The 288,358-nt window shown below is 39.9% G+C and overlaps 1 protein-coding gene and 1 long non-coding RNA gene across 2 annotated transcripts; one reads left to right on the top strand and one right to left on the bottom strand.

Moving 5' to 3' along the window:
• The first annotated feature begins 51,007 nt into the window (after positions 1-51,007).
• LOC133253408 (uncharacterized) lies at positions 51,008-268,686 on the top strand. Its single transcript, XR_009738295.1, has 3 exons — positions 51,008-51,151; positions 137,183-137,285; positions 268,579-268,686. It is a non-coding gene; the product is annotated as an uncharacterized LOC133253408 (long non-coding RNA).
• DMAC1 (distal membrane arm assembly component 1) lies at positions 250,293-251,791 on the bottom strand. Its single transcript, XM_061425311.1, has 2 exons — positions 251,456-251,791; positions 250,293-250,581 (listed from the first exon to the last, which is right to left on the bottom strand). The coding sequence occupies exons 1-2, from the start codon at positions 251,727-251,729 to the stop codon at positions 250,517-250,519; spliced, it is 339 nt and encodes a 112-aa protein (XP_061281295.1). The 5' UTR covers positions 251,730-251,791; the 3' UTR covers positions 250,293-250,516.
• Positions 268,687-288,358: the final 19,672 nt, after the last annotated feature.

The following is a 288,358-nucleotide window of genomic DNA, read 5'->3' as shown; positions in this document are numbered from 1 at the left end:
GCCTGGAGAATCCCAGGGACGGGGAGCCTGGTGGGCTGCCGTATATGGGGTCACACAGAGTCAGACACGACTGAAGTGACTTAGCAGCAGCAGCAGCATAGGATGAGGTATACATAGTTCATTACCACAATAAAGAACTATATGTCCATTCTTTTAATCTCAAGTACTTTTATTAGGAATGGGTGTTCAATTTTGTTAAATGCTTTTTTTAAATATCTTTATAAGATTTTTCCTCTTAAAAGTATTAATCTGGTGAGGTATTTTAATGGATTTAATCCACAATATTTGCATTCCTGGTATAAACTCTACTTAGTCATGGTTTTCATAATGTGCTGTTGGGGTTTAGTTGCAAATATTTTTTAAAGAATTTTTGCATCAATAGTTGTTAGATATATTAGTCTGTTTTCTCTTTCTTGGTTTGTTTTCTAAATCAGATTTAATTATAAATATCATAATACTTTATAAAAGGGATTTGGAAGTTCTCTTTCATTTTATATTCTCTTGAACAATTTATGTAGCATGGGAACTATCTGGTAGAGGTCTCCTTGTGAAGCCACCTGGACTTATGCTTTTTGGTTAGATAACTCCTTAAAACTTTTGCCATTTATTCTACAGAAAATGGTCATTTAAATGTTCTATTTCTACCAGAGTAAACTTTGGTAAGTTAAATACAACTAAAAAAATGCCCATTTCATCATTTCCTAAATTTTTTTGATGTATAGGGTGAAAATTGACCTCATGATTTAAAACATTTCCTCTGTACTAATATTTATCCCTTGTTGTTTCTCATTTTGCATCTTTGCATATTCTCCTCTTTTTAATAAATTATAATAAATTAGCCAGTGGTTTGTCTATTTTATTGATTCATTTTAGGGAACCAGGAACCAGGATTGTATATTTAGTTATGATTTGTTTTCTACCTCATTAACTTTTTTTTATCTTTATCATTTCTTTCCTTATACTTTTAGCTTTCTTCGTTGTCCTTTTCTTGCTTTTTGAGTTGGAAATTAATTTCTTTTTATTATAAATATGTTCTCAAAGCTATGAACTTCAAACATATCCCATCAATTCTGCTGATATGCAGTGTTTTTTTATTTCCCCTTTCAGTGTTCAGTGTCTTTTTATTTCCTATTCCACTCAAAAATTGTTTGAGGACTTTGTTTTTTTTTTTTCAGATGGAAGGGTGCTTTGGGTTTTGGTATTATTGTAATTTTTTAGTTTTATTGCATTGTGATCCAAGAGTAATTTTGCAGTATTCTTGCTTTATTAAATTTATCAACATTGTCTTAGTGAAGTAATACATTATTAACTATTATGAATGTTCCCTGTATACTTGAGAACGTATATTCCCTATTATTGGGGTGAATTGTTAGGTATATATTCATAAGTTCTACACTATCCATAGCACTGGTTGCTTTCTTTAGGTCTTCTGAAACATTACATAAATATTGTCACCTTATTCTTGTACTGAAAATGATGTTAAAGTCTCCTATCATTACTGTGCTTTTGTCTGCTTCTTTTGCATCTCCTATAGTCTTGGCTTGAATTCTATTTGTCTAATATTAAGATTGCAACCTTGCCCTCTTTTTGTTTCCATTAGCCTTGTCTATTTTTCCTACCCATTTATTTAAGCCTTTTTGAGTCATTATTTTAGGTGTGTCAACTGTATGATGCAGAGTTGACCTTTGTTTTTGAGTCATTTGAAAAAAAGTTTTATTTTAATTGCCAAGTTAAGCCTAATTACATTTGTTGATATGACTGATAAGTTTTGATCTCAACACTGTTGCATTATTTTCTATAACATAGCCTGTGTGTATCCTTCATTCTTTTTTGAAAATTTCTTTTAGTATTTAGAAAGGTTTGTATTTTTTGTTGTAGTGCTTAACTTTGTATTTATATAAAATCTTTTATAATGCTATTATTTTTTCTCAATTTTTTATGATCTTGTTGCTAAAGTTTTAAATGATACCCTTTTACTTCTATTTCCTATATAATGATCAATGATCTGATTTTAATTTTCTTTTTCTATTATGTTAATTTGCATTTTTCTACTTTGTCAGAACACATAATATTTACCTGTTTTCCCATCTATGCTATTACCTTTCAGTCTTAAGTCTTTAATTAAATGTATTAAACTCTTACTCTCAGCACTTTGTTAAATTTCTCTAGTTATGTCTTGATTGAAAGGAGCTTCTCTAGTAAATCCTTCAAGAAATGGTTCTAAAAAGAGCATTCCTTGAATTCTTTGATATTTAAAATTATCTTTCTGTTGCTTTGATACTGGAAAGATTACTTAGCTGAATATAAAATCTTTGGCTCCTACTTTTTTCCCTTGAGTTTCTTACTGTTAATTCTTATCTTTCTTTGTGTGTTTCTCTTGAGAAATTTGATGCCCATGTGAATTTGTTACTCATATAATAACTAGTTCTTTTTGCCTGAAAGTCTTCAGAAATTTTTGTCTTTAAAGTCTTCTTCTCTATTAGACTCTATCTCAGAACTGATCATTTCACACCAGTTTTTCCCAGTGTACGCAGTGGATACTTTCAATATGTAGATTTTCTTTTTGTCTCATCTCTGGAAACATTTCTCAGATACATATGTAGTATTTCTTTTAGTTACTGCAATCGTACCTGTATTGGATTTTGTTTTCCTTCTTTCTCAACAATTTTCTTTCTGACCCTTTTTACTTTTTTCTTTTTTCCTTTCTGTTCTTTTTAGTTGTTTCCTTGTCTTTGTTCATTGTCCCTTATAATCATTTAGATACCTTTTACATTTTTTTTGAGACTTTTTCTTTTATTTTTTCTGGAGTTCATTGCATGTCTTTATTATTTTTCAATTTTATTCTTAAATTTTTGAATTCCTGATTTTGAATAGTTTTATATCTCCAAATGATTATTTGAGGAAGTTTAAATTTGAAACATTGATTTACACTTTTTATCTCCTCATTAACTTTCTTGAGGGAGCTAATCATCAGCTGAAATGTTTTAAGTCTCATTTTTTGTTTTCTATTTCTCATTGCTTTGAATAGAGTTAGCCTGAAAAGTTTGTTATTATTGTTCATTTGTTTTGTTTTTGTCTTTTCTATTCCAAGATATTTCAGAGTTCATCACTGAAGTGTACACACTCATGCTAGAATATTGAAGTATAATTTCCTTACTGAATAATCTTTTTATTGATGAAGGTGTTGGAGGAGGGATTGGTATGAATTGTGTTTCTCTTTCTCTTACTCCTCTCTCTCTCTTTTTCCTGTAGATTCCTTAACTTTTTTCCTTCTTATTTCTTTGTTACTTTAATGCCACATCAACAAAGTTTCACTCCTTCATTTATTATCTTCCCCCCAAATACTTTGCAGACATCAGTGGAATCTCTGGTTTCACTCATTTTCAAACCTCTTTTCTATTGGTGTTACTATAAACTACTAAGCCCCAGACCTATGTTCAGAATTTAAGCATTCAGTATGCAGTCTCTCCCTGGGAGTTATTTTTATCTGGCTTTTGTGTAAGTCTTATATACGCCTCTTGTCTTTTCCCTGGAGACTCCTAAGGCAACAAATGCCTCACTTTCTGAACCTACAAGCTTGTGATAGTGAAAACTCCAGTTGGAATTGATGATTGTTCTTCTGCTATTAATGGGGGTTTCCCTTGTAGCTCAGCTAGTAAAGAATCTACCTTCAATGCAGGAGACCTGGGTTCAATAGGTAATTTGAAATTTGTGCTATTATTTTTCTCCAAATAATTCTTTAATATGTGGTATATTTGATTTTATTTGAGATCTTTTTTGAGCTTAAGACTTTGGGGACGGGTGTGTAGGAAGCTGCCTTTATGTTAGTGTCAACCAGGCCTCTCCATAACTTAAGTTTTTTTTCTTTTCTTTTGATGATCTGTATTTTAGCTTTTCCTTTTTGTCTCAGTGCCCCAGTATCTGTTTCTGCATCTCAAGCTTAGGACTCCCATGGCTTCTGCCTTTATCACCATTTTGTATTTTCCTCATATTATTGGTCCATGGAAATATATTGCTCATTTCTTGTAGACTGGTTATACATTTTTCAAAAGATTTCTGATTGTGAAGAGTAGAAGATATATCACACCATGAATTTACTGCATCAATTTCACCTGATAGCTCTTTACTTGGTACATTAGACAGAATCAGGAGAAAATAAAAACATTATATTTGGTGAAATGTCTCTTTAGGTCTTCTGCCCATTTTTTTATTGGGTTGTTTGTTTTCCTGATATTGAGCTTCATGAACTGCTTGTATATTTTGGCAGTTAGTCCTTTGTCAATTGCTTCAATGGCAATTATTTTCTCCCATTCTGAGAGTTGTCTTTTTATCTTGTTTATGGTTTCCTTTGCTGTGCAAAAGCTTTTAGGTTTAATAGGTCCCATTTGTTTATTTTTGTTTTTATTTCCACTCCTCTAGGAGGTGGATCATAAAGGATCTTGCTGCAATTTATGTCCGAGAGTGTTCTGCCCATTTTTTTTTTCCCTTTAAGGGTTTTATAGTTTCTGGTCTTATATTTAGGTCTTTAATTGATTTTGAGTTTGTTTTTGTATATGGTGTTAGGAAGTGTTCTAATTTTATTCTTTTACATGTGTTGACCAGTTTTCCCAGCACCATTATTGAAGAGACTGTCTTTTCTCTATTGTATATTTTGCCTCCTTTGTCAAAGATAAGGTGCCCATAGATGTGTGGGTTTATCTCTGGGCTTTCTGTCTTGTTTCATTGGTCTTCATTTTTGTTTTTGTGCCAGTACCATACTCTCTTCATGACTATAGCATTGTAGTATAGTCTGAAGTCAACAAGACTTATTCCTCCAGATCCATTTTTCTTCTTTAAGATTACTTTGGCTATTCAGACTCTTTTGTGCTTCCATAAAAATTGTGAAGGTTTTTGTTCTAACTCTGTGAAAAATGCAATTGGTAATTTGATAGGGATTGCACTGAATCTGTAGATTGCTTTGGGTAGTGTAGTCATGTTCACAATATTGAGTCTTCCAATCCAAGAACATGGTATATCTTTCCATCTGTTTGTGTTGTCTTTGATTTCTTTCATCAGTGTCTTATAGTTTTCTGTATACAGGTCTTTTGTCTTTATTTAGATAGGTTTATTCTTAGGTGTTTTTATTCTTTTTGTTTCAGTGGTAAATGGGATTGATTCCTTACTTTCTCTTTCTGACTTTTTGTTGTTAGTGCATAGGAATGCAAGGGATCTCTGTGTGTTGATTTTGTATCCTGTGATTTTAGTAAGTTTGCTGATTAGCTCTAGTAATTTTTTGATATCTCTAGGTTTTTCTATGTATAATATCATGTCATGTGCAAACAGTGAGAATTTTGCTTCTTGTTTTCTAATCTGGATTCCTTATATATCTTTTTCTTCTTTTATTGCTGTGGCTAGGACTTCCAAAACTATGTTGAATAATAGTGGTAAGAGTTAGTACCCTTGTCTTGTTCCCAATCTTAGAGGAAATACTTTCAGTTTTTCATCACTGAGTATATTATTTGTTGTGGGTTTGTTGTATATGGCCAGTAGAGGACCTAAACAGACATTTTGCCAAAGGATACATACAGATGGTCAATAAACACTTGAAAAAATGCTCAACAATGCTCATTTTTAAAGAAATGCAAATCAAAACTACAATGAAGTGTCATCTCACACTGGTCAGAATGGTCATCATCAAAAAAACTACAAACGATAAATGATGGAGAGGGTGTTGTGAAAAGGGAACCATCTTGTGCTGTTGGTGAAAATGTAAATTGATAGAACCATTATGGAGAACAGTATGGAGATTTTTCAAAAAAGAAAAAAAACAAACTAGGAATAAAACTACCATAATGACACACAATCCCACTATTGAGCATATACCCTGAGAAAACCACAATTCAAAAAGACACATGTACCCCAGTATTGACTGCAGCACTATTTGTAGTAACTAAGACATGGAAACTACATAGATGTCCATCGACAGATGAATAAATGAAGTTGTGGTACATATATACAGTGGAATATTACTCAGCCATGAAAAGGAATGGTTTTTAAGTCAGTTGTAGTGAGGTGGATGAACCTCAAGCCTGCTATATAGGGTGAAGTAAGTCAGAAAACAAATATTGTATATTAATGCATATACACGGAATCTAGAAAAATGGTACTGATGAACCTACTTGCAGGGCAGCAATAGAGCTGCAGCCTCAGAGGACAGACTGTGGACACAGTGTGGGATGGAGAGGGTGGAGTGAATGGAGAGAGTAGCTTTGAAACATATGCATTACCATATGTAAAATAGATATCTGGTGGGAATTTGCTGTTTGACACTGGGAGCTCAAACTGGTGCCCTGTGGAAACCTAGAGGGGAAAGATATGGTGGGAAATGAGAGGGAGGTTCAAGAGGGAGAGGGCATATGTATACGTATGGCTAATGTATGGCATAAACCAATGCAACATTGTAAAACAATTATCCTCCAGTTAAAAATGAAATTAAAAAGATTATATTCTCAAATTAGGTAACTTGAAAATTTATTTATTAAAGAATTACTTCTACTTGCGTAATTGGAGTATAGAGAATGTCAAGGAATAATGCAGAGTGTAGGAAAGCACAAGGACTGGTGTAGTGCCTTGACTAGTAACAGACAGGGATACTTACCACCTTTAAGTCCAAAAAGGCAAGGAGAAGGAAAAGGCTATCAAATCCTAAATAAAGAAAGCAGAGTGGAAAGGGTTGCCTCATAGGATCTGGGGCTTTTAGTTGAAGGGCATAGCTAGTCAAGGTGAACTTGTTTTCAAAAGACTAGAGGAATGACTAGATTAAATTCGCTCTCTCCCTTCAGTCTCTTGTTGGTGCTCCCTTTTATCCAACCCAAAAGGAAACCAAAGGAAAGAGAGCCTGTTGCTGGTATAGTCCATATATTTAGCTTCTCCACATAAGAGCAGACTGAATTATGGACAGTATATTTAGAGAAGTGTGGTTAATAAAGATTTTCAGGTATGACTGCAATACTACCTACTGTCTTGGTGTTCTTCCAGATTACTACCATACCCATACTGCCATACTCAAGACCTAGAGTTGGGTCATATCTCCTTAGGTGAGCCTTTATGACTGTCTGAACTAATAAGGTGAGGTGGAAGTGAGGTTATGTGACTTTCAAGGTCAAGTCATAAAAGCAAATACAGCTTCTCACTGGCTCGCTCTATTTGGATGCTCCCTCTTGGAACTTGGTTGCTCTGCTTTGAGGAGGCTCCAGGCATGTGAAAGGATCCATGGGAGAGGAACTGAGGTTTCTGGCCCTGAACCCTGGTTGAGAAACCAGCTAACTGTTGGCACCAATTGTCAGTCTTCATGAATGAGCCATCTTGCTGAAAATCCTTTACACCTTGGTTGAACCACCCCAGTTTACACCACATGGAGTAAGAGGCAAGTGTGTCCCATTAAACTCTGTCCAAATTGCAGGTTTGTGATCATAATAAATAACTGTTTTTGTTTTAAGTCCCTAAGTTTTAGGATCATTTGCTACCGGAAACAAAGGGCGAGTGGACACTATCCAGCATACCTGGCTGATGTGAAAGTATCCTTCATATTTTAGCTCAAATCTCATATCCTAAGAGACTGTGTCCCTGATGGAAGAAACTTCTAAGGACTGAGATGTTTCCTTACCTCCCCTCTGGCACTCTGTACTAGTCTATCATGGAATTCAACCTCTTGTATTTTAATTACCAATTTATTCCCCCTTGTACTAGGTTACATGCTTCATGAGGGCTGATATGATGGCTTGATTATCATTTTACCTCCAGTGCCTACTACTGATTCTGAAGCAAGTACATGTTTAATATATTTTGGTTAAATAAATGGATATGGATTTGGACCTTTTTTCCCAAGCTTTAACTTTCTAAGAACTTTTATGGGTTGTCATTCATAGCCCCAGGGTTGCAGATTAAGAAGCAGTTTTGAGCAGCATTGCAGCATGAGGCTGCCATTTGAGCAGTTTCTCTCTATAATATACCAGCCTTTCAGAGTGCCTGGTGTGACACCACTATCATTTTTGCAGAACACCAATAAAAAATGATTTGATGTCGTTAAAAATGATTTCTCAAACGTGTTCTTAGGAGGAAAGGGAAATGGAGAGATGGTACAAGGAGATTTGGAAAAAAAATAATTGTCTTCCTTTCCTGAGGAAAGAAGGGAGGGTAAGTGACAGGGGAAGTAAGATGTAGTAGCCCAACACCTAAGACAGGTGGTGTTGCAAAGGGGAAAGATGGGGGATTTTAGAGTCAGAACTGAATTTAGATTCTGTCTCAGCAATTTTTGGGCTGCTGGATAAGTGAATCTCAGTGTCCTCCTTTGAAATGAGCATAGTACTAGCCATTATACAGAGTTGTAGAGGATTAAGAGACCCTATATAATGGCTAACACAATACATGGCCTATGGCATGTGATTAACAAATGTTTTCTACATCATTCACATCCCTACAACCACTGCTACCAGAGCTGTGGAACTAATTGAGAGAGAAGATGGGGGTTGTGAGTATCTGCTGACCTCCAGAGTCTAGTTCCCATCCGATGGGTGACAACTGGTGCCTAATATTCAGTAATATATTTCTTTGCTTCAGGTGTAAGTATAAGACAGCTGAACACAATCATGATGTTATTTCATAGTCATTGAACTTGCTTCATGGGAAATAGATGGGGAAACAGTGGAAACGGTGTCAGACTTTATTTTTGGGGCTCCAAAATCACTGCAGATGGTGACTGCAGCCATGAAATTAAAAGACGCTTACTCCTTGGAAGGAAAGTTATGACCAACCTAGATAGCATATTGAAAAGCAGAGACATTGCTTTGCCAACAAAGGTCCGTCTAGTCAAGGCTATGGTTTTTCCAGTGGTCATGTATAGATGTGAGAGTTGGACTGTGAAGAAAGCTGAGCGCTTTCTTCAAAAAGCACAAAAAGAATTGATGCTTTTGAACTGTGGTGTTGTAGAAGACTCTTGAGAGTCCCTTGGACTGCAAGGAGATCCAACCAGTCCATCCTAAAGGAGATCAGTCCTGGGTGTTCTTTGGAAGGTCTGATGCTAAAGCTGAAACTCCAATACTTTGGCCACCTCATGCGAAGAGTTGACTCATTGGAAAAGACTCTGATGCTGGGAGGGATTGGGGGCAGGAGGAAAAGGGGACAGAGGATGGGATGGTTGGATGGCATCACCGACTCAATGGACATGAGTTTGAGTGAACTCTGGGAGTTGGTGATGGACAGGGAGGCCTGGCGTGCTGTGATTCATGGGGTCACAAAGAGTCGGATACAACTCAGCGACTGAACTGAACTGAACTGAACTTGCTAGTTTATAAGCAAATTCTCCCTTGGGTTAAGGTAGCCAGAATGCAGATACACCTAAAGAAACAGGGAGATGAATCATGACTGGTTCACCATCATATCAGTGATTCATTTAGATGTTCTGAACAAAAAGTATATTATTGAGTACCCAGAAGTTACCAAGACAATTTATGACAAAGAGCAAATTTGCCATCCTGAGTATACCTTCAGAAATTTTTCAGACACTTTTATATAAATGTGTTTATTAGTTACATAAGAAAAAGGATGTAATTTTTGATTTCTATATTTAAATCTTGACTCACTACTCATTACCAAAGGGACCTTAGGCTAGTTTTAATTTTCCAGAGCCCAAGTTTTCTCATTGGCAAGAAGGAGATAAGAATAATGCTTACATTGTAGGATTGCTATGATAATTAATGAGAAAATGTATAAAATGCCTGTTGCAAAGATAGTTCATCCTAGATACTCAATGTCCACTTGCTAGAATAATTATTTTTTAGATCAAGGAAAAGCAAAAAGTTGTGGGTGGGGGGCAGAGACAGGGTGTTTGAAGGGGAAGAGTAGGAGATAAGGTTAGGGGATAGGTCTGGGGATAAATTTTCAAATACCTTGGAGGGTCTGAAAGTTTGAATTTTAGTTAGTGGATATTAGATCAACTTAGTTCAGATTAGATATTAGAAAAGAGCTTTCTTATAATCTGATGGAGGGGTATTGTCTAGAAAGAGATGGCTGTTAATTGAGAGACAGTGATTTGATGTGGGCAATGTAGATACAGCAGAGTACATGGTTCAGGACCCAGTTTTTAACTTAAACCCAGTTTAAGCTGGGTTAAACCCAGCTGCCTGAGTTTAAATCTTGGCTCTGCCATTTATGAGCTGTAGGGCCTGGACCACGATGTTTAACCTTTTGACATGTCATTCCTTATCTCTAAAATGGGTAAGTTTTAGTGCCTTCCTCACAGGGCTATAAAGCTTAAGGCAGTACCTGGCCATGACTAGCATTTTTTAGATAAGAACATCACTCATAAAAAGGTCCATTTCACTGGACCACAGACAGGGAAGGCAAGAAGAATGGAGGGCGGATGTGAGGCCCCATTCGGGAAACTGAGTGCATGCTGGTGTCAGCAACTGACCTAGCAACACAAGAGGAGCAATGAGTTTGAGGCTTTTCATGATAAGCCTGGGGTCTGGGAGAAGGTCTGGAATGAAGATGTAATTTGGGACTTGCATTATGGAAAGTAATGGGAATGGATGAGTTTACCCAGTGAAATTAGGTAGAGAAGAAGAGCACTGTGGAAACTTGGGGAACATTTATATCCTTAGGTGGGTTGAGGACTATGATTTGAGCAAGAAGGGGGCTGAATGACTGACAAGAGGAGAACCAAGAGATCCTGGGGTGGTAGAAGCAAAAAGTAGACAGAATTGTCAATCTGACTGGGTGGTCAGCAGGGTCAAGGCCAAATGATTCTATGACTTTGTCATTGTACGATTTACCTCCCCATGGGCCACGCCTCTAATGTTTCTGGTAATGGGATTTGCCTTTTTGCCTCATGAATTTCCAGCTGTTTGAATTTTCAGTCATCTAATGAGTCCCAGACATGTGCACACATCTACTGTGCAGCAGAATGGAGAAAGACTCCCACATCCACCAGCCACATGTACAGACACACACCACAAAGCCTCACCTGGGAAATGAATTAATACGGCCAGAGAGAACTTCCTGTCCTTAAGTAGAACGCTAATGCTTTTCTGTAAGGTCATGAAAGTGGTGTTAATCAGTATGCTTGTCCTGCTTTGCTGACCTCCCCACTCCCCACCAAACTACGGTGCCTCTCAGATGGCCTTGTTTTTTTATTTTGCCCTCACTGGGCATAGAAGTCATACTGAGATGTGGGCTCCATTAACTCAGTTCACAGAATTATCACGTACATTCTTAAAGCCTGAATGGCTGAATTCAGAGTTGGCTGTCCCTGACCCTGGTCTTAGTAACAATGGTGTAAGTGGAGTCTTGGACACATCTGATGGAAAGGGTCAGCCTATTGTCATTGAGGCTATCTCTCTGCTTCTGGAAGGGACTGCATCTCTAATATTCCAAATAAATGTCTTAGGTTTCCAGAGAACAAGCACTGTTTGATTCTGTCCATCATAAAGAACAGTCTGCTTTGAGCACCAACTGTGCACTCATTCCTAAGTGAGTAGCAGAGGGTGCCACCACCCAGTGTTCCTATCTCCCAAGTCACAGTCAGCATCAGGAAAGCAGACCAATAACAAGCAGCACTGGAGAGAAAGAAAGAGTGCTTTGGGGCTTTAAGGAGGTAGGAAGAAATGTCAGGTACTTGTTTTTATTTCCAGAATGCTAATAAGATAAAATGATTGAATTTGGAGAAGTGATATACTATTGTCCCATGGCATGTTTCAGGGTTGGTTTTTGGGGTAAAGCACTGGAAATTGGAATATGGAATGAAAAACAATGTTGGCAAAGAGACTTTCTGTTAAGGTAAGTTAGGTCATTAGTTAATTAACCCAGCATATATTTATTACATGTGCACAATGAGGAAGGCACTGGGCTAGCTGCTGAGGATATAGCTGCTTCTGTTGAGAATGCAGGTGATGATCAGCATCTCCAGGGAGCACTCTTGTCCTTCAAAGTGAACTTGAAGGGGAAGGAGGCTGTCAGCAAAGGGTTACATCCACTTCTGCATTGTTCACATTTTTGCAGGATTCTTCTGAACCTTGACTGAGTGGGTTTTTTGCTGATGCATCAAGCATTTTCCTCCTTTCACTTCCACCATTAGCAATGAAAACCAAAAGAGTGGGAATAAATTGTCCATTCCACAAATCATTGGTAGAGACGTTTAATTAATGGATAGAAAAATGCACAGTAGTTAAATGTTAATTAATTTCTTTTTTTTTAAAGTGATATATTCTTTTTGAGGTTGTCTAGTATTTTGCCTGGAAAATCCCATGGACGGAGGAGCCTGGTAGGCTGCAGTCCATAGGATCGCTAGAGTCGGACACGACTGAGTGACTTCACTTTCACTTTTCACTTGGAGAAGGAAGTGGTGACCCACTCCAGTGTTCTTGCCTAGAGAATCCCAGGGACGGGGAAGCCTGGTGGGCTGCCGTCTATGGGGTCGCACAGAGTCGGACACGACTGAAGCAACTTAGCAGCAGCAGCAGCAGTAAACAGATTCGTATTACTTTGGTTCAACCATTGAATTTCCCAAACTCACTTATCCTTAACATTCATTAATTTCCACCAGCTCTAGAGACTAAATTCTTGCTGAACATTATCACAAAGTGCAGCTCAAAAGCAAGGAGCATGTCTGCTTCATGTTCTAAAAAAATGCCCATAAGGAAGGAGAAGTGCTTGAGGGAGCCCCAAAGACAGGCTTTGATGATGTTGATGATAATGATAGGGTAATGGAGATGGTGATAGTGATGGCAGTTTTGGGTTTATTCCCTGTTTTGATGCCAACTGAAGATGAGAACTGTGGTGTGAGTAACTTTTCAGGTGTGTTAAAAAGATTGTGTGTGTGTGTGTGTGTTTACCAGGGGCACAAAGGAAGATGCTTGCAGGGGAGAGTTTGTTAGATAATCTAGCTTAGAAGGGCAGCTGAGGAGTGAATGGACCAAAATGGACTTATACCTACCTGCCAGAAAAATGGAATAAACCCTCAGCCAATGTAAGGGAAAAACCTGAAGCCAACCTGGTCTAAGTACAAATCCAAGGTCAGTTCTGTCAGCCTGAGTGGTCACATAAACGCCAAGTCTCCCTTTTCTCATGTGTAAGTGGAATACGGCTCCATGCAGTTCTCTAGGTCTTGGGGCTGTTGTGAAGATTCAGTTGGGTAAGGTAGCAAAACTTCCATGTGGTTTCTAATGCATGAGTTGCAAAAAAAAAATTTTTTTTTATCTTTCTCATATTCCCCATAATCATCAGTTTACTCACTTGCATCAAATACAGTAATGTATGTGAGAATACTTTGTAAAGCAGAGTGTGTGATAGACTTGCAAAGATGAATTATATTCTGGTGAAATATAGGCTGTTAGAGATGAGCAGGTCCTTTGGAAATCCTTGTAAATCTCAGGGCTTTTTCAAGATTCTGTGACTTTGACCTCAAATTCAGTGTCAGTGTCAGTGTCATTCAGTGAAGAGTTACAGCCATCCCTTTGAACCATGGATTGTAGTCGGGGAGAGAAAGCAAGAGATGGGGCATTCTATAATGTAGAATGCTGTAATATAGAATTCTATAGTGTAGAATGTAGTAGCTGCCAAGAATCCATGAAACTTTACAAAGTTCATCTGTTTGATGGTTGTCACAAATGGCAAAGAGAGCTGGGCCTCAGCTCTGAAGAGAGCCAGTGGGGGATGGGTACTGCCAAGCCCATGTGATGCTCTGAGAATGGTTATGAATTGATCACTTCTCTTAATGGCTCAAGAGTATCAATGGCTCAGTGCCCAAAGCTCCCACAAGCTCCCAGCCACCCTGCCCACATCTCCCCTCCAGGGAACTGGATCTCTGCAGCTGCCTCTGCAACGAAAGGATTGTCTATATGACATCAGGAAGATCAGTCTATACCTTGGCTTCACAGTAGTCCCATCATCATGCAGATAACTCCTTTTGCTCCTGCCAAACCTCTTTATTGAAAAATCGGATTATCTTGTCTTTATTTTAAATTTTAAAACAGGGAAATTAATTTTATTAGTTAAACCACTCTGGGGGAAGAAAGAGCTTTTTACCTAAGATGCCATGACATCATCTCCTCTGTCACCTTTTAAAAGCCCTGTGTCTGTAAAAGTCCAAGCCTCTTGGCAGTCTGTACTTGGGCAGACACAGCTTTAAAAAGAGGGAGAGAGGGAAAAAAAGTCATAAAGTGAACTGAACTGACTTTTGGAAATTTAGTGACATGACTACAAAGAATCAAATAGAGCCTGAGCTGGAACAGCTGCTCCAGCCTTGAGTCCGAGCTCCAGGGACAGCCAGCTCCCAGCACGTCACACACTGCAACAGATGCCAAATGTAGCAGGAGCATTAGCAGTTATTAGAATGGGGACAAGGTTTGAAATGGCACTGGGGCCAGTGTTCTAAGGAATAACTGTTCCTCTCTTTCATGCAAGCATGAGGGAAGTTGGAAGCATCTCAGCTTAGAAGGGATTAGTGTGTTTCTTTCATTGACTCCACAAATGGTCTGTTCTCTCATTGTTATTCTGGGACCCTTAGGACTTGAGAATTTCAATCAGTACACTTCTCTCCCTGGTATCCACTGCTAAGGCTGCTGTCACGTGTTGCCAGCTTCCTGTAGTCTTCTGATTGCTTGGCTGACTTGGGTTGCATTCTGTGAGACATAAACTTTGAGATGAGAGATTGGCATGCAAGACGACTACTGAGGAGTGCTCTGGCATCACCGATGTGAGAAGTGAGTGTTGCAGGATTGGGCAGAAGAAGTTCAGTCATGATGTCATTGCAACAAGGTCTCTGCTGATACCATCTGGAGCATCAGAGCACAGATAGCACACCAGAGCCACCCCGAATGGAAGCTTTTGTAGCAACATGGATCAGTTATCTGATGTCAGCTCTCCCCAAGGAGGAATGGCCTCCAAATAGCAACTTCCTTTAGTCGAGGGCTACTACCAGAAACGGTTTTAACTATTGAGTTGTCAGCAGCCAACACTTGCTCCTATAACCGGTAGAATGCACTGCAGTCCTGAAGGGGTACCTGGGATACACATAACAGCATCCACTGCACTGATCTCTATCCACTCCAATACCCCCATCCCCTGTTCTTTATACCCTACTCCAAATTATCTTTCCAAAACACAATTGGTTATACCTCTCCCCTGCTTATAAATTAACCAATGACTTACTGCATCAAAGTAAAGGGCCAAGTCCTTCTATGACCTACTAAAACCTGAATTAGTTCCACTCTACCTAAATTCCCAGCCTCATCCATTTCTCACAGTCTCTCCACCCTTCTGGCACGAGGCCACTGTGCATCTTTTTCTTTTTCTCAGAAATACTCTTCTCCCTTCTGCCTTGATATCAGACTGATTTTCTTTTTTTATGTCCAGTGTTGCACCCACCATTCATAATTTTGGGAACTCTCAGCATGTGGGTCAATAAAAGAAGAGCCAGTTTCTTCTTGGACATCTGACCTAAACTTGTACATCTGGGTGTTCCCATCCTACACTTTGAATCTGGAGTTAGTGACAACAAGACAAAGGAGAATGAAGTTCAGTTGCTGGCCTCAGTGGCAGCATCAGTGAGCTGGAGTAGCTACAGATCCAAAAGTTTCTGCCATCAGCTTCCCTTGATGTTCTGAGCTTATTCCTTCAGTCTTCCTGTCAATTCAGTGAGTTGCTACCCAACACCTTCTTATACATTCTTCATTTGATATACCTTTGCTTCATTACTCCCATTCGTGATTGAGTAAGTAACCCACTCATGAGGTACTTCCTTAGGGAAGCCTTTCATGGCACTCCTCCCCGATGTGGGTCAATTTCCCATCATATCACTGGTCCTCTTCATCCAGAATACTTACATACCTCTAATTAAGCATTCATGAAAGTGATTATTTGGTTAATGTCTGTCTTCCCAATTAGAGTTTGAACTTTCTGAGAGCAAGTAGGTATCTATTTTTGCTCATAATTTTTTTTTTCTGCAGTTCTAGTAGAGGGTCTAAAGCTAAATATGTAAGCACATGTTTTTGAATAAACAAAAATATAATGAAAGCCAGTGTCAGGAATTTATCATCTATAACTTTTTAAAAAGTAAGATAGATATGGACTTTGAGGGAGGGTGGTACAGGAAATTTTCCCAAAAGACTGAGAAAATGCCATTATTGTTATATACTGTCTTATTGCTTTTATCAATAATGTCCTGTGTTTCTTTTTTTTCTTGTTACCCGTTAGTAAACTGTCTTTTTTTTCCCCACAACTAAATTTTTTATTGAAGTATGCTGCTACTAAGTCACTTTAGTCATGTCTGACTCTGTGTGACCCCATAGACGGCAGCCCACCAGGCTCCCCTGTCCCTGGGATTCTCCAGGCAAGAACACTGGAGTGGGTTGCCATTTCCTTCTCCAATGCATGAAAGTGAAAAGTGAAGTATAGTGAATTTATAATCTTGTGTTAGTTTAGAGTGTAGAGCAAAGTGATTCAGTTTTACATACGTACGTATATATGATTTTCAGATCCTTTTCCATTGTAGATTTTTTAAAAAATTATTTGTTTTTAATTTAAGGATAATTGCTTTACAATTTGTGTTGGTTTCTGTCATACATCAACACGAATCAGCCATAAGTATACTTATGTCCCCTCCTTCTTGAGCGTCCCTTCGCCTCCCACCCCCTGCCACCCCTCTAGGTTGTCACAGAGTACTGGGTTGAGCTCCCTGAGTCATACAGCAGTTTCCCACTGGCTGTCTGTTTTACATATGATAGTGTTCATGTTTATATTCTACTCGGTTGTTCCCATCCTCTCCTTCCCTGACCCATGTACAAGTCTGTTCTCTATGTCTGCATCTCCATTGCTACCCTGCAAATAGGTCCATTAGTACTATCTTTCTAGATTCTATATATGAGTGTTAATATATATTTGTTTTTCTCTTTCCAGCTCACTTCACTCTGTATAATAGGCTCTAGGTTCTTCTGTCTCATTAGAACTGACTCAAACACATTCCTCTTTATGGCTGAGTAATATTCCATTGCATATATGTACCACAACTTCTTTATCCATCCATCTGTCAATCATTTAGAAAGTTTACTACATGAAAGTAAACTGTCTTAATGATGTAATTGATCAGCCCTCTTGCATTCAGATCCTTACCACACTTGAGGAAGGCTGAAAATTCCAGCTTTACCTCTTTTGAATCTGTTTCTTTATCCCCCCACTGCTTAACACAGTTTTGTTTCCTTCTCATCATTAACTGAACCTTTAAAGAATTACTGATGAAATCAATAGACGTTTGATACATGGAGTCAGATTCCCTTAGAGCCTCTGTCAGGTGGCTCCTGAGAGCCATGTGGCAAAGATATCCCTTCAGTAGAAAGAGCATCAAATGCGAGAGGCTCCCAATCCTTCCCTTTTTGGATATCTGCCAAGTCTCACATATCAATGTATGGGTCCAACCTTAATGTCCCTTCATTTGACCCTTGCCAGGAAGTTTGGTTTTTGGTTGACCTCAGGAGAACTCTCAGGGCAGAGTGGGTAGATGCTATCATGATAGTTGCCTAGGACCATACAGCCACCAGCATGTTTGTGGGGAGGATAAAGAGGGTTGAGTTTCACAATCTGGAGGGCTTTTCAGATAGCATGGCCTGGATTTAGCCCACATCAGAGCATATGGGATTCCAGTGTGTTCTCTTTGCACAAAGCTCCATGTCATCTCTACATGTTCAAAGCCAAATTGAAATAAGAATTTACTACCTTCCTCCATCAACTTCTCACCTTTTCCCAGGGTGAGGATACTATAATACCAACCAGAACCAGTCCCTGTGATAGCATCAAATTAGTAGGATGTTCACCCAAAAGGAAAGGTAGGTATTCCTTAAGAAGTCAGCTCTCTTATCAGAAACCAAATGTCAAAGGGAAGGGGAAATAAAGGCATATTCAATGGGCTTCAGAGCTGTGTTGGCAGCTTAACACATACGAAGTTGCTGGATCCTCATACTATCCTTGACAGATAGGTAGAAGTGTCTCTGCTTTCCTTGTGGCTCGGATGGTAAAGAGTCTGCCTGCCATGTAGGATACCTGGGTTCAGTCCCTGGGTTGGGAAGATCCCCTGGAGAAGGGAATGGCTACCCACTCCAGTATTCTTGCCTGAAGAATCCTAGGGACAGAGGAGCCTGGCAGGCTGCAGTCCATGGGGTTTCAGACTTGGACATGACTGAGTGACTAACACGTTCACTTTTACTTTCATAGATAAAATATTGAGGTTCAAAAGGGGTAGGTGACGAGCCCACGTCACACGACATTAAAGTGACAGAGCAATGATTAAAATGGAGGACTGACTGATTCAAAGTTTTGGCTTTTCTCACACTTCCCAAGTGTCATGCCAAAAGGGCGCTGTGGGAGACAATTCCTGTACCTGGTGAGACTTCCTACTGTTGTTTAGACACAGCACTGGTCCCTCTTTATAGATGTTGCTTGGCACTGATCTGGCTGGTACTCCTGTACCCTGTGTATCTTGAGATGTCTGTATTCACAATTATTTTCTTGGTATCTTATTTTTGATTCAGATAATGTCTTAGTTGGACAGGATGGTGCTATGAAAACTGCGAAGGGAGAACTAAAAGTTATAACATCTAGAATTTGGATCCCAGCTTTGCCTTTTACTACTTGTGTGATGATGAGTGAGTTACTTTAATGCTCTAAGTTGCATCATTAAAATGGAAATTTTCTTACCTTTGTGGCAGGATTAACTGTGTAGTAGCAAATATGATGCTACCTTATTTTCTTTAAATCAATTTAAATCTGACTCTGAGTTCTTCCTGTTAGCTTATGAAAAATTTGTTCTCCAATAGCATAGGGGCTTCCTCTGCTAGAATTGTCCTTGACGTATATATGAGAGACATATGTGGTAGGTGCACAACAGAGGATTAGGTTGGAGCATTGAGTGAGTATCTCTAAATCAACCACTTACTGATAAATCAACCAGTATGTTCTATTCTGTGATACATGTCGGGTTGAGAATGGAAAAGAGACTCAGTCACTCCAGTAAGAATGAGAAGACAGACAACGTTACAAGATAGAGTGATTAATATTGTTACAGGGGAAGAATGTGTGGGAAACTAATCCAGTCTGGTTGTCAGGCAGAGTGGTTCATTAATTCTGCCGTGTGTGTGTGTGTGTGTGTGTGTGTATGCATGTCCAGTTGTGTTCAACCCTTTGTGATCCCACTAACTGTGGCCCACCATGCTCCTCTGTGCATGAATTTTTCCAGGCAAGAATATTGGAGTGGGTTGCCGTTTCCTACTCCAGGGGATCTTCCTAACCCAGGGATTGAACCTGCTTCTCTTGTGTCCCCTGCATTGGCAGGTGAATTCTTTACTGCTGGTGCCACCTTGGAAGCCCAATTCTGGTATCAGATCAGATCAGATCAGTCGCTCAGTCATGTCCGACTCTTTGTGACCCCATGAATTGCAGCACGCCAGGCCTCTCTGTCCATCACCAACCCCCGGAGTTCACTCAAACTCACGTCCATCAAGTCAGTGATGCTATCCAGCCATCTCATCTTCTGTCATCCCCTTCTCCTCTTGCCCCCAATCCCTCTCAGCATCAGAGTCTTATCCAATGAGTCAACTCTTCGCATGAGGTGGCCAAAGTACTGGAGTTTCAGCTTTAGCATCATTCCTTCCAAAGAAATCCCAGGGCTGATCTCCTTCAGAATGGACTGGTTGGATCTCCTTGCAGTCCAAAGGACTCTCAAGAGTCTTCTACAACACCACAGTTCAAAAGCATCAATTCTTCGGCGCTCAGCCTTCTTCACAGTCCAACTGTCTCATCCATACATGACCACAGGAAAAACCATAGCCTTGACTAGACGAACCTTTGTTGGCAAAGCAATGTCTCTGCTTTTGAATATGCTATCTAGGTTGGTCATAACTTTCCTTCCAAGGAGTAAGCGTCTTTTTATTTCATGGCTGCAGTCACCATCTGCAGTGATTTTGGAGCCCCCAAAAATAAAGTCTGACACTGTTTCCACTGTTTCCCCATCTATTTCCCATAAAGTGGTAGGACCGGATGCCATGATCTTCGTTTTCTGAATGTTGAGCTTTAAGCCAACTTTTTCACTCTCCACTTTCACCTTCATCAAGAGAGTTTTTAGTTCCTCTTCACTTTCTGCCATAAGGGTGATGTCATCTGCATATCTGAGGTTATTGATATTTCTCCCGGCAATCTTGATTCCAGCTTGTGTTTCTTCCAGTCCATCGTTTCTCATGATGTACTCTGCATATAAGTTAAATAAACAGGGTGACAATATACAGCCTTGACGTACTCCTTTTCCTATTTGGAACCAGTCTGTTGTTCCATGTCCAGTTCTAACTGTTGCTTCCTGACCTGCATACAAATTTCTCAAGAGGCAGGTCAGGTGCTCTGGTATTCCCATCTCTTTCAGAATTTTCCACAGTTTATTGTGATCCACACAGTCAAAGGCTTTGGCATATTCAATAAAGCAGAAATAGATGTTTTTCCGGAACTTCCTTGCTTTTTCCATGATCCAGCGGATGTTGGCAATTTGATCTCTGGTTCCTCTGCCTTTTCTAAAACCAGCTTGAACATCAGGAAGTTCACAGTTCACGTATTGCTGAAGCCTGGCTTGGAGACTTTTGAACATTACTTTACTAGTGTGTGAGATGAGTACAATTGTGCGGTAGTTTGAGCATTTTTTGGCATTGCCTTTCTTTGGGATTGGAATGAAAACTGAGCTTTTCCAGTCCTGTGGCCACTGCTGAGTTGTCCAAATTTGCTGGCATATTGAGTGTAGCACTTTTACAGCATCATCTTCCAGGATTTGGAATAGCTCAACTGGAATTCTATCACCTCCACTAGCTTTGTTCATAGTGATGCTTTCTAAGGCCCACTTGACTTCATATTCCAGGATATCTGGCTCTAGGTGAGTGATCACACCATCGTGATTATCTGGGTTGTGAAGATCTTTTTGTACAGTTCTTCTGTGTATTCTTGCCACCTCTTCTTCATATCTTATGCTTCTGTTAGGTCCATACCATTTCTGTCCTTTATCAAGACCATCTTTGCATGAAATGTTCCCTTGGTATCTCTAATTTTCTTGAAGAGATCTCTAGTCTTTCCCATTCTGTTGTTTTCCTCTATTTCTTTGCATTGATCGCTGATGAAGGCTTTCTTATCTCTTCTTGCTATTCTTTGGAACTCTGCATTCAGATGTTTATATCTTTCCTTTTCTCCTTTGCTTTTGGCTTCTCTTCTTTTCACAGCTATTTGTAAGGCCTCTCCAGACAGCCATTTTGCTTTTTTGCATTTATTTTCCATGGGAATGGTCTGGATCCCTGTCTCCTGTACAGTGTCACAAACCTCGGTTAGACAAGCATTTATCTAGTGCTTAGTATGTCAGTCACTGTTTTCGGCTTGAGAATGCACCATTAAATAAAGGAAGGCATAGACAGCAAGAAAGTAGAGTGATGTGAGATGTGCCTGGGGCATTGGGAGGGGCCACATAGTTGAAAAATCAGGTTCAGATCCCGAAAGGGTAGATGACTTGCTGACAATCACAATATTAAAATAGCAGAAATAACTGAAACTAAAGCTTGACCGATTCATTTGTTTGTCTCAGTCTTGTAGTCAAGGCTCACAAAGTCTTCCCCCAGAGGGTTTATACAACAACTTTATCTAAAGGGAAAAATTGTAAAGCAGGAGAAAAGAAGCAACTGAGATTTACGGTATGATTCACATATTTATTTGTTTCTTGAACACTTACGTGTGTCAGACACATTGTTGCTGCAGCCATAACCCCACTTCAGCACCAGAGTAGCCCAATTCAGTATGCCCATTATCATGCCTGATTTATATAATAGAAAATTAAGGAGTAGTGAGGTAAAATAATTGCTCAAGATGACACAGGCCATAAATGATAAAACCAGGGTTTAAATCTAGATATTCTTTATTCCAGAGCCCTTACTTTTACCTTAGAATTTCTGACTAGTTAATTGGGTAAGTTGCCTCTTAGCAGAAAGCAGTTATCTTGAAGTTGTACATAGAGCTAACATGTTTTGATAGTGAGAGGAAACTAGTTTTGGAAGGTTAAACTGAAAGCAAAGAATGAATGCTTCCAAAGGAGCAACTGTGATATTGGTGTGTATGGGGGTACATGTGCTCATCACACATGCACCAGGATGGAGTCCATGCCAAAGGGACTTTGATATTTGCAGGACCATTTGATCCTGTTCAAAGTATCCACAAGACATTTGGTTCTTGTAAAATGTCCTTAATACTTGGTTAGGTTTGGTCCTGTCCAAAACATCCATGAAGGCATTCGGTCCACACCAAAAGGCCCTTAATATTTGGTCTTGTCCAAAACCATTTGGTATGGACTCCTGGTAGCTCAGGTAGTAACGAATCTACGTGCAGTGCTGAAGACCCTGGGTTTGATCCCTGGGTTGGGAAGATCCCCTAGAGAAGATCATGGCAACCCAGGCCAGTATTCTTGCCAGGAGAATTCCATGGACTAAGGATCCTGGCAGGTTACAGTCCATAGAGTTGCGAAGAGTCAGACACAACTGAGAGGCTAACACACACACAAATATGCCTGTGGACATTTTGAACAGAAACAAATTTTGAGAAGCTTTAGGCTTGGACCAGATGTCTCATGCACTAAATGTCTTACAGACATTTTGGATAGGACTGAATATCAAGGACTTTTTGCCATGGGCCAAATGTCCTGCAAGGGAGGTGAGTGATTTAAGAGATTCTGTCCCAGAGTTTTCCAAACTGTGTTCTGCAAAGAGTTCTAGTCTGACACATGTTAAGAGATGTTTTTGGAAAGAGAATTTCTGCAGTCAAATTAATCAAGGAAACATTGGAAAACAGAGTTAAATTCTTAACTCCAGGACTTCTCAGTTTCTTCAGTATGATATGTAAAGTATGACCCTTCAGGAGGGAATTACTGTTTTTTAAAGATGATTGGTACCATTATCTATTATTTTTTTCCTTAAATACTTATTGACTAATACCATATATAACATAGGTTAGAGAATGCTGTTGTAAACAATCTTTATGACTTTTATGATTTTGCATTGGTAAAACTGATTATGGTATTCAGTATAATTCTGTGAATTCAGTTCAGTTCAGTTGCTCAGTCATGTCCGACTCTTTGCAACCCCATAGACCACAGCATGCCAGGCCTCCCTGTCCATCACCAACTCCTGGAGTTTACTCAAACTCATCTCCACTGAGTCGGTGATGCCATCCACCCATCTCATCCTCTGACATCCCTTTCTCCTCCTGCCCTCAATCTTTTGCAGCATCAAGGTCTTTTCAAATGAGTCAGCTCTCTGCGTCAGGTGGCCAAAGTATTGGAGTTTCAGCTTCAACATCAGTCCTTCCAATGAACACCCAGGACTGATCTCCTTTAGGATGGACTGGTTGGATCTCCTTGCAGTCCAAGGGGCTCTCAAGAGTCTTCTCCAACACCACAGTTCAAAAGCATCAGTTCTTAGGCACTCAGCTGTCTTTATAGTCCAACTCTCACATCCATACATGACCACTGGAAAAACCATAGCCTTGACTAGATGGACCTTTGTTGGCAAAGTAATGTCTCTGCTTTTCAATATGCTGTTTCTAGGTTGGTCATAACTTTCCTTCAGCTTTTGATAAATACTCCCTGGAAGTTTGCTTTCTTTGAACACAGGATTATTTTTTATTGACTTGTTTGCTTTAAAAAGAAAGGATGTTATTATTGTCTTGGGCCAATTCGAACCTAAGAGAAAACCCTTGCCCCTCCAGATGCACCTGAACAGCTGTGAATTACCCTGTGATTTAATAATACTTTCAAGATTTCATTACAATATATCTGTAGGGGTGGATGAGTTTGGCACAGAAGGGTTACAAATTAGGCTTTAAATCCAGAAGCCTAAACTTATTTCCTGGTATAAAGTATTTTGTATGAAAAAGACTTATTCATGTTTCAGAGATGAACAGAATGAGAAGTTGAGTGAAAATCTGGCTTTAGGAGTTAGTAACATCCGCTGGATCATAGAACAAGCAAGGAAGTTCCAGAAAAACATCTATTTCTGCTTTATTGACTATGCCAAAGCCTTTGACAGTGTGGATCACAATAAACTGTGGAAAATTCTGAAAGAGATGGGAATACCAGAGCACCTGATCTGCCTCTTGAGAAATTTGTATGCAGGTCAGGAAGCAACAGTTAGAACTGGACATGGAACAACAGACTGGTTCCAAATAGGAAAAGGAGTTCGTCAAGGCTGTATATTGTCGCCCTGCTTATTTAACTTATATGCAGAGTACATCATGAGAAACGCTGGGCTGGAAGAAACACAAGCTGGAATCAAGATTGCCAGGAGAAATATCAATTACCTTAGATATTCAGATGACACCACCCTTATGGCAGAAAGTGAAGAGGAACTCAAAAGCCTCTTGATGAAAGTGAAAGAGGAGAGTGAAAAAGTTGGCTTAAAGCTCAACATTCAGAAAACGAAGATCATGGCATCCGGTCCTACCACTTCATGGGAAATAGATGGGGAAACAGTGGAAACAATATCAGACTTTATTTTTCTGGGCTCCAAAATCACTGCAGATGGTGACTGCAGCCATGAAATTAAAAGATGCTTACTCCTTGGAAGGAAAGTTATGACCAACCTAGATAGCATATTCAAAAGCAGAGACATTACTTTGCCAACAAAGGTTCGTCTAGTCAAGGCTATGGTTTTTCCAGTGGTCATGTATAGATGTGAGAGTTGGACTGTGAAGAAGGCTGAGCACCGAAGAATTGATGCTTTTGAACTGTGGTGTTGTAGAAGACTCTTGAGAGTCCCTTGGACTGCAAGGAAATCCAGCCAGTCCATTCTGAAGGAGATCAGCCCTGGGATTTCTTTGGAAGGAATGATGGTAAAGCTGAAACTCCAGTACTTTGGCCACCTCATGTGAAGAGTTGACTCATTGGAAAAGATTCTGATGCTGGGAGGGATTGGGGGCAGGAGGAGAAGGGGACGACAGAGGATGAGATGGCTGGATGGCATCACTGACTCGATGGACGTGAGTCTGAGTGAACTCCGGGAGTTGGTGATGGACAGGGAGGCCTGGCGTGCTGTGACTCATGGGGTCGCAAAGAGTCGGACACGACTGAGCCACTGATCTGATATGATCTGATCTGAACAATAGAGAATGGAAATGCAAACAGAAGAGAAGAGGAAAGAGTTTACTGAAAATAATTTTCTTTTAAAATCTATTTGGAGAGGACTTTGCCTTTACCATAGTGTTCATCCATTAAACTTTTTCTTTTTAGCAGTAAGCATTGATTTGTGAAAATAATGGCTCCTGCTGGAAGATGAGAATTTCATTTAAAAAAACCCACATTTTTTAGTTTATGATATCTTTAAAAATAATCTAAAAGAAGAAATTGCTAACTTGATTTTGTCAGTTTTCACTGTGATTTGTTTTTTTTAAATTCTTGGACTGTTTCCACTGATAGAAACAATTTCAGTGCTTATGGTTTGGCAGAGAAATGACTTTTTTTTTGGTCCCCAATAATTATTTTCTTTAATAGTTTTCATCAAAAACAAAACTTATTCTGCAAGATGAAAACTTGCTAGGGTTTGAGTGTTTAACTAAACTAAAATTATTCTTAAGAATGATGCCAAATGATAATAATCCTCATAGAATTATGAACTGGAAGACCTAAGCTTCAGTAAAGTGGAGCAGAGTAAACTTGGTTTCACAATTTAAGGTAGGGGGACAAGCATGGCCATAGATGCTTGTTCTCAGTGATGCAAGTGGCTACAATAGGGAGGATGAGGTGGGGGGAATCTTTAAAAAATGCATAGTTCTTATAAGTTACATGCAGAAAGTATCATTTAGTTTATATTGCCTCACTTTAACAGCAATTTTGTGACAAAGGTGTTGCCATAATCCTCATTTTACAGGTGGGAAAACTAAAGCTCAGAGATGTTAATTGACTTGTTGACTTGTTCATGGATTGAACAGAAAGCTAAACACTTAAACTAGACTGTATTAGTCAGAGTTCTCCAGAGAAACAGAGCCAATGTATTTCTATATTCAAAACTCACAGTGACCTAAGACATGTATATGTACACACACACACAGATTATATGGATTGATTGGCAGATGTCAATATGGAGGCTGACAAGTCCCAAGGTCTGCTCTCAGTAAACTGTTCATCCAGGGGAACTAATGCATGGTTCCTGTCTGAGTCTAAAGATCTGAGAACCAGGAGAGCTGACGCTGTAAGTTCCAGTCTGAAAGCCAGTAGCTTTGGCAGACTCAAGAAGAGCTGATGTGTATTTCCATGTGAATTGGAGGGCTGGAAAAGACAAGAACCTCAGTTCTGCAATCAGGTAGCAGAAGTTCCCTTTTATTCAGCCTTTTCGTTCTTTCTGTTCAGGTCTTCAATGGATTGGATGAAGCCGAAAACACTAGGGAGGGCAATCTGCTTTACTCAGTCTGCCTCTTCAAATGTTAATCTGATCCAGGAATGCCCCCACAGACACACCCAGGATAATGTTTGATTAAATATCTGGATACTCCATGGCCCAGTCAAGCTGACACAAAATTAACCATTACGTGGGTCTTCTGGGTCTAAATCCTATGCCATGCTTGCATCATAATAATATTAAGCCCCCTTCCCATATCTGTTTCTGAAGCTGTCATCCATGCTCTTGTTTGTTTATATTACTGTAAGGTTTTTACCCATTGTCATTCAATATTGATCTCATAATATTAGAGCTAAATAGGATGCAACTGGGGGAAATTTTTGCCCTCAGAGGGACACATGGCCATGTCAAACAATTTCAGTCATCACAACTGCTTTAGAGGAGAGTGGTGGAGAGGTTAGACTTCTGGCATCTAATGGGTAGAGGCCAGAGATGCTATTAACAAGGATAGTCTACAGGCTAGGCACCCCCCCCCCCCAATAAAAAAATTACCTAAATATCCCAAATATTAATTGTGTCAAGGTTCAGAAACTGTAACAGTGTAAAGAGTTCTTAGATTCCATGGTGAGTTTGGGGAGATAGGCACACACCATGAAAATATATGCAAAAAATTTATACATGCATTATGTACCTTTTTTTCCTTTTTCTGGAGAAGGTTCATGGCTGTTATTGGATTGACAGAGATCCATACTCTCAGTGGTGGATGTGGCAGGTTGGCACAAGCTTCTTTTATCCTGTTTTCCTGTAGTGCAGAGCTTGAATGGGTTAGAGCTATATTTCCCAAACTCACCGTAGCTATAGTGTTGGGTATAACTTCATTTCTTCCCAGTTTGTGAAAGGCAGATATGAGGCAGGAGTCATATTCCTGCTGCTTTGGTTTTCTACTGGCAGGTTGTGCTGGTAGTCGTGTTAGGTTTTTCTGCATTTTCTTTCTGGGGATCAACCCAGAGCTTCACGGGTGGTAAGAGGCAATGTAGTGACAGGGGCAGTGAGGACAGTGGTTTTCTGCTCTTGTATCACCATTAGGAAAGTATGTTCTTGAAGTCCATGGTTTCAGAAGCCACCTTCTCATTTCCCATCTTTTCAAAGGCAGCAAAAATATCCATTCCTCCGATGGACCATTTTTTGAATATTTTTCTAGAAGTCATTTCTGGAGGCCCAGTCTAGAACTTGTTCCTCCATACTATTGAACATTTTGAAAGCACCTACTTCCTTGAGCTAAATCCCATTCTACTCGAAATAGTTAGGCAGTTATCAGTTCCTTGCAGTTGAACCCTACTGACATACCTCCACAAAATTTAGGACCATTAATTTGCTGGACTTCTGCTCTGATGGACTGTTGATTATCTTTCTACTGTAAAGTACTCATGTACCTCAGTGGCAAGGTCTCCTTAATATCTGTGTCAGGGCACTGTTAGAAAAATGTTTTCCCTGGTGCCCAAGTAAGCTTGTCATTGTTGAGGATAAGCAAAGACAGTTGTTCAATATAAAACAGTTCTTCACTGGTATAGAACTGTTGCTGTGCATGTAAGAAATATTGAAAGGTTAACACTGGAAAAGACCTTAGAGATCATCTAGTCCAGTTATTCTCAAACAAAATGGAAATTTGTGGGGAACGTTGGGTTGATACAATGACTGGGGAGTGCTACTGGCATTTAGTGCCCAGGTGTGCTCAACTTCCTGCCATGTGTGGGACAAACCTACACCATAAACAAGTGTTTCTTGCCTGCCATGGCCAAAGCATTCTTTCTGGATAATACCAGTGCAGTCTCCTTGCTTTACCAAAGAAGCAAGTAGAGCACAGGACAATGAAGTGATTTTCCTAAGGTCACAGAACTCATAGCACTAAGACTGAAACCTAGGTCTTCTGACTCCCAGGGGAGGGGTCTTCCCTCATCACAATAGGAGAGGCTGTCTGATGTTGCCAGTTGACAAAAGAAGCCAAGAAGTAGGCCTGGAAATGGGATTAAGAAGGAGTTGAAAGGTCTACCGGACCTATGCTATTCAGTCAACATACTCCTCAATAGCCAGATTTTTGTTCTGGCTATTTTTATATGAGCAGAGCCAGTCCTGACTGCTCATTACTCATGCTGTACTAATTGCTAAATGTTTTGTATATTGACTGAGTTAGAGAGTCTTGCTGAAGAAAAAATGTGAATGGAGAGATGCTGGCTTAGCATTTGTTTTCAGCATGGTGTCTCCATCTTGAGATGCTTATTCCTTAATGCAAACAGGGAATTTAAAATCCTTCCTCATTATATTGAATTGCTAAGCAGTACTATTTTTCTTGCTATCATGTCTTAAAAGGACACCTCACTTGCTGTAGCTTTTGTCACTGCCATGATATTTTCCTTTCTGGGGTGTTCTAAATTAAACTAGAAAGTTTTACAAATGTTTTTGAGGTTCTCAAATTGTCCCCAGGATTCCCAGTGCATGACTAATTGTGCAGGGATCAGTGATTAGTTCTTACTTTGGAAACGATATTTCTCAGCTGAACAGAAAACAGATTTAATGAGTAGGTTGCCTTGTTCTAATGCACAGTTCAGTCATAATCACCTTTCTCTAAGAATCAGGCTCCTGAACCTTTTTGAATTTCATTATAAGCTTGCTATTTACTCGTATGATAATTTTTAAAATGTAGGTATTAGAAATAAGATAACTAATTAAGCTAGAAATTCAGGCATATTAAGTTAAATCTTAATTTTGCCCTTATACCTGTGGTCAATAGTTATCCATATCTCCTATAACAATGAAGTGCTTTTTGGCAGAGATGATGTCTTACTGTTTTTTCCATGTGCACAAAGTAGGCATTCATTTGCTTGTTCCTGCTAGAAACAAATATTTATGAAGCACCTACAATCTGTCAGGCAGTAATAGGTAGAGGGGATTTATCTAAGGCTGTGTTCCCCAGCCCAAATGTCAGTATGTCTGGAGGTACTGTAATTTTATGACTGGTGGTTTACAATGGCCTAGGTTTTTTTATTCTACTTCCCATTTTGTCTATGAGTCTGGAGGTGAAACTGACAGTGATCTATAAGAGTTTGTATGCACTTAGTCGTGTCTAACTCTTTGCAACTCCATGGTCTGTAGCCCACCAGGCTCCTCTGTCCATGGAATTTTCTAGGCAAGAATACTGAAGCAGGTTGTCATTTCCTACTCCAGGGGTTCTTCCTGACCCAGGGATCAAACACATGTCTATTGCATCTTCTGCATTGGCAAGTAAATTCTTTACCACTGAGTCATCTGGGAAGCCCCAATCTAGAGGAGACGGGTCTGTCAAATGGTGAAGGAAACCAAACAGTCCTTACCTTCAGGGAGCTTATACTCTGATATCGTTGTCTGTTGAACTAGAGTAAGCTGTCTTATCAGAATATCACAAGGGTTTTGAGGAAAAAAAATAAAGAATTCAGTACAATGATCAACTCTAGTGAGTGCACTAAAATAATTAATATTGTGTCAGTTATAGTTGTTAGGTGAGTTTTTCATAACTGTTTTCCAGCTGTCTGTCTTTCCCAATAATGTGAGTACCAGCCAGACTCTGTTCCAAATCACTCAGTGTTACCTCCTCACTCCTGTGCAAAATGAGACACAAAACATGTGATTGGTATCTATTGCAAGATACCAATCATAAAATTACAGTATCCCCCAACAGATTGACGCCTTGGCTGGGGAACATAGTTTTTAGATAAAGTAGCTCAAATTCGTGTTAGTTTTTACATTCAGTGAAATGCATGTCACCTCCTCCTCCTCTAGAGCTGGGAGGATTGATGGGGGCCTAGGTTACAAGCTTATTCAGCATGTAGGATGTAGTCTTTCTTAGTGGGTAGCCCACTATGATGACAAGCTGCTGTCCCAACAATTATGCCACAGAAGCAGAACAGCAGATAAAAAGATGCTGACTTTATGTTCCGTTTAAAATTTGATATGAGTGAGGGTGGGAAGAGTGCATGTACATCTAATGGAAAAAAATATTAATAAAAGACTGAAGAACAACCAGGAATTAGAATTGATGAAAAAAAAAATGAGGGTGCTTAGAAAACATTTGAAGTGAAAAGTAGAGTATAATGTTGGCAGTTGTATAGAGGTGGTGTAATCGTGACAACAGAAGTTTACAGTGAAGAAAGGCGACAATGTTTGAGAAAAGTTAAGCCTGGGCTCTGACTAGCCTGGTGACTTCTGGCATCGTTCAGTCTCTCTGGGTTCCAGTTTTTTCATCAGTCCAATACTAATGCTTGCTCTGAGCCCCAGAAGTTGTTCTGAAGACTAGTGAGAACAACGAAAAAAATAAGAAAGGGCTTTATTATAGAATTATAATATAGCTGAATTATATGTCTCCCAAATGCACATGTTGAAGTTTTAACTCCCAGTACCACAAATTATAACTTTTTGGAGATAGGGTCTTTAAACAGATAAGTTAAACTGAGGTCATTAGGGTGTCCCTCATCCAATATGACAAGTATCCTTATAAAAAGAGGACGTTAGGACACAGATACACACTAAGGAAAGACCATGTAAAGTAAAAGAGGGAGATGATGGCCATCTACAAGGCAGGGAGGGAGGCCTCAAAAGAAACCAACCCTGCCAACACCTTGCATGCAGACTAGTAGCCTCCTGAACTGCGAGAAAAGAAACATCTGTTTAAACCTCACAGTTTGTGGTACCTTGTATGGCAGCGTAAGCAAATGAATGCAGTCCTTGACACAGAAAAGGCACTGGCTATTTTGTTTTTGTAGTTTGCCATTGCTGTGGACTAAATATTTGTGTCCCTCCAAAATTAATTTGTCTAAGCCCTAATGTGATGGTATTTGGAAGTAGGATCTTTTGGAAGTAATTAGGCCTTGAAGGTGGAGCCTCTATAATATGATTAGCATCCTTATTAGAAGAGAAAGAGGCCAGGCACTGTCTCTGTCTATACCTGTTGTGAGGTGAGAAACCTAGAAGGAGGAGGGGCAGGATTTGGGGTGACTGATTAGTGAAGTTTGATTTATGCTGAGAATAACATGTGCTCATATTCCTACATTGATTTTAGTACCTCTTTAAAGCTATAGTCATTTTATGTATCTTTATTCAGTTTCAAAAAATCCACTAAATCTTTTGGATCTTCTTCCCTTGAGTGCTCTTAGATCCCTATAAACAAACAGCCCTCGACCTGAGGATACTTCACAGTCTGTGCTCCACATTGTTCAAGAAAGAATGAGTTGGAGAGGCAAACAGGCAGAAAAGAGAAAACAAGCATCTGGAAAGAGATTCAGTTCAGTTCAGAACAGCACAAATACGTGGCCCCAAACATGCCTCATTTTAATTTACAAGAGAAAGCATGAGGCCACATGTTTCAAAGTTAATGTGTTTGAACATGATTTTTGCTAAAAATACATTTTTAGAGGGGAAGAGTGGAGGATCCCTGATTCTATAGCTCTCTTCTTATTCATAGCCTTTGTATTTCTTTTGGTGGAGTCTTTTCCATATGAATTGACAGACACCTGTCCAGAGGATTTCCCCTGGGGGAATCAGTGCTTTCCAGGTCCTTGCTCTTGTAGGGATGACAGAACTAGAGGCACGTTCACCACATTCTCCCATCAGTTCGGTGAGTCCTGTTCCACATACATGGGGGCGGGGGATTGGGGGTGGGGGTGGTGGAGGACGGTTAAAGGCCTCTGCTGGGTCCTCCTAGGAGACCTCCGACTTAGGGAGGGTAAGTGGATGAGGGTGGCTGCCTTGTTAACAAAAAACAATCTACTGCTTTCTTGTTTGTTTAAGTCTTTTGGTGCCAGTTAGTGATTACTACTTAGTCAGCTGAAATATTTGATAGCAGCTCCTGAGAAGAACCAGAACCAGCTTGGATTTGGAAAGATATTTTCATACTCCTTCCAAGCCCAGACACTGGATCAGGAGCTCCTGAGCATGCAGAAGCCATGGCGGTTGGGGGTGCCCTTTATTGCAGATAGGACTTTATCACTTGGATTGATTGGTATATGAACAAAGGGGCTCTTCAGGGCCCTCCCAGAACAGAAGGCCTGGCCTACCCCCTCCTCCTGGCCTCTCCTTCGCCCCCAGCTGTTGTCTTTGGATTGTTAATTTCCATGCCTAGTTGTGGTCCCAGTTTGAAAAATCACCAAGATTACCCTTTTTGATTTTGGCTTGTTTTGTTTGAAGCTGACTGGAACTTTTGAAGCCAGTCAGCCTTTGGGGAACTCAGTGGCTCCACTGTGAAATACAAGGAATGCACCAGAGAGAAAACGAGCGGGATTTTATAATGTGTCTTTTCTTTTGCCCATCGTTTCTCCTAAACAAATGGCATCATGTCTTGTCTGATTTTTCTGGGGCAGAGAGAGGGTAGGGGGATGTTATAAAGAGTGCAAAAAGCAGAGAAACCTGCACCCTTCCACCCCCACACTCTTCTTTACCCCTAGGAGAACAAGTCTCTCCAGCACACCCACCCCTCTCCTGCCCTCTTCGCACTCAACCTTTGGCCTGAAAGAGCCACTTGTAGGCTGAAGGCTAGAGGATGCTTTCAAGAGAGGAAGGGGAGGTGTTTCCCAGGCTCCTGTTTTCTGTTTTGGGCCATTAACGGTGTTAACTGAATAAACCAACCACCAGGCACAGCTGTTTTATTCCAAATACTTGCTGATCCGCACAATTTCTATAGAACTCCACAGTTGTTCTGGGCTCATAAAGGACATTTGAATAGATTGTTCTAATTCTGACTGGCACTGGAGTGTGGGATTCTGACCTCCCCGGAAACGACATTTTTCCAAGGGGAGAGATGGTAAATAGGATGTTTCCCTCCTCTTCCCTCCCCTTTATGGCCGATGCTCGCTGGGTTGAATTGTTTAGAGACCCGTTTCATACTCCATCTTCCTTTCGGAGAGGCTGCAACATTACAACTCAATTACCATATGGCAATATTTAGAAATGATCTGAATAAATGAAAGCAAACAAGCACATAAAGCACACACACACTCATATAATTTCTAGCTAAAAAGCTAATCTATTGAAAATGTAACTCTAAATTGGTAACTTCTCATTGCCACCCAGGGCCGACATGAGGTCAGTAGATCATTACACATTTCTTGGTACCGTTAAAATTTCTCCTAATGCAATTTGGAATAAATATGTGATATTAAAGGTGTCATCTTTACAGCATCTCAATCCAGAGCACACTGAGGGCTTAAAGTGCTCTAGTGGGATGAAAGTTCTTTGCTCAAGTTGTGAAAACCTAACTCCCTTCTGCAGTGATTCTCAATTTTCCTTTTTCCTATTAGGACCACAAAACCACTAGAATTTGCTTCCTTTCAGAGTGCTGCTTTAGCACATATGGAGGACCTGTGGGTCTTGGATGCAAGTCCTTGTGAGAGGTTAGCCTGGCCCAAGTAGCCTGCACTTTCCCACTCTTTTCAGACAGTTCAGATCATCTAACACTGTGTCTGAGTTGCCCTGAATGAAATGTGTGAGCCAAGATGGTAGTTAGGGTGACCACAAAGTGACTCTTTCTCAGGGCTTTCGGTAGGGAGTACCATGGTTATAGCCCGGTAGGATTCCTTTTTTTCACTCTTAAAGGTTACTTTTGGAAATGACCCACATTTGTGATTTCAGGGTTAAAAAGTATTGAGGCTTAAAAGCTGTCATTCTAAGTACCCTGTGTACGTCAACATTTCTATTGTTTATGGTGATGCTACCATAATGGGCTTTCCAGGTGGCACAGATGGTAAAGAATCTGCCTTCAATGTGGGAGACCCGGGTTTGATCCCTGTGCTGGGAAGATCCCCTGGAGAAAGAAATGGCAACCCACTCCAGTATTCTTGTCTGGAGAATTCCATGGACAGTACAGTCCATGGGGTGTTGAAGAGTCAGACAGGACTGAGCAATTAACACTTTCACTTTCACCTCATCACAAGTAGAGTTCTAGGCCTTCTGAGCTCTTATGAAAAGGAGTAATAACTGTAGTTAGAAAACACTTCAATGTTTGGAAAATTAATGACTGTAATGTAATCATTAAAGAGAAAGTGAGATTCTTGCTCTACAGTCTGCCCCATCTGCTCTCTGAATAGATTTTTTTGGGGGGGAAGAGGGAGGAGGAGCACTATTTGTCCCCTCCTAATGACTGTCACATAATGTGTTGGAACTAACATATGTTATTGGTTCTTGTTCTTGAACTATTTGCTTTTCCTAAACAGAAACAGAATCAAGGTAAAGCAAAAAGAGGCATCTAGGGCACAAAATTTAAGGAGAGACTCTTAGGGTCATGCAAGTTTCAGGCCTGCTCCTAAACATGAGAATCCACTTTCCAGAAGCAACCCAGAACATCTTCACTCTGGACCTTGGACAGAGTAAATTCTTTAATTGTCTGCCCTCTGCTCTGTCACAAAGCCCTGCTAAGAGAAGAAATATTTATGAAGCATCATTCAAAGGATCACCTCTTTCTCTAGATAGGAAGATTCTATTCTTGGATCAGGTTATTCTCAGAACAATACCCAATTGAACTCTTTTTACGTTAGCTGCTTTCAGAATTATAGCTTATTTAATTTTCTTTTAATGGCATTCCCTTAGCTTTTATCTGAAAATAGTATTTTTAAAAAGCCAAATCACACCCATAACTTTGTCTGTTGAAGAAAACTTGCTCAGAATGTTTCCTCTAGAATATTCAATGCTTCCTAAATTAATTCTTTTACAATTTCATACTAGGAAAATGTTACCTCCCTTGAGGAATAGTTATGACTCACCTTGTGATGGTTAATTTTGTGTGTCAACTTGACTGGGCCATGGGGTGCCCTGATACTTGGTTAAACATTGTTCTAGGTGTGTATGTGAGGGTCTTTCTGGATGAAGTTAACGTTTGAGTTGGTTGACAAAAAAGCAGATTGTCCTCCCCTGGGTGGGTGGGTCTCATTCAGTCTCTTGAAGTCTTAATAGAACAAAAGGCTGAGCAAGAGAGAATTCACTCTCTGCCTGATGGTATTTGAGCTGGGATATCAGTCTCTCCTGCCTTTGTACTCAGACTGCAACTTACACCTTTGGCTTTGCTGGTTCTCACGCTGTTGGACTGTAGGTTGTGGGACCTCTCAGTCTTCATAATCACATGACCCAGTTCCTTTTAATAAATCTCTTTTTCTCTATGTTTCTTTTTCTCTATATGTCTTAGTGCTTCTGTTTCTTTGGAGAAACCTGAATAATGCACATCTTTTCTGAAAAGTAAGCTTATGTACTTGTCTACATCCTCTTTTTGCTTTGGTTTTCAAGCTTCTCAGCTTCCAGTTTGAAGCATATCTCTAACGTGTATGTTAACTATTACAATTTGTCTTACCTTTTTTGGGCCTGCAATGCAGGAGGCCCTGGTTTGATTCCTGGGTCAGGAAGATCCCCTGGAGAAGGGATAGGCTATCTACTTCAGTATTCATGGGCTTCCCTGGTGGCTTAGTAAAGAATCTGCCTGAAATGTGGGAGACCTGAGTTCGATTCCTGGGTTGGGAAGATTCCCCTGGAGGAGGGCATGGCAACCTACTCCTGTATTCTTGCTTGGTGAATTCCCGTGGACAGAGGAGCCTGGCGGGCTACAGTCCATGGTGTCACAAAGAGGTGGACATGACTGAGCAACTAAGCACAGCACACATACATAATGAACATAACATAAACTGCATGGCTTATAGACAACAAACATTTACTTCCATTTATTTCTCATAGTTCTGGAGGTCTGGGAAGTTCAATACCAAGGCACCATCAGTTTCAGTATCTAAGATTCAGGTTCAGTGTCCAAAATTCAGAAGCTGTCTTTTCATTGTAACCTCCCATGGCAGAAGGACAAGAGAGCTCTCTGGAGCCTCTTTGATAAGGGTACTTATCCCTTTCATGAGGGCTCTACCCTCATGACCTAATCCCCGCCAAAGGCCCCATCTCCTAATATCACCACTTTGAGTATTAGGGTTTCAATGTAATTTTGAGGGGGACACAAGCATTCAGTCATTGTAGTCTGCCTTTTTGTCTTCATCTTGGAATTGACTTTCTACTTTTATCCATAGTGAAGTTGCTCAGTCGTGTCTGACTCTTTGTGACCCCATGGACGGTAGCCTACCAGGCTCCGCCGTCCATGGGATTTTCCAGGCAAGAATACTGGAGTGGGCTGCCATTTCCTTCTCCAGGGGATCTTCCCAACCCAGGGATCAAACCTGGGTCTCCTGTATTGTAGACAGATGCTTTATCATCTGAGCGACCAGGGAAGCCCATATCCATACTTTCATCCATACTTTTGTCTAGTTTGTATCTTTAAATAAAAATATTTAACTTTTCTTGAATGCTTGTCAGGTGACCAGTATATTCTAAGCACTTGCTGAAGATTACTCCATTTAACCCTTAAAACAACCCTACCAGTTTATTATCCCTGTTGTATATGAGAAGAAATTGAGGCCTAGAGTAATTCAGTAATTTGTCCAAGGTCAAGTAAGGATACAGCCAGTTTGAATTTGGACAACCTTATTCTGAAATCAGTATTTTTATTCAGTATCTATGTGACATTTGTTTGAATGCATTAGTATAACCATTATTTTCCCTGTGTCTTTATATAAACCATTTCAGATATTTTGAGCGAGAGATGCATATATATATTTAATTTAATTTTCTTCTGTTTCAAATTTATATTAAGACTTGAATTACAAGGCTATTTAATTCCTTAATATCTCTCTGCTATATGATTTTCTAGTTGAACTTTTTAATCTTGAACAAATTCAAGCTTACAGAGGAGTTTGCAAGAACAATACAATGAATCCTTGGATACTTTTCACATAGATTCTTCAATTGTTTAGACTTTTGGAATATGTTTTTGCTGTAGTGCTTTTATTTATATCTGTCTTTATTACTACTTTTCTTTTAATTTTCTGAACTGTTTGAAATTAAGTTATAGCCATCTTGACCTTTTACCACTGACTATATCAACACAGATATTTGAAGAACAAAGATATGTTCTTATATGATTATCAAGTTCAGGGACTTTAAAATTTATAATTATTCAGATTTCACCAGTTATCCCTAATATATTTTATAGTATTTGTTTCTCTCTTTCTTCCTTTTTTTCCCCATCTGTTCTGTCTAGAGTTTTTCCTATTTCCTTCTTTTTTCCCTTTCCAACTTCCTTCATTCTCCTCCCTCCTCCTTTCTCTCACTCTCTATCTCTGTCTGTCTCTTTACTATCCAGGATCTAGTCTAGGACTGTACATTTAATTGGCATGCCTGGCTATGTGCTTTGAACGTTCTGAGTTTTAAGTTTCGTCACTCAGTCATGTCTGACTCTTTGTGAACCCATGGACCATAGCCTGCCAGGCTCCTCTGTCCATGGGGATCCTCCAGGCAAGAATATTAGAATAGGTTGCCATTTCCTCCTCTAGGGAATCTTCCCAACCCAGGAATCAAACCCAGGTCTCCTGTATTGCAGGCAAATTCTTTACCCTCTGAGTCACCAAGGAAGCCCTCAAATACTTACTTACTTTCTCTCCCCACCAAGCCAGTTATCCTCCAGTCTTTCCTTCCTAGAGAAGATCTACTTTTCCTACCTGTTTCTTAAAGGAGCTGTGTTCTGTTACTTGCAGACATTTAGAAACCATCATAAACAACATGCATCAAAAATTCAAACTAAGTTTTTTTCTTTACTTTTGCATTGGAAAACTTTCTAACCTCTATTATAGATCAAATTTGATTACTTTTCCCCCCAAAGCTATGTAAGATCAACAAAGCCAAAAGCAGAGGAGTACAATTTGAAGACCAAATTGAGTAGGAGTGTTTCAGGGTACATGTTTCTGTGAGTGAATACATGTAACACTTCTTAATAAAAGGAATCATCAAATCAGCACATCTTGGTATCAAATATAATTGTATTTGAGACAACATTATCTTCTAATTTTGAAGCAGTTAGGACAGAAGCAAAAAAGATTATAAAAGTGAAAAACAAGGCCATTTCAGTAAACTAGAACACATACTCAAAGCTCATTCAAAGCATTGTTTATGTTTAAACTCTTGAATTATGATGGGCACAATGCAAGGAACAGACAAGCAATTTTCCATCGACCTCCCTCATAAGGAACAGCATTTTCAATTCATATAAAATTATTTTATGCCAAAATTATATTTTCTATTACTTTACAATGCAATTTAGGTAGTTTTCATTTTTAAAAATTCATTTCCATTAGTTGGTTGAATATTTTAACACTCTAATTTTAAGGCTCTGTTCTCTCCACCCCCAATCTTCATGTCAAATATTTAATGATCTATAAATATTTAGAAAGTTCCAAAGTAGCATACTATTAAAAGCAAACCTATAAGGAAGTCTGATAGTATTTGAATAATCTCTCTTAACTTATCTCTTTGTAAATTTGGATATATAAATATTGAATTTTCTCACCCATCATTTTATTACATTTTTCCACCCCTTTTACAATCTGGTAGGGAGTACAAATTCTGTTACTCACTGGATAGGTTACTGGACAGGAAGTGTTGACTAAGTACTGGCAGATTAATAGGAAGAGGAGGTCTTTTGTAAAAATAGTATCAGGGAATTTTATATAGTAATGAATAATACTTAGACCCATTCCACCCAGTTGAGTGCTCGTGAGTTGTCATATTTGTCTTCCAGTTAGGGTTAGCAGAGTACATCTTGAGAAACACTGGGCTGGATGAAGCACAAGCTGGGATCAAGATTGCTGGGAGAAATATCAATAAACTCAGATATGCAGATGACAGAAAGTGAAGAAAGTGAAGAAGAAACTTATGGCATAAAGTGAAGAAGAACTAAAGAGTCTCTTGATGAAAGTGAAAGAGGAGAGTGAAAAAGTTGGCTTAAAGTTCAACATTCAGAAAACTAAGATCATGGCATCTGGTCCCATCATGGCAAATAGATGGGGAAGCATTGGAAACAGTGGCAGACTTTATTTGGGGGGCTCCAAAAGCACTGCAGATGGTGACTGCAGCCATGAAATTAAAAGATGCTTGCTCCTTAGAAGAAAAGTTATGACCAACGTAGACAGCATATTCAAAAGTAGAGAGCATTACTTTGACAACAAAGGTCCGTCTAGAGAAAGCTATGGTTTTGCCAGTAGTCATGTATGGATGTGAGAGTAGGACTATAAAGAAAGCTGAACACTGAAGAACTGATGCTTTTGAACTGTGGTGTTGGAGAAGACTCTTGAGAGTCCCTTGGACTGCAAGGAGATCCAACCAGTTCATCCTAAAGGAAATCAGTCCTGAATATTCATTGGAAGGACTGATACTGAAGCTGAAACTCCAGTCCTTTGGCCACCTCATACAAAGAGCTGACTCCTTGGAAAAGACCGTGATGCTGGGAAAGATTGAAGGCGTGAGGAGGAGGGGACAACAGAGGATGAGATGGTTGGATGGCATCACTGACTCAATGGACATGAGTTTGAGTAAACTTCAGGAATTGATGATAGACAAGGAGGCCTGGCATGCTGCAGTCTGTGGGGTCACAGAGTCAGACACGACTGAGCTACTGAATTGAACTTGTGTTAGAGCATTTGTGTTCCTGTGGAGGCAGTGGGGTCCACAAGAAAGAGCAACCATCTGGGAATCAGGAGACACTGGTTTCTGCTTGGCCTTCATCACTGAAACACTGTATGCCATGAATCTGGAGTTTCACCTTTCTGGAGTTCAATCCTCACCTTCACTGTGGTGAACTAGATGATCTCTCATTTTCTTTCTAGCAGTGTACACAATACTAAGAGATCTAGACATTTGATGGAAGCTTAGAACTGTTTATTGACATGTTTTGATTGGTATTTATGGTTGCTCAGACATTAAAGAATCTGCCTGCAATGCAGGAGACCCAGGTTTGATCCCTGTGTTGGGAAGATTCCCCTGGATAAGGGAATGACCACCCACTCCAATATTCTTGCCTGGAGATTCCCCATAGGCAGAAGAGCCTGGTGGGCTATAGACTGTGGTATCACAAAGAGTCAGACATGACTGAGCAACTCACATTTATGCTCAAGCAATAACTTTCTATTTAATGTTGATTTATCTTTATTTTTCCAATGGTTTGCCAATGCTTTCCTGGATATGAATCCAGGTAAGTATCTTAATTTACAGATAGAAGAAAATAGTTGAGCATAATGTGGATATATTGAATTTAGGTTAAACAGACTCTTGAGAGTCCCTTGGACTGCAAGGAGATCCAACCAGTCCATCCTAAAGGAGATCAGTCCTGGGTGTTCATTGGAAGGACTGATGTTGAAGCTGAAACTCCAATACATTGGCCACCTAATGCGAAGAGCTGACTCATTGGAAAAGATCCTGATGCTGGCAAAGATTGAGGGCAGGAAGAGAAGGGGATGACAGAAGATGAGATGGTTGGATGCATCACCAACTCAATGGACATGGGTTTGGGTGGACTCTAGGATTTGGTGATGGACAGGGAGGCCTGGCATGCTGTGGTTCATGGGGTAACAGAGTCGACATGACTGAGTGAACTGAACTGAACTTTTAATTGAAATTTTAAATTTAAAAAAGAATTTAAAGGGATACCTTTATTCAGAATGCCTTTCTGTAGGACTATATTTTTTAGATTGGGTCTCAGCTTTTTAGCCTTCTAAATGAGGACCTGATGCCTATTCTGGAATAGCACACGGGATTATCTGAAGTACTGACTCTAAGCCTCAGCAGGGAAAAGCACTTGCCATGGTTAAGAACCAATGTCTAGCAAAGTTACGAGAAGCACTCAATGCCTTCCATTTCATGGACTTGGACAGAACACCATTAAGAGTCTTTCCTAAGTATAGTCTTCTTCCACAGTTAGCTGTCCATTGAATAATCCAGTTGCCTAACCCATAATCTGGAGGTGATTCTTGCTGCCTTCCCTTCCCTCATCTCCCCACTAGCAAAATTAATCACCGGAATCTTTCTATTTACTTCCGAAGTCATTCATTACCACTGTCCTCATCTGAAGAACCAGCATCTCTCATCTGAACCACTGTCTCCCTCTGATAATGGGCTACACAACAGGTGGTCTAAGCATGTGCTTAGGGTACCAGCAAGATGGGAACACATTTCCTCCCCCTGCCGCATAAACACACAAAATGACTAAAAAAGGGGGAAAAGCTATTTTAATATCAGCACTCATGCTCATCTGGGTCATTTAAAGATGAAAAATTGCTATATAATGGTATATGATTGCTTGTGTTTTGCATTATAGAACAGTATTCTTATATATGTGTATGTATGTTGAGGGGGTCGGTTGGGCAACATAACTTTGTTTTACGAAATAGTATCTTTAAAATTCTGATTCTTGCCCTGCCTCTAATCTATATTGCAGCAGAATAATCTTCTATCTCTCTTTTTTTTTTTTTCCTTTGAGAACACAGTAAAATCTCACTAATTCAGACTGCATTAACTATCATGATTCATGAACTGAGTAAATTTACATTGGTATTATCTATTTTTATAAAAAAGGTATACTTAGAAATTAAGCTTATAAACCAAAATAATCTTTTCAAAGCAAATTTTGATCTTGTTACTTCCTGCTTCTCCCTCCCCTTAGGCTAAATCTTAAACTCCTTATTATGGCCATGTATACTCTGGATCCCTGCCTGCTTCCTCCTACCTCACATTTCCCCACATTTTCCCTTTCTCTTTTGGGTCCAGTCATGTTGTATGTGTTGGTCACTCATTATGTCCGACTCTGTGACCCCAAGGACTGTAGCCTTCCAGGCTCCTCTGTCCATGGAATTCTCCAGGCAAGAATACTAGGTTGCCATGCCCTTCTGCAGCGGATCTTCTTGACCCAGGAATCAAACCTAGGTCTCCCTGATTGCAGGTTGGTCTATGTCAGTTCCCCTAAAGGTACTGTGTAGTAATTTATCCCTCTCCCTGCAAAGATATTCTGCTTCTTTCCCTTTAGCATTTAATACTGTGACTCATACTTTGATCTCAGCTCAAACATCTCTTACTTGAGGACTCTTTCTCAGCCTTCCGGATGAGATCAGAAGCTGCCATATTCTTGCTTTATATCACAGAATTTTGTTCTTACTGTTTTTATGAAATTTATTTATTTTTTAAATGAAGGTTAATTGCTTTACAGAATTGTGTTGGTTTCTGCCAAACATCAACATGAATCAGCCATAGGTATACATGTTATTTGAGTTGTATCTCTCTCTTTGTTCACTATTGTTCCAGGGGCACCAGGTTAACATCAGGCTCAATAAATACTGGTGGAGGAGATGGATGCTTCTCTAATTTCATGCAATCTAGGATTCCTCAGGAAAGTAGTAGAGGAGATGCAATCTAAAGAAGTTAGAGCCTTATTCTCAATAGTCTTTGATCATAGTATAAATTCAACACCAACAGTTAGTTGTTGTGAAATATCCCAAGTTTTTAGAAGTTCTTAATTATAATAATTGCTTCATTCATTTCTCACATTCATTTCTCACCTTTTTCAAACTTTTTGTGGCCAAACAGAACTCTTGAAGTCTTCCTCCCGTCCCTCGCTGAATAATATAAACATATTCCTCTCCCAGCAATCTGTCTTAATGACTTAAATCCTTAAGGTCTGCCTTAGCTCCATCCCTTCTCAGTTCAGTTCAGTTCAGTTCAGTCACTCAGTCATGTCCGACTCTTTGCTACCCCATGAATCACAGCACGCTAGGCATCCCTGTCCATCACCAACTCCCAGAGTTCACTCAAACTCATGTCCATCGAGTCAGTGATGCCATCCAGCCATCTCATCCTCTGTCGTCCTCTTTTCCTCCTGCCCCCAATCCCTCCCAGCATCAGTCTTTTCCAATGAGTCAACACTTCACATGAGGTGGCCAAAGTACTGGAGTTTCAGCTTTAGCATCAGTCCTTCCAAAGAACACCCAGGATTGATCTCCTTTAGAATGGACTGGTTGGACTCCTTGCAGTCCAAGGGACTCTCAAGAGTCTTCTCCAACACCACAGTTCAAAAGCATCAATTCTTCGGTGCTCAGCCTTCTTCACAGTCCAACTCTCACATCCATACATGACCACAGGAGAAACCATAGCCTTGACTAGATGGACCTTTGTTGGCAAAGTAATGTCTCTGCTTTTGAATATGCTATCTAGGTTAGTCATAACTTTCCTTCCAAGGAGTAAGTGTCTTTAATTTCATGGCTGCAATACCATCTACAGTGATTTTGGAGCCCTCAAAAATAAAGTCAGCCACTGTTTCCACTGTTTCCCCATCTATTCCCCATGAAGTGATGGGACCAGATGCCATGATCTTCGTTTTCTGAATCTTGAGCTTTAAGCCAACATTTTCACTCTCCTCTTTCACTTTTATCAAGAGGCTTTTTAGTTCTTCTTCAATTTCTGACATAAGGGTGATGTCATTTGCATATCTGAGGTTATTGATATTTTCCCAGCAATCTTGATTCCAGCTTGTGCTTCTTCCAACCCAGTGTTTCTCATGATGTACTCTGCATATAAGTTAAATAAACAGGGTGACAATATACAGCCTTGACATATTCCTGTTCCTATTTGGAACGTCTGTTCTTCCATGTCCAGTTCTAACTGTTGCTTGCTGACCTGCATATAGGTTTCTCAAGAGGCAGGTCAGGTGGTCTGGTATTCCCATCTCTTTCAGAATTTTCCACAGTTGATTGTGATCACACAGTCAAAGACTTTGGCATAGTCAGTAAAGCAGAAATAGATGTTTTTCTGGAACTCTCTTGCTTTTTCCATGATCCAGTGGATGTTGGCAATTTGATCTCTGGTTCCTCTGCCTTTTCTAACTTGAACATTTGGAAGTTCATGGTTCACGTATTGCTGAAGCCTGGCTTGAGAATTTTGAACATTACTTTACTAGAGTGTGAGATGAGTGCAGTTGTGTGGTGGTTTGAGCATTCTTTGGCATTGCCTTTCTTTGGGATTGGAATGAAAACTGACCTTTTCCAGTCCTGTGACCACTGCTGAGTTTTCCAGATTTGCTGGCATATTGAGTGCAGCACTTTCACAGCATCATCTTTCAATATTTGGAATAGCTCAACTAGAATTCCATCACCTCCACTAGCTTTGTTCGTAGTGATGCTTTCTAAGGCCCACTTGACTTCACATTCCAGGATGTCTGGCTCTAGGTCAGTGATCACACCATCGTGATTATTTGGGTCGTGAAGCTCTTTTTTGTACAGTTCTTCTGTGTATTCTTGACACCTCTTCTTAATATCTTCTGCTTCTGTTACATCCATACCATTTCTGTCCTTTATCGTGCCCATCTTTGCATGTAGTGTTCCCTTGGTATCTCTAATTTTCTTGAAGAGATCTCTAGTCTTTCCCATTCTGTTGTTTTCCTCTATTTCTTTGCATTGATTGCTGAGGAAGGCTTTCTTATCTCTCCTTGATATTCTTTGGAACTCTGCATTTAGATGCTTATATCTTTCCTTTTCTCCTTTGCTTTTGGCTTCTCTTCTTTACACAGCTATTTGTAAGGCCTCCTCAGACAGCCATTTTGCTTTTTTGTATTTCTTTTTCTTGGGGATGGTCTTGTTCCCTGTCTCCTGTAGAATGTCACGAACCTCCATCCATAGTTCATCAGGCCCTCTGTCTCTCAGATCTAGTCCCTTAAATCTATTTCTGACTTCCACTGTATAATCATAAGGGATTTGATTTAGGTCATACCTGAATGGTCTAGTGGTTTTCCCTACTTTCTTCAATTTAAGTCTGAATTTGGCAATAAGGAGTTCATGATCTGGGCCACAGTCAGCTGCCGGTCTTGTTTTTGCTGACTGTATAGAGCTTCTCCATCTTTGATGCAAAGAGTATAATCGATCTGATTTCAGTGTTGACCATCTGGTGATGTCCATGTGTAGAGTCTTCTCTTGTGTTGTTGGAAGAGGATGTTTGCTATGACCAGTGCGTTCTCTTGGTAAAACTCTATTAGCCTTTGCCCTGCTTCATTCTGTATTCCAAGGCCAAATTTGCCTGTTACTCCAGGTGTTTCTTGACTTCCTACTTTTGCATTCCAGTCCCCTGTAATGAAAAGGACATATTTTTGGGGTGTTAGTTCTAAAAGGTCTTGTAGGTCTTCATAGAACTGTTCAACTTCAGCTTCTTCAGCGTTACTGGTCGGGGCATAGACTTGGATTACTGTGATGTAATGGTTTGCCTTGGAAATTAACAGAGATCATTGTGTCATTTTTGAGATTGCATCCAACTTCTGCATTCCAGATTCTTTTGTTGACCATCATGGCCACTCCATTTCTTCTGAGGGATTCCTGCCCGCAGTAGTAGATATAATGGTCATCTGAGTTAAATTCACCCATTCTAGTCCATTTTAGCTTGCTGATTCCTAGAATGTAGATGTTTACTCTTGCCATCTCCTGTTTGACCACTTCCAATTTGCCTTGATTCATGGACCTAAGATTCCAGGTTCCTATGCACTATTGCTCTTTACAGCATCGGACCTTGCTTCTATCACCAGTCACATCCACAACTGGGTATTGTTTTTGCTTTGGCTCCATCCCTTCATTCTTTCTGGAGTCATTTCTCCACTGATCTCCAGTAGCATATTGGGCACCTACTGACCTGGGGAGTTTCTCTTTCAGTATCCTATCATTTTGCCTTTTCATACTGTTCATGGGGTTCTCAAGGCAAGAATACTGAAGTGGTTTGCCATTCCCTTTTAGTGGACCACATTCTGTCAGATCTCTCCACCATGACCCCTTGGGTGGCCCCATAGGGCATGGCTTAATTTCATTGAGTTAGACAAGGCCGTGGTCCCTGTGATTAGAGTGACTAGTTTTCTGTGATTATGGTTTCAGTGTGTCTGCCCTCTGATGCCCTTTTGCAACACCTACTGTCTTACTTGGGTTTCTCTTACCTTGGACGTGGGATATCTCTTCACGGCTGCTCCAGCAAAGCACAGCCATTGCTCCTTACCTTGGACGAGGGCTATCTCCTCACTGCCGCCCCTCTATTCCTTCTACCCTCAACCAAATCCATCTAACAGAAAAGATTATTGGCTCTAAAAAATACATCTGGTGTCTGACTCTTCTCACCTTCTCTGCTATCATCCCATTTCTAGTCATAAATATCTTTCACCTGTACAACTTTAATATGTTTCCTATTGTTGTCCCTGATTCCAGTCCTGCCTCCCTTGATCTGATCATCTTGGAATGGCCAAAGTAATTTTTTAATGAAACATATTAGACCATATCATGCCCTTATTCACACTTTCCTTTGCTTTTTTGACTTGATTTACCCTTTATATGAAATGCTATTATTTACCATTGCTTCTTGCCTACAACTCTGCTCTCATCTTTTAACACTCCACTCCCCTCTCTTGATAATTTCTAGTCACATAATGGCCTCCTTGTAATTCTTCAACTACAAAATACCGAGTCTCACTTGAGGACATTCATGCGTTCTGTCCACTTTGCCTGGTATTCTATTCCCTATCTCATGGCATATGTTTCTCCTTCTCAATATTCAGGTCATAGCTCAAAGACCATGCCCTAAAAGACCTTGCCTGGCCACATGATCTGAAAGTGTCCCCTCCACCCCACCATCATTCTCTATCTTCTTATAGCCAGCTTTGTTTTCTTGATAGCATTTACAACCACTTAAAATTATTTTAGATGTGGTCCACTGGAAAAGGGAATGTGGTCCACTGGATAAGGGAATGGCAAACCACTTCAGTATTCTTGCCTTGAGAACCCCATGAACAGTATGAAAAGGCAAAAAGATAGGACACAGAAAGATGAATTGCCCAAGTCGGTAGGTGCCCAATATGCTACTGGAGATCAGTGGAGAAATGACTCCAGAAAGAATGAAGGGATAGAGCCAAAGCAAAAACAATACCCAGTTGTGGATGTGACTGGTGATAGAAGCAAGGTCTGATTGTGTAAAGAACAGTATTGCATAGGAACCTGGAATCTTAGGTCCATGAATCAAGGCAAATTGGAAGTGGTCAAACAGGAGATGGCAAGAGTTAACGTCAACATTCTAGGAGGCAGTGAACTAAAATGGACTGGAATGGGTGAATTTAACTCAGATGACCATTATATCTACTACTGTGGGCAGGAATCCCTTAGAAGAAATGGAGTAGCCATCATAGTCAACAAGAGAGTCCAGAATGCAGTACTTGGATGCAATCTCAAAAACGACAGAATGATCTCTGTTCGTTTCCAAGGCAAACCATTCAATATCATGGTAATCCAAGTCTATGCCCTGACCAGTAATGCTGAAGAAGCTGAACGGTTCTATGAAGACCTTCAAGACCTTCTAGAACTAACACCCCAAAAATATGTCCTTTTCATTACAGGGGACTGGAATGCAAAAGTAGGAAGTCAAGAAACACCTGGAGTAACAGGCAAATTTGGCCTTGGAATACAGAATGAAGCAGGGCAAAGGCTAATAGAGTTTTACCAAGAGAACGCACTGGTCATAGCAAACATCCTCTTCCAACAACACAAGAGAAGACTCTACACATGGACATCACCAGATGGTCAACACTGAAATCAGATCGATTATATTCTTTGCATCAAAGATGGAGAAGCTCTATACAGTCAGCAAAAACAAGACCGGCAGCTGACTGTGGCCCAGATCATGAACTCCTTATTGTTAAATTCAGACTTAAATTGAAGAAAGTAGGGAAAACCACTAGACCATTCAGGTATGACCTAAATCAAATCCCTTATGATTATACAGTGGAAGTCAGAAATAGATTTAAGGGACTAGATCTGAGAGACAGAGGGCCTGATGAACTATGGATGGAGGTCGTGACATTCTACAGGAGACAGGGAACAAGACCATCCCCAAGAAAAAGAAATACAAAAAAGCAAAATGGCTGTCTGAGGAGGCCTTACAAATAGCTGTGTAAAGAAGAGAAGCCAAAAGCAAAGAGAAAAGGAAAGATATAAGCATCTAAATGCAGAGTTCCAAAGAATATCAAGGAGAGATAAAAAAAAGCCTTCCTCAGTGATCAATGCAAAGAAATAGCGGAAAACAATACAATGGGAAAGACTCGAGATCTCTTCAAGAAAATTAGAGATACCAAGGGAACATTTCGTGCAAGGATGGGCTTGATAAAGGACAGAAATGGTATGGACCTAACAGAAGCAGAAGATATTAAGAAGAGGTGTCAAGAATACACAGAGGAACTGTACCAAAGGGGTCTTCACAACCCGGATGATCATGATGGTGTGACCACTCCCCTAGAACCAAACATCCTGGAATATGAAGTAAATGGGGCCTTAGGAAGCATCACTATGAACAAAGCTAGTGGAGGTGATGGAATTCTGGTTGACCTATCTCAAATCCTAAAAGATACCTCTGTGAAAATGCTGCAATATATGCCAGCAAATTTGCAAAACTCCGCAGTGGTCACAGGACTGGAAAAGGTCAGTTTTCATTCCAATCCCAAAGAAAGGCAATGCCAAAGAATGCTCAAACTACCACAAAATTGCACTTATCTCATATGCTAGCAAAGTAATGCTCAAAATTCTCCAAGCCAGGCTTCAGCAATACATGAACTGTGAACTTCCAGATGTTTAAGCTGGTTTTAGAAAAGACAGAGGAACCAGAGATCATTGCCAACATCCGCTGCTGTTGCTGCCGCTAAGTCGCTTCAGTCGTGTCTGACTCTGTGCGACCCCATAGATGGCAGCCTACCAGGCTCCCCTGTCCCTGGGATTCTCCAGGCAAGAACACTGGAGTGGGTTGCCATTTCCTTCTCCAATGCATGAAAGTGAAAAGTGAAAGTGAAGTCGCTCAGTCATGTCCAACTCTTAGCTACCCCATGGACTGCAGCCCACCAGGCTCCTCCATCCATGGGATTTTCCAGGCAAGAGTAGCCCATGGAAAAAGCAAGAGAGTTCCAGAAAAACATCTCTTTCTGCTTTATTGACTATGCCAAAGTCTTTGACTGTGTGGATCACAATCAACTGTGGAAAATTCTGAAAGAGATGGAACTACCAGACCACCTGATGTGCCTCTTGAGAAATCTGTATGCAGATCAGGAAGCAACAGTTAGAACTGGACATGGAACAACAGACGGGTTCCAAATAGGAAAAGGAGTTCGTCAAGGCTGTATATTGTCACCCTGCTTATTTAACTTGTATACAGTGTATGTCATGAGAAACGCTGGGGTGGAAGAAGCACAAGCTGGAATCAAGATTGCCTGGGAAAATATCAATACCTCAGATATGCAGATGACACCACCCTTATGGCAGAAAATGAAGAACTAAAGCACCTCTTGATGAAAGCGAAAGAGGAAAGTGAAAATGTTGGCTTAAATCTCAACATTCAGAAAACTAAGATCATGGCATCCTGTCCCAGCACTTCATGGTAAATAGACGGGGAAACAATGGAAACAGTGGCAGACTGTATTTTGAGGGGCTCCTAAATCACTGCAGATGGTGACTTTAGCCATGAAATTAAAAAGACACTTACTCCTTGGAAGGAAAGTTATGACCAATGTAGACAGCATATTGAAAAGCAGAGACATTACTTTGTCAACAAAGGTACATCTAGTCAAGGCTATGATTTTTCCAGTAGTCATGTATGGATGTGAGAATTGGACTGTAAAGAAAGCTGAGCACCAAAAAGTTGATGCTTTTGAACTGTGGTGTTGGAGAAGACTCTTGAGAGTCCCTTGGACTGCAAGGAAATCCAATCAGTTCATCCTAAAGGAGATCAGTCCTTTCTGTTCATTGGAAGGACTGATGTTGAAGCTGAAACCCCAATTCTTTGGTTACCTGATGCGAAGAGCTGACTCCTTGAAAAAGACCCTGATACTGGGAAAGATTGAGGGCAGCTGGAGAAGGGGACGACAGAGGATGAGATGGTTGGATGGCATCACCGACTCAATGGACATGACTTTGAGTGAACTCCGGGAGTTGGTGATGGACAGGGAGGCCCTGCATGCTCTAGTCTATGAGCTTGCAAAGAGTTGGGCAGGACTGAGTGACTGAACTGAACTGAAAATTATTTTGTCAGTTTATAATATATTTTTTTTATTATTTTCTGCACTGACATATGGTGTTCAGAGAGAAAAACTCCTAATTGCCTTGTTTACTGTTTTTTTGTTTTTTTTTGCTTTTAGAATAATGCCTGTAGTGTGGTAGTTATGCAAAATATATTTGTTGAATGAATGAATGGAGATTCACTTCAGATTAGATTCATGCTGGGCAAAGACTGAAAAATAACAAAAGTGTTTCTTGAAAACCATTTTAAATCATCTTAGTCCTGTGATTACTTTTAAGCTTTCCCTGTTCCAGGCCTCTATAGTATATAGAGGTTTACTCACAGCTTTACCTTGGAGCATAATCAGTCAAGTGATTGTTTTTGAGGAGTGAAATTTCACAATGGGTTGCATAATTTACATGATTATAACCTTTAGTGTTTGACTTTTTCTCAGAAGAGAGTTTTGTTAAAATAGGTATCTACATGTTGGCTTTCCTGGGACTGGTCAATCAGCTGATTACTTAGAACTCGTTTTTTTTTTTTTTCCCATCTTCTTAGTTTCATTCTCAATAATTCCAATCTAAAATTCACATTTTTTGCTGTTTTATTGAAGGGCACAAGAAACCCTCATATTCATCGAGCATTGGATTCCTAGTCACTGACAGGTTACTGGAATGACTGCGTCATCATTTCCACCAGGACCATCTTTTGACCTTTATGCCTGCTGGTACTGATTACCACTGGGTGGCACCTATTAGATGGTAAGGCAAAATGCTGGCTGATGGACTTTTTGCTTTTAATTTGTGAAGGAGTCATGGAAAAATTGTAAAATGAGTGTATAAAAGTCAAGGGCTGGTGAAATTTAAGTAATTTTTTTTAAAGATACATGAGAAAAGAAAATCATCAATATGTAATACGTAATGGTAACTTGCATTTCCTCAAAACAATGCATAACTCAAAAAACCATTGCATGTATGATAATTAAGCAATAGAAGTAGATTTTATCACTTGCCTACTGTGCTCTGGACTTTAGTTAGGTTAACGTTTTTAGTGAATATCTTGGTTATTTTATCATATGCGTCTTTGTTATTGAAATGGAAAAATCTAGATAAATGAGAGTTTCATTTAGTTGTATTAAGTTAAAATGAGAATTACTTTACTTTATCAGAGTAGCAAATACCTATGGTAATATATCAAATCGTACATAACTGCTTATAATAAACATCAACCATCCTTCTTTCTATTTCCAGCCAGATTCCATAAGGAAAACTTAAAAAAAAAAAAACTTTATAAAGCCATTATTTAAATACAGAAATATGAAATTATTTTGAGTTAAATAGATATGGTCTTTCTAGGAAGATTAATATGCAAAAATAATGTGATGTTGGCATGATTCTGTACACTTGTTTCAAACTACAATGGATACCTAGGAATGAAATCTTAGACATCTGTTAAAAATTCTCTTTAAATTGTGTACAAGATGCTTAAGCTTCTGGAAGTCCTTTCGTATAAGTAATTCAACTGGTAAAGAAGGGGTAGGGAAGAGGGAGAAAGAAGGAGAATGAGTGACAGGAAAGTCAAAGAACAGCAAGTGATGGAGAAATGGACAGAGAAGATCTTGGTGTTGATCTTCAGACTTCACTGTCTAGGATCTCTGGTCAGTCTATTCCTTACTAAGACTCTAAAGGCCACCAAAACCTGAGTTGGGGTGGGGAGGACAACTTGAAACTGAAAAACTATCAAATTCTACAACTGAATCCCTTGCTTTGAGAAGAAATTCATCAGAAGAGCCTCTGATGATTATCTGGTTTACTGATGAGATCATGGGATAGTAGGCATTGCATGGCCTGGGTAACTTGAATGTCTGCCTTTCTTACTAGTTATAGTTGCCCTGTGATTTCAGTTTTTTCCATTCACCACCTGTGGGCCAGCTTATCCTAGATAGATGGCATAGTCATGATTTGTGGATAAAATCACATTTGTGAATATGCAAAACTGCCTGTGAAGGCTTCTAATAAACTTTCTGGGAAAGAGTGTTGGTGGAATGCCCAGAGGACAGCCTCCATTTCTTTCAAGTCCCTAAACACACATGTTCTACAATTCATAGCTTGAGCAATGTCTATAGCATAGGGAAGGACTAGGCCCACATCTTCCCAGTTCTTACTTACATAAGAGTTGGTTTCTACTAGCCTAATATATGTACAGCTTATATTCAAGCTATAGAATGAAGGTAATTAATTAGAAATGGCATTCCCATCAATTCTGCAGTGATCATTTGCACACCATGAAATCCTCTTGCTCCAGACTCTTGAGAACCTGTTAGAACTCTCCTTCTGCATGATCTCATATGTGCACTCCAGGATTCCCCCATGAATTTCTCATATCCACTCACTCTGACTAACCTAAGATGGTTAATTTCTTAGTGCTTACCTGCCCAGGTTCTGTGTCTTTGCCTTGAGAACCTCTCTCCATATCTTGATATTGGGATATTTTGGCATCTTCTCTTAGCTGGTGCTTTTTTATTATCTTCTTTTTGTTTTTTAAGTTGAAGTATAGTTGATTTGCAGTGTTGTCTTAATTACTGCTGTACAGCAAAGTGATTCAGTGATAGCATACACACACACACACACACTCTTTTTTGAAAATGTTCTTTTCCATTATGATTTCTCACAGGATATCAGTATAGTTCTCTGTACTATGCTAACCCCAACCTCCCACTCTTCCCCCCGACCCCCCATCCCCTTAGGAACCACCAGTCTGTTCTCTGTGTGTCTGTATCTGTTTTCTAGATAGGTTCGTTTGTGTCATAGTTTAGATTCCATATGTAAGTTTTATGGTGTTTGTGTTTCTCTTTCTGATTTACTTTACTTAGTATGATAATGTCTGGTTGCATCCATGTTGCTGCAAATGGCACCATTTTGTTCCTTTTTATGGTTGAGTAGTATTCTTTTGAGTATTCTACTAAAAAAAACTAAGATCATGGCATCCTATTAAAAAAAACTAAGATCATGGCATCCGGTCCCATCATTTCATGGCAAACAGATGGAGAAAAAGTGGGAACAGTGACAGACTTTATTTTCTTGGGCTCCAAAATCACTGTGGACAGTGACTGCAGCCATGAAATTAAAAGAAACTTGATTCTTGGAAGAAAAGCTTTGACAAACCTAGACAGTGTATTAAAAAGCAGAGACATTAGTTTGCCTACAAAGGTCCATATAGTCAAAGCTATGGTTTTTCTAGTAGTTGCATATGAATGTGAGAGTTGGACAATAAAAAATGCTGAGCATCAAAGAATTGATGCTTTTGAACTGTGGTGTTGGAGAAGACTCTTGAGAGTCCCTTGGACTGCAAGAAGATCAAACCAGTCAATCCTAAAGGAAATCAACCTTGAATAGTTACTGGAAAGGTTGATGCTGAAGCTGAAGCTCTAATACTTTAGTCACCTGAAGCAAAGAGCTGACTCATTGAAAAAGACCCTGATGCTGGGAAAGATTGAAGGCAGGAGAAAGGGATGACAGAGGATGAGATGGTTGGTTGGCATCACTGACTCAATGGATGTGAGTTTGAGCAAGCTCTGGGAAACAATGAAGGACAGGGAAGCCTGGGGTGCTGCAGTCTGTGGGGTCTCAAAGAGTCAGATATGACTGAGTAACTGAACAACAATAATAATTATTTGGAGGGTCACAAAGTTTGTGAAGCATTGCAAATACATGGTTATGTTACAGACTCCTCTATCTGGATCAGTTTTTCTACTTGCATTGATACACATATGATCTCTTGTACCACGTTCCTGGTCAACTGGGATGAAAGCTGAGGTTACTGATATTTCTCCCAGCAATCTTGACTCCAGCTTGTGCTTCATCCAGCCCAGCAGTTCACATGATGTACTCTGCATTGAAGTTAAATAAGCAGGGTGACAATATACAACATTGACATACTCCTTTCCCAGTTTGGAATCAGTTCATTGTTCCTTGTCTGGTTCTAAGTATTGCTTCTTGACCTGCATATAGGTTTTGCAGGAAGCAGGTAGAATAGTCTGGTATTCCCATCTTTTTAGGAATTTTCCACAGTTTTTTGTGATCTACACAGTCAAAGGCTTTAAGGTAGTCAATGAAGCAGAAGTACTTGCTTTTCTGAAATTCTCTAGCTTTTTCTATGATCCAACAGATGTTGGCAGTTGAATATCTGGCTCCAAATAATTATATTTCAAATTACAACTCAGTATATGCTCAATATATATAACTGAGAACCTTATAAAATAATAAATAATACTGGAGAACAAGATGGTGGAGGAGTAGGTGGACATGGAGTACATCTCTCCAAGGATGCATCAGGAATGCACCTTCAGACACGGAAGTGCATGCAGAACACCAGCTGAGAGCGGACAGAAGTACCTGACCAGTGGAAAATAATATATAGAACCATGCAAAACTTAGTAGGATGAGGAACTAGGGGGAAAAACAGGAGTGTTAATAGGACTGGACCTACCCTCAGTAGGTGGGGGAACTGAAGCAGGGCTCCGATCCCCACACCGAGACAGTTGTCTGAGTCAAAGGAGAAACATTTAAGGCTGAGAGTGAAACAGCTGATTTGTGGCAGCCTAAATGGAATGAGAATCACACAGTCCTTTCCACAGCTGTACATACCCTGGACAGGAACGCTGGTCTCCTGGAAAGCACAGTGGCTGGGAGCTGGAGTTCAGGGATTATGGAGCAATCCCAGGGTAAGGGCTGCTATTGACTGTGGAGAGATGGATTGAGGGGATGTGAGGGAGGAGATTGTGGTGGGAAATGCCAGTGGAGGAAAGCCAGGCAGCCATGGAAGCAAGGTGATACTGCTGAGTCACGTGTTGGGGGTGGAGCCATCACTGAAGCCTCTCTCCCCACACCCGCCAGCATTGGCAGCTGAACAATAGAGAGGCTGGCCCATCAAGCGCCTGATGCACTCAACTACAGAGTAGGACCCTACCCAGAGTGCACCTTTCAGTGACTGATGCACCGATCTATAGAATAAGACCCCAGTCAGGGGGGCCCTTTATGTGCCTGATGTACCGAACAACAGAGAAGGACCCCAGGCAAGGGAGCCCTCTAAGTGCCTGAACAGACGGAGCTATGGAGAAAGACTGGCCAAAGAGGCCTTCTGATTGCCAGCTATAAGAGGCTCGAAAAGACTCTGATAGGGTCATAACTCCTGTGGCGGAGGCAGTCCATGTCCCTGCGCACTTGGTGCTGCCAGGGCCCCTGCAAGCCAAGCAGCTGTGCCACGTTCACACTCACCTCTCACTGGGGCACAGCTGCCACAGGCAAAAAAAGTCTTGCCATCTATGCACACAGGGTCACTTCAGTCATGTCTGACTCTTTGCGACCCAGTAGACTGTGGCCTGCCAGGCTTCTCTGTCAGAGAAGGGGCAAGAATACTGGCCAATACTGGTTGCCATACCTTTCTAGAGCACTATATTTCTTGCTTCCCTAGCTGCAACTCCCCTGAGTACCTGGTGCTGTCAGAATCCCTGCAACACAAGCAGCTGCACCACCTCCACACCCGGCCCTCACGGGGGCAAGCCCAAACCCTCTAGAGCAGCCTCAGAAGCTAAACCCCAGTGGACGACCCACATGTAGAAGTGGAAATAAAACCATAATTGAAACCCAGGGGCAGTGTGGCTAAGGAAGAAGACCCAAAACTTTCCCACCAGCTGTACAAGCTGTAGATTAAATTCACGCAATCAACTAAGCAGACTCTGTGTCTATGGAATATATAAAAGGTCATTGAGAGCTCCCACAAAAGAAAACAGAGGCAAGAACACATAAGAATAGGACCAGCTTAGAATCTAAGCTGCCCCCACGTTAGGTCCAGAGATCAGCAGTGTTGATGGGCATTCTAGGGAGGTGAGGTGGACTGTGATTCCCAGCAAGGGAAAGGACCCTGATAGCAGTGACTCAAGAAAAATATTTATTATTCTTATTTTTTGACTTGTTCTGTAGAATCTTTTGGATTTTTTATTTCTTTTTTCCCCCTTTCCCCCCTCCCTGTTGTAGTTGTCGATTTTATTGGCACTAAGAAATCCAACTAAGCTTTTGAGCGTTTTTTTTCTCAGTCATGTTTTTTATTGTTATCATAAAACTTTGCCTCTACATTGGGCTTTTGAAGTTCTGTGGAGTTTTCCTCTTTTTTTTTCTTTTCTCTTTTCTAATTTTAATCTTTTAAACCTATAATTTTTTCTACATTTATTCCTTTGTTTGCTTTAACTACTGTTCTTTTCCCCTTGCAGTTAATCTTTAATGTATATAAATCTTCTTTATCTACCTCTATTTAACTTTGCATAACTATTCTTTCATTTCTTTCTCTGCTTTCCTCTCAACATATTTGTTAGTTTTATTTTCATTACTTTATTCCCCAATTGGCACCTTGCTTTAGTTTTGTTTTCCATTTTATGCTTTAATTAGTTTTGTTCTGGTAGATATAATTTTTGGTTTCTTTTGTTCACCAGGTCAATCTATTGTACTTTATTTTTGTTGGACTGTTTTGCTTTTGCTTATGGGTGTATATGTATATGTGTACATTCAGTCACAGTTTCTATTGTTGTTATAAACCTCTGCCTCTACATTAGGCTTTTGCCATTCTGTGGAGTTTTCCTTTATTCTTTTTTCTTCTGTTTTTTTTTTTTTTCTTTTCTCTTTATTATAGTTTTTAATTTTTTAAACCTATTATATTTTTTCTACATTTATTCCTTTGTTTGCCTTTCCTACTCTTCTTTTTCCCTTGCAGTTAATCTTTAATGTGTATAAATCTTCTTCATCTACCTCTGTTTAACTTTGCATATCTATTCTTTCTTTCCTTTCCTCTCAACATATTTGTTAGTTTTGTGTTCATTGCTTTATTCCCCACTTGGCACCTTGCTTTAGCTTTGTTTTCCAGTTTGTGCTTAAGTTAGTTTTGTTCTTAACTGGTAAATATAATTTTTTATTTCCTTTGTTCACCAGGTCAATCTACTGTACTTTATTTTTGTTCAACTGCTTTCACTTTGCTCATGGGTGTATATGTATATGTGTATATTCCATTATTTTAATTATTATTTGCCTGATTTTGTAACTGCCATTTATCTGGGGTTCATTTTTGGTTTCTCATTTTTGGATATTTATTTTAATCTCACTTAGTCAAGGCTGTGGTTTTTCCAGTAGTCATGTGTGGATGTGAGAGTTGGACTATAAAGACAGCTGAGCATGGAAGAATTGATGCTTTTGAACTGTGGTGTTAGAGAAGACTCTTTTCAGTCCCTTGGACTGCAAGGAGATCCAACCAGTCCATTCTAAAGGAGATCAGCGTTCATTGGTAGAACTAATTTTGAAGCTGAAACTCCAATACTTTGGCCACCTGATGCAAAGAGCTGACTCATTTGAAAAGACCCTGATGCTTGGAAAGATTGAGGGCAGGAGGAGAAGGGGATGACAGAGGATGAGATGGTTGGATGGCATCACTGACACAATGGACATGGGTTTGGGTAAACTCTGGGAGTCGGTGATGGACAGGGAGGCCTGCCGTGCTGCCATCTTGAAATCATATCAAGCATCTTTTTGGACCAAAATGCTATGAAGCTAGATATCAACTATAAGAAAAAAAAACTGTAAGAAACACAAACATATGGAGATTAAACAACACATTTGTAAATAACCAACAGGTTGCTAAAGAAATCAAAAGGGAAATCAAAAATTTCTAGAAACAAATGACAATGAAAACACAACTCAAAACCTATGGGATGCAGCAAAAACAGTCCTAAGAGGGAAGTTTATAGCGATACAATCCAACCTCAAGAAACAAGAAAAACATCGAATAGACATCCTAACTGTACACATAAAACAATTGGAAAAATAAGAACAAAAAATCCCAAAAATTAGTAAAATGAAAGAAATCATAAAAATCCTAGCAGAAATAAATGGAAAAGAAATGAAAGAAATGTAAAGACTAATAAAACTAAAAGCTGGTTCTTTGAAAAGATAAACAAAATTGACAAACCTTTAGCCAGACTCATCAAGAAAAAAAAGAGAAGAATCAAATCAACAAATTAGAAATGAAAAAGGAAAGGTTACAACAGACAATGAAGAGATACAAAGGATTATGAGACTATTATAAACAACTATATGGCAATAAAATAGATAACCTGGAAGAAATGGACAGATTCTTAGAAAAGTTCAGTCTTCCAAGACTGAACCAGGAAGAAATATAAATCATGAACAACCCAATCACAAGCACCAAAATTGAAGCTGTGATCAAAAGTCTGCCAAAAAACAAAAGTCCAGGACCAGATGGCTTCACAGAAGAATTCTATCGAACATTTAGAGAAGAGCTAATGTGTATCCTTCTAAAACTCTTTAAAAAAATTGCAGAGAACACTTCCAAATTCATTCTTCAAGGTCACCATCACCCTGATACCAAAACCAGACAAAGACAACACAAAAAAAGAAAACTACAGGCCAATATCACTGATGACCATAGATGCAAAAATCCTCAACAAAATTTTAGCAAGCAGAATTCAACAACACATCAAAAAGCTCATACACCATGATCAAGTTGGGTTTATTCCAGGGATGCAAGGAATCTTCAATATACACAATTTATGCAAATCAATCAATGTGATACAGCACATTAACAAAATTGAAAGAGGAAAACCATATGATAATCTCAGTAGATGCAGAAAAAGTCTTTGACAAAATTCAGCACCCATTTATGATTAAAACTCTTCAAAAAATGGGCATAGAATGGAACCTACCTCAACATAGTAAAGGCCATATATGATAAGCCTACAGCAAACATTCTCAATGGTGAAAAAACTGAAAGCATTCCCCCTAAGATCAGGAACTAGACAAGGGTGTCCACTTTTGCCACTATTATTCAATATAGTTCTGGAAGTCCTAGCTATAGCAATCAGAGAAGAAAAAGAAATAAAAGGAATCCAGATCAGAAGTGAAGAAGTAAAGCTCTCACTGTTTGCAGATGACATGATACTATACATAGAAAACCCTAAAGATAGTATCAGAAAATTACTAGAGCTAATCAGTGAATTTAGCAAAGTTGCAGGACACAAAATCAATACACAGAAGTCACTTGCATTTCTATATACTAACAATGAAAAACCAGAAATTGAAGGAATCAATCCCATTCACCATTGCTCACAAAAAGAATTAAATATCTAGGAATAAACTTACCTTGGAGAAGGCAATGGCACCCCACTCCAGTACTCTTGCCTGGAAAATCCCATGGAGGGTGGAGCCTGGAAGGCTGTAGTCCATAGGGTCCCTGAGGGTCGGACAAGACTGAGCGACTTCACTTTCACTTTTCACTTTCATGAATTGGAGAAGGAAATGGCAACCCACTCCAGTGTTCTTGCCTGGAGAATCCCAGGGATGGGAAGCCTGGTGGGCTGCCGTCTGTAGGGTCACACAGAGTCGGACACAACTGAAGTGACTTAGCAGCAGCAAGGAGACAAAAGCTCTATACACAGAAAATTATAAGACAGTGATGAAAGATATCAGATGGGGAAATAGTGGAAACAGTGACAGACTTTATTTTCTTGGGCTCCAAAATCACTGCAGATGGTGACTGCAGCTATGAAATTAAAAGACACTTACTCCTTGGAAGAAAAGGTATGACTAACCCAGACAGCATATTAAAAAGCAGAGACGTTGCTTTGCCAACAAAGGTCCGTCTAGTCAAGGCTATGGTTTTTCCAGTGGTCATGTATGGATGTGAGAGTTGGACTGTGAAGAAAGCTGAATGCCAAAGGATTGATGCTTTTGAACTGTGGTGTTGGAGAAGACTCTTGAGAGTCCCTTGGACTGCAAGAAGACCCAACCAGTCTATCCTAAAGGAAATCAGTCCTGAACATTCATCGGAAGGACTGATACTGAAGCTCAAACTCTAGTCTTTTGGCCACCTGATGTGAAGAACTGTCTCATTGGAAAAGACCCTGATGCTAGGAAAGATTGAAGGCATGAGGAGAAGGGGATGACAAAGGATGAGATGGTTGGATGGCATCACCAACTCAGTAGACAGAAGTTTGAGTAAACTCTTGGAGTTGTCAATGAACAGGGAGGCCTTGTGTGCTGAAGTCCATGGGGGTGAAAAAAGTCAGACACGACTGAGTGACTGAACTGAACTGATGAAAGAAATCAAAGATTACATAAACAGATGGAGCTATATTCCATGTTCCTGGGTAGGAAGAATCAATATTGTGAAAATGACTACACTACCAAATGCAATCTACAGATTTAATGCTATCTGTATCAAATTACCAATGGCGTTTTTCACAGAACTAGAACAAAAAATTTCACAATTCATATGGAAACCCCAAAACCCCCGAATAGCCAAAGCAGTCTTGAGAAAGAAGAATGGAGCTGGAGGAATCAACCTTCCTGACTTCAGATTATACTACAAAGCTACAGTCATGAAGACGGTATGGTACTGGTACAAAAATAGAAATATAGAACAATGGAACAAGATAGAAAGCCCAGAGATAAACTCATGCACCTATGGGTACCTTATTTTTGACAAAGGAGGCAAGAATATACAATGGGGCAAAGACAGCCTCTTCAATAAATGATGCTGGGATAACTGGACAGCTACATGTAAAAGAATGAAATTAGAACACTTCTTAACACTATACACAAAGATAAACTCAAACTGGATTGAAGACCTAAATGTAAGACCAGAAACTATACAACTCTTAGAGGAAAATATAGGTAGAACACTCGATGACATAAATCAAAGCATGATTCCCTATGACCCACCTCCTAGAGTAATGTAAATAAAAACAAAAGTAAACAAGTGGGACCTGATTAAACTTAAAATCTTTTGCACAGCAAAGGAAACTATAAGCAAGGTGAAGACAGCTCTCAGAATGGGAGAAAATAATAGCAAATGAATAACTGACAGAGGATTAATTTCCAAAATATACAAGCAGCTCATACAACTCAATACCAGAAAAACAAACAACCCAATCAAAAAATGGGAGAAATACCTAAACAGATGTTTCTCCAAAGAAGACATACAGATGGTTAATAAACACATGAAAAGATTCTCAATGTCGCTCATTATTAGAGAAATGCAAATCAAAACTACAATGAGATATCACCTCACACCAGTCAGAATGGCCCTCATCAAAAATCTACAAACAATAAATGCTGAAGAGGGTGTAGAGAAAAGGGAATGCTCTTGCACTATTGGTGGGAATGTAAATTGATACAGCCACTATGGAAGATGGTATGGAGATTCCTTAAAAAACTAGGAATAAAACCACCATACAACCCAGCAATCCCACTCCTAGGTGTATACCCTGAGGAAACCAAAATTGAAAGAGACACATGTATCCCATTGTTCATTGTAGCACTATTTACAATAGCTAGAACATGGAAGCAACTTAGATGTCCATTGACAGATGAATGGATAAAGAAGTTGTGCATATACACAATGGACTCAGCCATAAAAAGGAACACATTTGAGTCAGTTTTGATGAGGTGGATGAATCTGGAACCTATTATACAGAGTGAAGTGAGTCAGAAAGAGAAAGATAAATACTGTATTCTAACACATATATTCAGTCCTGAATATTCATTGGAAGGACGGATACTGAAGCTGAAACTCCAGTACTTTGGCTACCTGATGTGAAGAAGTGACTCATTTGAAAAGACCCTAATGCTGGGAAAGATTGAAGGTGGGAGGAGAAGGGAATGACAGAGGATGAGATGGTTGGATGGCATCACCGACTCAATGGACATGAGTTTGAGTGAACTCAGGAAGTTGGTGATGGACAGGGAGGCCTGTCATGCTGCAGTCCATGGGGTTGCAAAGAGTTGGACCTGACTGAATGAGTGAACTGAACTGAATGCATACATAATGGAATTAAAAAAAAAATGGTACTGAAGAATATATTTACAGGACAGCAATGGAGAAACAGACATAGAAAATAGACTTCTGGACATGGAGAGGAGGAAAGGGTGAGATGTATGGAAAGAGTAACATGGAAATTAAATTACCATATGTAAAATAGATAGCTAACTGGAATTTGCTATATGGCTCAGGAAACTCAAACAGGGGCTCTGTATCAACCTAGAGGGGTGGGATGGTGAGGGAGATGAGAGGGAGTTTGAAAAGGGAGGGGATAAATGTATACCTATGGCTGATTCATGTTGAGATTTGACAGAAAACAGCAAAACTCTGTAAAGCAATTATCCTTCAATAAAAAATAAATTAATACAAAAATAGATAAATAATACTTTAGTACCTATGAAAAAGTAAAAACACAGCAGTTAATTTAAATCTAAACATTTATTAACATAGAAAACTCTTTAAAAATGCAAAACATGATCAACAGCAATAAGAAAAATGTGACCGTTGACTCTCCAGATGGGTTTCATTGCCCACTAATAATTTATAACTCTCAGTTTGAAACAAACGGATCTTAAATATATGGAGAAGCATCTCCTTTTCACTCAGGCATTGCCATTTCCCTTTGGTTATCTTTTTACTTTATGTTCAAGCACAAAGAGCCTTCATACTCCTGGAGTAAGTTCACCTAGGCGTATAGTTTTGCTTTTGACTTAGCTGAGCAAGAGACCACCTAAAAGAAAATGTGCATTGTAAAGGGCTCTCTAAGCTTGTAGAATGAGATCTAGTCTTAAATCTGTGAAAGATAACAACAATCTTAGTGTCATCTATCACTGGTAATATTGCTCATTGCCCTGACCAATGCAGTACAAGGACATTTTCATTTTTATCTCTTATCTCTTCCTCACATTCAGGGTAACGTGCTTACAATTCCCTTTTTTGCCAGTGCATACACATCTTCACAACAATCTCAGCTTTGTATAATTTACTCTGCCAGAAAGCAATGGGAGGGAAGTCAGGACTCTTGAGTTTCCTTTGGAACAGTTTCTCTGTGTTCCCTGCCCTCTTTCAAGCTTCTCTTTCAAGTTACTTTCCTGAAGTAAGATGGATTCACTCATTCATTTATCAAACGTGTACCCAGAACATTTCTGTTTCCAACTACTCTGACAAATGAGACAGGTAAGATTCTTGCTCTCAGGAGTGGCTGAGCAGACAATTGGGCTTCCCTGGTGGCTTGCTGCTGCTGCTGCTAAGTTGCTTCAGTTGTGTCTGACTCTGTGTGACCCCATAGACGGCAGCCTATGGTGTTCTCCAGGCAAGAACACTGGAGTGGGTTGCCATTTCCTTCTCCAATGCATGAAAGTGAAAAGTGAAAGTGAAGTCACTCAGTCGTGTCTGACTCTTAGTGACCTCTTGGACTGCAGCCTACCAGGCTCCTCCATCCATGGGATTTTCCAGGCAAGAGTACTGGAGTGGGGTGCCACTTCCTTCTCTGCCCTGGTGGCTTAGACAGTAAAGAATCTGCCTGCAATGTGGGAGACCTAGGTTGGGTCCCTGGGTTGAGCAGACAATTAGCAGGTATTAACAGTGAAATGTGATGCTTATCATAGCAGGGGACACAGAGAGTCACAAGCAGGGCATGGACATAGTCCAGGTGTGAGAGAAGGGACCCTTGAAGAAGGGACTTTTTAGCTGGAGACCCTGAAGAATAGTATATAAAGTGTCTGCAAGGATTAGATTATTCTAAGTAAGGAGATGAATCTTAGAAATGTCAGAGGTGAGAGACTCTGGCCCTGTGTGAGCTTTGCAGGGAACCAACAGCAACCAGGAGGTCTGGTGCGAAGGAGACTTGGAGACTGAGGCAAAGCACATTTTGCTCGGCTTTCAATAAGCCAGGTTGAGAACACTTAGATGTCTTTATGGCCAATAAGAATGGAAATCCATTACAGTGCTTTAAGTGAGGGAGTGACAGAGCCATATTTATGTTTTGGAAAGATCATTTTAGCCTCGGTGTGGGGAATGACTTGGTCAGGATTTAGTGTTTGATTGCATTGAGGGTGAAGGAAAGGGAAGAAGCAACAATAGCTTGCCTTGTCAAGTCAATAAAGTTATGAGCAATTAAATTGCCTTCTTCGGCCTGGGAAGGGACTAAGTGTACGTACCTGGGGAAGAGCTGATCAGTTAGAAAGGTTTTTTTTTTTTTTTTCCTTTCATGTCTTTCTTTCTACCCTCAAACAAATCACTATATTCTTGACTCTTAAATTATCCTTCTTGTCTGCAAATGCTCTGCCTTGGACCAAAATGTCTAAACAAACTCTATTCCAGAGGAGCACTTGCCTGCGGTAATTAGGACAGCGTGTTTCACTCAGTGGGACTGTCAAAGCCTGGCTGTTAATTAGGCCTCAGGTAGCACCCCACCCCCACCGCAGGCCCACCTCCTCCTCCTTTTCTTAGAAACTCAAGACACTTAGCAGGTGGGGCCTAATTTATCCTCCCAGGATTACTGGGAGGCAAGTCAGTGTGGGCCTGTCTGCATCTGCATCTGTGTTTTCCTGTTGAGGACACGGAAAAACAGGGTGGGCAAGCAGTGCTTGCTCTGTTATCCAGTCAGGCGGCCAGTTCTTTTCCAGAACTTGGAAGAGAACCAAGAAGCATATGTCCTGCTCTTTGTTTAATGAGAGTGGTGATTTTCACCCTGGGACCTGTCCCCAGATTCAGCACAGGAGTGCAAGGGTTACATAGGGCCCAAGGGGAAAGCTGAGTGGGGGGACTCAGGGCTTCTCATTCCTCCAAATTCCCTTTTAATATTCTGCCTAAGAAATTGTACATGTGAAATTAAAACAGAGTGTTTACTTCAGAGATTTCCCAAGGTGAATCCATTTTGAATTATAGAAGAGCAGGCATTAAAACCAACCCAGTTCTCTTAACTGCTTGTCTAGTTCTTTTTGTGTGTATGTACATCGTGTTTCAGACTGTATTAGACATGTCTTGACCTAGTTGTCTTACCCAGTTCAGTTCAGTTCAGTCGCTCAGTCGTGTCCAACTCTGCACAACGCCATGAATCGCAGCACGCCAGGCCTCCCTGTCCATCACCAACTCCCGGAGTTCACTCAGACTGCCGTCCATCGAGTCAGTGATGCCATCCAGCCATCTCATCCTCTGTCGTCCCCTTCTCCTCCTGCCCCCAATCCCTCCCAGCATCAGAGTCTTTTCCAATGAGTCAGCTCTTCTCATGAGGTGGCCAAAGTACTGGAGTTTCAGCTTTAGCATCATTCCTTCCAAAGAAATCCTAGGGTTGATCTCCTTTAGAATGGACAGCTTGGATCTCCTTGCAGTCCAAGGGACTCTCAAGAGTCTTCTACAACACCACAGTTCAAAAGCATCAATTCTTTGGCGCTCAGCTTTCTTCACAGTCCAATTCTCACATCCATACATGACCACTGGAAAAACAATAGCCTTGACTAGATGAACCTTTGTTGGCAAAGTAATGTCTCTGCTTTTGAATATGCTATCTAGGTTGGTCATAACTTTTCTTCCAAGGAGTAAGCGTCTTTTAATTTCATGGTTGCAGTCACCATCTGCAGTGATTTTGGAGCCCCTCAAAATAGAGTCTGACACTGTTTCCACTGTTTCCTCATCTATTCCCCATGAAGTGATGCGACCAGATGCCATGATCTTCGTTTTCTGAATGTTGAGTTTTAAGCCAACTTTTTCACTCTCATCTTTCACCTTCATGAAGAGGCTTTTTAGTTCCTCTTCACTTTCTGCCATAAGGGTGGTATGATCTGCATATCTGAGGTTATTGATATTTCACCCGGCAATCTTGATGCCAGCTTGTGCTTCTTCAAGCCCAGCGTTTCTCATGATGTACTCTGAATATAAGTTAAATAAGCAGGGTGACAATATACAGCCTTGACGTACTCCTTTTCCTATTTGGAACCAGTATGTTGTTCCATGTAGAGTTCTAACTATTACTTCTGACCTGCATACAAATTTCTCAAGAGGCAGATCAGGTGCTCTGGTATTCCCATCTCTTTCAGAATTTTCCACAGTTTATTGTGATCCACACAGTCAAAGGCTTTGGCATAGTCAATAAAGCAGAAATAGATGTTTTTCTGGAACTCTCTTGCTTTTTCCATGATCCAGCGGATGTTGGCAATTTGATCTCTGGTTCCTCTGCCTTTTCTAAAACCAGCTTGAACATCTGGAAGTTCATAGTTCATGTATTGCTGAAGCCTGGCTTAGAGAATTTTGAGCATTACTTTACTAGCGTGTGAGATGAGTGCAATTGTGTGGTAGTTTGAGTATTCTTTGGCATTGCCTTTCTTAGGGATTGGAATACAAACTGACCTTTTCCAGTCCTGTGGCCACTGCTGAGTTTTCCAAATTTGCTGGCATATTGAGTGCAGCACTTCCACAGCATCATCTTTCAGGATTTGAAATAGCTCAACTGGAATTCTATCACCTCCACTAGCTTTGTTCATAGTGATGCTTTCTAAGGCCCACTTGACTTCACATTCCAGGTTATCTGGCTCTAGGTGAGTGATCACACCATCGTGATTATCTGGGTTGTGAAGATCTTTTTTATACAATTCTTCTGTGTATTCTTGCCACCTCTTCTTCATATATTCTGCTTCTGTTAGGTCCATACCATTTCTATCCTTTATTGAGCCCATCTTTGCATGAAATGTTCCTTTCGTATCTCTGATTTTCTTGCAGAGATCTCTAGTCTTTCCTATTCTGTTGTTTTCCTCTATTTCTTTGCATTGATTGCTAAGGAAGGCTTTCTTATCTCTCCTTGCTATTCTTTGGAATTATGCATTCGGATACTTATATCGTTCCTTTTCTCCTTGCTTTTCACTTCTTTTCTTTTCACAGCTATTTGTAAGGCCTCGCCAGACAGCCATTTTGCTTTTTTTGCATTTCTTTTCCATGGAGATGGTCTTGATCCCTGTCTCCTGTACACTGTCACCAACCTCCATCCATAGTTTTTCAGGCACTCTATCTATCAGATCTAGGCCCTTAAGTCTATTTCTCACTTCCACTGTATAATCATAAGGGATTTGATTTAGGTCATACCTGAATGGTCTAGTGGTTTTCCCTACTTTCTTCAGTTTCGGTCTGAATTTGGCAATAAGGAGTTCATGATCTGAGCCATAGTCAGCTCCCGGTCTTGTTTTTGCTGACTGTATACAGCTTCTCCATCTTTGGCTCCAAAGAATATAATCAATCTGATTTTGGTGTTGACCATCTGGTGATATCCATGTGTAGAGTCTTCTCTTGTGTTGTTGGAAGAGGATGTTTGCTATGACCAGTGCATTTTCTTGGCAAAACTCTATTAGTCTTTGCCCTGCTTCATTCCATATTCTAAGGCCAAATTTGCCTGTTACTCCAGGTGTTTCTGGACTTCCTACTTTTGCATTCCAGTCCCCTATAATGAAAAGGACATCTTTTTGGGGTGTTAGTTCTAAAAGGTCTTGTAGGTCTTCATAGAACCATTCAACTTCAGCTTCTTCAGTGTTACTGGTTGGGGCACAGACTTGGATTACTGTGATATTGAATGGTTTGCCTTGGAAACGAACAGAGATCATTGTGTCATTTTTGAGATTGCATCCAAGTACTGCATTTTGGACTCTTTTGTTGACCGTGATGGATACTCCATTTCTTCTGAGGGATTCCTGCCCGCAGTAGTAGATATAATGGTCATCTGAGTTAAATTCACCCATTCCAGTCCATTTTAGTTCACTGATTCTTAGAATGTCAATGTTCACTCTTGCCATCTCTTATTTGACCACTTCCAATTTGTCTTGATTCATGGACCTGACATTCCAGGTTCCTATGCACTATTGCTCTTTACAGCATCGGACCTTGCTTCTATCATGTCACATCCAGAGCTGGGTATTGTTTTTGCTTTGGCTCCATCCCTTCATTCTTTCTGGAGTTATTTCTCCACTGATCTCCAGTAGCATATTGGGCACTTACTGACCTGCGGAGTTCGTCTTTCAATATCCTATTATTTTGCCTTTTCATACTGTTCATGGGGTTCTCAAGGCAAGAATACCAAAGTGGTTTGCCATTCCCTTCTCCAGTGGACCACATTCTGTCCAACCACCCAAGGATTGACCAACTCTGGAATTTCATGCTAGGTTGGGCAGAAGTGTATATCCTAACTTGTAAGGAAGCATGTGACGGTGAGAGTGGGAGTGTAAGAAAAAAAAAAAAAAGTGATGTGAAAGGCGTCCTTCAACACACGCTCATCATACAGTTAATACCTTAGCATCTGTGTTAGTCAGGACTCTCCAGAGAAATAGAATCAATAGGAGATAGGTAGATAATAAGCAATTGGTTCATGAAAGCTTTTCAGGTCCAGTTTGCAGGTGGACAAGCAAACTGGAGACCCAAGAAGAGAGCCAGTGTGCAAGTTCAAGGGCCATCAGGCAGGAAAAGCCAGTGTTGTAGATGAAGTCCAATGGCAGTCTGGTGGTGAATTCTCTCTTACTTAAGGGTTGGTAGATGGTAGTCTTTTTTCTTTTCAGGCCTTCAGCTAATTGGATGAGTTGGATGAGGCCCGCCCACATTACAGAGGACACTATGCTTTACTTTACCAATTGAAGTATTAATCTCATCTCAAAGTATCCTCATAGGAACACCCAGAACAATGCTTGACCAAAATCTGAGAACTCTATGGCCCAGTCAAGTTGACATAAAATGAACCATTGCAACATCCTTCAACACAGTGGTATTTTGAATATCCTTCAACTTGCCCCTAACACATAGGTAGTATCTTGAGTATCCTTCAACTCATGCTTAATGCTCAGTATCTTGAACATTCTTCAATTTGGAAACAACATACAGATAGTATCTTGAACTTGCTTCCCACATAGGATCGAACCAGAATGTCAGTTACTCATTTGCATCTGAATTTTAAAAAGCATATATATTTAAAAAGTGAAAATGATCACAAGATAAAAACTTCGAGTTATAAGATAAATGAGTAATGGGGATGTGATGTACAGCTTGGTCACAATAATTAGCAATACCACATTGTATGATTGAAAGTTGCTAAAAGAGGTAGATATTAAAAGTTCTCATCATAAAAATAAAATTCATAATTTTATTCATAAAAAAAAGTGAGATAGAATTTAATTTGCTTTCACTGATTGACATTGTTGTTTATTGAACTGCTTGTTAGGCTCCAAACCACTTGAGAGCAGGGATCATGTCTTCATATCATATACACATTGTGCATGCTGAATAAGCAGTGACCTGAGCTGGCTTGACCATCAGGTTCTTTGCCAAGAAGGATGCTACTCCTGAGATTTCAGTCATTGGCCTCCCTAACATGTTTCAGTCGCTTGGAACTTGCTGAAAAATTATCCTTTGGGCTTTAAATTTCATGCTTGATTTCATCCAAAAGGTGAGTTTTTTTGGTTGAATGTTGAGAGAAAGATTTGTTCAGCTGTTTCTGACACTTGGGCAGCTGAAGAAGAAGAAAAAGAAGCCGACCATCAGTTTTATGCCATAAAAATCATTTAAGATTATTTTTGCACATGAATAACTCCAGTGTAGACTGAATTTAAAATTTGAAACTTTCCATGCATCTGCATCTCACAGGGGAAGAAGTGGGGTTATTTTGGAAATTTTTTTTTTTTTAATTACATATCCATAGCAGCTTCAAGTGACCAAAAATGTGCTTTGTACATGCAGATCTCAGATTTAAGGAACTGTTTCCATGATTCTGTTTGGTAAATGCATAATAGCTCTATCCAACACTTACTGTATGGCTTTTTGTAGATTTGATTATAAATTTGTTTAAGGTTAGGGATACTACATCGTGTGTCAACAAGAAGGAGTTGAAGCCTTTTTACCCTTGTTTTTACTGCTTTCTAAACCCATGTTCTTTATTTCTCGTGCTCAGGGAAGGTTAAGCTTTTCTTTTACTTAGTAAATCTCAGCCCCGAGCCCTCTTTGTTTTTGGTTCCTTGTTCTTCTGGAGTCCAATCTTGCTATACTCCATCCCCTTGTTTACATATGTCATACTACCTGCCTTCAACACTAGACTGTAAGCTTTCTTTCTAGGTCAGAGACAGTGTTTCATTTGCTTTTGCTTGAGTATCTAACTGCAGCTCTGCTGTTATTAGGCACTCACTGGATAAATGGATGATCGAAAGCAGGTATCTGTACAGGCTGGTAGTAGGACCTCTGATATGGAAAAGCTCTGGACCTCTAGTCTGGTCTGCTGCCAAGCTGATTCTGCTTTCTGCTTGTCATTGGAACAGAATGTATTATAAGTGCTCATGAGGGCTTTGTTTTTTTTCACTTCTGTGCTTATTTTCAAAATACAAACTATTCTCATGATTCTTACCCCTCCTCCATTAAGAATCTTCCTTACTCATGGTACACACATTTTTGTCACATTTGACCTTTTTAGTTTATATTAGAAAAATAATAAAGCCATTTGAGTTTTCCAAATATGTAATATTGTGATGCTGAGCATACTTTAAAAGCTATTCGTCCCTCATCTTTGTTACTTCAAGAAGCAGATATGTCCCCCAGAGTGGGGACAGGATATGTCATTCAATCACCTGTGTCCCCGTGCTCCTGCCCATGAGAATGAAGGCTTTTAACATCATCAGAAATAGTAGCTACACAGGAAGCTCACTTTTGAGTTCTGTTTTCATGTTTAATTATCCTTGCAGTAAGGAAGCTCTGATCTTAATCCCTGTGGTTGCATATCCTCTAATATTGCATTCTGAGAACAGCTGTTCACTGTCCCTTGTCCTAAGTGTCGATGTAGATAAAGAAAGTTAATGAGTTTGCTGCTTGGTCTTCTTTCTTTCTAGATTAAAAGACCCCCTAGCCTCTTAAATTTTGTGCCCATGGGACTGATTCATAGACTCTTTAATTAATTTTAGTTGATACTCTCTCTGTTTTTCAATATTTCTCCATTTTTGGTCTTTTCTTCAAACACTGCCCTAAAACATCTCACCAAAGCTCAGTGACATGGAGAAACAGCTTAGCTTTCTCTCTAGAGTGGAAAAGTTAGAACCCAGGGATGGAATGACTGCCTGAAGCCTCATAAAAACTCATGGAAGTGGATGGAGTCAAGGAACTCACTGATAGGTGAAGGAATCAAGTGAAGAAATCAAGAAAAAGGGATTTGACTCTGTCACCTCCCTGCTGTGTCACTTATCTGTCATTTGAGAAGTGGAAATAATGATACTGCATATTCTGCCCCTTTCTTAGAGATATTAACAAGTTCATAAGTGACCATAAGAAATAATGGGAAGTTGTAAAGCTCTATACAGAGGGTTGTTGGAACCTGAGGGAAAGAGTGCAATGTCTTCAGAAGGTAAACAGAAAGTTCAAAGTGCAATGAAGGAGAATTTAAGCAGCGGAAATGAGATTGGTGATTTGTTGCAGTAAATCCTTGGTAGAGATTCTCTGAGTAATCAAACCCAGTCAAGATGATCAGGTGGAAAATTAGGAAAAACATTTTACAAAGTTCCTCTGTGTCCACTGTATGGTTAAATTAATGTATTATTTAAAATTTTTATGTGCAAAAGAAATAGTCTTTTTCTCCCTCACAAAGGGAGTCTTCCTGTTCAGAAGTATTAAATGGTCTGCCCAAGACAGTACAACCATTGGAGGCAAAAGCTTGGACAAGGACCTTCTGTCTCCTTATCTTCTCAATTTTATTTTTGTTTCCTTCAAGAGTTCGAAGTGTAATGAACATGAATCTGTGAATACCACTGAGACTGCAATTTCAGTTCAGTTCAGTTCAGTTGCTCAGTTCAGTTCAGTTCAGTCGCTCAGTTGTGTCCGACTCTGCACAACCCCATGAATCGTGCAGAACGCCAGGCCTCTCTGTCTATCACCAACTCCCGGAGTTCACTCAAACTCATGTCCATCAAGTCAGTGGTGCCATCCAGTCATCTCATCCTCTGTCGTCCCCTTCTCCTCCTGCCCCCAATCCCTCCCAGCATCAGAGTCTTCCAATGAGTCAACTCTTCGCATGAGGTGGCCAAAGTACTGGAGTTTCAGCTTTAGCTTTAGTTCCAAAGAACACCCAGGACTGATCTCCTTTAGGATGGACTGATCTCCTTTAGGATCTCCTTGCAGTCCAAGGGACTCTCAAGAGTCTTCTCCAACACCACAGTTCAAAAGCATCAACTCTTCAGTGTTCAGCTTTCTTCACAGTCCAACTCTCACATCCATACATGACTACTGGAAAAACCATAGCCTTGACTAGATGGACCTTTGTTGGCAAAGTAATGTCTCTGATTTTTAATATGCCGTCTAGGTTCGTCATAACTTTCCTTCCAAGGAGTTAAGTGTCTTTTAATTTCATGGCTGCAGTCACCATCTGCAGTGATAAAGTTAATAGAAACATCTCTCTCTTTACATAGCAATACTTGGGCAGACTTCCTTATACATTAAACTCTTGAAGATTGAATTATTATGTGTCAATACCTCAGAGCCAGTATCCTCACAAACAGACTTTTCTGGCAAAGTCAAAAACTAACTAAACCATGGTGACCTCAGCAAGATTCTAATGCCTCTTGAAGGCTAGATTGGTGGTCAGCCCTCCACCTGTGACATCTACCTACTCTCTTTACTTGCAACTACCACAGTGATATTACTTTTGTCTCTAAGTATACTTTTGCTAAAATTATAGAATTTTAGATTGTAACCCTATTACTCCCATTCTAGTTAGCCTAATAAATTAAGGGATTATCATCCAAGTAGTGACAGAAATTAGATTTGAACCCAGGTCTCTTGTGTTCCATTTGAGCTTCCTCTTCTTTTTTCCACAGTATCTGTTTCTTATAATCTACCTGCTTTTGGGGGTTTGTTTTGGCAAGGGGGAGTTTCTTATAGCAAATACTTTGTCTCCATCATCTATGACTTATTCTAGTCTTTAAAATGTGGGTAATAATGCTTACCTCCTATGGATGCCATGAGAATGAAATGACAGAAGAAAAACACAGGGAACCTTGCTTAGGATATAGTAGATGTTAAATAAACACTATTTTCCATTCAGTTCTTTACTCAAGGTATATTCTCAGACATTTCTATAATGAACTTGGTTTCATTACTTTTCTCCACTAGACTAGAAGCCAGTGGTCTCTATCTTTGTCTGTAATTGGAATCTCCTGGGGAACTTTAAAAGATACTGATGCTGATGCTGGGGTGGGCCTCATTCCCAGAGGTTCTGATTTAACTTCTCCGGTGGCAGAGATAGTCCTTGAATATTAGTACTTAAAATCTCTCCAGATAATTTGAATGTGCAGCCAAGGGCTGAGGAGCAGGCCTCACCACCAAAGTATTGTAAAGGCTGTGTTTTTGTTTTACTCATCTTTGCAACCCTAGGATCAGTAGAGCCTCTCAGTGTGAGCACTGAGATTTGGGTTACTTGGAGGGACATAAATGGCCATATATTTCTCATTCCTCCTTTTGTTAATTCATTCAAATAATTCCATCTTATTCCAGCTTGTTTGTCCCTCTGATTTAGTCTAAGCTATTTTATAGTTTACCAAATCATTCTTTCTGGAATGATACATTCCTGGAGTACACCATTCTTTTCCTTTTAGTGTTTGTTTGTTTCTAATCTCAGGCTTTCAGGAAATTTGGAAATTCAATATTTGTCAATCAAAATTAATGAACTCATGGAAGACAGAAAGAGAAATACCGTATGACATCCCTTATGTATGGAATCTAAAAAGGAATAATACAAATGAACTTTTTTACAAAACAGAAAGAGTCTCGCAGACTTGAAGAACAAACGTATGCTTGTCAGGGGGAAGGATGGGGGAGGAATAGTTAGGGAGTTTCAGATGGACAGGTGTACATCTATTTAAAATAGATAACCAACAAGGGCCTACTGTATAGCATAGGGAACTCTGCTCAATGTTATGTGGCAGTCTGGATGGAGGGGAGTTTGGGGGTGAATGTATATGAATGGCTGCGTCTCTTTGCTTTTCACCTGAAACTGTCACAACATTGTTAGTTGGGTATACCCCAATACAAAATAAAAAGTGAAAGAATGAGCACATAAAGTCTTTTGCCCAGGCATAAAAAAGAAATTAATGAATTCATGCATTTATCCATAGTGGTGATAAGCATTTATTGAGCCTCTGAAATATGTTGTGCTGGGCAAATGAGATACAAAGATGAACAAGATGAAAACTGTTTTCAGAGTGTAGCAAGTCTATTGGTAAAATGAACATGTTAACAAATCATTGTACTATCACCTGGTAAGGGCTTTGAGAGAGGTATTACCCTTTCCATTGCCCATCAACAGCTGCTGTTTTTTCCATATCTCTTTGGTTTAGTTTTTCTCCAGTTTGTGTGTGTGTGTATACACACATATGGTGTATATATATTATATGTATGGGTATACACACACACATATAGTATCACTTTGAATCTGGATGGAATCATTTATGGAAGTAGTTGGAGACAGACATACAAACCAATAAATAAGCGAAATGGCTAAGAAGTCATTCTGGTGCACAGCCTGATGCTCTCCAGATAAAACCCTAGAAGACTATTTGTCTTTGTCCCTATCACAGGAGCATTTTACCATGACATTTTAATAGCATTGATTATTTATAGAAAAGATTTATTTCTATTCTCAGTCCTTTTCCATTAAAACATGAAGTGTTTTTAAATTATGCAAACTTTCAGAAGTCTCTTTCCTAATCAGGGGGAAAATTCTTGGCAATTGGGAAAATTAAACTTCTTTCCTTATCTTCTGACTGAATTATACCATCCACCTGCTTTCCTGGAGGGCCCCTTGGGATACTTTAATTTTGGATGACAAGGCTGGAGGATGGGCTCCATTTAGCCAGTGAAAATCAAATATTATACTCTGGGGCAGAAATAATAGAAAAATATTATTCTAAGCTTTTTTTAGACCTCATCCATTCAATAGGTAATTGGCCAGTATGACTCATTTTAAGCTTAAAGCTAAGTTAAAAGCACTTAGTATATGAGATTGATTAGTCAATCATCTTGCAAGCCTCTTTCAGAATGGGATAAAAAAAAAAAGTGGTTTTTTGTTTTTTTTTTTTTTTGAAGGGGTCAGAAGGATATGAAGTATGAGTTGTGGTTAGATAAAGTCATCCCAGAGGAGCCTGTGGAACATAAGAGCCATGGAAATATATGTCAGTCTGTCTACATAGAAGTTATGGTGAGGTGAGGAGGGTGGTACTGAGAGATCAAGGAAATGAGCCTCCTCTATATCATTTCTGGCTTGTCTGGGGCAGGATTTCTCAGCCTCTGTAACCTGGACACTTTGGACTGGGTAGTTATGTGTTCTGTGGAGCTGACTGTGTGTCATAGGATGTTTGTCAGCATCCTTGGCCTGTACTCATTAGATGCTAATAGCACCTCTTTCTTTGTTGTGAGAACCTGGAATATCTTCAGACTTTGCCTGGTAGAAAATCACTGGTCTTAGGCAAGCCCAGGGTGATTGAAGGCCACTAATTTTTAAAATCCTTTTATTAAAAAAAAATCTGTAATGGAACCTCAATCTACAGTGTGCTAAATAGTAAAGTCAATAATGGGAGGAACCCTGTGTATATTATCCACTGTTTACTAAGTGTGCAGTTAAGACTAAATTGTGAATGAACACCATCAGCAAATGAGTTAGGTATGGGAAGATTTGTTGTTGTTCCATCACTCAGTCGTGTCTGACTCTTTGCGACCCCATGGACTGCAGCATGCCAGGCTTCCCTATCCTTCACCATCTCCTGGAGCTTGCTCAAACTAATGTTCATTGAGTTGGTGATGCCATCCAACCATCTTGTCCTCTGTCATCCACTTTTCCTCCTGCCTTCAATCTTTCCCAGCATCAGGGTCTTTTCCAATAAGTCAGCTCTTTGCATCAGGTGGCCAAAGTATTTTAGCTTCAGCTTCAGCATCATTTCTTCCAATGAATATTCAGGGTTGATTTCCTTTAGGATTGACTGGTTTGATCTCCTTGCTGTCTGAGAGACTCTCAAGAATCTTTTCCAGCACCTCAGTTCAAAGGCATCAGTTATTCGATGCTCAACCTTCTTTATGGTCCAACTCTCACATCCATACATGACTACTGGAAAAACCATGGCTTTGACTATATGAACTGTTGTTGGCAAAGTAATGCCTCTGCTTTTTAATATGCTGTCTAGGTTTGTCATAGCTTTTTTCCAAGGAACAAGCATCTTTTAATTTCATGGCTGAGGTCACTATCTGCAGTGATTTTGGAACCCAAGAAAATAGAGGCTGTCACTGTTTCCATTGTTTCCCCATCTATTTGCCATGAAGTGATGAGAATGGATGCCATGATCTTTGTTTTTTGAATGTTGAGTTTTAAGCCAACTTTTTCATCTTGGTTTTGCATAAACTACCAGTTTTCTAAGGACTGAGGAGGTGAGAGCACAGATTGTCAGCTCACATATTCTGTGTTTGGTTCTTTTGTTTATTTATGCACATATATACTAATGAGGCTTCCCATGTGGCACTAGTGGTAAAGAATCTGCCTGCCAATGCAGGAGACATAAGAGATGCGGGTTTGATCCCTGGGTCTGGAAGATCCCTTGGAGGAGGGCATGACAACCCACTCCAGTATTCTTGTCTGGAGAAACCCATGGACAGAGAACCCTGGTGGGCTACTGTCCATGGGTTCATAAAGAGTTGGACATGACTAAGTGTCTGAGCTGCTGCTGCTGCTGCTCTAAGTTGCTTCAGTCATGTCCGACTCTGTGCGACCCCATAGATGGCAGCCCACCAGTCTCTCCCATCCCTGGGATTCTCCAGGCAAGAACACTGGACTGGGTTGCCATTTCCTTCTCCAATGCATGAAAGTGAAAAGTGAAAGTAAAGTCACCCAGTCATGTCTGACTCTTAGTGATCCCATGGACTGCAGCCTACCAGGGCCCTCCATCCGTGGAATTTTCCAGGCAAGAGTACTGGAGTGGGCTGCCATTGTGTCTGAGTAGATATACTAAAACATATATTTATTTAATACCTGAGTTCCTGGTACTGTATGTTCTTGGGATACATTAATAAGCAGAACAACTACTTCTTAGCTGTGTAAACTTGAACAAATTATTAGGAACCTCAATTTTCTTATATATAAGAAGAGAATAATAATAAGATGTGCTTACTACATCTATTTCTGCTTTATTGACTATGCCAAGGCCTTTGACTGTGTGCTGCTGCTTAGTCGCTTCAGTCGTGTCTGACTCTGTGCAACCCCATAGATGGCAGCCCACCAGGCTCCCCCGTCCCTGGGATTCTCCAGGCAAGAACACTGGAGTGGGTTGCCATTTCCTTTTCCAATGCAGGAAAGTGAAAAGTGAAACTGAAGACTCTCAGTCGTATCCGACTCTTAGCGACCCCATGGACTATAGCCTGCCAGGCTCCTCCATCCATGGGATTTTCCAGGCAAGAGTACTGGAGTGGGGTGCCATTGCCTTTTCCGTGCATCACAATAAACTGTGGAAAATTCTGAAAGAGATGGGAATACCAGACCACCTGACCTGCCTCTTGAGAAATCTGTATGCAGGTCAGGAAGCAACAGTTAGAACTGGACATGGAACAACCGACTGGTTCCAAATAGGAAAAGGAGTATGTCAAGGCTATATATTGTCACCCTGCTTTATTAATTTATATGCAGAGTACATCATGAGAAACGCTGGACTGGAAGAAGCACAAGCTGGAATAAAGATTGCCGGGAGAAATATCAATAACCTCAGATATGCAGATGACACCACCCTTATGGCAGAAAGTGAAGAGGAACTAAAAAGCCTCTTGATGAAAGTGAAAGTGGAGAGTGAAAAAGTTGGCTTAAAGCTCAACAATCAGAAAATGAAGATCATGGCATCCGGTCCCATCACTTCATGGGAAATAGATCGGGAAACAGTTGAAACAGTGTCAGACTTTATTTTGAGGGGCTCCAAAATCACTGCAGATGGTGACTGCAGCCATGAAATTAAAAGACGCTTACTCCTTGGAAGGAAAGTTATGACCAACCTAGATAGCATATTCAAAAGCAGAGACATTACTTTGCCAACAAAGGTTCGTCTAGTCAAGGCTATGGTTTTTCCAGTGGTCATGTATGGATGTGAGAGTTGGACTGTGAAAAAGGTTGAGCACCGAAGAATTGATGCTTTTGAACTGTGGTGTTGGAGAAGACTCTTGAGAGTCCCTTGGACTGCAAGGAGATCCAGTCCATTCAAAGGAGATCAGCCTTGCTAAAGCTGAAACTCCAGTACTTTGGCCACCTCATGAGAAGAGTTGACTCATTGGAAAAGACTGATGTTGGGAGGGTTTGGGGGCAGGAGGAGAAGGGGATGACAGAGGATGAGATGGCTGGATGGCATCACTGACTCAATGGACGTGAGTCTGAGTGAACTCTGGGAGTTGGTGATGGACAGGGAGGCCTGGTGTGCTGCGATTCATGGGGTCGCAAAGAGTCAGACATGACTGAGTGACTGAACTGAACTCCACTATTAAATAACAAAATATAATGCATGTGAGGTGCTTAGTATAATGCCTGCATAGAATAACAGAAACAACAATAATTACTATACAACTGATAATGATTTAATGGTAATTTTAAGAGTCACCAGCTTAACCTTTCAGAAGGGGAAACTGAGTTCAAGAATGTGTACAAACATCAGTGCCCAGAGCTCAGAGACAAAAGTGGGGCCACCTGCCTCTCTACTCTTTTTCTCATTGAGAGGAGGTTTTAAGTATTATAGATATTAATAAAATGATGGAAACTTCTGAAAATCCATTCTTTTAAAGAAAAAATCATAGTTGTCAGAAGCTGAACAAAGATTACCCATTTACCATAGATGGTTGAACAAAAGATACATCTTAGTGTTTCATTTATAAGCACCATAGTCCAGATGATTATCTGGGTAGGGTTAAGAGGATAAAAGCACGAAAGAAAAATGAAAAAAAAAAAAAAAAAAACCCACACAGCAGGAGCTTTCTTCAAAGGGGCCATTAATTCACAGGTTTTTGAACTCTTCTCTGCAAAAAATTATAAGGCAGAAATTTCACATGAGGGTGAAGAGAGACCATGCCGAAGCAGTAATGGCTTTAAGAAAGACATCTTAATGGACTCTACACATGCTATTTGAAATTTCTATAAGAGTCAAAACAGGAGAATAAAATATAAAAATACCTGAAAAGTATGTTGGAGACAACCACTTAAATTTATGCATTGGCTTCAATTAAAATGTCCTCTGGTTTGACTCCATGCTTCTGTTGGCAAGTCAAGAGGACAGTCAGAAACCCCAACTTTCTCTGGACATGACAACTGTATTTGGAGAAGTTGAAAAGGGAGTCTCTGAAGGTCTTTATGATTCTGACCAGACCTCCACCCTTTCCTCCTACTCAAAAGACATGCAACCCCACCACTACCGTCTACTTGAGACCATCAACACTAATCATATTAAATCTTTATCCTCATTTATTTCTGTCACCACTGGCAGCTCAGGACTCTCTGGTCAGTGTTCTTCCCTGTTTGATTCCATATATCCATCACTTGTACCCTCCCCTGCCACAGACATGTCTAATAATCTCTCCACTTGCTTTATTCTCTTTAGAACTCATCAGCATCCACCTTATTATATAGGTTGTCTACTTTTTTGTTTGGTTTCTTTCAACACTAAAGAAAATCTAAGAAATCCTTTTTACTAAGGAAAATCTTTGTTTCATGAGGTTATAGATGTATGTGTATTTTGTTCAGGGCCGTATCTCCCTCACATAGAACAATGCCAGGCATATGGTAAGCATTCAGTAGCTTTTTGGTAAATTAAAAAAAAAAATGAACTTGATAAATATGTTTGGATAGTGTGCCAGGGATTGTGCTGGAGAGGCACTGGGAGGTGGAATTAAGGATGGATCAAATAGAATATCTGCCTTCTAAGGATATGCAGTATAGAAGGAGAGAAAATTATCACTCAAAGTGGATTCAAACAGGTGTCTTAAGGAGTGTGGTAAAGACTTCCAGTGCTCACCTCTGTCTTATTCTCTCCTTTCAAATTTATAGAATCATAATCTCTCATACCCTTTGCCATTAGGGGGCCCATGTGACTTTTGTTCTGACCATTGAATGGTTGTAAGCAGAAGTGATGTGCATCACCTCAGGATTTAACAAATCAGTGCAAGATTCTATATCATTCTCTTTTGGCATGTTCCATAAGTGCAGCTTGAGAATGGAGAATCCTGTATCAGCTTAGACTGAAAAAGCACTGAAGGAAGGTTGGATGCCCTAGAGAGTCTCTGAGGAGCAGATCCAAAAAAGTACTGCTAAGACCAATGTCATAGAGCATACTGCCTATGTTCCCCTCACCCAAGGAGCTTTATGGTTTCAAGTCTTATACTTAAACCTTTAATTTTGAGTTTACTTTCATATATGGTGTGGGAAAATGCTCCAGTTCATTTCTTTTGCATGTAGGTATCCAGGTGTCACCACTTATTAAAGAGGCTGTCTTTTGCCTGTTACACATTCTTGCCTTTTTTGTCATAGATTAATTGACCATATAAGCATGGGTTTGTTTCTGGGCTCTCTATTCCTTTCCATTGATTTATGTGTCTGTTTTGATTACTATAACTTTGTGATATAGTTTGAAATCAGGGAGTGTGACATCTCTAGCTTTGTTCTTCTTTCTCAAGAATGCTTAGGCTATTTGGAATCTTTTTTTAATTCCATATGCGTTTTAGGATTATTTGTTCTAGTTCTGTGAGTAATTGTGTTTGTATTTTGATAGGAATTGCATTGAATCTAATAGTTTGCTTTGGGTAGCATGGACAGTTTGACAATATTAATTTTTCCGGTTTGTAAGCACAGATGCATTTCCATTTGTTTCCATTGTCTTCAGTTTCTGTCATCACTGTCATGTAGTTTTCAGAGTATAGCTCTTTCACCTCCTTTGTTAAATTTATTCCTAGGTATTTTTTGATGCATTTGTAAATGAGATTGTTTTCTTTATTTTCCTTTTGATAGATCATTATTAGTGTTTAGGACAGATCATTTAGAAATAGAACACCACCCATGGTTTGAAAAACTGTGAGACACCTTTGTGAGTTTCTATAAGGAGGAGAGGTTTTGTTTCCTTTTATTAGCACATTCTGTACTACCTTCTCTCTAACTTCAGAATGTCCAAACTCCAGGGGCAGCTGGAGAAAAGAGAGAAGAGATGTACCTTTCATGATAACAATCCATCCAGAAGAGCATAAATTGTCAAATGTTTCCTGAGTGTCCGTTCTATACCCACCACTAGGTTTGGCATAAAGACAGATGCCAAAGGAATAGAAAACAGTATCTGCTCTGGAAGTGACTATGTCCTTTCCTGTAAATAAGTGCTCAATATGTACTTGTATTAGCTGCAAGATTTGTAAAAATTTAAAGGAAAGGGAGATCTTTGAAGTCTGGAGGAATTTAGGAAGGGTTCCTGGACGTGAAGATTTGACCCTGACCTTGAAAAAGGGCAGAATTTAATACAGCTAGTAAGATTGAACTTACTGTTGAGCTTACTATGCACTGAACACAATGTGAAGATTTATATAGCCCATTGCATTCATCCTGCATATAGTATCTCCACTTTATAAGTAAGGAAATTGAGTCATGGGGATGTTAAATAATTTGGATTCAAGCTCTATGGCAAAGTTTGTTCCTTGTCAGAGCAGATGTTCTTAATCATGAGGCTATCATGTTGAGATGAAAGGACGAGGAACAGGTCTTTTGAAAGGAAGAACATGTTGGAATGAACCTCACTTGTACTGTTCTCACACCCAGAAAAGCCTCTACTTTATTGATTTTCCAATATAAATTTCAGGTCCTTTATCCTTTTGGTTGTGGAAGAGGAATTAGGTGAACTGATCTTTAAATAGTGCCTTAAGCAATGGAGCTGCTGAGCTATCAGCTTTGCTGAGTAAGCCAAGCTACTTCTTCCTATTTCTCAAGTATGAAAATCCATCTCAACTCTTTACTCACATAGATGTATAAGGAAAGTGAGGGTTGGGTGGAACTGGTCCTAATTCATTGAGACAGCTGATGAGTCAGAATCCTTGGACTATGAGGATTAGTATAGGTTAATGGGTTCATCGATGGCCTTTTAATCACACTAGAACTCCAGCCACACAACTTTACCTGTGATGAGTGAATGAGCATTGTGGTGTCTGGGTCCTTGCTAGAATCATATGGCATGCTTGAAGGGTTAATTGGAGATAATTTATTAAAGAAACTCTTTGTAGAGATGAGGGTGGGGTAAGGGAACCAACTGCAGATGGTGAGGCCTCAGAGATTAGCAACATCAAAAAGCCATTGCCACTTCTAGACATGAAGGGTCAAATAGAGGGAACAGTGTTACTGGAACTGATAAGAGCTAACCCTGTGTGAAGTATAAAGAATAATGGCCCCTCATTGATGTTGTGGCCTAATCCCTGGAGGCTGTGAATATGTTACCTGTGTGGCAAAAGGGACTTGGCAGATATATTTAAGGTTGAGGACCATGAGATGGGAACATTATTCAGAATTATCCTGATGGGCCCAATTTAATCCCATGAGTTCTTGAAGGCAGAAAACCTCTCCCCTGCCCATGGTCAGAGAGAGATGCGATGAAGGATGAAGCATCTGAGAGATGCAACATTGATGGCTTTGAAGATAGAAGAAAAGGGGATCACTAACAAAAGAAAATAGGCAGCCCCTAGAAGCTGAAAACTTCTATTTGGAAAGATTGGAAATGTATTATCCATTTCCATAGGGCCTCCAGTGTGGAAGCAGCCTTGCCAACGTCTTGATTTTAGTCCATTGAGACCTTGCTGGATGTCTGACCTACAGAACAGTAAGATGATACATTTGTGTGTTGTAAGCCACCAAGTTCCTGGTAATTAGTGGTAGCAGCCTTAAGAAACTGATATACCATGCAAAAGAGACTTCTTGACAGGAGCTATGGGCTTAGATAGAGGGCAGCTACTGCCCAAGTGTATTCCAATAAGTTAGGGAGGGAGATAAATACCCTGGTCTCTCTCTCTTCCTTCCCTCTGGGGTCCCTCCAGTGCCTCCCCTTGGTGAATCCATTAGCTGAAAGCTGCAGGGCAGAACAGCCTGGGTGATGCCTTTCCTAGTGTTTAGTCTTCTAAACACAGAACAGGGCAGCACAAGGTGGAGATTGGATCTACAGGGGCAAATGGAAAAGAACCAGCGTGGAGGTTAAACTTTAGGGTGGAGGTTTCAAATGGTTGGATACTTGACTTGATTTCACTCATTACCATAAAGAGGGGGACCTGGCAGGAAGCATTGCTGAGGAACTGCTTTCAGACAAGCGGTTGGATTAGCTCCATATATTTCATCTTTACAGCTGGAGAACAGATATGTAAATGTGTTTAATTCAGGCCAATCAATCAATCAGTACAGTCAGTCATCATTCAACAAATCTGCTTGAAAGACTTGCTCTTTACTGGCACAAGGAGCAAGTTGGGGTGGGGTGGGGAAGTATACAAGAAAATAGGAGACACCACCTTTGCTCTGGAGGAGTTTAAAATATGCGAAGTAGAGGTGGAGTTGAGACTAGATGGAGAGGCAGACAGACAGCCATCCATAATTCATGCATCAGGGCTGTATGCATGTGTCTGAAGGGAGAGGACATGGGGTGGAGGTCAAGGGTAGTGGAGGTGGGGAGGGAATGTTCACAGACAAGGTGGTACTTAAACTGGACTTTGAAATATCAGTACAATACTTCAGTATGAAAAAGGATAAAGAGCCCCCAAAGCAGAGAGAATGGCATGAGAAGAGGAGAGGCCAAAGGCTTGACATTCAGGCAACAGCAAGAGATTCCATTTTGCCAGAATAGAAGATGCTTGGGGCATCTGGTGCTGTAGGGTGGGGGCTTGAGGCCTGATAGGGTGGCTTGGATTATGAAGAATCTTAAATGGAACTCATAGACATGTGTGTGCACACCAACAGACACATGCACATATACACAGAAGAAGCTTAATGGGGTGTGTGTGCATGTGTGTGTGTGTGGTTTTGGTATAGACATTATAAACTCATGAAAGTGGTTGATAAGGTCTGTAGAAATAATATGTTTATTATGAATACACTTGTAAAACAAAATAAAAATAAGCAGAATGTGTGAAACAAGTCATTGCTTCCATAATATAGACATTTTTATCTCTTAAAGTGAATTCTTGTCTTATACTGCCAGATACCCCGCTCTGACCATTTTAATGGAATTTTGTATATCAAAATAAAATGTGAAACAAAAATACTGAGAGAATCACAAACTCTGAATTCCCTGAAGGTAAACACGTCAGATGACTTTCTTTACCTCAGTTGATTCTTGACCTCTTTCTTTCTGTAATCTCTTTGTCTCGTGCAACTTACACACACGTGTGTGTGCACACAGACACACACACACACACACACACACACACAGAAGAAGCTTAACTCTGAAAGTTCCCTTATGCTCGCAGGAAGATGACCAGTGTCTCGCCCCTGACCTCTGAGGAATCACTGTTCCATTCAGCCATTTGGCTGACTCACCATATACATAATTTCATTACTCAGACCCCAGCCACTGCCTCAAACAAACATGCTTTGTCTTACTTAAGAAAAGTAACACTCCTATTTAAAAAAAAAAAAAAAAACTGAATAATTTTCTTCCTCAAAATCTGCCATCAGAGTGCCTGGTCAGGGCTTCCTTGACATAGGTCCAATTACATCCTTTATCTCCTGTGACAGAATCTTCACCTTAGTGCAAGTGAGGCAGGCACTGCATAAAGACATATGGCTCCTGTTATGTAATTACTTTTGACTGCCTTTAGTAATGTACATTGTAACTTTGTGGTAATAGCACACTTATTTTCCAAGAACCTCAATAGCTAAACAAGCATGGGGAAGTAATATTGAATCCAGAGAAAGCTACTGCCAAGGATTCAAGAAACTCAGCTCTGGATAAAGTGGGTTTCAGCTCTGTGGACCCAGTTTATCATCTATAAAATAAGAGCTTGGGTAAAGCACTTCAGAAAGGCAATTAGGAGAGTAGCTACTACTACTACTACTAAGTCACTTCAGTCGTGTCCAACTCTGTGCGACCCCACAGATGGCAGCCCACCAGGCTCCCCCATCCCTGGGATTCTCCAGGCAAGAACACTGGAGTGGGTTGCCATTTCCTTCTCCAATGCATGAAAGTGGAAAGTGAAAGTGAAGTTGCTCAGTCGTGTCCGACTCTTTGCGACCCTGTGGACTGCAGCCTACCAGCCTCCTCCATCCATGGGGTTTTTTGGGCAACAGTACTGGAGTTGGGTGCCATTGCCTTCTCCCAGGAGAGTAGCTATTCAGTCCCTAAGTTGTTCGTGTTCATCTCTTTGAAACCCCTCAACTGCAGCATACCAGGCTTCCCTGTCCTTCACTATCACCCGGAGTTTGCTCAGGCTCATGTCCATTAAGTCAGTGATGCTATCTAACCATCTCATCCTCTGCCACCCTCTTCTCCTTTTGCCTTCAGTCTTTCCCAGCATCAGGGTCTTTTCAAGTGAGTCAACTCTTCACATCAGGTGGCCAAAGTATTGGCACTTCAGCTTCATCATCAAGTGTGGAGGTTAAAAACACCAATATTACTCAAAGCCAGTCTGCCACCTGTTAGCTCTGTGGGTATGACACATCAGTTCACTGAGTTTCATCTGTAGAAGGATAAAAATAGTAGCTAACTCACAGGGTTATGAGGAGGGATACATTGAAGGATACAGTGAAGTGCTTGGCATGGTTGGTGTGTGTGCCTGCCTGTCTGTTTTACAAGTAGACAAAATGAGGAGGCAAAGAAAGGATGAGACTATGTGAGGCAATGACATAGCCCTTTGCAGTCACATAGGGCTATTTTTGAGTTGGGAAATTTAATGCTATCTCTTGAAAAAGGCACTGGGTCTAAGGTGCCACAGATCTGTGAGACTGGCTTTATCTAGTTATTTCTAGTAAAGATGTTTTAATATGTAGGAAAGGAAGCAAACCTAAACCCAAAAATGGTGATTAAAAATTATTTTCCAGAGAGAATCAATGGAGTATCAAATAATAGTGTTTACACACCCCAGTAGCAAATGCTTGTTGCATGCAGAAATGAAGTAATTTCTGGTTGGACCTGAACACTTGTTACCACTGGCTTGGCTTCACCTTTTATTAATTTTGGAATCAGTGGTGGATAAGGCAGCCTGTCATCCTTTCCTAACCTCCTCTTATTGGAATTGGAGAATTAGATCAGCCTAACCAACCTCTCATCAAGAAGCTGTGAAAAAACCACAAACAGAACACAGTGAAGAGAGACTTATCCTGGATTAAGTACTACAGATTCATACCTCCTTGGAATTATAGAAAATGATTCATAGTTCTGGCTGTGGAATTCTCAGAAGATTAGAGGGTGGGGATTATTGTTGTTCAGTTGTTAAGTCGTATTCAACTGTTTGTGACCCCATGGACGGCAGCACTCTAGGCTTCCCTTCACTATCTCCTGGAGTTTGCTTAGATTCATGTCCATTGAGTTGGTAATGTTGTCTAACCATCTCATGCTCTGCCGCCCTCTTCTCCTTTTGCCTTCAATCTTGCCCAGAATCAGGGTCTTTTCCAATGTGTTGGCTCTTTGCATTGCTGCTGCTAAGTCGCTTCAGTCGTGTCCGACTCTGTGTGACCCCATGGACTGCAGCCCACCAGGCTTCTCCGTCCATGGAATTCTCCAGGCAAGAACACTGGAGTCGGTTGCCATTTCCTTGCATTAGGCGGCCAAAATATTGGAGCTTTAGCTTCAGCATCAGTCCTTCAGTCCTTCCAATGAGTTTCCTTTAGGATTGGTCCAAATAGTCAAAGCTATAGTGTATAGTAGTCATGTATAGATGTGAGAGTTGGATCATAAAGAAGGCTAAGTACTGAAGAACTGATGCTTTCAAATTGTGGTGCTTGAGAGTCCCTTGGACAGCAAGGAAATCAAACCAGTCAGTCCAAGAGGGTGGGAATAAGATGGCACAACTCAGCCAACTGCTTGTTCTTTTTCTCAGGGTATAGTCATAGATCATGTGGGTCCACAACTTGCTCTTTAAAGAGTAGGGTAAGTCAGAGTGACCACGAAGTCAGAAAGAGAATGAGTCTACAATGAAATGTTTGTTCTGTGTAGACAGAACCTTGCCAAAACAAAAACAAACAAGCAAAACCCCTTAAAACTCTAAATTGGGAAAGAGACATCTCCATTCCTTATTTCCTATTCAGCTCTCTTATGTCTAGAAATGCTTTAAATACTTCCCTCTGTTCCTGAACAATCACAAAGTTAGGTGTTCATCTCTTTCATATGTGTGGAAGGTGGTTCTTTGCTTAAGGAATGCATGGGATAGGCCCATTAGTATGTATTTAGAGCACTGAGTTTTATCATTATAATCGTTATTATCATGGTCTTCCTGTCTGTTCAGAGTTTAATGTTTATTGAAACCGCTGTCAGTATCTTAAAAGTCCTTGCCTTAAGCCCAAGATTACATAAGGACTTCCTCTACTTGGCAGTGAGCGGTAATTATCTTCACATGTATGGAGGTGGCCCAGTACATGGTTGGGCTATCACACAAGAAAAACAATATCTCAGTTTGTGTTTATTGGTTCAGTTTTTGCAATGCTGAATTCCTCTGTGGCTTTATTTCTATATGCAGTGGAATTTGTCACGAGGCCTGCCTATATTCATATATCATCTTTCAGCACACTCCAGTCATTCTGACAAATGTTTGTATTATTGCTTCACTTTCTCCTGATCCTCGAGCTGATCAGGACATACATCCAATGTTTCAGCACATTCCTGTGTTACCACTGTGATGGAGTGTTCTTGGAAGACTCTCCAGTTCCTGACTTCTCAGGATCTTGGCTTCTTTCCAAGGAATGTACCTTTGGAGAGAGTCCTTATCAGTCCTGAGTTAGGGCTTTCTTGTCTCCACCACCTTGCATGTCTAATTCCTTCTGACTCTGGCCCAGATGAGGTTTACCACCCTCATATGTCTAAATGAATCCAAGATTCCTTTTGAATAGCACTTTACACGTTTCAGAACACTTTCTACGAGAACTCTGATACCTAATTGTTTTACCGGTTTTTACTTAAGACAAGGAATGGGCTGGATAATTAGTGTTTTCTAACTTGAAGTTGTGTCCTTGAGGCCAGCTGTGGAGCTATTTACCCTGGTTGTCTTCAGTAATAGCAAAGATGCCGGGCAGATGTGGTTTTGGATACGATTGTAGCCAACAGGGTAAACCAGTCTTTTCAAAGCACATATGGTCTGATTTTCATGTATATCTTGAGGAACTACTTTTTTTTTTAATTTAAAAAGAAAACCAGTCTGGTGTACTTATACATCTGCATTTCTGAGTGATATTATGAGCAGATACTTCATTTAGTGTATTGGGATCCAATAACCATCCCCACCCCACAAATATCTTTCTTGTTTATTCTTGTATGCCATAGAGAGTTAGTGTGGTTACTCGCTAAATCAGTACCATAACCGCTAAAAACCCTCCTCTAACTCTCATACTGGGAGAAAGCTCTTGTGTTACTATTACTTATAATATTTCAGTAAAAAAACAAGACTGTGAACAAACATGAAGGTTTTGCATCTTTAAGGAGCTTTGACATCATAAACCTACAGTGTTGTTCCATTGATGTTAATCAAAATCAACTGCAGGAGTTCTCCAAGTTTAAATTTACTGTTCATTCAGAAATCACACGGTAAGCACTCACTGCATCACCCAGGCTTCTGGGTTGTTCTGCTTGTTGGACATGGCTGGATACAACAGACTTGTGAATTAGATGTGAAATCAACCGAAAGTCCTTAGGGCATCTCTTGCTGTGACTGCTCATGCTCTCAGGACCATTCTCTCTGGGAGTTCTTCAACTCATAGGTTTTGACACAAGAGGAAAACCTAAGAAGATCACTGGCACTAGAGGTATTCTAGAAGGCTCATACAGGTTAAGGAAGATTATACAGCTGACTAGTGGCCAAGTCAGGACTGGAGAGATCAAATATTTTAATATCATCCTGGTGTTTCCACAGCCACATGTAACCTTTACATGTTCTTCCAGGTAAGAACATAGCAGCAATTCTGTGTCATTTGTAACTGAAAAAGATAAACTCACGACAAGTAATTTTCTGTTGGTGTTTATGGCAAAAGGCAATTGTTAGTGTGTAGCTAAAGAGCATAGCATTCATTCTTAAACCTTTTCTGATGCTCAAGTTTGATTTAGAACCTTTGCCAAAATAAAGCACACATTTTTGAAAGAAACCTTTATCTCTGCTACATTCATCTCTTTGCTGTTCATGGCTATTCCACATCTTTTGGAACATATTTATATAAGATCAAAAGTTCACTGGGACTTAATGAAAAAGCAGAAATCACTATTCCAATACCTTTTCTACCTATAAAATTCAATTCTCTAATTATAAGAAATTGTTGTCATTGTTTAGTCACCCAGTCATGTTTTGTGTCTGGCTTTTTGTGGCCCGATGGACTGCAGCACGCCAGGCCTCCCTGTCCCTCACCATTTCCCAGAGTTTGCCCAAGATCATGTCCATTGCATTGGTGATGCCATCCAGCCATCTCATCCTCTGACAACCTCTTCTCCTTCTGCCCTCAGTATTTCCCAGAATCAGGGACCTTTCTAATGAGTTGGCTGTTTGCATCAGATGACCGAAATACTGGAGCTTCAACTTCAGCATCAGTCCTTCCAATGAGTATTTAGGGTAGATTTCCCTTACGACTGACTGGTTTGATCTCCTTGCATAGGACTTTCAGTTTTCTCCAGCACCACAGTTTGAAGGTATCAATTCTTCAGTGTTCTGCCTTTATGGTCCAGCTCTCACAACAATATGTGACCTCTGGGGAGTCCATAGCCTTGACTATATGGGCCTTTGTTGGTAGAGTAATGTCTCTGCTTTTCAACACACTGTGTAGGTTTGTCATAGCTTTCTTGCCAAGAAGCAATTGTCTTCTGATGTCATGGCTGCAGTCACCATCTGCAGTGATTTTAGCACCCAGGAAGAGGAAATTTGGCACCATTTCCACCTTTTCCCCTTCTATTTGCTATGAAGTAATGGGACCAGATGCCATGATCTTAGTTTTTTTTTTTTAATATTTAGTGTCAAGCTGGTTCTTTCTCCTCCTTCACCTTCATCAAGAGGCTCTTTAGCTCCTCTTTTCTTTCTGCCATTAGAGTGGTATCATCTGTGTATCTGAGGTTGTTTAAATTTCTCCTGTCTATCTTGATTCCAGCTTATATCTCATCCAGCCTGGCTTTTCTCATGATGTGCTCAACATATAGGTTAAATAAACAGGTTGACAACAGACAGCCCCGTCATATTCCTTTCTTAATCTTGAACCACTCAGTTATTCCATACAGGGTTTTAATTACTGCTTCTTGGCCTACATACAGGTTTCTCAGGAGACAGGTAAGATGGTCTGGTATTCCCATCTTTTTAAGAGCTTTCCACAGTTTATTATGATCCACACAGTCAAAGGCTTTAGTAGTCGATTACACTGAGATAGATGTGTTTCTGGAATCCCCTTGCTTTCTCTATTTCTTATTTTCCTTAAGAAATTAAGGAAATGTAAATTTGCTTCAGCATTCCATTTCTGCAACACTGAAGATTTTGGATTGCTCATAAATTTCCAGAACCAGACCGACTACCCCTCTTGAGGATTTTAGGAATTAGATCAGTTGATTTATGCACACTGGATACCACTTTTACTCCACAGAGGTTTCTCTCCCAAGGGCAGACCAAAGATAAGCTAATCTGATTTTTCCCCTTCGCAGTCTGGAATTGGTACATAGGGGCTCTAGTTACTCTCTTCTGGGATTTGGAGCTGGGAGTTTAGCCTGGGCTGGGATGACCATTTTCTATCAAGTGTACACAAAAAAGAAAAATCTTGTTGGCAGAGAGAAAAAATAAATGTAATGCAAAAAGCAGAGATGAGGATCGTGTGGTCCCAAAGAGATGGCAGCAGTAACTTGGGGTCCTGACTCCCACATTCCTGGTTCAGTAACCACATACGGTACATCCTTCCTTACTCATAAATCCCCACTGAGACTTAATTTAGTGTGAGCCGCATTCTGTTCTTGGAAAAACTAAAGCCAACTGAGTTTAAGACAAGGGCAATTCCTCTCTTGTTCCCAAATAGCAGACGTGGTGACAAAAGGACATGAAAACAGTGTGACTGGTTTCGCTTTAAATTTACACCCACAAACCGTAAGTGAGGCTTCAGTACTGCCAAGCATGCAACAGTGTTTCCCTGAATCAATTTATATTTCACTCTCCAAGACAACTCTTTCATAATTTCTCCTCTTTGTTCAAACTTTCAACACTCCCTCCCCTTGTCACTCCGCCCTAATGACCCTGATTTTTATTTTGCTGGGAAAATAGGATCAGAAAGGAATGGTTTCATCTTCTCACAGGCAATAAATCTACTAGTCTACTTGTATTTGTGCTCATGAGCTTCCCCTCCTGTAAAGTGGATCAACTGCCCATATACCTAATAAAGCAACCCCTCTTCATCTGTACTGGGTTCCGTTTCTCTTTGCTAATTAAAGCATTTTGCCCGTTTAATTATTCCCCACACTTTACCTTTTCTTACATCATTAATTTTTGCTTCTGTACTTAATTAGCATCCAAAGATATCATGAGTTCTTGTCTTAATAAATACTTATACCCATAAATGAACATCATCTTTGATTTAGAGCACCTGCTTCACTACCACTCCATTTATTTATGACTTTTTAACAGAAAAAAATCCTTGCAAAAATTGTTGACCTCCTATGTTTTTTTTTTTTTCTCTTTACACCATGCCATTCAGACTTTTATCACCACCATCAACATCTCACTCCCTTTAAGATCCACAGTGATCTCCGTGTTCTCAAGTCCTATGGACAATTTTCAAACTTCATTTTATTTAACTTTTCATCCATATTTGGCAGAATTGATGGTTCCTTCTTTCTTCAGGCACTTTCAGCATGTGGGATCCAATAAACCACTTTCTCCTGGTTTTCCTATCTTCTTCCTGACTGCTCCTTCTCAGCCTCATCTGCTGGCTCCCCTTCCTTCCTCTTCTATGCCATGTTTCATTCATCTTGTATCCGTGTTGGCATGCCAGGTTGTTTTACTGTCAGCTTGGTTAAACTGAGAACTGCATTTCCCAGAATCCCCTTTCCTCTGCCTTCAGATTGGAACTGCTCAAAAGAGGAGCTTGAGTGGGATTTGAGAAAGGGAACTAAAGCAGAGTCATTACTTTCTGAAGAATTTCAGGGTCAAATATGGTGATGAAAAGACAAAGAAATGCCTGGCAGGTTCCTACTTGTTTTTCTTTTCTTTGACTCCAAGTCAGGTTTCTGCCTCCTGATTTCTGGTCCTGTTGACCAGCAATGGTCCCAGTCACACGACCATATGCTTGGTTATAGATGCACAGAAGTGGTAGATATGTAGACGCATCAGCTGCTGTGTTCCTCATGAAGGGGTCCTCATTTGGGGTTCCACTTTAGTGACTGGATGAGCCTAGCTTATCAAATTTCCCTGAAAGCCCCATCTTGTCCACCTGTGTCAGTGCTTTGAGAACACCGGTTCGTAACTTCTTCAGGTCCTCCGTCCCCTCTCCTAGATCTTTACTGCTCCAGCTCCTCCAACAATTGTGTAAGGCCTAATTCCTATTAACAAATCTCTTGTCCTCTATCATTCCTATTTGAATCCTGAGGTAAATATTGCTGTTGCCAGAAGTGGTTCTAGGCAAATAGAACATTAAGGATAGCAATATGGTATGGCATTAGGATTCTGATATGAATAGGTTTAAAGGGATTGATGACCTTGTTGTCAGTAGCAAATGGGACATTTTTAGACTATGTCAAGCAATAGTTATTGCCCTAATTATGAAATGTATAATTGAAATAGACAAATAAGCAACTGGCACAACCTCCATAGTGGTTCTCTGATCTGTGGAGTGAGGCCTTTTATCACAGGAATTGCAAGATGGAAACCTCCAGAACTTCCTCTTCCTACTAAATCAGTAACCCAATAAAAAATCAATGCTGAATTTTTTTTTGGTAGGGTTGGAGAGGTTTGTTTCACCATCAAGGACTTGAAAAATGCAAGAGTGGTGATTCCTACCACGTCTTCATTTAATATGCCTGTGTGGACTGTGCAGATGACAGATCTTGGGGAATGACAGTGGTTTATCATAAACTTAATCAGGTGGAAGGGAACTCCATTTGTAACCTGAGACAGGTGTGGTTTCTTTACTGGACTAATCAATACATCCCCTGGAATCCATATGCGGCTAGTAAGCTGGTAAATACCTTTGAGTAGAGAAGAAGCTTGCTTTTAGATGGTAGTTAGCAATACACTGCTCCATCTCAGGACCATTCATCCCCTTTTCATAACTTTTTTTTTCAGGGACCTCTCTGCCTTCCCATTCCAAATGACATCATGCTGGTTTACCATGTTGATGACGTTGTGTGTTCTAGACCTGTTGAGTAGGAAGTAGTTACTTCCCTAGAAATATGTGCCAGAGTATTCAAAATATTTCTCATAAAAATGTGGGAGATGCCAATTTAGTCAAGCATTTAGGTCTCCAGTGGCCTAGGGCATATCAAGATACCTGCTATGAGAGAAATCATAGATATTTATACAGTACCATGGGTTTCAGATATAGCATAGGATTTATTGGGTGAAAAACTTAAAATCAGAGAAGTAGTAGAATGCATACATTTCCTCATGTTTTTATTGCTCTGTTGCACAGGCTGAACATACATGCCCTGTCTGCACCATGATCCAAAGTCCAGCAGAGACTTGCTTTAGCCAAAAAGCTGCTAAGTGTTAAGTGAGAGTCACTCCGTCATGTTCGACTCTTTATGACCCCAGGGACTATAGCCCACCAGGCTCCTCTGTCCATGGAATTCTCCATGCAAGAATATTGGAGTGGGTTGCCATTCCCTTCTCCAGGGGATCTTCCTGACCTAGGGATCAAAACCAAGAATCTGGATCATTCCAGGCAGATTCTTTACTGTCTGAGCCAGATGTACAAAAAAATAACTCCCTGCTTACTCACTCCATTATGTAAGTTAGCCTAAGTTAGGGAGCATCTGGTTTCTTGCAATAAAAAGAAGTAAAGTGGGAGATCTCTGGGTCCAGAACATGCTAGGGAAGAGGCATACTGGAGACCAAGGTCTGAATACTGAGGGCTCAGGAAACAGCCTTGCCTGCGGAATGGAATGTTGAAATTAGCCAAAGGCTTTATCTCTGCATGCTGGCTGAGCAGTGCTAAGCCAGCTCTCTGCTAAGTGTCCAAAATGAGCAGGAGATGAGCCCCCAAGGCCATCTGGATTTATCTCTACTCAATATCCCTTCCAAGGAAAGGGTATCATTGCTGCACCTGGCTGCTCTTGCAGTTGTAAAGCAGTGCATCCAACTGTCCATTTTCCCTAGGAAAAATGGCCAGTTCCTTGGCTCTATACTGATTCGTGGGTAGTGGCTGATGGTTTGATTGGATAGTCAGAGACTTGGAAACAACACAATTCAATAATTGTGTCAAGCAGTCCAGAGATAGTACATGCATAGAACACTTCATAATGGGCACAAAGTATAAATGTCTTTGTGTTCTGTGTGCTTATTTACAAAAGACCTCTTCCAGCAGAGGTCAGTATTAAAAACCAGATGGACAAGAATGGTACAGATGTTAGTCAGCCCCTTTACCCAGCCATTCCAACCATTGCCTAGTAGGTGAGGGTGGCCTTGTGACAGTAATAGAGGTTTTACATGGAATCAGCAGCATAGACTTTGCTCACAAAGATTGGTTTGGTTTTATTCATTACTGAGTGCCAAACCCACTAACATAGAAACCAACACTGAGTCCATAATATGTCACCACTCTCACAGAACATCAGCCAACCACTTGGTATAAGGTTGATTACATTGGGCTACTTCCATCATGGAAGGAATAGCATTTTGTTCTCAGTGGCATAGACTCATATCCTGGATATGACTTTGTCTTCCCTGCCTCTGATGATTCTGCCAAAATCATCACCCATAGATTTCCAAAATGCTTTATTGAGTGTTAAATTTTTCCACTCAATATTACTTTTACCATGGAAATTATTCAATATCAAATTCATTAGCATTGTTATAGTCCTCATAATCCTGAAGCAATTCATCTGAGAGGTCCTTTTGAGGCTCAGTTGTGGCTCCAAATGTGTAGCACTATTTTGAAAGGTTAGTGTAAAATTCTTTAGAATGAATATACGCTCTGAATGAGTGACCCATAGGAATGGTTCTTCTCTGTTACCTCTAGTGATCCACTGGCAGAAATTGTCCCTACAATTTTCTGCTGTGATGATTTAGAGTTCTTTTTTCTCCCTTTCATTTCATTTTATTGGGTTTGCAAACAAGCAATATAATATTGACCCTAGGTTTTGTATTCTTTTATGAGGTGGGCACTTAGATGTGACCACAGAAAGTAAAAGAGAACAGTCTCAGGAAAGAAAAAAGAATTTATCTTCACAAGCCCCAGGAGGTAAGGGTGGTCAGGAAACAGGTGATAGGAGCTGAGGGAAAGCATTAGGTCAGAGCCTTTTGGGGGGGTTTCCATTGGAAAGGCAGGCAGGGCAGGGTAGACAGCTTAGAAATGGCTAGTTTGAATAATATCGTGGGGCTTTGGGCTGTTTGAAGTCCCTGGTAGCCTGGTCCCCGTTCCTCAGATGATTAAAATAGAAGAGGATTGCCTGAGATGGGAGAAGGCAATGGCACCCCACTCCAGTACTCTTGCCTGGAAAATCCCATGGACAGAGGAGCCTGGTGGGCTGCCATCTATGGGGTCGCACAGAGTTGGACTGAAGCGACTTAGCAGCAGCAGCAGCCTGAGATGAGGATGGGATATAGGACACGCTGGGCCAGATGATCATCTGTGTCAATACTGAAATCACTTGGGATTGTGACACAGCTGTCCTAATGAGTGGTGGTAAACTAGGACCTGGGGTACTGAAGAATGGCTGTTTTGAGGATTAGTATATGAGAGAAACAAGCAGAAGGGCTATAATTTGATTTAGCGTTCTTAGTGAACAGTGGAAGACTATTTTTATCAGAGGGCACAAGATGCTTCACTAAACTGGAAGTTGAGAGACTGTTACCTGGTCATTTTGGACTCCTCATCCCACTGAACCAATAGGCAAAGGAAAGAATCATTGTATTGGAAGGGTGATTGGTACTGTCAGTGGGAAAATTGGGCTTCTCTAATACAGTGAGGGCAGTGAGAGTATATCTGGAGAGCAGGAGGTCCTCTGGGTGCCTCCTCCATGTCTGATGTTAAAATTAATGAAATACTACAACAGTCCAATAAAAGCAAAACTGCCAACAGGACAGACCTTTAAGGAACAGTTGTCTGAGTCACCCTGCCATCAGACAGGTAACTGTGACCAGCCAAGGTACTTGCTCAGGACAAAGAGAATACAGATGGATAATGGAAGAAAGGAGTTCTAAATCTCAGTTATGATGGCCTGACGAGTTACAGAAATACTCTGGTACTTCTAAGTATTTGTTCCTTACTTTGAGGTGAATATGTGTTGTGTGTACGTATGTGTGTGTGTGAAATGCCATTTGATTTCTCTGTTTTTTCTGTTCCTCTTTACTTTCCAATGTGAAATATATTAATAGTGTTTAATGTTTAGATATCAAAAGAAGTGTGTGACTCAGATAAGAGATGAACACCCAAAAATGGATAAAGAAACAGAAAACTTATGCATCCTCTTTTGGAGAGGATTATGTTGTGCATTACTAGTTATATCAAGGATAATTGTATCATGTTAGGTAGAAATATCATTTTGCTGTTGCCTCTATTTGAAAATTAAATATGGTTAAAAGAAGTATATGTAGACAACAAGCTGACAGGTATGAATATGGACTAGTTTGGATTGCTTAATCTTAGCACTACATTTCCAAGAATCTCCTTTCCTGACTGGTTCCAAGTTATAGTTGGCCGAAACAGGAGCTTATGTGAGATTTAGAGGGTGGAAAAACATGCAGAGACACCCAGTTTGTCCTCATTCTCTCCTGCTCTGCATCCATCTCTTCTTTCCAACAGTGAGGCCTCTTACCCAAGCATCTCCACCAGATGCTTGGCTGTGGACACACAGAAATAGTAGCTGCACAAAGATGACAGCTCTTACAAACTCTGTTGCTGGTTGTGCTTGGTCTTTCAGATTTCCCCAGGTACCCCAACAAGTCTACCTGCACCAGCACTTCAGGGGGACTGGTCTAGTGACTTCTTCTAAGTCTGCAAGGCCCCCTTCCAGGCCTTTTCTTTCCCCACTACTCCCATAATTTTATTGGATCTCCTAAATTCCTCAGTCCACAGTGAGCACAGTGCTTTGCCTCTCTCTTTGAACCCCAACTGCTACAGAGCCTACAGAACATCTGGCATGTAGTAGATGTTTGATGAAGATTAAGTAAGTTTGTGTGTGTCTGTGTATATGGTATGGGTAGGTAAGTTGCTGAAGACTCCACATTAGAGATAAATGCTATTCTAATTTGTTCTAATATGCATTTAGCATGGGTAACATTGAGAATTTATAGCCCTATGTTATTGAGAAAGGGAGTTTGGAATAGTTCTTGGACCTATGACCGCAGACCTATGGTGCTAGGGGAGAGTAGTTAAATATTGTGTCCTCAAACTTGTTCTGTCTCAAACATCCAAATTACTCTTGATTTCTAGGATTTTGTTGAATTCAAGAATGTAGAAGTCAATGATTTGTGACATAAAATCAGAAGGGCATTGGATATTTGAATGATGCATTAGACAAAGTAATAGTAACAGTAACGAAAACAACCAAAACCCAAAAGACAGTAGAAACAAGCACAAACTTCCTAGTCTTTGAACGTGTATACTTTCTGCAACAAAGCAAAATGAATTTTAAAACATTTTTATTGAAACTTCAGAGAATACTCAAAAATTCCTGGTGAGCAGGATATAAGAAATTAACAGTATTAATTAGAATATATAGGCTGTTATAGATATTATATCTAGTTAGTGGATATCTTTTAGTCATTTTATTTCAAAAAATAAAAATATTTATAAAGTCTCTAACAACTATATACACCGTGTCAGTCCTCTTGTTCAAGTCTTTCCCCATAAGATTTTTTAGTTTTTACAACAATGATAGTAATTGGTTACTATTGGTTCCACCATTCATTTTTATTCATTAAGGTAAACAATTCCCTTTCCTTTTACTTGTCCTACTAAAGTGACAGATTCTAGAGTGGTACATTTTCCTTGTGAGCATTTTTTTAACCTTTAAAACAAGTGAAAAAGGTGGGAATTACAGTTCCTGTTTTAGTGTCCAGGGAATTGAAGATCAGAGAGATTATCTAAATGATGTATTCAGGGTCACCCAATGAAGTCATGAGTTTAACCCTGACCCACATTCCTTCCACTGTCTTGCTTCTATTTAATTTCTGAATCATGGCTTCCCTGATCCCACAAATGGCTGTGCAGTTTTTATACCTATTGCCAAATTTCCCTCCAGAAATTGCACCAAGGTACATATATTCCTACCAGAGTAGGAAAGTCTCACTTTCTCGTCTTCATCATTCAGTTCATTTCAGTTCAGTTCAGTCGCTCAGTCGTGTCCGACTCTTTGTGACCCCATGAGTCACAGCACTATCACCAATTCCTGGAGTTCACTCAGACTCACGTCCATCGAGTCGGTGATACCATCCAGCCATCTCATCCTCTGCCATCCTGTTCATCATTACTAGCTAGATTTTTCCATTTTTTTTAGAATTAGGAGGTGATTATAAAGATTCTTACTGGGGTAGAAGGTGAGAATAATCTGATATCTCAGGTATTTAAAAATCGTGCATGTCAAGCATTTGTGTTTGAGTGTGTCAGTCAGTTCAGTTCAGTCACTCAGTCATGTCTGACTTTTTGTGACCCAATGGACTGCAGCATGCCAGGCTTCCCTGTCCATCACCAACTCCCAGAGCTTGCTCAAACTCATGTCCATTGAGTCGGTGATGCCATCCCCTACTCCTCCTGCCTTTAATCTTTCTCAGCATCAGGGTCTTTTCCAAGGAGTCAGTTCTTCGCATCAGGTGGCCAAAGGATTGGAGTTTCAGCTTCAGCATCAATCCTTCCAATGAATATTCAGGACTGATTTCCTTTAGAATTGACTGGTTGGGTCTCCTTGCAACCCAAGGTATTCTCAAGAGTCTTCTCCAACACCACAATTCAAAAGCATCAATTCTTTAGTGCTCAGCTTTCTTTATAGTCCAACTCTAACATCCATACATGACTACTGGAAAAACCATAGCTTTGACTAGATGGACCTTTGTTGACAAAGTAATGTCTCTGCTTTTTAATATGCTGTCTAAATTGGTCATAACTTTCTTTCCAGGGAGTAAGCGTCTTTTAATTTCATGGCTGCAGTCACCATCTGCAGTAATTTTGGAGCCCACGAAAAGAAAGTCTGTCACTGTTTCCACTGTTTCCCATCTATTTGCCATAAAGTGATGGGAACAGATGCCATGATCTTAGTTTTCTGCATGTTGAGTTTTAAGCCAACTTTTTCACTCTCCTCTTTCACTTTCATCAAGAGGCTCTTTAGCTCTTCTTCTCTTTCTGCCATAAGGGTGGTGTGATCTCATATCTGAGCTTATTGATATTTCTCCTGGGAATCTTGATTCCAGCTTGTGTTTCATCCAGTCTGGCATTACACATGATGTACTCTGCATGTAAGTTAAATCAGCGGGGTGACAATATACAACCTTGACGTACTCCTTTCCAGTTTTGGAACCAGTCTGTTGTTCCATGTCCAGTTCTAACTGTTGCTTCTTGACCTGCATACAGATTTCACAGGAGGCAGGTAACGTGGTCTGGTATTCCCACTTCTTTAAGGATTTTCCACAGTTTATTGTGATCCACACAGTCAAAGGCTTGGCATAGTCAATAAAGCAGAAATAGATGCTTTTCTGGAACTGTCTTGCTTTTTCTATGATCCAGTAGATGTTGGCAATTTGATCTCTAATTCCTCTGCCTTTTCTAAAACCAGCTTGAACATCTGAAATTTCATAGTTCACATACTGTTAAAGCCTGGCTTGGAGTATTTTGAGTATTACTTTGATAGTGTGTGAGATGAGTACAATTGTGTGGTAGTTTAAACATTCTTTGGCATTGCCTTACTTTGGAATTGGAATGAAAACTGACCTTTTTCAGTCCTGTGGCTACTGTGGAGTTTTCCAAATTTGCTGGCATATTGAGTGCAGCACTTTCACAGCATCATCTTTTAGGATTTTAAATAACTCAACTGAAATTCCATCACCTCCACTAGCTTTGTTCATAGTGATGCTTTCTAAGGCTGACTTGACTTCACATTCCAGGATGTCTGTCTCTAGGTGAATTATCACACCATCGTGGTTATCTGCGTCATGAAGATTTTTTTATATAGTTCTGTGTATTCTTGCCACCCCTTCTTAATATCTTCTGCTTCTCTTAGGTCCAAACCATTTCTGTACTTTACTGTGCCCATCTTTGCATGAAATGTTCCCTTGGTATCTCTAATTTTCTTGAAGAGATGTCTAGTCTTTCCCATTCTATTATTTTCCTCTATTTCTTTGCATTAATCACTGAGGAAGGCTTTCTTATCTCTCCTTGCTATTCTTTGGAACTCTGCATTCAGATGCTTATATCTTTCCTTTTCTCCTTTGTGTTTCAGTTGTCTTCTTTTCACAGCTATTTGTAAGGCCTCCTCAGACAGCCATTTTGCCTTTTTCCATTTCTTTTTCTTGTGGATGGTCTTGATCACTGCCTCTTGTACAATGTCATGAACCTCTCTCCATAGTTCTTCAGGCACTCTATCAGATCTAATTCCTTGAATCTATTTGTCACGTCTACTGTATAATCGTAGGGGATTGGATTTAGGTCATACCTGAATGTTCTAGTGGTTTTCCCTACTTTCTTCAGTTTAAATCTGAATTTGGCAATAAGGAGTTCATGCTCTGAGGCACAGTCAGCTTCCAGTCTTGTTTTTGCTGACTGTATAGAGCTTTTCCGTATTCGGCTGCAAAGAATTTAATCAGTCTGATTTTTGTATTGACCATCTGGTAATGTCCAGAGTCTTCTTTGATACAGAGAGTCTTCTCTGGTGATGTGTAGAGTCTTCTCTTGTGTTGTTGGAAGAGGGTATTAGCTATGACCAATGTGTTCTCTTGGCAAAATTCTGTTAATCTTTGACCTGCTTCATTTTGTACTCCAAAGCCAAATTTGCCTGTTACTCCAGGTATCTCTTGTCTTCCTACTTTTGCATTCCAGTCCCCTGTAACAAAGAGGACATCTTTTTTGGGTGTTAGTTCTAGAAGGTCTTGTAGGTCTTCATAGAACAATTCAACTTCAGCTTCTTCAGCATTACTGGTTGGCTCATAGACATGGATTTCTGTTATATTGAATGGTTTGCCTTGGAAACAAACAGAGATCATTCTATCATTTTTGAAATTGTATCCATTTTGGACTTTTTTTTTTTTTTTTTTTTACTATGATGGATACTCCATTTCTTCTAAGGGATTCTTGCCCATAGTAGTGGATATAATGGTCACCTGAGTTAAATTCACCCATTCCCATCCATTTTAGTTCACTGATTCCTAAAATGTCGAATTTCACTCTTGCTGTCTCCTGTTTGACCACTTCCAATTTGCTTTGATTCATGGACCTAATGTTCCAGGTCCCTATGCAATATTATTCTTTACAGCATTGGACTTCTTCCATCTCCAGTCACATCTACAACTAGGCATTGTTTTTGCTTTGGCTTCATCTTTTCATTCTTTCTGGAGTTATTTCTCCACTGATCTCCAGTAGCATATTGGGCACCTACCAACCTGGGGAATTCATCTTTCAGTGTCCTATCTTTTTGCCTTTTCATGCTGTTCATGGGGTTCTCAAGGCAAGAATACTGAAGTGGTTTTCCATTCCCTTCTCCAGTGGACCATGTTTTGTCAGAAGTTTCCACCATGACTCATACATCTTGGGTGCCCTAAAGGCCATGGCTCATAGTTGCATTGAGTTAGACAAGGCTGTGGCCCATGTGATCAGTTTGGTTAATTTTCTGTGATTGTGGTTTTCATTCTGTCTGCCCTCTAATGGATAAGTATAAGAGGCTTATGGAAGCTTTCTGATGGGAGAGACTGACTGAGGGGGAAACTGGGTCTTATTCTGATGGGCAGGGCCATGCTCAGTAAATCTTTAGTCTGATTTTCTGTTGATGGGTGGGACTGTGTTCCCTGCCTGTTGTTTGACCTGAGGCCAAGCTATGGTGGAAGTAATGAAGAAAATGGCAGCCTCCTCCAAAAGGTCCCATGTACCCACTGCCACTCTCAGTGCCCCCGACCCTACAGCAGGCCACCATCGACCCATGCATCCTCTGGAGACTCCTGGACACTCCTGGGCAAGTCTGAGTTAGTCTCTTGTGGTGTCACTGCTCCTTTCTCCTGGGTCCTGGTGCATACAAGGTTCTTTAAGCCTCAGTGAACTTCTACACAATTGCCTTTAATTGTGTCAGGGCTTAGAATCAGCTGGAGTGTTAGGTCTCTGCTGGAATTGGCTTCTAGGTATCAGAGTTGCAAGCTACTGGTTAACTGAGGCTCTCAGCAAACAATGGGACCTGAGGCTCCTCACTGAGAGGGCTCAGCAATTTACTACTCCTGTCTTCATAGCTTAAGCTTGGTTTTGCCACCAAGCTCAGCAGACAGTTGGCCCTGCACTGTCATTCCTGTTGACTCAGAGAAAGATACACTTCTGATGGACTATGTTCACTGGAAATGAGTATGGAATCCACACTCTTCTCCAAGCATAAGGAGGTTCTAGCTGCTTCCTGGAGCTGCTCATCCATGGCATCTGGTCCTAAGATGTTCTAAAGACTTTTTAGTTTCCCGTGGTTTTCTCCACCTTCTCCATTTCAGCACTGCCAGTCAGTACAAAGAGCATGTGAATCTCATTTTCCTTTCTTCTTACAGTGCATGGTGGCGGTGGTTTAGTCACTAAGTCAGGTCCGACTTTTACAACCCCATGGACTGTGGCCCGCCAGGCTCCTCTGTCCATAGAATTCTCCAGGCAAGAATACTGGAGTGGGTTGTGCATACTTTTCTTTTTTCTTATCTGCTATAATTTCTGGCCTTCCAGGAAATAAATTTTGATACTCTCTCTACCTTCCTGGTAGAGAGAAAGAGGGAATTCTAGAATCTGGAGCTTGTTTTAATTAGGATTCTTCCAAATGCAGACCCTAAAATAAGAACCTGGATTCAAGTAGTTTATTTGGTTAATCATTCCAGTTGGCACAAGACAGAGAATGAGGAAAGTGACCCAGGGAAGAGATAGAAGATGTAAAGGATGCATTGATCTGTGGGGTTACCGCTGTGAGTAACTGAAACTCAGTCCTCCTTGAGAGCTCCTGAGAAACCATGTTGAATGTGGTTCATAATTGAAGGGTGGAAAAACTGGGGTTTATCCACCCCTTATTGTTAGAAATTGTCTCTTGGTACATTGGATCCTTGGCTGCTGATTGGTGCACACTTCAAAAGTGATGACCCATTGATCATAAAACCAAATAACTTGGTCTGTATTCACTACTATATATTCTCCATCCATGGATTCCAAGAATTCATTTTATCCTTCTAGCCTACTTTTCTGTATAAGTTTGAAGGCATGTGTGTGTGTATCTTCCTGATACTAACAGCTGCTGAGGGAGTGGAGGCAGTGTGCTGAGAGGGAATCAGATGAGGCTGGCTTAGTTGGCACTGTGCCACTGGGGCAATTCTACTGCAGCTGGAGACCTACTATATGTCAGATTGGAATCAAACTTCCTATTGCTGAAAATCACAGTGCCTCTGATCTCAGCACCATCAGATAAGCTGCCAGAAAATAACATCTTAGATATTCATTTAATAGGAGGCAGGGGTGTTGATAGAACTGTCTGGCTTTGAAAATTCCTACAAGAAGGCAGAGCCGGCAAAACTTTAGTAGAAGCACCAGAGAGACAGAAGCTAAAAGTATGGCAGAGACAAAGGATGTGGGAATCTTTGAATGTGTTCCCTTTTAAGAACATTAGACAAGCACATGGCAGAGACTGCATACCCCTTAATTATTTCCTGGCCTCTGGGCTCACAAACAAGCACCATTTCCAGCATGAGAAAAGGGAAAAGAATAATTATAAGAAAGCACAGAAATGTTCAAGAAATTATCCTGGCTGCCACTTGCCTTAAGCACTGGGATGATGCTGGATCTGGGGACACAACCTGAATGACGTGCAGGCTTGCTCTTTAGAAGCTGTGAGGATACTAATCATGGTGATATTCCATCTGGAAGTCTTGACCCTTGTGGTTTCTCTCTGCATTCCCCGTGCCTACCCCCAAGGCCTCATCCTATCATTTCCTACATGAGTCACTGAAAAACCTTTCAGGGTCCTCTTTCTTTTTTCACACTGCATACTGCTCTAATATTATCTCTTCCCAGCAGAATATTTATCACATCACACCACTGCTCAAGAAGTGGCAGAAATTTCCCTGTTGCTTATAGAACAGAACCTGAGGAGGTTCTCTAGTTCCTCACAAGGATGGTCTTCCAGTGGCCTGCTTGACTGGTTCACCTCATTTAATCAGACAGGTCACAGTGCTATTTTTGACACATCATGCACTAAGTCTGGGACCAAACCATATATTTATTTAGTGTTTTTCATCACTAGGCATTTAGCTGTGTGGCTGTGGTCACATCTCTTATTCATCCCGGATGTAAGTTTACTCATCTAGATGAACTCTTGATTCCTTTTAAGTGCAAAAAAGTCTTTGCTTTTAGACATTAGCTGATTTCCTCTTCTGGGTATGATAAACTAAAACCTCATGAGATAACTTCTCTGGGCAGAAAATAAGTATACAGTTTAGTCACAATACAAAAAAGCACCTACCTGATGGTATTGGAGAGTGAACAGAGGCAGACAGACTCAACTGAAGAGTGTACACTTGGGAGGGTGGGCAGTGGTTCACTATAGTAGTCAGTTCTTATATTGTGCTTTTTGACTAGAGCTCAGTGCAACCCTCGCAGAGCATAGAGCCAGTGGAATACAAGTAGGAAAACCGCCATCTTTCTGGGTTGGAAAATAAAGAAAAATGAAGCTAGGAAACTTAATGCTAAAGAGAGTGGGGAGATCACATTAGGAAAAAAGCCAATGAAAACACCTCAAAGGTCTGTCTATGCATGTTTCTGACCCTTGAACCACATGTCCATGGAACAGAATAAGAGTTTCAGCCAAAGATTAAAAAAACAAAAAACAAAAAAACTGATACCAGAGCTGCTACCCTGAAGGTACTGAAGAGAAAACATAAGCAGACAAGTCCTGGTTGGGGAATTGATCCTAACTTGGGGGTGGGGGAGATGGAATTGTATAAGTAGGTCCCCATATCTGCAGCTCTTAAACTGAGTTTAAATGCATATGATGCATATAGAAAACTATAGAGAATCCACAAAATATTACTAGCATCAAAATCAAATTAGTGTGTTTGCAGCCTAATCTACTTTAGTTAATGTATATACACATACCTATTTTATGGATTGAAAGGCTCAATATTTGAAGATAATGATTTCCCCAAATTATCCTAGATATTCAATACAATTTCAAGAGGCTTTAGAAATAAGAAATTAGCAAGCTGTTTTTAAAATTTTATGGAACTCTAAATGACTAAAATATAGCTTCACATTTTTTTGAAAGTAATAAAATTGGAGAATTTATACAGATTGGTTTCAAAATGTACTAAAAAGCTACAGTTATCAAAACATTGTGATATTAGTAAGAATTGACATATAGATTGATGAATAGTGTAGAGTCTAAAAATAGGTGTATACTGAGATGATAAACTGATTTTTTAAAAAACATGTTTATTTATTTGGCTACAACAGGTCTTGTTTGTGGCATGTCGGATCTAGTTCCCTGACCAGGGATCAAACTCAGGCCTCTGCACTGGGAGGATGGAGTCTTAGCCCCTGGACCACCAGGGAAGTCCTGATCAATTGATTTTCAAAGTAATGTAGTCAGTTGAGTAACTAGGCATGTTAACTAGGGTAGGTGAGGCTGTAGTAGCAAATGAATTGCCAACTTAAGTGGCTTAAACAATAAGAATTCTATTTTTTGTTCAGAAAATATGTTTATATTGGTAGGTCAGCTCTCCTCCATGAAGAAATTTAGTGACCCAGGCTATGGTGGTACTGACATTTTCAGTATGTGGCTTCTAAGACCATTCTGAGTCTCACTATAGACATCATAAGTCATATCTCTGAGACATGGATGTAATGAGGTGGTATATGTGAAAGGTTTTTAAGGGACCAGATATAGATGTTTTTACTGGCCAGACCTAGACCTGAGTTACATGGTCATACTCAGCCCCAGTGGAGGCTGGGATATGTATTAATAGTTTAGCTGTATGTGTAGGAAGAATAGAAAGTACACTTTGGTGAGGAGCTAATAATCTCTGTCACGGTATAGGAGGATATGTAATTTAAGTGGACAGATAAAAATATAATAAGTAAATGATAAATAACAACTGCATCAACGCAAAAGTTGTCATTGTATATGTGCCAATGTAATTGTAGAGGCATTGCTACCAGGTAAGATGGTATTAACTTAGTGAAGATAAGAAAGATGGCATACAGTATTACACAGTGAATCTGTATCTAATGCCACATTGTTTTGGTTTTCCTTTTAGGTCCTAAATCTGGAGAATGTATGTCATATAGAGCAGTCATGAGTAGTGTAACGGTAACTGATTATCAAAATGTAATCATAGTGCCTTCATTAGATTTGTCAGGCACAGTGTTATGTGGACATCTATATCCTGAATAGAAGCTGTCTTAGATTCCTGTTTGTGAAGAGCCTTGATATCACCATTTCCCCATGTATATGAATGCATCTTTCACTGTTTCTAACCCATGGTAGTCCCTCGGGTAGTGCTTGTGAATGAATGAATTAAAAGAGCATTTGCTATTGGTATTCTTGGTTTTTCCCAGATGAGTAAACTGGGAAATTACTTTGTGTATATGAGAATATAGGTTTTGTTTTTCTGCTTCTACTTGTTAGAGGATGCAGAAAAAAATTATGGAAAACTCTAAAATACCATGAAAAGAAATACAAGACAAAATAAATCCTGGAGTCCTGGTAATAATTAATGATGTCATGTATCTTCTGAGTGTGTGCATGATGGCCAAGTGAAAAAGGCCAGATAAATTCCAGGTTATGTCAGGGGAAGTATGAGATCATAAATTCTTGTTGTAAAATTATATCACCAATTTTAAGTGAAAAATAATTTTTAAAAAACAACTACAGAATATCTTCTAATGCCTTAAAGAAAGTGAAGTCGCTCAGTCATGTCCAACTCTTGGCAACCCCGTGGACTGTAGCCCACCAGGCTCCTCTGTCCATGGGATTCTCCAGGCAAGAGTACTGGAGTGGGTTGCCATTTCCTTCTCCAGGGGATCTTTCTGACCCAGGGATCAAACCCAGGTCTCCTGCATTGCAGGCAGATGCTTTAACCTCTGAGCCACCAGGGAAGCCCTCTAATGCCTTACTGCTATTCAAATATTAAGTAGAATACTTGAAAGAAATCTTAGAGAAACTGCAAAAATCTAAGGAAACATTGTCTGAGTTTGAGTTTTAGAAACATAAATGGTTGAGATAAACTACCACTTTCCTAAAATATTCATAGAGCTATAGATGTAAAGAGGATATTATGAGAGTGTCCTTTGACCCAAATATGGGGAGTTCAAGAAAATATAGTCATTCACCAAATATTTCCTTTGTGTCAGGCTATTTGCTTGCTGCCTTCATATGCATTTACACAAGAATCCTCAAAACACCCATACAAATTAGATATTACCTCCCAGTTGAAAAAATGGAAACACTGAGGCTCAGACAGGGTTCAATAATTTGATTGCTGAGATTTTATTTCAGATTTTCCTGATTCCAAATTCCAGTTTCTCTCATCAAAATCTCAGTGAAATTAAACAGTAGGTCATGTGTCTCTACCTTCCTGTGGAGAAAACATTAGGACAAGTCTTTCCTTCCTGTTAGGCTCAGTTCACTTATGTCACTCAGCTGTTTCCAACTCTGCGACCCATGGACTGCAGCATGCCAGGCTTCCCTGTCCATCACCAACTCCTGGAGCTTGCTCAAACTCATGTCCATCTAGTTGGTGATGCCATCCAACCATCTTATCCTGTTATCCTCTTCTCCTCCTGTCTTCAGTCTTACCCAGCATCAGGGTCTTTTCCAGTGACTCAGTTCTTTGCATCAGGTGGCTAAAGTTTTAGAGCTTCAGCTTCAGCATCAGTCCTAATGAATATTCAGGACTGATTTTCTTTAGGATTGACTGGTTTGATCTCCTGGCAGTCCAAGATCCAACTTAAACTGTTTCCCTCTTCCTGCCTAGCTTTTCTTCAACCTTTCCTTTGTTAATCCTCACTTCTTTTGCATGGGCTTTGCCTCCACGAAAATGGGCAAGAATTGGGTATAACGTAAGCTGTCCACATTAGATGTGGTAGGAACTATTCAGATGCCAAAATCCCCACTGTTACTCTGGACACTACAACTGAGTGCTTCTGATCCTTTATTATCATTCTTGCACCATTTCTTTTTTCATAAAAGAGTTCAGAGGCATCTGCCATATTTATTGTTCTCATGTTTCTACCAAAAGTGGGAAATTAAATACAGATTGAGGAAGTCATGCAAGCTTCACTCAGCTGACCTTGCTCATCTATGTTGTCTGCCTGTCTTAGAGACATTTGAGTTTGTGATTCCTGGGATAGAAACATTCCATGAGCCTTTCAAGGTGACAGCAAGCCCATTTGATGAACTCATCTCTATTGTATGAAGAGAGGTTTAGAACCTACATATTTTAGCAGCATTTCTCCTTTTCCTCTATATTCCCTGATTGTTTTCTAAATTAATAGTGTCCAAGTACTGGATTATCTAGGCCAACTATCACATCTGGAAAACTGGTTAAAATATACATCCCCTATGCCCTGGCTGTCAAGATTCTGATTCAGGGTTTGGAAATCTGATTTTTTAGCAAGTTCCCCAGGTGAATCCAGTGCACTGCTGTGTTCAGTAACCACTGACAAAGAAACAACTCTATAGGGAGCGATACTTTAGGACATGTATCAGGCTGGTGGAGAGCATTTGAGGGGAGGCAGAACGTCGCAGTACTTATATGCGTTGCAGTTATAGACTGTTGAATAAGTCTGAATGATCAGTTTTATGTCACAGACCCCATTGTCAGATTATCCTGTCTCTACCGCCTGCCCCTACCCTTTCCCCCGACCCCAGCAGTTTACATGCCAGGCCAGTTAAGACTCTGTTTCTACAAACTCTAAGAAAAAGCAGATTCTGGAGATTTTGAAAAGAAGCATAGCTCTTCAAAACACTCACCTTCCAGACAGGGACTTAGGTCTTATGAAGATAAAATTTTCTCTCTTTTGCTCTCTTTGCTCTAATAAGCAGACTACAAATATAGAAGCCATTAGATAGTGGACAATTTCATATCCTTACATAATTTCCAAAGTTGTTACTTTTTATGTAACATCCTTGGTTGGAATTCATTTGGTGTTGAATTTTAGATATGGAGGTTCATTGTATATGCACTCTAAATTAGAGATATTAACTGCTTAGTTTAACTAAAACTATAATTAAGGTATTTAAAATGCTTAGGGTTAATTATATACACTTAAGATTTTCACATCCCCCTGGTTAATATATTAACATATAGCTAAAAATATGGAATACACATTTGGACTCTTACTACACAGCTGGACCCAGAGGAAGTAATAAAAAATAAATTGTACTTGTTACCAGGGGAAGGGTTGGTTTCAAAAGGTGAAGCATTAGGTGTTAGTATTTACCCTGAGCACATGTTTGAGTGATGGTTGATATGCAGGACATCTGTGTGAGTAAAGATTTTGAACACAATTTGATTGGTTTGCAGTGGTGGTGGTTTAGTTGCTCAGTCGTGTCTGACTCTTTGTGATACCATAGACTGTAGTCCGTCAGGCTCCTCTGTCCTTGGGATTTCCTAGGCAAGAATACTGGAGTGGGTTGCTGTTTCCTTCTCCAGGGGATCTTCCCGACACAAGGATCGAACCCTGGTCTTTTGCCTTGCAGGTAGATTCTTTATCATCATCCAAGCCACCAGGGAAGCCCAGTTTGGGATAGTCATGGTTTTGGTATTGTCTTGTTCTCTAGAACCAGTGGTACCAGGAATTATCTTGGAGGATAAAAGTCACAGCAATCTGAAGGAATAGGAGTTTTAAGGTTTTACTTTCAAATGTGCTCCATTCCATTTTGGTCTAAAGTATAGCCTCCTTTCATCTTTTGGCGGGAAATTCACTGAATTGAAGAGAAAGAAAGCCACATCAGATCTTGGTCAGATTCCCTCAAGAAGCATTCATTCAGAGCTCACTTCCAGGTTCAGAGTTGAGGCTTTCCTGGCTTTTGTTCTGTAGTGTTGTTGCACTTGTGTGTCATTTTATAAACAAAATGGTGTACAACAGAGTGCATTTATCACACAAGAAAGGCAAATCGCAGAGTCATGGAAGTGAATTTTATTAAACTGAAAAGCTTTCTCTGTATTATGATTTTTACTACTGGTTTATAGTAACTCATCAACCTAAAATAATTGGAGAGTCAAAATTCACCTATTAAATGGCCTTACTTAATTCGGTATATGGACGTGAGTCTGAATGAACTCCAGGAGTTGGTGATGGACAGGGAGGCCTGGCATGCTGCGATTCATGGGATCACAAAGAGTCGGACATGACTGAGCGACTGAACTGAACTCACTGAATTAATTTTATACTCCCCCATCATCAGTTCTTTGCCCTAGTTTCTGATACAATTTTTGATGATCGTGGTTGTTTATATAACCAAATTTCTTAAAAGTTTTCACTAGTAAACATTTAAGGAATTCTGTTTTAGTAGCTCCCAGAATGCACCTGAAGTGGATGTTAATGTGAAGTCTGATGGCTACATGGTGCAGCAAGGGTCTGAGAAATAGAAGGAAAGTTATCCCAGGGTCATATTCTGGCCAAAGATAACAATGTGCTTAGCTCATACAGAGAGTTATATTAAGCTGTCATCCTTTGATGGGTTTCACGGGATTAAACATGGATGGGTTTGCAGTGTGCAGATGTGCATGGCTTCAGACTGGAATGTTGTCTGTTTGTGCTAGGGGTATTTCCTGACTCAGTCCAAGACCTAGAAGTGATGACAGGGAGCTCGGGTGAAGTATAGTATAAAAGACCACTGGGAAGTTTTCTGTCACCATAGCCAAATGATTTCATCTACAATAGATCATAACCATCCTTCAGATAAGTACAAGCAAGGAGGTTGTTTTCTCTGGCCTGTTTCTTTCTACGCTGCTGTTTTTGGTGCATGTTTGGGTATGTGTACACACACATGTATGTATATTGAGCAGACAGACATATGTTTTGATACCAGCAGTCATCTAGAAAGTGATGTCTTGTTAACTCTAAAACTTTATCCTTTGGCATTTACACTTGGATGTGCAGATAGGAAGGCTTAGTCTTGTCAAAACAGTGTTATATGTCTAAATGAGGGAATGTATTAAATTAGAATCCTCAGGCATTGTGACATTCTTCATCACCCTGGTACTGTACATTCATGCACGTTCACACACACACACACATGTGCGTGTACACAGACACACACACATACAGGCACACACTAGTGGTGGTTGAGAAAGTACTAGGTTTCCTCAGCAAAGGGGAGTTTCCTGACTCATTTCCAAACAGAAGCTTATTTTCTACCTCAAATTAAATGGCCAGTGTTGCACTTAAAGCCATTAAGGCCTCCAAAGTCAATAATTCCTCTAACTCATCACTTTACCCTTCATTTAACATAAGTCACTGTTTCCTCTTCTAGCCATTACTTAGAAATACATCTTCTATCCTCGTTTTTTTCATCTATTAGTTCACCCTACCGGGATTTTGGCATAGAGTCAGACATAGATGTATAAATAATACCATACAATTCCACTGAGCACAACCAATATTTCCCAAGTGTGTATTTTGTGCCAACTTCTGTGCTAAGCAGTCTAGGCAGTGTAAGAGTGAAGATTCATGGGCCAGAGTTTATTTTCCTAAGGAGTCTCCAGAGATACTTTAAACTCATAGTCAAATGATCAGTAGTATTTACTGGGCATCTGTGGGGTATAGGAACTGGCTCTTTGCAGTTGTGAAGCGTGTATTTCAAATGCCTTTTCTAACTTAACTGGATACTCACAAGACCTTTCTATTTCAAGTATTCAGAAGCATGTGGTGACATGACTAAGGGGGTTGAGAGAGGCTGAATAAAAGCACCTGTTTCACCATTGCCTGTGAATGGAGAGATATAAAGAACATAGCTTTGCTCATCATAGAGGCAATTCATCCACTTAGTCATCATCAGCCACCAGCCAAGTCCTTGTGTTATATTTGGATTATTCTCCTTGGTAGTGACAATATGGGCTTCCCTGGTAACTCAAGTGGTAAGGAATCATCCTCCAGTTCAGGAGACCCAGGTTTAATCCCTGGGTCAGGAAGGTCCCCTGGAAAAGGCAAAGGCAGCACACTCCATTATTCTTGCCTGGAGAATTCCATGGACAGAGGAGCCTGGCGGGCTGCAGCCAATGGGGTCACAAAGAGTTAGGCGTGACTGAGAGATTAACACTTTTACTTTTCACAGTGACAGTATGTTTGTATTTATTTATTCAGGCTAGCTGCCATGGGCCCCTTTGTGGCAAAGAAGAGAGCTACTTTTGAGATATCTTGGTAACAGAAAGGGTGTTAGAATGAGGGAGTTCAAGTCAAGGACCAGATTTCATACATGTCATTTGCTGAATAATTAAGCCATGCAGTCACTTGGGACACAGCAGAGACACCTAAAAGATAGGATGATATGAGGGTAATAGGATAATGTGAGATACTGATTGAGATCTTTTCCTTCCTTAGAGAATAGTGAGGAGTGCAAAAGTTCCAGTAGGAGTGGTACCCTGTAGAGAACTGAGCCATGAAATTCTCCATTCCTGAGTTTTTGAAAAATGCCTGGCTCTTCTGTGAGACTCCCACTCAGTTCCTGACATGAACAGAATTAAGCTTGTTTGATGATCTGTGACAACTGGAGTGATAACTGGGGACTGAAAGAGTCAGGGAAATTGAAATGGTGTTCATGAGGAGAAGAAAAGGGAAGAAACACACAACTTGTCCCGTTCCCTCCATCAAATGGAATTGGAGGTTGGTGAACAAGCGGAACTATTCACAGAGTTTGTGGGCATCTGTGTAAAGGGAGACTGTCACTTATTTCACAGTTGACTGAGAAATAAGACACCAGAGATGCTGATGTGTCCTGATGCTACTGGAGTAGGGCAAAGAGCACCACGCAGAGGTGGATTACGGATTAGGCCAGGCAGGGTTGTCACGGCCCACTTGTTAAGTGTTTGATCTCTGAGAGGTATGGAAAATAGATCTCACCACATAAGCCCCCAGACTTGGGTAAAATAGGGAAGATGGGGGAAAAGACCTTCTTGGTGGGGATTGCTGTGACAGGGGACAGAGAGAAAGGCATGGTCATGCTGCTGTCTGGAGGTGAGCTGAAGAAAGCAAAATTTCTTAAGAGAGTATTAATATGGAGACTAGCTGCATGGGATTGAGTCCCCTGTCAAAGAGTTTGGAGGCCTGTAGGTGCCACTTTATAAACTACATATAACAAACTAGATCAGCAGTGATGACCAACAGAAAGAGAAAGACATTTGCTTGTCTAATCTATGGCTACTCAAGTGTATTAGAATCTAATTATTGCTATAATAAATTAAAACAAACTTTTAAGAGAACATGGGTTTATTCTCCTACAGTTCCAAAGGTCAGAAGTCCAAAATGAGTCTTAAGGACCTAAAGTCATGGTGTCAGTAGAGTTGGATTCTTCTGGAAGCTTTAGGAAAAATTTCTATTTCTTACCACTTTCAGTGTCTAGAGTCTGGCATTCCTAGGCTCATGGATCCATCACTCCAATCTATGATGCATCACATGACCTTCTACTGAACCTGAAGTCTCCTGCATCCTTCTTATAAGGGTTTTTGTGATTATATTGAGACCACTCAGATAATCCAGGAAAATCTCCCTACTTAAGATCCTTAACTTAAAATTATTATGTTGAAATTCTAACTTCCAGTACCTCACATTATGTCTATATTTGGCAATATGATTTTTAAACAGATCATTGCCACTGCTGCTGCTGCTAAGTCACTTCAGTTGTGTCCGACTCTGTGCGACCCCATAGATGGCACCCCCACCAGGCTCCGCCGTCCCTGGGATTCTCCAGGCAAGAACACTGGAGTGGGTTGCCATTTCCTTCTCCAATGCATGAAAGTGAAAAGTGAAAGTGAAGTCGCTCAGTCGTGTGCGACTCTTCACGACCCCATGGACTACAGCCTAGCAGGCTCCTCCATCCATGGGATTTTCCAGGCAAGAGTACTGGAGTGGGGTGCCATTGCCTTCTCTGAAACAGGTCATTAAGTTAAATTGAATACTAGCAGATATGAAAGGAGAAATAGACAACAGCACGGCAATAGTAAGGGTTATATTCATCAATGGATAGATCATTCAGACAGAAGATTTATGAGGAAATGCTGGACTTGACCAATAGACTTAATGTACACGTGCAGAACATTCCACACAACATCAGCACAGTGCACATGCTTCTCAAGCGTACATGAAACGTGCTCCAGGATAGATCATATCACAAAACAAGCCTTAACAAATGTAAGAAGACTGAAATCATATCATGTATCTTTTCCAACCCCAATGGTATAAAAATAGGAATCAATAATAGGAGGAAAACTGTGAAGTTCACAAATGTGTAAAAAAGAAGATGACATAGGTATCACATGAACAATTATATGCTAATTCATTGGATAACCTAGACTAGGTGGATAAATTACTAATACTAGAAACATACAACCTACTAAGACTAAATCATGAATAAATTAAAAAATGTGAAGAGATTATAGTGGTTGTTTGGGTACTGGTGGAGAAGGAAATAGCAACCCACTCCAGTACTCTAGCTTGGAAAATCCATGGATGGAGGAGCCTGGTAGGCTACAGTCCATGGGGTCTCAAAGAGTTGGACACAACTGAATGACTTCACTTTGTTGGGTACTGGGGTGGTGATTGTGAGGAGGAGCAGAATGAAGGAATTAGAAAGAACACAAAAAACTTTGGGAAAGATGGATATATTCAGTATTATTATAGACTAAATGTTTGTGTCTCCCAAAATTTTACTTGTAGAAGTGCTAACCCCATTTTGGTGGTATTTGGGCCTTTGGGAAGTGATTAGGTTTAGATTAGGTAATGAGTGTGAGTCCTCATGATGGAATTAATACCTTTATGTGAAGGAGACTTCTCTCTTTCTGTGCACAAAGAGATTTCATGAGCACACAGTGAGATGGTGGCCATCCACAAGCCAAGAAGAGAGCTACCAAGATTTGAATCTTCCAGAATCTTCATCTTGGACTTCCCAGCCTCAAGAACTATGAGAAGTAATGTCTATTATTTAAGTCACCCAGTCTATAATTTTTGCTTATAGTAGCTCAGGCAGGCAAAGATCCTCACCTTGACTGTACTGATTATTTTACAGGCTTTTAAACCTTTATAAAGCTGTTTAAAAATAACATTTTCCATATTCTTACTGTGTAGGCATTTAAAGATTTCAAAATTCTATCATGAGGTTACTACCAAAGACATTTAGCACCTGCAGGTTGCAAGTTGAGAGAGGGATGCAGAAAAGGCACAGGAAATAGATCAGAAGCATGTTATCCAGTGTGAAATGTAGTTGTTATACAATCAGATTCTCTGATTTATATTGTGATCTGACTGAGCAGCCTGAGCTATTGGCTTCTGGTCCTTTACACTGAAATCCGGTATTTATTTAGAAATTTCTCTTAATGAAGAAAAGAGATAACACAGCTTTGAATCACTGACATGAAGTGTACCCTTCAGCCTCTTGAAACAGAACCCAAGAAAGAAACATACTAAACATATGAAAAATTACATGACAGAAATGGAGGAAAATAACCTTGGAGTAGAAAAGGGGGTTCATTGCCCTACCTCAAGCCCATTTCTTAATTAACCCTCCTCAGGAAAAAGAGTAGATTATCTGATCTTAAAGACTGTCAGCCTTTTGTTTCCTAATGCAGAGTGAATGTGAAAGTTGCTCAGTCATGTCCATTGCGACCCCATCGACTATGCAGTCCATGGAATTCTCCAGGCCAGAATTCTGGAGTGGGTGGCCTTTCCCTTCTCTAGGGTATCTTTCCAACCCAGGGATCAAACCCAGGTCTCCCACATTACAAGGGGACTCTTTACTAGCTGAGCCACAAGGGAAGCCCTCCTAATGCAAAGGGACACAGCAAAGTGGGTAGAAAGGGCCTGGCCTGGGAGCCCCACATCTCTGGGTGTCCTTGACTAAGTTACTTGGCGTGAATTATTACTTAGTGCATATAGGAAGAGGTTGCACTGGATGACTTCCCCTGCAATTATCTGTTTTAATTATCAAGAATCCAACAGTAGAATAAGTTAAGAGCTTGGAGATATTGTAAGAAGCCTATACCTGGTGTTTGAAACTTTCATTAGTAAATGTTCAACATAGCCTTGCTCTTCTGCTCACTTCAGCCCAGTTTCTCGAGACTGCTTATGCCGCACTATGCTCATGTTATTTACATTTTCAAATGCTGGCCAACTTTCAGAACAATAGAATTGGATTTGTTTTATATCCAATGTATTTAATGAGCCTTCTCCACTCTAATCATTATAAGTTACAATAGGACAAAATTAAAATGATTCTCATGTTGGAGGGGTTGTTTATCCATTGTGAGAGAGAACAGATTATTCCAGTCGCCTCTGAACACCTGAAAATTTTTCCTGGCAAAATAAAGGACATCCCCCAGAAACGTGAACAGCCTTGGTTTGAGGATATACTAAATTGCAAAGCTGAGGAGGTAAATCTGAAGACTACTGTTTTCAGAGGGAGAGTCTTGGTTCTTTTTTGGCCCCACCATAAGAATGCTTCACCGTGAGAGCTCTGACAAAGTTTTCTAGCATTCCTATACCCAGTGGTTTCAAGGAAAATGTAAAAACTTGGGAAGATTCCAAATAAGTGAATGAGTCGAATTTTTGAAAAGCAAAATTTAATTGATTTTTTTAAGTGGAATGGATTCTCCCAAATAGGAGTACATGAGAAGTGAGTGAAATAGGTTATCCCCCTCACATTTTCTTAGTGAAATGGACTATCCATTCGATGCTTGGTAAGTATGTTGAAAATGAGGCATCCACCCTGCCCCTCACACTTTACTCTTCCAGCCTAGCTCCAATGAAGAGGAGAAGAATCCTTCCAGAGCCCTTGCCCATAGACAGGCTGCTTGCCTGATGCAAGAGGTGTTTAATATGCAGCACTGCTGAGAATGACTGTCCCCCGACACAATGCTGGCCTTTCCTTCTGGATATTATTAGGTTTAGTCTATTGTTCATACACCAAACCTTCTGAAATCTATTGTTATAAATGACCCTGCTCTTTTGAAGCTATTCATCATTTCTATAAATGGAACAACTCTTCCTCTTAAGGTAGATATTTCCTTCCTGTTCTCACTTAGAATGTGAGATGGACAGTTTCTAATAACTACATCTATGTGTTGTGGAAGTATGCCATTAAGAGACTCAGATTTTGAAATTAGATGAGATGAGACTTATTCAAAGAGTTCATTTGCCATTAAGAACATCACTTCTAGACAGCCCGACAAGCACAGGTGTGACAACTCTAACTGTTAACAGTAGCTGAAGAGTATGGGAAAATATAGATGACATCACAATTCTCAACTTTGTCTCCGAGGGGGAGGTTCATGTGGCATATGTGTGTGTGTGTGTGTGTGTGTGTGTGCGCATGTGTGAGTGTGAGTGTGTACTTCTGTGTGGGAAGAACTGATTAAGCAGTCTGTGTAAATGAGAGTAGTCTGTCATTTATCCATCATTAAATTGTATTTATCTACTCATTAAATTGTCTTAACTTGTTTGAAGTGGTGCCTTTCGCTGTGGTGTGTATATAGCTAAGTAGTCTAGCAAATGACCTTCTGACTTCAGAACTTGGTTGCACAGTTCTAGAGACCATAGTTGCATTGTATTTTGAGTGAATTATATCTCCTGCAGTTGTGTTGTAGCTCTGGTTATCTTGATTTCTTCAGCCAGTTTGATGCTATTTTTCAAAAACAGGCCTTCTTATAGAATAGCCTGTTTAAGGCCTTCTGTGTCTTCTAGAAGTACCTCCCATGTCTGCCTCACTGTCTAGGTTTTTAGCTATCACTGTGCCCCAGCAGTGATCAGTTCTTCCCCATTGTCTGCTATTATATTTTTTCTTTTGTTTCCTGAACCAGTATGTTGGTCTACCCACTCTGCTCCCTGATAGCATCTGGGTTTGTTCTTTGATAATGTTGAAGTGGGAAAGGAACTTTGCAGTTAAATTCCAGCTGTGCCCATTACTAACTGTGAAATCATAAACTCTCTGGTCTCAGTTTCTCTGTTTGTACAATGGAAGTAATAACATCCACCTCCTCGGATTATGAGATCAGGTAGGATGCTATGGTTGCTATGCAAATTGTCAATTTGGGTAAACTAATTTCCCCAGGTTTTCCTTGTATGTTTCTGGATAGGATGGACTACAAGAGAGATTCTTGAGTGAGTTTTAGAGGGTGAAAGGGAAGTAGTAGTATAATCGAAACCATTTTATAGCTCAGAGATACTGTTGTTTATCTGCAGGCTCACCTCACTGACCAGGTCTGTAACTGCTCCCCCTATTCCTGACTCCTCCTTCAATTTCTCAGATTCTTGATCTAGGTTTAACTCTGGGTTGAAGGACTCAAGCTTCTGGAAGATATCATATCATCAAGACCAGAGGCAAGAGCAACTGGCAAGTTTCAGTGATTATCGTGGGCTCTAGTTTGTGCTTGTGCCTTCTGGCTTGTCCATGCTGTGCTTCACCTTACATCTATCTTCTTCTGTCTGCTGTGTTCCTTGTGGACTTGAATTTCAACACCAGATCTGAAAAAAGATGTCTTATAGGGACTGCTTAATCAGCTCCCACAGTTACATAACTCGAATTTCTGTAAAAAATTATTTTTAAGCAAGCACAGACTCAGAGTTATGTCTTTTAGTGATTTAAGTGATTGAACCTTAGCTGATACAAATTTGATATATAAACTGTAAGTGCAAAGATTATGAAAGGCACTCAATAATAGACAAATGAATGGACAGATGGATGGATGGATGACACAGACTTACTGGCCTACATGAGGATGGTAAAAATAAGAAACTTAAACTTACTGAGCACCTACTATATGCCAGAAACTATGCTATGTGCTAAAGAGACAGTTGTATAAAAGTCAAACTAAGTCCTTTTATTCATGACAGTTGCAGTTCAGTAGCATTATTTAGTTTTGTTAACTTTGTTGATAGCTTGCTTGGATTCCTGATGACAATATTTAAAGATCACATAGCACATAGATAATATTTAGGTTATTAAAGAAGGCAGATAAGATATCTACACCTTCCTTTTTTTCCCCTATACCTTCTATCATATCTGGCCCATAGTATATATTCAGTAAATGTTTAATGAATGAAGAAAATCTAGAAAAGACCTAGTTCTCATGGGCACCAAAGGAGACTGAGCATCTGTTTCTCTAGGAGATATTGGGTGCTAGTAAGGAGCACACAGGGCTTCCCCAGTGGCTCAGTGGTAAAGAATCTGCCTGTAATACAGGAGATGTGAGTTCCATCCCTGAGCTTGCTCTTGGAAGGAAAGCTATGACAAATATAGAGAGTGTATTAAAAGGAAGAGACGTCACTTTGATAACAAAGGTTCATCTGTAGTCAAAGCTATGATTTTTCCAATAGACGTATATGGATGTGAGACCTGGACCATAAAGAAGGCTGAGCTCGAAGAATTGATATTTTTGAAAGGTGGTGCTGGAGAAGACTCTTGGGAGTCACTTGGACAGCAAGGAGATCAAACTAGTCAATCCTACCAGAAATAGACTCTGAATAATTACTGGAAGGACTGATCCTGAACTGAAGCTCCCAATATTTTGGCCATCTGATGGGAAGAGCTGACTCTTTGGAAAAGACTCTGATGCTGGGAAATATTGAATGCAGGAAAAAGGCAACAGAGGATGAGATGGTTGGATGGCATTAAAAAAATCAATGGGCATGAGTTTGAGCAAACTCTGGGAGATAGTGAAGGACAGGGAAGCCTGGTGTGCTACAGTCTATGAGGTCACAGAGTTGGACACAACTTAGTGACTGAACAATACCACCAAAGGAGCACACACTGGCCACACTGACCAGAGTTTCTATTCCTCTGATTAATTCCTTCCATAAGGAACATTCCAACCAAATAGGAAACTCTAGAGGGGAAGAGTCTGGATCTTTTTTGCTGACATAATCTTTTAGCAGATAGGCTATTTCCCTGGCTGAAGCTGGTTTGTGGTCTTGGGCTCTTCAGAATCATCATCTCTTTAGAGTATGATATTGACTTAGCCATGATTTTTCTAATACATTGTATGTATTTGATGTATAGGATATCTAGAGAAAAATGCACACTGTAAGGCAGGCTCTGGTAAGGTTACTGCTTACCAGGGAGTATGCTAAAAATAAATAGAAAAGCTATGGCATGGATAGCAATAGTCAAAACAGGTATCCAGAGTTCCTGGAGGTCCCCTCCTTGCCTTGTTTTAATCCTTTAAGTTCTGGGTTCCAAGAAGATTCAAGAAGTCCTGGGAAATGTTGGTTGAAGATTTAGGTTGGTTCTGCAGAATAGCCAGGGGCTCAAAATGGAAGCATGTTAATACCAGTGACTGATAGAGATGAACTAATACACAGCAGCTCAGTATCAACTCCATGCTCACTTGGTTTTCCCTACTCCAGACACGTAATTCTTGCTGCTGCCAGAGTAGTTTCATAAAGTCTATATTCATAACAGTTCAGTTCAGTTCAGTCTCTCAGTCACGTCCGACTCTTTGCGACCCCATGAATCGCAGCATGCCAGGCCTCCTTGTCCATCACCAACTCCCAGAGTTCACTCAAACTCATGTCCATCAAATCGGTGATGGCATCCAGTCATCTCATCCTCTGTCATCCCCTTCTCCTCCTGCCCCCAATCCCTCCCAGCATCAGAGTCTTTTCCAGTGAGTCAACTCTTCGCATGAGGTGGCCAAAGTACTGGAGTCTCAGCTTTAGCATCATTCCTTCCAAAGAAATCCCAGGGCTGATCTCCTTCAGAATGGACTGGTTGGATCTCTTTGCAGTCCAAGGGACTCTCAAGAGTCTTCTCCAACACCACAGTTCTAAAGCATCAATTCTTTGGTACTCAGCCTTCTTCACAGTCCAACTCTCACATCCATACATGACCACTGGAAAAACCATAGCCTTGACTAGATGAAACTTTGTTGGCAAAGTAATGTCTTGGCCTTTGAATATGCTATCTAGGTTGGTCATAACTTTTCTTCCAAGGAGTAAGTGTCTTTTAATTTCATGGCTGCAGTCACCATCTGCAGTGATTTTGGAGCCCCCAAAAATAAAGTCTGACACTGTTTCCCCATCTATTTCCCATGAAGTGATAGGACCAGATGCCATGATCTTCGTTTTCTGAATGTTGAGCTTTAAGCCAACTTTTTCACTCTCCACTTTCACCTTCATCAAGAGGGTTTTTAGTTCCTCTTCACTTTCTGCCATAAGGGTGGTATCGTCTGCATATCTGAGGTTATTGATATTTCTCTTGGCTATCTTGATTCCAGCTTGTGCTTCTTCCAGCCCAGCGTTTCTCATGATGTACTCTGCATGTAAGTTAAATAAGCAGGGTGACAATATACAGCCTTGATGTACTCCTTTTCCTATTTGGAACCAATCTGTTGTTCCATGTCCAGTTCTAACTGTTTTTTTGCTGACCTGCATGCGGGTTTCTCAAGAGGCAGGTCAGGTGGTCTGGTATTCCCATCTCTTTCAGAATTCTCCACAGTTTATTGTGATCCACATAGTCAAAGGCTTTGGCATGGTCAATAAAGCAGAAATAGATGTTTTTCTGGAACTCTCTTGCTTTTTCCATGATCCAGCGGATGTTGGCAATTTGATCTCTGGTTCCTCTGCCTTTCTAATACCAGCTTGAACATCTGGAAGTTCACAGTTCATGTATTGCTGAAGCCTGGCTTAGAGAATTCTGAGCATTACTTTACTAGCATGTGAGATGAGTGCAATTGTGTGTAACAGTAACCCAATGATTTTACAAATTAGGGCTTTACAAAGCCATCCATAGATTTGTTGAGAATCACTGACCCTACATTATGCAGTACTATAAATTAAGTGTATTACAGTTTTTAGCTTAATGTAGGTAACTTACTGTGAAAGTAGTTTATCTTTTGGTCTAAATTTCTTCTCTATAACTTTGAATTTCATTGATACTTTTCTGGTACACACCAGTGTGCTCTAAGATGTCATATTCTAGTTCTCATCTGTCTTTCGGTCTCTGTCTCACACAAACACACACCCCCCTCACCTTCCACCTCTCATGAATTGGAATTATTCAGTTTACAGCTCCTGATGGAAGCAGTTTGGTGACTGACTTGTGCGGTGGCATCCTACATGTGCATGGCTTAGTAGGAGTGAGCCACAGAGGCAAGGGAACCTTCATGCAGGCTCCTAGAGGTCTTCTTCTGTGTATCTCCCTCCCCTCCTGTTCTCTGCCCCTCAAATTCCAGCCCCCTAAGCCTTAACCACCTCTGATCTCTTCTCCCCTCAGTGAGATGGTTGTGCTTTGCTTGGTGAGCCCCCACTACTCCACACCTGCCCATTGCCTCCAGGCAGGAAGCCAGACACTTGCGTGGGCTTGCGGTTCACTTTTGCTCAGAGATCACAGTCCTAGCCTGTGGGTTGTGGAATGTCTGAACACTTTCGTTTCCTTTATCTTGCTCAGTTTTCCAGTTGTTTTGGTATGGGGGAGGGTCAAGTTCAGTACCAGTAACACAATGAGGCAAACCAAGAAGGTCTGCCTTCATCTTTGAGGAGTAAGGACATGGTGCTCAATATTATCTTCTTTTTTTGGGTGCTCTCCCTGTGGGGGTATGAATACCCTTCTCAACATGCTCTGGCAAAGGATGGTTTGAAGGAAAGAATCACTTCCTAATTAAACTCCAAATTGAAAACCATTCCCCTACTTTGCGAAGAGACATGGATGCTATGACATGCCTGACTTACTGTGGGTGACTATCATTAGACACTCTCCCCTTTACTAGCCCAGAGCATATGGGTGCTCATTCTTTAACATTTTCATGTCCAGTGTCCTATAAGCTACACATCTCCATGTGTGCACTTAGAACATAGGACTCAACACAGAAAGCCTTCTATCTAAAGAGACATGACCCTGGAGGCCTCTCAGCTTGCTCTGGAGAGGACTGTAGGAATACCATTCAATTCAGTTCAGTTGTTCAGTCGTGTTCAACTCTCTGTGACCCCATTGACTGCAGCACGCCAGACTTGCTTGTCCATCACCAACTCCCATAGCTTAGTCAAACTCATATCCATCGAGTCGATGATGCCATCCAACCATTTCATCCTCTGTCATCCGCTTCTCCTCCTGCCTTCAATCTTTCCCACCATCAGGGTCTTTTCCAATGAGTCAGTTCTTCCCAGCAGGTGACCAAAGTATTGGAGCTTCAGCATCAGTCCTTCCAATACATATTCATGACTGATTTCCTTTAGGATTGACTGGTTTTATCTCCTTGCTGTCCAAGTGATTCCCAAGAGTCTTCTCCAACACCACAGTTCAAAAGCATCAATTCTTCAGTGCTCAGCTTTCTTTATGGTGCAATTCTCACATCCATATGTGACTACTGGAAAAGCCATAGCTTTGACTAGATGGACCTTTGTTGGCAAAAGAATGTCTCTGCTTTTTAATATGCTGTCTAGGAGGCAGTCCTAAGATGGCGGAGGAATAGGATGGGGAGACCACTTTCTCCCCCCCAAATTCATCAAAAGAACATTTAAACGCTAAGTAAATTCCACAAAACAACTTCTGAATGCCAGCAGAGGACATCAGGCACCCAGAAAAGCACCCATTTTCTTCAAAAGGAGATGGAGAAGTCTTGAGGCTACTGTAAAAATAAGACTGAAAACCAGAAGCAGGAGGCTTAAGTCCAAATCCTGAGAACACCAGAGAACTCCTGACTCCAGGGAACATTAATTGATAGGAGCTCATCAAAGGCCTCCATACCTACACTGAAACCAAGCACCACCCAAGGGCCAACAAGTTCCAGAGTAAGACATACCATGCAAATTCTCCAGCAACACAGGAACACAGCCCTGAGCTTCAATACACAGGCTGCCCAAAGTTACTCCAAAACCATTGACATCTCATAACTCATTACTAGACACTTCATTGCACTCCAGAGATAAGAAATCCAGCTCCACCCACCAGAACGCCGACACAAGCTTCCCTAACCAGGAAACTTTAACAAGCCACCCGTACAACCCCACCCACAGTGAGGAAACTCCCCAATAATGAGAACTCCACAAACTGCCAGAATACAGAAAGGCTACCCCAAACACAGTAATATAAAGAAGATGAAGAGTCAGAGGAATACCCAGCAGGTAAAGGAACAGGATAAATGCCCACCAAACCAAACAAAAGAGGAAGAGATAGGGAATCTACCTGATAAAGAATTCTGAATAATGATAGTGAAAATGATCCAAAATCTTGAAATCAAAATGGAATCACATTAAATAGCCTGGAGACAAGGATTGAGAAGACGCAAGAAAGGTTTAACAAGGACCTAGAAGAAATAAAGAATCAATATATAATGAATAATGCAATAAATGAGATCAAAAACACTCTGGAGGGAACAAATAGTAGAATAACGGAGGCAGAAGATAGGATTAGTGAAGTAGAAGATAGAATGGTAGAAATAAATGAATCAGAGAGGAAAAAAGAAAAACGAATTAAAAGAAATGAGGACAATCTCAGAGACCTCCAGGACAATGTTAAACGCCCCAACATTCGAATCATAGGAGTCCCAGAAGAAGACGACAAAAAGAAAGACCATGAGAAAGTACTTGAGGAGATAATAGTTGAAAATTTCCCTAAAATGGGGAAGGAAATAATCATCCAAGTCCAAGAAACCCAGAGAGTCCCAAACAGGATAAACCCAAGGAGAAACACCCCAAGACACATATTAATCAAATTAACAAAGATCAAACACAAAGAACAAATATTAAAAGCAGCAAGGGAAAAACAACAAATAACACACAAGGGGATTCCCATAAGGATAACAGCTGATCTTTCAATAGAAACTCTTCAGGCCAGGAGGGAATGGCAGGACATGTTTCAAGTGATGAAAGAAAATAACCTACAGCCCAGATTACTGTACCCAGCAAGGATCTCATTCAAATATGAAGGAGAAATCAAAAGCTTTACAGACAAGCAAAAGCTGAGAGAATTCAGCACCACCAAACCAGCTCTCCAACAAATGCTAAAGGATCTTCTCTAGACAGGAGACACAAAAAGGGTGTATAAACTCGAACCCAAAACAATAAAGGAAATGGCAGTGGGATCATACTTATCAATAATTACCTTAAACGTAAATGGGTTGAATGCCCCAACCAAAAGACAAAGACTGGCTGAAAGGATACAAAAACAAGACCCCTATATATGTCGTCTACAAGAGACACACCTTAAAACAGGGGACACATACAGACTGAAAGTGAAGGGATGGAAAAAGATATTCCACGCAAATAGAGACCAAAAGAAAGCAGGAGTAGCAATACTCATATCAGATAAAATAGTCTTTAAAACAAAGGTTGTGAAAAGAGACAAACAAGGACACTACATAATAATCAAAGGATCAATCCAAGAAGAAGATATAACAAGTATAAATATATATGCACCCAACATCGGAGAAGGCAATGGCACACCACTTCAGTACTCTTGCCTGGAAAATCCCATGGATGGAGGAGCCTGATAGGCAGCAGTCCATGAGGTCGCTAAGAGTTGGACACGACTGAGCAACTTCACTTTCACTTTTCACTTTCATGCATTGGAGAAGGAAATGGCAACCCACTCCAGTGTTCTTGCCTGGAGAATCCCAGGGATGGGGGAGCCTGGTGGGCTGCCGTCTATGGGGTCGCACAGAGTTGGACACGACTGAAGCGACTTAGCAGCAGCAGCAGCAGCATGGACCCAACATAGGAGCACCACAATATGTAAGACAAATGCTAACAAGTATGAAACGGGAAATTAACAATAACACAATAATAGTGGGAGACTTTAATACCCCACTCACATCTATGGATAGATCAACTAAACAGAAAATTAACAAGGAAACACAAACTTTAAGTGATACAATAGACCAGTTAGACCTAATTGATATCTATAGGGCATGTCGCCCCAAAACAATGAATTTCACCTTTTTATCAAATGCACACAGAACCTTCTCCAGGATAGATCACATCCTGGGCCATAAATCTAGCCTTGGTAAATTCAAAAAAAATTGAAATCATTCTAAGCATCATTTCTGACCACAATGCAGTAAGATTAGATCTCAATTACAGGAGAAAAACTATTAAAAATTACAACATATGGAGGCTGAACAACATGCTGCTGAATAACCAACAAATCACAGAAGAAATCAAAAAAGAAATCAAAATATGCATAGAAATGAATGAAAATGAAAACACAACAACCCCAAACCCGTGGGACACTGTAAAACAGTACTAAGGGGAAGGTTCATAGCAATACAGGCGTACCTCAAGAAACAAGAAAAAAAGTCAAATAAATAACCTAACTCGACACCTAAAGCAACTAGAAAAGGAAGAAATGAAGAACCCCAGGGTTAGTAGAAGGAAAGAAATCTTAAAAATTAGGGCAGAAATAAATGCAAAAGAAACAAAGAGACCATAGCAAAACTCAACAAAGCCAAAGGCTGGTTCTTTGAGAGGATAAATAAAATTGACAAACCATTAGCCAGACTCATCAAGAAACAAAGGGAGAAAAATCAAATCAATAAAATTAGAACTGAAAATGGAGAGATCACAATAGACAACACAGAAATACAAAGGATCATAAGAGACTACTATCAGCAATTATATGCCAATAAAATGGACAACATGGAAGAAATGAACAAATTCTTAGAAAAGTACAGCTTTCCAAAACTGAACCAGGAAGAAATAGAAAATCTTAAGAGACCCATCACAAGCATGGAAATTGAAACTGTAATCAGAAATCTTCCAGCAAACAAAAGCCCAGGTCCAGATGGCTTCACAGCTGAATTCTACCAAAAATTTAGAGAAGAGCTAACACCTATCCTTCTCAAACTCTTCCAGAAAATTGCAGATGAAGGTAAACTTCCAAACTCATTCTATGAGGCCACCATCACCCTAATGCAAAAACCTGACAAAGATGCCACAAAAAAAGAAAGCTACAGGCCAATATCACTGATGAACATAGATGCAAAAATCCTTGACAAAATTCTAGCAATCAGAATCCAACAACACATTAAAAAGATCACACATCATGACCAAGTGGGCTTTATCCCAGGGATGCAAGAATTCTTCAATATCTGCAAATCAATCAGTGTAATACACCACATTAACAAATTGAAAAATAAAAGCCATATGATCATCTCAATAGATGCAGAAAAAGCCTTTGACAAAATTCAACATCCATTTATGATAAAAATTCTCCAGAAAGCAGGAATGGAAGGAACATACCTCAACATAATAAAAGTTATATATGACAAACCCACAGCAAACATTATCCTCAATGGTGAAAAATTGAAAGCATTTCTCCTAAAGTCAGGAACAAGACAAGGGTGCCCACTTTCACCACTAGTATTCAACATAGTTTTGGCCACAGCAGTCAGAGCAGAAAAAGAAATAAAAGGAATCCAAATTGGAAAAGAAGTAACACTCTCACTGTTTGCAGATGACATGATCCATAGAAAACCCTAAAGACTCCACCAGAAAATTACTAGAGCTAATCAATGAATATAGTAAAATTGCAGGATATAAAATCAACACACAGAAATCCCTTGCATTCCTATACACTAATAATGAGAAAATAGAGAAATTAAGGAAACAATTCTATTCACCACTGCAATGAAAAGAATAAAATACTTAGGAATATATCTACCTAAAGAAACAAAAGACCTATATATAGAAAACTCTAAAACACTGGTGAAAGAAATCAAAGAGGACACTAATAGATGGAAAAATATACCATGTTCTTGGATTGGAAGAATCAATATAGTGAAAATGTGTATACTACCCAAAGCAATCTATAGGTTCAATGCAATCCCTACCAACCTACCAACGTTATTTTTCACAGAGCTAGAACAAATAATTTCAAAATTTGTATGGAAATACAAAAAACCTCGTATAGCCAAAGCACTCTTGAGAAAGAAGAATGGAACTGGAGGAATCAACCTGCCTGACTTCAGACTCTACTACAAAGCCACAGTCATCAAGACAGTATGGTACTGGCACAAAGATAGAACTATTGATCAATGGAACAAAATAGAAAGCCCAGAGATAAATCCACACACCTATGGACACCTTATCTTTGACAAAGGAGGCAAGAATATACAATGGAGAAAAGACAATCTCTTTAACAAGTGGTGCTGGGAAAACTGGTCAACCACTTGTAAAAGCAAAAATAAACAAATGGGACCTAATTAAAAGTAAAAGCTTCTGCACAAAAAAGGAAACTATAAGCAAGGTGAAAAGACAGCCTTCAGAATGGGAGAAAATAATAGCAAATGAAGCAACTGACAAAGAACTAATCTCAAAAATGTACAAGCAACTCCTGCAGCTCAATTTCAGAAAAATAAATGACCCAATCAAAAAATGGGCCAAAGAACTAAACAGATATTTCTCCAAAGAAGACATACAGAGGGCTAACATACACATGAAAAGATGCTCAACATCATTCATTATCAGAGAAATGCAAATCAAAACTACAATGAGGTACCATTTCATGCCAGTCAGAATGGCTACTATCCAAAAGTCTACAAGCAATAAATGCTGGAGAGGGTGTGGAGAAAAGGGAACCCTCTTACACTGTTGGTGGGAATGCAAACTAGTACAGCCACTATGGCGAACAGTGTGGAGATTCCTTAAAAAACTGGAAATAGAACTGCCTTATGAAGAAAAGTTATGACCAACCTAGATAGAATGTCGAAAAGCAGAGACAGTACTTTGCCAATGAAAGTCCGTATAGTCAAGGCTATGGTTCTTCCAGTAGTCATATATGGATGTGAGAGTTGGACTGTGAAGAAAGCTGAGTGCCAAAGAATTGATGCTTTTGAACTGTGATGTTGGAGAAGACTCTTGAGAGTCCCTTGGACTGCAAGGAGATCCAACCTATCCATTTTAAGGGAGATCTTCCCTGGGTGTTCTTTGGAAAGAATGATGCTAAAGCTGAAATTCCAGTACTTTGGCCACCTCATGCGAAGAGTTGACTCATTGGAAAAGACTCTGATGCTGGGATGGATTAGGGGCAGGAGGAAATGGGGACAACAGAGGATGAGATGGCTGGATGGCATCACCAACTTGATGGATGTGAGTTTGAGTGAACTCTGGGAGTTGGTGATGGACCAGGGAGGCCTGGTGTGCTGTGATTCATAGGGTCACAAAGAGTTGGACATGACTGAGCGACTGAACTGAACTGAACTGATGACCCAGCAATCCCACTACTGGGCATACACACTGAGGAAACCAGAATTGAAAGAGACACAAGTATCCCAATGTTCATTGCAGCACTGTTTATAATCGCCAGGACATGGAAGCAACCTTGATGTCCATCAGCAGATGAATGGATAAGAAAGCTGTGGTACATATACACAATGGAATATTACTCAGCCATTGAAAAGAATACATTTAACCAGTTCTAATGAGGTGGATGAAACTGGAGCCTATTATACAGAGTGAAATAAGCCAGAAAGAAAAACACCAATACAGTATACTAATGCATATATATGGAATTTAGAAGGATGGTAATGATAACCCTGTAAGCGAGACAGCAAAAGAGACACAGATGTATAGAACAGTCTTTTGGACTCTGTGGGAGAGGGAGAGGGTGGGATGATTTGTGAGAATGGCATTGAAACATGTATAATATCATATACAAAACACAATGCCAGTCCAGGTTTGATGCAGGATACAGGATGTTCGGGGCTGGTGCAGTGGGATGACCCAGAGGGATGGTACGGGGAGGGAGGTGGGAGGGGGGGTTCAGGATGGGGAAAATGTGTACACCTGTGGTGGATTTATGTTGATGTATGGCAAAACCAATACAATATTGTAATTAGACTCCAATTAAAATAAATACATTTATATTAAAAAATATATGTACTGTCTAGGTTGATCATACCTTTTCTGCCAAGGAACAAGCATCTTTTAATTTCATGGCCGCAGTCACCATCTCAGTGATTTTGGAGCCCAAGAAAATAAAGTCTGTCACTGTTTCCATTGTCTCCCCATTATTTGCCATGAAGTGATGGGACTGGATACCATGATCTTAGGAATAACATTAATGATTCCTATTTGTGTATCACATCACAGCTTATATAGACTTTCCCATCATTATTTCATTGAATCCTTGCAAGTTGTCTGTGAGGTAAACAAGGCAAGTAACATTTTCCAAGTTTATCAGAAAGGAACTAAGGACTCCAAAATTCTTCCTCAGGTGTCTTCAACAGCTTTATCCTGAGTCCTTTTGGGACCATTGTCATGCATGCAGCTTAAATGTTAAGTGTGTGATGTGACTGGAATCATATTACTTTATACAATTTAACAATGTTGCTGCTTCAGTTGTCTTAATTTTTAAAGAAGTAGCCTAAGTTCATTAAAAAGTGTGTTGCAAATGTGTTTGTTCTTTGAAGTTCAGTTAATCTTGCTTGTGGGGAGCTAAGCTTTCACCCCATGAGGTCATAGATCAAGCACCACTAAGTAGTGGCTTAAATAAATTGTCAGTATAGCCTCTGGATGGAAATAATTCCAGTATGTCAGCCTTAAAAATTTGTTTGTTATAGCATCTGATCAGAATGGCCAACATAGCTGTAGATATAGAATAATGAGATGGATCTTTTAGGAGACTGTGGATACAATGATGTGATAGATACCACCAGACTCCCTAGCCAGGATTCACACCTTTTCTTTCTAAATTATTCCCTAATTTAAAAAAGTAATTCTCTAGAAAAGACATTTAGTCAACTAATCAGTCAGTCAAGTAATTTAAAATTTTCTGAGACTCTGATGCTTGGAGGGATTGGAGGCAGGAGGAAAAGAGGACAACAGAGGATGAAATGGCTGGATGGCATCACCGACTTGATGGACGTGAGTTTGAGTGAACTCCGGGAGATGGTGATGGACAGGGAGCCCTGGCATGCTGTGACTCATGGGGTCGAAAAGAGTTGGACACAACTGAGCAACTGAACTGAACTGAACTGAGGAGAGGAAGCCTCATTCTGTGATCCTGTAGTGAGGGATCTTTTACCATTTAGAGGTGATGGGGCTGGAAATTGTGTCCAGTGGGAATTATCTGAAGGTTCTTTAAGAAGGAAATTGTCCCTGGAATCTGTGAACAGATACGTAGTCTTCCTGAACCTTCCAAAGCAAAAAGAGAGCTCTGAGTGCCCCGGGTGGCCGGGAGAGAGTGCTGGCTGGAAAAGAAGACATCAATATGAACAATCAATCCCTGCTGATGGCAGAGAAATGGGTCATTAGCAGAAGATAAAGATCCTTCTGTGTGAATGGAAGATGCTGATTTAATAATAACACTGATAATAACATTACTATTAGCTACCAATGATGGCATACCTAATATGGGCCACATATTGTGTCAGTTAAGTACACAAAAGTTAGCTGTCATTATCCAGTTTTACAAATAGTAATGCTGAAAGCCTCTTGAAGGTTAAGTTACTTTCCCTGGGTTACACACCTAGTGAATATCTATGTGATCCAATGTCTCTACATTGACCCTCAGCTGGTAACATTAAATAATATTGAGTGACTGTGTGCTTACTCAATGATGATATTTTAGTTGAGACTGAGTAGGCTTTAGTTTTGGAGAGGGCAATGGCACCTCACTCTAGTACTCTTGCCTGGAAAATCCCAGGGATGGAGGAGCCTGGTGGGCTGCAGTCCATGGAGTCGCTAAGAGTTGGACACGACTGAGCGACTTCACTTTCACTTTTCACTTTCATGCATTGGAGAAGGAAATGGCAACCCACTCCAGTGTTCTTGCCTGGAGAATCCCAGGGACGGGGAGCCTGGTGGGCTGCCATCTATGGGGTCGCACAGAGTTGGACACGACTGAAGTGACTTAGCAGCAGCAGCAGCCACAGGCTTTAATTTAGGCTTGGTGATATCTCCTTTTATTTATTAAAAATGTATTTAGATGCACTGAGATCAGCATGCTTAGAAATGAGCAGTTAGTGTCAATCTGCAGAGCTGTCTAGAGTAGAGATTGCTCCCTCTTTCTGAGTGAGGGGCTTTTACCAAAAAAGTAGGCAATTCCCATAAAGCAACTCTGGCCTTTTGTATCAAGAGCATTGATACAGAAGAATTAAGTGAATAAATATTAGTTTGCAATAAAATGGAATAAATGGAAGAGGCGAGGGGCAGGAAATGCTAGTGGGAGAAAAGAAGAGTTATTAGGCTATTTATGTCTTTTATGTGGCCTTTCTCTTGCTGTCTGGCTAGACCTGGTCCTGAATAAGTGGCTTCAAGCACTGGTTGGTATCTTGCCTTGCTCAGTAAATTTGTTCAATGGTCAAGGGAAAATGATTATTTCCCACTGCACTGTTGTTAGAAATTGAAGTCCCCATATAACAGAAGCAATTTTTCAGTTCTGTTGAGCTGCAGTTTTCTACCTTGTGAAAAAATAAAGACTGTGCAAAATATATACTCTGATAATTTCAAGCTTTAAGCCTTCAAAGAAAATTCATGTTTGTTTTTTTTTTTTTCTATTTAAGGAGCTATGAGTATATGTGTGTGTGTATATATATATTTATGCACACATGCACATAAACATATGGAATTAGAGGAAAATTAGGGAAATGGGAATTTATACTAATTTGCTCTTTCCTTTATTCTATCTTAGGGGATACATACACAACACATGAAAACTCACAGCTTTTGTTCAGTTCAGGCAGTGAAAGCCTGGTTCACTTCGCTTTATAGAAAGAATAGAAACAAATAGAAGGGTGTTTAGACCCTTATCATTCTTCCTTGCCTACAGCTCTCTCCCAGACATTTCCTTATTCAATCCTGTCGTAGCAACAATACATTGGATGGTGTCAAGCCTCAGGGGCTCAGGGAGGTACAAAACCAGTTTGGGCCTTGTATTTCTCCATTTAAGGTTACAATTTGTCCGGAGGCTGATTTTTATTTAGGCCTCAGGCCTCCAGGCCTGTACTCATTTGTGTGGCACATTATAGCAATTCTCTTCAAGCAGACTCTCACCAGAGGGATTTCATTCTTGCAAAAATCTAAGTTAGTGTAGGGATGGTAGCATAGGAACAAATGGCCAAGGAAGGAACTGATGTCCACTGGGCCCAAGGGTGAGTTGTTCTAATCTATTCTCTTATTCTCACCATCTCACCACAGACATTTAGCATTAGGGGTTATGGCAATAAGTTAAACATGCTCCCCACCTTCAAAGACATTATAGCCTAATAGGGGAGAGGGACCTGCAGAAGAGCAGCTTATTAATAGATACCATAAAATGGTGGCCAGAATATGGAAATGGGCAAAATTAAGTAAAGTACATATGGAAGGAGCCATCCACCAATGCCTTTTGCCCAAACCCTGGACATCCATTTCCAGAAGTAAATTATTTCCCTCCCTATTTTAAAAAGCCCCCACCTCACACCTAGATACCTGCTATCATTCCCTTTTTGAAAACCAGGCATTTCATGGGGCGGGTGCACCATCGAGAGTTTGCAAGGTGTCTGTGTAATCTGTGAATTCACTGTGCTTATTTACATCTGTGGCTCTTTGGCCCTTTCCCCTTCTTTTGTCTCTTTCCTGTATCCGTGACTCCAAAACCTTCATTTCTATTCAACATATGTCAAATTTTCAACTACCAAGACTCTGAAGTGAAGGGAAGTCATCCCAGAGAGGGGGAAAAAAGTTTTATCTGTGAAAGTGGGATCTGCACAGGGCAAATCTGTTAAGCAGAGGGTCATTAGCTGAGCAGTCCTCAGGCAGGTGGGCCTGGGTGTGTGGATGACAGAAGCAGGCCTGCTGTGTGAATGAATGTGATGGGGCAAAGGTTTACCACCTGTAAATTGTGAGCCCCTATCTGAGAAAGGATGCCTGAAGACAGAAGAAGTATACTACTAGGTTGAAATATGTATGTATATATTTCCCTCTCTTGGGCCTTATCAAAAAGACTGTATATTTTAAAAGTTTTAACTTTTTCCCAATTCCAAGTGGGGCTATATCTAAGTTAATGGTGCCTAGGAAAGATGTATGGCTGCATCCCTTTCTGAAAGTGCTCTCCGGAGACTTTCCTCAAAAAGTCCCACTTGATGACAGAGCAAGAAACAAAACTGCTGATATTGTTCAAACAACAGGAAACATATTTTATTTACAACATTACTAATAAATCCTTCCTACTACATTTTAAATTCTCCCCCTTAAAGTAGACAGTATGAAATCTCATAAAAGGGGTGTATACATGGCATTGCTGAACATGCCTCTCTAGGAGACGTATCTCCGCTGCACACCTGGGGAAAGGGGCAGCCTAAATGAACCTGGAGGATTCTCTCCTCAATATGACCCACCATGGCTTCTCTGTTTCCTACATCCTTTTAGATTTCTTTGTTTAAAGAAACCCATTTCCTAACAAGCACAGAGCAAATACCCCCATGAATACATTAGTTTCTTCTTTTCTCACAAACTTTTTCTTTCTTCCTCTGTCCCTCTGATGCTTCTTTTCCTTCTCAATTTTTTTTTCCTAGCTCTTTTTTTTTTTTTAACTACTTTCAACCGGTTTTCTCATTTCTCCTCTCTTCTTTCTTTCTTCCCCCCTTCTAGGCATTTATTGAGGGAGGAAGAGAGATATTTTTTAAAGGTTAAAAAGGATGGCTATCATTTTCAAGAATATATCAATCTAATATCAGAGAATGTTAGTCCTCTCTGTTTTTTAAGTCTTTAAAAAAATGCTGGTCATGGATTTGGGGTGATTCTGATAGTGATCATACCTTGCTTTTGTGTCTATTTTGCTTACTGTTCACAAAGTCTTCTTTCACTTAGGTTTTATATACTGTAGGACTGCCAGAGACAGTATTCAATGTGTTGATTTGAGTCTTCCAGATTTGAGGTCACTAATATTTCTCAGGCTATGACACCTGAGAGACAGATAATTGGTGACACGATTCAATTCCATAAGCATTTACTCACTGGGTCCTGTGTGCCCGGTACCATATATCCAAAGAGGAAGAAGCTGCAGCCTTGGCTTTCTTAGGAGTTCCCAGGCCAATGCAGAGCACTAAGTGGTAAACTATTGGTGTCATCATTGGAATATAAAGGATTGCTTATTATTATGATTATCATTATATATTTTTGATTGAAAATGAATGTTATGGAAGATTAAGGGCCTTAAAGAATGAGCAGGAGTTTTATGTATTGTGATTGGAAGGGATGTATATGGAATAACTTAATCAAAGGAACAAGTGGAATGTGAACTATTATTGGCCATATCAACAATGGTTTCACCAACTCTCAGGAATCCTCTACCACCTTGATCTTGTTCTGTTCCCATTATCAACACTGGGGAATTTCCACCATCTGCTTTTTCATATCCTACTTTTAGCCAACTGAGAATTTTCACTGAATCCATGTTGGTTCAGTGCACTCCTTTTTAATTAAAAAAAAAAAAAAAGCCCCAGAGTTTCAGAAGGCAATTTCAACATCCTAAAGGGTTGGAGTGACATGGTACCAGCCAGTAAGGTACGTGAGGGAAGCCGAGATCAAGGAATCAAGGACTATATCACCAGATGTAGGAGAACAAGTGACTTCCATTCATCTGTTTTTGTGGAAAGTGCTTGGAATAGTGTGTATTTTCAGAGTCATAGTTACTTTGATAGTATTTGAAATCATAAATGCCTATTTAACAACCATGCATGTAGTATGCTCATGTATTAGGTTGATCCATGTGAAATGCTAGTATCATATGATAATCAGAATGGGACTTCCAGGGCCTCCTCAATTTCTCAGCCATTAGAAAATTAAAGGTTTTAGGAATCTTTAATACATTTTACACAATCCATTTTAGATAACTGATGAAACTCAAAGATTTCCTAATGCAATATGGGAAACATTTTTTCACATAAGGATATTTCCGTGCACAGCAAATGGGGTGCAAACAATCAAGTTTTTTGTCTTGTTTTGGATCTATATCACAGCAAACTATTCAGAACTCTTTCAAAAATGTTTTAGGAAATTCTGAAAATAGACTCTTTAGGAATTTTGTTTCTAGATCCAGCTGGAAATACTAGGAAACCAGCCTAATGTGAAATATTCCATCTTTTGGTTGAATACATTTGGTCTGTTCAGATTCAAATAACAGTTATTAAGTACTTGAGCATTTTCTAACTTACTAGCTCATGTTCTAGGTTCATTCATTATTATTTATACATTATTTTCTTTAATAACAACTCTGCATGTGACCTTACACTTATTTAGGTACTATTTTCTCATTCCACAGATGAGGAAACAGCTTGAGAGAAGATAAATGACTTGGTCACATGGAACAGAGGAAGAATGGAGCCAAGCATGGGAGCCAGGCATTGGACCCAGGTCTCTTGACTGTAAGTCTTGTGTTCTTTCTGCTCTTCCATGATCCTTATGTCTAAACTTCTAAAGGAAAATTAAAAATTACATCTAGGGTGAGATGCCTGTGAAAAGAGGAATGAGATATTTATTATTGAATTAGGCTCATATGTTTCTATCCTTTATCATGTAGAAATGTAACTATATTTATGCATGATATTATATATGTCATAGTGTTGAACATATATATGTTCATATATGATATTATATATGTCTTATATGTCATAGTGTTGAACAAGAGGGCCATTCTATTTAGACAAGTAGTGAGAAAATTTTCAGAATATCCTGGACTATAGGAAGAGGGCTGTAAGGGAATGACATGATTATAGAAGAAGGTATGTATATAATGCACAGAGCATGTTGCCTTGATCTCTGTGACTATTAGTTTGGAAACATAAAAGAAATGTGTGTGTGTGTGTATCTGTGTGTATGTGTGCATGCATGCGTGTGCTTCTGTCCTATGAATTTTAACATGTAATTTGATATTACCTAAAAGTACAATTTACCTGAAATGTCTTATATATTTCCTATTACAAAATTTGAACTTGTTCAAAATTTATAAAATAGACTATGATCATCTTACTGAAGCATTTTTTGGTTTACACAGGTACCATCACAATGTAAATATTATGTGATTTATATTTGACTTTTAGAGATGCATCCATTATGTTAAGCAACTTGCAGTTGTCCATATATAGTCTGGTTTATGCAGGTCTGTATAATTTCTGGAGAGTGTGGACCTTCTTTATTTTTTATATTCCTACTGTGATGCTTGATGTTTTATGGATAATGATCCCTTTGAGAATCTGATGAAGTAATGAAGCTTGTTCTAAGAATAGATACACGCATAAAAGTCAACAACCTTGCATTTCATGCCAGGGATTCGTGAACTTCTTGGCACCAATCCCTGGACCTCCAAGTTAAGAACAACTTGGCACTAAGTCTGCTACATAGTAGGTTTCATAGATACTTCTCTTATGCTCCCCAACCCATAACTATGAGATGTGAGTATGAGTGAATGCATCACTCCACAGCTCAATCCCATCTCCTCATCCTCTCTAACTCTAGTCCCATCCAAACTCTTCACTCTGACTGAAGGGAAAGGAAGGGGGCATAATTCCTGTGGATATGTAGTCAATCTTTCCTTTTAATGGTACCATTTGGCATATCTACTCTGGCTTGGAAATTTTTGAATTAGACATACGTAATAAATCTTTAAGTTTTTTAATCACCAGATGATGTAAAATAAGTGCCCTTTGTCTCTGAGCTTCACTGAGTCATTGAGACCCATCTGTGGAGACTGGATGAAGTGAAGTTCAAATCTGAACTTGGGAAGAAAAACAGGCGAAGTCCTCAAATGCATGGATTATGCTAAAAAACAGTGATTTTACATTCTGATGTGGTTGTTGTGTCTCTAAAGTTAGACATGAGAAGAATGGTGGTGTAGAAATGCCAGTGTATTGGATACTGCCAAGAATATTTTGGCGATCAATGACTTGCAGAGTTGTGTACGTTGCAAAGTTTGCCTTCAGGCTCAGGATTTGAATTGGTATCATGGAAAAGCTTTGTTTGTAAATAGACAGACTCAGGCCATTTCTAGTTTGTGTTGCATGGGATCAAATTAATGAATAGGGATTTTTTGGTAGTAGAATACAAATTTTTGTAACAGACATTACTATTTTCCATTAATATACTATTTTCCTTTCCTTCTGGACACAAGTTAAAATTGCTCTTTCCACCCTACCTCCCTGAAATTAATTGAGGCCATTTGATTCTCTTTGGCCAGTGAAATGTAAGCTAAATGAAATTTAACACCCATGATTCTACACCTCCCCTTCCATCTACCTCACTGACCTATGGAGTTCCAGATGGCGGTGCCTCCATCATGCTTGATCCCTGAGTGAGGATAACATGGAGCAGAGGCCACTTACCAACCTACAATGGTTGCATAGCTGAAGCAAGAAAAACACTTTGGTTGTTATAAGCCACTGATGTTTATGGTTATTTGTCATAGCGGCACAGCCTAGTCTGTTATGCCTGCTATTATACAACTTCTGTTTAAACATTGTAAACAGATTAATGAGCTAGTGAGTAGATAGAACAATGTAAAAGGGAAAATTAGTAGTTTCTTGTTTTTAATAGTGGGTCTGTTCCTCATAGGAGCATCTCAGACAGTCGTTCTGGGATTCCTGGCTATTCCACAAAGCAAATACGTGTGTGCAAACATATCGATAGCAATGAAAACTTAGAGAATTCACAATGGCTGGGCTGGCCCAGTGGCCCAGGCAAATAAACACTATTTGCTTCCTTTCCCCTTTTGTTTTCTCTGAGAGCTAGAGAGTACTTGAGTCACTCAGCTTCCTCCACTGGGACAGTGGTGACAATGATCTTGTTGTTCTCTAGAGGCTCCATGTCATAGTTAAGTCACTTGAAACTGTTTAATAATCTGTGCAGGGCTTGTTGGGTCACAAAGTCCCAAAGCCTCTTCCTCACACATTATCTTCCACCACTCTCATTTTTTTGCCCATGAACAGAAGAGTCTCTCAGGATCCTTTAAAGTGTATCCATCACAGGCTTGACTACAATGGGAAAGGGGTAGGAGAAAGTACTTTCACCATTAGCAGGCACAAGCTGAACAAATCTCAATAAGTGACAGGCATAGGTGATGAAGAGCTAATTCTTAGATTCCAGCAATTCACCAGTGTCACTTTTTAATTTGACGGAAGATGATATATAGGTAGAGAGGCAAATGTTGTCAAGAGAAGCACAATGGATTTGGAATAAATGATCTTGTCTCAAACATGCTCTCTACCATTTCCCAGTTTTGTGGTTGTAAATACCTGCTTAAGCTAATCCCATATTCTTTACCAGCACCAGTGGGTGCAGTGATACCTACCTTCCATGGTAACTCTAAAAATGTATTTCACAAAATAGGCTTTTAGGGACTTTCCTGGCAGTCCAGTGGTTAAGACTTCCTGCTTCCCCTGCAGGGGATATGGGTTTAATCCCTGGTTGGGGAACTGAGATACCACATGCTGTGTGGCCAAAAATATGGGGAGGCTTTCATTCAACACTGCTTTCCTATTGTTTGTTTTCATATTCAGTAAATAGTACCATAATGCAGGTGTCCAGACAGTCCTCAAGAGTCATGTTTTCCTTTAATGCCCAGTCAGTAATAATCTAAAGTTCTATCCCAACCAAGTCCAAGAAGTCCAGTGTTTTTCTTCATTCCACTCTTAGGTTTTCTGAGAATCTCTGAGGGATGTGTACATATTTCACAAATGTATCCTAGCTGTTCTTATCACTTTAGCCAGTTATCTGGCACCAGACTCTTACTCTGATTCTCTGCAAGTCCCCCTTGCTGTTGTGTAACTGTCTCCTCTAAGCTCTAGCTCTTCATCTCTACATTGCTTTTTCTTAAAATTTGACCCAAGTCTGTCTCTTTATTGCCTCAGCACAGCAAAAACCAGGCTCTGAGAAGATTATTGTGAAGGCTTAGGGACAATAGAAAAAGATTTCAACTTGATGAGGGGTTAAGTAGAGGAGGCAGAATTTATATGCCCATTATGTAATGATCCCCAGATCCAGTGCTTTCCAAATGGTCTCTGTAGCAAATGAACAGAATTCCCTGTTAAACACAGTCCTAGTGAATTAGAATCTCTTAGAGTGACTGCACAAGAGTGTATATTTTAATAAACTTATGAAAAATTTCTCTGTGGGGACATTGGAATGGAATCGTTTGGGAACTTGTGCCCCAGTGACATGTTGCAAGAAGAAGTTTACGTCAAACTCGAAAGAATGATTTGATCATATTTCCCTGACCTGGGTTTGTGCTTCCAACTTTTCCAGGACCAGACTGAAAAAAAACAAAATGAACAATAACAACGGTAGCAGGAACAACAAACTTTAAAAAGAGCTTTCCCTTGGGTAAACTTTGTTTTTTGCAGTTTCCACACCATCTCTCTTCTTTCTTGCTCATGGAACAATTATGTACCTAGCTTCTGGTGATGAATTAGACTTTGTCCGAGTCAGTTTTGATTATCCTGCCTCCTCTATTTTAGCCTTCCTTCTATCTAAGGGGTAGTCATATGATCCAATTCTTGGCAATAGAATGAAGCAAGAAACTTTGAGGGGAACAATCTCTGGGAAAACTTTCACTTTTCCATCTTAAATATAGATGTCATTATTAGATAATTGATTCTGAAAGTCAGATTCTGATCATGAAGGAAAGGAAGAGAAAATTACAGAAACATTGTCCATTCCTAGACCAAAGTCAGTGTCTGCTTTACCCCCAGTCTTCTTTTGGTGGGAGAAAGACCCCCAGTCTTTCTTAGGCCACTGTACCTGTTTCTTTGTTCTGGCTACTAAAAACATTTCCAGTCTCAGGCTGTCCTCCCTATAAAGGTCATGTTATTTCAGTGGTAACCACAATGATGATCGGCTTTCATGCTACATGACCTATTTAGCTCCTCATTATTGCAAATATCTCCATTTCAAAAGAGAATGTTGGCTTTGTCAAAAATCTCATTGTTTTTTATCCCCTTCAAATTAATGAAGAGGCTTGCCCTTAAAATTTGCTGTGACAGTGGTTTGTCCTCTACTAAGAAAAAGCTTGGAAATAAGGTTTTTCTCTTCTATCTCATCTCCCCACATCCCTCATTCTAATGGTTTCAGAAATTGGCACACTTTGTACTAATATGTAGTATGCCAAAATCTTTTTTATAATTTCCAAATATTCTTTATCATATAAATGCACAAACATATACAAATCATATTCATACATACACATATACATATGTAAATTCATATTTTCTCTCTTTTAAAATATTATGAAGGAAATATGTACACATTAATTATCAGATCAGATCAGTCGCTCAGTCGTGTCCGACTCTTTGCAACCCCATGAATCGCAGCACACCAGGCCTCCCTGTCCATCACCAACTCCCGGAGTTCACTGAGACTCACGTCCATCGAGTCAGTGATGCCATCCAGCCACGCCCGAGGTCAGGGGTGGCGGCCAGGAGGAGATACCCCACACCCCAAGCCCGAGTCCAGGGGCGACGGGCGGGAAGAGCTACCCCACATTAATTATAGATACATTTAAAAATGCAGACTAGTATACAAATAGTAAACATTAGTAAAAATAGTATACAAATAGTACAGATAGTATACAAATAGCATGTTAGTATGCTATTCACCAACAGTATCCACAGTCTCCTACAAAGCGTTTCCATATCTTGAGAAAATATTTGCAAACCGTATATCAAATAAGGGGTTAATATACAAAATATAAAAGGAATTCATGCAGCTCAATAGCAACAAATAAACAACCTGATTGCAAAATGAGAAGAGAAACTCAATAGACATTTTTTCAAAGAATACATACAACTGGCCAACAGGTATATTAAAAGGTGCTCAATACCCTGGTCATCAGCAAAAGGCAAATCAAAACCACAGTGAGATATCACCTCACACCTGTCAGAATGGCTGTCATCAGTAAGACAAGAAATAACAAGTGCTAGTAGGAACAAAGAGAAAAAGGAACCTTGGTACACAGTTGGTGGGAATGTAAATTGGCACAGACATTATGGAAAACTGTACAGGGTTTCCTCAAAAAACAAAACATAGAACTATCATATGATCCAGCAATCCCTATTCAGGATATATTCCTAAAGGAGATAAGATCAGTATCTCAAAGAGATACTGCAACCCCATGTTCACACAGCATTATTCACAATAGCCGAAATGTGAAAACAGTCTGGGTGTCTGTTGATGAAGGAACAGATAAAGAAAATACTGTGTAGTTCAGTTCAGTTCAGTTCAGTCGCTCAGTAGTGTCCGACTCTTTGAGACCCCATGAATTGCAGCACTCCAGGCCTCCCTGTCCATCACCAACTCCTGGAGTTTACCCAGACTCACGTCCATTGAGTCAGTGATGCCATCCAGCCATCTCATCCTCTGTCGTCCCCTTCTCCTCCTGCCCCCAATCCCTCCCAGCATAAGACTCTTTTCCAATGAGTCAACTCTTCGCATGAAGTGGCCAAAGTACTGGAGTTTCAGCTTTAGCATCATTCCTTCCAAAGAAATCCCAGGGCTGATCTCCTTCAGAATGGACTGGTTGGATCTCCTTGCAGTCCAAGGGACTCTCAAGAGTCTTCTCCAACACCACATTTTAAAAGCATCAATTCTTTGGTGCTCAGCCTTCTTCACAGTCCAACTCTCACATCCATACATGACCACTGGAAAAACCATAGCCTTGACTAGACAAACTTTGGTGGCAAAGTAATGTCTGTGCTTTTGAATATGCTATCTAGGTTGGTCATAACTTTCCTTCCAAGAGATCTGTCTGTATATGAATATTCACTTCAGTTCAGTCAGTCACTTCTGTTCAACTCTTTGTGATGCCATGGACTGCAGCACACCAGGCTTCATTGTTGATCACCAACTCCTGGGGCTTGCCCAAATTGATGTCCATTGAGTCAGTGATACCATCCAACCATCTCATCCTCTGTCATCCCCTTCTCCTCCTGCCTTCAGTCTTTCCCAGCATCAGGGTCTTTTCCAAGGAGTCAATACTTCCCATCAGGTGGCCAAAGTATTGGAATTTCAACATCAGCATCAGTCCTTCCAATGAATATTCAGGACTGATTTCCTTTAGGATTGACTGACTTGATCTCCTTGCAGTCCAAGGGACTCTCAAGAGTCTTCTCCAACACCACAGTTGAAAAGAATCAATTCTTTGGCTCTTGATTTTCTCTATAGTCGAACTCTCATATCCATACACGACTCCTGGAAAAACCATAGCTTTGAATAGACAGACCTTTATTAGCAAAGTAATGTCTCTACTTTTTAATATGCTGTCTAGGTTGGTCATAGCTTTTCTTCCAAGGAGCAAGCATCTTTTCATTTCATGGCTGCAGTCACCATCTGCAGTGATTTTGGAGCCCCCCAAAATAAAGTCTGACACTGTTTCAACTGTTTCCCCATCTATTTACCATGAAGTGATGGGACTGGATGCCATGATCTTAGTTTTATGAATGTTGAGTATTAAACCAACTTTTTCACTCTCCTCTTTCACTTTCATCTAGAGGTTCTTTAGTTCTTTTTCACTTTGTGCCATAAGGGTGGTGTCATCTGTGTATCTGAGATTATTGATATTTCTCCTGGTAATCTTGATTCCAGTTTGTGCTTCATCCAGCCCTGCATTTTACATGACGTACTCTGCATATAAGTTCAATAAGCAGGGTGAAAATATACAGCCTTGATGTACTTCTTTCCAGATTTGGAACCAGTCTGTTGTTCCATGTCTAGTTCTCACTGTTGCTTCTTGACCTGCATACAGATTTCACAGGAGGCAAGTAAGGTGGTCTGGTAGTCCCATCTGTTTAAGGATTTTCCACAGTTTATTGTGATCCACACAGTCAAAGGCTTTGGCATAGTCAATAAAGCAGAAAGAGATGTTTTTCTGGAACTGTCTTGCTTTTTTGATGATCCAACGGTTGCTGGCAATTTGATCTCTTGTTCCTCTGCCTTTTTAAAACCAACTTGAACATCTGGAAGTTCACAGTTCACATACTGTTGAAGCCTGGCTTGGAGAATTTTGAGTATTAATTTGCTAGTGTGTGAAATGAGTGTGATTGTGCAGTATTTGAACATTCTTTGGCATTGCCTTTCTTTGGGAGTGGAATGAAAACTGACCTTTTCCAATCCTGTGGCCAATGTGGAGTTTTCCAAATTTGCTGGCATATTGAGTGCAGCACTTTCACAGCATCATCTTTTAGGATTTGAAATAGCTCAACTGAAATCCCATCACCTCTACTAGCTTTGTTCATAGTGATGCTTGCTAAGGCCCACTTGACTTCACATTCTAGGATGTCTGGCTCTAGGTGAGTGATCACATTATTGTGGTTATCTGTGTCATGGAGATCTTTTTTTGTATAGTTCTTCTTTGTATTCTTGCCACCCCTTCTTAATATTTTCTGCTTCTGTTAGGTCCATACCATTTCTGTCCTTTATTGTGCCCATCTTTGCATGAAATGTTCCCTTGGTATCTCTGATTTTCTTGAAGAGATCTCTAGTCTTTCCCATTCTGTTGTTTTCCTTTATTTCTTTGCATTGATCACTGAGGAAGGCTTTCTTATCTCTCCTTGCTATTCTTTGGAGCTCTGCATTCAGAGTGGGTGTATCTTTCCTTTTCTCCTTTGCCTTTAGCTTTTCTTTTTTTTCTTAGCTATTTGTAAGGCCTCCTCAGACAGCCGTTTTGCCTTTTTCATTTGTTTTTCTTGTGGATGATCTTGATCACTGTCATGAACCTCTATCCATAGTTCTTCAGGTACTCCATCTATCAGATCTAATACCTTGAATCTATTTGTCACTCCACTGTATAATCATAAGGAATTTGAATTAGTTCATACCTGAATGGTGTAGTGCGTTCCCCTACTTTCTTCAATTTAAGTCTGAATTTGGCAATAAGGAGTTCATGATCTGAGGCATAGTCAGCTCCCGGTCTTGTTTTTGCTGATTGTATAGAGCTTCTCCATCTTTGGCTACAAAGAATATAATCAATCTGATTTTTCTATTGACCGTTTGGTGATGTCCATGTATACAGTCTTCTCTTGTGTTGTTGGAAGAGGGTGTTTGCTATGCCCAGAGCATTCTCTTGGAAAACTCTGTCATCCTTTTCCTTGCTTCATTTTGTACTCAAAGGCCCAATTTGCCTGTTACTCCAGATATCTCTTGCCTTCCTACTTTTGCATTCCAGCCCCTTATAATGGAGAGGACATCTTTTTTTCAGTGTTAGTTCTAGAAGGTCTTGTAGGTCTTCATAGAACCGTTCAACTTCAGCTCCTTCAGCATTAGTGGTTGGGGCATAGACTTGGATTATTGTGATAGTGAAGGGCTTGCCTTTGAAACAAACAGAGATCATTTTGTTGTTTTTGAGATGCACCAAAGAACTGCATTTTGGAGTCTTTTGTTGACCATGATGGCTACTCCATTTCTTCTAAGGGATTCTTGCCCACAGTAGTAGATATAATGGTCATCTGAGTTAAATTCAACCATCTGGTCCATTTTAGTTCACTGATTCCTAAAATGTCAATGTTCACTCTTGCCATCTCCTGTTTGAGCACTTCCAGTTTACCTTGATTCATATACCTAACATTCCAGGTTCCTATGCAATGTTGTTCTTTACAGCATTGGACTTTACTTACATCACCAGTCATGTTCACAGCTGGGCGTTGTTTTGCTTTGGCTCTGTCTCTTCATTCTTTCTGGAGTTATTTCTCCACCCTTCTCCAGTAACTTATTGGGCATCTATCGACCTGGGGACTTCATCTTTCAGTGTCATATCTTTTTGTATGACACTGTCTTTTCATACTGTTCATGAGGTTCTCAAGGCAAGAATACTGATGTGGTTTGACATTTCCTTCTCCAGTGGATCACATTTTGTTAGAACTCTCCACCATGACCCATCCGTCTTGGGTGGCCCTACACAACATGGCTCATAGTTTCAATAAGTTAGAAAAGGCTGTGGTCCATGTTATCAGTTTGATTTGTTTTCTGTGATTGTGGTTTTCATTCAGTCTGCCCTCTGATGGATAAGGATAAGAGGATTATGAAAGCTTCCTGATGAGAGAAACTGACTGAGGGGAAAACTGGGTCTTGTTCTGATGTGGGCGGGGGTGGGGTGAGGGCATGCTCAGTAAATCTTTAATCCAATTTTCAGTTGATGGGAGGGGCTGTGTTCCCTCCCTGTTGTTTGACCTGAGGCCATACTATGGTGGAGGTAATGAAGATAATGGCCACCTCCTTCAAAAGGTCCCATGCCCCCACTGCCACTCTCAGTGCCCCCGACCCTGCAGCAGGCCATAGACAACCCACACCTCCACCAGTGACTCTTGGACACTCACAGGCAAGTCTGAGTCAGTCTCTTGTGGGGTCACTGATCCTTTCTCCTGGGTCCTGGTGTGCTCAGGGTTTTGTTTATGTCCTCCAAGAGTCTGTTTCCCCAGTCCTGTATAATTTCTGGGGGCTCTATGATGGGGTTAATGGTGACTTCCTCCAAGAGGGCTTATGCCACACCCGGGTCTCCTGCACGCAGAGCTCCTGCCCCTGCAGCAGGCACTGATGACGGTACCTCTGCAGGAGACACTCAAACATTCAAAGGCAGGTCTGGCTTAGTCTCTGTGGGGTCTCTTGGTGCACACAAGGTTTTGTTTGAGTCCTCTGAGTGTCTCTGGCAGGTGTGAACTTTGATCCTAAACTCAATTTTTACTATTATTCAGCCTTAGAAAGAAAGAAATTCTGCCTTTTGCAAGGATAAATGGATTAACTTGTTAGTCATTATGCTATGTAAAATAAGTCAGATACCTAAAGAAAAAAACTTCAATCTCACTTATATGTGGAACCTAAAATAAGTCAGCTACATAGAAACAGAGAATAGAATGGTGGTTATCAGGTATGGGAAAGGGTGCACAGTTACGGGGAATGGAGAAGTTTTGGTCGGAGCATACAAAGTTGCATTTATGCAGGATGAATAATTCTAGAGATTTGTTGTATAGCATGATGACTATAGTTAATAATACTGCAGTGAATACTGAAAATTTGCTGAGAGAGTAGATTTCAGATGCTCCTATTACACACAAAATGATAACTATGTGAGAAGATATGTTAGTTGGCCTGACTGTAATAATCATCTCACTAAATATATATATAATCGTTATGTTTACTTTATAACTGGCTGGTTGGATCTCCTTCTGTCCAAGGGGCCCTCAAGAGTCTTCTCCAGCACCGCAATTCAAAGGCATCAGTTCTATGGCCTTCTTTGTAGTTCAACTATCATATCCATACATGACTACTGGAAAAACCATACGTTGAACTAGACAGACCTTTGTTGGCAAAGTGATGTTTCTGCTTTTTAATATGCTTTCTAGGTTTGTCTTAGTTTCCCTTCCAAGGAGCTAGTGTCTTTTTATTTCATGGCTAGAGTCACCATCCACAGAGATTTTGGAGCCCAAGAAAATAACATCTGCCACTGCTTCCACTTTTTCCCCATCTATTTGCCATGAAGTGATGGACCAGATACCATGATCTTAGTTTTCTGAATGTTGAGTTTTAAGCCAGCTTTTTAACTCTACTCTTTCACCCTCACCAAGAGTCTCTTAAGTTCCTCTTCACTTTCTGTCATAAGGGTGGTATCATCTGCATATCTGAGGTTGTTAATATTTCTCCTGGCAATCTTGATTCCAGGTTGTGATCCATCCAGCCCCACATTTCAGTTGATGTACTCTTCATAAAAGTTAAATAAGCAGGGTGACAATATATAGCCCTGATGTATTGCTTTTCCACTTTTGAACCAGTCTGTTGTTCCATGTCTGGTTCTAACTGTTTGAACAATTCTGGGTTGTTACAGGTTTCTCATGAGACAGGTAAGGTGGTCTGGTATCCCCATCTTTTAAGAATTTTCACACTTTGTTATGATCCACATAGTCAAAGGGTTTCACGTAGTCAGTGATGCAGTACTAGAAAATACATGTTAAAAACTCTTTTCTGAAGCACATTTGCCACACATTTTTATTTATTTGGAGTCTGAAGGAGTCTTAAAATTCATTTAGTTTAAACCGTCATTTAGCAGAGAAGACGAAATCAAATGATTTTGTCTTTTTTAAGATCACAGAATTATTATTGGCAAATAACAGACTAAAAGTCAACTCTTCTACTGTCTAGTCTAGTGATCTCCACATATCCTTCTATTACTTCCCTAAATTCAGAATTATGTGAAATTCAGATGTTAAACAGTAAAAAGGAATGGCAAGTTGCTAAGAATTTTATTTAGAAAGTCTTTCTAGTTTCTCTTCACTTTCATTAATACATTTATTTTTTAATTAGTTGGGTAACATATATTCAGACTTTATCATTTAATGTTAGTGACTATGAAATTGTAACCTAAAACACTGCCATTGAATTTCATCTATAATGAAGATATTTGATAACACTAGAAATATCAGTTTCTACTTTGCAGTATAACCTCCTGTTCTGATTTACTCTGATCTTCCTAGCAACGATATGGCTTTCTTTGCTTGTCTCATAACCTTTTCCCCTAGCAGTTCTTCAATGACTAAAAAGATTTTCAGATTAAATTTGCAAGCCCTCAATGAATTCCTGGCAAGTGGTGCTCAGTTATTGAGTGATCCATCAGTGGTACCATGGTACATCAACAGATACTGGATTGTTACCTCATCAGGGCCCTGGCGCCAAGATTTATTTTAGAAATTTGACCCGAAAAACTTTTGTTTTACAGATATTCCTTTTGAAAAAAAAGGAAAGGATTAAATATATCTTTATTATATTTTATTTTGTATAGTGAAGATTTCTTAGGATGGATAATATGATATAGCAAGAGAACAAATGAAGGGGGAAATATGATACATAAGAGTATGGAGTAAAAAAAACAAAATGGCTCAGTGAACAAATGATAGGAAATTCATAAATAATCTCTTATCCTAAAGCACAGAGAACATTTGCAACCACATGTGGGTCCATTCATATAGTGTCTTCTTTTTTGAGTGTATGGGTCCATCTGTAAATGATTCTCAAAGCTGGCTCAAAATATGAACAAGCTTTAAAGAGTCCTTTATTCTACACTGGTATTTTTTCACCAGACTCTGGGATTCCTTCACCTATCCATCTCCATACTCTTACTAATTCCCAGATATTCACACATACAAATTCTTTCCACATATTGGAAAGCAGATTTAAGTCACTTTGGAAGGCCAGTCACCCCAGTTTTAGAGCTAGTTGTTTCCTGAAAACAAGTTAGAAGGACAAAACTTTTGAAAGTCATTGCCTCGCCAAAGGTCATGTATAATCCACAAAGAAACCAATTCAACCTGGAAAATGTTATATGGAATCATTGTTGTGTGCTAAACTGCAATGAAAGAAACACAGACAAATCAGAACAATCAAGAAATTGGATGAAACTTAAAGAAGTTTATGATCTAAAGAAGAAAAGAGAAATGGGGAATAGTATTTAGTGATATCTTCTATGTTTTGGACCCTGTGCCATCTCATTGTTTTAATTGCACAGAAGCTTTTAGAATAGTGTTCAGGTCCTAGGACAATGCCTAGCAGAGTATTAGACCTTTTAAATGTTTACCAAATTAAAGAGTAAATGTGTAATCCTATGAAGAATGACATTACTTTGCCAATAAAGGTTCGTCTAGTCAAGGCTGTGGTTTTTCCTGTGGTCATTTATGGATGTGAGAGTTGGACTGTGAAGAAGGCTGAGTGCCGAAGAATTGAGGCTTTTGAACTGTGGTGTTGGAGAAGACTCTTGAGAGTCCCTTGGACTGCAAGGAGATCCAACCAGTCCATTCTGAAGGAGATCAGCCCTGGGATTTCTTTGGAAGGAATGACGCTGAAGCTGAAACTCCAGTACTTTGGCCACCTCATGCAAAGAGTTGACTCATTGGAAAAGACTCTGATGCTGGGAGGGATTGGGGGCAGAAGGAGAAGGGGACGACAGAGGATGAGATGGCTGGATGTCATCACTGACTCGATGGACGTGAGTCTGAGTGAACTCCGGGAGTTGGTGATGGACAGGGAGGCCTGGCATGCTGTGATTCATGGGGTTGTAAAAAGTCGGACACGACTGAGTGACTGATCTGATCTGATCTGATGAAGAATGAAAAATTCAGAGGAGCCACATATCTGTTTGAGGTTAGGTTGAATTTACTTGCATGAAAACAGTAATGGGTCACTATTTATTGAGCATTTTGTGTGTGCCCAGACTATTAGTGTAGAGGTTTGATCAACATGGCAGCCAAGTGCATGCGCTTTGGAGTTAAGCAGACACAGGTTTATATTTTTGCTCTACTAGAGTTACCAACATAGCACTGTAAATCCAGGTGGCCTCATATTACCAAGCTACAGCTTCTTCATAAAATACAGATGTGTGTACCTCTACTTCAGGCATTTTTAAGAGACTGAATGAAAATATGTAAAGTTCTTGGCAAAGTGCTTGGCACAGAGTAGGAACTAAGAGATGCAACTAAGATTGGAACCCAGCTCTGGTAGAATGAAACATGTTCCTGCAAAGATGTCCACATCTTAATCCCCAGAACCTGTGAATGATGACAGGGACTTTGCAGATATGATTAAATTAAGGCTCTTCAGATAGAGAGGTTATCTTGGATTATCTTTGTGGACCAAGGTAATGACATGGGCCTATAGAAGAGGGAGATAAGAACGTCTGAGTCATGGAAGACGATATGACAATGGAAGCAGAGGTCAAAGTAATGCAGCCACTGGTAAAGAATTCAGGCATCAACTGGAAGCTGGAAAAAACAAAGAACTAATTCTTGCCTGAAACATTCAGAAGGAAGCAGCCCTGCCTACACATTGGTTTTAGCTGGGTAAGACCCATTTTGTACTTTTGACCTTAAGAATAAATCTGCATGGCTGTAAGTTTGTGGTAATTTGTTATCAGAGCCACAGAGAACAAACACATCAACCCGTGCTTTTACCTCTATGCTTTGCTGCCCTTTGCAAATACAGAATTAAATAAGAAAGAAATCTCACATTGGCAGCCTAGAATTGGTTTTCTTTTGAATTTCTTTTCTCTTAACCTGCTTGCTCTTTCTTCTCTCATGGCCAGACAATTTGACATATCTGTTTCCTCTGTCTGATTGCTTCGTCTGTGGCCACTGACTTGGGAATTATATGGAAAAAGAGAGAGAAAAAGCAGAAGGGAGAAGCAAAGGGATCATTGGCAGAAATAAGGTTTTTTGTGAGAAAAGGCAGATCCTCTGTATCTGTGGGCTGTCTTTCTAAGCTAGAAAATATGGGCTTCCCTTGAGAGGGCTTATTGTCTCCACCCTTCCCCAACATGCATCTCCATGCCTCTTCCTGTCTCTTCCAGACACAAACCCAGAGCATTTTTGAGAAGCTGGACAACTCCTCTAATGGTGGCCCACATTCAAACTCCAAATCTCCTGCATAGCTTTTTCCATTGTGTTCTTTAGAAGATGCCTTTACTGAAAATGATTATTGTAGTGACTATATGGGGCTGTCTCTAATCTTTATTTAAAGACAGGTTGTTCACTTATTCATGTATTAATTCAAGATGTTTATTTGGAGAACTTTGCATGAGTCAGATTTCTCCTGAGGAACCCAGTGGTGAATGATCAGATCAGAGAAAATTCCTTTCCTCATGCATTTAGATTCCAAAGAGAGGCAGACCAACACAAGTAAACACACTTAAAATGTGTGTCAAAAGAATTGCAGATTGTGATAACATTTACTAAGGAAATGAACCAAGGGATGAGGTAGCTAATAAGGTGCATAGGGAGTGGGGCAGGGGAATAGGGTTACTTACACGGGGTTAGTTAAGGGAGAGTCTCACACATTTAGCTGAGACCACCGGAAAGGATGGGTAGGAGGAGCCTTGTGAAGGAGAAGGTCTGGAGAGCATTCCAGGAAAAGGGAACAGAATGCTCAGAGACTTAAAGCAGGTTCAGTTCAGTTTAGTCGCTCAGTCGTGTCTTGACTCTTTGTGACCCCATGGACTGCAGCACGCCAGGCTTCCCTGTCCATCACCAACTCCTGGAGTTTACCCAGACTCATGTCCACTGAGTCAGTGATGCCATCCAACCATCTCATCCTCTGTTGTCCCCTTCTCCTCCTGTCTTCAATCTTTCCCAGCATCAAGGTCTTTTCCAATGAGTCAACTCTTCGCATTAGGTGGCCAAAGTATTGGAGTTTTAACTTCAACATCAGTCCTTTCAATGAACACCCAGGACTGATCTCCTTCAGAATGGACTGGTTGGATCTCCTTGCAGTCCAAGGGACTCTCAAGAGTCTTCTCCAACACCATAGTTCAAAATTTCCAGGAATTGAAAGAAGACAGTGCCATTAGAATGTGAGGTGTGTTTGGAGCCTTTGCATGTTTACTTCATGGAGAGTCTTATAGGCAAGAGAAAGGAATTTGATTTGATTTTGTGTGTAGTAGAAAGCAATTAGAAATTTTAAGGAGGCAGTGACTTAAGCTGGTATATGTTTAAATCTGCCATGTGGTTATTTGGAGAATGGATCCGAGAGGAGCAAGGCTGGAAATGGGGAGACTGTTTTATAGGCTTTGCCGTCTCCCAAGTGAGAGCTGAGGAAGGCCTGAACTCAGGTGGTAGAAGTCAACTATATTCAGAAATATAATAGAAAGATTCTATGAATACATCTAATATGGTAGAGGATTCCTGTTTTGAGTACTTGGGCAGAAGGGCTGCCATTCCAGTTGAGATGGAAAAAAGATAGATGTGAAGAAGAAATAATCTTGACAAAGGGAGTGGGAGATACGTTTTGTGCATTAAAGTTTCATATGTCTGGTAATTATCTAAGTGGAGTGATCAGGTTGAAAGTTGGATGCATATGTACCCCTGGAGTTCAAGGGACGGGTCTGGGCCAGAGAGGTAAATGTGGAAATTATTAGCGTACTATGGCACTTAAAGCCAAATGCCTTGTGATACAACTGGAGAATATGTATGGAGAAAAAAGACAGTCAAGATGAAGCCCTGGGGAACTGCCCCACTGAGATGTCAACTGGAAGAGGAGCAGGAGCCAGGGGAACAGAAGGAGAGTGGTCAGTGAGGGAGAGAAACCACCAGGTGAACAGTGCAGGCTGCAGATGAGAAAGCAGACTGCCTGCACAGGGGGAGAAGGCGTCTCTGTCTCTTGGTGCTGAGGGCTCGAGTATAACAGAGGCAGAAAGTGGTGTTTTGTTTTTTAATAAGTTAAAAATAAGACTTTATACACAGTATTTCCTTTTCTATTTCATTCCATACTACCTTTTAAACTTGTGTATACATTCAGATTTGGGAGACCATTTATGATATATTAGATTCTTCATCTAGATCTACCCATATTTGGGGAGTGTTTTTTGGATTAGCCAACATGGAAATCACTGATAACGTTGACCAGATGAAGGTATGCCTAGGTCACCAGGTCGATTGTAGTGGGTTAATGAGTTAACGTGTCAATAATATGAGGAAGTGCAGACAGCATTTGTGTGTACAAAACTTGCCAAGAAATTTTCAAGAAATTTGGTCATGATAAGGGACAGGTAAATGGGGCAGAAGCTGACAGGAACTATGTGGACAGTGGAGGTGTTTTGTGCAAGGTGTGCAAGATGGAAATGCTAAAACGTGTCTGTGCACTGAGGAGAAAGAGCAAGTGGATGGAGAGACGGTGAATGTACGAGAGAGAGTGAGTAATAGAAGAGTAAAGTTCTTGAGAAAACAAAAAAGGCTGTGAGCTTGACCTTCACTGACAGACGCAGTAAGGAGGCAGGGGATGTGCAGGTGTCAGTGATAGAAGATACTTCTCCCTCCCAATGCTACTGTTCTTCACTGAATTATGGAAAGTCATCAGCTCATGTTAGTGGGAGGTTTGAGGAAGAGGAGAAAACATGAAATGCTTGTCTCATATGAATTAGATAACTAGCTTCCCTTAAGCTGACTTCATGCTTACTAAGCAGCCTTATTGTTGTAATTGGGCTTCCTGTGGGATTTTCCAACAGAAGGAAGATGTGAGGGACAGAGGCTCCAAGTGTCAGACTAGAGGAAGTTAGAATTCTCCCAATAAAATGTCTCTTGTGAGTTTGTCTCTGTGAGCCAACTTACGTGGGTCAACTCAGGGAGGAAGAGAAGTCCAGATCAGAAGTGCAATGTGATATGTGACAACTTTATCAACTTTGTATATGGTTCACCTGGCAAAAGGCTTGATTTATTCTATTTAACTTAAGTAGGGAGTATATAATTTACCTGCATTAGTTCAGTCAGTAAGTCGTGTGTGACTCTTTGCGACCCCATGGACTGTAGCACGGCAGGCTTCCCTGTCCTTCACTATCTCCTGGTGTTTGTTAAAATTCATGTCCACTGAGTTGGTGAAACTGTCTAACCATCTCATCCTTTGTCACCCCTTCTCCTCCTGCCCTCAGTATTTCCCAGCATCAGGGTCTTTTCCAGTGAGTTGGCTCTTCACATCAGGTAGCCAAAGTATTAGAGCTTCAGCTTCAGCATCAGTCCTTCCAATGAATATTCATGACTGATTTCCTTTAGGATTGACTGGTTACATCTCCTTGCAGTCCAAGGGACTCTGAAGAGTCTTCTCCAGGACTGCAGTTTGAAAGCATCTATTCTTCAGTACTCAGCTTTCTTTATGGTCCAACTCTCATATCTATACATGACTCCTGGAAAGACCATAGCTTTGACTATATGGACCTTTGTCAGCAAAGTGATGTTTCTGCTTTTCAATATGCTGCCTAGGTTTGTCATAGCTTTTCTTCCAAGGAGAAAATGTCTTATAATTTCATGTCTGCAGTCACTGTTTGCAGTGATTTTGGAGCCCAGTAAAATAAAATTTGCCCCTGTTTCCACTTTTCACCCATCTATTTGCATTAGAAAGCCAAGAAATATGGATCTTTCGTTTAGGCTCACAATAAACTATGCATTCTATCTCTTAAACAATGATTCTAGAGACTCATTGGTTGTAATCATTAATAGTCTCATAGAAGAAGCATTTTATACCTCCAAATGCTCCCACTGTGTATCTTATAATGGAAAGTTTTCTGCTCTTCCTTACCTGTAGAAATAACACCTGTAAACAATTAATGGGGAGAAATAAGGAAGCTCTAAGATTAGCCTGAGAATTAAAGAGGCTTCATGCCATTATCAGGTACATTATGCAGCTATATTTCCCTTGAAGATTTACAAAATGTTCATCTAATGGGTTCATAATTGCTGGAAAAAAATAGAGAAGGGATGAAAGAGTTGGTAGTATATCAGAATATTTAAGTGGTAAAAACCCAAGGTTGTCCCCTGCTCCCATCATCAAGAAGATTTTGGTTTCAAAACAATCAGGGAAATTTTATACCTGTGGTATTTTTAACAGAGTAAATAATGACCATCCAGAGAAGGAGACTATAGGTTTCTTTCTTAGATGGGATTCTTTTAATGCTCCCTTTGGGGATTTCTCAATAGTCATTATGATAATCACTCTTTTTGTATCATATATTTTCCTCTCAAAAATGCAGAAAAAAAATGAGTGTGGGTTCTGGACAAACAAAGCTATAGAATAATTCTTGTACATAACAGCTGGGAGTGTGTGTGGCAGGGAGAGGTTTGGTGAGAGAGAGAGAGGAGGAGGACATAAAAATGTTTGTTGCTGTAGAGTGTTCCTTACAAAACAGAACTCAACAGAAACATCAGACAGAAAAAACAGGACAGAATGTTTATTCCAAAAATATTTATTGAACATCTAAAGAACAGGGCACTGCTCTGGGTGGTGCGCATACTATAGCACAGGAAGTAGACTTCAGAAAAGCCTGCTGTCAGGGAGACTTGTATTTTGATGGATGGCACCTGACTCCTCCCTTTCCCAGAAATTTTCAGTACATTGCTATGAGACCCAAGGGAGTGGAAGGCTTTTTGCTTTCTTGGATCAAACACAACCTGACTGGGTACTTTGTCTTTCTAGTTGATTTAAATGAAATAAGAAGTGACTTTCAGGTTTATCTTGGTAATAAAACTTGAGGCCGGTGAGAGGGGGATGATGATATTATTTGCTATAGAAAAGGAAGCATGTCTGTAGAGTGCTGAGATTAGATCTATCAAGGTAGCATGCAGGTAACTAGAAAGCAGCCACCAAATATGATTGAATCCTTCCCTCAGTAGCGATAACATTGTCTTCTGTTCTATTGAAACTTGCATTTCATTTTCTGAGGAAACAAGGATTCTCTCTCTTTCACTGCCAGACAAACTCTCAAACACACATGGGCACTGTCTCTCTGTTCTGTGTCTCTGTCTCACACACACACACACCCCCACACCTCCAAGCCAGTTGCGTCAGTGATTCATCTCAAAACTGCCTATCTAGAAACAAACCCATTTTTCTCCCTCTTACCAATCATCCTAAACTTCTCCTTGAAGTAAAATCAGAAAATGCACCGGCATAGTTTTCCTTGTTGCTAGAAATCCCGTCACTGTATTTTCACACCAGGATTCTCAAGTGGCCAGTCTTACTCCTGAAGTAGCACAGGGACCATTTTCCTACTTTTATCTTTGTTCACATGTGAAGGAATCACATTAGGCAACACAGGAGTGTATTACATCCACACTTGTCTCCTTGGTATGGGTTATAGATTCTGCATCAACACTCAAGATCCTCGATGATAACCGAGAAGGCAATTAGTCTATAATTAGAAGTTAATCACAAATCTATGAGAAATTTCAGCATATTGACAAAGACTTTTCTTTAAGTGACATTTCTATGCATAGTTAATTAATTGCTGATCTCAAATTGGGTCACTGGAAATGGTATTCTTCTGATCTGTAGTAATTTTTCATCCAGACACACTTTAAAAAAAATTCAGATTAAATCTCTCAGTGCCCCTGTGCAGTTGAGTTTTACTGAAGTGGGAGAAAAGACAAACCATCCAGATACAGTTGATGCATTTGCTTAAAAAAAATGACCACGCTGTAACTGATGCACCGCTGGAGTCTACTTTGTGAGTGACAGGACAGGACACACTCAATCCATTTGTTCTCAACATCACTCATTATCAGAGAAATGCAAATCAAAACCACAGTGAGGTACCATCTCACATCAGTCAGAATGGCTGCTATCAAAAAGTCTATAAACAATAAATGCTGGAGAGGGTGTGGAGAAAAGGAAACCCTCTTACACTGTTTTGGGAATGCAAACTAGTACAGCTACTATGGAGAACACCGTGGAGATTCCTTAAAAAAGTGGAAAAAGAACTGCCATACAACCCAGCAATCCCACTGCTGGGCATACACACCAAGAAAACCAGAATTGAAGGAGACACCTGTACCCCAATGTTCATTGCAGCAGTGTTTACAATAGCTTGGACATGGAAGCAACCTAGATGTCCATCAGCAGACAAATGGATAAGAAAGCTGTGGTACATATACACAATGGAGTATTACTCAGCCATTAAAAAGAATACATTTGAATCAGTTCTAATGAGGTGGATGAAACTGGAGCCTATTATACAGAGCGAAGTAAATCAGAAAGAAAAACACCAATACAGTATATTAATGCATGTATGTGGAATTTAGAAAGATGATAATGATGACCCTATATGCAAGACAGCAAAAGAGACACAGATGTAAAGAACAGACTTTTGGACTCTGTGGGAGAAAGCAAGGGTGGGATGATTTGAGAGAATAGCATTGAAACATGTATATTACCATATGTGAAATAGATTGCCAGCCCTGATACAGGGTGCTCAGGGCTGGTGCACTGGGATGATCCTGAGGGATGGGATGGGGGAGAGAGGTGGGAGGGGATTCAGGATGGGGAACACATGTACACCTGTGGCGGATTCATGTCAATGTATGGCAAAAACCACTACAATATTGTAAAGTAATTAGCCTCCAATTAAAATAAATAAATTTTAAAAAAGGGACTCCCTCACCCTCCCCCCAATTCTCTAGGAAAGTCAATGAACCAGAAATAGCTCAGATTTCACTGTACACATATAAATGTGATATTAACATTACAAGATTAATAATGAGGAAAAAAACAGGAAACAGTCCAGACTTTTTTACTCAGTATATGCAAATAAATAAATATAATATGTCTATCTGTGAAATTGCACTAAGGCTCGACACATGGAAATCTAATGGAATTTTAATAGAAAAGAACATGAGGATCAGTATGGAATGACACTGGTACTGTACTCAATAATACCAAATGCATTAGTTACAGTTAGCACTGTTACCATTACTGGCTAAACAGGGGTATCATGCCTCTAATAATTTGCTGAGCAGGTTTCAGAGACTTTCCATCAAGTAGGAATAAAAAGCAAAATGCTTCCTGAGGTTCCAACTAGAGAGAAAGATAATGATGTTGGAATTGTGAGTTAAGCTTGAAGCAATGTTCATTTCCTGTATTATGTTTCAACTTAAGTAACACAGCCATGGGCAAGCGTGTGAGAGGATCTTACTCTGCAGTCTTGAAATGGTTGAAGAAGGGTCATCCACATAGCTGAACTGTGGATGTCAGTTCCAGCTCCATAGTCTCATACATTGCCTGCCCCTCCCTGTCATTAGTGGGAAGCCGTATGGCCACTATATCATAGTTCTCATGTTGCTAAACAGAGGGTTTCAGGAAAAATCTTGCCCCACCCCTGGGCTGATGCTTTTGGACTTTACAGAAGTGCTGGTGCTAATGCTCTGCTGTCCTATTCCTGCGTCTGCACCCCAGGTGATGTCCCCATGGGAAAGCTGAGCTGTTTTTCTGATTCTACCATGCCACGGGAAACTGAAGATTTTGGCATATTATGATACTGGTATGATACCCATTTTAAGTATGAGAAAGTTGAAAGGCTCAGAAATTTTAGTAATCTATAACAATAAGGAAATGACAAAGCTAGGAGTCAAACATAGGCTGATTTCAACATTCACCTGCTAACCACACTCCCTCATATTTCCCCCTGTGTTCCTGAAACTGGGGCACCTATATCATTGGTTCCCAGGCCTGACTGCACACGAGAGGCACCAGCAGGCTTATGACAAACGCAGATTCCTCAATAGTCTTCCTCCCTCTGTTTTTTGAGTAAGTAGATCTGGGGTAGAGCCCTGGAATCTGATATATTTTTAAGTTCCTGTCAAGAATTCTGAAGGATACCCAGGTTCAGGAACTGCTGATCCTGATCAGGGCGTTGAACACAAAATTGAGATTCATTCATTGTTTGTTTCAATAAATAACTGTTGAATGCTGACTATCTACCAGTACTGTTCTAGATGCTTAAGACAAGTCCCTGTGTTTGTGAAATTTACACTCTAGTTGGAAGAGCCAGAGATGAGAAAAAAAAAAAAACAATATGTTTTGATATATGTATTCTATCAAGTAGTGATAAATGCTACATAGAAAAGCATAGCATTTATTGTTGTTGCTAATTGTGTCTAGCTCTTTTGTGACCCTATGGACTGTAGCTCACCAGGCTTCCATGTCCATGAGATTTCCCAGGCAAAAGTATTGGAGTGGGTTGCCATTTCCTTCTCCAGGGGATCTTCCCAACTCAGGGCTCGAACCTCTGTCTCCTGAATTGCAGGCAGATTCTTTACTGCTGAGCCACCAGGGAGGCTGAGTAATATTCCACTGAGCATATGTACCACATCTTAAGTCATAGAAAGGAACAGAATTGGGTCATTTGTAGAGACTTGGATGGACCTATAGAGTCTCATGCAGACTAAAATAAGTTAGAAAGAGAAAAACAAATATTGTAAAGTAATGCATATATGTGGGATCTAAAAAAATGATACAGATGGACCTATTTGCAGGGCAGGAATAGAGACGCAGATGTAGAAAACAGATGTGTGGGTGTGGCAGCGGGGAAGGGTGGTGGGATGAGCTGGGAGATTGGGATTGACACATACTGCCATGTGCAATGGAGAAGGCAATGGCACCCCACTCCAGTACTCTGCCTGGAAAATCCCATGGACGGAGGAGCCTGGTAGGCAGCAGTCCATGGGGTCGCACAGAGTCGGACACGACTGAACGACTTCACTTTCACTTTTCACTTTCATGCATTGGAGAAGGAAATGTGTTCTTGCGTGGAGAATCCCAGGGATGGGGAAGCCTGGTGGGCTGCCGTCTATGGGGTTGCACAGAGTCGGACATGACTGAAGTGACTTAGCAGCCATGTGCAAAATAGATAGCTATTTGGAACCTGCTGTATAGCACAGGGAGCCCAACTCAGTGCTCTGTGGTGACCTAGATGGGTCACTTCATTGTACAGCAGAAACTAACACAGTATTATAAAGCAACTATACCCCAATAAGAAAAGAAAAACATAGCATGGAATCTTCAGGAGATACTAACATTGTGACTGATGATAAAAATGAGCATGACTATATGGAAAATGATAAGAGATGAATCTGGAGAGGTTGGAAGAAGTCAACAGATTCATGGACAACTTCCAAATAGGTTGATATTAAAGATATTTCTGGAAGAATATGAGGATGGTCTAACTTTTTTTCTCCAGCTGTTGTGGTGACTATAAAGTGACAATACAATCTGTCCTTTTTGGGGAAGTAGGCTTCTTCGCATGTGGAATTCTGGACCCCACAGTCTCATCTCTGCCTTTTCAGGCAGCAAGAGAGAATTAGCTCAGCAGCACTGATGAATAACCACCCTCTGGAATCAAAGATAAAGTTCACTTTCTGACCAAAGATCCTGAGGGTGTTTTCAATGCCACTTGATTCTAAGTGCTGCTGAGAATCCTTTAGGTCTCCAACACAGCAGTGAATGAATCTCAACAGAGTGGTTCACAAATAGATCTTGGGAGATGCTCCTTCTACCTCATGGCAAACCTGGAGCCCATGCACACCCAGTCAGCATTTTCTGTAAGCCAGGACCCTCCAAGTACAAGTTCACTGTTTCCCCAAGGCATCTCCTGGGGAGTGTCAGTAGTAAGCCCGATGCTTTGAAACTCCGTTTCTCCAAGATCCTTGGAGACTTGGGACTGAAGTCATCACGTATTTCTGAAGAATTTTGCGAAGTATGTTTCCTCAGATTATTTCAGGTTGAGACTAGGGGCAGGTTATTTTAGTCCACATTTACTCAAGGCTGTGGCAGGTATATATGCAACTTCTCTGAGGTCCTCTCTGAACTTAGGGGAAGGATCAGGAAAAGCTGAGCCTCTCAGAGAGAGAGGAACACATGTGATGAGGTGCATGGATCACACACAGAAGTGCCTTACTCTCAGATTTCTAGCTGTTTTGCTGAGAAGACTCACAGACTAGGATGGCCAGCATGTTGTCCCCAGGACTAAATTTGTATTTCATAAGGAGTTAACCTAAGTAGTAATACTGTTTTCTGCCAGCTGGAAATGGCAATGCTGTGGTAACTAAAGGGTAGTAGTCTTTGTGGGAACTGGAAAAGGGGGAAATGGGGAGGAAGGATAAGGCTGTTTCTGATCCTGTCCAAAGAAGAGCACTTTGTCCACCTAATACAAGCATCCATCTAACCTTTACCTGAAAATGGATGTGTCTGGCCTTCAAATCTTGAAGGTTTAAAATCATTGAGCTCCCTTGACTCTGAGCCAAGCACACGACAGTCCCAGAAGATTTGGGCATTCACGGAAAGGAGAATACACTGAGTGGTAGCCTGGTTATTCTGAGCTTCTTGAAAGTATGATTTTTTAAATCACTGAATTCATAATTTCTCAGTATAAATTAATCATGTGTTATTTGATGAGAATGAGTCAGTCCCAAGAGCCTGAAAAAGTCTGACTGATAAAACTGGACTTCTGTACCACAAAGGAAATGATCCTGTCTGAAGGCAGCTGGTCTATCTCTTTAACATTGTTCATCCAAATTTTACCTGGATCATTAGATATGACCTACTCCAAGGCAGTTTTAGATTCAATTTTATGTATGATAATGTATGTAGTATATATATATTTGCATATATATTGATAGTGATTATATGTTCATAATAGTAACCTAAAGAAAAAGTAACTCTGATTTTAGAGTCTGAAAGGGACTTTGATATAGTCAGGGTAAAAGCTACACACACACACACACACACACACACACACACTCCAATACATACATATAAGGTGTATATACTGTTGATACATACATGCTGAGTGACTCTCACATTATAATAAAATTGCATAGTGGAAAATTGTAATGATCTAGTTCTCTGGTCATCTAGCTAAATGTCCTTTCTATTATCTCTAGTGTACCATATTATTATGATCACACTATTCACTTTTATTTAGTCTGCTAGAGAAACAGACTTGCCCAGAGACATGTATGCCATTTTATTACTCTTAGTAATATAATCTGGAAGTCAGCTGCAATACAGATTCTATATACCAAACAAGAAAGATTAATAAAGACACTTAAAAAAAAAACAGTACAAACAACTTGTCTAAAAGATAAAATTGGCAAGTGAGCTTATTAAAGGAAAAAAATGGTGGTGAAATCAACTGAAAAATAGAAAATAAGATTGAAATAAAGATAAAAATAAAAGTGGTTATTTTCTTTTTTTTCAAGTTCTCTCAAATGTTTATTACCTTTTAGTGCAGAATTATTTAGCCCCAGATTCTTTTGTTTGTGAATATAAGCACTTGGGTTATTTTAATGATTTGTCTCTCATAAGTTTATTTGGATTTATGTCAGCAGCATCTCTTTCCCAATTAAACTAAGTCACCTCAAGGTTTCCAAAACCATAAGATCAAGCTTATTGATGACTTCAATTCTTAAGAGCCAATCTTCTCTTACTGAGTGCAAAGCCTTAGCCCAGTAACAAGATCTTATTACAAAGGAAAAGCATAAAATGGTCATTATAATGAATATTGCTGTGATAAGTTATAATAACCCCTAAGAGAATTACAGGAATTTGTTTGGAGTTCTGCCATCAGTAACCTGCTTTAGATAAGCAACTGATTTAAATGGGACCAAAGTATCCAGTACGTAGAAGATATAGTGAGTTGTCCCAAAGAAAATATGAAATATGAATGGAAATATGAATGTGCCTTGAGTGATCAAATCAATACTCAGTGAATAAGGACAGAGAAACAGGAAATCATCTTGAAGATTTAGAGATGATATAGAGCGATTCCCAGGATAGAGAGAATATTCTTACTGATTAGCACACTTGAACCATTTGAATACTGTTAGTATTAACACACTTGAACCGTGGCTGAACCTAAGCAAAGGGATTGTTTAACCATACAAATATAAGAAAGGGAATTTTCAAAGCCAGCAGTGCCCAGGAAGAAGGGAGTGTGTGAATTGTACATCAGGTTTGATAGACAGTATCCTGAGAAGCTCTCAAATCCCCATTGGCATAGAATCCTACCAATCTTCTTATCTTTTAAAATGGAGATTAAGAGTGTTGTGGACCAGGTACTTAAGCAACAACCAGAGCAAGAGGGACCCTTTAACACTCTTCTCTGTCCTCCTGAAAGCAGGGTATAAATCTTTCCCTATGAATGATACACTCCCTGCACCTGGAGTTAGGATACCCTTATCACCAGAGATCAGAGACTTGGAGCCGAGAAGTCTGTATAAACAAACCTCATTTCTTCTTTAACTTACTACCCCAAACTCAAACTCTGTTTAGATTCTTCATTTATTAAGCATCCAAAGCCTAAGTTTCTTTGTCTCGTCAATTCCTCACAAATTTATTGTTTCTTTGTCTAAAAGCTAAAAGCTGATTGTTTTGGCAAGTTCCTGGGTCCTATTTCCATGAGACCTCTGTGTACATGAATTGAGATTTGTTTCTTTTCTCTCTTGTTTATCTGTCTTGTTTTCATTTTACTGTTAACCCAGACACAAGAATTCAAGAGTAGTTAGGGGAAAAATTTCCCCTCTCAACAACAGTATCAACTTCACAACATTGTAATAAAGTTCATATGAAATCCTGTATTAAAATTAGAATGATCTGAATGATATGTGTAAGTTCATTCTCTAAGTTTCTCTTTCCCATAAGTCAGCTGAGCGCCTCTGTTGAGATTTTTACCATCGTAATATACACCTCTCCTATTACTTACTTGAAAATAGTTTCTTCCAGTTTTACTGAGAAATAATCAGCATACATCACTGTGTAAGCTTGAAGTGTACAGCACGATTATTTGACTTATACATATCATGAAATGATTACCACAGTAAGTTAACATCCATCATCTCATATATTTATAAAATATAAGAAAAAAAATTTGTGTGATGAGAACTCTTAGGATTTAATTTATTAACTTTATATGTAACATGTAGGGGGCTTGTATATATTTATTACCTTGTACATTACATCCCTAGTACTAATTTACCTTTGTTTTTGTTCAGTTGCTAAGTCTCATCCAACTCTTTGCGACTCCATGGTCTGCAGCATGCCAGGCTTCCCTGTCCTTCACTGTCTCCCAGAGTTTGCTCAGACTCATGTCCACTGAGTCAGTGATGCCATCCAAACATCTCATCCTCTGTTGCCCTCTTCTTTTCCTGCCCTCAATCTTTCCTAGCGTCAGGGTCTTTCCCAGTAAGTTGGCTCTTCTCATCAGGTGGCCAGAGTATTGGAGCTTCAGCTTCAGCATTAGTTCTTCCAATGAATATTCAGGGTTGATTTACTTTAGTAGTGACTGGTTTGATCTCTCCACTGTCCAAGAGACTCTCAAGAGTCTTCTGCAGGACCATAGTTTGAAAGCATTAATTCTTTGGCACCCCGCCTTCTTTATGGTCCAAATCGCCTATCCATACATGACTACTGAAAAAACCCTAGCTTTGACTTTATGGACCTTTGTCAGCAAAGTGATGTCTCTGCTTTTTAATACACTGTCTAGGTTTGTCATAGCTTTTCTTCCAAGAAGCAAGGGTCTTTTAATTTCAGGCAATTTATACATATGACTACCTTCATCCAGTTCCCTGTCCTCCCACATCCAACCTCTGGTAACCACAAATCTGATCTCTCTGAGTTTGGTTGGTTGGTTGCATGATTTTTGGAAGTATAATTGACCTATGACACTGGTGCCCAACATAGTGATTTGATATTTCTGTACATTACAAAATAATCACCATGATAAGTTCTAGTTACCATATGTTTCTATACGAAGATATTGCGTTATTATTGAATAAGTGCTAGGAATGTATTGAAAGGAAAAATATCGTCCAGCAGCTTATTAGAAATGTAGAACCTCAGGCATTTTTTAGTTGATGAACTCTTCTTAAGTTTATTCCTTAATTATAGTTCTTTGTTTACCAAGCAACCTCAACTGGTGAGTTGGTGGGAAGTAATATACCAGTAAATCATGCTACCTTCATGACAGAATATATACTTTCCTATACATTAATGAAGCTGACATCCAAATTTTTATAGTAAACTCTGGGGACCTAATTAATATCCATGTAGAGACTTAGATATACTCTAGGTTTGTCGTCAAATCACATTTTTGAGCCTACAAGACTTCAAGTCTCACTGTGAACCATGGTAAATGAACCAGGAAAATTCCATCTGGTGAAACCTGTTCTAAAGAGATTGACAGCCAACCTCTTCTTGTGCCACCCTGACCACAAATGTTCTTTTCTCATAAATAGGAACACCATATCTACCTGGTTCTGAGATATGCCACCTGAAAATGATGAATTATTCATCAGCTCTGAGTTTCACGTAGAAGTATTAGCCTTCTTAAATTTTCAGTGCCTTGGCAACCCTAAAGTCTTCTGAGGCTTTGACTCGCCAAGGGAGAGTCGGACCATCTAAAATACTCATCCCAGTCACCTCAGTTTAGGCCACTTAAAACAATGGGTCTTCACTGATTCCTGCCTCCTAAGCCAGCTTCCTCTATTAAGGTTTTGGGGACTGGCAGATCTGAGAAATCCATTTGGACTGCACCTGTGATAATGAGACACTAAGGAATGTAAATTTGGATAGAAAAAGACTTTGGAGTCAAGAATAAGAGAACCAGAGAACCCAGGAATCAGGAAGGAACCTAGAAATCAGCCAAACAAACCCCTTGGGGAACTGAGACCCAGAGAAATGAAAATATTGTCTAAGGTCATTGAGAGGGTAATTAAGTAACAGAGGTGGAATTACAATTAAGTCCAGTGACAGGTTCACCGCAGTGTATTCTTCATCACATAAGTGCATTGAACTGATTGCTGTTAGAGAAAGCGGGGGAGGTGGTAGAGAAACCAGGCAAGAAGGAAAAAAAGAGGATAAGATTTCTGAACTTGGTTTTCCCTGCAAAAACCTTCAGAGGTTGCTCTCACTTTGATATAGATAATGTATTCCTCTAGCAGTATTCTAGCTTCTCTTTTCCTTTCTCTGCTGCATATGGTTTAGCTGAAGGCTCTGGGACTTTTCTCCTATAACCATGGAACTATTTCCTAATCGCTATTCTGCATTCCCTTTCCATTTATCTAATAGTTCCACTGAGCATTGTCTGCCTCTCACTGAACTCTTTATCAGCATTCAGCCTTTCTTTCCACCTACTCTTCACCATATCTGACTGCACTATTTCATTGTTTCTTATGGCCTGTGGGCAGTCACCTATTCTCCCACCCCATGGTGTCCCAGTCCCTGGTAGAATGTGACAGGGGATTTGGAAGAGAGGGCACATAAATGAGAAACAATCCCTCTAAATTTCACATCAAAATTGGAATTTTCTATGGGATTTATGTATTATATAAGAATAAAGAGTTCATTTTTTTTGCTTATTGTTCCTAACATGATCTAAAATCAGAATGTTTTTGCAAGGCTTAGATACATAAATTGTTAAAAAAAAAAAAACAAAAAAAAACTAATACCCAATTTCCACTGGGTACAGACTATCTTAAATTCATTTCCATTTAAGGGATTAAAAGGAAAAAAAGAAAAATGAAATCCTTTAAAGAAATTTGTCTTCCTTATCCTAGCAGATTTAATGCTCTGGGTTCTTTTTCTAAATGTTAGAGTCTTCAGTGTAATTCAGGAAATCCTGGACCTATTACATTTAGCTTTTCCAACCTCAAATGACTCCCATTAGGGCTTTGTGGCCCAAATGAAGTAGATGAAGCCAACCCTCAGAATGAGTTCTGTTCTATAACTCTTAATTTATACTTCATCAGCCAGAAATAGATGATTTAACTTTTTCCACAATGACAAATCTTTTGGGTTTTGAGGAAAAAGATGCAATCACTGTATTATCACTTATAAGACCCATCAAAATCCCAGTGGTTAGTGTTGCCCAGTAAATGAGTGGGAGAACCACAGGGGGCATGTTGGACCTGGGGTCATTCTGAACATGAGCCTGCAGGAGAGATCAACTGGCACTGTAAAGAATTTAAAGACTGGCCATGGAAAATTAATGTAGAGAAGAAAATGCAAAAAAAGAGAGAAGACTGAAAATTGAATAAAATTAAACAAATCAATATTTTGCCTAGAAAGATGAAACTAGGTATATTTGAGGTCTGAAACATCAGTGTAGAGAGTACAGATCCTCATTTGATGAAGCATGTTACATGTCTGCTCAGTGTAAGGCTCTGTGTTGAATATGTGGGGGAAATAGAAGAGTAAGACAAGGTTCATGCCATGGAGTTGTATGCGTTTTAGTGTTTTTAAATTTAGAAGTGTATCGGTAACATAAATATTGATAGAACATGGCACACGTCTTAAGAAGCATAGATAAAGCATTAGAGTATTTCAGGAGAACAGTGCTAAGTGAAAGCGTCGGGAAGGGAATAGTGAATAAAGTTGTATCTCAGTGGTTGAGTACAATCAGACATACCTATATTGGAGAAAGGGGCATATGATATAGAAGAACTATAGCAGACAAATATACATTAGTGTGTTAGTTAAGGTAAAGTTTGCTGATATAGCAGATACACCAGAAAATTTTTAGAGAATAGAAGCTTTCAGAAAGCTTCTTTTCATTAAGATTTTTAAATTCTTGTTTTCATGAAGTCCAAAAGGGGCTTTCCTATTCATTGGGTGACTATCTGCAAAGTAGTGATTGAAGGCTAGGTTCTGTCTGTCCTTTGGCATCACCAAAGTGGCAATCTTAAGATTCCCAGAAGCATCAAGATAGGGCAAGCTACAATGCTTAGAATCTTTGTAAGACTCTGTTTGTTATGTTATTATCCCATCAACTAATACAAGTCCTATTAGCCAAGCCAAGTCACATAACAGTTGACTATCCAAAGCCATGGATACAAGGAGATAAAAACAAATTGGAACTACAGCAGTCTACCACATCCAATCATGGTGTTGCTGTATAGATTAAATAATATTATGTTTATCAAATTTATGGATATAGTTGAACAATTAATAAATGGGAATGATAAAGATGATGATTGTGCATGGATCACTGCCAATGTGGCATATCTAATTGCCATTTACAGTTAAGGAAAATGTCTAATGGAGGATAGGAGATCTGCATACGAGTCTAGCTTTGCTGTTATGTGATCTAACATAGAGATGTGAGACCAGAGGGACTAGGAGTGGTTTAGCTGCAATAGTTGACAGATGAATAACATTTCTTTGTTAATTGCTGCTGCTGCTGCTGCTAAGTCGCTTCAGTCATGTCTGACTCTGTGCGACCCCAGAGACAGCAGCCCATCAGGCTCCCCCGTCCCTGGGATTCTCCAGGCAAGAACACTGGAGTGGGTTGCCATTTCCTTCTCCAATGCATGAAGGTGAAAAGTGAAAGTGAAGTCGCTCAGTCGTGCCCGACTCTTAGCAACCACATGGACTGCAGCCTGCCAGGCTCCTCCATCCATGGGATTTTCCAGGCAAGAGTACTGGAGTGGGGTGCCACTGCCTTCTCCGTGTTAATTGCTACTCCACTGCAATTTTTCCACCACCACTCCTACTTCATATCACATCCCACCATACTATACTGTCCCCCAATACCCACCCCTTGCCCAGCTCACCACAAGCACCCTTTTCTGCCCACCATTTCCACCATGGTACACATGGCTTACTATAGAACCTCTCACTCCATGTCAGATTTCTTGGGCACTTTTTTCTTTCTGTATTTATTAGAATGTTTATAGTTTCTTGTACCTAAATTATGAAGTGAAATGGCTTAAATACTGAGAAATTACTACCTCATGTAACAGCTATGCAGGCAGCAGTCACTGAGTTGATTGATTGGTTCAAAGGCTGGATAAATGGTGTCAGTGCTCAAAGATGGCTTCTCTGAGATCCTCTTTGGTTTCCCCTCACTATTATTGCAAGATAGCATCTATAACTTGCTAGCATCTGCTCTCACAAGAAAATAGGTAAAGAAAAGAGAGAAGGATCATTTCCCACTCCCTGCTTCTAGCCCTCACTCTCCTTTATTTGTCAGAGGTAAACTTCTCTCAAAACCTCCTCCCTTATTTCTCATTGACTAGAATGTGACCACATCTCCAAACCAATCAGAGGCAAAGGGGAAAAAGGTTTTCATTATCATGATTAGATCATATTCATCATGGTTTATCTCCTAAAATTCAAAAGGGACCCATGTTTCCTGGATATACTGTTGCAGAATGCATTGCTCAAGGATAATAATTTTTTAACTATTTTTTTATATTGAGGTATAGTTGATTGATAAACAATGCTGTGATAGTTTCCGGTGAACAGCAAATGGACTCAATTGTTTTTTAAAGGTTAATCATGACTCTCATAAGGATATGAAATTAACAGGTGTCAAGGATTTAATTAAATTAATTAATTAGGAAGAGAACTATAAAAGAAGTTATCAGTTCAGTTCAGTCGCTCAGTCGTGTCCAAGTCTTTGCCACCCCATGAATTGCAGCACGCCAGGCCTCCCTGTCCATCACCAACTCCTGGAGTTCACTCAAACTCACATCCATCGAGTCAATGATGCCATCCAGCCATCTCATCCTCTGTCGTCCCCTTCTCCTCCTGCCCCCAATCCCTCCCAGCATTAGAGTCTTTTCCAATGAGTCAACTCTTCGCGTGAGGTGGCCAAAGTTTTAGAGTTTCAGCTTTAGCATCAGTCCTTCCAATAACACCCAGGACTGATCTCCTTTAGGATGGACTGGTTGGGTCTCCTTGCAGTCCAAGGGACTCTCAAGAGTCTTCTCCAACACCACAGTTCAAAAGCATCAATTCTTCGGTGCTCAGCTTTCTTCACAGTCCAACTGTCACATCCATACGTGACCACTGGAAGAACAATAGCCTTGACTGGACGAACCTTTGTTGGCAAAGTAATGTCTCTGCTTTTCAATATGCTGTCTAGGTTGGTCATAAAAGAAGTTATAGACAGTTCCAAAGAGAATCCAAAAACCAAGACAAATATTTACGATCTCATGATTTCTGAAATGCGTTTATTTAATCACTTCAAAACTGTTTTCCTGCACTGGAGAGGAAGAAAGTCAATTGACCATTATGGAACAGAATTTACATATCTAGAGACAAGAAATACTTGTTTTACACCAGTTTTATACAAGTTAACTTCTATCTCTACACAGCTGTAGAAAACAATGAAAAGCACAAATAACGTAAAGTCAGATACCTTTGAGAGAGTGAGTTTCAATCAATACCCAATTTTCAACTGAAGACATTTTCTAGTCTTTTGGTCCACTTAAAGACCTTTCGATTTTTCCTTACAATATGCACAAAATCATGATTCATTAGCAAAGAATAAAGAGGAAGTGACTGTTGGGTGGACAACCAACAGTATCTGCCGATCACATTGCTGAGAAGTAGGAGAAAAATAAATGCATCATAATTTGCAGTCAGACTTTCATACTGCTTTACAGGGATTCCTTTGGAGGTGAATGATAAGCCAAGAGATACTGGTTGATGCTGAGAAGGCCTGGCCACTTGCCCTGAGCCTAAGCCTGAGCTTGTAGTGGGGATGGGACAGCAGCTCATATCTTCCCTCCTGAAGAGTCTCTAAAATCATGTGTTAAGTAAAAGCTCTGACCAGAGGCATTTCTGTCAATGAAGGATGAGACTATGAATAATTCCTTTATGGAAGCTGCAGCTTTTAATTTTTCTAATGTACATGACCATTTTCTGTTCCCATTCTACCCCCTCCCTTGGTTCTTTCTGCATTTATTGTAAATTAAATTTCAAGGGAATAGTACCAATAATCACATACAATTCATTTCAGTCTGTCGACAGGCAATTTTTCTGTACTACCCTGCTGGGGATTTGATAGTGAGAGGGGGTGGTATGAAAATGTGATATCTGATATTCTTACAGCCTTTGTCCCCAATCTGGTGTTTATGAGCTTCTTTTTTCCTCTTATACAATTCAGGATACTATATTTTTGTACCTTAATTAGTTTCAAAATTAATAAACCAAATGTTTTATATATTTTTTTAAAGTTCCAAACCACATAGTATGCTTGCTGGTACTGTTAGTGGCTCAGTAAGTCTGTCATGAAAAAGAAATCTAGTCAGGATTTTGCTAAATGCTACATTTCACACATATACATTTTGCATATATAGTTCTGATTTTGTCTGTGAGTAATCCCCTGGAGAAAGAAATAGCAACCCATGCCAGTATTCTTGCATGAGAAATCCCATGGACAGAGGAGCCTGATGGGCTACAGTCCATGGGGCTGCAAAAGAGTGGGATATAACTTAGCAGCTAAATAGCAACAATTGCTCCTTGAGAAGGAATTGCTCACATTTTTTTTACATGGTTCTATTGTAACTACATACAGGTTCATTGGCCATTTCCATGACAGAGTTCAATTCTACCTGTGAAAACACTGCTTTCTCTTGGCTTCTGGCTCTTAACTATTAATGCCCATCATAATCACATGGCAGGGGCGACTTGTTACTACACAGATGGCTGTTCCCCACACCAGAGTTTCTGATTCAGTAGAACTGAATGAACCTAAGAATTGGCATTTCTGACAAGTTTCCAGGTAGTGCTGATGCTGCTGGCCTGGGGAAAATCTTTTAAGAACCCGCGCTCTAGGCCATGTACCTTCAGGTTAGAAGATTCTCAGTCCAGGAGACAGCCACAGTCTACACATGACAGAAAAGGGAAGATATTTTGTTAATTCAGGGAAGAATTTTTTGCCCTTCAAAGGAGCCTATTTGCACTTCCGTTATCTTCATCCAGTGAAAAATTGATATGAATAATTCAAAATGGGAGGCCATTAAAAAGATCATCATATTGGAATAAATCTAGGACTTCCAATTAACTGATGATGCAGAACATAGAGAGGAGAAAGTCAGAAATGAAGACCAGCAGATTCATAAACCTGAGTACTAGTCTTAGCATGGGCTTCCGTGGTGACTCAGATGGTAAATAATCCACCTGCAATGTGGGAGACCTGGGTTCAAACCCTGAGTTGGGAAGATCTCCTGGAGGAGGGCGTGGCAACCCACTCCAGTATTCTTGCCTGGAGAATCCCCGTGGACAGAGGAGCCTGGAGGGCTGCAGTCCACGGGATTGCAAAGAGTTGGGGGTGACTGAGCAACTAAGCACACAGTCTTAGTGTATCCTGGCTGTACCACTTAGGCCAACCAGTGACTGTAAATTTCATTAGTAGACAAAGATTGTGGACTGTTGATTGCTAAGTTCCTTTCTAGCCCTATTCTTCCATGACTCTGATCCTAACCAAATGTCCAAAGAGTTCCCCAGCTTTATCTGCTGGTGTGGACATCTTGAGCCAAGACATGTAGCAGGAGAGGGGGCAGCATCTGCCTCTGAGCCCACAGCTACACTTTTGCCAACCCTGATGTCAGAGAGTAAAGCTCAGTGGAATTTCAAGGAATTCAAAACTATGTGACCCAGGCAAAATCGATCTGATGAGCAGGGTATAAACCTTTTTCTTCAGTAGAGCTGCCAGGGGCTTACTGCTGACCTCAGCTGCCTGACAGCATTGTGCACCTTTTCACAAGTGTGTCCTCAGCATTTTTTTTTAGCACTAAAGTTCTTCAATTAAGGGAAAAGCGCCATCTCTATCTTTTCACTGGAAACTCTGGGCATCTTCCTATGACGTGTTTTGGGTAACTGCAAGCATCTGAAAGGATGCAAGAGAAAAACAGTTTGCTTTCTATTTCACCTCAGAGTCTTAGAGTTCTATGCAAGCTTAGGGTGAGTAGATAGGAGAAAGCAGACTATTGGAAAGGAAAACTGTTGCTGCACCTTGTGGACAGTTGAGTATGTGTGTATACGTGTCTCCTTGGCAAAACTCTGGGCTTTTAGGTAAAGGGCTGTGCTTTTTCTCCCTCTTTGCCTCATTAATGAGTTTGTCTGCTGAGAGGACTTGGAACAGAGGTGTTTCATAAGGTTTGCTGAGTGGATAAGTATGCAGGGGATTGAACCTGGGTCTCCCACATTGTAGGCAGACGCTTTACCGTCTGAGCCATCAGGGAAGTCCAAAAGTACTAATGAATGAATAAATAAATGATTTTTAAATATATAAAACAAAGTTATGCTGAAGTCTCAGAAACTACATTGCCTCAATAAGGAACCATTGTGTGGATGGATGAATGAATTTTTTCTATAGAAGCATCAGTGAAAATGGGGTTGTTTCATGGCTTGCAAAACTAATATCTGAATTTCTAAGTCTTGATAAACTTTCAGTGGGTTCCAAAAGTAACTATGCCGTAATACATAAATAAATGATTTCTCCCTGATCTTGACTCTTTGAGTCATACAAATGTTTATTCCTCTTTATAGTTTAATTATTACAATAAAGCAGTAACAATAATGATAATAATAGCTAACTTCAGTTAGGCACTGAGACCCAAACTCTGTGCCAGCCTTTTTGTTGTTGGTATTTAATGCTTGTAGCAATCTGAGAAGTAGTTACTGTATTATCCTCACAAAGACTGTGTAGCTTACTCAAGGGCATCTAGCTGGTGATGGGTGGAGGCAGACTTTTTGCCAAGGAATTCTGACCGTAATGCTCTGCTTCTCATCACTGCACTGTATCAGAAGCACGGATGATAAATGAACCTTTGGAGAAATAGCTTGTGGTGGATTGAATAATGGCCTCCAAACATTTCTATGTCTTCCTGCTTGAAACTTGTGAATAAATGACCTCACGTGGAAAAGGGGACTTTATGGTTGTGATCAAATGAAGGACCTTGAGATGAGGAAATTATCCTGGATTATCCAGATGTGTTTGCAATCACAAAGCTCCCTTAGGAAGGTAAACAAGGGGGCCAGAGTAAGATAATGCAATGTGGTGACAGAAGCAGAGGTCAGAGTGGTGCAGGGCCATAAGGCAAGCAATGTAGGCAGCCCCTAAAACCTGGAAATGGCAGGAAGACTCCCCTAAAGTCTCCAGAAGAAACGTACTTCTGCTGACCCATTTGGGACTTCTGACCTCCAGAACTGTTAGATAATAAATCTGTGTTGCTTAACGCCACTAAGTAGTTATTATTGCAAATATTCTTTTTTGTAGTTTGTTAGAGTAGTTGAAAGAAACTGATACCCAGTCTGTATAACCTGATGATGGTCACACTCTGCCCTTGGTGGGAATATGCTAACACAAGGCCCCACATCTGCTATAATGGCGTCACAGACCTTACTCTGCAGAGAAACACCCTGTTTGTTTTGAGGTTTTCTGGTTTGCCTGCTGCTTTATTTATCAGTACATAAATACATGCCATTTCAGAAAGTGGGTGCCATTCCCCAACACACTCACAGCGATCGAAATAGCAAAACAGACTGAAAATTGCCATAATAGCGCTTTATTCTTGTCTTCACATTGGCTTATAAAATGACATGCTCACAAGATTTGTAAAAATCTCTGCTTCTCTTTGCTTCCCCCCACCCCTTCCTTCTAGATCTTTCCTTTCTCTCTCTGCTAAGAAATTAAGCCCCTTAGTGGGTTTTCCATTCACGGAAATGTATTGTGAGCTTTGTTTTCTTTTTAAGTGAGCATATTTTTTCCCCTTTAATTATTTTTATGACATGTGTTTGGTTAGCAACAAAAGGGAACTTTGAAACGACAAACATAAACATGAGAAATGCAGAGTCTAAATTAATTTCCCCTCTGATTCAGAGGAAACCATGCTTGGTCCCTATTTGAGTTTATCAAAATTATGCAGTAGGGGAAGTAGAATTGTTTTAAACATTCAAAAGAAGAGAGGGAAACTAATGTCTTTTAGATACTTGCTGTAGGTTTAATGCTTTATCTGGGCTAGCATGTATATGTCTTACAACTTGTAAATGCTAGGTATTTCCTCCATTTTTTTTTGAAGAAGAGTACATAACTGTGCAAGGTCTCCTTTCATCGTGGGCTACCACCAGGTAGCTTTCGGAGAACTTGCTGGTACCTGGGAGCTGGTGAGGGTCCTACTTCTTGTGTTGCTGCCATTTCCCTATTTGGAAGTTGTCTGCCCTCAGGGCCGTTGCTTCACATCTAAGCCTCCTCTTGTCCTCTAAGTTGTGGAAGGTGCTCCTGCTCATTGATTCAGATTTTTGCCTGTGCTTTTCCCTCTCACGAATATGTCCTGGTTGATGGAGATGGAATGTTTGGCAGACAAGGCTCTTGTGATATTACCGTGGCAGACCTGGTCCATCCATATCATGTTTCATCTCCAAATATGATGGTTTCTCACCCACTGGTGAAACAAGATTCTTCACCTTAACATCTCTTGGCATTAGTTTCAAATGTTGGTGCCCATTACAAATAAACCTTGTGAAGATAACTCTATGGTTATACTGCTATCTGATATTGATATATATATTGGGTTGGCCAGTAAGTTTGTTTGGGTTTTTCCATAAGATGTAACAGAAAAACCTGAACAGACTTTTTGGCCAATCTGATATAAAGAGACAGAGTATAATTTCGGATAAGCTAGTATAGGGGGATGGAAACAGAATACTGGGATACAGAAAAGTCATAAAAGGGAGACATAAAAAAGAAAAAGAAAATCATGATTTCATGTTAATCAAAGCTAGATAAGTTAAAACTAAGCATATTTGGAGACTTGACAAATAGTCTCCTGAAAAGGGTGGGATCTCATTCTCCCATTGCACTTTGTAGGTATGGACTTCGTTTGTTGACTAAAACTGAAGTGGAATCCTGCTGAAGACAAGAGAAAGAACATTTGATGGACAGTAGATTGTCTCAGTACAGTTGCTCTTCTCTTTTTGTCCTATCACCTCTCCCTGATTCACTTTCTGTCCTACTCTGAGCTCCGCCAGCCTGAACCTTTGGACCACAGCCTCCAGACTTCAATGGCTTCATCTTTTCATTGTGTTCTGCCAATGAAAGGTACTTGCAGATTTTAGGATGGAGGAAAAAAAGAGTTAGGGAATTTCTGGCTTGCTTGCTTCCTGTTAAATGTTACAGGTCTTGTGATGTCTACACTCTTCAGTTACTATTGGGCTGTTGTTGTTTAGTCACTAAGTTGTGTCTGACTCTTGTGACCCCATGGAATGTAGCCTGCCAGACTCCTCTGCCCACGGGATTTCCCAGGCAAGAATACTGGAGTGCATTGCTCTTTCCTACTTCAGGGGATCTTCCCAACCCAGGGATCGAACCCACATCTTCTGTGTCTCCTGCGTTGGTAGGTGGATTCTTTACCACTGTGCCAGCTGGGAAGCCCTAGATATTGGGTCCTTCTCCATAAATCTGTCACTCACTGGGCTTCACTGTCTCTTTCTTTTGCCCCTTTATATGCACAAGTAGTCATGAGTTTCCACTATTGCTAAGCTTTGGGTGCCTCAGCCTCCCTAGTTGGTCACCTAAAGCTGCCCGCTTTTAATGCAAATAGTCCCTTTATTAAAATCTCTTCAACTCAACCATCTGTGTATGAATTCTGTTTCCTGCTGACACCTCAACTGAGGCATAATTCCCTTTTCAGAACCTTCTGAATAGAGAATTTTCCTGCAAAAAATGATTATTTAGTTTCTCTGTTTTGTCCCAGTATCAGAGCTAGCCATGTTTTTAAATCTTAAGTTCCTTTGTTTGCTTGTTTTCTTTTGTAAATGGAGAAGTGGCGCTGCCTGTTCCTTAGGAAAAAATAAGGAAAAGTAATACTTCTTTAAAAGTGGCATGGGTTTTGTTCCCCTGGAGGGCGTAATCAGTGCATCCCTGGAAATAATTTCCATTTTTCATACAGGAGCCTACAGTGTGCACTCTTACCTTAGTGCCACATCTCTTGGGCAGAAGTTTTGTCTTGTAACATCAGGGTGACAGTGAGACTCCACCATGCTCATTTATAGGCCCTACAGTGTCACTCTTATGGCTGCACATTACCTATGTCCCTAAATGTCCCAGATATTTTTAGAAAATTTAACATAGCCATCTGTAATAAAATGTTATAAAGAGTTGGAGTCTTACCTCCATCAGGCAAAAGCCTGATTAAAAAGATCTTGTGCTGGCCCTGAAGGTCAGTATTTATGGCACTGTATTATTTATAAATAATGTGAGAATTATTATAGTAATAAAAGTTGGCGTTCCAAAGAATGGGCATATTAGGGATGGCTAAATTATGGTGACATTGAGATCATGGGTCATATCTGAAGCTTTCTTTCAAACCTATGGAAAATTATCACCAACTTGACTGCAAAGCTACAGGAAAGTCTTGAAAGGCATAAAAAACAGTGGGAAAGTCCTACTCACTGGAAGAGTAAAGACAGCTAGGTTGATCCCAGGGGCTGGGAGTTTCTTACCAAGGAACGAATAATTCAGCACCCTTTCTCAGTCTCAGGACTGGCAACATTTCTACCTAACTCTATCCTCTCTGAATCTGAGTAGAGTCCTGATACAGTCAGAATTCAAGAATCTCAAATAGAGATACACAGCTGAAGTAACCTCTGTAGGAGGATGAGATTGGGTGCTGTGTGTTTCATACTTCCCAAAGAGAAAATGCTAGCTTAGCCACAAATCACAAATTGGACCTTAACCTACAAACCTGTCCTCTTCTGTAAAAGATTGGGCAGATCCATGGTGCCCTGTTCATACCACTGCATGGTCAAGGCTCAGACAATTGATAAGTTTAAATAACACTTGGGGGGAAGTCTCTTCTTATAGGAAAGTTCTAGAACTACATAATGGTTGGAACACTCTTTGGAACTCTATGGAGATAGGGTCCACTTGATAGCTGCAGAACACAATTTTATCATGAGATCTATGAGTTTTAAGAAGTAACACTCATTAAGAAAGATTGTCCTTTATGATGTCCCTACTTCACCCCTTTGCTGATTTAGATGCCTCAAACCCACAGATCAGTTTTCATTCAAAAATGGAGTTTACAGGTGTTTATTTCCCTAGGAATCAAGTCAGTTTTCAAAGTTCAACTTGCTTCTGACTGATTCTGAAACTTCTGAGATGGGAAGGAGCCCAGAAAAGGCTTTTCAAAACCAGTCTTCTAATCATACTGTTTCTGGCTATGGGCAAGAGATTGATATAGTCAAGAAAAATCATTCTTGTGGCATCTGTAATCTGCCAGTAGGGTCTCTTTCTGCTGGACGATCTCTTTGCCCAAAAAGCATCAGAGATGCAAGCAAATTTCTGAGCAGTTGAAGGGAAGCAAAATAAATCTCCAGTCTTTTGATAGACCGCCAGTACCCTATTTTGTTTTTCTTGTGCTTTTGCATTCTGAATGTTTATTTTCTTTTCTTGGGGTTCATTTCACACAGTGTAAAATTTCTGTAAATATTTTTTCTTTCTTTAGGGAAAATTCATACTTCTTATAGATCTGGTAAAGTTCTTCAGCAACCTTTAAACTACTAATTATGTGGAGATTATACTGGGGAGGAGGTAGATTCAATTCAAGGATGATTACCATGTAATCTGGAGAACATAAATAATAATGTACTTAGTGCAGAAGAGTTTACAAATGCGCAGCCATTTCTTGGCTCTCTGTGCCTGGGGAAAGAATAAGAAACTAAATGTTTGTGATTTATAATTCCTTCATCTCTGTTGGGAGTTGTCTTATATATATTTCTAATCTTTTCCTCATGGGGATAAAAATAATCTTCAGCATTGCATCTTTCGTTTTCTCTTGACTCTCTGTACTCTTGAGGTCAGGTCAGGCTGCTCAGCACTGGAATTTGAGGACAGCATTGTGAGGAAGCAGCAGCAGAGGCTCTAGATTTGCTTGGCTGGAGGGAAAGCTGTACCCTGTATTTTTATAAACTGTATTCTATATTATTTTCATGTTCTTCTATACATTTTTTGTACTGTGGAGATTCAAAAAGCTCTGGTTTCTTAGACTCAGGATGTAAGGTTTCATTGTTTGCAAATTCATTGTGCACACTCCTGTGGTTTCAAATCCCTCCGCTCAAATTAATAGTGGATTGAGATACTAAGGAAAGTTGTTTAAAAACTAGCAGTTAATTGAGACTTCTCTCATTATGGAATGTGAATTCCAAGGTATTGCAAAGAGAAAACTGACAAGTCTGTCAAGTATTGATACATTTTTATGGATTTTCCAATCTTAAGAAATTTAAATAGTCTATCTCATCTCGCTAAAATAGAGAGGATATAATGCATAGTGTATTATTCTTAATTGTGGTGACATTTAATTGATCGTGAATGTATGGATTATTTCCCCAATTGCTTCATAATATTTATAAACCAGATGGACTGTCTTTCAGTTTCTTCATCTGTACCTCAGTGCTGTATGTATGTTCTTATGTATACAAAACTGACACAAATCTCTGAAGACAAATTATAGTTCATTGTAATAATTCAGAAAATGTACCATCAGTCAGAATAGGCTAGGATATGCTTCAGAAACACATGATCTGAAAATATCAGCTGCTTCTAACAAACATCCTCATCTTCACCCTGGTTGTCACCCTGGGATTTAAACAAATATCCCTCAAAGAGAGGGATTTAAACAAATGCTTCTATTTGAAGCATTGCTTATGTCATAGTAGGGACAATGAGAGACACTTAATCAAGTGTTGGCTCTTAGAGCTTCTACTTCAAGGGGATAAGCATCAGTTCTACATACATTTCATTGGTCAGCATAAGTCTTGTGCCTACTAACTGAAGGTAGAGAAAATAAAATCCTGGGAAAATCATAATGTAATCTTCCATAGGAGACTTAGGAGTTGAAAAAAAAAACATACTGGGACATTATTGAACGTGTATATATCCTCCCAGTCCTAAGCCATGCCCTTAGCAGCCATTTTTCACCACTTTTCTGTCTCTCCTAACCTTGGGTATGATTAAATTAATTGGTTAAGGAAAGCTGGTATGTATTTCATATGATTAATGCCTTGGAAAACAATTGTGGTATATTGCATTGATTTGTTTCATTTTACATGCTTGAAATTAGAGGCTTATGAAGTCTACATGCAAATTTATGCAAAGTGGGATGCAAATTCATATTGTGAGCACTACCCGCCCCCCCCCCCCCCCCGAAAAAGAACTGCACCATTGAATATGCATGTGCTGCATATGGTACTGCTCTTTTCAAATAGCAGCTCAGAGCCAGCAGCCAAATAAATCCCGGTGACATCAACCGAGCAACAAACAAAAGTTTAAAGTCATTTAGGAACAAAAATTGAGCTCCAAAATCTCAATATTTTCAGGGTCAACATTTTCAAGCAAAATTTAAGTTAACAAATGCACTGTCCTTTGGCTTTCAAACTCTGTATGGGTAGGGGGCAGAGGCCTACAATAAAAAAAAGGTATTGGCGGAATCCACTCTGGAATTTTATTCTCTTGATTACTTGCTTCTGGTGATCTCTTGGCTGGCTGGATCAAATAAATCTTCATTGCCACGAGCCAGTGCCCATGTGTGCTGACATATTTCTCCCTCATTTGTACCCATCAGTGGGGGATTCTGGTTCCAAGATTCAGACAGAGAGTTATTATTAAGATGGTCTCAAAGAGAGGAACAAATTTTGCACCTGAGTGCTTGCAAGTCAGGCATAGGGGAAAATTAACCACTTGTAGGAATGCCAATTAGAATCAATATCTTGATTGGCCTGCAGGTGGTACTCAGATGATTCACTGAACTCATTCTGCTCTTGTGAGACCCCAAATTTGCTTTGATACTAAGTACATGTAAAATATTTTAGTGAATGTTTATAAATAAACAGACATGGGGCACAGTCTCATGCAGATTCTTCTAATTTAATGCTAATGAATTCAGCGTGTAGTTATTCACTCATTTATCAAGTATCTTTTTGGTTATCCTCCAAGAACTGGGCAGGGACCTGAGGGGCATCAGAACAAATAATAGGCATTCCTGCCCTTGGGGAGCACCAGCCCACCTCCTGAGCTCCTGGAGCTTTGTGTAGTGTCAGGGACACTGTCTCTGGATGGCTTTTCATAGTAAATGCATGTGAATCATGTTGAGAAATGCACCAGATGGGAGGAGGGAATAATGAGATCCTTTGATGTAATGGAGCCCTTCATTACAGCAACTGCTTTTATAAAATTCTAGTCAGGAAAATATTTCTCAGCCGTGGCTTAGGTTTCAAACAACATTTCATACAACAAAATTTCAGTACAACAAATGCACTTCAAATGTCCCTTGGAGTTTGTCATAATGGGGTTTGCTCTATGAATTTAAAAAATATGCCCAGTGGTTTAGATATTTTACTTATAAAACTTTCCTGCAGCAAAGGTAAAAGGGAAATGCAGAGACTGTGTTGGAATCATAAAGTGACCTAGGGGTTAAGGGACTTATGTTTTTTTTTTTTTTTATTTACCCTTGGAGTGTGGCCTTCAAAATTATTCACAATAATTGGCATGCCAGTAACAAATGTGTCAGGGTTCCCCATGTATCAGTGCACAAGAGTAAAGTCAAGTCTCCATATAGGTTGGGACACTCAGTAAAGAAAATGACAATCATCAAAAGATGGATAATAGAAATAATAACCATCATTATAATGGCACTGGGTCATATTTATCAAATGTTTAAGTATGCAGTAAGCACTGGGATAAGAGCATTTATTTGTTCCATCAGCTCAGTATTCCTATTTTACAGATTAGGACACTGAGCTTCAGAGAGTATGTTAAGGACAAAGCCTGGTATTTGGTCTAATAGGACCCACAGCCTCTTCTTTCCCTTGGTGTTAAACCTTTGCTTAGGAGAGCCTCCTTCCCTCAGCTGAGATAAGGAGGCTGTCAGAGCAGGCATGTCCACATCATCTTACTCTCAGTGAAGGGCAGCCTGCAGAAGGCTGCTCACATCTGGCTTGTCAGTGAGCACAGCTGATCCAATCCAAGGACCAAAGGAATTGCTTCTTTTATGCCTGTGATGGAAGGGACCTCTTTGTGGCTTCCCACCTCTTAGCTTGTTTCAAGTTTGTGGATAGTATATAGAGTGGGTTAAATTTTCAGGTCCTAACCCTGGTACCTGTGACTGTGGCCTTATTTGGAAATAGAAACTAGGCTGATGTGATTAACCAAGATAAGTTCATACTCGAGTAGAGTGAACTCTAAATCCAGGGACTGGCGTGTTCCTAAGAGAAAGCAGATGGAGATCTGAACACAGCAGGGAGAAGGCCAGATGGAAACAGAGGCAGGGATTATTAATGATGCAAGTGATCAGCACGGAACAGTGAAGATGGCTGACAACACCCAGAAATTAGGACAGAGGTGTGAAAGGATTCTCCCCTAGAACCTTCAGAGAAAGCAAGGCTATACTAACACCGTGGTTTTGAACTTCTACCTTCAGAACTAGAATAGAATAAATTTCTGCTCTTTTAAGCCAAGTGGTTTTTGGTACCTTTTTATGGCAGCCCCTAGAGTCTAAATACCACATCTCTTGTCTCTCCATTGAATCCTGTTTTGTTATCATGGCCACCACCCAGCTTAGACCTTTGTCTCCATCAGTTGAACTCTTGCAGTGGACTTTTGTCTTGTCTGGCCATAAAATATTCTTCCCTTGTACAGTACATCTTTCCCAGTGCTGCCAGAATCATTTTTCAGAAGTCCAGTTCCAATTATGTTACATCTCTGCTGTTTGAAGTTTTCAGTGACCCCCCAACATACAACACCCACAGCCTGGGACCCAAAACTGTGTGCTAGCTTCCTTGGTCTTCAGTTACTGTAATGACTCTTCTTATTGTCTCATTCTGTACTAGATTTTGAGCTCCTCAAGGCTGGGGTCTGCAATTAACTCACCTTTGGTTTCTCTGCAGGGCTTAACGTAGTGGGAAAGGCTCCAGGTCAGGAGGTTGGACCTGTGAGTTTTAGACTTGACTCTGCTATGAAGCAGTACTGTGGCTTTGACCAGTTTTATCACCTTTGTAGCTCTCTGTGAGCCACTCTGACTATGCTGCTGCTGCTAAGTCGCTTCAGTCGTGTCCGACTCTGTGCAACCCCATAGACGGCAGCCCACTAGGCTCCTCTGTCCCTAGGATTCTCCAGGCAAGAATACTGGAGTGGGTTGCCATTTCCTTCTCCAATGCATGAAAGGGAAAAGTGAAAGTGAAGTCGCTCAGTTGTGCCTGACTCTTAGCAACCCCATGGACTGCAGCCTACCAGGCTCCTCCATCCATGGGATTTTCTAGGCAAGAGTACTGGAGTGAGGTGCCATTGCCTTCTCCCACTCTGACTATACATAGCAACTATTACAATGGCTCAGAGCTCAAGCTTAGGAGAACAACATGCATTGATGTAACTGAAATTAATTAAGAGCAAGTCTAGCCATGGTCAAAACATTGAGACAAACCAGAAGGCATGGGTTCATGGATGAAATGTCCATTTGATTAGTTGTTGTTTTGTTCAGAAACATTGCTTTAAGCTTAAACACTCTCATATAAGAACCCCCCTAAAACAGAGACAGATTATTTGCTAAAAGCAAGTCTGCTTAATCTTTTCCTATTGTCACTTTAAATCAGATGGGCTTTCTATTTTTAACAAGTCTTTGTTTATTAAAACAAACTCCCAACATGTGATGTAAGGCATAAGATTTAGCAGTAGATTTTAAGGCCACTTTTAAGACAGCTTGGTTAGTACTGAGATGTTTGAAGATCATAATTAAAATTAGACATTAAAAACAAAGATTTCTCAGCTCTTCAACCATCAAAACATTTGGCGTTCCTTTCTTTTCTGGGCCCCAAATAGCCATGTAATCATCGCTCTGTGTTTTACATGTAATTCTGCAGCTAAGTACATCATTATTTAGACTCCACAGATTATATGGTAATCATGGATTTACTGTAAACCCAATTTAATTTCTACGGAATTACTGACTTTAAGGTTGCAAAACAATATTGTTTACAAGGCAGTATAATAGCTCTCAGAATGAATGCTGATTAGAGCTAATAAAGAAAGGAATGCATAGCTCTCAGGACTAAGCCGAAATAGTTAAAGTGATCGATATGGTAATCAAGCATTTTTAAGAGAATACCTGTTGAATACCTGCAGTCTCCACACAATAAAACTAAAAATATGGACAAAACCAAAAGTCATTAAAAAATTCAAGAATAATTGCTATAATGGGTCACCTCAATTTTTTTTTATTTGCTTATTCTAAGTAATAACTCTGATTCTGCTTTTGGGATTTCAATTTTTAACTAATAACCAAAATGTTAAATTCTTGGATAGGTTAGTCATAGATGCATCTCTTTGAAACCTAAATGTTGCACAGTCAATTCATTGCACACTGAATTTGTTCCTGTTATACTTTTCCCTGTAACCAGTTAAATGTGTCTGAATTAGATGTACAGGTGGGGCTTTGCATAGATAAATGAATACTCCCCAATTCAACAAATTTTGAGGTGTAGTGGACAAGAGGAAGGAGATTGTTTAAAATTCCTTGTGCTTATTGGTCATAATCTCTGGTGAATAAACTTTAATTGCTGAATAGAGGTGAAAAGTAGCCTAAGGCATGGGTTCAGCCTTGTGATAGGCCTAGCTAGAGATGGGGTAGGAGGTGTAGGAGGAGCACTTATGCAAACTCTGTAGTACAAACAGAACTTGAGCAGACTTCAGAGTAATCCAGATTGTAATTTAAAGAAAGGTGGAAGTTTCCAAAAAAAAGAAAAAAAGGAGGTGAGGAGATGCAATTCTATGATTTTGTTTTCCTAATCTTTTCCCCTATGATGGGAATTGTATTCAAAAAGTATCAAGCTATTGGGAAATGAAACTTTTTTTAATTTAGTAAGGATTGCATAGGATAGAAAGAAGTTGCAAAGAGGTCAGGGGTGGAGAGGAGGAAGATAAATCTCTTTTGGAAACAAGTTTTCCTTCAGAGTTTTCCACTCATCAGGCTAAAAGTGTTAGTCACTCATTCATTTCCATTTCTTTGTGACCTCATGGACTTTAGCTCACCAGGCTCCCCTGTCCATGGAACTCTCCTGGGCAAGAATATTGGACTGGACTGCCATTCACCTCTCCAGCTTCTTTTCTCAGGAATCGAACTGGGTCTCCTGCATTGCTGATAGATTCTTTACCATCTGAGCCACCAGGGAAGCCCATCATCAGGCTAAAATGTCCCTGGAAATTCATGTCAACAATCCAGTTAACTCCAGATAGTGAATTAGTTCTAAACAAAAAGTTCCTTGAGGAGAAGCATTCTACTGTGTGTTATTTTTTCCATGCATTCAGTCAACCAGTATTTAATAAACTCCTCAGTTCAGTTCAGTTGCTCAGTCGTGTCCAACTCTTTGCGACCCCATGAATTGCAGCACGCCAGGCCTCCCTGTCCATCACCAACTCCCGGAGTTCACTCAAACTCACGTCCAACGAGTTGGTGATGCCATGCAGCCATCTCATCCTCTGTCGTCCCCTTCTCCTCCTGCCCCCAATCCCTCCCAGCATCAGGGTCTGTTCCAATGAGTCAACTCTTTGCATGAGGTGGCCAAAATATTGGAGTTTCAGCTTTAGCATCATTCCTTCCAAAGAAATCCCAGGGCTGATCTCTTACAGAATGGACTGGTTGGATCTCCTTGCAGTCCAAGGGACTCTCAAGAGTCTTCTCCAACACCACAGTTCAAAAGCATCAATTCTTCTGCGCTCAGCTTTCTTCACAGTCCAACTCTCACATCCATGCATGACCACTGGAAAAACCATAGCCTTGACTAAATGGACCTTTGTTGGCAAAGTAATGTCTCTGCCTTTTAATATGCTGTCTAGGTTGGTCATAACTTTCCTTCCAAGGAGTAAGCGTCTTTTAATTTCATGGCTGCAGTCACCATCTGCAGTGATTTTGGAGCCCCCAAAAATAAAGTCTGACACTGTTTCTGCATGCCAAACTGTGCTAGATCTGGGGATTTAAAAAACAAAAGATAGATGTGATTTTTCCTTTCTCAAAGTCTTCAGCCTCGTACAGAAGGCAGATAACCAACAAGTTATGTCAAAATTGTGTATGTGTTGTTATAAGAGACAAAGACCAAATTCAAATTGGCCAAATCAAAGAGCATAAATGGCTCACAGATAAAAACCCAGTACATTGATCTCAGCCAAAAACAGGGGGTTCAGGATATATATTCTGCCTTGATCTCCCTCTCTCCACTTTTCTTCTGTAATGGTTCTGTACTCAGGCAGACTTTCTCCTGGGGTGGCAAAATGGTTGCCAGTAGCTCTAGCCTTAGATTTATCTTGTTAGATAATTCTCTTACCCTCACAGAAATAATTTCTCTTCTATTGAAGTTTCACAGAAATCTTGGGCTTAATTTGTGTTGTTCAAAATTGGGGGTCACTCACCCATTTCCGAAATGGTCATTGGAGTTAATGCAATGCTCAGACCAAGAACCACCCTGAACTAGAGTGTGAACAACTGCAATCAAATGTCATAACGTGGACAAAGGAGTTTTCCTTATGTTTTCATAAGATAAATTTGGATGAATTACTAGAAAAGGGTGGGAAAACTAGATAGGTAGAAATGATAGAGATCCAGCCCAAATCTCTCAATGTTGAAGTAACGGATGTGTTCTTACCTCTTTCTTTATGCACAGAGGAGGTGTATTTTCAATGCTTGTTGTATCAAATCATTCTAAAAGGTACTTTTGAGCATTTCTTGTGATCTGTGATGTTAACTTTGTGTCAGCCTGGCTGTGCTGATGGATGTCCAGATAGTTGATAAAACATTATTTCTGGGTGTGCCTATGAGGACATTTCTGCAAGAGATTAGTATCTGAATAAGAAGACTGAATAAATAAGATCACTGCCTCTTGGAGGAGGTCAGTGAGAAGACATGATGGCAGGTTGACCCAAGGGCTTGACCACGCAATGAGGGGCTCCTTACCACCTGCTCTATCCTTAGAATGTGCATCCTCTTGCCCTTCCTGAACACCAGAAGCTCCAAAGACTTAGCCTTGAGATGTATTCTTGAGACCATCTGGACTGTACATGTAACTGAATCCAGTTAAGGCCTCTATATAAATTTTTTAAGATTCTGATGAGCAAGTGCCAAGATCTACTTATCTCACAGTTGCCCAAGATAGCCTTATATACAAGTTCCCTTGCCTTTTAAAACTGCCACCTATCACCCTGGAGTGGTCTTGCCTCTTCCTTCCGTCTTTCCTTGCTCTCCATGTACGGGGACATTTTGCAAACCAGCACCCTCACCAATGTGGGCGGGCATCACCTAACCTATTGAAAGTGAAAGTATTAGTTGCTTAGTCGTGTCTGACTCTTTGTGACCCCGTGGATTGTAGTCTGCCAGGCTCTGCTGTCCTTGGGGTTCTCCAGGCAAGAATACTGGAGTGGGTTTGGAGTGGGTTACCATTCACTTCTCCAGGGGGTCTTCTTGACCAGGGATTGAGGGCCTAAATAAAACAAAAAGGCAAAGGACAGGCGAATTTGCTCCTCTGCTTAAGCGGGCATCCATCTTATCCTGTCCTGGGACACTGGTTCTCTCTGCTCTTGGGCCTTTGAGTTTGGATCCGGACCATTGACCTCTGGTTCTCAGGCCTTTGGGTTTGGACTAGAACTACACTCCACTGGCTTTCCTGCGCCTCCATTATCACTTGAGCCAATGTCTCATAATAAATCTCTTTCTTTGTATCTACATGAATCCTCTTGATTCTGTTTCTCTGCATGACTCTGGCTAACACATAGAATATGATTTGTGAGATACCAAAAGAAGAAAAGCCAAAAGCTTTGAGTCTGTTTTAAACACAAAATATCAATATCACCTGCAACAATCCAAGAGTTCCAACTTGTGTAAAGTGATGCATTACAGTTTAAATCCCTGAGTGCAAGTCAGGCATGAAGACATTATGCTGTACTCTAATAATTAAAATTAGCAACTATTATTTGTCTAATATATCATGTTTTAAGAGCATTTTTGTGCCTAAAAGCTCAGTTGATTTTAATGTTATCTCTGTCAGCTTATTGGGGGCTATATTTTCATGACCTGCCTTTTTTATATGAGACAGCTAAGGCAGGAAGGGGCACACAAGTCCTCAGTGAAGCTGAACAGATTAAGGGGTGTGCAATCCTAAGTGCTAATGTTTCCTCTTGTTTCAAGAAGGATCTGCTCCCAAAGCCTCCTGGCAGTAGATATTCTTAGATAGTCTGAAAGCATAGCCAGAGTGCCCTGTTCACAAAAGGGTTCCTGTTTTTCTTTTAAAAGGTCATGTTAGCTTAAAAATACATGTTCAGTTTCAGTTCAGTTGCTCACTCATGTTCGACTCTTTGTGACCCCATGGACTGCAGCACGCCAGGCCTCCCTGTCCATCACCAACTTCTGGAGTTTACCCAAACTCATGTCCATTGAGTCGGTGATGCCATCCAACCATCTCATCCTCTGTTGTCTCCTTCTCCTCCCGCCCTCAATCGTTCCCAAAATCAGGGTTATTTCAAACAAGTCAGCTCTTCGCATCAGGGGGCCAAAGTTTTGGAGTTTCAGCTTCAATATCAGTCTTTCCAGTGAACCCCCAGGACTGATCTCCTTTAGGATGGACTGACTGGATCTCCTTGCAGTCCAAGGGACTCTCAAGAGTCTTCTCCAACACCACAGTTCAAAAGCATCAATTCTTCCGTGCTCAGCTTTCTTCGTAGTCCAACTCTCACATCCATACATGACCCCTGGAAAAACTATAGCCTTGACTAGACAGACCTTTGTTGACAAAGTAATGTCTCTGCTTTTTAATATGCTTTCTAGGTTGGTCATAAATTTCCTTCCAAGGAGTAAACATCTATTAATTTCATGGCTACAATCACCATCTGCAGTGATTTCGGAGCCCAGAAAAATAAAGTCAGCCACTGCTTCCACTGTTTCCCCGTCTATTTGCCATGAAATGGTGGGACCGGATGCCATGATCTTAGTTTTCTGAATTTTGAGCTTTAAGCCAGCGCTTTCACTCTCCTCTTTTACTTTCAGCAAGAGGATGTTTAGTTCTTCACTTTCTGCCATAAGGGTGGTGTCATCTGCATATCTGAGGTTATTGATATTTCTCCCGGCAATCTTGATTCCAGCTTGTGCTTCTTCCAGCCCAGTGTTTCTCATGATGCACTCTGCATAGAAATTTAATAAGCAGGGTGACAATATACGGCCTTGATGTACTCCTTTACCTATTTGGAACCAGTCTGTTGTTCCATGTCCAGTTCTAACTGTTGCTTCCTGACCTGCATACAGGTTTCTCAAGAGGCAGGTCAGGTGGTCTGGTATTCCCATCTCTTTCAGAATTTTCCACAGTTTATTGTGATCCACACAGTCAAAGACTTTGGCATAGTCAATAAAGCAGAAATAGATGTTTTTCTGGAACTCTCTTGCTTTTTTGATGATCCAGTGGATGTTGGCGATTTAATTTCTGATTCCTCTGCCTTTTCTAAAACCAGCTTGAACATCTGGAAGTTCACGGTTCATGTATTGCTGAAGCCTAGCTTGGAGAGTTTTGATCATTACTTTACTAACGTGTGAGATGAGTGCAATTGTGTGGTAGTTTGAGCATTCTTTGGCATTGCCTTTCTTTGGGATTGGAATGAAAACTGACCATTTTCAGTCCTGTGTCCACTTCTGAGTTTTCCAAATTTGCTGGCATATTGAGTGCAGCACTTTCACAGCATCGTCTTTGAGGATTTGAAATAGCTCAACTGAAATTCCATCACTTCCACTAGCTTTGTTCATAGAAATGCTTCCTAAGGCCCACTTGACTTCACATTCCAGGATATCTGTCTCTAGGTGAGTGATCACACCATCGTGATCATCTGAATCATGAAGCTCTTTTTTGTACAGTTCTTCTGTGTATTCTTGCCACCTCTTCTTAATATCTTCTGCTTCTGTTAGGTCCATACCATTTCTGTCTTTTTTTAGGCCCATCTTTGCATGAAATGTTCCCTTGATGTCTCTAATTTTCTTGAAGAGATCTCTAGTCTTTCCCATTCTGTTGTTTTCCTCTATTTCTTTGCATTGATCACTGTGGACGGCTTTCTTATGTCTCCTTGCTATTCTTTGGAACTCTGCATTCAATTGGGTATATCTTTCCTTTTATCCTTTGCTTTTCACTTCTCTTCTTTTCACAGCTATTTGTAAGGCCTCCCCAGACAGCCATTTTGCTTTTTTACATTTCTTTTTCTTGGGGATGGTCTTGATTCCTGTCTCCTGTAGGATGTCACGAACCTCCGTCCATAGTTCGTCAGGCACTCTATCCATCAGATCTAGTCCCTTAAATCTACTTCTCACTTCCACTGTATAATTGTAAGGGATTTGATTTAGGTCATACCTGAATGGTCTAGTGATTTTCTCCGCTTTCTTCCATTTAAGTCTGAATTTGGCAATAAGGAGTTCATGATCTGAGCCACAGTCAGCCCCCGGTCTTGTTTTTGCTGATTGTTTAGAGCACATGTTTAGTTGCTTTCTATTTCATAATGCATCTGTACTCCAAAAAGCTGTGCTGAAACCTTTTTGCCTCTAACTCTGACCCTGGCTAATTAGTGCTTGAGTGTCCCTAGTGCACTGTTTGCCATGAACTCACCCAGATTCACAAAACGCAGCAGACAGTTGTAGGGATGTTGTGGTGACCTGTGATGTGATTTCTTGGCTGCGGGTGGGGGTGGAGCAGGAATTGTCATTTCAAACTTGAGGAATGTGTCTAACGGAGAAATCGTTTTAGGTCACAAAGTAGCACCACTTTCTTGTGAACAGCAGTGACGAGAGAATAATTCAAGTCCCTTCTCATCCTCAAAAGTCCTTGAAAAGGAAGCTCAAGCCCAGTAGGAAAATCTGTATTTAGTGAGTTTCTGCTATTTTGTATGAAACATCCATATGCTTCTTTGTGTTGTTATCACGTTTGCTCCCTTTCACAAAGAGATAAATCGCACATTATGTTCTACAGGTTTCAAGTTTGCTAAAAACAAACACAATTTCACAGCTTTCCAGAATACTTTATTGTTTGGTATCTTCCAGGACTTTGTATTCACTAAGTATCTTACAGTTTATTCCTTAATCATCACAGAATCCTTGAAGCAGTTTCGCCTGATATATTGCTGGTTCTGCTTTATGGATGAAGAACCTAAAGGGAAATGATGTTCAAAGTTACATACAAGGACCAAAGTTAGAACCCGTAAGTCTAAATTACAAGTATGTTCCATTGACTCTGGTTTCCTTCCTGCCTTTCAACCTTGGGTTCTTCCACAACCTCTTTAAGTTAGGTCAAAAGGACAAGTCTGTGTCTGATTCTACCTGACCTGTGTTCTAGTATTGTCACTCAGTAGTCTTGTGACAAAGGATATGTCATAAAACTCAAAACAAGCCTCAATTTTCTTACCTGTAAAAGGGGGGAAATTAAGCCTGTGTTTCAAGTTGTGATTATCTGTAACAAATGATCATTGTTGGAATTAAAAGTCAACATAATTTCTCCAATTTTCTTATTCTTCCTTGTGATAGAGCATAAACCCCTGAGGACACAGATTTCCACTTACAAACTGCTTTATAACAGTGATTCTCAGCCTTAACTGCACTCAAGAATCAGTTGGGCAATGTTTTGAAATTATCCATTTCTTTTTTTTTTTTTTTTCACTCCAGATCAATTAAATAGGAATAAATAAGAGGTGGTCTCAAACATTATACTTTTAAAAATCTCCCCAGATGGATTCTATCATGCAGACTTCATATAAGGTGAATGATGACTTACAGAGCTGATTTTAACTTCCTCTATTTTATATACTAGTTTTAAAGTACTTATAAACTCCGGCATTTTATTATTAGCAATAGTAAATTATTTTTGCACCTGATTGATAGGATAGTCCAACATGTCAACTCAGTTGGAACTGTTAATTCCTGGATAGGATAACTAATTCTGGATGGGGTTTGGGAAAGGGTAGGTGGGAGAAGGAGTTGATGCAAATTTAAGTACCTGGATGCATGGGATGGGATTAATGGAGATGGGGAATGCAGCAAGACCATGATTTTGTTATGACAAAGCAGTGAACACCAGGCATAATCTGCTAGGGACTTTGAACTATATTTAAGAATCAAGACCCTAAAATCTTCAGAGTGTAGATATGAATCAGCACATAGCCTGAGTCTCTTTTATTTATTTAAGTCTATTCAGGAGAGTGCAGTAGTTACGAGAGTAACTGGAGTCAGAATCCCTGAGTTTGAGTTCTGTCAATACAATTTCCTAGCTTTGTAACCCTGCACAATGACTTAACATTTCTGTGCCTCAATTTCTATATCTGTCAAATGGGGGAAATTATAATATCTGTTTCCTAGGTTACTTCGAGGGAGAAAAATGAGCAAATTCTTTCCCAGTGCTTAGAACAGTTCCTGGCATATAATAAATAACTAGTTAGTGCTATAATTATTTATTTGTTACAGAGATATTTAGTGTTGACGGTGCGCTAGGTACTATACAGTGCTGAGCAAAACACATTTATTTCCACCCTCATAGAGCTTAGAGAGGAATGATGAGATCTATAATAAGAAATACTGACAGTAGTCGTGATTGATTCTGAAGAGGGAAAAATGGGAGTCTGTATTACCATACAGGGAGTTTTCTGATGAGTTAATGTGCTTAAATATATGCAAACAATTAATGTATATAAAGATGCATGTGTAGGGGGAGGGACGTGCACATCATAAAGGCAGATATATAAAGAAAATAGTCAAGGAAGCTAAAGACCAGAAAGAGGTGAGAACTGCAAAACTTGCAAAAACAACTAATGGGGACATTTTCAGAGCAAAACAGGTGACCAAGTAAAATAAAAAACAAATTCCAAAACCAGGCAAAGATACCATAAGAAAACAAAAACATAGACCAATATTCCTAATAAATAGAGATAGAAAAATCCTCAATGAAATATTAGGAAATTGAATCCAGCAATACATTAAAAGGATATTATTCCCCATGATTAAGAAATGCACATATAGTTTACATTAAAAAAAAAAGAAATGATTTGTCAGTGTAATGCACTGTGAAGGGAAGAAACAAACCTAATCATCTCAATAGACATGGAGAAGCACTTGAAAATATTCAGACCCTTCATGACAAAAATACTTAGCAAACTAAGAATGAAAAGTAATTTTCTTAGCATGATAAAGAGTATCTATGAAAAATCCACAGACATCATATTCACCTCATACTCAGTGGTGAAAGACTAAAAAGTTTTCCCCTAAGCTCAGAAATAACATCCTCCACTTGCTAGTTAAAATTTCACTGGAAATCCTAGCAAGGGCAGTAAGGCAGTAAAAAGAAATGAAAGACATTCAAATTAGAAAGGAGAAAGTAAAACTTTCTCTATTTCCAGATGAAAATATTTCCAGATGAAATGATTCCAGGTATGAAAATCCCAAAGAAGCCACAAAAAAACTACCAGAGCCAATAAATGAATTTAGCAAAGTTCTAAGGTAGAATATCAACACACACAAAAACTTGTTTGCGCTTCTTTACACTAGCAATGAACAATTCAAAATGGAAATTAAGAAAATAATTCCATTTATCATTGCATCTAAAATAATAAAATACCTAGAAATAAATTTAACCAGTAAAATGTAAAACTTACACGATGAGAACTATAAAACATTACTGAAAGAAATTAAACAAGGCCTAATTAAACGGAAAGACATCCCATGTTCATGGATTGAAAGACATACTACATACTATTTAAAATGGCAATACTGCCCCAGACAATCTACAGATTCAGTGTAGTCCCTATCAAAACTCCAGTGCCCGCCTTTTTTTGCATAAAGGAGAAACCCAACTCTCATATTTATCTGGAATTACAAGGAGTTCCAAATAGCCAAAACAATACTGAAGAAGAAAAAGTTTGAGGACTCATACTTCTCAATTTTAAAATTTACTGCAAAGCTGAAATAATATCTTATTGACATATGGTAGATATTTGGACTGATCAAATACAATTATGAGTTGAGAAATTAATTATCTGTGGTCAATTTATTTTTGATATGGGTGCTCAGTTCAGTACAGTCACTCAGTTGTGTCTGACTGTTTGTGACCCCTGGACTGCAGCACACCAGGCCTCCCTGTCCATCACCAACTCCTGGAGTTTACTCAAACTCATGTCCATTGAGTCGGTGATGCCATCCAACCATCTCATCCTCTGTCATCCCCTTCTCCTCCTGCCTTCAGTCTTTCCCAGCATCATGGTCTTTTCCAATGAGTCAGTTTTTCACATCAGATATATGGGTGCTAAGAACATTCAATAGGGAGAAAATAGTCTCTTCAACAAATGGTCCAGGGACAGTTGGATAAAATAATAAAAAGTTAATTCGGAGCCTACTTCATTCCATTTGCAAAAAATCAACTGAGCATGGATCAACAGTGTAAGCATGAGAGAGGGAAGGACTGGATGTCTGCTTGGATATAGATAATGCAAGTTAGTAAGAAGTGGTGAACAGCCAGGTTTATTCAGTTGTAAAGTATAAGACGGACATTTTAAAAAGAGAAATGTAGATCAGGTTGCTAAACTTGGTGATGATCCCCAACAGAATTTCCCAGTAGATATTGTATAGGCAGTTTATAAGAGGTGACATATAGGAACCAACATGGACCACCTAAGCAGAGTTAACAAGTCAAACCATGATTTACATTTTGCAAGTAGTTTACCAGGCCAGAAAATTAGGGGAATGCTATAGATCTGAGAAAGCTAAATTTATCAAGGCATTAAAAAAGATTTATCTTTCTAATAAAGTGGAAAAAATATTTGATGTGGGATAATAGTAGGGTTAATTGCTGGTAGAATAATTGTTAATTTAATTGTTTGTTGAATATTCAAGGAGTGTTGATTAATGGATGGACACCAAACTGAAGGGAGACCTCAGTGATCATGTTCTGGGGCCCTATTCTATTGCTTATGCCAATTCAACTTATAATTTAAGTCCTAAGAGTATAGGATTCTAGTAAAAGACCTCATTGCAAGAATAAAAAGAGTTTTTAGTTCAGATTATAAAAACTAATCAATGCAACTACAAATGGGAAAGGTTTACTCGATAGCCTTTCTTATGAGAATGCTTTCATTCCTCACATGTTCCATGAGTGTTCGCTGTTTGTCAGGCACTCTGCTAGCTGGTCAACATGTAAAAATGTTTTTGTTGCTCCAGGAATCTGCAGCAGACTAGCCACCACAGAGCCCTCCCTGAAATCTTAGTGGTTTGTCTCTTGCCCAAGTCCCATAACAATGTAGGTCAATAGAGACACTCTTTCAAGCAGGCTTTCAGGGAGCGGGGCTTCACCATCCCTAGAACCTCCAGTTTCCCTCCGTCTGGCCAGCAGACAAGGGAGGAAAGAGCATGTGGAGGATCATGCCCCCTCCTGCCTTGCCCGTGTCACTCTCTGTCACTTCTGACTACTAAGGAACCTGGGAAGTAGAGTCTTGCTGTGTGCCTAGGAGGAAAAGTGAAAATCTGGTTGGGCAACAACTTGCCAGTCTCTACCACAGGGGAAAGACAGATGCATAAAAAGACACATAAAACAACACAGTAAATAAAACTGGTATTAGAGATATATACCAGTTTTATTTACTGTGTTGTTTTATGTTGGTGTGCTTTCCCCCAGGGGATCTTCCTGACCCAGGGATCGAGACCAAATCTCCTGCATTGGCAGGTGGGTTCTTTAACACTAGCACCACCTGAGAAGCCCCATTAGAGATATGTAGAAGGTACTTAACACACACACACACCATACACACACACACACACACACTCACACACACCCCATATACACACCAAAAAGCCACTGAAGCATCTTGGGCCAGAGTAATCAGAGAAGATATCCCTAAGGGGATATCTTACGGGTTCCAGTGGTAAATCTCTGAGGACAGTTGTGAAATAACAGATAGGGGTTAGCCACACAAAGAGGAGAGGGCATTAAAAGAGAGAAACTACAAACAAAGGAGAAAGACTGTGGAGGAACTCAGCCCAAGGGAACTGGCAGCCTGCCTGGGAGTGGACAGTGGCTCCCTTGGGTCTCCTGTAATTCTCTGCATTTGAAACAAATGTCTGCTTGAATAGGAGGGGGGCATACTCTTCTGTTCTACAATCCAGTTCACAGAGCTCCTTTTGGGGACAGCCACCAGAAAATGGTCCCTTTTTATGATGTGTCTTGTCTTGTAAAGTGTCGCGTAACTGCTCCCACAGCACTTCCCTGTGGGTGTCAGTGGCTGCTGTTCCACCAGCCAAAGCCTGGAAGGCAGCTTGACACAAACCCACCATTATGTTCTGTTGAGAACAGGGTTTCAGTTTCCACTCCCCAAGGAGAGGGAGTAGAGATGTGAGCTCAGTTGAAAGCCATAGTATCTGTGAGAAAAGGACATCTCAACGTGGGTGAATCTATACTTACTTCAGGTCCAGGATCACTGATGACAGAAACTGAGATGAGACTACCCACAAGCCCTGGGAGAACAAACCAGACCCGTCGCACTCTACCCAGTTAGAATGACCCAGCCAGCTCTGTGCCAGGCCTGGGAGTCTTGCTGGGAAGCACAAAACTGAAAGCCATTCCCCTATGCTCACACCCTCAGAAAAGGGAGATCAAGGCTAGTGCTGTTTCCACACTAGGGTGGTCTTGCTAGCAAGCAGTACCACTGGGACAGTCCGCGGCTCTTGGTTTTGAGGTCATTTATTGGTCTCCTGCTCTTAATCACTCAGCTGTTTGCTGGATAGAAAGGAATTTTAAGAACAGATAGGAGCTAGCCAGCCTCAAAGTGGATGCTTAGACCTTTATTTCCAAATCCCACTGGTTCCCAAGTGGAAAACCAGGTCCCGGATGTTGAGGTGTATGCAGAACTTTCATGTCTCAAGGCCTGGAATGGTGATTCTTGGCTCTATATCAAATAAAATATAAATGGTATTTTTATACAGAATGGAGACCACAAGATTAGATGCTTAAAAAAAAATTAAACATCACATATGCAGACCTTATCAAGACCCATGGTCGCACTTTTTATTCCTGTGCCCTGACAAAGGAGGCAGAGAGTAGTGGAAAAGGCACATACCTCAATGTCAGGGTGATATATGTTCAAATCCAGGTCTTTTGAACTGTATGACTTTGGACAGGTGGCTGAATTTCTCTCCATTTTGATTTCCTGTCTATAAAATGGCAATGAGAATACCTACCTCATTGTAGCACTGTGGTTACTGATAAAACAGCTCTGCACTGGGCTGAAAGAAGCACAAGCTGGAATCAAGATTGCCGGGAGAAATATCGATAACCTCAGATATGCAGATGACACCACCCTTATGGCAGAAAGTGAAGAGGAACTCAAAAGCCTCTTGTTGAAAGTGGAAGAGGAGAGTGAAAAAGTTGGCTTAAAGTTCAACATTCAGAAAACTAAGATCATGGCATCTGGTCCCATCACTTCATGGCATATAGATGGGGAAACAGTGGAAACAGTGTCAGACTTTATTATGGGGGGTTCCAAAATCCCTGCAGATTGTGACTGCAGCCATGAAATTAAAAGACGCTTGCTCCTTGGAAGGAAAGTTATGACCAACCTAGACAGCATATTCAAAAGCAGAGACATTACTTTGCCAACAAAGGTTTGTCTAGTCAAGGCTATGATTTTTCCAGTGGTCATGTATGGATGTGAGAGTTGGACTATGAAGAAAGCTGAGCACTGAAGAATTGATGCTTTTGAACTGTGGTGTTGGAGAAGACTCTTGAGAGTCCCTTGGACTGCAAGGATATCCAACCAGTCCATTCTAAAGCAGATCAGTCCTGGGTGTTCTTTGGAAGGACTGATGCTGAAGCTGAAACTCTAATACTTTGGCCACTTCATGCGAAGAGTTGACTCATTGGAAAAGACTGTGATGCTGGGAGGGATTGGGGGCAGGAGGAGAAGGGGACGACAGAGGATGAGATGGTTGGATGGCATCACCAACTCGATGGACGTTGAGTCTGAGTGAACTCCGGGAGTTGGTGATGGACAGGGAGGCCTGGTGTGCTGCGATTCACGGGGTCGCAAAGAGTCGGACACGACTGAGTGACTGAACTGAACTGAATTCTCAATGAAAATTATTCTGCCCTTTTGTTCTTGAAAACCTTCAATATCCTCTATTGCACCAGTTGTGGGAAACTCGCAAATCTCTGTCTCTTGATGGCATCTCAGACTCAATAGATCCAAAAATGAGATTGTTTCCTTTACTTCTAAACCAGCTCTCCCTCTCAACATCCGTCTGTAAATGGTATCACCATTGTCTCAATTAATTAGACTCAGTTTTACTCTTCCTCTTCACTCACCAAGACCTGTTCGATTTTCCTCTCTGGTGTCCACAACAGCCTCATTACACCTTGTAAATCCATACTTTTAAAGTTATGGAAACATTACAAATGTCATAGGAGTCACTGAAGTGTTTAGAATAGAATCCTGACCTGGTGAAGTCAGTGTTTAAAGATTTTTTTTTCCCTCAGTGCGCTGCCTTTAGAGGTATGACTGTGAACTGCTAAAGAGATGAGAATCAGATTGAAAGAATCAAACAGAAACAAAGCCAGGCAAATGAGAAATTGATAACAAGGAGATTTTCTGTTTTAGTGGAAGTTGAGGGTTTGGATGGGCTTCGGACTTGTCAATTCAATGGTTCTGAGATATCTTTCCGTAAAGTTGCACCCTACCCTTTGCTCTGAGCCTTTTGCCTACTGAGCTAAGGATCATTAATTTATTGTCATCTGCCACCCCATTTAATATTTGAGAATGCCAAAGTCCAGAGAAGTAGCAGGACTTGTCCAAAGTTGTCCAGCAGGTCAGTCAATGACACTTTATTCGTCCTGTGTGTCCTCTCCTCGGAGCTTTGCTCTCTGCAAGCCAGTCTAAAATAAATCAAATGTCTTACACCTTAATACTTTTTGAGTACAAATGCCGACCCACCAACATTAATGCCCAAATTTGTATAACCTATTTCCCCACCTGAATAAATTGTAGGACCTTAGCTGACATCCCTCGGAAGATTCTACTGGTTATTTCTAAGAGAACCAAGGGAATAGTCAGCGTACATAAATGCAAGGACAGTTCCACTCATGTCTGTGTTCAGTTCAGTTCAGTCGGTCATCATGTCCGACTCTTTGCAACCCAATGAACCACAGCACGCCAGGCCTCCCTGCCCATCACCAACTCCCAGAGTCCACCTAAACCCATGTTCATTGAGTCGGTGATGCCATCCAACCATCTCATCCTCTGCCGTCCCCTTGTCCTCCTGCCCTCAATCCTTCCCAGCATCAGAGTCTTTTCCAATGAGTCAGCTCTTTGCATCAGGTGGCCTAAGTATTGGAGTTTCAGCTTCAACATCAGTCTGTCCAATGAACACCCAGGACTGATCTCCTTTAGGATGGACTGATTGGATCTCCTTGCAGTCCAAGGGACTCTCAAGGGTCTTCTCCAACCCCACAGTTCAAAAGCATCAATTCTTCAGCTCTCGGCTTTCTTTATAGTCCAACTCTCACATCCATACATGACCACTGAAAAAACCATAGCCTTGACTAGATGGACCTTTGTTGACAAAGTAGTGTCTCTGCTTTTTAATATGCTGTTTAGGTTGGTCATAACTTTCCTTCCAAGGAGTAAGTATCTTTTAATTTCATGGCTACAATCACCATCTGCAGTGATTCTGGAGCCCAAAAAAATATAGTCAAACACTGTTTCCACTGTTTCCCCATCTATTTGCCATGAAGTGATGGGATTGGATGTCACATCTGTGTTAGATTTTGTCAAACTGCCTGCCAGGTGTTTCAGAGAATCATGGACCTTGTGCCACTGCTGAGTGATGCCTTTCCTCCTGCTGGTTCCCAGGACTCAGAAATTCACTGCTGGTCTTCTCAAGCCTTTAGGGTGTGGTGGCTACGTGAAACCAACAGTGGCGTATGGATGGTGGGGAGAAATTCCCTTTTCCCAACTCAGTTTCAAATTAGCTTACCTAGGCCATGAAGCGATACTACTTGTGCCTGAGGTCTTACACATTTCCCAAGGGCTTTCCGTTTCTGGCCCTAGTTCCTCCTCCTCCTTTCCCAATTGAAATAAATAAGCAATCTACCAACTAAGCAAATGCCAGTTCCCTAGGAAGGACAGATACCATATGTCTCTTCTGTTGATACCACTGCTCCTCCATGCTCTTAAAACAAAACAAAACAAAATCCAAAAGTCTTTGCTCTTTTTTTCCAAATATGTACTTGAGGGGTGTTCCCAAGTTGTACTTGGTATGTGTTTGTGATGCTTAGCTCCAACTCAGACAGAATTCCTATTCATTCTGCAAAACTTTTGTGTGAGAGCAAAGATATGTATTTGTGGGCTAGTATTTGTCATTCTTTCTCAATACTTAGCCAAGTTCCTACTCTATATATAGGAGAGGTTCAGTGAAGACTTGCCTTTTAGAAAAAGTCTCCTGGTGGCACCAACCTTCCAGAGACATGTTATTATCTTTGGTATTCTGATTCCATAGAGACCAATCATGTATACAATAGCAAAACTGTGAACCTACACTTTGACCAAGAGATCTATATTTGAGAAGACCTGTTGGGATGGGAAATCATGTGTAGGAGATGTGTGATTTATAATAAGTATATATTTGGTCTTTGTCTTGTCCCCATTTCTGGCACAGAGTTCATACGATCATTGGAATTTCCAGTGTTGAGAGTGATAAATGTACCTTTTGTTATGTTGATGAAGTAACTTTTAGAGAGCACCTAAGCATGGGAGCTGGTGGTCCCTGTGTGTGTGTGCGCTAAGTCACTTCAGTTGTGTCTGACTCTTTGTGACCCTATGGACTGTATCCTGCCAAGCTTCTCTGTCCATTGGATTCTCCAGGCAGGAATACCAGAGTGGTTACCATTTCCTCCTCCAGGGGATCTTCCCGATCCAGGGATTGAACATGTGTCTCTTATATCTGCTGCCTTGGCAGGTGGGTTCTTTACCAGTAGCACCATTTGGGAAGCCCCAACCATATGATTAGAGGATTGGAACTTTCTCTTCCTATGCCCTGACCTCCAGTAAGAGGAGAGAGGCTGGAGATGGAGTTCCATCAGCCAATGGCCTGTGGTTTAATCACCATGCTTATGGTTGCAAATGGACTTGGAACTAGCATTCTGAATCGGTGAGGGTCACTGGAACCTCCAATTTGTAGCTGGTCAGTCAGAAGCACAGGTAACAATCTGGGCTTGGAACTAACATCTAAAGTGTGTGTGTGTGGCCGGGGGGGGGGCGGGGGCGGGGGTGTATGTTGAGGGAGGGCAGTCCTGTGGGACTGAGCCCTTAAGCTGTGGGATCTGATGCTCTCTCTGGGTCAGTAACATCATAATTGAGTTGAATTATAGGACCCCCAGCTGGTGTGCCAAGAATTGCTTGTTGGTGTGGGGAACTCCCTCCCCCACATGGGTTAGAATTGGGATCTGAGCAATTTTAGGTGTGTACCTTTAATACTCAGCTCAGGCAGTACTTCCTCCAGGAAGCCTGCCCTGATCTCCCAGTATAAATTAGGTGGCCTCCACAGCATTGCACTGCAGCCTTAACTTGTCTTCATCATAGTCCTTACAATTCTGTGCCATGATTTTTGCTTAATTACGTATTATCTTCCCCTGGACTATGAGCCCTTTGTGGGTAAGAAAAGAGTCTACTTGCCTTTGTTAATTCAGAGTCTAATATGAGACTTTCCACTTGAGGAATTTGATGGCTTTCCATTGCTATTATAAAAAATTAAAATTAAAACCCTCAACATGGATTATAAATTTCCTACCCTCTTTATCCCTGCCTGCTTCACCAACTTTCTCTTTGCTCATTTTTCAAAACTCAAGTATGGTGGTTTCTTTCAGTTCCTTTGATTATGACCTGGTCATTCCAGCAAAAGGGAGTTTTCCCATTTTGGCCTCCATCATCTAAGATCTCACCTCATAGTGCAGTTTTCCAGAAAAGCCTTATTGAACGCCCCTCATTCCAACCTAGACAACCACCATTGCTTCTGATCTCCCTTCATTCCTGGTCCAAATTAGGTTCCATTGTTGCAAGAGCTCACAGAACCGTTTTCTGTTCCCTCTAGTCACTCAGTTTGTGCTTCTGCATTCCACAGGTAGGCTTTATTGATAAGTTCTCCTCTCCCTCCTGTCATTCAATTTTAATTCCCCCAAGAGAGAATATTCCCAGTACATATATTCCAAGTGATCAGCACCGTGCCTGGGTGTATAGAATATACCATGTGAATACCATGCAGTGGAAGCAATGTTTGATGAATGAGTAAATGAATGAATTAGTAAATTCAGATTAAGTATATTAAGCCTGTAAAGGTAGAAAGAGGAGTTAGAGATCAAAATACAGTGAATTTTATCCTATCATTTCACTAAATCCAGATAACTGACCTTTTGATGAGCACCAAAAGCAAATTTGCTTAGTTATTACAGGTTCACCATGAAAACATTTATGAAATGTATTTTCTAGAATGAGAAAATAAAACTCAGGTTAATTTTTAAATTAATAGCATGACTAAGGCAAAAACCTAATATAGTTATTATCTATATATAAATGTATTCAGAAAGTGCACAGGTAGAATTAATGGTGTGTTCATGATTTGCAAATGCTGCCTACGGATACACGCAGATAATATGAAAGAACATTTAATTGGATATAATTTAACTACTAAGATACTTAAAGTAATGATACTTTTAAGAATAAAGTCACAGGAATCTGAGGAACCAATTCAAAGAACATACAACTCAGTGATTATATTGGCAGAACTAATGCTTATAATTAAAATAGAATACTAGTATTTTATACAACAAAGACTCCTATTATCTGAAGGAAGCTCATAATTTGGCAGAAAGAACAACATAAATTTCAGTGTCAGAAAAACCCAGGTTCGAATCCTGATTCCACTACTCACTGGCTGTATGAATTTGAGCAAGACAGCTATATTGGCTTCTTTTCTTTTCTTTGAAATTTAGAAGCTCTCCCTCTGCTTCAAGGATTTTGCCTTTGTTCTTTCCCTGCCCTTATGCATGGCTGGCTCCTTCTCGTCTTTCAGATTTCAAATCATATGTTCTTTGCAAGGAGAGGCTGATTTTGGCCATGTTCCTTGGGCAGCAGGTTCTGATGCACAAGTGTGTGTATATAAAGTTGATTGGGAACACCCTTAGGAATAATACCTGGGAAGGGGTTGGGGGAAGCCGAATTGGACAGAGAGAGAAGCTGAGCTGTGATGCAGTCATGGAAGACACCTCACCCAATCTCACTGGGAGTTCTGGAGCTGGGAATGGCACTTCAGTATTGCACTGTATCGAGGCAAAGAGGCACCCTCCTATCAATCAGGCATTGCATGTAGGCTGTTTCTGGGCAGGCATAGTAATGTATGTGGGGCAGGTCCCTTCAGCTGAGGACAGTTCCTAGAGGGCCTCAGCTGTGAGCCTATCATGGCAAATGTTCCTGCAACTGAGGGGATTACAGAGGGCTCAGGTCCAGAAGGGAGGGTCAAAGCATTCAGTTAACAGGCCTTGCCTAACCATGCTGTATTGATTAGCTTACCACCCTTGCACACTGCTTTCTATGAACTACCCTCTCCACTTCATTTCTATTTCATCATACATTTTAAAATTAATGTGTCCTTTTGTTCATTACTCACATTCCCCACATGGGTAAATACATTATCTGTCATAGAACAATGTGTAGTTGACAGTTCTGGTTGAAAAAAAAAAAAACAAAAAACGAATGTGTGAACACATGATGCAGGTTGGTAACATAAACTCTACATCACTTGTTGCGGCAAGCAGGGTGCCCCAAGTTTCTACATAGAGTGAGGAGTCATTTTATAAATGAGGTAAGTCTGAAGTATTATGAAAGAGTAAAAGAACATTAAAACCCCATCCTCGTTCTGAAAGTAGAAACAGAATGGGATCTCAAATTGTAATATCAGATGCATTGTAATTTTCAACCAACTTTTTCAAAGGAAAAAAAATACATGTTTTACTCTAGTAAAGAAATGGATGTTTATTGTGGAAAATGTATAGGATGCAAGCTGTAAATAAGAAAATAAGATTCAACTATTGCCCAAACACAGAGAAATGATGGCCAGTGTTAGCATATTCTAGTGTGTTCCCTCTCAGCTTTCCTGTTTGTATTTTCTATATAATTGAGATCATACTACTGCTTAGTTTTATATCTTGCAGTTTTTCCTCTCAACATTAGAAGTTTCTGAGGTCATTGAAATCCTTTGGGAACCTTCTTTTTAAAGATCTGTTCTTACAGTTGCAACATTATTATTTAACCATACCACCATGACTGGATAATTAGATTGTTTTCATTTTTTGTGTGATTATAAACAATTCCAAGTAAACCTTTTTTAATAACAAGATTTATTAAAGATTATTCTTTTACATGCTCAGACGATTTAATTTGCTAATCACATGCCTCATTTGTCAGTTAGATCAAATCATTCCTTTTCATTAAGGTCTCTTATCAGAAATAATAGAGTAGAACCAATCACTAAGCTAAAAGTAAGAAATCCTGGGTTCTATCCCAGGTTGAAAACGATGCAGCCTTGGGAAAGCAATATGCTTTTGACACGGAGCCTCAGTTTCTTTGCTTGTAAAATGGAATGGTTGAGCCAGATCAGCTTTAAAATCCCTTTTAGCTCTAGTATCTTTTCCTATTATGACTGCTTCTTGCCTCTCTTCAAGAAACAGCTTCATGGGCTCAATTTCAGGCCTCTTTAACGTTTCGAATTACCTACAAATCTTCTCTGATTTCCTGTATTTCTGATTTAATTTCCTTCCTTTTATCCAATTTTGGCTATTCCTTAATCTTCTTATCTAGGTCTTACTTTTGTTCCATCTTTCATTGCCATCCATTAAGCTGAGATGAACCCTCTCTTCTTGATCTTTTACCCACTCAGTACATGATTTTTCTTTAAATCCTTTCTCAACACTTAATTTTTATCCTGCTAATCCTTTTGCTGTTCAGTATTCACAAAGATTGCTCAGCCCTCTACTTTCTCTTTTTTCTGCAAAAATAAATGAAAATAAAAAGTTGGGTAAAATAATGAAAGAAAGTGAAGTTGAACCCAGTAACATGATACAGCACACATCGTGGGTTTTAGTACATTATCTATAACAATCTATATGTAGCGTGGGGTTTAGTGGGGAGGGTGAAGGAAGGGGGCAGCATGTGCTAAAGGCTGGCTGTAAGGCCAAAGGATATTTCAGTCAGCAAGGTTAGTGAGGGGCCATATGCTGAATTACTCTTAATCTTATCATAAAAATGATGATAGTAATTAGTAATTGATAATATTTTAAGTTGCTTTTCATGTTATAGACATTATACTAAGCACATTGACATGCCATGTCTCCTTAAATCTTCAGAAACCCCAGTGAGGTAAGGATTATTACCCCTGATCTGTCAATAGGGAAGCTGATGTATTGAAATAATTTTTTCTGTATTATAACAAACAAATTTATAAGCATTATATCAAATCCCCAGAAGGTGTTCAGTGTAATGACAGGCATGGGTTATATAATGTGTCAGTTAGAATGTAGCAAATATTCTTAAATTGGGTTTGCCCAAAATTCAGAACTTGAGACAAGAACTTTGCAGGTGATTCTTGAAATCAGAAGGGAAGGAGTGAGGAAAGAGAGAGAGGGAAGGAGGGCATGCTCTTGAGGCCACTGCTACAGGTTCCTGGGGAGTGGAATCTGCCTCAGTACCTCCAGATCAACCCCTGGAATCGTGGAGATGGACATCCTCCCTTTTGTTATACTATCCTTTCTGCAAGTAGGGTTTCAGAAAAATACTTTGGGAGCTGTTAATAGGCAAGGTATAACAAACTAAAAGAATTACTCAATCAAATAAATTTAAGAAACACTACAGGAAAATAGGAAAGGAAATGAGAGGGGCTTATTGCCTCCTCTAATCTTTTCCTTCACTATCCCATTCGATCTTCCCCACAAGGATAAGAAATGCCCAGCGTTTGCATTTTATGGGTGAGGACATAGGGGCTCGGGGAAATTATGTAACCAGGATAGGATACCCACACAAAGGGCAAGTGTAGGTACTGGAACTGACCCCTGCCTGACCTGAGCATCAATCCTCTGTTCTGAATACCCCCTGTCTACAGGAGTTAGTGCCTGATGTTATTTTCCTGTGGGGAAAGGTCACTCCCTGCTCTCTTATGAGCTGTCAAGATACCTGTTTGCTCAGCCATAGGACTCATGCAGTTTGTTGAAGGTCTGCCCTGCTGGGCAGCTGTCTAGGTCCCACTGGAGCTGAGATGTGTTTGTCAACATTAAACCCATAGGCCAGGTTTTGTAAAACATAGTTTGTGGAACTTGTCCCAGATGTGTACTCTGCACACCAATCCTCTGCACTCCTGCTCTGCTGGTTGTCCCCATCTGTGGCTCCTTCCTTCTTTCTGGGGTAGTCATCTGTCAGATACTGCTTCCTACCAAATTGGTGTTTTCCAAAAACCCAAAGGGAAAGGAATTTCTGAGTAAATAAGGGTAAAGTATGTCCTATTTCTTTCAAACTAGCTTCCATGTGAAAATCTACCTGATTTACTTTCATTCCTAGATGTAGAGAGGCATGGGTGTTTCACAGCTGCTACTCAGATGGTCCAGAAATACTATGTGGGGCCATAATTTAAGTTTCTCCTTGACCAAAGTTTGAACTGTGTTGGCTGACCAGAAAACCCCAAATAAACTTGAATTTCACTCTCTTCTCTTCAGGGGAGCATAGGCTTCAGAGAAAGATAGGCATGTTTTCAAATCCAGCTCTGTCTTAGAACAGCTGTGTAACTTTGGGCATGTTAATCAAGCTCTCTAGTCTGTCAGCATAAAATGGGCATATAGTAGTAATGGTCAAAATTACCTGATGGGGTTTCTTTCTGAATATGAAAGAAGCAACGTGTAAAGCATTTAGCAAATTTCCTGTCACCAGCAGGCACTCAAATCTTAGCTTCCATTCTGTCCCCTCCAACCCCTCTCCCCTTATCCTAATAAAATTAGCAATGGACTGAGAAAGGTGTGTGTTAGTAGACAATAACAATCAATGCTTCTAGATTTTTTCAGTGTCACAGTTGTGACAGTGCAGTTAGCATGGAGCTCCCAGATTAGGGAATGAAGCAAAAATCCAACTCAGACACTCAGATACTGTTTGTTACTGGGAGAGAACTCTGTATCTTATTAAATACCAACTACTGTGCTATTCTCTCCAGAAAATGATTGGTTGAATTAGGTGTCCAGGGAGTTAGAATTGAATAGAGCCAGGAAAACAGCTGTGTCTCGATGGAGGCAGCAAGCTTCTAGCTCTTGCTGATTCATTTCTCTGGCATTTTTTACTTAAGAGAACCATTCATAATTCATGGCTGCAGGACTGTATAGAAGGCAAATCACCCAAACTGGGAGCATTACAAGCATCGCACATTGACTTTTCCAATTCTGGGAACTGCATGATGAGCTACCTATGATTTTTTCTAGCAGGAACTTGAGAGAAAAAGAAATACAGTTACTGAAACAAAGAAATGTGAAAAATGACTTTTCTTTCCTTGTAGCCTTTCACCATCTTTCCAACAAGACTTAATTATGGTTAATTAATTCTACAAGCATTTGTTAAACATCTACTGTGTGGCTAGGCACAAGGTGAAGTATTGGGTATTCAGAAGAGAGCTAGATTGCCTTGATCCCTGCCCTTCATGGAGTTTGCAGCCTAGTGGATCCAATAAACATGTCATTAAATAAATAAATATGTATTTTCAATTAGGTGAAAGTGCTGTGAAGCTGGAACACAGTGGAGACTTGATTAGAGGTGCCAGCAGCCCTTAAATGGAGCCTACAACACAAGGAGGAGCCAGGCACAAAAATGCTAAGAGCATGCTGACTGTGCACGGCTCTGAGCACTGTCAGCAGTGCAGAGTCTCTGGGAGACCAAAGCTTGGTTTTCTCTAGAAGTTAAGAGGAAGCCATGTGACTAAAGCAAAGCTAGCAAGGGACAATGGCATGCATGGGAAGCTGGAGATGGAATCAGGAGCTCATTGGCCATGCACAGATGAGGCTTTTATTGTGAGGTTAATATGAAACCATTTTAAGGTTTGAGTCAGGGGAATGGCATAATCAGATTTACAATTTCAAAAGATCACCCTGGTGACTTAGTGGGAGAAACATTTGTGTAGAAAGGACACAAGATTTATGCAGGGGGCTTATTGACATTCTAGTCGTGGAATGATGGTATGGAGGGAAGGCAGGAAAGGGACGCTGAGGCAGGTAGAGAGAAGTAGAACAGGAGATGCTCACTGGAGGTAGAATTGAGTTGGGTGGTTTGAGAATGACAAAGAGAGAATCAAGGATAATTAAGTTTGGAATGGTTCAAGGGAATGGGAGTGTGTTGGCACCATTTACCACCTTGGGAAAGACTACAGAAGTAGCAAAGGGATGTTCCAGACTTTCTCTGGGCCCTTGAGAACTCTGTACCTATCTTTGTTAGGTATAAACCACACTATGCCATGGTTTATTTTCTACCTAATTGTTTTCTCTGTCAGCTTGTTCATCCCATTGGATAAGAAGCATAGGGTTGAGAACATAGTCAGAGTCAGATCTGAGCACTATCAGTCATTCGCTGTGTGACCTTGAGCAGGTTACTTAACCTCAGAGTCTAGGTTTCCTCCTTTGTCATTAGGCTCTAATAACACCTATCTCAAGGGCTGGTAGATTAAATGAGAGGAATTATAAATGTGTCCAGTGCTTAGTATGGAATCAGTGCATGTTAACTATTGTTAGTTATCACTGGACTCTTTGATAGTCTTGGTCTATTATAGATACTATGTAAGTATTTATGGAATAAATGAATGAACAGGCTAGAACCCGTTTAGGTGTTCACTGAAAAAAATAAGTAAATCAGGTCTGGATTATAATTTTAAGTCTATGATTAACCAACTAATTACTGTTGGTTTTAACTTCTCTGGGTTAAACTTAAACTCAGTTTCCTCATCTGTGAATTGAAGCAGAGATATATGAGGGAAGGGTAGTTGTATGTTAGACTACATAGTTTCTTAAGCTGCTAAATTTAAACTTCCCATAATATTCTTAGTTCTTTGTTTTAGTATATCTATTTAGTCATCTATTAAAGGCAATGGCAACCCACTCCAGTACTCTTGCCTGGATAATCCCATGGACGGAGTAGCCTGGTAGGCTGCGGTCCATTGGGGTCGCTAAGAGTCGAACATGACTGAGCGACTTCACTTTCACTTTTCACTTTCATGCATTGGAGAAGGAAATGGCAACCCACTCCAGTGTTCTTGCCTGGAGAATCCCAGGGATGGCGGAGCCTGGTGGGCTGCCGTCTGTGGGGTTGCACGGAGTCAGACACGACTGATGCAACTTAGCATTAGCAGCAGCAAAGGGTACCTAATAATTCATTAAATTCTTATCTGCTTTCTCAGTTGATGCTTAAAATTATCACCTATCACTGAGGTAGTTGAAAGACCAAATGACATGATTCTTGGCTAACAGATGGGAAAGCTGATGTGAAATAACATGTCTGTGGTCAGTACTTTAATTCAGACCTCATGACATAGAATATTATCATTTTTCCACTGTGCCTCACTGCTTCTCAGACTAGGTAGTAGTCCTTATATGCCGACAGGAAGAAGTCATTTCTAAGAATAATACTGTCTGAAAATAACTGTTTAAAAATGTAGTGTCATCCTAGGCTTAATTGGAGAAGGCGATGGCACCCCACTCCAGTACTCTTGCCTGGAAAATCCCATGGACGGAGGAGCCTGGTAGGCTGCAGTCCATGGGGTTTCGAGGAGTTGGACACGACTGAGCGACTTCACTTTGACTTTTCACTTTCATGCATTGGAGAAGGAAATGGCAACCCACTCCAGTGTTCTTGCCTGGAGAATCCCAGGGACGGGGGAGCCTGGTGGGCTGACGTCTATGGGGTCGCATAGAGTCGGACACGACTGAAGCAACTTAGCAGCAGCAGCAGGCTTAATATTCATTCTAGGAAAAAAATTCAAATTGAGTTCAGAGCTATGAAAAATCCAGTATACAAGTAAGACTTCTAATATACTCTTACTTAGATATTCTTGTCTGTATTATGTTGTCCAATGGAAATTTAACGTGAGCCCCATATGTAATTGAAAATTTTCTAGCAGCCACATTGAAAAGTTTAAAAGAAATAGATGAAATTAATTTTATTATCAAATTTTATTTAATTCCATATTTCTAAAATATTATCATTTCAATATGTAACTGATTTAAACATTTTATAATCTTTTATTTTTTCATTCAGAGTCTTCTAAGTCTAAAAACCCAATGTGTGTACTTACAACACGTTTTGATTCAGCCTGGCCATATTTCAGATGCTCAGTAGTCACATGTGGCTCTTGGCTACTGTGCTGGACAGCACAGGTAATTCAATTAGAATAATCTCCCAGTCGCCAGTTAGGTCTTTAAAGGTTTCATGTAATCCTTACAATAAAAGCCACATTCTGTACAGAGCCAACCAGTCCCTGCTTTTCTCTCCACCTTCCTGTTCATGTCACTTTCCCTTGCTAACTTGGTATTTCCCAGAGAACAAATACATAGATCATAGAATGCTGTCATATAGAATGGCTGTGTTGTGTTGTGTGGTACATCAATTAATATGGCTATAGTATAAAAAGACCAATCCAGCTAGTCAGACTTGGTATTTCACTTGAAACAAATTATACTAACCCATTTTATCTCAAATTCAGTTACCTAAAAAAGATCTTAATTCAAGAAATCTTCAGAACATTAGAACCAGAACCCCGTGTAGTAATTCTCAATATATGTAGCTCCCTGCAAAAAGGTCCATAAACATATGCTTGCATATACATAGAAAACTTCTGAAAGAATTTCTAAGACATGATCTCAATATTGACTTTGGAGAATAAGAGAAGTAAGATGGATTGGAAGAGAGAATAATTTTTTTAATATATGTTTTTATAGTGTTTAAGTTTCTATCAAAATTTCCAACAAAAATAAACATTTCTTTTTCAAACAAAATTATTACAATGCAATAAAATTGCATTTTTAGGTAACTATCAAACGAAAGATAACATACATCAGAGAGGAATAAAATTCCATTGGTGTTTTGCTTTTTATTTTTTTCAGTAGGGCCCTTTCTTCAGCTGGAAAATTTAGAAATTGCAGTGGCATGTTATCCAAGGATATAATCAGTGTATAAACCCAAGATGGGTTCAACCATATCACTTCAGCAGAGGAGACAGACATAGCCTGTCGAGAAGTTCCTGTGAATTTGATGGGATTTGTAGCCCTATATCACCCATGGACTCAGGCTGTCAAGCAACCAGAGAAAATCAATAAAGACTCCTTACTTGTGCTCAGAATTGCAGGACATGTTTGATGTGCTACCAGCCACCTGGCCTGAACCACTTTCTGGCAGATTGTGATCATGTCATTGCACTGTTCTAGATCGATCAAAATCTGTCTTTGGAGGTAACGTAGTTTGTGTAGTATTTATTTCTGAAAGCAAATAAGTCACTGAACACTAATTCTGAAAGTTACTCTTTTTAACACCTACTGAATGTTTCTGTTTACTATATTACCTTCTTGGAAAATGACAATCAGCCTCAACTTATAATGATCAGATAAGTCTTGTAATAAACCTTTTGATGTTGTTTAATTCAGCATTTGCCAAGCTAGTGTGATCAGGAAACTTCTAGTTTCTTTGGGGAAATGCTTAACTGACATACCTGGGCACACTTTGGAACCCTCTGGTTTACTTATAAGTGGGCCTTATTTATTGTTTATATGATCCTGGTCAAGTGACTTAGTTTTCTTAGGCTTTCTTATAAATTGGGGATAATAATATATGAGGACTAACTTAATTTAATGAAATAATTGATGGAGGAAGCGTCTTTATAATGGCCACACATAGAAGAGGCACACAGGAGCTCAACCGATACTGATTTATTCTTTTCTACTTTCCTGCCCTTCCCTGTTCCTCTGTTATTAGGTAAACTCTCATGCAAAGAATGTAATCTGTAGAAAATAAAATTTCTAAAGCCTAACTATTGGAAAAATAAGAAACTTAGAAACTTATGGTACACTTTTCCAGCATGTCTAGGACATGAAGGGTGCAGATGAAATGGAAAATGAGAGTGAACTAAAAAATGTGAACTAGCCTTGAATGTGTTACTTTAATCAAGTTTTCAGCACACAAAAAATTTCAGTCTGCAGATATTCTTTAAAGTAGGAATTTTGCCAATTTTCTTTTTTTAATTAAAAAGAATCTTATAAATTTAGAAATTCTTAAACTAAATATAAGAATATGAACTTTACAGAGTCCTGGATTAAGATTCATTTGAACTTGAACTTTTAATCATTTTACAGACAGTCCACTTATTAGTGTGATGAATTATTGCCTAGGTTTCCAGTGTTTACAATTTAAATGTCCAAACCTTGTCTTATTGTTTGATGCACATCCCACTTTTAGAAGTGAAATAATACATGCATATTTTGGAAATTTTGGGTCTAAATATGTTTAAACCACATGAAAAAACCAGATACTTGGTATCAGTTGGTGTCATTTCTCCTTAAGATCTGTGTGTGTTCAGTAGTGTCCGACTCTTTGTGACTCCATGGATTGTAGCCCGCCAGGCTCCCCTGTCCATGGGATTCTCCATGCAAGACTACTGGAGTGGGCTGCAGTTTCCTTCTCCACGGGATCTTCCCAACTCAGGAATCAAATCTGCATCTCTTGAGTTTTCTGTATTGGCAGGCAGATTCTTTACCCCAGGCCACCTGCAAAGCCCTTCTTAAGATCTCAATAAGATCAATTCACAACCCCAGTCTGCATCCTGTGGAAGACCCAGTGCCATCAGGAAGTGTGTTTGTGAATCCCTAACAGGCTTTATTTACATTTCATGGCCACTTGCAGCTCCAAGTCATGCTTTTGCTGACATGGTTGAGTTACACATTTTCTTTTCATTCCAAATGAGCTGTCCTCCAGACTCATGGCATCAACCCAGATGTAAAACTCTGTCCCTTTACTTGATGTCCAAACAGAAACAATAAATATACATGTGTGCATGCACACACACGCACACACACACGCACACACACACACACACACACACAAGTTCATTATGAGGATTTTATGGGCATAAAATAATATTTAAGGAAAAGGAGGAGATTTACATTTCAGAAACATAAGCAATATAAACATTAAATAGTCAACATTCCTTTTTCAAAGTCTTGTGGCCATTTCTGCAATACAGAGCTTCAGGGTCCCTCCCTGTGGCTAAACTCTGACCTCTCACACTTTACTTTCTGATTTTCTCTATTACCACTTCCTGAGGAACCAAGGAGGGAAAAAATATCCCCCTGCCTCTAAAATAACCCAATATTAGGTGATGTCCTTATTGTTCAGGCAATCAATAAATCTCTACTGCCCTTTGTCCTACTTAAGGTGCCCATGTGAAAAGCAGCTTCAAGTGGAAATCAACCCCATGATTGTACCATCTGTCCCCTAGACATTCGTTTTCAACTTGGGTTTCATATTCAAACCCCTTGTCTATGACATGTCAACATGTCTGTACCAAGGGACAGTTCTTAGTTTGGAGGATAACTATTTAAATAAACAGTTTAAATAAATATTTAACATGTCACCCAGGGCCCTTCACATTGAATTTTGTAGGAGCTACATAGCCTAATATTTTAAGCTGTACTGTGCTAAGTCGCTTCAGTTGTGTCTGACTGTGCGACCCTGTGGACTGTAGCCTGCCAGGCTCCTCTATCCATGGTGTTTCCCAGGCAAGAATACTGGAGTGGGTTGCCATTTCCTCCTCCAGGGGATCTTCCTGACCCAGGGAGCAAACTCGTGGCTCCTCCAGCTCCTGCATCACAGGCAGATTTTTTTTACTGCTGAGCCACTGGGGAGGCCCATATGTTAGGCTGGACAATCCTAAATTTACTTTTCCAGCTTATTGAAAGTCTATCCACTTATTTTCATAGGATATAGACACAGTTGGAAACAATTATATCTATATATATAAACATATGTATGTATATGAATCATCAGTAGATGTAATAAATACTATAATGTAAACCATCATTATTTAGTTTTGTTGCATCATTTTTTTAAATTCATATTTTATTTAAACAAACTTATTCATTTGGCATCAAAAGGAAATGAGGTGTTTATTATAGCCAAGTAATTAATGTTCCTCTTTCATAAGAAGTGACACAATTTTATTAAAACACTCTCAAATTATTTCTAAAGTACATATGGCTATCATAAATACACTCATATTACAATAATTTGGGATGAAAACAAGGGGAGATGGGGCAGGGAGACATACCATTGGAGGAATTTTATAGAGCATCATTATTCAAAATTGGAGTTGGAAAGTCAATTTGAGGAGTCTCTACCAATAATGAAATAGAATGGAATAGAGAATAGTAGAAAAAAGTGTATTACATGTTATATGATCAATTACTTTCCTGTGAAGTTTAGTTTTTAGATGTTTATGTGCATGTGTGTTTATGTGTGTGCCTTTGGATGCAATGTAAAATATTTTTTTATCATGGGTTACAGTCAAAGACATTTGAAAGTCGTTAGTATGGAGGCCAAGCTGCACTGGGGCAGCATGTGAGTGTGGTCACCACAATACAGAGCCTGGTCCTCCCCCTGCAGGTAAGAATTGGAATTTTCTTTGTACATTGAAGCTTTAAGAAAACCTACTGTTTTCTTTAAAAAAAAAAAAAAAAAGCCTAAGGTCAGGCTCAAGTTGAGGGTTGTATGAATCAGACCTGGTATCTCTCTCTTGGGACAGTCAAAATGCACTTTGAAACTGGACCACTGGGTTCAAATCTTGGCTCCATCACTTATTAGTAAGACACCTTGGGCAGAGTACTTAACTCTCCAACTCTTGGGTTCCTCACCTGTAAAGTGGAGTTAATAATAGTATTTTTTATTTCCAAAGATTACTGTGAGGGATATATGAGATTATTTATCAAAATTTTTGCTATAAAGTCTTCACATAGTAAGCTATGTTAACTATGATAATTATTTTACTTTCCACAGCCAATTATATTCAGTATGAGCATTGGCCCTTACTGTATATATTGTATGTCTGTGTGTGTGTATAGAGTAAGGGGATAGTGATCTTATGATAGAAAAAGTCATAAAATTTACCAGAAAACCACTGACTTGCTATATTGTTTCATCATTGTCTTTCTATCCCCCATATTCTGCCTTCAAGTACTGTGATCTCTAGTCAGGAGACCCAGAGTAGATGGATACTGGAAAAAAGAAAATACAGGCTATACATAGGAGTTTTAACCTCTTACATCAAATAATCTGTCCATGAAATGTGTGAAATCAAAGGGTCAATGAAAAACAGCCTGCATATTCTTTCTGCTTAGGATAGACTGTTTGAAAAATAAGTACATATGTGCTTTGGCAAATCATCTTAGGAGGATATGTGTGTTCGTTCCTGTTGCCTATTGCAACTTTGGCATCCAGTGCAGTCAGAGAGAGCCGTGTTGAAACTAACCTCAGCAAATGAAGCGTACTTCCTCTCATGCTGACTATAGTCAAGATTAAGTCTAGCTAATCTCTATCTTTAAAAAAAACTCTCTCTGTTCAAATGAAAACCATTGTATGCTCACTTTTAATCATTTCTCTAAGATTATTATTTTAACTTCACCCTATTGAGCTAAATTTCTTCAACTTTATTACATTATGGCTCCCTCCTTAATTCATACCAAAACACACATGTTAAAGTAGCAATGATTTTAGGAATCTTAGAGTCAAATCACCATCTTTAATAGAAGAAAAAATAAGAATCATAGAAATGAAAAAAATATTGCCAAGATTATACAACTAACTATCAGCAGAGTTTATATCAAAATCCATGCTTCTTGAATACTCAGTTTGGAGTTATGCACCCTTCTCTCATCTACTTTCATTTTAGGACTGTGATAGAAGAGCTAAGGAAACATTACTTTAAACCATTATCGTCTAGGAAATATTTGCTTTCTGAAGACAAGGCACCGTGTTGCCTTGCTCTCTAGGCAGAACTAGGGTGCCTTGGATCTCCCTGGAGTTTTCCCATAAGAACAGTGGTGCTCCAGTGCCTTTTTTCTGTTTGTTATCTGTCCTGTTGATTCATTTTGATTTCAACTTCATGTTTTGTGTAGCTCATATGGTTCTTTTCTGGCCAGCAGGGTTCTGTTTTCAACATTCTGGAAATAGTAGAAATGCAGGACACATCTTAAGGGGATTGTGCTGGGGGTTAGTAAAGGGAAGGGTGGGTTGTTATGGCAGAATTAACTGCAGCTGTTGAAAACGCAGCTGAGTGGAGAGCATCAGGTCACAGACAGGGCCCAAATGGCACACACATATACACATGCACATAGACACATTCTCATTGCAGTACAGGGTAGTGGTTGTCCTACGGCAGGTATTGTACATACAGAGGGTAACTGAGACACGTGGGTGTGTGTGGCCAGAGTAGAGAAAGGTGGAGACTAAGAGGATGCAATGCTAAACAATGTTCAAACTGCCTCACAATTGCACTCATCTCACACGCTAGCAAAGTAATGCTCAAAATTCTCCAAGCCAGGCCTCAACAGTATGAGAACTATGAACTTCCAAATGTCCGAGTTAGATTTAGAAAAGGCAGAGGAACCAGAGATCAAATTGCCAATATCTGCTGGATCATAGGAAAAGCAAGAGAGTTCCAGGAAAACATCTACTTCTGCTTTATTGACTATGCCAAAGCCTTTGATTGTGTGGATCACAACAAACTGTGGAAAATTCTGAAAGAGATGGGAATACCAGACCACTTGATCTGCCTCCTGAAAAATCAGTATGCAGGTCAAAAAGCAACAGTTAGAACTGTACATGGAATAACAGACTGGTGTCAAATTGGGAAAGGAATACATCAAGGCTGTATATTGTCACCCTGCTTATTTAACTTATATGCAGAGTACATTATGCAAAATGCCAGGCTGGATGAAGCTCAGGCTGGAATCAAGATCACTGGGAGAAATGTCAATAACTTCAGATATGCAGATGACACCACCCCTAGGGCAGAAAGTGAAGAAGAACTAAAGAGCCTCTTTCATGAAAGAGGAAAGTAAAAAAGTTGACTTAAAACTCAACATTCAGAAAACTAAGATCTTGGCATCCAGTCCCATCATTTCATGGCAAATAGATGGGGAAACAATGGAAACAGTGACAGACTTTATTTTGGGGGGCTCCAAAATCACTGCAGATGGTGACTGCAGCCATGAAATTAAAAGACACTTGCTCCTTGGAAGAAAAGCTATGACCAATCTTGACAGCATGTTAAAAATCAGAGACATTACTTTGCCAACAAAGATCTGTGTAGTCAAAGCTATGTTTTTTCCAGTAGTCATGTATGGATGTGAGAGTTGGACTACACAGAAAACTGAGCACCAAAGAATTGATGCTTTTGAACTGTGGTGCTAGAGAAGACTCTTGAGAGTCCCTTGGAATGCAAGGAGATCCAACCAGTCAATCCTAAAGGAAATGAGTCCTGAATATTCATTGGAAGGACTAATGCTGAAGCTGAAACTACAATACTTTGCCCACCTTATACAAAGAACTGACTCATTGAAAAAGAACCTGATGCTGGGAAAGATTGAAGGCGGGAGGAGAAGGGGAAGACAGAGGATGAGATGGTTGGATGGCATCACTAACTCGATGGACATGAGTTTGAGTAGGCTCCGGGAGTTGGTGATGGACAGGGAAGCCTGGCGTGCTGCAGTCCATGGGGTCACAGAGTCAATGACTGAGTGTCTGAACTGAACTGAAGAGGATGGCAGCTGGGTGCCAAATTTTTTGGTAACATCTGTTATGGGAAAGGTTTGGAAAGTACAATGACCTATAGAGAAGCAGAGGATGGAGAGAAGACAAGGCAGTAGATACCGTTGAGCATAACTGCCTTTCTTATAAGTATCCAAACATACATTTTTTTCCCTCTCATCTATTGTGAATCACTTTTCTATCTTCTTTTTAAAAATCTATAATTATTTATAAATTTAATATCTGGAATTTTTTATCTAAACCTCACTGAGTATTATTATACAGTAGACATGTTATCTCTACCTCAGAGCCTTGTAAAAATTATAAAGGATATCAATAGCATCCATATAACATCACAGGAAAAGGCGACATTTACTGTGGGTATATTTTCTGTAAGGTTTTAACATATAAATGCCACTATTCAACTTTTTGAGCTATAAAAAGTAAAAATATTGTTTTACTTGTCCAGGGTTAGTAGCAAAGAGACACACATGAAGAGGGTGCTGTGTGAGCAGTCATTTAAGATTGACTTTTGCTGTCCCCCTTCCAGAGTATGTGTGTACAGTAGGTACCATGGAGGTTTGCTATCTAACAGGCTTCAATTTAAGCCCAGGTGTTTTCATTATTTTCTTTGTGATCTTGAACTCATTTTATAGCTTCTCTAAACCTTAACTTTTTCCACTTATAAAATGAAGATTGCAACAGAACCAACTGCATTTGTTCTTTTTTTTAATTTTTTTTATTTTTGAACTTTACAATATTGTATTGGTTTTGCCATATATCAAAATGAATCCACCACAGGTATACATGTGTTCCCCATCCTGAACCCTCTTCCCTCCTCCCTCCCCATACCATACCTCTTGATGTATTAACAGATTCTCTCAGAACTTAGTCGGTTAAAAAACACAAACATTTATTATCTCATAGTTTCTGTGGGGTGGGAATTCTAGAGCTGCTTAGCTCGATGATTCTGGTTCAGGATCTCTCCTGAGGTTGTGTCAAGATGTTGGCTGGAGTTTGAACCATCTAAAGGTTAGACTGGGGCTAGAGAGTCTGTTCACTTGCATGGACGATGAGTTGGTGCTGGCTGCTGGCAGGAGGTCTCAGTTCTCCTCCATATAGACTTCTTTATAGGGCTGCTTAAGTGTCCTTACCACTTGGCAGCTACCACCCTCCAGACTGAGTAACTCAAGAGAGAACAATATATTTTATGACACAGCCTCAGAAGTCATACATCATCTTTTCCACAATATCCTATTGGTTATGTAGGTCAGCCCTGTTCAGTGTGAGAGCTACACAAGAGTGTACATGCCAGGAGACAAGACAGGCCATCTCGATGGCTCACAACCACACCAGCTAAGCTGAAGTACAGAAGTATTTAGCTTGGCATGTATCAAGCACATTTTGAGCCCTAATTAAACGTTAACTATTATTACCATTCTTAATTTGTTGCCTGCATGCATGTGTGCTCAGTTGTGTCTGAGTCTTTTGACCCTATGGACTGTAGCCTGCTACGCTCCTTTGTCCATGGGATTTTCCAGGCAAGAATACTGGAGTGGTTGCCATTTCCTCGTCCAGGGGATCTTCCCAACCCAGGGATCGAACCCAAGGCTCCTGAATCTTTTGAATTGCAGGTGGATTCTATACTGCTTGAGCCATCAAGGAAGCCCCCTTAATATGCAGAAAGTAGTTTAAAAGTTAAGGCATAATTTCTGTTCAGAATTTGGAGATTGTTAAAGCACAGAGCAGAAATTTTAAATAAATAGAAAAACCCCATTTCTTACTTATTTCTATCTTTCTCACCCAGAATAGTACATATAAAATAAAGCAGTGAGATTTTTCAAACTAAAATGAAACATCAGAATCCTTATAGTGGCTATTTTTAAAAAGTTTTGTTAACTTCAAACACTAGGTCCTCTTCAGTATAATCTCACATTTAGTTTACATCATTCATTTGAGATTATAAATAAACAAGAAAGAGATTAAGAGTAACCTCAGTTCAATATGATAAATGTTCCTCAGTATTCTGTAAGTTCATAAATTCCTCCTTTTCTTCTGAATACAATAAATGTTTCGTTTAAAAGACATCTTTTTATTTTAAATGGCAGAAATCAATTAAGTCTATTTTGGGAGAACAGGGGGCATTAAAGCTTACATAATTGTTAGAGGTGGAACAGTGTATGAAAATAGCCAGACCCAGGGGTTCAAATGGGTCATTTGGTCATTGAAAAGGGTCATCAGGTCATTTCCTAACTTGTCTTGTTTTCCCCCTTGTGGTGGGCAACATGATTACCAGTATCCCCATACCACCACCTTTATAGCATCACAGTAAAAGAGAAAGAAGACCCTTCCTTCCTACCTCCCAACTTGAAGTCACATGCTCACTCTGAGCCAATCACTTTAGTTAGGGAGATGGGCATTCTGATTGGCCAACCTGGTTGATGAATGTATGTAAGATGACAGTGATAATGGTGTTGGTGAGGGCTAGTCATTGGGGTGGAATTAAAGGGCACTGCAATTTTTATTTCCACTAGCTTAGCAAAGGACCGGAGAAGGCAATGACACCCCACTCCAGTACTCTTGCCTGGAAAATCCTATGGACGGAGGAGCCTGGTAGGCTGCAGTCCATGGGATCACTGAGAGTCAGACATAACTGAGTGACTTCACTTTCACTTTTCACTTTCATGCATTGGAGAAGGAAATGGCAACCCACTCCAGTATTCTTGCCTGGAGAATCCCAGGGACGGGGGAGCCTGGTGGACTGCCATCTATGGGGTTGCACAGAGTCGGACAAGACTGAAGTGACTTAGCAGCAGCAGCAGCAGCAAAGGAACCGGAAGAAAATGGTTGGAAAGTGTGTAGAAAAAGGAAAGTTATACCTACCATAGTTGATTATGAATAAGTAGAATTTATGATAGATATAGTCTATAAAATGAATTAAAAAGAAATTCCAGAATAACTATATTTCCTAATTATATACAGGGAGACCTTAGAGATACTGTGCGTTTGTTTCCAGACCACCACAATGAAGTGCATGCATGCATGCTAAGTCACTTCAGTCGAGCCATTCAAATTTTTTGGTTTCCCAGTGCATATAAAAGTTATATTTACATTACATTGTGCAGTCTATTAATTGTGCAATAGCATTAAGTCTTAAAAATGTATATACCATAATTAAAAAATACTATATTGCTAAAAAATGCTAACCATCAACTGAGTTTTCCTCAAGTCAAAATCTTTTTGCAGTAGTATCATCAAGGATCATAATCACAGATTGTTGTAATACATTTAATAATAATGAAAAGTTTGAAATTTTGGAAGAAGTACCAAAATGTGACACAGAGACATGAAGTAAGCAAATGCTGTTAGAAAAATGGTGTTGATAGACTTCTTGACACAGAATTGCCTCAACTTTTCAACTTGTAAAAAATGCAAAATCTGTGAAGCATAATTAAACAATGAAGCACAATAAAAAAGTATACCTGTATATAAAATTTTAGTTTAGATTTTATAAAGGAAATAAGTGGAGGGTATGTATATCTTATGGCTAAAAGATTAAAATGTATCTTCTTCATGAGGAAAAAGTATTTCCTGCTCATTTTTAGAAAGGTGAGCCACGCTAAAGTTAACTTTTTAATAACCCATGATTCTAAAATATAACATCTTGAAGTGTAGAAAGCTGCACAGGAATCTTGTGAAGGTTGTACAGACCAATAGTTTAAAATTAGGTTAAGAGAAATTGATTCAAGAACTATTTGCTGCTGAAGGATGTTGGAGATGCAAAGGAAAGGAATCCTCAACACCTCTGATCTCTCTGTCTCATCTGGAGGGGTCCAAATGAGTTTTTCTTTGAAGGGAAGGTTCCGTTACTAAGAAACTAGTTTAGAAAACTGGTGTCATGTAAAAGATAATTCTAGAGTTTTAGAATCTATATATATTTATACATCCATTAGTCATTCAACAAACATTTGTTTAGTGTTCACTATACACAATGGTGGGTAAACAAGCAAAACACATTGCCCTTGTCTCTTAGAGCTAAGAATTTAATATACATTTGTTGCTGTTTTAGGGTTCTTACAAGCTCAGACCAGAAATGCTAAGAGTCTACTAACATTTGACAGATATTTAGCACGTTTCAGGGGCTTCTCTGGTGGCGCAGGCAGTAAAGAATCTGCCTGCAATGCAGGAGACCTGTGTTCGATCCCTGGGCCAGGAAGATATCCCTGGAGAAGAGAATGGCTACCCACTCCAGTATTCTTGCTTGGAGAATTCCCTGAACAGAGGAGTCTGAGGGGCTACAGTCTATGGGGCTGCAAAGAGTCTGAAGTGATTAACACTTTCATTTTTCTTTTTTCACTAGCAAGTTTCTATTACATGCCAGGTAGTAGAGCAGTGTTACAGGTGGGTACTGGGAATGCAAAGATGAATAACAGTCTCTGCTCTCAGAAAATCACAGATCAATACTTTGCTTCTTGGTCTCAAGGATGGTGGACTTTTGACCTACTCTTACACTTTCATTTTCAGTGAAGGAGGAAATATGAAGTGAGTGTTATCTTCCATATTTCTCATTTCCCCTCCTCAACAATGAAATTCCTTCTGTAAGGTTTAAGGGACCTCTATGAAGAAAAATGACAGCAATATAACAGCTCTTGGGTGGCCAAATCACAATTCATGGACTCTTTGTAGATCCCAAGAGGACTATTCAGCATCAACCTCATTCTTAACAGTGGAACAATATTTCAAATGCAGAGCCTTCTTTGAGGGAAAAACTACATCTTTTTATTTATAGCATCTATACTTTAATGCAAAATTCTTAGAATAGAATTTCTGAAAGTGTGGATCACCTATGTTAGAATCACATAGGAAACTTGTTGAAAATGTAGATTTCTGTAGCCATCCTAGAACTTCCAAATGAGAATCAGCAGACTTTAGAGTTCAGCAGTTTAAACAAAGACTCTAAGTGGGCCATAGACACACTGAAGTTTCAGAAATAATACTTTAAAAACTTAAGTTGCTGTATAAGATATCAGATGGGTAGCCAATTGTACTCTGGAATGTATCTACTCATTGTTATAAGTATGCAGCTTTAATAAACTCCATTAAAACATCAGCAGCTCATCAATATAAAGCCATTTTGGCTTGGTAGCTATTAAGGAGTTCCTCTCCACACATCAGTTTTCTATTCTAACCCAGATCAGTGACTTTTGGTTTGATAGTAGCAAACCCATGCTGTTCCTTGTCACAATGATCTAGGGATGCAATGAAGTTAACAGCGTATCCCTCTGGCTCTTCGCCAAGTGATCCCATCCTTTCCTAGATTGCTCCTGTGACATCTGGGAGGTCCCTATGTGCTCGCATGTGGTCCTGTGATGGGCTCATCTCCTTTCTTGCTTTTACATTTGCAGTAATATTCCTCTGATACTAACACTGTCATGTCCAGCAGCTCTCCAGGATGCTGTGATTTTCTGCTTCCAACTTTTCCAAACCCAGTGGCTCAGTTTGGTCTGGCTTTTATAACTGCAGTTCCAACAGGCTACCCTGCCAGTGTGGAGTGCTTGCTTCCTAGCCCTGTGTTGCCTTCTGCAGCACAAAGGTAGAGTCAGTGGATCTACTTTTACTCTCAGTGTCTTTCCAGAGACTGGAGTGGTGTGATTCTTAATTGGTTACATATTCCTATGAGTGGAAGTTCATCAAAAGTCATTTATGGTAGGATTTAGGAGGTTGGGTAGGGAGCTGATGACACTCCACTTGATCATATATATATATATTTTTTTTACAAAAGTTCTTCAACTTCATGTCAGTTTTGTTAACTTCAATATCTTCCCTGATAGGCTGAGTTTATTTTTGCCATAGGATGTTTTAATATTAACAGGATACTTTCATTTTAACAATGCCGTCTAGGACTCAAGGCTTTCTATCTGCTGTACCTCATTGGCTTGTCCTCACACTGGTTCCCTCTGTGGTCACAGAATGGCTACAGTAGTGCCAGGCATCAACTCTAGACCCAATATTCCAAAGAGCATCCATCCCTTCCTGTATGTCTGTTTTAATACTGAAAAAACCTGTCTGACAAAATTTGCAGCAAGTTATCCTTTAATTTCATGGCCTGGAACTGGGTTGCATACTCACCCTTAAACCAGTCACAAGGGAGAACAGATTAAACTGTGGGATTTTTTTTCTTAGAATATTCAGTATTTCCTCCCTGAAAGCTAGACACATGAATAAAGTTGGGATGTTCCTAGTTGAGAAAAAAAGAGGTAGGTTTGAATAGGCAACCAAGAGTCTCTACAGAAAGATGATGAAAACCATTGGCTCTTGAAAACCAATGGAGCTGTTAATATCCCAACCTCTGGCATGTTGATAACCCCTAGATGTTCACTCTGGAACCCCAGAATAGTCAGAAGAATATCTTAGATCTTGACTTACCATAATGGAAAGGTTTTTAATTTTTCACTAGTTATCTATAATGTAATTTCTCAATTTGTTTATAAATCCCTCCTAGTTTGTCTGTTTGTTTTTGTGTAAAAAACAAAAGAAAACTAAGAACTTTCAATGCTTTCAGCTGGATGTAAATATAATAAAGATTTAATAATGAAACAAAAGAGTTCCCTGGCAGTCCAGTGGTTAGGATTCACTGCTCTTACTGCAAGGGGCTGGATTCAGTCCCTGGTCAGGGAACTAGGATTCTGCAAGCAGCTTGATGCAGTATATATATATATTTGTTGTTGTTCAATCGCTCAGTCATGTTTTGACTCTTTGCAACCCCATGGACTGCAGCACAGCAGGCTTTCCTGTCCTTCACTATCTCCTGGAGCTTGCTCAGACTCATGTCCATTGTGTCAGTGATGCCATCCAACCATCTCATCCTCTGTCGGCACCTTCTCCTCCTGCCTTCAGACTTTCCCAGCATCAGGGTCTTTTCCAATGAGTCAGTTCTTTGCATCAGATCGCCAAAGTATTGGAGCTTCAGTTTCAGCATCAGTCCTTACAGTTAATATTCAGGACTGATTTCCTTTAGGATTGATTGATTTGAACTCTTTGCAGTCCAAAAGACTCAAGAGCTTTCTCCAACACCACAGTTCAAAAGCATTACTTCTTCAGTGCTCAGCCTTCTTTATGGTCTAACTCTCACATCCATACTGGAAAAACCATATCTTTGACTACACGGACCTTTGTCAGTAAGATAATGTCTCTGCTTTTTAATATACTGTTTAGGTTTGTCACAGCCTTTCTTTCAAGGAGTAAGCGTCTTTTAATTTCATGTCTGTAGTCACCATCTGCAGTGATTTTGGAGCCCAAGAAAATAAAACCTATCACTGTTTCCATTGTTTCCCCATCTATTTGCCAAGAAATGATGGGATCAGATGCCATGACCTGGCATAGTTTTTTCAATGTTGAGTATTAAGCCAACTTTTTCACTTTCTTCTTTCACCTTCATCAAGAGTTTCTTTAGTTCGTCTTCACTTTCTGCCATAAGGGTGGAGTCATCTGTGTATCTGAGGTTATTGATAATTCTCCTTGCAGTCTTGATTTCAGCTTGTGCTTCATCCAGCCCAGCATTTCACATGATGTACTCTGCATATAAGTCAAATAAGCAGGGTAACAATATGCAGCCTTGATGTACTCCTTTCCCGATTTGGAACCAGTCCATTGTTCCATATCTGGTTCTAACTGTTACCTCTTGACCTGTATACAGATTTCTCAGGAGGCAGGTAAGGTGGTCTGGTATTCCCATCTTTTTAAGAATTTTCCATAGTTTTTTATTGTGATCCATACAGTCAAAGGTTTTAGTGTGGTTATTGAAGTGGAAGTAGGTATTTTTCTGGAATTTCCTTTTTCTATGATCCAACGGATGTTGGCAATTTGATCTCTTATTCTTCTGCCTTTTCTAAATCCTACTTGTACATCTGGAAGTTCTCAGTTCATGTACTGTTGAATCCTAGCTTAGGGAATTTTGAGCATTACTTTGCCAGCATGTGAAATGAGTGCAATTGTGTGATAGTTTCAACCTTCTTTGGCATTGCCTTTCTTTGGGATTGGAATGAAAACTGACCATTTTCAGTCCTGTGGCCACTGCTGAGTTTTCCAAATTTGCTGGCATATTGAATACAGCACTTTCACAGCATCACTTTTAGGATTTGAAATAGCTCAGCTGGAATTCCATCACTTCGATGAATTTTGTTCACAGTGATGCTTCCTAAGGCCCACTTGACTTTGCAGTCCAAGATGCCTGGCTCTAGGTGAGTGATCACAGCACTGTGATTATCTGGGTCATTAAGATCTTTTTCTTATAGTTCTTCTTTGCATTCTTGCCACTTCTTCTTAATATCTTCTGCTTCTGTTAGGTCCATACCATTTCTTTCCTTTATTGTGCCCATCTTTGCATGAAGTGTTCCCTTGGTATCTCTAGTTTTATTGAAGATATCTCTAATATTTCCCATTCTATTGATTTCCACTATTTCTTTGTATTGTTCATTTAGGAAGGCTTTCTTATCTCTCCTTGCTATTCTTTGGAACTCTGCATTCAGATGGGTATATCTTTCCCTTTCTCTTACTTTTCACAAACACCCAATCACTTCAATGGTATGAGTAACATGAGCTGCTGACCACAGTCTCACTTCAAATGAAAACTGCCAAAGGGACTTTGCCTCAATCCTAAAGGGGAGATGTGTTCAAAATTTAACAGAGGGAGGTAGAGTGGGAAGAAGGAAGGCAGGAATGAAGTTAGAAGGGAGAGAAGAAATCCTTCAAATCTCTCAAAGAACAACCGCAACTAACCATTAAAGTTAATTGGAACAAAGTGTCAGAAACAGAACTTTGAAAGTTTTATTGATGTTTACTCTAAAACCTACTTTCCCCAAAGCTTCTGTGTGTTACATTATTTGGTTTTACTTCTAGGACTTATGCTCAGAGCAGCAGATGTGGGAGCAAAAATGAAATAAGAAGGACTTTGGTATTCTGAAGTAAATTGCTTTCCACTGCATTAGTGAGAGAGAACAGATTGTAGCTGGGATAAGAACAGTGTAAATAATTTTAAGTGTGCAATAGCACACAGCATCGATTTAAATGACCTGGTAACTCGGCACCATCCCAGGCAATTATCCCCTAAGCAGGATTTATGTCATGTGTTGTCAAAAAGCAGTCCAAACCTTGGACCCAGATACACGTTTAGATATATGTTTAGAAGTTGCTCTTCTTAACTGGAAAAGACCTTTGGATTGCTTTGTTATTAAAAGCAGGAAGACCATTTTCTCTTTCTTGTTCTTTAAATTTAATATGGAAATAGTCTGCCTTTCCCCAGTCTTATAAATATTTTGAAGATACACATGCAGGTTTGATTTGAAAAACATCTGAAAGGATGACAACATTTGTCGCTGTGAATGAAGGTTTTAAAGTCTTACACTTTTATTTCTGATGGTATACTTCATATACATCTAAAACTATTCCTGGGCTTTTAGGGAACTGCAGAAGAAATTAAAATATTTTAGTTCCCCCACCCCAGTTGACTTTCTTTCTGGGAGGCAGCAGCAAGTTTTGGAATCACATAAAGCACCACATGTTAATGTCATAGCCTCAGATTGTCTGGGTAAATGCCAAGGAGCACATCACAGTTAGTAATGAACCTTCCATTGACAACTCAGTCAGCCTTTGACTTCACATTTTATGACTCCCCACTCTGCCTGACATTATATTTCAGGACTGCAGTTGGAATGTTGAGCACAGCGGTTTGTACATTCTAATCTCAGGTGCTCAGAGGCGTTGGTGGATTTTTCTTTTCAGTTTGCAGCAAAATGCCTCATGAACCTGAGGTTTAAACTTGGCTATAATTTTGGCAACAGAGCTGCCAATCAAGAGCTGAGGTAACCCTTTCATTTGCTATCCTTTCCTCTCACTTATAACTTGCCAAAGCAGAGCCGGATCTCTAGGACTCAGGTGGTATTCTGAGTTAATGTACAGAACCTGTACGTGTAGAATATAGCACGTATAGGATATAGAATGCTGGGTTCTAAAGCTGGTCTCTGTAGCCTCTCCAACTGTTGTTGCTGCTGCTTGCTGTTACATAACACCCCCGCCTTTGTTTATCCATCTCATAAGCAAGGCTCCTTCAAACTCTCTCCATCTTATTTTGCTAATTGTGATGAGATAAATTTATTTCTCTCTCACATTCTTCCTCCTGCATGGGAATCAAACCCATTAAAATTAGGAAAGTAAAAGGAGGAATTTAGTAGTGCAGATTAAATGAGGAAAGAAACAGAAACTCTAGCTGTGCAAAGATGAGATTTATTTTGGCAGTATAAAACCATTCTACTGTCTTACAGATCCTCTGTGTGAAGCTTCCCAAGTACTGCTCCCTATGTACACCCTTGTGCACAAATAGTTGTTAACTTTGTCCAGAGACTTGAGAAAAAGAGGAAGGCCCCCAGGAAGAAAAGCAGAGGGATCAAATAGACCTTCCTTGGCCTTGCTGAAGAGGTCTGCTTTCCTAGTGATTCTGAGGGTAAAAGTTGGAGGCAATGCACAAGGAACAATTAGAACATCTATATTCTCTGTGATGGAGAAGGCAATGGCAACCCACTCTAGCATTCTTGCCTGGAGAATCCCAGGGATGGTGGAGCCTGGTGGGCTGCCGTCTATGGGGTCGCACAGAGTCGGACACGACTGAAGCGACTTAGCAGCAGCAGCAGCATTCTCTGTAAGGACTTGACTGCGAGTAAGGGTTTTAAAAATGAACTGTACTGCCTCTCTTATCCATCCAAAGAATAATACTGTGGTTATTCTAAATTAACTCCAAGCTTCCTTATGTTGAATGGAAGCCCAAAAAGGTTTGCCACCATGAACATTATGAAAGAGCACTGTCTTTCTCTGTACCTTAAACATGCAGATTGATTTCTGCATGAAATTATTTCATTATTTCAGCCAATGCATTCAGTAAATGAAGCTCAGATAATGTATGATTTGTCAGCACCCACAGGACGTGTTGGAACAGGTCGTCAGAATCAGATTGTTCATCTGACTATAATACGCTGGGTAGCACCTACAGATGAGGACCTCAACCAATAATTTGGGGATGTTTTTGCCTATATGGCTGCTTGTGTAAAGCTCTTTGGAGATATGAAGATTGGCCCTAAGCCTCTGGATCTTACCAGGCTCTTGATTTGCTTAATTTAGCAAAATCAGATACTTTACACCCATTGCATTAGCTATACTCATTTGTTTTCCATAGACATGTAAATTCTAGGGAATGAGAAGTTTAATCAGAAGGAAATTTGAGAGCAAATCCTTAAAAGTTGTGGTAGAGGTGCTATTTGGTCCAGCTCATTGCCTCCTACGCTGCAGTTTTCTATTACAGTTGTTTTTCTTTGCATAACAAATCAAGATCATAAACCAAAAAATAAAGCAAGGAATCATGGGTTCTTAGAGCTAGTGGAGATTTTACAGTTCATCTTATTCAAACCTAAAGAAACAGGCCCAGAGACTGCATACTTCCATTCATTGACAATTTTTCATTTACCTTTTACTGTAAAGTACCTGGCACTGATCTAGTTACTGGAAATACCAAGTTGTAAACAAAGCACTCTTAAGTTTCTGTCCTCATGGCATTTACATTCAATTGAGGAGTGAAGACGTGTGGGTATGGGTTTGAGCAGAAAGAATGTCAGAGAGTAATGGGAGCTAGGAAGAGAAACAGATTTCAAGAAAGGAACTGCACAGTAAGATTAGAAGTGGGAGCTCTTCTGGATCTGATGGAAAACACTGAGGCAGTTTGAACAAACACCTGATTGATGCAAGGGACAAGCTCTTTGACTGTTTTAGGGGAGGAGTTCCAGGCAGAGAGAACAGTAAGTGCAGAGAGGATGTAAGGAGAGACAGCGAGAATGTGCCTGGAACTCTGTGAGTAAGAAGGATGTGTGAGACGAGATCACATGGTTCAGGGTTCAGGATCACAGGGTTCAGTCATGCAAATAAAGCCTTGAACGCCAAGATAAGAAACTTAGCATCTATTCTAAGTGGGATAGGAGAAGATCAGTGATGGTAGGGTTTCAGGAAAGAGGGTGACATGATCCCATTTACTTTTGAACTGAGCATGCTGTCTGCTAGGTGGAGTAAAACAGTAGTGTGTACAAGACAGGAAGCAGAAAAACCAGTCAGAGGATTGTAATAGTCCAGGCAACAGCTGGGTGTGATTGAAGTCAAGTGACAGGTGGTCTGATTTTAGGAATATTCTGAAGATAGAACTAATAGGATTTGCTGAGGGGTTGGGTATGTTGAAAAAATAAACTGATGCACATGAAAAATTTACAAGTTTGCTTGAGCAAAAATCAATTTGAATTGGGCAACACCAAACAGAAAGTGGTTAGGAGCACTCCTGGACAGAAGCCAGGGGGAAAATGTCCGTGAAGAAAGTGGGGAGCAAAGGAAGCAAGTTATTTGATTGGCTATAGCATAAAGCCTAGTTGGCTGTTTATGGTAGGCTGTTTGTGATTTCTTAACCTCGAGGCATTTACTGGCTTAGATTTTGATTTGCTGACTAGGTTGCCAAGATCTTAGAGCCACCTCAGTCTAATTAATGGCCTCTTTGCTTAATTAATGTAATGGGTATGGAATGTAAAAGAAAGAGAAGTATCAAAGATGATTCCTAGGCTTTTGACGTGAGCACCTGCGAGGATGGAGATGCCACTTTTTAAATGGGACAAAGAGACGAAGTAGATTTGGAATGGGGACAGAGAAATCAAGAGTCTCTTGATTATGATTTTGGATGGGTTAAATTCAAGACAAGTATTAGTCACCCAAACAGCAACGTCAGGAGGCAGTTGAATAGATGAGTCTGGAGGTCAGGAAGATTTGGGGTCTAGAGACATAAATTGTGACTGAGCATGATGAAAATTTGAGAATCATTATCATTGGCTTATTTAAGATCCCCCTTGGCAGATCTGAGACCTGAAGCCTAAACTTCTGCCTTCTTTGTTCCATATCTGACTGAATCTAGATGACTTATTAAAACAGACTTGGCAGAAGTCAGCATGTTATTTGAGTATTGTCTTAATTAAAAAAAATATATATATATATACACACATATATACACCTTACATGTAATATATTGTGTATATATAAATGTATTATACACATATAAAATGCATTCAAGGAAATAAATGAAGGCTAAATTCAGTAAGAGAAAATCCTGAATATATTAATAAAAGAAGCCTTATAGTAATCTTTAAAAATCAGCAGTGTGTTCTCAAATGTAAAATTGTGCACATGACCTCAGTTGCTCAGTAGTGTCCAACTCTCTGTAATCCCAGGGAATGCAACTCGCCAGGCTTATCTGTCCATGGGATTGTCCCCAAGGCAAGAATACTGGTTGCCATGTCCTCCTCTGGGTCAAACCAGAGTCTCTTGCACTGGCAGGTAGATATTTTACCACTGAGCCACTGAGAAGCCCCGAACTATAAAAGAAAAGCCCTTAACTAGGCATAGTGTTGCATCTAAAGTTCAAACAGCATATCAGCCAGAGTGCCTTAGCTAACTTGAACCCTGGGAGATAGTTGAGTTCTCGAGAACTCAATATTAACTGTTCTCAAGTTCACATGTGGTTTTATAGAGTAAGCAAAATGCCACTAAAGTACACCTGGACTATGTAGTGACTCATGAGCCCAGGTGGGATGTTCCATTTGACTCCGATTGTTAGAGGAGGAGTGGCTATATGCCTAAATAGCTGGGATGCTGAACAGGATCCTCCTGAAAGAGCTCCTATATTTCAAGTGGCAGGTCAGAGGAAAAGGGAGAGGAATCACAGAATAGCCTGTGAACTATTGTGGAGAAGGAAGGAGTACACCTGACGGTATATCTTCTGATTCAAAGGATTCAGAGCTGAAAGTGTTATTTAACAAGATTGTCTACAGGCCCACCTAGTTTTATTGCACTTCAGATACTCCATTATTTTATAAACTGAATGTTTGTGGCATCCCTGCAGCAAGCAAATCTATAGGCATTATTTTTCCAACAGTATTTGCTCACTTTTATCTCTCTGTCACATTTTTGTAATTCTGCAATATTTCAAACTTTTTCATGATTATATTTGTTATGCTGATCTGTGATTAGTGATCCTTGAAGTTAATATTGCAAAAAGATGACTATTTGCTGAAGGCTCAGATAATGGTTAGTAATTTTTAGCAATAAAGTACTATTTAATTATGATATGTACATTTTTTGACATAATGCTATTGTACATCTAATGGACTACAGTGTAGTATAAACATAACTTTTATGTACAGTGGGAAACCAAAAAATCCATATAACTCTCTTTACTGCAGTGATCTGGAACCAAAGCCACAGTATCTCTGAGGTATGCCTGTATTAGAAACCAAGTTTCAAGAAATCATGATAATTATTTGAGGATCACTATTACAGTGGCATTTTTGAAGAGTTAAACTGTTGGCAAAGGGGAATGTCTAATGTTGCACAGAATTGGGATAACTTGGGAGATCTTGGTTTTAGGATGCATAGTAGCACCACTAGATGGACAAATTCCTTTCCTGAGTTGCATTGCCTATTTTTTAAAATATTTTTTTTTCATTTATTTATTTTCAGCTGCATTGGGTCTTCCAGGCTTTACTCTAGTTGTGGCAAGCAGGGGCTACTCTCTAGTCGTGCTGTATGGGCTTCTCATTGCAATGGCTTCTCTTGTTGAAGTACAGGCTCTAGGGTGTGCAGGCTTCAGTAGCTGTGGCATGTGGGCTCAATAGTTGTGGTGTGCGGGCTTAGTTGCTCCATGGCATGTTCGATCTTCCAGGAATAGGGATCGAACCCATGTCTCCTGCATTGGCAGGTGGGTTCTGAGTCACTAGGGAAGCCCCATGCTCTACTTTTGAAAAATTAAAACTGGAGGAAAGACTGAGGTAATACTGAGAGGGTAGTATGCTAAGTCACCTCAGTCGTGTCCGACTCTGTGTGACCCCATAGACGTCAGCCCACCAGGCTCCCCCGTCCCTGGGATTCTCCAGGCAAGAACACTGGAGTGGGTTGCCATTTCCTTCTCCAATGCATGAAAGCGAAAAGTGAAAGTGAAGTCGCTCAGTCATGTCCGACTCTTCGCGACCCCATGGACTGCAGCCCACCAGGCTCCTCCATCCATGGGATTCCCCAGGCAAGAGTGCTGGAGTGGGGTGCCACACTTATACATAGCCACTTATTTTATTTGATCTACATGAGAAAGCTGTGAGCTGAGCAAGACAGATAAGAACATCCCTATTTTCCAGATGAGACAGCGACACAGTCACTAAGTGATGGAGAAAGGACTCAATGCAGGGGAATCATTTACAGCTCATGTCAAGCAAAAGCATGTCAGTCCCCCAACCAACTTCACGAAACAAGCATCAAGCATCCCAGGAAGCCGAAGCTGCTGTCAATTGCCCTTCTCCTCTTCAGCCATGGATGTATTTAAACAGAGTAATAATAAAACAAACCGGCAGCTGACACAGTCGTAGAGCCAGCTCTGGGGCCCCCTCAGAAGAAAACTTTTTTCTGGATAGATCTCATCATTTCTCTTTTTTATTTTTCATTTGCTGTTTATTGTAAAGTTCAGTTTAAAGGAAACATTTTAAAATTTTAAAAAATTGGGGTGAACTGAACCAGATTGTAAGCACAGACCTGCTTTGAGCAACATGCAAATTAAAAAAAAAAATTTGTTTTTAATTCCGACTTCTTGGTATCTGCATGATGTGATCCCAAACACCCGATCCCTCAGACACTCTGTAGCAGGCTCTTCCCCACATCCAGACCCTTGAGTCCTCAGTCACCTGGCAAGAGGAGTGGGAACTCGTTATGTATACTATTAAATATTTATATACTTATACTATTAAAAACAGTATATGCTAATAAAAACAATATTGTTGTTGTTCAGTCATTAAGTCATCTGATTCTTTCCAAATCCGTGGACTGCAGCACCCCAGACTTCCCTGTCCTTCAATATTTCCCAGTTTCTCAAATTCCCGTCCATTGGGTCGATGATGCCATGCAATCATCTCATACTCTGTCACCCCCTTCTCCTGTCCTCAGTCTTTCCCAGCATCAGGGTCTTTTCCAATGAGTTGGCTTTGTGCATCAAGTGGCCAGAATGTTGGAGCTTCAGCAACCTAATGAACCTAATGAAAATTCAGGGTTGATTTCCTTTAGGATTGACTGGTTTGATCTCTTTGCTATCCAAGGGACTCTCAAGAGTCTTCTTCAGCACCACAGTTCAAAAGCATCAATTCTTCAGTGCTCAGCTTTCTTTATGGTCCAACTCTCACATCCATACATGACTATTAGAAAAACCCATCTAGCTTTGACTAGATGGACCTTTGTTGGCACAGTGATGTCTCTGCTTATTGGCAATCATTTATTGACATCCTAGTACATCACAGTCATTAATACACAGTCCCCACGGACGCTGGGGGATATGACTGTTCACATTTTAAAATCAGCAAGTAGCTTATCTAGGGACAGACAGGTTTCAACTGGCTGGTTCTAAAACAAACCTTTCATCTGCATTGCCCTCGTCCCCCTGAACCTCAGGCTTCCAAAGACAGGGTCGCTGCGCTTACATCTGAGGGAGACAGATTGAATTTCCATTGCTTTAAAGGCACAACCTAAATTGCTTCCTACCAGAATGACAGCTGGATTAGCACAGACACATCTCCTTGAATTCTTAGAGAGTCAGCAGGGAGGTAGATCCTGCAAAGGTTCCCAAGACCTGAGCTCACTGGTGGCTGCCCTGTCCCTCAACTCTCAAAACCACCTTCATTACTTCATCTGTAGAACAGCAACTCTGGGAGATGCACTGCCCATTCTCTTGCCTTGCTATAGACCCAAGTGTGTAAATGAATGAAGAAAAGTGCTTGTCTGTTGAAAAACTCCCTGCATGTGGGATTGCACGTGGGAAACAGTGGGAAACAGTGGAAACAGTGAGAGACTATTTTTCTGGGCTCCAAAATCACTGCAGATGGTGACTGCAGCCATGAAATTAAAAGACACTTGCTCCTTGGAAGAAAAGCTATGACCAACCTAGACAGCATATTAAAAAGCGGAGACATTACTTTGCCAACAAAGATCCGTCTAGTCAAAGCTATGGTTTTTCCAGTGGTCATGTATGGATGTGAGAGTTAGACTATAAAGAAAGCTGAGTGCCAAAGAATTGATGCTTTTGAACTGTGGTGCTGGAGAACACTCTTGAGAGTCTCTTGGAATGCAAGGAGATCCAACCAGTCAATTCTAAAGGAAATGAGTCCTGAATATTCATTGGAAGGACTGATGGTGAGGCTGAAACTCCAATACTTTGGCTGGCTGATGCAAAGAACCGACTCGTTGGAAAAGACCCTGATGCTGGGAAAGACTGAAGGCAGAAGGAGAAGGGGAAGACAGAGGATGAGATGGTTGGATGGCATCACTGATGCTCTGGACGTGAGTTTGAGTAGGCTCCAGGAGTTGGTGATGGACAGGGAAGCCTGGCGTGCTACAATCCATGGGTTTGCAAAGAGTCGGACATGACTGAGCAACTGAACTGAGCTGAACTGATGTGGGATTACTGTGATTTTTTATTTTTCTCATTTAAAAGGGAATGTTTTGAGAATTTTCAGTATCTCTATAGTCAGCCACGGTAAAACCTGCTCAAGGAGTTTACTTACCTCTCCCTCCTAGTAACTATGCAGCAAAGGGAACTGTAATCAATTTGTGAGGCAGAAGCTGCAAAGGATCACGTTTTCACTAAATCATGGAGAGGGGCTGATTCTGCTGATGCTGCCAATATGTGCCAAATGTGTCTCTCAGCTTGCTCTCTTGGTAACAGGTGTTCACAGGGTGGCAAGGATGGAGAGCAGGCCTCCCCGCACTTTGCCTGTCTTTCACTTGTCAAGAGTTTTGACAGGCCTTTTGCAGTTCTCTGTCACAGAGTTCCAAGCATGGCTGCACAGCACGCAGCTTAAAGTGGCCCTGAGTCAGGAACTTGGAGAATCCGCCCTTAGAGGTTCTATTTAATGACATGCCTGGATGTGAGCGTGGGCAGCCCTTCTTCTTGGCATGTGTCTGCTTCATTCATCCTCCTGATGGGCAGCACACAGGTCTAAAGTTTGTTCCACTGGTGATGGGGCTTTGCTCTAGGCAGCATATCAGACTAGATTTGTGTGCCAGTTTGAGATCTAAAATATCCCTTTTCCTTGCTCTCATGTATCCGGTCTATAACATTTCCTTATATCACAGTCACTTGTTAAAGTGTCTGTCTCTCCTAGTCGACTCTCAGCTTTCTTTGATCAGGGACCCTACAGTATTCCTGGCATACCTAGCAGTGCCTGACATGTAACAAAGACTAATAAGTATGTATCAGACTGAATCTTAATACAGTGCATCCAAGGAACCTAAAAATGGTAATTCCCCTGAGGGAAATGAGGCCAGACTTCTTCTAGCTATCAAAACTGTCTTATGGACTCTGTGGGAGAGGGAGAGGGAGAGGGAGGGAAGATTTGGGAGAATGGCATTGAAACATGTAAAATATCATGTATGAAACGAGATGCCAGTCCAGGTGCGATGCACGATACTGGATGCTTGGTGCTAGTGCACCGGGACGACCCAGAGGGATGGTATGGGGAGGGAGGAGGGAGGAGGGTTCAGGATGGGGAACACATGTATACCTGTGGCGGGTTCATTATGATATTTGGCAAAACTAATACAATTATGTAAAGTTTAAAAAAAAAAAAAACAAACTGTTTTGGCGATAACGGCCAAAATCTAGGGCTTTCACCAATACTGGCTTCTAGTCCCAGGCTTAATGGCTATTTCTATAGTTGGCCATTATAATGTTGAAATCAACTGGGTTTTATTGTGTCCATTCAGCTTCATATACAGGGTAGCCACTATTAAAAAATACATATTTGTGTGTGTGTGTGTTAGTCACTCAGTCATGTGTGACTCTTTCCAACCCCATGGACTGTAGCCTGCCAGGTTCCTCTGTCTATGGAATGTTCCAGGCAAGAATATTGGAGTGGGTTGCCATTTCATTTTCTAGGGGCTCTTTCCAATCCAGGGATCAAACCTGGTTCTCCTGCAATGCAGGCAGATTCTTTACTGTCTGAGCCACCAGGGAAGTCCATATATATATATATAGTTTTGTACCTCTAGGTACAGGACAGAATGTGCATTTTTTTATTGGTCTCCTTTGCCTACTCAATGATGGCATGTTTTCTTTTGCTGAAATGTGTTATTATTCTAGACACAGTCTGCATATCATAACATGTTTAATTTAATTCACATCATTAAATCAGTATTATGCAGGGTGAAACTGAAGGAGGGATTTTCCTATTTGGGTTCTTGGGAAATAGAAAGTAACTACACATACACAAACATCACCACCACTTACAACCTCCATCCTTCCTTGACTTCCCATGTTTCTATTGAACCCCTGAGTAGTTGTACAGGCTAGGAGAGGGTAATCACATTTCATGCTTCAGGGTGTGATCTGATCACAAGGGGGTCAGGAAGGACCTCTCCCCTCCTCTGTGGAATTGTTTGGTTGGCCAGGTGCACTAATTGAGGTGAAGGGTTGCTAAATTCCTGGGAAGCATCAGGCATTTGCAGCTTCAGAATTCTAAGCAGTGAACTTGCAGGAGCAATGGTTTGGTCTTTCTGCGGCAGATTCACAGGATCACTGAACTGAGTGCTACTGCAATTTTCCCTTGGTTTCCCACTCCTTCATCTTTGTCATTTGGAATCAAAGAATACATCTCTTTCTTTATGCAAAGAGAGAACTTTAATGCTAAAAGGGAATTTAGAAATTATCTGGTCTGATTTTCTGAATTTACGGAGAGTAACATTTATGTTCTAAAAGGTTAAGTCACTTTCTCAAGAGCACAGTAGGAGCTGATGACAGAACTGAGCTTAGAACCTAAGTGTCCAGATGTTCCTTCCACTACTTTACAGCTGAGATCTGTTCTAGACACATCAGCCAGGTTCAGGTACACTGGTGGTGGTTTATTCGCTAAGCTGTGTCCAACTCTTGGTGACCCCATGGACTATAGCCTGCCAGGCTCCTCTGTCCATGGGGTTCTCCAGGCAAGAATCCTGGAGTGGGTTGCCATTTCCTTCGTAAGGGGATTTTCCCCACTCAGGGATTGAACCTGGGTCTTCTGCATTGCAGGCAGATTCTTCACCAGCTAAACTACCAGGGAAGCCCTATTAACTACACTGGTGATTCTTAAATGTAAGCACTTATTTGAATCACCCAGTTCAGTTCAGTTCAGTCACTCAGTCGAATCCGACTCTGCGACCCCATGAATCACAAAACACCAGGCCTCCCTGTCCATCACCAACACCCGGAGTTCACTCAAACTCATGTCCATCTAGTCAATGATGCCATCCAGCCATCTCATCCTCTGTCGTCCCCTTCTCCTCCAGCCCCCAATCCCTCCCAGCATCAGGGTCTTTTCCAGTGAGTCAACTCTTCACATGAGGTGGCCAAAGTATTGGAGATTCAGCTTCAGCATCAGTCCTTCCAATGAACACCCAGGACTGATCTCATTTAGGATGGACTGGTTGGATCTCCTTGCAGTCCAAGGGACTCTCAAGAGTCTTCTACAACACCACAGTTCAAAAGCATCAATTCTTCGGTGCTCAGCCTTCTTCAAAGTCCAACTCTCACATCAATACATGACCACTGGAAAAACCATAGCCTTGACTAGATGGACCTTTGTTGGCAAAGTACTATCTCTGCTTTTCAATGTACTGTCTAGGTTGGTCATAACTTTCTTTCCAAGGAGTAAGCGTCTTTTAATTTCATGGCTGCAGTCACCATCTGCAGTGATTTTGGAGCCCCCAAAAATAAAGTCTGACACTGTTTCCACTGTTTCCCTATCTGTTTCCCATGAAGTGATGGGACCAGATGAGATGATCTTCGTTTTCTGAATGTTGAGCTTTAAGCCAACTTTTTCACTCTCCACTTCCACTTTCATCAAGAGGCTTTTTAGTTCCCCTTCACTTTCTGCCATAAGGGTAGTGTCATCTGCATATCTAACGTTATTGATATTTCTCCTGGCAATCTTGATTCCAGCTTGTGCTTCTTCTAGCCCAGCATTTCTCATGATGTACTGTGCTGCTGCTGCTAAGCCACTTCAGTTGTGTGCGACTCTGTGTGACCCGATAGACGGCAGCCACCAGGCTCCTCCATCCATGGGATTTTCCAGGCAAGAGTACTGTAGTAGGGTACTATTACCTGTGCATATAAGTTAAATAAGCAGGGTGACAATATACAGCCGTGACAAACTCCTTTTCCTATTTGGAACCAGTCTGTTGTTCCATGTCCAGTTCTAACCGTTGCTTCCTGACCTGCATATAGGTTTCTCAAGAGGTAGGTCAGGTGGTTTGGTATTCAGGTGGTTTGGTATTCAGAATTTTCCACAGGGTATTGTGATCCACACAGTCAAAGGCTTTGTCATAGTCAATAAAGCAGAAATAGATGTTTTTCTGGAACTCTCTTGCTTTTTCCATGATCTGGCAGATGTTGGTAATTTGATCTCTGGTTCCTCTGCCTTTTCTAAAGCCAGCTTGAATATCTGGAAGTTCATGGTTCACGTATTGCTGAAGCCTGGCTTGGAGAATTCTGAGCATTACTTTACTACCGTGTGAGATGAGTGCAATTGTGCGGTAGTTTGAGCATTCTTTGGCATTGCCTTTCTTTGGGATTGGAATGAAAACTGACCTTTTCCAGTCCTGTGGCCACTGCTGAGTTTTCCAAATTTGCTGACATATTGAGTGCAGCACTTGCACAGCATCATCTTTTAGGATTTGAAATAGCTCAACTGGAATTCCATCACCTCCACTAGCTTTGTTCATAGAAATGTTTTCTAAGGCCCACTTGACTTCACATTCCAGGATGTCTGGCTCTAGGTGAGTGATCACACCATCGTGATTATCTGGGTCGTGAAGATCTTTTTTGTACAGTTCTTCTGTGTATTCTTGCCACCTATTCTTAATATCTTCTGCTTCTGTTAGGTCCATACCATTTCTATCCTTTATTGAGCCCATCTTTGCATGAAATGTTCCCTTGGTAGCTCTAATTTTCTTGAAGAGATCTCTAATCTTTCCCATTCTGTTGTTTTCCTCTATTTCTTTGCATTGATCGCTGAGGAAGGCTTTCTTCTCTCTCCTTGCTATTCTTGGAACTCTGCATTCAGATGCTTATATCTTTCCTTTTCTCCTTTGCTTTTCGCTTCTCTTCTTTTCACAGCTATTTGTAAGGCCTCCCCAGACAGCCTTTTTGCTTTTTTGCATTTCTTTTCCATGAGGATGGTATTGATCCCTGTCTCCTGTACAATGTCATGAAACTCTGTCCATAGTTCACCAGGCACTCTGTCTATCAGATCTAGTCCCTTAAATCTATTTCTCACTTCCACTGTATAATCATAAGGGATTTGATTTAGGTCATACCTGAATGGCCTAGTGGTTTTCCCTACTTTCTTCAATTTAAGTCTGAATTTGGCAATAAGGAATTCATGATCTGAGCCACAGTCAGCTCCCGGTCTTGTTTTTGCTGATTGTATAGAGCTTCTCCATCTTTGGCTCCAAAGAATATAATCAATCTGATTTCAGTGTGGACCATCTGGTGATGTCCATGTGTAGAGTCTTCTCTTGTGTTGTTGGAAGAGAGTGTTTGTTATGACCAGTGTGTTCTCTTGGTAAAACTCTATAAGCTTTTGCCCTGCTTCATTCTATACTCCAAGGCCAAATTTGCCTGTTACTCGGTGTTTCTTGACTTCCTACTTTTGCATTCCAGTCCCCTATAACGAAAAGGACATCTTTTTTGGGTGTGAGTTCTAAAAAGTCTTGTAGTTCTTCGTAGAACCATTAAACTTCGGCTTCTTGAGCGTTACTGGTTGGGGCATAGACTTGGATTACTGTGATATTGAATGGTTTGCCTTGGAAAGAAAGGAACAGAGATCATTCTGTTGTTTTTGAGACTGCATCCAAGTACTGCATTTTGGACTCTTTTGTTGACCATGATGGCAACTCCATTTCTTCCAAGGGATTCCTGCCCACAGTAATCTGAGTTAAATTCACCCATTCCAGTCCATTTTAGTTTGCTGATTCCTAGAATGTCAACATTCACTCTTGCCATCTCCTGTTTGACCACTTCCAATTTGCCTTGATTCATGGACCTAACATTCCAGGTTCCTATGCAATATTGCTCTTTACAGCATCGGACCTTGCTTCTATCACCAGTCACATCCACAGCTGGGTATTGTTTTTGCTCTGGCTCCATCCCTTCATTCTTTCTGGAGTTATTTCTCCACTGATCTCCAGTAGCATATTGGACACTTACCAACCTGGGGAGTTCCTCTTTCAGTATCCTATCATTTTGCCTTTTCATACTGTTCATGGAGTTCTCAAGGCCAGAATACTGAAGTGGTTTGCCATTTCCTTCTCCAGTGGACCACATTCTGTTAGACCTCTCCACCATGACCCTCCTGTCTTGAGTGGCCCCACACGACATGCCTTAGTTTCATTGAATTAGACAAAGCTGTGGTCCATGTGATCAGATTGGCTAGTTTTCTGTGATTATAGTTTCAGTGTGTCTGCCCTCTGATGCCCTCTTGCAATACCTACAATCTTACTTGGGTTTCTCTTAACTTGGATGTGGGGTATCTCTTCACAGCTGCTACAGCAAAGCGCAGCCGCTGCTCCTTACTTTGGACGAGGGTTATCTCCTCAGCGGCCGTCCCTCCTGGCCTTGGATGTGGAGTAGCTCCTTTCAGCCCTCCTGTGCCCATGCAGCTGCCACTCCTTGGATGTGGGGCTGCTCTTCTCGGCTGCCTCCCCTTATCTCGGGCGTGTGGTAGCTCCTCTCAGCCACCGCCCTGACCCAGAGAGTGTGTTAAATCACCCAGAGAGTGTATTACATTACAGATTGGTGGGCTCCAATTCCAGAGTTCTTGAGTCAGTAGTAGCTCTGGCATGGGGATAAGAATCTGCATTTCTAATGAGTTCTTGGAATGCTGATGCTGCTGGACCAGGGATCCCACTCCAGGTAAGAAGCACTGAAATACACTAAAGTTGTCAAATACAACAGATGTTTTTCTTTCCTTACTCCTTTGTTCAGCCCTTTATTCACTTCTTCATCAGATATTTATTGAACACCAACTGAGTGCCTGGCATGTTTGCTGCTGTGGCTGGGAATAGGAAACAAGAAGGTTAAAAAAAGGCATAATCCTCTTCTTGAAGAGTTCACAAGTGGTAGAAAGGGACAAATGCATAAATAATTACTGAGCGGTATTTTAAGTACAGTGACAGAAGTCTGCCCGAAGTCTAACAGTTGTGCATCCCTGAAAGTAATGACAACATAGGGACTTTTCAGGGACGGCTTTACCAGAGAGGTGACATTTGGGCTGGGCTATGAAAGACAGGCAGGATTTCTTCACAAAAGGAAGATTATAGGCTGAAGGGAGAGAACATACAAAGGCATGGAGAATGGCATTTTTAGGAAGAGCTGAGTAAAGTGGCAGGAACATGGAAGGAGGGGCTGTGGTACAAAATCCAGAGAGTGGAAATAAAATAAAGATGGAAAGTTATGGCGGGTGAAATAACAAAAGGCATTCCATGCAATAACATTCATTTTGTGTGTAGCAGAGATACTGAAGGGTTTTAAGGGGAGACATTGTATGACTACACTAGCTATAGCGTGGAGGGCAGATGAGAAGGGTTTCCAGAAAGCAAGGAGAAATTAAAAATCTACTATGGTGATGTACATGAGAAAAGATGTTAGGTGATCCAAAACAATAGCAATGGAAATGGATGCGAAAGAGCTGTAAAGAGTTAAAATAATCAGGACTTATGAAAAGAAGAGAAAAATGATAAAGATGCTCATAAATAATTCCACAATCTCTAGCTTCTCTGATTAGATGGAAATGCTATTAACGGAGATAGGAAAAAGAAGATCACAAGTAGGTGAAAGCTAAGTTCATTTGGGCAAGTTGGGACAAAGAGTCAGACACAACTGAGTGACTTTCACTTTCTCTTAGCCAAGCTACTATTGGTTCATCACTTGAGGTGTTGGGGAAATTCTTACCTGCTCTGCATCCTTGAGGTCCTCAAGCATCTCATCTTTAAAACAGGGTTGCTGAGAAAGGAATAAATGATACCTACAAAGTATTTAGTTTGCATAATGCTTGGCACATAAAAAGGGTGCTGTAATTTTTTAAAATAGATTTAACAGTGGAACAATTTTACTAGAAAACAAAATATAGATTATCCAAGAAAACCACCAATAAAAGAACAAATGAAGACTGTAACTATGAAGACAAATGCTTTTCAGGTGGTCCCTTCTTGTTCTTCCCAAGTGCCCAGAATGGGGATGTCTGTTTGGTCTAGTGTCCCACCTCCTTTTGTTACTAAACTCAGGTTTGGTTGCTCACTTCTCAGAACCCGTTAACTGAGGGGAAAGTGTCAATAGAAAGGAAAGGTGCTTTATTCAAAAAAGCTGGCAACCTGGGAGAAGGCAGACTCATGTCTGGAGATCAACTCTGAAAATTCTGTTCAGCCATAGTAATTTTCAAAGGTAGAAAAGAAAAACAACCTCATTTAATCATTAAGGTAGGAGGTCAGATTCTTCATCATTTCTCCATTGCGTGCAGGCCTGCTGATTTCTCTTGACCTTCTTTTGAATGCTCTCTTGCCTGCTTGGTCAGCCTGCAAATTTGCTAAGGGGGGAAGCTGGGGATAGAGAGTTAGTCATTTTTTAACTACTTAATTTTTCATTCTTGTTCCTTTTAATCCAGGAAAGGATTCAACAGGTTAGGCAGGACATTGTGTATATTCACTAGAGAAGAAGACAGGAGTTAGATTAAACGTTATCAGCTGACGTCATTTTTATAATTAACATTTTGGAGAAGCAGAAATTGGCTAACAGGAAAGGGGCAAATCAGAATCATTCTGAGACTAGAGGTGAAGGTCCATCTTCTGTAACTTCTTTATTTGTTGTTGTTGACATTGTTGTTCATTTGTTCAGTTGCTAAGTTGTGTTCTACCCTTTGCAACCCCATGGACCGCAACTTTATGCTGACATAGGGTGCTATATGGAGAAGGCAATGGCACCCCACTCCAGTACTCTTGCCTGGAAAACCCCATGGACGGAGGAGCCTGGTGGGCTGCAGTCCATGGGGTCGCGAAGAGTTGGACACAACTGAGTGACTTCACTTTCACTTTTCACTTTCACGCACTGGAGAAGGAAATGACAACCCACTCTAGTGTTCTTGCCTGGAGAATCCCAGGGATGGGGGAGCCTGTGGGCTGCCGTCTATGGGGTCACACAGAGTCAGACACAACTGAAGTGACTTAGCAGCAGGGTGCTATATGTCACTCTGTGTCAGAGTAGAAGATACTGACATGGTTTTGTAGCATCTGTTTGGTGACAGTTTTAGTTGCCTACTTACCTTTGTGGGCAGAGCAAGCTACAATTTTTCTAATTCTCACAAAGATATAGATTGTTATGAGCAAGAGTGTTAATACCATTTTTCATCGGACACTGAGTCTATGACTCTCTTATCATTAACTGCTTGAGCCTACTCTTTTGTGACTCTGGGAGGCCTTTGTTCTCGGGGGGAGGGGACCATGGGGTTCTTCTTAGTTCCACTATGACTATGATACTACAAAACACTTCTGATTCCTTGTATTCAAACTTCCTTGTATTCAAGGAAGTTGTATTCCTATATGATTCCTTGTATTCTTTGCCTATGCTATGTAACAGATTATCACAAACTTGACAATTTAAATTTATTATCTCATTTCACAGCATAACTAGATACTCTGCTTAGGGTCTCACTGGGCTGAAACCAAGGTTTGGCTGGGGTTGCAGTTCTTCATTCTCACAGGGCCCTCTTCTAAGCTCATAGGGGATTCACAGGATTCATTGCCTTCCAGTTGCAGAAGTGAGGGAGGGCTTCATTTCCCTTTGAGTTGTTAGTCATTCCTAGTCACATGACCTCCACAGGAAATTCTCACTATGGATGTTTGTTTACTTCCAGCCTGTTGACTCCCCCTCCTGCTTTTAATCTCTGTTTTCTCAGGTCTCTGACCTCTGGACCAAGATATAATGGGCTCATGTGATTTAGTGCATCTGGATAATCTCCTTATCTTCAGATCAAATTGATCTGGAACCTTAATTACATCTGCAAATTTCCTTCACAGCCATACCTAGAACGATGTTTGAATAACTAGGAGAAGGTTTGTGTATACCCAGGGGTTGGGAGCCTTGGGGGGGGTCCATCTGAAGAATTCTGTCAACCACACTCCTGAAGCCCCTGCAAATTCAGTCACAAGACTGAGCAAGTGCTTTTAGTGGCATTGTTGCATTTAACACTCGCCCTTCTGGCCATTTCTCTACATTTACATTTGAATGACAAGTTGTTGAATAGCTCAAAGGCCAAGAGACATGCATTTAGAAGAGTGACAAATTTTTTTCCCCATGCTCTTAGGATACCTCTGAATGGTGTGTAATTATAGGTCTGTCACCTCTCTTTGCCCCTGATACCTAAATAATCATTGGGTCAAGGCAAGGATTTATCTGTCATTTAAAAGAGAGAAAAAAAAAAAAAAGAAGAAGAAGGTTTCAACTCAAAATTGCTTACTATTCCTCACTTCAAGATTTGAGAAGTGTTGGTTTCATCAACTTCCTGGCAATAAATCAGTTGAGGCCAAGCCTGGTTTGAGGGGGTTCTTGAACATAAGCTTGCCCTGAACATATATTTAATTTTGGAGCAATATATTTCATGCTGTCAAATCAAGTGGCATCATTCAAGAGGCCCCTAATTCAGACACAGTCAGGCTGAGAAATGAGTAATAAAAAAGGAGCAAGGGGCAAATGCTAGTTGAGGGTGGGAGTGAAGCACAAATCACAGCTGAAATGCTTAACCTCTAAGGCTGCCAGCAACAGCTGTCTCTGCAATGGCTTCTGTCAGGTGAAACTCCAGAACTGTTTAGGTTGGTCTGCATTTGGCATACAGCAGTGCTGCAAGCAACAGCTGTCCATTAATTCACCTAGGGAAAAAAGAGACCCCTACCTCTCCCCCCAGTACACAAGATCCCAAGGATCAGTCTATATTCAGGTCCTTTAATATGTTGTTAGCTGTTCACTGGTTTCTAGACTAGTCAGTGCAATACACAAAGGAAATAAGAGACGGTACAGTCATTTCTTGATCATCTGGAGATATCAAAGTTTACACCATGTTAAGTTTGTCCTAATAGGTATTTTAGACACCATGAAAAATACCAGTGTTGACACATTTTGATCTGCATTGCAAGGAAAACTCTAAGTGTGTTTTTAAATTGCCTGTTTTTGTACTTTTTTTCCTTTCTTTGTGAAAGGAAAAAATAAACTCTCATTTCCATACTGCAAAGATTCTAAAACCCATCATAATCAAGCTGGTGTTCTTAAATTGTTGTTATTGTTCACTTGTTAAGTTATGCCCACTTTTCACGACCCAGAGGACTGTAGCCTACCAGGCCCCTCTGTCCATGGGATTTCCCAGGCAAGAATACTGGATTGGTTGCCATTTCCTTCTGCAAGGAATCTTCCCGATCCAGGGATTGAACCTGTCTCTTGCACTGGTAGGGAGATTCTTCACTGCTAAGTCAATCATGGATCCTTTGATTCTTGAGCTTCTTTGTCCTGCTCACCCAAGGAAAGATAAGATAATATAGGGGCACTAAATGCACTTCATCCCTGAGAAAAGAGAGGGTAATACAGGAACACCAAATGCACCTCCTACTTTGCAGAACTAAGGCAATGTCTCTTTTCCCTCTGAAGATTCATCCCTAAAACAAACCATGGCCTCTAATTTAGCACTGACAGAAGTGAAAGCAAATTGAAACAATTTTAACTACAAATTCTAAGCTATTTTGGGGAGGGGATGGAGGGAGATTATCCCTAACTGTCTTTAGATATGGCAGAACAGTACTTTGCTCACACCTAGTTAAGTGAGTCCAAGTTCAGTTCAGTTGCTCAGTCGTGTCCCACTTTGCAACCCCAACGACTGCAGCACTCCAGGCCATCACCAACACCCAGAGCTTGCTCAAACTCATATCCATCAAGTTGGTGATGCCATCCAACCATCTCATCCTCTGTCTTCCCCTTCTCCTTCTGCCTTCAATCTTTCCCAGCATCAAGGTCTTTTCCAATGAGTTGGTTCTTCCCATCAGCCAGCCAAAGTATTGGAGTTTCAGCTTCAGCATCAGTCCTTCCAATGAATATTCAGGACTCATTTCCTTTAGGATTGACTGGTTGGATCTCCTTAGTCCAAGGGACTCTCAAGAGTCTTCTCCAACACCACAGTTCAAAAGCATCAATTCTTCAGTGCTCAGCTTTCTTCATAGTCCAATCCTCACATCCATACATGACTACTGGAAAAACCATAGCTTTGACTAGACGGACCTTTGTTGGCAAAGTAATGTCTCTGCTTTTTCATATGCTGTCTAGGTTGGTCATAGCTTTTCTTCCAAGGAGCGTCTTTTAATTTCATGACAGCAGTCACCATCTGCAGTGATATTTGAGCCCCCAAAAATAAAAGTCTGTCATTGTTTCCATTGTTTCCCCATCTATTTCCCATAAAGTGATGGGACTGGATGCCATGATCTTAATTTTCTGAATGTTGAGTTTTTTTAAGTCTCCTTTTTCATTGTCCTCTTTCACTTTCATCAAGAGCCTCTTAAGTTCTTCCTCACTTTCTGCCCTAAGCGTGCTGTCATGTGTGTATCTGAGGTTATTGATATTTCTCCCAGCAATCTTGATTCCAGCTTGTGCTTCATCCAGACCAGTGTTTCTCATGATATACTCTGCATATAAGTTAAATAAGCAGGGTGACAACATATAGCCTTGACATACTCCTTTCTTGATTTGGAATCAGTCTGCCAAACCTAATTTGGCAGTATACTTTGGGCAAGTTTATTTGGAAAAAGCTTTTATTTGATTAAAGATTCATACTGGTATGAATCCTGAGAAACATGCTAAAATTATAATATATACATTTAAGAGTTACGTTATGTATCCAGGAAATCAAGCCAAGATGAGCAAACTGTAATTTGGTTTTAAAACTAAGAAAATGTTAGGACTGAAGCTTTCCTTCAACAGAATGGGTTACCTTTTAAAGAAGGCAGTAACTTGTCTTCATGGGTATTTTAGTGGATTATCGTGTGTCATGGGGGGCTTCCCTGGTGACTCAGTGGTAAAGAATCTGCCTGCCAGTGCAGGATATGTGGATTCAATCCCTGGGTTGGGAAGATCCCTTGGAGAAGGAAATAGCAACCCGCTCCAGTATTGTTGCCTGGGAAATCCCATGGACAAAGAAGCCTCGTGGGCTACAGTCAGTCAGACATGGCTTAGCAAATGAACATACACGTGTCATGCGTCCTCAAGGAAGTCCCCTGCTTTGGGTCCTCTCTGGTCCCTTCTAAGTTAAAACTTCTGTATTCACTAACATCACATAACTGAATTTAATATTTCACTTAAATATTTTATATTGAAACACCTTCTCAGTTGGATAGATATATAATCACTCATGCCATGAACTCTAGTGTAGACAATGCAAGAGACTTATTGTCATTTGTGAGGCTTAATAGACTTGTATACTTATATACAATATCAAAAAAATAGCCCTAAAAGGTATCTACTTATTCAACCTACATCCAAAATGTAGACATTGTGATTCACAGTTGAGTTGAAGAGTATTTGTCTGCTCTGAAAAAATAGCTACACACAACTTTAGAAACCACAGTATTACAGAAAAAAAAATTAAAAACCTAGTAGGAAGCAGACTTCTCTCAGGCATAAAGTGTCTAATTTTCAGTCTTTATCTCAAAAGCAACTGAGTTTCATCACAGAAACTTTTCCAGTGCTTATGAGAAAAGAACAAAACACACATACACACACACACAAAACTACAAAAGATTTTGAATTTCTCTCAAGTATTTTGGTACTTAAGCTTTTTATTTTATGCTGATTTTTATGCTTATCCAATTGTTTCATAAAGGTAATTCTTGCTTCCTGGGAACAATCCTAGTTCTGAAAGACAAGAACAAGTCCAAACACCATCGCTGAATGACCCTGGGCATATCACTAGGACTCTGTTTTTTAATGTTCACTTACCACCACTGACATAACCTCCTCAGAGTAGCTGGTAAACTCTCAAAAGGTCATGGATCTGACAATGCTTTGGGAAGTATGAGCAGTATGCATATACATGTTTTATGTATTTCTGTGTATTATATGATACCTACCCAGGATAGTAGGTGCTGACCCAATTATAGGAAAAGTATGATAAAAAGAACTATTGAAAATAACTTTAGCTAACTTTCCCATTTGGTTTATCACTTCCTCTCTCTATATATATATTTACAATTATACCCTCCTTCCTCAAATAAGACACAGAACCTCTTCTCTTTTCTCAGGGATTTATTGGTCCCTGTGGAGCCTGTGAAGAATGCCATAAACAGTCATTGACCATGAATGACAATCCATGTTTGTCTTTTCAGTCATGTCGTATCTGCCGGACTGGAGTCTGTCAATGTCCACATTTCTGTCCAGAACGCTTATAAGTGCCATTCTTCCTGTGTGTGTCACGGGGACGTGGAGGGACGACAAATTCACTGGTGGCACTTTCATCCAGTGCGGAAGGCCTTCCCTTTGGGGTCTGACAGGATGACCACACCCCAGCAAGCAATGCCTAGGGGGGAAATAAACAAAACAGTACTTGATGTGCTATGAAAGTACCAAGTACTTTCATATATGGCAACTCTAATCCTTGAAGATTTCTTATAGAAGAGTGAAGCTCAGAAAAGGAAAGTTGAAAGAAAAAAATTTTTACTTTCCCTATGCAAAAAAGTAATTGATCTAAGCAATCTAGTTAAGACAATAAAAGACATAAAAAATTAAAATTCTACTCACTCAATTGATCTAAAGAGCTAAAAGAATCACCACATTTTACCAGAAGACATCTTGACCATCACTTAGTATCCTTACAAGTAATAACTATGGGGTCACAATAGGCAGAAGACCTCATACGTGCGCTTTGAACCCATGTCTACAGTTTACCTTCAAAGGCAAAGGTCAAGTGCCCTCACTCAGTCTTGCTCCACAACCTAGAAAAGAAGCATGGGTTTTGGTGACACATAAACCCGGGATCAAAGACTGGCTGTGTGTCACATCCTGGATGTCTGACTTAAGACATATTTACTTCTCTGTGTCTGGGTTTGTTCAACAGGAAAATGGGACTACCATGCTCATACCTATTTCTAATAGCTCTCAATAGGATTAAAAAGATTGAGGCTAGAGTTCTCAAAAAAAAAAAAAAAAATATATATATATATATACACACACACATATATATATAGTGTTATTTAAGAAAAAACAAAGCAAAGAAAGTATCCCAGCAACTACTTCTTCCCGCCCCGCGCGTCTTACTGGAGGGGATGCCTGCGGCCACGTGACCAACCCGGGTGCCTCGCCCCCCGCCCCCCCACGCCCCACGTGTCTGATCTCCGATCTCCTCTTCTCCCTCTCCCTTTCCCCCGGCCCAAGGGTGGTGCCCAGACTCTCACTGATGCCGAAGATCATCTGCGCAATAGTCCCAGGACCCGGGGGATATCCCAGCTTCATGGGCTTCCGCGCCATCCAGTACACATACCCGCCTGCCCCTATCAGCCCCGACCCGGAGAGCACGCGACAGCTCCAGCAGTTATTAAATAGAGGGGCTTGCGCTGGAGAGGCTGGCGCTCCGGGTGCAGTGACCTGTGCGGGCTTAGCGGTGGAGGTGGCCTCAGGGGGCGCAACGAACTTGACCGGCTCGAGGGGCTGTGAAACGAAGGAACCCATATTAAGAAAATGAGCCTCAGCCCCAAGTCGGGTCCCGTGAACTGACGTAAAAGATGTGCCCGGAAGTAGCGCCGGCGCGCTGCACCGGAAGCTGCCTGAGGGCCACTGGGAAATGTAGTTTCTTCTGCCCCTTGGAGGGAAAGGAATGAGGAAGGGCCTGCTGTCCTGGTGTGGTGTGTGGCTAAAACTTTGGCCATTCCAGAGGCATGTTTTTGTTGTTGTTTAATCCCTCCCAGTCATTTTAAGAATTTAGCCAACTCCCTAAATGCCTTGAAATCTAAGTCTCCATAGAGGAAAAGTCTGCGTTTCTCAGTATCCTAATAGGAAAGATGAGGCCTCGGGTGTGTCACTTCACGTGACTATAAGTGTTTGACTTAAAAAGAATTAAGTAGTGTATGCCTAACTTTATGCTGGACACTTTGCTAAGCGATTATCTGCAGTATGACATTCACTATTCTCAACCCAACAGGGTTATCAGTTTCCCAATATATGACAAAACTGTTAGGTAACATAGCCGTGGTTGACCCAGTGTCTGTGAGGAGATAGAATCAGATTTCTTAAATGCTACAAAATGTGAAGGGACAACACAGATATAAGACAGTTATTCAAAACGGATCTGAATAATCTCCGTAAATACTTTAAATTTCTCTATAGCATTTTTCATCCCATCTTTTCTTCAGGGAGGGTTGGGCACATATTTCTTGTGCTGGATTGTTTGCAGAGGATTATTGATAGGCATTTAGAGTTCAGAGGCTGTTTTTGATAGAAGAGATGGACAAAAGCAGGATTAACTTCAGGTTTGAATTTTTCTGATACACAGTGGCTTAAAAAATTAACATGATAAAAAAGAAAATTTACTATTCCTTCTTCTAAAACAGGATGTGATTTTGGGAAGGCTAGAAAAAAGGCAAAAATAAAAATAGGGTGTGTGTGGGTATGTGTTAGTTGCTTAGTCATGTGCAACTTTGTGACCCCATGGACTGTAGGCGGCCAGACTTCTCTGTCCATGGAATTCTCCAGGTAAGAGTACTAGAGCAGATTGCCATTTCCTTCTTCAGGGGATCTTCCTGACCAAGGAATTGAACTCAAATCTCCTGCCTTGCAGGCAGATTCTTTACCCTCTGAGCCACCATGGACATAGAAAGACATAAAGACAGATATTTAACAAAAGGGAAGGGTCTTTGAAATTAAGTAGCAGATAACCTAGTATTACTTTTCTCTCCAAAGAGAATACTTTGTTAAATATTTGTCAGTTTTTCTGTCTATGTTTATGTGTTGAATAGTTGAAAGACAAAGGTTTTGGAAATTTGGGATCTGTACCTGGCTCTGTCACTATGAGTCAGGCATATGACATGGAAACCATTATTCTCTCCACCTGTAGTTGCCTCATGTTTGAGACTTGAAATAGGTAATATATAATTTCTTTCCTAACTTTAAAATTCTATTATTTATTAGTAATCTCTCTTTAGTTAGCATTGTATTAAGTGCTGTACCAAATGAATTAATAGTATTTTATTTAGAAATTCATAGTTTATGGCTGCTGCTTCTTGCTATGCCCCAATAAAATATTCTTATAGCACATTTAAATTCTCCTTATATATGTGGAAAATCATTATTTAGCAGTGGTTACCAAACATTTTGATTACAATCCTCTATGGATTGAAAAAGACTGAGCCCACAAGATAATTTATGTATGCCTGTTTATGATTTATAAGTTATATATTAATGTGTTACTTTATGGGCTTCCTTGGTGGCTCAGTGGTAAAGAATCTGCCTGCAAAGCAGGAGCTGGAAGAGCAGTGGGTTCACTGCCTGGGTCAGGAAGATCCCCTGGAGGAGGGCATGGCAATCCAACCCAGTATTCCTGCCTAGAGAATCCCCATGGACAGAGGAGCCTGAAGGCTACAGTCCACAGGGCCTCACAAAGTCAGACATGACTGAAGTTACTTAGCACAGCACAGCACATGCTACTTTATGTACTATGCGTGCATGCTAAGTATCTTCAGTTGTGTCTGACTCTTTGCCACCCTGTGGACTGTAGCTTGCCAGGCTCCTCTGCCCATGGGATTCTCCAGGCAAGAATACTGGAGTGGGTTGTCATGCCTTTCTCCAAGGGATCTTCCCAACCCAGGGATTGAACCTGTGTTCCTGTGGTTCCTGCATTGCAGGCAGATTCTTTACACCTGAACCACCAGCCAGAGAAGCCCTTATATACTATGAAATAGCATATTAATATATAATTTATAAATCATAAATAGGTATACATAAATTCTGAGAAAAGAAGCGAAGTGAAAGGCAAGGAAGAAAGGAAAAATACACCAAAATGAACGGAGAGTTTCAGAGAACAGCAAGGAGAGATAAGAAAGCCTTCTTAAGTGAACAATACAAAGAAATAGAGGAAAACAATAGAATGGGAATGACTAGAAATCCCTTCAAGAAAATTGGAGATAGCAAGGGAATATTACATGTAAGGATAGACACAATAAAGGACAGAATGGCAAGGGCCTAACAGAATCAGAAGAGATTAAGAAGTGCCAAGAATACCCAGAAGTGGTGTACAAAAAATTCTTAATGACCCACACAGTGGTGTGGTCACTTATCTAGAGCCAGATATCCTGGATGTGAAGTCAAGTGGGAAGGCATTACTATAAACAAAATTAGTGGAGATGACGAAATTTCAACTGAGCTATTTAAAATCCTAGAAGATGATGCTGTTAAAGTGCTGCATGCAGTAAATCAGCATATTTGAAAAACTCAGCAATGGCTACAGGATTGAAAATGGTTAGTTTTCATTCTAATCCCAAAGAAGTGAAGTGAAGTCGCTCAGTCGTGTCTGACTCTTTGCGACACCATGGATTGTAGCCTACCAGGCTCTTATGTCCATGGGATTTTCCAGGCAACAATACTGGAGTGGGTTGCCATTTCCTTCTCCAGGAAATCCCAAAGAAGGGCAGTGCAAAAGAATGTTTAAACTACCTTGCAGTTGCACTCAGTTCGCATGCTAGTAAGCTTATGCTCATTATCCTTCAAGGTAGGCTTCAACAGTTCATGAACTGAAAACATTGTTATGTCCAAGCTGGATTTATAAAAAGGCAATGGAACCAGAGAGAAAATTGCCAACATTTGTTGGATCATAGAGAAAGCATAGGAATTCCAGAAAAACATCTACTTCGCTTCATTGATTATGTTAAAGCCTTTGACTGTGTGGATCACAACAAACTGTGGAAAATTCTTAAAGAGGTGGGAATACCAGACTACTTTACTTGCCTCTTGAGAAATCTATATCCAGGTCAAGAAGCAACAGTTAGAACCAGACGTGGAACAACTAACTGGTTCCAAATCAGGAAAGGAATACGCCAAGGCTATATATTGTCACCCTTCTCTTTAAACTTATATGCAAAGTACATCATGCAAAATTCCAGGCTGGATGAGTCATTAGCTAGAATCAAGATTGCCAGGAGAAATATAAAAAACCTGAAATATGCAGATAACACCACCCTAATGGCAGAAAGCAAAGAGGAATTAGAGAGCCTTTTGATGAAGGTGAAAGAACAGAGTGAAAAAGCTGGCTTAAAACTCAACATGCAAAAAATGAAGATCATAGCATCTGGTTCTATCACTTAATGGTAAATGGAAGAGGAAAAATTGGAAGCCATGACAGAGTGTATTTTCTTGGGCTCCAAAATTATGGTGATTGTAACCATGAAATTAAAAGATGATTGCTCCTTGGAAGGAAAGCTATGACATAGACAGCTTATTAAAAAGAAGAGACATCACTTTGCTGACAAAGGCCCATACGGTCAAAATTGTGACTTTCCAGTAGTCATGTGTGGATATGAGAGTTGGACAATAAAGAAGACTGAGTGCTGAAGAATTGATGCTTTCGAATTGTGATGCTAGAGAAAACTCTTGAGAGTCCATTGAACTGCAGGGTGATCAAACCAATCAATCCTAAAGGATATCAACATAAACATTCATTGGAAGGACTGATGCTGAAGCACGAATGCTTTGGCCACTTGGTGCAAAGGAGCCAACTCATTGGGAAAGACCCTGGTGCTGGGAAAGATTGAAGGCAAAAGAAGTGGATGACTGAGGATGAGATGATTGGATGGCCTCACCAGCTCAGTGAACATGGATTTGGACAAACTCTGGGAGGTAATAAAGGACAGGGAATTGTGGCATGGTGCAGTCCATGGGGTCAAAAAGAGTCAGACAAAACTTAGCGGCATGCTACTTTATATATTATAAGGATAAGATAAAATAATAGAAATGGAAATTTTAATATTTTATCTTATCCCAATAGAGCTGCATTGTGCAGCTCTGTGGATATCATGGTTATTAAACATGTGATTCTACTAATTATATCTTATCTAAAAGCTTACCTTCTTTAGTGTGCTTAGAGTTAAGAATGTTGGAGAGGACATTTTTAATTCTCCAAACAAATATTGTTAGAATGGCCTATTATAGATTTTGCAAATAACAAGCAAGTTTTTATTTTAACCAGTGCTTTTTTTTTTTTTTTTTAAAGAACCTTCCAAAAGATGTGTTTGCTCTCCTCTCGTTGCCTGTGTCCTCTCCTACAGATTTCAAACATGCAGAAGGCACTAAAAAGTACTTACTATTAATAAAAAGTGTCCTTCACACTTCGGTTCACTCTCATCAACAAAGTCAGATTCATCAGTTTTTTTCTGTGTCTCTTCAAAGACGTCTGTGTGCTCTTCTCCTCCAGTGGTTTTGAAAATCATTCTCTTAACAGTCAGTGAGTAAAGAGCTTCTTCATTCTTTTGTTTGGATTCACAGGATTCCATTGTATGAATGGAATGAATATTTATATATTGACATTAATAGACTTTTAGGCTGCTTCCATTGTTTCACTATCACATATCAGTTCAGTTCAGTTGCTCAGTCTTGTCCAACTCCCATGAACCGCAGCATGCCAGGCCTCCCTGTCCATCACCAACTCCCAGAGTTCACCCAAACTCATGTCCATTGAGTTGGTGATGCCATCCAACTATCTCATCCTCTGCCATTCCCTTCTCCTCCTGCCCTCAATCTTTCCCAGCATCAGGGTCTTTTCCAATGAGTCAGCTCTTTGCATCAGGTGGCAAAGTATTGGAATTTCAGCTTCACCATCAGTCCTTCCAGTGAACATCCAGGACTGATCTCCTTTAGGATGGACTGGTTGGATCTCCTTGCAGTCCAAGGGACTCTCAAGAGTCTTCTCCAACACCACACTTCAAAAGCGTCACTTCTTTGGTGATCAGCTTTCTTTATAGTCCAACTCTCACATCCATACATGACCACTGGAAAAACCATAGCCTTGACTAGACAGACCTTTGTTGGCAAAGTAATGGCTCTGCTTTTTAGTATGCTGTCTAGATTAGTCATAACTTTCCTTCCAAGGAGTAAGCATCTTTTAATTTCATGGCTGTAATTGTCATCTGCAGTGATTTTCGAGCCCCCCAAAATAAAGTCAGCCACAGTTTCCACTGTTTCCCCATCTATTTGCCATGAAGTGACTGGACTGGATGCCATGATCTTCGTTTTCTGAATGTTGAGCTTAAGCCAACTTTTTCACTCTCCTCTTTCACTTTCATCTAGAGGCTCTTTAGTTCTTTTTCACTTTCTGCCATAAGGGTGGTGTCATCTGCATATCTAAGGATTTGATATTTCTCCTGGCAATCTTGATTCCAGCTTGTGCTTCTTGCAGCCCAGCATTTCTCATGATGTACTCTGCCTATAAGTTAAATAAGCAGGGTGACAATATACAGCCTTGACGTACTCCTTTTCCTTTTTGGAACCAGTCTGCTGTTCCATGTCCAGTTCTAACTGTTGCTTCCTGACCTGCATACAGATTTCTCAAGAGGCAGGTCAGGTGGTCTGGTATTCCCATCTCTTTCAGAATTTTCCACAGTTTATTGTGATCCACACAGTCAAAGGCTTTGGCATAGTCAATAAAGCAGAAATAGATGTTTTTCTGGAACTCTCTTGCTTTTTCAAGGATCCAGCAGATGTTGGCAATTTGATCTCTGGTTCCTCTGCCTTTTCTAAAACCAGCTTGAACATCAGGAAGTTCACGGTTCACATATTGCTGAAGCCTGGCTTGGAGAATTTTGAGTGTTACTTTACTAGTGTGTGGAGGGCTGCCTTCTTTGGGGTCACACAGAGTTGGACATGACTGAAGTGGCATAGCAGCAGCAGCAGCAGCAGAGATGAGTGCAATTGTGTGGTAGTTTGATCATTCTTTGGCATTGCATTTCTTTGGGATTGGAATGAAAACTGACCTTTTCCAGTCCTGTGGCCACTGCTGATTTTTCCAAATTTGGTGACATATTGAGTGCAGCACAAAGTGAAGAAGAACTAAAAAGCCTCATCAAGAGGCTTTTCACTTACATCAAGAAAGTGAAAGAGGAGAGTGAAAAAGTTGGCTTAAAGCTCAACATTCAGAAAACGAAGACCATGGAATCTGGTCCCATTACTTCATGGGAAATAGATGGGGAAACAGTGGAAACAGTGTCAGACTTTATTATGGGGGGCTCCAAAATCACTGCAGATGGTGATTGCAGCCATGAAATTAAAAGACGCTTACTCCTTGGAAGGAAAATTATGACCAACCTAGACTGCATATTGAAAAGGAGAGACATTACTTTGCCATAAAAGGTCCATCTAGTCAAGGCTATGGTTTTTCCAGTGGTCATGTATGGATGTGAGAGTTGGACTGTGAAGAAAGCTGAGCACTGAAGAACTGATGTTTTTGAACTGTGGTGTTGGAGAAGACTCTTGAGAGTCCCTTGGACTGCAAGGAGATCCACCCAGTCCATTCTGAAGGAGATCAGCCCTGGATGTTCTTTGGAAGGAATGATGCTAAAGCTGAAACTCCAAAACTTTGCCACCTGATGCAAAGAATTGACTCATTGGAAAAGACTCTGATACTGGGAGGGATTGGGGGCAGAAGAAGAAGGGGATGGCAGAGGATGAGATGGCTGGATGGCATCAGGGACTCAATGGACATGAGTTTGAGTGAACTCCGGGAGTCGGTGTTGGACAGGGAGGCCTGGCGTGCTGCAATTCATGGAGTCGCCAAGAATCGGAAACGGCTGAGCGACTGAACTGAACTGAACTGAACTTTCACAGCATCATCTTTCAGTATTTGAAATAGCTCAACTGGAATTTGATCACCTTCACTAGCTTTGATGCTTCCTAAGTCCCCCTTGACTTCACATTCCAGGATGTCTGGCTCTAGGTGAGTGATCACACCACACAGTTCTTCTGTGTATTCTTGCCACCTCTCTTAAAATCTTCTGCTTCTATTAGGTCTATACCATTTTTGTCCTTTATTGAGCCCATGTTTGCATGACATGTAGTGCCACAATAAATAGCCTTGTGCATAGATCATATCACAAACATATGCATCTTACAGTATACTTTAAAAGGGTACAGTATTTATATGCTTGGTGAACATTAAGAAGTTATACCAGTTTACACTCTCACCAACAAGTAGGAAAAGACTTGTTTCCCTACCCAGTTTCCCCAAAGTAGTGAATTATTGAACTTCAATCTCCACCAATCTGATAGGTGAAAATTGTTTTATTTTCTTTTTATGAGTGAGCTTCTTTATGTATATTGAAGGACCATTCATATTTCCTTTTTTGTGAACTGTGAATATTTTTTGTCCATTTTTCTCATTGGATTGTATTTTTCTCATTGATCTAGAAACTCTTTATAATTAGTGAGGTTAACGTTTTGTTTGTGACTTAAATTCACATATTTTTCTCCCAGTTTGATATTTGCCTTAATTTGCTTGTTTACTTTTTACTGTATACATTTTTAAAACCTGTAATCGAGTTTATCATTTTTACTTTCATAGCTTCTGGACTTCTTGTCAAATAGAAAGGCCTTCCATTTTCTATGGTTTCCCCTGGTATTTTGATCTTTTTTAAAAAAAGTAATTAAAAATTTAAGACATTTGGAATTTATCCTGTTTACTAGTTGTCAGGAATGAAACCAGATTTTCTTTTGTGTTTTCCTTTTCTTTTTTCAGACCCATTTTTCTCAACACTGTTAATCAATAATCTACCTTTCCCCCACCTATTTGAAATGCCACCTTTTGTAAAAGGCCATATGTGAACTTCATAATCCGTTCTATGATTTGTCTGTTTATCCATGTGCTAGTGTCACACTGTTGTAATTACTGAAGCTCTGTAATGGATTAATACTTACAGACTGGTCCCTCTCTATTACTCTTCTAATGCAGACTTCTCTTGGCTAGTTTTACTTGTTTATTTTCCCAAATGAACTTTTGACTCAGCTTGATTATTTTGCCAAAGTGATGCTGACATCTTTATTAGACTAGTGTGAAGATTGTAGGTTAATTTAGGGAGAAATTATATTTATATGATGTTGAGTCACCCTGTCTAAGGACAAGGAATGCTTTTCCTTTTGTTCATATCTTATTTTCTGTTCCTCTGTATCATTTTAAAGTCTTTTTCATAATGATCACACACATATTCTGAGATAGTTTAATGTTTTGTGGTGTTTTTGAAAATAAAGGATTTTTCCTTTTGTTGTGTCTTCTAATTGGCTGTTGTTTGACTGTAAGAAGGATATTGATTTCCATGTATCCTAATATTGAAATAACAGTGACTTCTGTTGAACCATTGAAATGTGGTTGCTAGTTTTGTATGTGTGTGTGTGTATAATCTTTGTTGATTTTAGAGATCACTTTTATGCCCACTTCATAAAAATAAATCAGAAACTTTATTTTTATGTACCCTCAGTTCACTTCAGTTCAGTCGCTCAGTCGTGTCCGACTCTTTGTGACCCCATGAATCGCAGCACGCCAGGCCTCCCTGTCCATCACCAACTCCCAGAGTTCACTCAGACTCACGTCCATCGAGTCAGTGATGCCATCCAGCCATCTCATCCTCTGTCGTCCCCTTCTCCTCCTGCCCCCAATCTCTCCCAGCATCAGAGTCTTTTCAAATGAGCCAACTCTTTGCATGAGGTGGCCAAAGTACTGGAGTTTCAGCTTTAGCATCATTCCTTCCAAAGAAATCCCAGGGCTGATCTCCTTCAGAATGGACTGGATGGATCTCCTTGCAGTCCAAGGGACTCTCAAGAGTCTTTTCCAACACCACAGTTCAAAAGCATCAATTCTTCGGTGCTCAGCTTTCTTCACAGTCCAACTCTCACATCCATACATGACCACAGGAAAAACCATAGCCTTGACTAGACGGACCTTTGTTGGCAAAGTAATGTCTGCTCTTGAATATGCTATCTAGGTTGGTCCTTTCCTTCCAAGGAGTAAGTGTCTTTTAATTTCATGGCTGCAGTCACCATCTGCAGTGATTTTGGAGCCCAAAAAGATAAAGTCTGACACTGTTTCCACTGTTTCCTCATCTATTTCCCATGAAGTGATGGGACCGGATGCCATGATCTTTGTTTTCTGAATGTTGAGCTTTAAGCCAACTTTTTCACTCTCCACTTTCACTTTCATCAAGAGGCTTTTTAGTTCCTCTTCACTTTCTGCCATATGGGTGGTGTCATCTGCATATCTGAAGTTATTGATATTTTTCCCAGCAATCTTGATTCCAGCTTGTGTTTCTTCCGGCCCAGCGTTTCTCATGATATACTCTGCATATAAATTAAATAAGCAGGGTGACAATATACAGCCTTGACGTACTCCTTTTCCTGTTTGGAACCATTCTGTTGTTCCATGTCCAGTTCTAACTGTTGCTTCCTGACCTGCATACAGATTTCTCAAGAGGCAGGTCAGGTGGTCTGGTATTCCCATCTCTTTCAGAATTTTCCACAGTTTATTGTGATCCACACAGTCAAAGGCTTTGGCATAATCAATAAAGCAGAAATAGATGTTTTTCTGGAACTCTCTTGCTTTTTCCATGATCCAGCAGATGTTGGCAATTTGATCTCTAAACATAAAATGCCATTGGAATTATCTGCTGTTTAAAAGTTCTGTTAGCATTTTCCTTTGAATTGTCTAATGCAGGCACCTTATTATATTGGGATGAAGGGGAGTGGAGAGGGAGACTCTTTGATTTTGTTTTCTTTTTTGTATTTTGAAAATCTTTAAAATATCTCCTGTAAATAGTTTTGATAAATAATATGCTTCTGGCATATTATCTAATTCATCCTAATTTTCAAGTTTATTTGCATTGAGAAGAGTAGTCCTTTACAATTCCATTAATTTTTTATTTAAGTTTTTTGTAGCCTGTAAATTCTATATTTTATATAAAGGAAAAAAAAATCTTTGCAGATGTGATTAATTAAGGTTCTTCAAATGGATTGATTATGCTTGGGTTGTCTGGGTAGGTCCTAAGTGCAATCACACGTGTCCTTATAAGTAATATGAAGAGGGAGATTACACAATGGAAGAGAAGAAAGTATGACCACAGAATCAGAGATTGCAGAGATAAAACCACAAGTCAAGGAATGCTGGCAGCCTCCAGAAACTAGCTGTAAGAATCAAGAGACAAATTTCCCTTAGAGCTCTTGAGGAAGCAAACCTTACCAATACCTTGATTACAGTCCAGTGACAACTGATATCAGGCTCTGATCTTGACACTGTAAGAGAATAACTTTCTGTTGTCCTAACCCACAAAGTTCAGTATAGCAGCCACAGGAAACTAATGAATACATGCAATTAAACCTTTGTTTGAGTCTGCACTCTGAAGCGCCCAGGTGAAGGCAGCAAAGTATAACCACTTGGGATAGTACTTTCTTTTCTTAAGGTTCTTGTATTAGTCTAGTATTTTCTGATATTGAATATTACTGCAGAGAATTCTGAGGCCAGGCCAGTTTATTCTCTGTTGTAAGTAACTAAATGTTTTTGTCTAGATGCCCAAATGGTTTTCATTTTTCTTTTCCTTTTTCACCTTCCTTTCTTCCTTCCTTCTTAAAGTTGTTGAAGTCCAATAACATCTTTACTAGAATATTTATCTTTGTGGACTATTCTAGCTTATTTTTCCAGGTATTAACCACATATATATATACACATTCTTATCTTTATTCCAAGAATATTTATCTGAATTATATCACTTTCAAAGCACAATTATTTTGTTTTCTTATAATCAAACACTGCCAATGGGCATTACTTCCACTATGCGCCATTAAAGACAAAAGGATAATTCATTGGATATTTTGAAATAATGCACTATACAACAAAAAAGTTAAATTTACAAAATAACTTGACTAACTATGTAAACTGATAATTAAGAGCAAAACTAATCATTTATTTCTTTCCTCATAAATAGAAATCTAAAGGATTCTTTTAGTCATAATGTTTTATGTTGAAGTTGCGTAGTGTGTGATACATAGTTTCATCTAGAAGGGTATACAACTTATAAACCTCATATGAATTAATAAAATTTATTTTAAAAAAATGAATACAAAGAGCCCTAGGCTTTCATATTAAAATTTGCCATTGAAATATTTTTTATAACATAGATGGTTACATAAAACATTTTTATACATCTGTAACCTTGAAAACAGAAATGTAAGTGTTTCTTGGACTAGAACTCTCAGTAGCCATTTGGATTATAATAAGAAAAATTGAACCTCTCAGTTTACTGTCTCCCAAATCTTGAAATCTTTAGCTTGAGTCAAAAAGTGAAATTTGCTACATATTTCAGTTTCTTGTCTTGGGTCTGCCTTTTCTCCTGAAGTACCGACAATTTATGCACTTTTAGGGAATATCTCTGGCATGGTGGCTTTCTCTGTATTGTTCTTGTTGTTATTAATGTCTGTGAGCTATATTATTTATCCTCTTTTCCTCCTCTGCCATACTTTTCTATTTTACTTATTTGAAGTTCACTCAGAACATTCTGAAAAATATTCCTCTAAGAGAAGAAATTTTAGAGGTGGAAAATTAGAATAAGACTGAGTATTGGTATGTCCTTGGCTTTCCCTATATTTGCCACCAACTTCTGCCAGATTGGTGATGTTGAAGTTTTAAATGTGATGACAAACTCCATAACTCTGATTTGTTTTTGAAAGAAAATCAGCATCTATCTATGACATCATTTTTATTAGAACTTTTGGAAGACTCTCCTTTTCAGCTTTTCATTGTTTATTTTCTTTCATTTTTTTCATTCTTAGCCTCAAAGAACTCCACACGCCTCTTTAGTTTTTATTTTTTCCACATCCCTTTTTAGAAATACAGTTTTGGTTATATACTCATTTATAGGTGTTTTAATAATCTTTTTGAGCTTTGCTCCTTATGCATAGCTCTGCTAGCTTGTTCTGTTGCTGATTTAAATAGATCCCACAAAAATAGAGTGCCCCTAAATTTCTGCAGGTGTGTCTCTGAGGTTGGCCTCCATTTCTAGAAAAGAAAGGACCTGCACTTTTAACTTCCACAGCAGAGGGTTGGAGATACCCGAGGATGAGGAGCAACATTCTTGTCCACATTCTGCTGGACTTCATACCTTTAAATACTTTTCTTTTTCCACCTCTCCAGAATGACCAATAACTGCTTTGTGCAACAATCCGTTTGCAATTCCAGTAATAAATGGGCATGGTTAGGCCATGTCAGCCCATAGACTCAGAAAGATATATGTCTGCCTTTTTGTGACAAGAAACAGCCTCTCCCTATTTCCCTGCAGCGAACAGTCTGTTCTTTTACTTTGTAGACGAGTATGTTTGGGGACTCTTCATTGCCTCTACAGACCTTGGGATGGGCACTGGCAGAGAGCTGTGGCTGCAGTGTCAGCACATGGAGGAGCACAGCCATGCGCCGTGGCCTGCCGCAATCCCTCCCCTGTGCTCTGGGGGCCTGGAGTGGCTCAGCAGCCTTCTTGCTGTGCATGCTACATGCTCAGTTGTAAGTGACTCTTCCAGACCCAGGGATTGACCCCAAGCCTTTTGCATCTCCTGCATTGGCAGGTGGATGCTTTACCCTTGTGCCACCTAAGGAGACCCCTTCCTCATGCTATACTGTTGTCAAAATGGATCTGCCTTTTAACTATTTGTTCTATTTTTTCTTTTTTTCAATTTAAAAATCCCAGTTATATACCCTGTTGTATCTCTTTTTCATTCACTTTCTTAGTTATTTTAGCTTTTCTTCTTAATATGTTTATAACAGTGTCTGTTCTTCCTTATATTCCTCTACTTTATCCTTCAAAATTTGATGGTTTTATTTTTTCTCCCACTGATTTTCTTGAGCTCTGACAGCTTAAATTTTATCTTCTCCTTCTGTCTAGTTATCATATAAGTTCTTACATTTGTGTTTTGAGCTCTTCCTTCATTGAATCACTTGGTTCTTAAGTTTTTAAAATTTAAGGAGAGAGATTTGGTCATAATTTTTATATGCTCCATGAGAATATTCTTTGGATGTTATTATGAGTCTAACATTTATTTTTTTTCTCATAGCTTACAATCCTTTCCTCTTTCCTTAGCATATATTTGAATATCATGATTTTGTTCCCTTATTTATTAAGTATCTCTGAAAAAGTGAGTTTCATCAGCCATTAGGAGCAAGTTTACATTAGCACAGAGCCAGAATTAATTCTAGGCCAGTTGGAATTATCCCTGTGGTTTAGGGAGTCTTATGTAATTTTAGCCTACTTTTCTCCTCAATGAATGGAATAGGCAGCTATGATTTCTTGTTTATTTCCTTGTTTTGCTTTGTATTGTTTTTAATCAAATCTTTTATTCTTCTCTACTGCCAAGAGACAGTGCCTTCTTGGTGGACTTCCCTGTTCAACACTACCTTGTTTACTTGAAGGAACAAACTAGTTCTAGGGAACCTAGAGGTTAGGTTTTGCATCTCAAGGTGTGCCCTTATCCTTCAAAATTATGCTTTTCTGCCTTGTTCTGATACCTAAAGCTATAATTCCCCAACTGTGATGTCTGTTCTTTCCAATACGCTCTGTATGATCACCATTGCTACAGTGACTGTGTGTGTGCTTATTGCAATGGAGCCTTATCAGCCTTGGTCCTTGGTCATTATAATGAGCAGAATGTACCTCTTGATTTGTTTTGTATATGTAGAGTAAGAGAGAAATTAAAAAAAAATTATATCCCTGAGGTTTGAGGTTGTTTGTTACTGCAGCATCACTTGGCCTATTTTGACTAATATACTCAGTTCACAACTGTTACCCTAGAGGACAATTGGAAATAATAAGAGGCACTTTTGGTTGTTGTAATGGCAGTATCCAGGGGCCGGGGATACTAAATCTCTAGTAATGCTTACAACAGCATTATGTAATAATGATTGCTTTGCTGAAATGTCAGTGGCTCCCCCACTGAAAAAATGCAGTAAAGGATAAAGTGCCTTCCTAAAATGAGTGCCTATTATTAAAACCTGTCTTAATTTGGCATTTAGGGAGGTCTTTTAAGTAATTCAGATAATTTCAAATTTATATATCTATATGCTTATTATTTCCTAAATATAATACCCATGAGTGGACTGTTAGAATTTTTTAAATTTGTATCATTCCCATATTGTTATTAATTTCTGGTAAATATCTGTGGATTTCATTAGAGTAAAATATCTTCATGAGTCCATGTTTGACAAAGTGCTTTTCATGTTATGAGTGCACATTAGTAAAATGTGGGTTCCCCTTTTGTTTTCTGTAGTTTGAACTGACAAGAGGCTTGGAAAATAAACAATTGAAAAAGACATTCCCTAAAGGTAGCCATCAAGTGTAATAAGACTCAAGTCAAATGGCCCAGCTGTCACTGTAAAATACAGCCTATTGACTTCCTTCTCACTAGGGAAAAGCACTGCTTGCCACTTACCACAGACAGCATGGAGAGAAAGTATCACCCTACGAACGGCAGGAGGGCATGTCCCTTGTGTAGCTGAGAGAAAGGCACAAAACAAATCTGGTTACATATGTTCCTAGTAGGTAACCACACATTTTTATAAGATGTGAGTGTGGGGTTTCATAACTGTATTTTAGTGTCAGAATTAACAGCTCCACAGTTAAAATATAACAGGATGACCAGCAACATTTTAAAAAATAGATATATATTAAAAAGTAAAGACGATCAGCTAGGTGCAAACTCCTAGTGGTGAGAAGTAAAGCGGGCAGCTTACACAAAGATGAGCAGAATAGAGCCTGCCTTCTGGGCATCTGGAGTCTTATCTGGAAGCTAAGCATTTTTGTTATTCAGTGCTCAGTTGTGTCCAACTCTTTGCAACCCCATGGACTGCAGCACGCCAGGCTTCCCTGTCCTTCACTGTTTCCCAGAGTTTGCTCAATCTCATGTCCATTGAATAGTGATGCGATCCAACCATCTCCTCCTCTGTTGCTCCCTTCCCCTTCTGCCCTCAGTCTTTCCCAGCATCAGGGCCTTTTCCAGTGAGTCAGATCTTTGCATCAGGTGGTCAAAGTATTAGAGCTTCAGCATCGGTCCTTCCAATGAATATTCAACATTGAGTTCCTTTAGGATTGAATGGTTTGATTTCTTTGCAGTCCAAGGGATTCTCAAGAATCTAGCACCACAGTTTGAAAACTGCAGTTCTTTGGCGCTCAGCCTTCTTTATCAGCCAAGTTTGCTGATATATTGAGTGCAGCACTTTACAGCATCATCTTTTAGGATTTGAAATAGCTCAGCTGAAACTCTATCATCTCCACTAGCTTTGTTTTTCGTAATGCTTCCTAAGGCCCATGACTTTACACTCCAGAATGTCTAGCTCTAATAGTCTTTATCATTAAGATATCTTTTGTACAGTTCTTCTATGTATTCTTTCCACCTCTTCTTAATTTATTCTGCTTCTGTTAGGTCCTTACTGTTTCTGTCCTTTGTCATGTCCATCCTTGCATGAAATGTTCCCTTGGTATCTCTAATTTTCTTGAAGAGATCTCCATATATGTATAAACAAATATAATATCAATAAGCTGTGATAAATGTTATAACAGAGGTAGTAAGAAAATTTAGTGAGAAGGTAGGAAGAAAAATTTTAATTGAAAGGAGGCATAAGAGTTAAATCTAGGAGGAAAATGTTTGAAGTTGAACCTTAAAAGAAGCCTACTGTGTGGACTGCTGAATAATATGTAAATATCACTGACCTCATTGTCTTAGGGTTTGGTTAAGAGATGTAATAACTAATATCAGTAACACATTTTGCAGTTAAGTAGTGCTATTATAGATATTATTTTTATGGGTGTATTAATATTAAAAGATGATTTATACAATTAGAACCTGAAAAATATGCTTTTAAATGATTTAACCTAGAGTATTCTAAAAATGATTACAATAATTTACCACTGAGTCCGCAGCTTATGATTCCATGTGTGTGTGTGCAAAGTATGTTCATGTCTTAGAAAAAGGCAGCTAGTATGCACTGCAGATGCCCACATTACTTCAATCTACCAATATTGACTCTTTGCAGTACCTTATTCAACCAGAATAAAACATGAAAATATTCAAACTGATGTTTGAGTAAATTCTGTCCTTGTAAAAGCATCCCCTCTTATAGCCTGGTACTAATGTTTACATTCATCAAATTCAAGGAGTTGTATGTGAACTATTAAGCACAGACAACTTGGGTTGTATGTGTATATGTTTCCTTTGGTCTGGATACTGGTATTGATTAGATGAGGAATAAATAGGGTGGCCTTTCTTCAGGAATAACACTTCATAATGTCTTAAATCTTGTTAACCTAGAAGTGTCTGATGTATATACACAGCTGAGGAGGAAACACTGTTAAAGTACATGTCAGTGAACCCAGACCTTGAGAGCTGTGAGCAAAAAAATGATTTAATTATTTCAGTTCTTCCCATAACACTTATTCACTTCAACAGGATGCCAGTCTACTCCCTTGCTCCTTATTACTGTCGTGAGAAAGGAACTCATATTGATCCCCCTTGTAATCTTTTTTAGGCCTGGTGGGTGTTGCATGGTTGAACATCTGGGAATGCTGTTCTTTGCTGTCCAGTGAATCAGCAGAAGGGGCGATGGGCCCCAGGTGTCCTGCAGCCAACTGCGTCTCAAGGTTTGCTGACACTAATCCACACAGCATTGTACTGTCAAGTTAGATGGCTCTGGGTTTGCTGTTGATGTGAAACACACATAGCCCAAGGGAGATAACTTCTTGTGATAAAAATGCAGTTTTCTTGGAATTTTAATTTATTCCAGAATTTCCTTCCAGAGAGCATATCCTGGTAGTTTACTGTGGTTAGTATGAAGAGTGAAGTGGCAGAAGAGAAAGAGGATGAGGTGATAATAGAAATGAAAACATCTGTGCTATTTTCCAGATTGCACACCATCTAGTTTAATATAACAGTACAGTGACAAAACTTTATTATTATCCTCGTTTTACAGATAAGGAAATTGAGGTCTGCTAGGGTTAAGAAATTTGTCCTTGTTGTTTAGTTGCTAAGTTGTGCCCAATTCTTTGCATCCCATGGACTATAGCCTCCCAGGCTCCTCTGTCCATGGTATTTCCCAGGCAAGAATACTGGAGTGGGTTGCCATTTCCTTCTCTAGTTGTGACCTAGGGATCAGACCCACATCTCCTGCAATGGCAGGTGAATTCTTTACCACTGAACCACCAGGGAAGCCCCTAAGTAGTCTGGCTCAAGGTAACTTGCTGTTAGGTGATAAAGATGAAAAAAGTACTAATTGGCCAGACAGTCTGGATATGCTCTACTGAATTAATAGATTCAATCCTCATAACAACCTGTGTAGCAGAGACCAACACTGATCCCATTTTTTTTTAAAACAAGGATGAGAATCCAGATACTAGATTCATTTAGTTTAAGTGACTAGACTTGAATCTAGGTCTTCAGACTCCAGAACCCAGTCTGTACTGTGGTGCAGTCACGTGGTGTCCTCCGACTGGAAGTTGATATTTCTCTCCACATACCATGCTGAGAATGCATTCATCTTTAGAGCATTTTGCACACTGCCTCACACAATTTAAAAAAAATTATAATTGAAAGCTACTATAAATGTGTGACCAGCAAGGCTATATTTGCCTATTACCTTTATTATAAAGATTTCTGAAGATTTTACAACTATCATCAGAATCATCAAATGCTGCATCCCACTAAGCTTTCATCTGCATAAGGCATGTTTTCAGGTTGTGGCTGGAAAGACTGAAATTGCACGACAAATGGGACTTTTCTAAATTGATAAGGTGTCAGTGGCAAGTCAGCCTGACAATTCACAGCAGCAAGGAAAGTTGTCATTGACTTGACTACATGCTACTCTTTACTGGCCGTAAGCCCTCTGAGCTCACAATGTCATTTAGAAAATGTCTTGAAGTTTTCCAAGTGCTTTCAGTGCATTCTTTTGTTTGTGCCTGATAACAACATCCTTGGGTGACAATTGTTGTTATTGTTTTACAAATAAGGAAACTGAGAGCTAGAGTCAGAGGTTAAGATTCAATTCACACAATGAGGAAATGGAGGAACCAAAGTCCAGAGCAGCTTCCCTGACTCAAAGGTCAATGCTAGCCGTTGCCACCTCACATTTTTGTTTAGATTTCTGTTTCCTTATATTCGTTATGAGCCACCAGAATCTGAAAATACAAATGTAATAAAGTGTCATAGTGGGTGGCTTTCTGAAATGCGTGAACCAAAAGCAAAATTTGATGGGCCTAACAGTGAGATCTTAAAAAGTGCTCTCAACAAACATTCATCCAACACCAATTTATTTAGTCCCTACTTTGCCCATGACATCATGTTAAATTATGTGAGCTATATAAAGAAGCAGGGGCCAGGTGTGTATGTGTTGTGTTTAGTCACTCAGTTGTGTCCTATTCTTTGTGACCCTTTAGACTGTAGCCCTCCAGGCTCCTTGAAAAGCCTTCCACTCAACTCAATTTTTAGATGTACAACAGTTTATAGGAATCATGTCGTGGTAATTGTATGCATATCTTATTTCACCAGTAGAACTAAAATCAAATTGATGATGGTACCTGTGTCTTATTTATCTTTAAATTTCACATAATGCCTGGCTCAGTATCATTCCTGCTGAATAAATGAATGAATGAATAACAGTGTAGAGTCAGGACTCCTCCTGTCTTGGAGCTTATGACCTACATGGAAAGATAAGAAACTAAATTAAGTAAAGGACAAGATTGATATATGACTGTAGGGTAGAGAGATGAGAAGCATGATTTCTAGTTGAGATGATCAGAGAAAGCTTCATGAAAGAGGCACTTGTTGAATGAAAGGTAAATAATAAGGACTTGTGCTATCCTTTTTTAGAGCAATATTGGATAGACTAGCTTAGTGAAAACAATAAGTGGGAGATTTAAATCTTCTAGCATCCTAGTACTTTTGCCTGGAAAATCCATGGACGGAGGAGCCTGGTGGGCTGCAGTCCATGGGGTCGTGAAGAGTCGGACACGACTGAGTGACTTCACTTGGACTTTTCTCTTTCATGCATTGGAGAAGGAAATGGCAACCCACTCCAGTATTCTTGCTTGGAGAATCCCAGGGACGGCAGAGCCTGGTGGGCTGCCGTCTATTGGGTTGCACAGAGTCGGACACGACTGAAGCAACTTAGCAGCAGCAGCAGCATCCTATAGATGGGCAGAGTGGACCTATAAAACATTTTTGTTGAATGAATGATGATTAAATCTTTCCAACAAAAATTTTAATGTATTAACTTTTAAAAATGAAATACTGTTGAGATATCTTGGTGTTACTTGAAGTCAGTTAGATTAAAAAAAATGTCAAAACACTGTGATCAAGGATCTTGCCATCCTCATTTAGCCCTTCTAGAAATCACAGAAATACCTTATAGAGTGCTTTACTCTTACAGAGATTTAATAAACCTATACAATTCAGAAAAGTATTTTAGATGTGTAATCAAAGAATGAAATGATATCTTTGAGAGGTTGTCTCATTTCCTTGAGAAGGAGAATGCCAAGCCCAAACTCTTTAGTTATATCCTCATTCCTATGTACCCCATATAATTTTAACATCTTTCAGCAGCTTGGTAATAAAAACTAGGATATGAACATTCCTGCTTAATTCTGAGTCTAGGTTACACTTTAGTCTCCACATTGATCATTTGGTTTTATTTCATTTCACAGAAAATCACTTGCAGTGCCTCCTAGGTTACTCTCAGAGCTAGGACTTTTACAACAGCAATAAAAAGAGGCATCATTTACCATAAGGCATTTTTTCCATTTGATGGCAATGACTCATGGTGCTTTCTTTTACTCAGAAGTAAAATAATAATGCTTCTATTTGAAATGTAAGGGCTTTTTATGTTTTCTAAATTTTGCCTGGAGTTGTAATGATCAAAAGAATAAATAAGACCATAAAGCATTAATTATGGAGATGGGATTTCAGTTTGCTTTTATTACAACAGTAAGTAATAAACACATTTAGTGGACCTTCCAAATACTGTACTTTTATCTGAATCCTTTTAAAACATATTTGAAGAACAGTGTAAAGAAAAATGTCAACTATGTTAATATTGCTAGTATAAATTATTTAATGTTTTTGGTAATCACATTTCATGCCCTATATAAATTCCCATTGAAAAGAAGCCCCATTTGAACTTTTGTTGTTCTGTCGTTCACTCACGTTCAGCTCTTTGAAACCTCATGGACTGCAGCACGCCAGGCTTCCCTGTCCTTCATCATCTCCTGAAGTTTGGTTAAACTCATGTCCATTGAGTTGGTGATACCATCCAATCATCTCATCCTCTGTTGCCCCCTTCTCCTCCTGCCATCAATCTTTCCCAGCATCAGGATCTTTTCCAGTGAGTCAGCTCTTTGTATCAGGTGGCCAAAGTATTGGAGCATCAGCTTCAACATCAGTCCTTCCAGTGAATATTCAGGTTTGATTTCCTTTAGGATTGACTGGTTTGATCTCCTTGCAGTCCAAGGAACTCTCAAGAGTCTTCTCCAGCACCACAGTTAGAAGGCATCAGTTCCTCAGTGTTCAGCCTTTTTTATTGTCCAGGTCTCACATCTGTACATGACTATTGGAAAAACCATAGCTTTGACTAGACAGACCTTTGTTGGTAAAGTAATGTCTCTGCTTTTTAATATGCTTGCTGGGTTTGTCATTGCTTTTCTTCCAAGGAGAAAGTGTCTTTGAGTTTCATGGTTGCAGTCACCATCCTCAGTGATTTTGGAGCCCAAGAAAATAAAGTCTCTTGCTGTTTCCATTGTTTCTCCATCTATTTGCCATGATGTGATGGGACCAGATGCCAGATCTTCATTTTTTGAATGTTGAATTTTAAGCCATCTTTTTCTCTCTCCTCTTTCACTTTCATCAAGAGACTCTTTAGTTCTTCTTCATTTTCTGCCATTAGGGTGGTATCATCTGCATTATCTGAGTTTATTGATATTTCTCCCCGCAGTCTTGATTCCAGGTTGTGCCTCATTCAGCCTGGCATGTCACATGATGTACTCTGCATATAAGTTAAATAAGTAGGGTGACAATATACAGCCTTGATGTACTCCTTTTCCTATTTAGAACCAGTCTGTTGTTCCATGTCCAGTTCTAACTGTTGCTTCCTGACCTGCATATAGGTTTCTCAAGAGGCAGGTCAAGTGGTCTGATATTCCCATCCCTTTCAGAATTTTTCACAGTCTGTTGTGATCCACACAGTCAAAGGCTTTGGCGTAGTCAATAAAGCAGAAATAGATGTTTTCCTGAAACTCTCTTGCCTTTTTGATGATCCACCAGAGGTTGGCAATTTGATCTCTGGTTCCTCTGCCTTTTCTAAAGCCAGCTTGAACATCTGGAAGTTCACGGTTCACTTACTGCTGAAGCCTGGCTTGGAGAATTCTGAGCATTACTTTACTAGAGTGTGAGATGAGTGCAATTGTGCAATAGTTTGAGCATTCTTTGGCATTGCCTTTCCATGGGATTGGAATGAAAACTGACCTTTTCCAGTCCTGTGGCCACTGCTGAGTTTTCCAAATTTGCTGGCATATTGAGTGCAGCACTTTCATAGCATCATCTTTTAGGATTTGAAATAGCTCAACTGGAATTCCATCACCTCCACTAGCTTTGTTCATAGAAATGCTTCCTAAAGCCCACTTGACTTCACATTCCAGGATGTCTGGCTCTAGGTGAGTGATCACACCATCATGATTATCTGGGTCATGAAGATCTCTTTTGTACAGTTCTTCTATGTATTCTTGTCATCTCTTCTTAATATGTTCTGCTTCTGTTAGGTCCATACCATTTCTGTCCTTTATTGAGCCCATCTTTGCATGAAATGTTCCCTTGGTAGCTCTAATTTTCTTGAAGAGATCTCTAGTCTTTCCCATTCTGTTGTTTTCCGCTATTTCTTTGCATTGATTGCTAAGGAAGGTTTTCTTATCTCTCCTTGCTATTCTTTGGAACTCTGCATTCAGATGTTTATATCTTTCCTTTTCTCCTTTGCTTTTCGCTTCTCTTCTTTTCACAGCTATTTGTAAGGCCTCCCCAGACAGCCATTTTGCTTTTTTGCATTTCTTTTCCACAGGGATTGTCTTGATCCCTGTCTCCTGTACAATGTCATGAACTTCCGTCCATAGTTCATCAGGCACTCTGTCTATCAGATCTAGTCCCTTAAATCTATTTCTGACTTCCACTGTATAATCATAAGGGATTTGATTTAGGTCATACCTGAATGGTCTAGTGGTTTTCCCTACTTTCTTCAATTTAAGTCTGAATTTGGCAATAAGGAATTCATGATCTGAGCCACAGTCAGCTCCCAGTCTTGTTTTTGCTGACTGTATAGAGCTTCTCCATCTTTGGCTGCAAAGAATATAATCAATCTGATGTCGGTGTTGACCATCTGGTGATGTCCATGTGTAGAGTCTTCTCTTGTGTTGTTGGAAGAGGGTGTTTGCTATGACCAGTGCATTCTCTTGGCAAAACTCTATTAGCCTTTGCCCTGCTTCATTCCGTATTCTAAGGCCAAATTTGCCTGTTACTCATGGTGTTTCTTGACTTCCTACTTTTGCATTCCAGTCCCCTATAATGAAAAGGACATCTTTTTTGGGTGTTAGTTCTAAAAGGTCTTGTAGGTCTTCCTAGAACCGTTCAACTTCAGCTTCTTCAGCATTACTGATCGGGGCATAGACTTGGATTACTGTGATATTGAATGGTTTGCCTTGGAAATGAACAGAGATCATTCTGTTGTTTTTGAGATTGCATCCAAGTACTGCATTTTGGACTCTTTTGTTGACCATGATGGCTACTGCATTTCTTCTAAGGGATTCCTGCCCACAGTAGTAGATACAATGGTCATCTGAGTTAAATTCACCTATTCCAGTCCATTTTAGTTCACTGATTCCTAGAATGTCAGCGTTCACTCTTGCCATCTCCTGTTTGACCACTTCCAATTTGCCTTGAGTCATGGACCTAACATATGTTCAGTAAAGTCCAAATAATTTTAAATTTTCACTTATGAAATCGTGATGAACACTTAAAAAAAAACAACAGCTTTCTAAATTAATTATCTAGGACTTTGAGGTGAATCATGTCTCTTGAAAATGTATATTATACATTTTTGGAAACTTTGTATATATGGAAGTGTTTGAAAATTTCTGTATGATGAAGTATAAGCCTTTTATAGTTTTACTCAGAACATTGTAAAGTTCAGAGATTTGAATTATCACCCATCTTCTCTTAGAACTCTATGTCACAGTTCTGTATGTTTATAGTAATTATGACTGTATAGCTACTTTGGCTTGAAATTTTAAAAAACAGAAGAGAAGGATGGAATAGTTGAAATAGAACACATTTCGTAAGCAATAGGGAAAAAAGACTTAAAAAAACGTCAAAAAATAATCTAGAGGAAAAAAAGTTATTCATTCATGGATGGAAGCCCCAAATTGAATATATTTTAAAAATGTGAAGTTCCTTCCCCAAGGCAAAGGTTTTTCAACTTTGATATTTAGGGGATCTCTTTGCAAGCCAGTTAAAAGCAGAATTTCTGATCCCCATTCCCAAAAGAGGCCATATCTCTTAAATATCTAAAACAGCAGAAGGGTACATGAGGAAGGGGTAAGATAGATTAAAAGGGATGGAAAAAGCTTTTAATAATGATGGCTATGGTCCTTATTGTAATTGTGGCGATAGCTCTTTCAGGTGTGTGTATAAATCAAAACATCAAATTGTACATTTTAATTAGGTACTATTTAGCGTATGTTAGAAGGGAATGGCAACCCACTCCAGTGTTCTTGCCTGGAGAATCCCAGGGACGGGGGAGCAGCAGCAGCAGTTATACAGTAGTTGCATGTTAGTTATATTGTGGATCTGGGGCTTCACAAGTGGTGCTAGTTGTAAGGAATCTGCCTGCTGATGCAAGAGACACAGAGATGTGAGTTTGATCTCTGGGTCGACAAGATCCCTGGGAGTAGGAAATGGCAACCTGCTCCTGTATCTTTTCCTGGAGAATTCCAGAGGAGTATAGTGGGCTTCAGCCCACGGGGCCACAAAGAGTCAAACACGACTGAGCAACTAAGCATTGCCACTGCACTGCAGTTATGAGAACTACAGAGTCTTGTCTTTGACTTCTAGGCCTCTCTGGTGACTGTCGTCACATAGAAGTTATAGCCTCTTTCACACCGCCCAAGTTGTTTGGATTTTAATGACAAAGGTTGCAATAATGGTGGGGATCAAAGTCAGAAATCTTACAGGACTTCTTGCAAAAGACTGAGATTTCTAAGCAGGTGACCATATATGAGTGAGGAAAATGGCTGATTTGTAGGCTTTATGAAAATTCTGTAAATTGTTTAGCAATTACATGGGCTAAAAAAATCTCAGGGTAGGAGAAAATTGACCTTACCAAGGAAGATGCTGGCAGGGAGCCTCTTGAATATTAAAAGATTTGTAACTCAACCAGACAGTGGAAAGGACACTTACTGAAGACATCAGTTCAGTTCAGTCATTCAGTCATGTCTGACTCTTTGCTACCCATGGGCTGCAGCACTCCAGGCTTCCCTGTCCATCACCAATTCCCAGGGCTTGCTCAAACTCATGTCCATTGAGTCAGTGATGCCATCCAACCATCTCATCCTCTGTCGTTTCCTTCTCCTGCCTTCAATCCTTCCCAGCATCAAAGTCTTTTCCAATAACTCAGTTCTTTGCATCAGGTGGCCAAAGTTTTGGAGCTTCAGCTTCAGCATCAGTCTTTCCAATGAATATTCAGGATTAAGTTCCTTTATGATTGACTGGTTTGATCTCCTTGAGGTCCAAGAACCTTTTCCAGTACCACAGTTCAAAAGCATCAATTCTTCGATGCTCAGCTTTCTTTATGGTCCAACTCTCACGTCCATACATGACTACTGGAAAAACCATAGCTTTGATCATACAGATCTTTGTCAGCAAAGTAATGACTGAAGACATACATGGAGGAAAGTTCCAATAATTACTTAGCCTTGCTTCTTTATACAGATGAAGAAGTGGAGTCAGTATTGATTGTGAATTTTACCCGAAGGCACAAACACAATGTAATTGAACTAAGGGGGAGGGGGGAAACTCAGTTTTTCAGTTCTCAGTTCTATACTTTTTGAACTAACTCTTACCAAATGCAGGGTTTTTTCCCTCCCCCTTTTTGACTTTGAAGAAATGAACTTCAAACTGGAGATAGCAGAACAAGCATGGGTAAGGAATATTTGAAATTTAAGCAAGATCACATGTGGGAGAGCACTTAGATGCTATAAACTAGTATATTTTTTCAGAGTCATAAAAATTATACATCAAGATCCTGAAAGATCTTGCAAATGCAGAATCATAGTTTGGGGGTAAGGCTTAATGAAAAACAATTATTTTAATAAGGGAAATTGGAAAAAAATAAGCTTCTGTAAAGGCTAACAGATCCGCTCTATTATACCCTGCTATCTCCCATTTATAAATGGACAATATTTAGTTAGGTGGCTGTTTCAATTCTTAAATAAGTCTAATCATAATCCAAATTTCCTGGGATAAATAAGTGTTGTAGGATCAGTCTAAGGAAGATCCTAGGAGATTCTTTTAAGAACATGAGCGATAACTGAGGAGGTGAGATGAAGCCTGGAGTAAAAAACATTGGTTGCAATTTAATAAGCGTCTTCATATATAAAGGCTATGAAAGAGCTGTACTTATTCTCCCTCAGGCTGTACTTTAGGAAACAGGTTTAAACTCTGAATGAAATTGGCAGGGAGAGGAATATTACTAGTCATTGGAATATGTAGATATGTTTCTAAAAAGATACCTTCTTATTTATATAAGATTCTAGCTCAAGTTCTACATCTTGCAGGAAGATATTTTCTCTAACTTCCATAGACCACATTTATTTGATCTTTCTCTGAATTTCTGTTGTCCTGAGAGTCAGTAGGTCAATAGCATGCAGGTTATCTCATAATTAATTCAGTTTTGCTTGTGTCAGCCAAATTAGATATTAGATCAGTCAAGTTAGATATTATAGGAGATGCATATATGAAAAGATAATTGGATTATCATCTTCTTCAGGTCATCTGGTGGAGAAGGCAATGGCACCCCACTCCAGTACTCTTGCTTGGAAAATCCCATGGATGGAGGAGCCTGGTAGGCTGTAGTTCATGGGGTTGCTAAGCGTCGGACACGACTGAGCAACTTCACTTTCACTTTTCACTTTCCTGCATTGGAGAAGGAAATGGCAACCCACTCCAGTGTTCTTGCCTGGAGAATCCCAGGGACAGGGGAGCCTGGTGGGCTGCCATCTATGGGGTCGCACAGAGTCAGACACGACTGAAGTGACTTAGCAGTAGCAGTTAGCGGGTCATCTGGAGAAGGCTTCAATCTTCTGGAAGTTTAGTTAGAGTTTAAGAGGAAGAGAAGAATCTTCAATTAGAATTTCAGGACTCTACATAGAAGGCTAGAAAGTAAGCCATGGTTAGACTATAAAGTTCATCAAAGTAAGAGGCAAGGGATAAAGTTGGTAGTGTAGGTTAGGGTCAGACTGTGAACAGTCCACAGACTGGGAGAAAATAATCACAAATCATATATTTGATAAGGGACTTATATCTAAAATATACAAAGAACTTGAACAACTCAGTTAAAAAGATAACACAATTTAGAAAAAAAATGTTCAAATGATATGAATAGAATTTTATCTAGAGAAGATATACAAATTGTCAACAGGCACATGAAAAGATGCTTAATATCATTAGCCATCAGGGAAATACAAACCCAGATTAGAATGAGAGACCATTTCACACGCATAATGGCTATAACAAAAAATCAGATAGTAATAAATGTTGTCAAAGATGTGGAGAAATCATAGTATCATACACTCCTGGTAGAATGTGATTTGATGTAGTCACTTGGAAAACTATCTGATAGTGCTTCAAAGAGTTGAACATAGAATTATCATTTGATCTAGCAATTGTACTTCTAGAGAAATATTTAAAAATGTTAACATAAAAAGTTGCATATTAATATTCATAGCAGCATTACTCATGATAGCCAAGGAGTAAAAATAAGCCAAATATTCATCAGCTGATGAAAGAATAAATAAAATGTGGTCTATCCATACAATGGAATATTATTCAGCCATAAAAAGGAATGAAGTATTGATACTTGCTACGACATGGATGAACTTTAAAAACCTAACACTAAGTAATGGAACACATTCACAAAAGATCATATATTATCAATATATGACTCCATTTATATGAAATATCCAGAATAGACAAATATGTAGAGATATAAAGTAGGTTAGTGCTTGTATTTAGAGTTAGTGGGAAGAAGAAGAATGTGGAGACTTGGGTAGGGTAATAGCTGACGAGTTGTTCAGTTGCCAAGTCATGTCTCACTCTTTGCGACCCCATGAACTGCAGCATGGTAGGATTCCCTGTCCCTCACCATCTCCTAGAGTTTGCTCTAACTCATGTCAACCATCTCATCCCCTGTCATTCTTTTTCTGCCTTCTTTTCCAGCATCAGGGTCTTTTCCAGTGAGTTGGCTCTTTGCATCAGGTGGCCAAAGTATTGGAGCTTCAGCTTCACATCAGTCCTTCCAATGAATATTCAGGACTGGTTTCCTTTAGGATTGAATGGTTTGATCTCCTTGCTGTCCTGTCCAAGGGACTCTCAAGAGTCTTCTCCAAAAATCGAAAGCATCAATTTTTTGGCATTCAATCTTATGGTCCAACTCTCACATCCATACATGACTACTGGGAAAACTATAGCTTTGACTATATAAACCTTTGTTGGCAAAGTGATGTCTGTGCTTTTTAATATGCTGTCTAGGTTTGTCATAGCTTTTCTACTTTTTAATATGCTGTCTAAGTTTGTCATAGCTTTTCTTCCAAGTAGAAATGTCTTTTTAATTTCATGGCTGCCATCACCATCCACAGTGATTTTGGAGCCCAAGAAAATAAAGTCTGTCACTGTTTCCATGTTTTCCCTTCTATTTGCCATGAAGTGATGGGAACAGATGCCATGATCTTAGTTTTTTTAATACTGAGTTTTAAGCCAGCGTTTTCACTCTCCTTTTTCACCATCATGAAAGGCTCTTTAATTCCTCTTCACTTTCTGCCATTAGGGTGGTGATACAAATGTTCTAAAACTGATGGTGGTGATGGCTGCAGAAATCTGTGAATATACCAAAAACACTGTATACCTTAAGAGGGTGAATTATATGATATGTGAATTAAATCTCAATAATTGCCAAAGAATTGATGCTTTTGAACTGTGGTGTTGGAGAAGACTCTTGAGAGTCACTTGGACTGCAAGGAGATCAAAGCAGTCAATCCTAAAGGAAATAAACCCTCAACATTCATTGGAAAGACTGATGCTGAAGCTGAAACTCCAGTACTTTAGCCACCTGATGTAAAGAACTGACTCTTGGGATAAGACTCTGATGCTGGGAAAGATTGAAGGCAGGAGGAGAAGGGGACGACAGAAGATGAGATAGTTGGATGGCATCACCGACTCGATGGACATGAGTTTGAGCAAACTTCAGGAGTTGGTGATGGACAGGGATGCTGGGGTACTGCATTCCATGGGGTCACAAAGAGTCAGATGTGACTGAGCAACTGAACTGAATGCTGTTCTCCAAAACAAGCAAACAGACAAAGAACTCACATAACTCTATAAATTCTAATCTGAGTTGTAATTATCAATATTCACGAGCAATATATTTTATCTTTAATTTTTTTCCCCCTACCTCTGTACACTGAAAATATCTAAAAGGAATGACCATCCAACAGCAAAGACTGCTTTTCTGGTATTCAGATTATGGGCTTTATCACTTACATTAAAACGAACTTGTGTTTTGTTTTGGCGCCATGGCTTATTTTATATACGGGACAAAAAGAAATGTACAAAGTGAGCCTGAAATATTCTGTAGTATCAGAAAGAAAGGTAACAAAGACTTTTGGGTCATATAAAAGGACTTCAGAAGGCAACCTGAATAAGCATCTACTGGTCAAAAATGAAATAATTTGATCATCAATTAATACAAAAACTATGGCGGATACATCAAATATGCTTAGTTTCATGGGTTTATAATGGTATTAAAAACAACTCATTGATGACATTTTTTGAAATCTTCTAAAGAGAAAGAATCAAGTATTTGTCCTCATTTTTATATAATTGTACTTCAGTAACGTGAGTTTGAGTGAACTCCAGGAGTTGGTGATGGACAAGGATGCCTGGTGTGCTGCGGGGTTGCAAAGAGTTGGACACAACTGAGTGACTGAACTGAACTGAACTAAGTTATTAGTGAAGGAAAATTTCCCTTATAAAAATATTCTAGCTAATAAATGGAAAAGAAATGACAAATATCACTATTTTGCCCCCACCAATAGATTAACGGGTCTAAGAAATAATCATCAGTAGTTGATAACATCTAAAAGAAAGATGATATGTGTAACTTATCTTGGTAGAAGTATTTGATATTATCCACAAGATATCTTCCTAGAAAAAAGAAAAATCTGAATCTGATCAAGCATCTTTATTTATTTACCAATTTATAGGAAATATAGGGGACAAAGGAACTCAATAAATGACATCACTGGTATGCAGTTAGCATGATATATTTTGGAAAAGTCTGCAGGATAAAGGATCAAGTATCTTTAACAAAAACAAATGCAAGAAATAAAAGCAATAAGGTTTTAAAAGACATACCAGCTATCTCAATGTGTGGACCGTCTGAATCTTGATTTAATGATTCATGTTTTTAAAATTTATAAGACAGTCAAGTATATATGAACATAGTCTGGATGTTTGATGATCTTAAGTAATAATTTATTGCATGTGATTATATTTTCCTCTTTCTGGAAGGAGTCTCCTGTTTTAGAGATACATGCCAAAATATCTCTGTGATACGATATGTGGGATTTACTTAAAAATAATTGAGGGAGGAGGGGGTAAAGGTATAGTAGAACAAACTTGTCATGTGTTAATACGTTGTTGAAATTGTAATAGGTGGTGAAATGGGCACCTTTTATTTATAGTACTGTTGCCACAACTTGTGGTCATGTTTGAAACTTCAGTAATAAAAATTTAAAATAAAATTTGCAAAAATAAATAATGAATGTTTTTAGTTCCCATGCTTAGATGTAATTTGAGGAAAAGAAAATAAAGAAAAAATCTTTAGCAGCTCTTATGCTTATCTGATAGAACCATCATTATATTTCAGTTCTGCTGGACAGCGGGTTTAAATCACTAAGCTCAACTCAGCCTAACCAAGGATATAGCCAAGCGAATGAATTAGTCATTCAGAGTCACAACTGTTTGTGTTTATTTGCTTGAAATATTCAATTCATTTCCCATGGGTGATAAGGATTTTGCTTGTAGGTAACAGCAGACAGTGGGTGTTTCAGCATCAGTGAAATTCTATTTAAAAAATTAACTGGAAAGGGAAAGGACTGACTGACTTCATTAAAAACCAAATAAAGGAAAATGAGAATATAGATTTAGTGGAATATGCAAGAGTTCATAAAAAGAAGAAATGCTCTATTATCAGTTGTAAAAGAATGTAGGCTGACTAAGAAATAAGGCAGAGTTTTCATGGATGTGAACAAAAGCCTATGTATTTAGAAAATGAATAAACAATGTTTAGGTAGCAGCTTTATAGAAGTATAATTTAAAAGATTGATATTGATTTATTTCTCCAAGTCCAGGTAATGTTTTGTGATTATGTTATTGGTTTTTAGTATTTTGATTATATTGAATTATTTTTAAGTAGGAAAATACTGATTTTATTATTGATATAATACCATTAATTGATGTTTTGAAAACTCGGAAATCTCAACTACTTATGTCTTAAGATATATCATACATGATCATTTTCAAATCAACAAAATCTGTTAAAACTCTTCAGAATATATCCTTCCTTGTTTAAAACATTTCCTGGTTGTTGTCTCATGGTTGTTACTCCCATTTCCTAGGCTGTTAATGGGGCTTGGCATCTTTTGTCATACCTGCTAGTCATTAGTATTTTGTCAGAGTCACCTTGGGCTTCTCTCTGCTGTATTTATGTGGCAGGCAGAATTCTGAGATGGTTCCTAAGATTCCTAGCATTCGTGCCTTGAATAATCCACTTCCCTGGAGTGTGGATGGGAATTGTGACTGTGATGGAGCAGTAGCTCCCTTCATTAAGTTATATGACACAACAAAGGTGATGGTCATTCACATGATTACCTTATGTCACATATATTACTGTCACAGCAGACTGGAGGGAGATGCTTCTGTTGGCTTTGAAGTGAGCTGCCAGACTGTGATATGGCCTTATGAGGTATTACCATATATTACTATAACCCAAGGGCAGCCTCTGGGAGCTAAGAGTCAACAGCTAGCAAGAAAATGTGGTCTATGTCCTACAAAAAGAAGGAACTGAATCCTTCCAACAGTGTGAATAAACTACACCTTGATTTCAGCCTTGTGAGACAGTGAGCAAGGAGCCCAGGCCCAGCTATTCTCTGCCTAGACTTCTAACCTAAAGAGTTATGAGGTAATAAATGGGTATTGTTTTAAATCACTAAGTTTGTGGTAATTTTACCTCAATAAAAATGAGTACAGTTAATTGATGTCCTCTTAGAATGAGGGATATGTGACGGGGATGATGGAACATTATGGGATGTGGAGAATGGTGTGGTTATTAGGTTACATGGATGCAAGCAGAAAAGAGGAAGGAGGTTCCTAGGCCCAATTCCAGTTGTTCCCTAGAGCTCAGCTTCCTACATTTGCTCATGACTAGATTCCTTCCACTGTAGTTCTCTTATTTTTCCTTCAGGAAAAATTTGAGGCTGACCATTTTGTAAAGATTCTTAAAGAATCTTCTTGTAAATTGGGAGACCCAAGTTTGATCCCTAGGTTGGGAAGATCCCCTGGAGGAGGAAATAGCAACCCACCCCAGTATTCTTGCCTGGGAAATCCCATGGATAGCGGAACCTGGTGGGCTACAGTCCATGGGGTTGCAAAGAGTTGGACATGACTGGGTGACTAACACTTTCACTTTTCATTTCTGTGTGCATGTGCATGCATGCCCAGTCACATTAGTAGCCCATCAGGCTCTTCTGTCCATGAGGATTCTCCAGGCAAGAATACTGGATGGGTTGCAATGTTCTCCTTCAGGGATCTGCCCAACCCAGGATTGAACCTGAGTCTCTTATGTATCCTTACTGTAAGTAATTTAACCATATCCTTCTGCTCTCTGTGTTGCTGGACCCTAGTTCTTATTCTGAAGGCTTTGCTTTTAGCTACAAAGTAAAATGTCATTGATAATTACCCACTTGGTTGAATAATCTTGTCTGTTAAATATTTTGTGTATATCTGTATTTTTCTATATTACCACAAATATGATTTGGATATCACATTATAGGAAATAAATAAAAACCTAGTGTTGTCTTTTTGCTTTCAATGTTATAATCACTAGGGACATCTACTGATACATCTTCTTACTATAAGAGAACAAAAAGAGCTTGTTTTATTTCAATTCATTTATTTAATAAAAAGTTATCTAGTACTTACTGCAGCATGTCAGACACAATGGATGGACATTAAAATGAATAAGAATTTAATATCTGCTTAGGACAGTAACTAGTAACAAGAAAGAATGTAACTGCATTGGCCCTCCTCAGTTTCAATTTCACTGTGTATCAACTTGAGCGCTGACATGTCTCCAACCTCTCTGGGCTTCAGGTTCTTGTATAAAGTGATGGGGATGGTAGATGATCAAAGTGTCTGTCTAAAATGTGGTAGTGATGAGTCATCAGGGACATCAGCAGGAAACCTAGACTGAATTAAGATGCAACTCTAATAGACCTTCATGGGCGGTAGAATTGAAACTGTAATATTGAATTTCATTAATAGTTGATGAATTATAAATTGAAATAAGGTTTTTATGCCTATCATATTGTGAAAAAAAGTTGCTTATATTCAATGTTGGAGAATATTTTGGGAAATAAGTACTCTCAAATACAATGAGGAAGAGGGTGATTTGACAATGTCTATCAAAATTTTACCTGTGTATACCCGTTGACTCAGCAATTCCACTTCTGGGAATGCATCCTATAAAAATACTTAAACACTTATTTCCAAGGATATTTATTGCAGTGTTGGTTATAATATCTCCCAAACTGGGAAGAATACGAATGTCCATCAGTATGAAATTGGCTAAATAGAGTACACTGATATAGTAGAGTATTGTTGTTGTTCAGTCTGTCAGTCGTGTCCAGCTCTTTGTGATGCCATGGACAGTGGCATCCTAGGCTTTGCTCTCCTTCACCATCTTCTGGAGCTTGCTCAAACTCATGTGCATTGAGTTGGTGATGCCATCCAACCATCTCGTCCTCTGTCACCCCCTTCTCCTGCCTTCAGTCTTTCCCAGCATCAGGGTCTTCTCTAATCAGTCAGTTCATCACATCAGGTGGCCAAAGTATTGGAGTTTCAGCTTCAGCATCAGTCTTTCCAATGAATATTGAGGGTTGATTTCCTTTAGGATGGAGTGCTTTGATCTCCTTTCAGTACAAGTGACTCCCAAGAGTCTTCTCCAACACCACAATTCCAAAGCATCAATTCTTTGGTGCTCAGCCTTTTTTATGGTCCAACTCTCACATCCATACATGACTACTGGAAAAACCATAGCATGAATATATGGACCTTTGTCAGCTAAGTAATGTCTCTGCTTTTTAATATGCTGTCTAGATTTGTCATAATAGTCTTCTATGGAGCAAGCATCTTTTAATTTTATGGCTGCAGTCACCATCTGCAGTGATTTTGGAGCCCAAGAAAATAAAATCTCTCTCTGTTTCCATTGTTACTCATCTATTTGCCATGAAGTGATGGAAATGGATGCCATGATGTTCATTTTTTGAATGTTGAGTTTTAAGCCACCTTTTTAATTCTTATCTTTCACCTTCATCAAGTGGCTCTTTAGTTCCTCTTTGCTTTCTGTGCTAAGGGTGGTATCATCTGCATATCTGAGGTTATTGATATTTCTCCCCACAATCTTAATTCCAGCTTGTGCTTCATCCAGTCTGGCATTTCACGTGATGTACTCTGCATATAAGTTAAATAAGCAGGGTGACAGTTTACAGCCTTGGCATATCCCTTTCCCAATTTGGAACCAGTCTTTTGTTCCATGTCCGGTTCTAACTATTGGTTGTTGACATGCATGCAGATTTCTCAGGAGACAGGTAAGGTGGTCTGGTATTCCCATCTCTTGAAGAATTTTCCACAGTTTGTTGTGGAAAAAGACATACAGTCAAAGGCTTTAGCATAGTCAATGAAGAAGAAGTAGGTGGTTTTCTGGAATTCTCTTGCTTTTTCTATGATCCAACAAATGTTGGCAATTTAATCTTTGGTTCCTCTGACTTTTCAAAATCCAGCTTGACCATTCTGGAATTCTAGCTTAGAGAATTTTGAGCATCTCTTTGCTAGCATATGAAATGAGTGCAACTGTGTGGTAGTTTGAACATTGTTTGGCCTCTCCCTTCTTTGGGATTGGAATGAAAACTGGCCTTTTCCAGTCCTGTGGCTGAGTTTTCCAAATTTGCTGGCATATTGAGAGCAGCACTTTCACAGCATCATCTGTTAGGATTTGAAATAGGTCAGCTAGAATTCCATCACCTCCACTAGCTTTGTTTGTAGTGATGCTTCCTAAGGCCCACTTAACCTTGCACTGTAAGATATCTGGCTCTAGGTGAGTGATCACACCATTATGGTTATCTGGGTCATGAAGATCTTTTTTGTATAATTCTTCTGTATATTCTTGCCACCTCTTCTTAATATCTTCAGCTTCTGTTAGTTCCATACTGTTTCTGTCCTTTATTGTTCCCATCTTTGCATGAAATGTTCCCTTGGTATCTCTAATTTTCTTGAAGAGATCTCTAGTCTTCCCCATTCTATAGTTTTCCTCTATTTCTTTGCATTGTTCACTTAGGAAGATTTTCTTATCATAGTGTTATCAAAAAGAACTAGGTGTTTCTATATGTATTGACATGGAAATGTGTCTATGACATATTGTTTATTGAAGAAAGCAAATTGCAGAGTCTATGTTTCCATTTATCCATTATCAATTTATGCAAAGAAATTATATTTTATATATATATATATATATAGTATGTATATATTTGCTGCATATGCAATAAATAATATATATGTAAGTGAGCAAAGTCACTCAGTATTGTCTGAATCTTTGTGACCCCATGGAGTGTAGCCTACTAGGCTCCTTTGTCCATGGGATTTTCCAGGCAATAATACTGGAGTGGATTGCCATTTCCTTCTCCAGTGGATCTTCCCAACCCAGGGATCGAACCCGGGTCTCCCGCATTGTAGACAGACATTTTACCATCTGAGCCACCAGAGAAGTCATAATATATATGTAAATTTATATAATATACCATATACATATTTATATGCAAGTGGGTATATGTTGGAGAAAGAAATGGCAACCCACTCCACTATTCTTGCCTGGGAAATCCCAGGGATGGAGGAGCCTGGTGGGCTACAAACCATGAGGTCGCAGAGTTGGACATGACTGAGCAAATGAACATGCATGCACTGGTAGCTGTTATATACAGAAGAGGGTAGAGTAATGCATACTAAATTACTAGTACTATTCACCTTCAAGAAGTAGAGTAAGATTAGGAGGGTTGGCTTCCACTTTTATGTCTATACTGTTTGAAAAATTTCCAAGAAATATATACTATTTTACTATAAAAATTTCTTTGTTGTTGTTTAGTTGCTGAGTCATGCGCGACTCTTTTGCAACCCCATGGAATGTAGCTTGCTGAGCTCCTCTGCTCCATGGGATTCCCTTGGTAAGGATACTGGAGTGGGTTGCCATTTCCTTCTCCAGGGGATCTTCCTGACCCAGGGATAGAACCTCTATCTCCTGCATTGGCTGGCAGATTCTTTACCACTGAGCCACTTGGGAAAACCAAAAGATCCTTAGGCAAGTTTTTAATATATACACAAGAATATAAATATGAAACTATGAACCTGATTATAGGGGAGATCAGACTAGAGCTTAGACCCTTAATAGAAACATGAATGAAAATATGGAGCCAAGTGAGGGATAGGGTACTAGGATGGCATCTGTACCAGACATAAGGCCACTATGAAGAGAGCCACTTATATTTAAGAAGCTTGAAAAATGTTTGGAGTAACGTCACTGGAAAGGGGAAAAGATTCAACACGCTAAGGTTGGGAGCAGGAAAAGAAGGTCTACAGTGGACTATTCCTAAGATTCAAATGCAGACAGCTGAGGAGAGAGT

Source organism: Bos javanicus, chromosome 8, assembly GCF_032452875.1.
Source record: "Bos javanicus breed banteng chromosome 8, ARS-OSU_banteng_1.0, whole genome shotgun sequence".
NCBI classification, from domain to species: domain Eukaryota; kingdom Metazoa; phylum Chordata; class Mammalia; order Artiodactyla; family Bovidae; genus Bos; species Bos javanicus.
Note: the sequence above shows the minus strand (reverse complement) of the source record. Positions and strands in the feature narration are given on the sequence as shown.

Bases quoted from the DNA above. Each gene is read 5' to 3' on its own strand.
- DMAC1 (XM_061425311.1), bottom strand. From the start codon at position 251,729: ATGGGTTCCTTCGTTTCACAGCCCCTCGAGCCGGTCAAGTTCGTTGCG. The intron at 250,582-251,455 runs GTGAGAGTCTGG...TTTCCCCCCTAG, and splicing joins GCAGATGATCTTCGGCATCA to GCATTGCTTGCTGGGGTGTG.